This window comes from Castor canadensis, chromosome 7 (genome assembly GCF_047511655.1).
Source record: "Castor canadensis chromosome 7, mCasCan1.hap1v2, whole genome shotgun sequence".
Lineage (NCBI taxonomy): Eukaryota > Metazoa > Chordata > Mammalia > Rodentia > Castoridae > Castor > Castor canadensis.
The window spans coordinates 69,084,033-69,372,390 of NC_133392.1; the positions used below are offsets into that span (position 1 = coordinate 69,084,033).

At 43.4% G+C, this 288,358-nt stretch overlaps 5 protein-coding genes and 1 non-coding gene across 12 annotated transcripts; 5 read left to right on the top strand and 1 right to left on the bottom strand.

Annotated features, from left to right (window-relative positions):
* Positions 1 to 10,916: 10,916 nt before the first annotated feature.
* Dydc1 (DPY30 domain containing 1) lies at positions 10,917 to 22,087 on the bottom strand. Of its 2 annotated transcripts, none has more exons than XM_074079302.1 (6): positions 21,930 to 22,087; positions 21,331 to 21,432; positions 16,699 to 16,788; positions 14,662 to 14,718; positions 13,917 to 14,021; positions 10,917 to 11,963 (listed from the first exon to the last, which is right to left on the bottom strand). In XM_074079302.1, exons 1-6 carry the CDS (start codon positions 22,074 to 22,076, stop codon positions 11,934 to 11,936), a joined length of 531 nt encoding a protein of 176 aa, XP_073935403.1. In that variant the 5' UTR covers positions 22,077 to 22,087; the 3' UTR covers positions 10,917 to 11,933. The 2 variants fall into 2 exon arrangements, with proteins under 2 accessions (XP_073935403.1, XP_073935402.1); XM_074079301.1 differs by having other exon boundaries at positions 16,699 to 16,791.
* Positions 22,088 to 26,230: 4,143 nt separating this feature from the next.
* Dydc2 (DPY30 domain containing 2) lies at positions 26,231 to 34,223 on the top strand. Its single transcript, XM_074079303.1, is given in 6 exon segments — positions 26,231 to 26,405; positions 26,717 to 26,772; positions 28,440 to 28,521; positions 29,541 to 29,695; positions 30,078 to 30,200; positions 33,404 to 34,223. Coding segments are annotated over 3 exon segments (429 nt in total). The 5' UTR covers positions 26,231 to 26,405; positions 26,717 to 26,772; positions 28,440 to 28,521; positions 29,541 to 29,548; the 3' UTR covers positions 33,563 to 34,223.
* Positions 34,224 to 65,262: 31,039 nt separating this feature from the next.
* On the top strand, positions 65,263 to 65,426 carry LOC141425062 (U1 spliceosomal RNA). Its single transcript, XR_012450172.1, has one exon. It is a non-coding gene; the product is annotated as a U1 spliceosomal RNA (small nuclear RNA).
* Positions 65,427 to 85,437: 20,011 nt separating this feature from the next.
* Prxl2a (peroxiredoxin like 2A) lies at positions 85,438 to 105,036 on the top strand. 5 transcript variants are annotated; one of them, XM_020184869.2, is made up of 6 exons: positions 85,438 to 85,576; positions 95,218 to 95,397; positions 96,904 to 96,995; positions 100,417 to 100,557; positions 101,420 to 101,584; positions 104,454 to 105,036. In XM_020184869.2, the coding sequence occupies exons 2-6, from the start codon at positions 95,220 to 95,222 to the stop codon at positions 104,565 to 104,567; spliced, it is 690 nt and encodes a 229-aa protein (XP_020040458.1). In that variant the 5' UTR covers positions 85,438 to 85,576; positions 95,218 to 95,219; the 3' UTR covers positions 104,568 to 105,036. The 5 variants fall into 5 exon arrangements, with proteins under 5 accessions (XP_020040458.1, XP_020040459.1, XP_073935405.1 ...); XM_020184870.2 differs by having other exon boundaries at positions 85,443 to 85,576; positions 95,235 to 95,397; XM_074079304.1 differs by lacking the exon at positions 85,438 to 85,576 and adding an exon at positions 90,717 to 90,847.
* Positions 105,037 to 125,473: 20,437 nt separating this feature from the next.
* Positions 125,474 to 178,898, top strand: Tspan14 (tetraspanin 14). Of its 2 annotated transcripts, none has more exons than XM_020184872.2 (9): positions 125,474 to 125,581; positions 152,309 to 152,406; positions 165,752 to 165,802; positions 167,362 to 167,508; positions 169,292 to 169,462; positions 171,480 to 171,605; positions 173,561 to 173,605; positions 175,564 to 175,683; positions 177,176 to 178,898. In XM_020184872.2, exons 2-9 carry the CDS (start codon positions 152,326 to 152,328, stop codon positions 177,245 to 177,247), a joined length of 813 nt encoding a protein of 270 aa, XP_020040461.1. In that variant the 5' UTR covers positions 125,474 to 125,581; positions 152,309 to 152,325; the 3' UTR covers positions 177,248 to 178,898. The 2 variants fall into 2 exon arrangements, with proteins under 2 accessions (XP_020040461.1, XP_020040460.1); XM_020184871.2 differs by lacking the exon at positions 125,474 to 125,581 and adding an exon at positions 148,281 to 150,000.
* A 38,802-nt stretch (positions 178,899 to 217,700) lies between these two features.
* Positions 217,701 to 283,415, top strand: Sh2d4b (SH2 domain containing 4B). Its single transcript, XM_074079307.1, has 8 exons — positions 217,701 to 217,871; positions 222,583 to 222,742; positions 223,848 to 223,995; positions 239,543 to 239,690; positions 249,855 to 250,071; positions 254,173 to 254,300; positions 277,729 to 277,949; positions 280,974 to 283,415. Exons 1-8 carry the CDS (start codon positions 217,742 to 217,744, stop codon positions 281,064 to 281,066), a joined length of 1,245 nt encoding a protein of 414 aa, XP_073935408.1. The 5' UTR covers positions 217,701 to 217,741; the 3' UTR covers positions 281,067 to 283,415.
* Positions 283,416 to 288,358: the final 4,943 nt, after the last annotated feature.

Sequence of the window (288,358 nt, forward strand, 5' to 3'; positions counted from 1 at the left end):
CCTCACCCGACTCCATGCATTCGGGGCCCTGGGCCAGGCCCTGGCTTGAGACCCTTCCTCCACTCCAGATCGACGATCCAGATCTGGCTTGGGTGAGTCTCCTCCCCTGTTTTGTTTCTCCTCAGGCCCCTGTCCTAGTCGTGGCCACGCCAGGATCAGCCCCTCCGTTTCTCCTCACACCTGGGCACCCGGAGAGACGTCTCCCCTGTCCAGGCTGCCTCCTCCGAACCGGGTCTCCTCTTTTAGTGAAGGACGCTTCTCTAAAAGTTAAGACTCTCCAACAATTCGGGAATGGGGTCCCCCCAATCCAAGCAGGACTCAGGGACTCCCTTGTTCTGTCTCCTCTCAAACTTCAAAATTTGGGACTCTCTCCAGACCTCCGCCGCTAGCAGCTCATTTTCTACTGCACCATGGCATGGCCACAATACACCTTAAACAACAACTCAAAATGGCCTCCACAGGGCACTTTTGATTTTAATATCCACACTGGTCTTGACAATTTTTGCCATCAAACCCATAGATGGTCTGAGGTCCCATATGTATAGGCCTTCTGGGAACTGTGCTCTCGCCCCTCTCTGTGCCTCCAATGTTCCCCTTCCCAGATCCTTCTCCCTCAAACACCCAATTCCTCTGGGTCCCCTCCCCCATACCCCAACCCTTCTCCTTTATCTGACTCCACTGAATTCCTCACTCCCCTCCACTGACCACAGCCACCCTCATCATCACATCCAGCTTCCCCTTCCCCTCCCCCTCCCCCACCCAAGTAGCCATCTCCTTTGGCCTTGCCTCCCACACCCTCTGCTCCACCTACTCCCTGCCCTCCTGCATCCCCAATATCCTCCCACACTCACTCACACTGCCCTTCCCCACTCCCTCTCCTTTGTCCTCTCCAAGAGGTGAGGACATATCCATGTCCAAGTCCATGTTCCTTTCTCCCTCCAGGACCTATCACAGATAGAAAAGCACCTGGGGTCCTTCTCTGCCAACCCCTCTGCTTGTGCCAAACAGTTCTGCTACCTATCTTAGGCCTATGACTTAACTTGGCACGACATATTCATCATTATGGCCTCCACCCTCACCCCTTAGGAGCAGGAATGCATTAAGGCAGCTGCCCGACACTACGCCGATCAAACCCACTCAGCTGACCCCACGGTCCCAGTTCGAAAAGACGCAATTCCCGACCACAACCCTAACTGGGACTATCAACCCAAAGCTCCAGGACACTGCCGGAGAGACATAATGATTTGATGCCTCCTACAGGGCATGGACACAGTGTCCAACAAAACTGTAAATTTTGACAAACTCTTTGAGATAACCCAAGTAGCTGATGAAAATTGGCCCTTTTTCTTAACCACCTCCAGGAGGCCCTCACCCAATATACCCAATTAGACCCTACCTCCCCTTCTGGGGCACCAATCCTGGCTGGACATTTTATATCTCAGTCCACACCAGATATTAGAGCTAAACTAAATAAGGCCAAAGATGACCCTAAACCCCTATACAGGATCTGATGAAAATGGCATTTGAAGTTTTAATGCCCAAAAAGAGGCAGCAGAAATCAACCTGCCAAAAAACACCTCCAGGATGTGAGGGCGATCTGGCTGCGACATCTGTCACCCCATTGATCGCCAGGGTTGATTCGGCTGATCTGGCTGGCTAGGCGGGTGTCCCCTTCCTCCCTCACCGCTCCATGTGCGTCCCTCCCGAAGCTGCGCGCTCGGTCGAAGAGGACGACCATCCCCGATAGAGGAGGACCGTTCTTCGGTCAAGGGTATACGAGTAGCTGCGCTCCCCTGCTAGAACCTCCAAACAAGCTCTCAAAAAACACCTCCAACAAAAGGTGGCCCTCCAAACCCAAGCCTTGGTGGCAGCACTGCAGCAGCTGGAGTACAGCCCCGAGTCAAAGGAGGAACCCGAAACCTCCCATCAGCCTCTCTAGGGGCCTGCTTCAAACGTGGCAAGGAAGGCCACTGGGCTTGCCAGTGCCCCAACCCGAGACCTCCAACTAAACCCTGCCCAAAATGCAAACAGGTGGGTCACTGGGGATCAGATTGTCCTGGACAGGGCTTACCCCCTATGGCTCCTCGTGGAGGGTCAGCCCCACTAGCTATCCAGATCCCTGACTTTCTCGGACTGGCAGAAGATTGACAATGCCTTGACTCGGGGACCTCAATCACCCTCGCTGGAGGGTCATGCTCCAGGTAGTGGGTAAGTCCATCTCCTTCCTCTTGGACGTGGGGACTACCTATTCTCTGCTGCCTGCCCACTCGGGTTTAACAGTTCCTTCATTGGTCTCTGTTATGGGAATTGATGGCTCTCCCTCTGCCCATATAAAACTCTGCCCCTTCCTTGCTCTGCTAGAGGTATAATATTTCCACACTCTTTCCTTATCATCCCATCCTGCCCTGCCCCACTTCTAGGTCAAGATATTGTAACAAAGCTTGGGGCCTCCATAACCATCCCTCCCCACCTACCAGAACCTCTAGCTTCCCACTCACTCCTTCTGGCCTCTGCCAGCCACCTAGCCCCTTCGCCTCCTGGACCTGCTCTGCCCACCTTTCCTCTTCTGGTCAACCCCATTGTCTGGGACATCTCATTCCCAGTTGTGGCTACACACTGCCCGCCCATCCACATTTCTCTTAAGGACCCTAACCAATATCCCTGTAGACCCCAATTCCCTATTTCAGAAACTCACAAAAAAGGCATAAAAACAATGATTACCAAACTCCTAAATCAAGGTCTCCTTATACCTATAAATTCCCCATGTAACTCACCTATCCTTCCAATAAAAAAGCCTTCTGGGTCCTATAGATTAATCCAAGATCTACACATTATAAATGAAGCTATTATCCCCATCCACCCATTGGTCCCAAATCCTTACAATCCTCTCCAATGTCCCCCCGATACTACTCACTTTTCTGTCCTCAATCTCAAGGATGCCTTTTTCACTATCCCCCTCCCTCTGGACTCTTATTTCCTGTTTGCCTTTACCTGGGAAGACACGGCTACTCACTTTACCCAACAGCTAACTTGGACAGTTCTTCCCCAAGGCTTCCATGATAGCCCCCACCTCTTTGGTCAGGCTCTGGCTCAGGACCTGGTCATGTGTAATACAAAACCCAGTACACTTCTACAATATGTCGATGACCTCCTTCTGTGCTCCCCCTCCCAGCAGGACTCTGAAACGGGAACAGCCAACCTCCTTAACTTTCTAGCCTCTAAGGGATACCGGGTTTCTCCAGCCAAGGCCCAACTCTGCTTACAAGCTGTTACTTTCCTGGGCTTCTGTCTCACCCCCACTCAAAGGCACTTACCATGGACTGGGTCCAAACCTTAAAGGACCTCCCTCCTCCTAATTATGCCCAAGAAATTTTATCTTTCTTGGGCTTCATTGGGTTTTTTAGACACTGGATTCCTAATTTTGCCACGTTGGCCCACCCCACTGTACCAGGCTGCCAAGGAGACTCCCACTGGTCCACTCACTGCCGTCCATGGTCCGTCGCTGTTTTTCTTCTCTCAGGGACACCCTCCTTCAGGCTCCAGCCTTGGCCCTCCCAAACCCTTCCAAACCATACCACCTATTTACAGATGATACTTCTGGAATAGCCAAAGGGGTCCTTACTCAACTATCAGGCCCTATTCACCAACCAATTGCTTACCTCTCCAGGCAGCTGGATCCCACTGTCAGGGGCTGGCAGCCGTGCCTCTGAGCTCTTGTGGCGGTGGCCACCCTCACCAGGGAGGCTCTTAAGCTATCCCAACTACAACCAATAACTGTATATTCCCCACACAGACTCGCTGACCTCCTCACCCATTCCTCTCTCTCTCTCATTGGAGCTTCCCACCTACAGACATTTCACCTCCTATTCATTGACAATCCTGATATAACTCTCACTACTTGCTCCCCACTCAACCCCGCTACACTGTTTCCCACCCCCCCACCAATAGCCTCTAACCCAACCCATTCCTGTCCTAAAACAGTGGAGAGTCTCATGACCCCCAGGCAGGATCTTACTGACTTTCCCTTACCTTCTGACCTCACTATGTTTGTTGACAGGAGCTCCATCTTAGATGACCAGGGAGGCTGCCGAGCCACCTATACCATAGTCACCATCGACCCTCCTCGGGTACTGCTCTCCTCAAAGAAGGGGGAATTATGTCCCTCAATGGGTGGATCTTCGAAGACAACTGTCTGATCCTCCCCTTGGGCCAGACAACAGAGGTCATCACTGCCATCCACAACTCACTACACATAGGCCCCAAGGCCCTTCTCTCCTTCCTGGAACCCTTGTTTCACCACAGGGGCCTCTAATCCACCATCCATCAGGTCCAGGAGGCCTGCTCCATTTGCTCTCAAGCAAACCCCCACGGCGGACTCCATCTCCACCAATCCCTCCACCAACTCCACGGTAGCCAGCCCAGTGAAGATTGGCAGATTGATTTCACTCATATGCCTAAACACAAAAAACTCCAATACCGTCTTACTTTTATTGATACTTTCACAGTGTGGATCGAAGCCATTCCTATGGCCACAGAAGGAGCTACAATCGTAGCAGACACTCTCATCCATCACATCATTCCCCCTTTTGGTCTTCCACAAAGTCTCCAGTCAGACAACAGCCCTGCTTTCATCTCCAAGGTCACTCAACTAGTCTGTAAACACCTGGCTATCACATGGAGACTCCACACCCCATACCACTCCCAATCCTCAAAACCGCCTATGCCAATTAACTCGGGTAACCTTCAACCAGATGATGCTCCAGGTTCATGACTACCAGCTCCTCCCCATGGGGTCCAGCTGCACTGGTCAAGTGGCCCAAGACATCCCTAGCCCCTAACTTTGCCTCCTTTCAGCAGGAAGTAGCCAGAACCGATTCTGTGCCCCTATACCAAAGAGTCTGGGATGTTTGACCAGTGGGCAGCCACCCCATGGTGATCAGGGACTCTCTGCTCAACTTTTCACTCCACCCCCTCCTTCCTTTCATGGTTACCATGGCAACTCTGGCGCATGGCAATTACAGGCTTCATGGTTACCATGGCAACTCCCATGCATGGCCATTAGAGACTTCCCGTTTCACCCTCCTCCTTCCTCTTCCCCTCTAGTTACCATGGCAACTCCTGCTGGTGGGCAATGGGTCCTGACCTATCCTACAGATCCATATTACCCTGAGCTCCTCCCCACCAAACCTTGACCTATCCTGATGCCCCATAATACCTTAAGTTCTTGACTTCATCCAGATTATAAAAACAGGGCTGCCATTTCTCCGGCGTGACTTCTCCAGCCCTGCTCTTTGGGGACGGTGAACCTCACCCGAGAGGGCGTTCTCAATAAAGCCTGCTTATAGCCTGTTTGCTTTGTTATTTGGCTCCAATTTGGCCTTTCCATCCACATCGACCTAACAATACAACCCATCAGAATATAACCAAGAAGACATAAACAACTTAAACTGATCTGTAATAAGAAATAAGATAGAGACAGTCATAAAGAATCTCCTAACAATGCAAAGCCCAGACCCTAATGGATTCACTGATGAATTCTCCCAGACCTTTAAAGAAGAACTAATACCAACGTTTTTCAAACTTTTCCAAAAAATACAAAGGGAAGGAATAATATCAAACTCATTCTATGAGGCCAGTATTACCTTAATTACAAAACCAGTAAAAAATACACAAAGAAATAAAGTTAAACACCAATATCCCTGATGAACATAGATGTAAAAATCCTCAATAAAATACTTGCTAACCAAATCCAACAACCATTAAAAAGATCATACACCGTTCATTCCAGACATGTAAGAATGGTTCAACATATGCAAGTCAATAAACTAATACAACACATAAAGAAAAGCAAGGACAAAAACCAAATTATTATCTCAATAGATGCAGAAAATACTTTTGATAAAATTCAACTTCCTTTCATGATAAAAATTCTGAAGAAATTAGGAACAGAAGGAACATACCTTAACATTATAAGATTATATATGCAAACCTAAGCCAACTGGGGAAAAACAGTAATCATTTCCCCTAAAATCAGGAATGAGACAAGGGTGTCTACTGTCCCCAGTCATACAGAATTCCTAGTCAGAGCAGCAAGACAGGAGAAAGAAATAGAAGGAATTCAAATAGAGAAGGAAGAAGTCAATTTATCCCTATTTGCAGATGATATGATCTTAAACCTAAAAGACCCTAAAAATTCCACCAAAAAACTTCTACATCTCATAAACACATTCAGCAAGTAGTAGAATACTAAAGCAATATACGAAAATCAGTAGCCTTTCTATACACCAACAATGAATAGTCTGAGAAAGAAATGACGAAAACAATTCCATTCACAATAGTATCAAAAAATACTTAGGAATGAATTTAACAAAGGAAGTGAAAGACCTATACAAAGAAAACTGTAAGTCACTGAAGAAAGAGATTAAAGAAGACATTAGAAAATGGAGGGACATCCATGTTCAAGGATTGGCAGAATGGATATTGCAAAGATGGCTATGTTTGGCCGGTGGGCAGCCACCACATGGTGATCAGGGACTTTCCACTTCACCCTCCCCTTTCCTCCTCCCCCTATGGTTACCAGGGCAACTCCTGCCAGCAGGCAATAGGTTTGGACCTATCCTATAGGTCCACATTACCCTGAGCCCCTCCTCCACTAGGCCTCAACCTATCCCAGCACTCCAGGATACCCAAAGCTCTTGACTTCACCCAGGCTATAAAAACTGGGCTGCCATTTCTCCGTGCGACTTCTCCAGCCCTGTTCTTTGGGGATGGTGAACCTCACCTGAGAATGCATTCTTAATAAAGCCTGCTTAAAGCCTGCTTGCTTTGTTATTTGGCTCTGATTTGGCCTTCCCATCCATGTTGACCTAACAGGCTATACTACTAAAAGCAATCTGTCTGTTCAATGAAATCCCCATTAAAATTCCAATGACATTTTTTTCGCAGATAGAAAAATTAATCCTTAAGTATATGGAAGCACATAAGACCTCGAATACTTAACAATACTGAGAAGAAAGAACAACACTGGAGGTATCACAGTATCTATTTCAAACTGTACTACAGAACCATAGCAATTTTAAAAAAGCATGGCAGTGGCACAAAAACGACATTAAGACCAATGGAACAGGACAGAAGACCCAGACACAAAATCACACAGCTATTGTCATTTAAGCCCAAAACATGCACTAGAGAAAAGATAACCTCTGCAACAAATGTTGCTGGAAAAACTGGAAGTCCACCTGTAGAAGATTGAAATTATCTCAGTTTCTCACCCTGTACTGGTATAATGGATCAAAGATCTTTATGTAAAACTTAAAACTGTGAAACTACCACAGGAAAGAATAGGGAAAACACTAGAACATATAGGCAATGACTTCCTAAATAGAACTTCAATAGCTCAGCAACAACAAGAATAAATCAACAAATGGGACTACATGAAACTAAAAAGCTTCTGCACAGCAAAGCAAGGCAGTCACCAGACTGAAGAGATAGCCAACAGAATGGAAGAAAATCTTTTCCAGCTCTATGTCTGACAAGGTATTAGTTACCAAAATACACAGGTGTTCAAAAAACTAACTCTTCAAAGAATCAACAACTCAATGTGTAAGTGGGCAAATGAAGAGAACAGACAGTTCTCAAAAGAAGGAGTACAAATGGCTAACAAACACATAAAGAAATGTACATCCCTGGCCATAAAGGAAATGCAAATCAAAACAACATTGAGATTTGACCTCATTCCAGTCAGAATGGTTGTCATCAATAACACAAACAACAACAAATTCTAATGAGGAGGCAGGGAAAATGGAACCCTTATCTATTGTTGGTGGGAATATAAATTGGTACAATCATTATGGATAGCAGTATGTGGGGGGTTCTCAAAAAACTAAAAATAGACTTTTCATGATCCAGCAATACTATTTCTGGGTATGTATTTGAAAGAATGTAAGTCAGGATACAATTGAGACATTTGCACACCCATGTTTATTGCAGCACTAATCACAATAGTCAAGCTTTGGAAACAGCCTAGGTGCTGTACAACTGATGAATGAATCAAGAAAATGTGGTATATATACACAATGAAGTATTACCCAGCCATAAAGAATAATGAGATTATGCTGTTTGCAGGTAAATAGTTAGAACTGGAGTTCATCATGTTAAGTGAATCAAGCCAGGCTCAAAAGGTCAAGGGCATATGTTTTCCCTCATATGTGAAAGCTAGACCTAAAAGACAAATGTATGCATAAATACATATATGATCTTATATACATATATACACACAAATATATGTACATATATAGTATTTATACATGCATATATATTATATATATGTAGAGAGAGAGCATGAATAAAATTGTGAGTCTGTCTGAGGAGACTAGGGGGAGATAGGAGAGGAAAAAGTGATAGTGAATAAAATTGAAATACATTGCATCTGGTATGAAGATGGTATAATGAAATACACTGAAAGCTATTGACTATTAGGGGAACAGGGCAATAAGGAAAGAATAATAGAGGGGGTTAATCTGATGTATGTATGTGTGTGTGTGTGTGAAATACCACGGCCATGGTATTTCACCCCTTTGAGCAATTTATACTTTTAAAAAAATGAAGCATGGGAAGGTAAAAATAGGTTCTGTCCAGAGGTGGATACCATTGAGAGGGGGAGAAGGTGAAAGAGAGAGAATATGTTTGATGTACCTCATAAACTTGTATGAAAATAGAACACTGAAACATGTTGAAATTGTTTTAGGAAAGGGAGTGGGGCATGAGGGAGAATGACGGAAGGGGTGAATCTAATCCAGGTACACTATTAGCACATAGGAAATTGTCACAATTAAATCCCCCTGTATAACTAATATATGCTAATAAAAATGTAAAAAACCAAAATGCATAAATTTTAAAGACTTTTTAAATTTACTTGGTCTGAGCATTGATCTATAAATATATGATTGTTTCAATATTTTTAAGTTTCTGTTTTCAGTTTTCTTGTCCCTACCCAGAATCAGTCAAGTGAAAGAAAGCAGTTTTTGATCTAATGAAGGTCAAATGTAAGTGAGCTCTGTCATAAACCATTTGAAATGAGGCAAATTTGCTTTCTTTGTCTTATGTTCTTCATCTGTAGAAAGGGGAGTATCAATTAGTCAAGGTTATAAGGGTTGATGATAGTGCTTATAAGGAACAAAGTAGGTCCCACTTGCTAAGGTTGTGATAATTTAAAAATATTAACTGCATAAGTTGAAAAACATTAAATCAACAAAATACCATGAGTGCATAATGATCATCAATTAAAAGAAAGCCAGAAAAAACGTTTTCCCTATCCATAGCTACTTTTTAAACTCTTTATTTTTAACATTTATAATTAATTGAACAGATTAAATATTTACCTTGTTTTTGCAGAAGGAATTATATTTCAGGTGATCTAACAGTTCTCACTGATGATGATGGGTATAAGATTAATAGGCATGAAAGCAAAATGAAAACAAAAATTTTAAATTTTCATGAAGCCCGGTGCAAATTTTTATTTGGTAAGAATTAGCAATTGCTATTACTACTTCTAGAATTAGAAGTAGTAAAATTGTTAATATCACACATACTACTCCACAGTTCCTGTGGAGGAGGGCACAGGAGCTTGGAAGCATAGACTGTCATCATCCTAATGAGTGAATAACCCATGAGTTCCTCTTAGCTTCACTAGCAGTGGGTCTGATATTGAGTCTTCTGACATATCACCCAAAAAGCTGACTAGCAATTGCCTAGGGTTTCAGGGGTAGGGCCAGTGTTGTAGGGGAGGGTATGACAGTTAAAAGGTACAGAGTTCCTCTTGTGCAGATGAAAATATTCTAAAATTGATTACAGTAATGGTTGTACACTCTATGAATATATTAAACCCCAATGATGTAAACTTTAAATGGGTGAGTGGTTTTGCATGTGAATTATCTCAATAATTGTATTACCCTTAAAAAAATATACAACTACATATAAGGTAAAGCATCTTTAATACAAACAAAATAAAGTATATGACATCTACAGAAAAGGGGACTAAAGAAAATTGCATGCCTAAAAATATCAAATAAAGAGAAAGAATATAGTGTAGGAAGAAAAAGTATTAGAGAAAAATAAAGTATCCCAAAATATATTCTTCCTTAGCTAAAAAGGAAGATTTACATAATATCACAAGTGTGTGGCATATTGGTCACAAAAGTGACAGAGCAGTTAGGAAGGCTGAGATGTTACTTTTCTAGCCTTATACTATCAAAATTAGTTCAGCAGGAAGATCACACTTCAAACAAGCCAGGATGTTATCCAGCCACAGAGAGCCTATCAAAACAGGATAGGCTCTATTCATTCCTATCATAGGATGGGTCCCAAATGAATCTTATTGCCACCAATAAGAAATTTTATGTCCCTGAGAGGCAGCTGGAGGTAGCTGGTCTGTTAGTGAGTCATCTCTCTTTAAGGGCAGGAGCTTCTTCTACTTCCTCCCTCTTGTGCCAATCTCTGGCCAGGAGTACTTTAAGCAAGACTGGGTAGGATACTCTCAAGAACCACAGTACTTCACCTGTGACTAGCCAAATCCCACCTCATGACCCATTGAAGACTGTCATAGGCTATGCCCACTCCAAGAACTACCACCCTCCACCAGCCTGACTCCCTCCTCAGCCCCCATGATGGCGCCCTCCAACACTGAAGCTGAAGCCTGGATGGACAACATGCCCCTTATCTCCCTTAACTCTGGTGCCCGGGAGGATGTGAATGCAGTGATGCATGGTGGACCACCTTGATGGCAACCGGACTCCCACAGAACTCATCTCTCCAAGGTCCCTGGGATGTTTTTTCTGGGGGAAAAAAAAACCATATAGAACTGATATGACAGGATAACATTTACTTTTAATAAATATTTGTCCTATTTTTCCCTTTTTCTCTTCCCATTTAAGCAATTGGTCTGCTCTGTTCCCAGTGCCTCAGGAAAAGCACATTATAAATAAAAACAGATTTTTATAAAAAGGAGTATCTTTCTGGCATTTCTGTTTTCATGCCTGTGTTCTTAACAGAAAAGACTCACATTACAGACTTGTAAAGGAAGAGAAGCTCTCCCCAAAACCCCAGGCTAGACATGAAACTTCAAATGGGCCACAAGCACATAGCCTGAATCAGGTGAAAACTACCCTTCCACAGTTGCCCCCAGTTCCTGTGCCTGCTGACTGATCCAGAAGAAATGATGCTTTTCAGTTCCTCAGGACTTTGTTTGGTACCCATTCAATTTATTCTGTGTGGACAATATCACTGGACTTTGTAAACCCTGAAGAGGAAGACAGGACTCCCAAGAAGTAGGGGGAAAGGAAGCTTCCACATCTGCTCCTGAGTGGGCATGATCAAGATAAGGGAGAAAACTCCCCAGCGGGACAATGGAGAACACTACTTCCAGTCACATCATCAAAGTGGGGATTAAATGCCTCTGCAAAGCATCACCTCCTAGCAGTCTGGAGAAAGCCTTGCAGTTTACTCCAAGAGGATATGCCATGCCTAAGTCATGTAGAAGCTCCTGGGCCCTCCACAATGGCACCTCCTTCACTCCTTTCTAGACATTTAACAATCCCAGAAACTGCCCACCCCCAGCCTGGCTTCCACCTTCTGCCCTCATGGTGGTGCCCTCCTCCATGTAAATGTACACATTCTTTCAGCTCGTTTCTTGCCTCTTTCGGTTGCTTTGGCAAATTCCTTCCTGTTCTCCCAATGGGACAACACAGACACCAAGTTGCACTGGGGGATCCAAACCATATTTTAAGGCTACCCTTGAAGCCTGTTTAAAAAGTTGCCTTTAGAGGGGGAACAAAAGAGTAGAGTTTAAGTTTGGAGAAAAACTATACAAATCAGGGACCTTGTGGTTCAAAGCTTAAAACAAGCAGAAAAATTTATTACTCTTAGGTTGGTTGATCCTACAAATCTTGATCAATGCTTAATGCCACCTAAAAGAAAAATAAAAAGCAAATATACTTTAATACAATAAGAAACATGAAAGTATTCAAGCCAAAGAAATAGGGCTATTTCTATATGACTGTATTAAGCTTTTTGAGAGTTTCAGATGATTTCTAAGAATATTCAAATAGAATATAATCATAAATTACGTTCTAAAGATTGTTCTTATCCCATCCTTTCTTATACTTGTCTTGCTCCCTTACTTGTCCTTCTTGTGGAGTTCCTCTTCCTATGAATACTCTTAAAAGTTGGAATTTCTAATGGTTCCTCCTTTAGCCCACAAGCTTTAGCATGCTGAATGCCCTGTCCTGGATGCCTTGTTCACTCCCTTGCTCACTTAGCATGCATACTTATGACTGAATTTAAATCTCCTTCCTGGGGGTAGGTGTGGTGGCTCATCCCTGTAATCTCAGCTACGTGGGAGGTTGAGATAGGAGGATCATCATCTGAGGCCAGCCTGGCAAAAGCATGAGACCCTATCTAAAAAATAAACTGAAGGCAAAAAGGACTGGGGGTGTGGCTCAAGTGGTAGAGTGTGCGTCCAGCAAGCACAAGGCCCTGAGTTCAATCCTCAGCACTATCAAAAAATGAGAAAAAGAAGAAAAGAAAAATCTTCTTCCTGGGCCTCTTCCCTGACTTCCAGATCTATACCATGTATGCTGTGGTCTTTGACCATTTTCACGTGTGTATTTCAAGTGACTTGAAAGTCAGCCTCTCCTCAACTGAAGCCTTCATTTTCAAAACTTCTACTTCCTTTTCTTATGTTCATCAACTCATCAAATGGCAATGCTCTTAGCTCAGTTGCCCAAGGAAGAAGTTTGGGCTTTATCTTTGACTCCGTCTCACTCTTACTCGATGAGCCAATCTCAAGACCACTCAGGTCTCACCTCCACTGTCTAACCCTAGTCTTCTTGCTCTCCATGACTGCAATAATCTCCTACATGGTCTCTCTTTTCCATGCCTGCTCTAATCCAACTTTCTTTCCACCGTAGAAAAACACAGAGTTAGTCTTTAAATCTTTCCAATAACTCTCACTGTATCTAAATCCAAACTGGCTAACACGACATGCAGAACCCAGAGTGATCTGGCCTTTTCCACCTCTCCAGTTCTAAGTCCCACTCTTCTAGCTCTGTGTAACCCAGCCATAGCTCTGGACTCTTTCAGGCCCTTATCAGCATTTTGTTCTCTCTCTCTCACCAGGAATCCCTCAACTGCACTGAAGTTCCACTTTGTCAGTGCATACAGGGTAAAATGGCCCAATGTGCTCTCCTACCAGGACAGTTCCAGTTTACACATCTGCTGATTTGACTCAATTATTAATAGATCCTCCTTTAAAAACACACTTGTTAGATGATAGATTTCCTGTCATTCTAACAATGACTGTAAAATGCTGGTCTAATTGTGTTTCCTCTAGACAGTAAACACCACAGGGTCAAAATTATCTGTCATATTCATAGCCACACCTGGCACAGTACCTGACACACAGAAGATACAATATGTTTGTTAAATAAACAAATGCAAAAACATGCATTCTCACTAGGATATCTATGTGGTTCCAGGATTTGCTAAATGGTAAATAAAATACTAAAAAAACACCAAAATAGTAGCCCCCAAATTTGAAAGTTAGGTATTTCACAAAATGATTTTACATGCATGTTTTGAAGAGAATTTGATATTTTCAAAATCTAACTCCAAAATATACCTACACAGATTGTATAGCTAAAGATCAGTGTGTGCATATATACAAATATAAATATATACATGTATCAGTACACTTCTCAGAAGGGCAGAGTGTCAATTAAAAATATAGTTAGCAACTAGGAAACTGGTTTTCTTTCTATGAAGTAAAAGGCCTATTTGCAAACCAGCCATAACTTCAGATGCACTAAACCTTACCAAAGTAAAAAAAACCCTGCTTTTTTACAAAATATTTTGATACTTACATCAGATAACAGTGGTTCATCAAGTTCCACCACTCTGCTCAAGTTAGGCGCTCCATATCTGTCACTAATCTCAGCTAGTGTTTTGCCTAAGTCTGCAGGTGCTTCCTACAATCAAAAATTCATTTTTATTTTTTACCCGGCTTTGAAATTAATATATTACTTTTCTTTCAATTTTGATATGAAGTTTCTGAATTATGACATCAAAATTCACCACTGTTAATTAATAGAATTAACCAATACCTGTTAACAGCAAGAGAAATCTAGTAACGAATGTTAAAATTTATTTTAAAATGCATTTGGAATTTTAAAATATATAATTTATAAGTAGTTCTGTGGTCTATTGAACACAGGACAGTCTAGCTTTTAAAAATATAAACACTGAATATCTAATTTTTATCCACTCTGAGATTTAGTTTCCAAGCACATCACACCTGTAACCTATCACTAGAATACTTGGATGCCATCACTAGAATAGACATTTGGACTTCAGGTTTTTGGTTTTTTTGGTTTTTTTTTTTCGAGACAAAGTCTCTCTATGTAGCCCAGACTGACCTCAAACTCTCGATTCTCCTACCCCTGCCTTCTGAGTGATGGGATTAAAGACACATGCTACTATGCCTAGCCTGGACTATCAGTTTTGATAATATCCTTATTAAAACTTTAGCTACAGATGCATCAAAGTTAAGCTTTCTCTTCTAGGATAGTCATTCATTTCAGATAACATAGAGTAACTTTTTCTTCTCACCTCTGCCTGTAAAGGCTCCTCATTCTTAGCTGCATTTTCCAGATTTTGTCTCATCTCCTAGAGTATATAAAAGTTAAGAAAATACTTTGAATATACTTCATTTTGATTCCTTGTTTAATTTTTAAGCATTTTTATTTTTACATAATGCCATGAACTATTTAACAGCAAAAATGCTACCATTCTCTGAGAAATGACCTGAATATACTTAATCCAAAACTTCATCCACAAACCTCATCGTGGCATCTAGCTTTTCATTGGAATGAGCCAACACCAGGGTGACCTAACAGACCCTGAGCTGATTCATTTTGGCTGCCGAAAGACTGATCACATGACCACACACATGGTACCCTAATTATGGAGATATTCGTGGTACTACTTTCCAAAGAAAATTCCATTCTCCTAGAAACTTCCTGTCCTGCATACACAAGGTGGTACTGGGATGTCTATAGTCCATAGTCATATTTGACACAAACTAAGTCCATCAGTATCCTTCCCAAATTTAGAAAAGAAGTCCATTCCTCTCTGATAGGAGAAGATACAACATGAGACCCAGGAACCAGTGAGGACCATGTTCCTCACCCATGTGCTACAAACTACAGCAATGTGAAAGAGAGACTGACACTAACAACCAGAGAACAGCAGCGGGGAGGACCTCTTGCTACCAGTGGTCTGGAAGGCCCAAGTGTACCAGCATCCTCATAGTTTAGGTGTTAAACCCTTTCCTCCTTCACAACCATTCTAGTAAATTTCCTTTTCATAAGAAAAGTTTAAATCATGCATCTGTAGCCACAGGAAGGCCAGAGCAAAGGACATTTCAGACTCACCTCCAAGCATTGGTTAAGGTAACAGTTCTTTGCAGGGGGAGATGAGGGATGATAAGTCAGCAGGGAAATGGATTTTTAAAGTTATCATGTCTGGTCAGACAGGCTGCTGATGCCTGGAGATAGTGAAGTAACATAGGTGTGACCCTCTGGAGCCACAAAACAGGGGCCAGTCCCTCCAGTATACTGTCAATACTCAAATAGAGCTATCAGGTCACCTTGATTTTTAAAAAATACTTTAAATTTCCTTCTTTTGATAACTGTTTCCTCAGTATTTTTCTGCTTCTCTTTTTTCACTTTTGATCGCTGATGTAGCCGAAAAGGAAGGGCATGTTTATATGCATATCCATGTGCTCCTACACAGGCTAATGCATCAGCATCTGTATTGGGTGTGTGTGTGATACTGGGGTTTCATCTTTTTAAACAAAGTATAAGGATTTGAATTTATCCTTTAAAACCTCATCCTTTTTGATTCAACTTATCCTCCATATTTTTTACACATTGCTTTAAATAATGATGCGCTCATCCAAGCCATGAACAAGCATATTGAACATATTCTATGAAAACTGCTTCTGGTCTCAGTTTTAAAAATGGAATCAATGAGGAGCATGGAATTGAATAGTCAGTAGTGCTATAGACTCAGTCATTCCTAAGATTGCTATGTGTGATACATACCTTTTTGGATACAAGGAAATCTTGGTCAAACTGGGAATTTGACTTTGTATACATACAATCAATGTGGCTGGACTTTTTGAAATAAGTTACTGTATAGTTATTTTTATAAAAGACATAAAAATCCATATAGAGCATATTTTTAAATGTAAATTATTGTTAATACATCTAACATGAAGAAAAGAGACATACTGCTGTCTCAGAGGTTAGACACCCTGGGTGTTACAAAGAGCTTAACCTTTAACATCAGCTATCATAACCAGGAACAGCTAGCTCCTGACTGAAATGTTGCCACTGTCATTATTAGAGAACTGCACGCTCATATCCGTGATTGTGCTTGATCCTTACAATGACCCAGAAAGATGTGGCTTGTGATTTTTAAGAAGATAAACTGAGACTGAAAAGGTTATGAGATTTTTTGGCAACTCAGAGCTAATGTATGGCAGGGCTTTAGCCTAAGAGTCCCATGGTCTTCTATGACAGCTGAAGAGTTTGAGGACTGTGAAACGTTGAAAAAGAAGACACTGATGAAGTTTCAAATTACCTTCTCTAATTGTTCTTGGGCTCTTCGAAGTTCTTCTGCTCTCTGTTTCTCCTTTTCTTGTATTTCCAACTCCAGCTGGAACTCCAACTGCTGCTGAATATTCAGAAATACATACGCCATGTTAAGTCAGATGAAGTTCAAGGAATTAACTCTATCACTTTTAAGTGTCCCAAGATCATTTCATTCATGCCCATCTGAACTTACAAAAATAAGTGGTCACAGCCACATAATACTTTCTACAAATATTTCCTGAGGTATAAAACCAAAAAAGAAACTTATTAAATTGCTAATTATAGAAAGTACAGTTTGTACAAAATCAAGTCATTTTCTATGCTTTTCTTGAAGCTAGAAATGATACTGTGGTAATTTTTTCATTTAAGCATAGTCGAATCTTCAACTAGCCAAATTTTGATGCAAAACAAAACAAAATCTTAACAACATGATCTGAAGCCATGAATTATCAACAATATTTTTGGTTCTAACTCAACATACATGTCACAACGGCATAAGGGTCAGCAATGAAGCCTATGGGCCAAATTTGACCCAATCCTGTTTTTATATGGCTCAGGAACCAAGATTTTTTTTTTTCACAAATTTCTAAACAGTTGGGAAAAAAATCTAAAGAATATTATTTTATGACATATGAAGATGAAATGAGGCCAAGCATGGGACCCACTCCTATAATCTCAGCTACTCAGGAAGCAGTAATCAAGAGGACTTCAGTTCAAGGCCTACCCAGGCAAAAAGTTAGTAAAACTCCATCTCAACAAATAAGCCAAGAGTGATAGTTCACATCTGTAATCCCACTTACAAAGGAGGCATCGGTAAGAGAATTCATTATCCAAGGCCAACCTTGGGCAAAAACACAGGACCCTATCCAAAAAATAACTAAAGCAAAAAGAGATAGGGGCATGGCTTCTTAAGTGGTGGAGTACCTGTGGAGCATTGCAAGTTCAAATTCCAATGTCACCAAAAAAGAAAAAAAAAAGATATGCAATTCAAACTTCAGCTTCTGTAAATTCACCTGTGCATTGTCTGTGACTGCCTCTGCCCTGTGCCGACAGAGCAGAGTAACTGCAACAGAGGCCACATGTGGTGTTCTCATTGCTTTATGCTGCTGCTTGGCACTCTACAAATCACAGAGATAATGGTGTATCTCAACGGTGTTTGGAGGGCCATGGGATCACTATTGCTGGATGTTTTTATTATACTCATCATGTTAAAACAAGAAATGAACCTTGAATGTTGCACTTTTAAGGCATAATGGAGTGTGGATTATTTTATCTTAAGTGGCAAAATACGGTTTTGTATTATGTAATAACACTATGATAAAAGAATACAAGTCAACATCAACAGTAGCAGACTAAACACATGTCACAATATTCTCAACTCACATGAAAACAAAGATCAGAAAAATCAGAACGCTTAAAACAATTATCTCATCACTGCAGCATTTCTTCACAAAAATGACAATGAGGCTGCAACAGAGGTGAGTTTTTAAGTAGTTCCTTTGCTCTCCAAGCAAGGAAAGACCTTGACCAATGGTGAGTTAATGAAAAGAAGTGAGATTTCAATGGGCAAAGAAAGGTGTCCAGAAAGAAAGTAAGCTGCTTTGGAATGGTTAGCCTTTGGCAAGAGCAGGTGTGCACAGTAGTTGGATGAAGCATCAGAAGTCAGTTAAAAACAAGGTGAATGATTTTGAGTGTTTTCCCTGGAATTTTGATGAGAAGATGGATGTTCCCAATTCTGCCCTGTCACTGGTTATTTAAACAATCAATGTTGAGTTTGAAGTGACTATAGCAAGGAGTCTTCAAACTCCAGCTCAGGGAACACTGAAAGACCTCTCTGTTTCTCTTCATCTCCACTTCACTCCCTGAGACTCCCTTCTCTTTGGTTGGTGTCTCCTCCTTCTCCCATTTATTTCTACAAGTTCACTTCTTCAACTGAACATAAAACCTCCTGAGGAATAGTATCCTGCATTCCACCCCTCGATACAATACTTTGGGTTCAGTGCACAGCAGATTAGTTGTGTTAGGCAGCATGGCTAGAGAGATATCTGATTTCTAATTTTGCCAAATGTTATCTAAGTAAGATAAAGCAGATGAGTGAAAGAGTGAAGTATCTTCCCATTGTGATGTAATTGCCTTGGAGGAGGAGAATTGCTGACAATTCTCCTTATCTGATAGACAGTGGACAGACACCAGCCCCAGCAGCTGTAAGAGGAAAGAAGGTCCTCATTCAAAGTTACGTCTGCTGCAGGAGACACTGCCCATCTACAGGGCAGGCTGACGCCCAGCTCAATGTGCTGCAACTTCTCCTCAGGAGTAAGTCTTAGTGAAATTTGAAGTAGGCAAGTTTCAACATCCCTGTCTATCTAGGCACCTTAGTGACAAAAAATTTCCACCTCTGCATTAAAGATAGGGGATTCAGCAGAGAAGCAATTTGCTAGGTCAATATTTTTTCCTTTTATCCACATATGTGGATATTAGGTTTCCTTCCCTTTTTAAATGTTTAGGCTTGAGTTAAGTGAAGTACTTTCTGGTAGAACTATAAAGTCAGCTTACATTTGCTTCAGATTTTTACTATAAATTTAGTTCAGAAGTCACTCTGGAACTATCCCTTATCCAGGGTATATTCCATGATGATTCCTTCATCATTCCCTTACCAACACCTTCCTCTCTTCAGTCCTCTACCCCAAAGCCATCTTGAGGCAGGCTAAATTAGGGAAAGTGTGGAACTCATAGAAAAATATTACATCTTAGATTAGTCGTCCTTTGGCTCAAGGACCACCCTCATCTGGCAGGGAACCACCCATGCCCCTACCCACTCATTGATTATTGGATGAGACTCACCTGGTTCCTCCCTTCCCATAGGTTAGCTTAGGTTTTAAAAGTAGCTGAAAAAGAGAAGCTCACTCTCTCTGCCTCTAGATTCCACCTGGGCCCACCATGCTCCCCTTTGTATTTCCCTTTCATAACTTTTAATAACCTTCATTTACACCCATGTGTCCTGCCATGGATTTTTTTCCTGCAGGACACAAAGAATTTGGAAGTCTCCTGATCACATAGTGAACCAGCACTGACTTCAGTCAAAGGGTCTGCTTCCCCCACATTTTCATTCAGATACCCAAAACTAAATGTAGAAAGTCACAATCAATCACACAACCAAACCCAAAGGCACCATTATGAATGCTTCATCTCCAATTGCTACAGAGAACAGGTTGCATCTCTCTTAACAGAAATGCTTAGGACCAGAAGGTTTGGGATTAAAAGAATATATTTTGGAATATTTTCATCCACATGTCTTGAGGATGAGATCCAAGTCTAAACACAAAATTCATCTCTTTCACCTTATACACATAGCCCAAAGGTGAACATAAGGAAAGCAATGTTAGAATTGGACCCTCCCCCCTTGCAGGCAGCTTACTGGGAACACCCCACCACTTACTGGAAGGGCCATACCTGGCCTCAAGAGAATAACAAACTCTCACCTTGGGGGGAGGGGGGGTCTGGAGCTGGTTGAGCAACCAATTTACCTAATTACCACTTATCTTCTCTAGCTTCCCCTAGCAATTGTTAACCCCTGAAAAAATTTTCCCACCCAGCTAAACTTCCCCATCCAGACCCCTCCCCTATATCTACTCCAAGTCTGTAAGCAGCAGTGGGGTTCTGGCTTTGACTAGCTCCTTCCCTCTGCAGGATTTCTTCTGAATAAACCCTGTGCTGGTGTTTGAGCATCTTCTGCCTATCTATCCGGTGCCTCTGTCAGTCTAACAGTAATCTTATACAATATGTTAATAATTTTTTGCATGAAATAAGTTTAAACGTGTAGAATTTGCTACTTGCGGCATCATGTAACTCTCAGAAACTTTCAGATTTAGGAACATTATTGGCCTAGGATTTTTTTTGAATTAGAGATGCTCAATCTGTACTGTCTAGGTCAAGTGTCTCTTCTATCCTCTGAAGCCACCATTCCAAAACTTGACCACTTTCCCCACCCATCCTACCTCACCACCTCATTCTTGGTGAATGTCATGGTCCTTACTTCATGAAGGAGAAACAACCACATAGCAGCTGTTACAACTTTTTACCATAAAACTAACACAACCACATATACCACCTATCCTCTGTCCCTGAGTGATAACCGAAGAAGGCCCCTTCCACCTGTGTTTCAGGCTCCATTTTCCCCCCTTGTTTCCATGGAAAGTAGGCTGTATGAATCATCCTCTTTATTTCCTAATGTCTCTCACTCCTCCTACTGTGTTTCTCAATGAATATAAAAATGGTTCCCTTTCCCCTCACAATCTCTCTAAAAGTATCTTGTTTACTCCCGGCTTTCCCCCACCCTCCACTTCTTTTGGTGAGGTTAGGGAAGGCTTTTGGATTCAGGTGATCACTCAGTCCCACTAATGGTGTCCATTACAGCACACTCTCCTTACCTCATAGCTGCTGCTTCTCTAGCAAAGAACACATACACACACACACACACACACACACACACATATAAAGATGACCAATCACACTAGAAAGCCACAGGTAAGTGACCAGAATAGAGGGGTTTTTCAGCCATTGACTTGTGCAATGTTGAGGCCGCACCAGTTCCAGTTATCTCTGTGCTCTTTCCTTATCTTACCTGCTGAAACAAGAGCTCCTCTGCCTTGAGCCGCTCCATCATTTCCTGCTCCAGGAGAGCTAATTCTCTTTCACGCTCCAATTCAACCATTTCCTTTTGTTTCTAGTATCATAAAAAGCAATAGCATGTGACTTATTGGAAAACAATTTGTAAAAACAATCTGAAAGCATGTTAATCACCAATAATAGGAAAAGGATTAAGCAAATTATAGTCTAGCCATTCACAAGCTATACAATGATTTGGGGAGCTGTGCATTTTATCTGAGAAAGAACAGAAAATTAAAACCACAGGTATGTTAAAAAGGAAAAAATCTACAGACAATTATATAGGAAAAAAAAGATGACACATAGAAGGAAATACATAAAAGTCTAAATACAAGTCTTCTTTGGGGGGAGAAATGACCCAAACATTGTATGCACATATAAATAAAAGAAAAAAAAAGTCTTCTTTGGGCATCTTTTTCTCCTATGTTTTCATATTTCCAAGTTTTATATAATAATTATATAATAGAAAGAGATAATGTTGAACTCTTTTCAATAGCAGATAAGTTGAGCCAATTATTATACTCTTCTAACTCCATAAAGGAGGTCAGCACGTACCAGCTGTTCCATGGCCACGTTTTCCTTATATTTGCAAATCCACAGTGCTAAATATTCTATTGGATCCACTGGGCGCACCCTTGCCACTTCTGCGAGACCTTGAGTTAGACAAGTTCCAAGGTAGCTTTGAAGATACGCAGATTCCATTTCTAACTCTAAATAAAAGCCTCTAAAAACAAATGATTTGCATTAGTGCCGGAAGTTTGCAATTAGGGCACAACAAGAGGGAAAATCCCATGAGATCAACAACGCATACCGCCCTATTACGAGCCGGGATACTGCCCATTAGGTATGGCACAAGCAGACCAGCCCCAGCAAACTTCTAATCGTTTCCAAAAGGGCTTCTGAGAAGTCATTACAATGAAATAGCTTCAAAATCCTGAAGGGCCCTCAAGGCCAGCCCAAGAGTCAGAAAAGGATGCTGTCATTATTGATTGCAGGATGGCGTTATGCCAAGCAATGTTTGTGTCATTTGACCCTCATAATATAGCTGAAACCTGGGTGTTAGAATTCCCACTGTGCAGTTGAGGTAGACCAAGCTCAAAGAGCTTAACTGACCAGTTAAGATCACACAGTTGGCAGATGCAGGAGATGGAGTTTACACTCACCTCTTGATTCCAGAGCCTTAACTCTAGTGACTCACTAAGATGCTCCTCCTAAGCCAGGAAAGCCATTTTTATAAAACAGCACAACAGTCCACCTCTTTTTAAGAAATCATGTGTGTTTAAGGCCAGAGAATAAAAATTCAGCCTCCAAAGAATTGCAAGAGAAGCTCCTCACTATCTGGCCATACATTTTTTTTTCAGGAGCCCCCCAACACCTCCTGGGCTCTCACTTCCACTGAATATTCTTCCATTCTGCTGGTCATGCTCTGCACTCTTCCATCTCCTTGTGTCTTGTACATGATGATGATCCCTCCCTCTCTCTACTCTTGGAAAATGCCTCCTCATCTGTATAACATAAATATTTCTTGGTCTCTGAGCTTCCCCAGGCACCCCAAGAAATTACCTCTGGCTCCAAGTAGCTTGCATAGCCCTCATCATGCTGCCTGAGAATTATCTGTGTGTGTGCGTGCATGTGTGCATGCCTATCTTTCCTCAGAGAGACATGCTCCTCTAGGTGCTCCAGGAGTGTTTGAATCACAGGGCTGACACCACTGTCTCTCTATGGTGGGAAGTGAATGAGTTTCTCTACTCTCTCAGTTATATTTCAGTCATTTCAGTTATGAAAACAGACAGCTATAATCTTAGCTCAGATATTTTTTAAAAGAAAAAAATGCAACAACCACTATATCTCAAGTGCTTCGAAAAAAAAAGCTGATTCACATTCAAATTACCCTTAATAGTTTATGAAATCTGGACTCTTCTAAGAATCTGATAAAATGTGTTAGATTATTCAACAAATATATACTGAGTGCTTATTATGTGTCAAGTACCCATGATAGGAACTGGGAACACAAATCTGCTATGGGCTGAGTGTTTGTGCTCCCCCAAATCCAAATGTTGAAGTACTAACTCCCAATGTGCTAGTATTAGGAGGTGGATTGTTTGGAAGGTAATTAGGTCATGAAGGTGAAGCCCTTTTGGATGTGATTAGTGCCCTTAAAAGACATGAGACAGCTTGCTCTCCTGCTCCCAGAGTCCTTGCTCTCTGCTGTGTGAGACTGCAATAAAAACACAGTTGTGTGGAAATCAGGAGGACCCTCGACAGGCTCCAGGAATGCTAGTACCTTGGACTCCCCAGCCTCCAAAACTGTACAGAATAAAATGCGTGGTATTTAAGGCCACACGATGTTGTTCCAACCTGAATTTCTTATAATAGTAATTTGAACTAAAAACAGTTTCTGCCTTTTGAAGCTTACAGATGAATAGGGAAGACAAATATTAACCACATAATCAAATCAGTAAATGTAAAATTTAAATTTAAATAAGTGCTATGAAAAGCAGGAAGGAAATAGGGGAAAATAAACAAGTCAGTGAAGTCAAGGAACACTTCTCTGAGGAGTGATATTTGAGCTAAGCTCAAAGTTATGTGATGGAAACAATAAAATTCACAAAACAAAAAAGAGAAATGAGAGCCTTGGCAGGCTGGGAGCGTGGCCAAGTATGAGTACCTGCCTCGCAAAAAAACGCAAGGCCCAGAGTTCAAACCCCAATACAGCAAAACAAAAGCAAAAATAAATAAAAGCCTTGGCAATTATAAGGGTTAGCATGCCAGTGTGTCTAGATCTGTCCTTGAACCTCACTTTTTTGTTGTTGTTTTTGCAGTACTGGGGTTTGAACTCAAGGCCTACAACTGGAGCCACTCCACCAGCTCTTTTTTTGTGAAGGTTTTTTTTTTTTTTTTTTTTCCAAGGTAGGGTCTCACAAACTATTTGCTGGGCTGGCTTCGAACTGCAATCCTCCTGATTTCTGCCTCCTGAGTAGCGAGGATGACAGGCGTGAGTCACCAGTGCCCAGCTGCACCTCACATTTTGCATAAACTTTCAGAAATTCTGACTATTCATAGGCACCAACACTACTCTTCTGTCATATCACAGTGGTGGGGTTGCAAAATGGTTTAACCCCTGTGGAGAGGAATTTGGCAAACTCTAGAAAATCAAAATATGTTTACCCTTTGACCCACCAGTCTCACTTCCTGAATTCTATCTCAAAGAAGCACTTGCAAAACTATAAAATAGCATACAGTAGACCCTTGGTTTCTGCAGGTGATTCCAAGGAAACCTCTGTTGAGGAAAACCCGCTCCAGACACGGAGTTCAGTGCTGTATTGCCGATGCTTGACTCAGTTTTCCCCCAATGCTGCCCAACTTCTGCTAAAGATATGCTTGCCTTTCAACAAAGTTTCAAATTTTCACTTATTACTTAAGCATATTATGTGCCTTTTTGGGATGGAATTACCATACCCTTTCCCTTTCTTTTGGGGCACCATTTGCTTTTTGGGAAGTATGTTTTCACAAAATTTAGGGCAGGGAAATACTCAGCAGATCACACAAGGATTTAAATACAAATGAAGATAACATGGGACTGATTGAGAGCGTCTTTGCATCAACTGAGGTGTGTAATGCACGCAGATATGATTACTGTTTTTGGAATTAAAAAATTATTTTTTGACTGTGCTTGTTCAAGACCATGTGCAATAAATCTCCAAAAAAGGCAGATTTACGGTATTTGCACCATAATTTAGCACAGCGACACTGGAACACCACTGGATGCTCATCAAATGGGGGTTAGCGAGATCGAACACAATGAATTCTTGCCCAGATGTAAGAGAATGAGAACATTCTCCAAATAGGAAGTGATCCCTAGAACACATAATGGGGTGAAAAAAATCATGGCGCAAAAGTTGTATACTCCATCTTTGCATAAGCAACAGCAGTAGGGAAAAGAATGTGTATGCTGTGTACATAAATGTAGTCCTAAAAACTCCAAATATTGAAGACAAATGTGCAAATGAACTAACTTCCTGTCCAGTGGGATAAGCGCTGGAGAAAAACCTGCAGGGACATCTCAAGGTCATCTGAAGTGAAGCTACATTCAAAAGGGCAGGAACTCCTGATGCTGCTCCAGAAGGATGTAACATGGAAAGGGCACTGTGGTCCCCAAGGGGAAAGCCACTGGCCTTAGAGTCAGCCAAGCCCAGGGTCTGTCTGTCTCTTATGAGCGTGCATAGCATTATAGGGGAACCTGGGCAAGCAAGGCTCCTCAGTCCTCTCCTGTAACATTCGTTTCCTGTCCACGCATCCATGAGAATACCCATCTCTCCGGCTCTGAGTAATGGTATTTTTCAAATACACCAGTACGTATCTCAGCTGGATATAAGAAAGCCCTTTCCGGGCTGGAAAAATGGCTCAAGTGGTAGAGATCGCTTTCCTACCAAGCGAGCGAGGCCCTGAGTTCAAACCAGTACTGGAGGAGCGGAGGGGAAGCGGGATGAGGGGAGGGGGAAGGGGGGAATGGGGGAGCCCCTGCCCACAGAAGCAGCTCAGGCGCCCAGCCTGAAGAAGCTGCCACAGGCAATTGAAAGAAGTCCTCTGCCCACAACTGGGAGAGAGCCGGCCAGATAAATGGGAAGAGAGGGGATCAGGGCAAGATACCTGATTTGACAAATAAAAATAGAACACACCCAATTAAATTTAAATTTCGAAAAATAATGAATAACTTTGTAATATACTTGACAAGGAGAGAGAAGGAACAGGGGGAGAGAGAAAGAGGAGGAGGAGAGGGGGAAGGAAGCGGGGAGGAGCCGGCCACCGAGAGGCGGGACGGTGCGACCTACGCCTCTCTCAACGTCGGACGCGAGAGCCGCCTCTGCGCAGACCCGGGGAGCCGTTCTCTGGTTCTGATCATCGCGGCGCGCGCCCGACGCTCCCGCCTCCGCCTTCCCGGCGAGTCGCGTCCCGTTGCTAGGCAACGAGCGCGCGCTCAGGGGTCCAGTGACCCAGCGCTGCAGGGGGAGCGGCGCGCGCAGCGCAGCGGTGAGCCCGGCGCACCTTGCGGGAGGGAGGTGGGGAATGCGCGCGGGAGGGGAGAGCACAGATTATCACCCAGAAGCTGAAAGGAGGGGGCTACGAGAAAGAGCTTTGGAGCCAGGTGGATACGCGGGCTAGCTCTGGGAGAGATGGAAGGGCAGCGGCCTTTTGGGGAGGACTCCTGAGGGGCCGCCTGTCCTGGAAGAGCAAGAGACCCCCAGAGTCCTTAGGAAGCTGTCACTGCAACCTCCTGGCCCAGCCATTTCATGACTTCACAGCTTTGGACTTGCTGGTGACCTCTGCTTGATTCCTTTCAGAGTCATCTCAGGCACACCCTCCTCTGGGAAGCCCAAGGACTACCTGGCTTAGTCAGGTGTGCATAATACTCTAGACCTTTTCCCATGGTGTTCTGACTTAGGGGCAAGGTATTGCCTTGCAGGAGAGACCGCAATAAAAGCTCACTGGTTTTGTTTTTGGTTTTGGGGTACTGGGGTTTGAACTCAGAGCCTACACGTTGAGCCACTCCATCATCCCTTTCTTGTGATGTTTTTTTGTTTGTTTGTTTTTTGAGTTACGGTCTCACGAACTATTTGTCCAGAGATCCTCCTGATCTTTGCCTTCCGAATAACTAGGATTACAGGTGTGAGCCCAGCTCAAACACTTATGTGCCAAAGTGGACATTGATGAATCAGGAAGTATGAACAGGTCTCTGGGCCCACAAGTATCAAAGCCCTCACCAAATCAAGAAATATTTCCTGAGTATTTGGGATGTGCCAAGCTTCCGGGATCCCCTGTAGGGTTTGTCACATCTAAGTAGTGTGGCAGCAACCCAACGGGAATGGAGAGGTCCTGAGAATGCAGAGTTGGTGATTCTGCCCCATAGGAAGGATGGATCTGGAGTGATAACACCACAGTAAATGGATAGCTAGGAATCATGTGAGGATTTTGTTAAAATGCAAACCCTGAATCTGTGTGTGTGGAGGGGGGACCTGGGAATCTGCATTTCAACAAGCCCTCAGGGGCTGGAGTTCTACCTCCATCTATCATCAGTCAGACCACGCTGGGTAAAGGGTGTGTCGAAGGTTGTTTATCCAATGCACAGATTCAGCAGAAAGAGGCACCACCTGCCCCAACTCCCCCCTCCACCCTGTACTTTAAACATAAATGGATTTTCCTGTAGTTTTAGAGTTAGAAGTCCAAAATAAATCTTACAAGGCTAAGCCCAAAATATCAACAGGGCTGTTCCTTCAGGAGGATCCATTTCCTTGTCTTTTTCAGCTTCTAGAGGCTACCTCCTGAATCACATTGCTACATCTCCCTCTGCTCTGTCACTGCATCACCCTGCCTATCTGACCTTACCGTGTCCTTCTTATAAAGACCCTTGTGATTATACTGAACCTACTTGTATAATCTGCTCCCATCTCAAGATCATTAACCTAATCTCATTGGTAAAGTCCTCTTTGCCATGTGACATAACATATTCATAGGTTCCACATATTAGGACATGGACACCTTTGCAAGCCATTATTCAGCCCTAGATCAAGCCTTCAAGATGGCTCCTGTGTCCCCAACCATTTTATTTTTTTTAAGAGTTTTCTTATTTTCTGGCAAAACAAAATATTCCAGGCTCATTAGACTTTCCCTTGTGCCAACCCTACAGTCAGCCATTTTGTTAAGGAGCTCTGATTAAGCAACAAAGTTTATTTAAAACAAGTTCTTTATGCTCAGAGTGCTCGTTGCTGTTGAAGTGTTTGGTCTTCTAGGCCCCTGCAGTGGTGAGAGTTAGGAAATGTATACTTTCTAAATATTGAAATTTAGCTAGTTAGCTATCTTTCCTTCCTTAAACTAAAAAATGGGAATAGAGTCGGTCATAAGTAGGACAAATGTTAGGCAGTCTGATGACCCAATCTTCCACTATAATAGCAAATATTTACTAAATTCTATTCTTACCATATTCCAGGCTAAGGGCCTTTCAAGTGTTCATTACCTCTATTAATCCTTTAATTATTCTGAACTATGTACATTATTTCTGTTCTACAGAAAAGAAACCAAGGCTCAGAGACACTGAGCAACTTGCTGAAGATCACACAGCAAAAAGTGGCAGCACCAAAACTGGAACTTGGTATGTCTGATCCTGGTATCTGTTCCTACTTCTCTGGTTCACTGCCGCTCCTAATTTAGCATTCTAACTTGGACTACATTACTCCCATTCTTGAATCTGATTAGTAGTAAAGTGAGGGGGCATCGACTCGAGCTAAAGTAGTTTCTTGCTGAAGCACTAGACAGTGAAATACTGTGTTAGAGTGGCTGCAGGGGCCAGCATTTTCCCTCTCTCTCCTCCTCAGGGCTTTTCTTTGGTCTCCTGTGAAATAAGTGAGTCTCTTACCTATGTCATAGACCGTAGCTTCCAACCTCACAATAGCATAACTTGCAGGGTACTCAGAGCCCTTCCTTCCTGACCAGTTACTTTTTCTCTACTTGAGTGGAAATGTGTGGTGAAGTCAAAGGCTTAGCAACTCTTAACCACAAATGTATCAGGCTCCTCTCAACCGATGACACCCAGGACCAGTTGCCTGACCAAGTTTAGCTGGAGACCTAGAGAAAAAAGTTCATTTGAATATAGCAGCTATTGGCAAGTACGTATTGATTCTTTCGAGAAGTGTATTATTACAGTTTGGATTCTAAAACTTCCCCCAAGGCCAAGTGCTGAAAGATGTGGTTGCCAGCCTGTGGCAGTATTGGAAGGTGGTAGAACCTTTAAGAGGCCAGGCCTAGTGGAAGGAAGTTGGGTCATGGAGCATGCTCTTGAAGTGGGTTGTGGGACCCTGACCTCTGAAACCATGAGCCAACATCAGTTTTTCCTTCCTTAAGTTGATTATCTCAGGTATTTTGTCACAGAGACAGAAAGCTATCACAAATGGGACCCAGAAACATCTCATATTTATCTTCATAAATCTGAGTTGGATAGAATATATCTATTTTTGGTAATGACATTTTTTTTATTACTGTTGTACTGGGATACATTGTGACATTTACAAAACTTCTTACCATATGTCATAGTTGAATTCACCCCCGGAATATATCTATTTTAAAAATCAGATGACATTTGTAAAATACTGTTTCTGCTTTGATGTTTCCCAGACCTCAAGATGGAAACCGCCTACCTGAAGAAGTGCTTCGGAAATTGCCTGACCCAGGCACTGGCAGAGGTGGCAAAGGTTCGACCCAGTGACCCAATAGAATTCTTGGCTCACTGGCTTTATCATTACAGGAAAATAATGACAGCAAGAGAAGAGGTTTGTGTGAGTGTGTGAGTGTGTGTGTGTGTGTGTGTGTGAGTGTGTTTGTGTGTGCTGGCTCTGCTTAGGGAGGGCTTCGCTTGCCCAAAGTAATTTAAAATCCAAGACAGAATCCTGCAGCTTGACAGGAGTTTCTTGGTTCATCCTCCTTGTGAGGATTGCTTAGGCTCTGGTGTCTCTCAAGTGAGTCTGGGAGTATAAAGAAAAAATCCAACTCAGAGGGTCATGGAGTTGGTGGGTCTGAGGCTAGCAGCTGCTAAAGTTGGTTACAAGAAGAAACTTACTTGGCCTGAAGAGCCCAGGGCCAGGTCTGTCCTAATGAGGGAGGGCCATTTATAAGGCTTCCCTAGGCTAACCTGATTCAACTCTGTCACATCAGGATAGGCAAGAGAAGATGCTGCTGAAGGAGGACTACGACAACAGCATCAAGGAGTCAGAAATGGCAGAAATGATGAAACAAGAAGAGTATCAGATTCAAGAGCAGTGTGCAAAGTGTCACAAGGTAGGAAGGAAGAACTCAGCCAAAGGTTCAGCCACATCCAGTGATGGATTTCAGGAAGTCCACAAGGCAGCCCAACACTGGGCAAAGAATGTTGAGGCTCCCCTTAGCCTACCTATTCCTCCATAGTCGCACATTTACATGCAAACCAATCCTACAACAGTCTTGTCCACAAAATCCTTGTCAATGCATAAAAGAGGACTACAGGATATGGCTCAAGTGGTAGAGCACTTGTGAGGCCCTGAGTTCAATCCCCAGTACCAAAAAAATAAACAAATAAAGGAAAAAGTGATAAAAGGCAAATTTATTTTAGACTTCAGGAAATACCACTAATATTACTAATTTTAAAAGTTCAGAGTTGTTTTTTTTTTTTAAACTCTTCATCTGGAACAAATATGTTTTCCTACAAGATCCTTTGTTCCCTTTTCAAAAATTACTCAGTATTTTTTTAGAAACCAAATATATTCATTACAGCACATACTTCAGATATAATCTTTTATTTAGTATTTTATTGTTAAATTCCGTTTATTTATGTGTCAAGCCTCAGATGCCTCCTTTCTGCTGCTGTAATAATGGGCCTAAATTACTAGTTTGAAATAGTTGGGAACAATTCTGCGTTCATCCGTCTGATGAGCATATCTTTGATCTCCCACAATCTTTTCTATAATCTCCCCCCAAAAATCTTGTGTTCTTTTATGCTTTCTACAAAGTAACTGATACCCAGATAGAGAATTCACTTAATTGCAGTGTTGGGCTTGATATCTGACACTTTAACTGTCACTATATCCCATGCATTAAAGTCTTTAATTCAGCCCTGTACAATTCACTAGCTTTTGCTAGCTTCAAGGCCAACTTTGAAGACATGAAAATATTAAGCTTATTTACATTTATACTAATATATTCAACATTCTCATAAGTTATTTATTTGAAGGCTGGAAGGTTTATAATTAAAGGGGAAGGTGGTTTTATACTAGTTTTTTTTTGACAATGTACCCTTTGAGCAATTATTTGAGGATGAGAGAGGAGAGGATCATGAAGTCACTACCTGTTGACCATTCCAATGACTTTCTAGCAATATATTTTCCTATCAATAAAATCAGATATATATAGATATATATAAATACATCTATATATATATCTATATATCTGATATATATAGATACATTATGTAATATATATAAAGTAAGGAAAGATTTCTGAAACTCCACTCCATAAAAATGGTAGGGGCCTTAAAACTTTGCTTACACTCATATTTTGAATTGGCCCTTTGTATTGCACTCAGGACTGCACCCTGTAGCAATACTCCTTAGCAAGATTTAGATAAGCAGAAAGTATGCCATTCCTTTGCCAAGTGTGAGACAAGGGCAATTATAAGGAAATGTGGAAAAGGAGAGCCAGCATGCTCCTAGACTGTGTGCACATTCTATTTTAGGAAGTATTCACAGGCAAGTTGTGGTTATGGAAGTTGATTTCCTTTGTTAGAGGAAAGAAACAAGGAAAACCCAAGAGTGATCTAAAACAGCAGAATGAATTGTTTACCTAGCAAGGGAAAGCTACATCATTCAGATGTGAGTTAATTTCCGAGTAAAATTTGAAATGCAAAGAGGTAGAGGTAAAACTGGATGTTTAGACCACAGGGCAAAGCTCCTGCACTTCCACATGTCAGGTCCAGCCACTCACCGCTATATTCCAAATAAAGAGATGTGATGAAGGCAGAGAAAGAAGGTTTATTACACAGCCCAGGACACACCATGGGAAGAGGCAAAGTAAACACTTCAGCCCATCTTCAGCCATCTCTGGGGTACAGACATGAGCTATAGGTTTGCATAGACAAAGAACCAGGGGCAGGGTGAGAGAGGTATGCATATTTATTAAACAGTCCTGGACACAGGTGTGTTCCAGTGGACCACTATCTTGGCCCTTGTTTTGGGAGTGGTTCTAGAGAAGTTATCACTGTCATCACTGGTCAGGGTAAACAAGTCATTATTGCCTGGTAGGGGGTCTATCCTGTGGGTTTCTGCAGGGGTGGTTTCTATCCCTTTTCAAAAAGATATTATTGATCAGTCCTTTCCTTGCTGTAATCCAAGGTGACTGCAAAGTGACTGCAAAGACAATGGCTCAGAGCAAAGGCATTCAAAATGGAGGGAGGGATGCCCTTTTAGTTAATTCATGGGCCTCAGTGAGGAGCCAGTGCTCCCCAGCAAAACCAGCTTATAAGCACCTATTACCGTGGTAGATCAAATAACAAGATTCTCAAGTTCTGGTTTCTGATTCACTCAAGGTAGATTTCAAACTCTTCTTTCCTATTGGTCACCTTCAAATTTCACATCACCAGAGCTGGGAAACTTGGTTTCAGACAGGGGTGCGGGATGGGTTGTGTCAAATTTCAGCAAGCTTGAAATAAGCCTGGTTTACCTGATTGGTTTATATGCACATGCACAAAGCTCTGCAAGATTTTTCCTTAATCTCTTAAAAGCATCTTTGCTTGCTTACACCTTTGAGGGACTCAAAGGCTTGAATACTACTAGCCTAATGGCTGTGTCAGAAGAGGAAACAGTGGTAGGTGTGGTCAGCTCATATCCAGTTTTAGGAAGCAAGAGCTGCATAGGGAGGTAGCATTTGAGTCCAGCCTAGAAGAGAGTCAGCAAAGGAATTTGTATGAACTTTTGTATTTACAGTATTGTATACTTTTCAGTTCTAGAGAGTGTTCTTTTTATGATTTTCATTTTCTCTGCTGATATATACCCTAACTTTCACTCATTTTGTCCATTTTTCTCTCTTAAATTTTTGAAAATATTTGACAGTTGTTTTAAGTCTTGTCTGCTAATTCCATCATCTGTGTCATTCCGGGGTCTCTTTCCATTGAATAGTTTTTTTTCTCTAAATTATGGTGCGTGTTTTCCTACCTCCTCCCTCACATTCCTACTCATTTTTACTTGTATACTAAACATTGTAGCTGGTACATTGTAGGGAGTCTGCGTTGTTTTCCTTCAAAGGCATTTTTTCCTGGCAGGCAGTTAAATTATTGGTGAATCCTAGCAGGTTTGGTTTCATGCTTTTTCTTCATCCTAGGCATGAAAATAGTAATATTGTGCTCTTGATACTCTTAAGTGTGTTTAGTGTCTACTAACAACTTTTTCGTTGTTGTTGTTTTCTATTTTGTTTTTTTCTCCTTCGCTTCCACAAATGATGCTATATCCATGCAGAAAGACACAGAACGCCCTAAGAAGGAGGCCTTGAAGTAAGAATCTCTGCCAGGAACACTTCAACATATTCCTTCCTCAGAGTCAGCTGAAATAAATGACCCAGAGGCTTTTCCCTATAATTTTATTTATGAAAGTGCCTCGGGCTCCAAATCTTCTTAGATGATCAGAATGGGGAGAGTTCTAAAGATCCCCTCCCTCAACACTGCAAGCCAAGAAAATGGCAAGAAGAGACCTCACATCAACCAAGACTTGGGGGATTGTGAAAGGAGGTATCTGCAGGAACTCTGTAGCCCCAAGGCTGGTCTGCTATCTACAAATCCCCTTAATCATGTGAAAATTTGAACTTTCTATAGAATAAAATCAACTCAGAATAAGAATTAAAATAAGTAACCAAGTGGATAAGACTTTTTTTCCTCTTATCTTATCATTTTGTGGAGATGGCACAGAGAAAAACACCTATCTCGTGCTCTGAACTATAGCTGCACGCAATCAGGCTTCAAAGGTATGTCCTGGAGGCCACCTTTGTTACCAGTAGCAGGTATGTTTCTTCATTTTTACATTTTTCCCAACTTTTAATTGTGATAAAGCACATACAACATAAAATTTGCTGTCTTAACTATTCTTGAGCGAGTGTACACCTTTATGGTATTAATAGGTTCATATTGTTGTATAACCATTACCACCAACCAATGCTCAAATTCTTTTCATCTTGCAAAGTGGAAACTCTACACCTATTTTATAATAACTCTTTCTCTCCTTCCCCACCCCAATCCCTGGAAACCACCATTCCACTTTGTCTCTATGGTTTTGACTAGTCCAAGTATCTCATATAAGTAGAATCATACAGTATTTGTAATGTCCTCAAGGTTCATCCATACTGGATCATGTGCCAGAACTTCTTTCCTTTTTAAGACTGAATAATAATATGTATGGACCATGTAGAATCTCAGTACTTCTGCATCTAGAGATCACACCATGCTGCCTCATGTGATACAAAAAAATACTTAAGAAAACCGAAGAGAACTTGGTCACTGACAAGGTGAAAACACTGTGGGTGTGGGAAATCCAAGATGACTGCCAGGTTTCTAGTTTGGGTCCTACAGGTGGATGGTGGTGGCTTTTTCTGCAATAAAGGACTCTAAAGAGGAAGAGCAGGTGCGGGCATGCTGAGTTTGTCTGCCTTTGAAAGGGACAGCTGGGGGGATGCCACAAAAGAAGGCATCCCTGAACCACTGCCCTCATCCAAGCCCCAAGAAGTACCAAAGACCCCATCCTAGCCTTATCTTTTCTGCAAGATGCCAGAGCAGGGGATGGAATTTTCTGTTCAATATCAGAAGAGACTTAAGCGGTTCTGTATTTTAAAGTGCTAAACTTTTCGTTTTCAATTTCATCAGATATTTAGATACCTGATATCCTGTGAGAGATACTCTTAGACATCAGGAGATAATAATGCTTGACTTTGAAGGGCATCACTTTTCTAATATTCTAGAAGCAAGTTTACCTTCTTAGCTATATTTCAAAATCCATATTTAGGGGACTGGTGGAGTGGTTCAAGTGGTAAAACACCTGCCTAGCAAGTGTGAGGCAATGAGTTCAAATCCCAGTACTGCTAAAAAAAAAAAAAAGACAAAACCTATATTTAAATACTTCTGCTTAATGGTAGCACAAAGCCAACTTGGAGTTAAAATGCTATTACAAATATTCCATAAAATGATTTTTGAGCTTTGCTTCTTATAGACAGCAGGCTCCCTGTTGGTCTGGCATTCACTACCCAGGGATTGTGTCCAAATTCCAGGGCACCAAGGTCCAGAGCTGTAGTCCTACTTGGGAAAGGCCCATGAACTAAGAGTCCCTTTGACTTTCTACTGATGCTTTAGCTAACATTAGCTGACTCAGTGATATCTGAGGGTAATGGCATGGAGGCTGGGCAGGGAAACCAAAGGGCCATTAAGTGAGACGAGGAAAAAATGAGGTCCATTACAGTAAGGTTGCCTTAATTTTGTGTTTTGATGATTAATGAAAGTGAGAGAAAATGCCCAAATCATGTGCATAAATGACGCACAACAGAAGTGAAAGGAGCTGACTGATGGCTCCTTCACACGCTCTTCCCTTCCCAGTCCTAGTTAATCCCTGCCCTGAGGACCCACTGCTCCTGATGCTCCTATATCCAGTTCCTTCTGGATGCAAGGGCAGAGAAAAGACTAAGGACTCTCTGCCTACATCTTCACATACAAGACTTCGTGTATTTGTTCTCTTGTTGTGTAACAAATTACCAAAAGCTAGCAGCTTAAAACAACACTCATTACCTTATAGTTTCGTAGGTCAGAGGTCCGAGTTGGATTTCATCTGGGGTTTCTGCTCACAGTCTTAGGTTGGAACCATGTCTGTGATCTCGTCTTAGGCTGGAGGTTCCCCTCCCAGCTGATTGGTTGTTGGTAGAATTCAGTTCCCTGCAGTTGTAGAATCAAGTATTCCTCTTTCTTACTGGCTGTTAGTAGAGACAATTTCAGCTTCTAAAGGCCACCTGCCATCCCCTAGTGTGTGACTTTCTCCACAGCCTACTATTTGTTCTTCCTATTGGCTTTGGATCTCTCTGACTGCTTTTAAGGGCTCCCCCATGACAATCTGCCTTTTGATAAACTTAAGGTCAGTTGATTAGTAGCCCAAACATGGTCATGATATCCCATATTATTCACTAGTTCTGCACATACTCAAGGGGAGGACATTATACGTGGATGCACACCAGGGGATGAGAGTCTCAGGGGCCAACTTAGAATTCTGCCTGCTGCACTGAACATACAACTCTTCAGAGGGCTGCATCAGACAATGCAGAGTACAAAGTAGTACATGAGGAATTGAAGTCATTCAGTGGCCAGAATCAGTGAGGATCAATCAGTGGACAAGGATGAGAGAAGACCCTTGCTGGACTGAAACATAAATGGAGAAGGGGGATTATGAGGGACCAGCAGAGCACCTATGGGGGATTCACCCACAGAAAAGTGCAAATTGATATCTACATGGTGGGAGAACTAGGAATTCATCCTATCTCTAACTGCCTGGTCAGGTAATGGGAAATTGAAATAAGAAGAGCCAAGAAAGATGATTTCTCTCATTTCCCCATGAGAAATGCAGGGATATTTTCACTGAGAAACAGCCCTGCTTTGTGGACTTTTAGAATAAATACTAACCCTTCAAACCCAAGCCACTTCTTTTTAACTAAATACCCAAATTGAGAAATTACTTTTAGATTCTCAGATTCAGAGATCACAATCCAACCCCCTCACTTTGTTACATCAAAGTAAGAAAAGATCTCTTAGGGGCTCAAGCCTACAATCCTAGCTGCTCAGGAAGCAGAGATCAGGAGTATCATGGTTCAAGGCGAACCTGCATTAAAAGTTTGCAAGACCACCATCTCAACCAATGGCTGGGTGCTGTGCTACACACCTGTCATCCCAGCTATGTATGGAAAGAAAGACAAGAAAATCATGGACCAGGCAGCCCAGGCATAAAGCGAGACCCTATCTCAAAAATAACCATGCAGAAAGGACTGGGAGTATGGCTCAAATGGTAGATCACCTGCTTGGCAAGCATGAAAAAGAAAGAAAGAAAGAAAGAAAATATGATGCCCTGAATTCAAACCCCAATACTGCAAAAATAAATAAACAAAAAAACATAAAATAAGAAAGGAAGGAAGGAATTGGAGGAGAAGAGAAGGATGAGATCTCTTGGCTAGTATGTAATACCCATCCTTTGCACTTCTCTGCTCACTCAAGACAAAGTCTGACACATAGACCAATGATAGAGAGTAGAAAGACCTGATACAGTGGCTCAAGCCTGTAATCTTAGGTACTTGGGAGGCAGAAATCAGGATTGCCTTTCGAGGCCTGCCCAGGCAAAAAAGTTCAGGAGTTTCAACCAATAAAAAATCTGAGCATGGTGGTATGCATCTGTTATCCCAGCTATGCAGGAGGCATAAATAGGAGGATTGCAGTCAATACTGGCCTGGGCATAATGTGAGACCCTAATCAAAAAACTAACTGAAGCAGAAAGGGATAGGAGCATGACTCAAGAAGTGGAACACCTACCTGCCTAGCAAGTGCAGGAGCCTGAGTTTAAATCACAGTACTGCCAAAAAGAAAAGAAATAGAGTAGATGAGCCAGAAATAAGCCCAAGAATGTACAGCTATCTGACTTTTGACAGAAGTTCTAAAAACAGTGGAAGAAAAGACAGACTTTTTAACAAATAGTGCTGGGAAAACTGAATATCCACGTGTTGAAGATAGGGATCTCTCACCCTGTACAAAAATCACCTTGAGATGAATCAAAGAACTTAAGGTAAAACCTGGAACTTTGGAACTACTAGAGGGAAATACTTCAATATCTAGTATAGGCAATGTTTTTCTGAATAGGTCTCCAATGGCTCAGGAGATAAGAGTAAGAATTAACAATAGGATTGTATCAAATTAAAAATCTTCTGCATAGCAAAAACAATATCAACAGAGTGAAGAGACAGCCTATGGAATAGGAGAAAATCTTTGTCAAGTGTTCACCCAACTGGGGATTAATATTCAGAATATATAAAGAACTTTAAAAATTAAACATCCAAATAACAATCTGATTCATAAATGGGCAAATGGACTGGACACTTTTCAAATGAAGAAAAATACATGAAAAAACATTCAGCATGCTCAGTCATTAGGAAAATGCAAATGAACACTACACTGAGATTCTACCTCACCGCAATCAGAATGGCTACCATCAAGAAGATAACAGCCAGGGTGCTGGTGGCTTACACCTAGCTACTTGGAAGGCCAAGATGGGGAGGATTTGGGTATGAGGCCATCCTGGGCAAATAGTTTGTGAGACCCCCATCTCCAAAATTACCAGAGCAAAATGGACTGGAGGTGTGGCTTAAGCAATAAATCACCTACTTTGCAAGCCCCAGTCTCAAAGAAGAAGAAGAGGAAGAGGAAGAGGAAGAGGAAGAGGAAGAGGAAGAAGAAGAAGAAGAAGAAGAAGAAGAAGAAGAAGAAGAAGGAGGAGGAGGAGGAGGAGGAGGAGGAGGAGGAGGAGGAGGAGGAGGAGGAGGAGGAGGAGAAGAAGAAAGAGAGGCAGGCAGGTAGGAAGGAAGGAAGAAGGAAGAAGGAAGAAAGGAAGGAAGGAAAGGAGAGAGAGTGAGAAAGGAAGGAAGCAAGAGAGAAGGAAGGAAAGAAAGAAAGAAAGAAAGAAAGAAAAGAAAGAAAGAAAGAAAGAAAGAAAGAAAGAAAGAAAGAAAGAAAGAAGAAAGAGTTATAGGAATAGCTCTTACAGGGCCCCTGGTATGTACTTTACTAAGAAGGGCCTTGTATTCACATACCAAGAAGGTATGAAGTTTATTACTTGTTAGATAGGCTTTGGGGGAAGAGCAAGACAGCCTCCCCAATCTGGCTGGAAAAACAGCTTGAGAGACCACAGAAAACAGAGTAGCTTGAGTTATGTATTTAGCTAGGAGGTGGACCCAGCAGGGAGGTCCTGCACACAGGAAGGGGCTTTATGACAGAGGGCAAACCTGAGAAAGGGGCTTTGAGCCACTCATTCTTTCAACAAGTACTCAGCATGTGCTGAGGTTACCACGTATAATTTGTACCTGGCGAGGAGGCACACAGTCAGACTTTCCAGAGTGGCTGGGCAAAGGCTAGAGGGATTTATATCCTAGGTATGCAATACTGGTTCAACATTTGAAATCAATTAATATTATCCATCAAATCAACAGACTAAAAAGGAAAATCATGATTATATTAATAAATGCAGAAAGAGGATTTAACAAATCTACCACCAATCCTGAATTAAAAAAAAAAAAAACTCCCAGTAAACTAAGATTAGAGAGTAACTTCCTCATCTTGATAAAGAATATCTATAAAACACCTACAGTTCACTCTTTTTGGTTTTTTTTCCTCACTATATAACCCAGACTGACCTTGAACTCTCGATCCTCCTGACTCAGCCTCCTGAAAGTTGGGATTATTAGCATGCTACCATACCTACCTTAGTTAACATCACTCTTAATGGTGAAAAACTAGGAGCTTTCCTACTAAGATCATAAACATGGCAAGGATATCCCCGCTCAACACTCCTTTTCAACACCATTGTGGAACTCATATCTAATGCAATAAGGCCAAAAGAAATAAAAAGAATATGAAAGGCATACAGATTGGAAAAAAAGAAATAAAATTGTTCAAAATGTGCAAGAAATATGAACAAATAGTCCTAGAACTAATAAGCAATGACAGCAGGGTTACAGGACACAAGGTCAATCCACAAAAGTCAATTGAAATTTAAAACATAATACTGTTTACATTAACATCCTCATAAAAAGAATACTTACATTTAAGTCATAAATTTAAACATGTATGACTTATATAAAGAAAATTTTAAGGCTTTAATGAATGAACTAACAATACATAAGAGAAGAGACATTTAATTTTCATGAATAGGAAGACTTAATACTGTCAGACATCAGTTAATCTCAACTTTATAGATTCAAAGTAATTCCAATCAAAATTGTAGCAAATTCTTTTGTGGATACCAGCAAAGTGATTCTAAAGTGAAATAAAGAGGCAGAAGTCCCCAAATAGCCTACACAATACCGAAGAAGAACACAGAAAGTGATGCTACCCAACTTCAAGTCTTACGGTAAAGCTACAATAACCAAGACACTGCAATATTGATGAAAGAGGAGGAAAGAAAATCATTAGAACATACAGAGAGTCCAGAAATAAACCCACATAAATATAGTCAAGTGATCTTTGACAAAGGAGCAAAGCCAATACAATAGAGCAAAGATAGTCTTTTCAAAACCTCGTGCTACATGATAAAAGCGAGAGCACACAAGGGAGGGGTGAGGATAGGTAAGACACCTAAAAAACTAGCTAGCATTTGTTGCCCTTAATGCAGAGAAACTAAAGCAGATACCTTAAAGCAACTGAGGCCAATAGGAAAAGGGGAACAGGTACTAGAGAAAAGGTTAGATCAAAAAGAATTAACCTAGAAGGTAACACCCACGCACAGGAAATCAATGTGAGTCAATGCCCTGTATAGCTATCCTTATCTCAACCAGCAAAACCCCTTGTTCCTTCCTATTATTGCTTATACTCTCTCTACAACAAAATTAGAGATAAGGGCAAAATAGTTTCTGCTGGGTATTGAGGGGGGGGAGCGGGAGGGGGTGGAGTGGGTGGTAAGGGAGGGGGTGGGGGCAGGGGGGAGAAATGAACCAAGCCTTGTATGCACATATGAATAATAAAAGAAAAATGAAAAAAAAAAAAAAAGAAACTTTTTAGCAAAAAAAAAAAAAAAAAAAACCTCGTGCTAGCTCACAAGGATATCTATATGCAGAAAAACAAATTGAGAGTTTCACAAAATTAACTCAAAATGAATCATAGGCCCAAATGTAAAGTGCAAAGCTTTACAAGACTCCTGTAAGAGAACATAAGAGAAAACTCTTGAGTTTTATTGGGTGACTAGAGGTATATCAAATGCTTTTTGAATTAATTATTTTAATTGACAAAATAAGAATGTATATGTTTACAGCATACAACATATTTTGAAATAAACATAAACAAAAAAAAAAGAAATACACACACATTATGGTAGCCAAATTGAGCTAATTAACATATGTAGTACAACACACACTTAATATTTTTGTGCTAAGAATGCTTATGACCTATTCTCTTTGCAGTTTTTAAGTATGCAATACAGTGCACTGTATCTTTATTAATATAGTCTTCATGTGATACAATAGAGCTGGATATCCTGGCCAGCTGGAATTTTATGTCCTTGGTTGCTGTCCTCCCAATGCTCTTCCTCAGCGGCCCCTGGTAACAACCATTCTACTCTTTGCTTCTGTGTGTTTGAAATTTTTAGATTCCGATATAAGTGAGATTGTGCCTGGCTATTTTCACTCAGCGCCCTCCATCCACATTTGTCCATATTGTTTCTATGACACTATTTCCTTCTTTTAAAAGTCAGAATAGTTCCACCGTGTATATATACTCCATTTTCTATTCCATTCACCCAATGATGGACACATAGATTGATTCCATATTTTGACTATTGCAAATAATTCTGCAATAAATATAGGAGTGCAGATGTCTCTTCAACATATTGATTCAATTTCATTTGGATATATATCCAGTTGTGGTATTTATGGATCATAAGGTAGTTCTACTTTCCATTTTTAAGGGAACTCCATCTAGTTTTCCATAATGGCTAAATCAATTTACATTGCCACCTCATATGCAAAGGTTTTCCTTTTCTATATATCCAAACACTTATTTTTGGTCAGGCAGTGACTTCTAAACACAATACCAAAGACATAATTCATGAAAGAAATAAGATAATCTTTATTAAAATTTAAAATTTCTGTGTGAAAGACAAAATGAAAAGAATGAGAGGATAAACCACAAACTGGGAAAAATATTTGCAAGATGCACATGTGATAAAGGTCTGTTTAGCCGAAATATGCAAACAACTCTTAAAACTCAACCATAAGAAAGCCAACAACCCAATTTTTAAAGTGATCCAGGCTAGATGGCAGTATGTGAAAAGATGGTATATTCTCTGATATATTATCAGGGACTTGCAGCCAAAGATACAACTGTACATTCAAAATCCAGCCCACAGAATAGGGGAAAGTTTGCAAAACATAGCTGATAAGAGCTATGAACTCTACAACTCCAATAGAAAGACAACTTAATTTGAGCAAGGATATGAGTAGACATTTCTCTAAAGAGAATATACAAATGCCAAACACACATGTGAAAAGATGTTCAACATCCTGAATCAACAGGAAAATGCAAATCAAACTGTAAGGAGATACCACGGTCACACCCACTAGAATGGCTGTAATCAAAAAGACAGCTAGTGGAAAGCCTTTGTGGGGAAACTGGAGCACTGGTTCACGGCTGGTAGAAATGTAAACTGTTATAACCACCTGGGAAACAGTTTAGCAGTTCTCCAAAACATGGAACATAGTTACTCTATGACCCAGCCATTTCATGTCTAGGTATGTATCCAAGAGAAATTAAACTATATATTCACACAAAAACTTGTACATTGCATATTCATAGCAGCATTGTTCATAATAGCCAAAAGGTAGAAACAACTCAAATACATATCAACACATGAATGGGTAAATAAAATGTGGAATAACTACAATAGAATATTATTCAGTCATTAAAAAGGAGTATATAATAATTTATGCCACATTGTGAGTGAATCTTGAAAACATGCTAAGTGAAAGAAGCCCAATGTGAAAGACCAAATATTATTCCATTTATATGACATACTCACTCACAATAGGCAAGTCCACAGAGACAGAAAGTGCCTAGGGACTAGGAGAGGAGGGGATGGAGAGTGACTGCTAATGTGTACGGGCTTTCTTTTCTGGATGATAAAAAAGATTCTGAGGTAACAGTGATAGTTGCACAACTATATGAATGTACTAAAACCACTGAGTTTTATACCTTAAATGGGGTAAATTTTACAGTATATGAATTGTATCTCAATTAAAAAAGGTAATTTATACATTCCATTTTAAAAGATAATAGAAATGTTAATAATAAATCATTTGATAATATATTAGTATAAGTCATGACAAATATTTGGAAAAATAAACACCAGACTGCTACCAGTGTTGTTACACTGACAGGGATTATGGAAGACGAGGACTTACAGTTATATGTTTCTGTAATGATTCAATCTCTCTAACAAGCATGAATTATGCTTTTTTGTTTAAAAAAAAAAAAAGCCATGCTTTCAGTGAAGACTGACTTCTAGACCACAATCACGTGCTGCATAACTGTGCTTTGGTTAACGGTGGACTACATATCTGGTCCCGTAAGGCAGTGAGGGAGGGTGAATTCGATCCATGTGGTTTGTATTTATGAATGAAAATAGAACAATGAAACCTGTTGAAATTGTTTTAAAAATGGAGGAAGAGGGAATGAGGGAGAATGATGGGGGGAGTGAATCCAATTAAGATTCATTGTAAGCACATATGTAAATGTCACAATGACCTCCCTTGTATAACAAATATATGCTGATAAAAATGTAAAAAGAAAAAAAAGATCATAATGGAACTGAAACATTCCTATCACCTACTGAACACATCACTAAAGAAAAGAAAACGTCGGAAGAAAAAGAACCCCTAAGAAAACTCACAGTGAAGAGGTTAGCAGCAGCCTTTGCAGGCCTCAGCAAGCTCCTTAAGAGCTGGAAAATGTGGAACCCAACACTGAAAGGTGTCATTAATAGAAAAGAAGGTTCTTGGTGCATGATCTACTTATATGCAAATCTCAGGTGAAAAACAGAAAACATGGACATATTTTTGGAAAGAGTGAAATTTCCTCAAGAAGAACCTAGGGGGGATTCCAAGATGGCGGCTAGAGGTAGGAAGCAGAAAGCGAGCCTCCTATAGTGAAATCTTGGAGAGATGCTGGAGACACACTTTGCAGGCATAATCACTGAGAAGAGGCATAACTTTGACCCCTCCACACCTCCAAACGGCGCAGAGAATCTCCACTTCACATTAAACGGGGAAACCAGGAGGGCCCCTGGGCTGCCAGTCACCAGCGCCCAGACGGCTTGGGAAGACACGGACCAGGTGAGCTTTGCGGTACTGCGGTACTCCCACAGACAAGCCTGGGCCAGAGCAGCATAGCCCCCTGGACAGACTGACCTCCACCCGGGGAAAAAAGAGAAACTGAGTAATAAGCAGTAAGAACGATAAAAACACCTGGGAAAGAGGGTGGGGAGCCCTGAGCGCTGAAGATTGGGGGAAGGGAATCCTTCCCAGGACTGTAAATAAACAAGCCGGTCTGGCTGGAGAGCCTCTGGTGGGAGCAGGAGCGCGCACCCAGCAACCAGGAGCAGGAAAGCTTGTGAGAGTGGCGGAGGGAGGAAAACTCCACAGGCGAGGAGGGAAGACCCACTTCCCACGTGAGCTGTAAACAAACATGGCGGCTGGCAGGAGCAGCAGCACCGCCCAGTAATCAGGAGCAGGAAGGCTTGTGAAAGCGGAGGTGGGAGGAGAACTGCACAGGAGAGGGAGGAAGACCCACCTCCCACATGCGCTGTAAATAAACACTCAGGCCTGAGAACACGGGTGCAGTGTCACCTTTCCCAGTGCTTGGAAAGGGGAAAGCTTGTAGCAGAGGCTCCTGCACAGGAGAAATCTGAGCAAACAAAGCCTGCAGGGCCAGGTGAGTGCTAAGCTCACCCCAGAGATCTGCATAAATAACGCCTCCAGCAACAGCAGGCTGACAGCAGCAGGCAGGCAAGCCACAGCTGCAGATACCATTCTCAGAACTGTCTTCAGACTCTTTTTTTTTCTTTGTCTCCCTACCTTTGATGAAAGAACAACCAAATTACACCTGCAAGCTGAAAAATTTACTGAAACTGTATTGCATTTGAACTTGGGACACTTGGTGGGGTTTTTTTGTGCATGTGTGTGTAGTTTTGTTCTACTTTATGCATCCCCTTTGATGAGACAACTACAGAACAACATCTGAGGCACCATCTCCAGGATTGGAGACTGAGACGGACACCCAAATTATTAAGACTGAAACTTCATTGCATTTGAACTTGGAGGATTTTTGGTTTTTTGTTTTTTTGTTTTTTTTAAATTTTCTATTTGGACACCCAAATTATTAAGACTGAAACTTCATTGCATTTGAACTTGGAGGTTTTTTGGTTTTTTAAATTTTTCTATTTTTTCATTTTATTTTAATACATTTTTAAATATAGATTTTTCTTTCATTTACTTATTTTTTATTTTTATTCTTATCTTTTTTTTTATTTTTGATTTTCAATCCTCTCTCTGTCTCTCTAATGTCTGTTCAGCTTACTGTCCGATTAGTACACTAAAGCCACCTGTTTATACCTTTGAAACCTTCTTGTCTGATACCTTGTTCTGTTTTCTCCCTCCAGTCTGTGTATTTGTTTTCCCCATTTCTTTAACTTCTTGCTTTCCATCTCAGCTCACTCTTCCATTCTAAATATTACCATTGTTATTATTACAAGCTAGAAAATACTTAATTGCACACAGTACAGGGACAGTAACAACACCAAAGACAATGATGGGAAGACAGAAAAAACAGGGAAACCAGTTTCCCCACAGCAAAAACTTACTACAGGAGCCAGAGGGGAATGAAGAAAACAGGTACTCAGATCCAGACTCCAACAAAATGAAGATAAACTATGCCAAAGGACCCAATGAAGCCCAAAAGAATAACTTAAAAGAAGACATATTACAGGTACACAATGAACATTTTATAGAGATGATACTGGATAGGGTCAACCAAAATGTACAGGAGACACTCAAGAAATTCCAAGACAACAAAAATAGAGAATTTGAAAAAGCAAAAGAAGAAATAAAGGAAACCATAGAAGCACTGTATAAACACCAAAGTGAAAGAGAGAACATGATGAATAAACAGATAGATGAACTCAGGACAAAAATAGACAACATTAAAGAGGAAACCAGCCAGGATATGGAAAACCTCAGAAAAAAGAACGAAACAGAACTGCAAAACAAAACGGAAGGCCAATCCAGCAGAATAGAACAAACAGAAGACAGAATCTCAGAACTTGAAGATGAAATGGTAATTCATCTATTAATTAATTAAACAACTCAAGACCTGTGAAAAGAAAATGCAAGAACTCATTGACTCCATCAAAAGACCAAACTTGAGAATCACGGGCATCGAAGAAGAAGAGGTACAAGCAAAGGGAATGCGTAATATATTCAACAAAATAATAACGGAAAATTTCCCAAATCTAGAGAAAGCTATTCCCATACAGATGCAAGAGGCCTCCAGGACACCAAACAGACCAGATCAAAATAGAACTACCCCACGACATATCATCATTAAAACAACAAGTTCAGAAACTAAGGAAAGAATATTGAAGGCTGTAAGAGAGAAAAAACAAGTAACATACAAAGGTAAACCCATCAAAATCACAGCAGACTTCTCAACAGAAACATTATAAGCAAGAAGAGCGTGGGGTGAGATCGTCCAGGCACTGAATGAAAATAACTTCAACCCCAGGATACTCTACCCAGCAAAACTATCATTCAAAATAGATGGAGCAATAAAAGTCTTCCATGATAAGCAGAAACTAAAACAATATGTGACCACAATGCCACCACTACAAAGGATTCTTCAAGGGACTCTGCACACAGAAAGTGAAACCCAACTTAACCATGAAAAGACAGGCAGCACCAAACCACAGGAAAAGAAAAAGCAAGACAGTAGAGAGTAACCTCAACTTAGGTACACACAATCAAACCTTCAAACAACTAAGATAACTAAATGGCAGGAATCACCACATACCTATCAGTACTAACACTTAATGTTAATGGACTTAATTCACCCATCAAAAGGCACCGCTTGATGAAATGGATTAAAAAGAAAGATCCAACAATTTGTTGCTTACAGGAGACCCATCTCACTGACAGAAACAAGCATAGGCTAAGGATAAAAAGCTGGCCCCTGAAAACAGGCAGGAGTAGCAATACTTATCTCTGACAAAGTGGACTTCAAACCTACATTGATCAAACAAGATAAAGAAGGACATTCCATACTAATAAAAGGGGAAAAAGACCAAAAGGAAATAACAATTATCAACCTGTATGCACCCAATGTCAATGCACCCAATTTCATCAAACATACCCTGAAAGACCTAAAAGCATATATAAACGCCAACACAGTGGTTGTGGGAAACTTTAACAGCCCATTATCATCAATAGATAGGTCATCCAAACAAAAACTCAATAAAGAAATCCAAGATCTAAAATATGCAATAGATCAAATGGACCTAGTTGATGTCTACAGAACATTTCATCCAACTTCTACACAATATACATTCTTCTCAGCAGCCCATGGAACCTTCTCCAAAATAGATCATATCCTAGGGCACAAAGCAAGTCTCAGCAAATATAAGAAAATAGCAATTATACCATGCATACTATCTGATCACAATGCAGTAAAAGTAGAACTCAACAACGAAAGTAAAGACAAAAAATATGCAAACAGCTGGAAAGTAAATAACTCATTACTTAATGAAGAATGGATCATTGATGAAATAAAAGAGGAAATTAAAAAGTTCCTGGAAGACAATGAAAATGAAAACACAACCTACCGGAACCTATGGGACACAGCTAAGGCAGTCCTGAGAGGAAAGTTTATAGCCATGAGTGCATATATTAAAAAGACTGAAAGATCCCAAATCAATGACCTAATGATACATCTCAAACTCCTAGAAAAACAAGAACAAGCAAATCCCAAAACAAATAGAAGGAGAGAAATAATAAAAATAAGAGCTGAAATCAATGAAATAGAAACCAAAAAAACCATACAAAGAATTAATGAAACAAAAAGTTGATTCTTTGAAAAAATAAACAAGATCGATAGACCCCTGGCAAACCTTACTAAAATGAGGAGAAAAAAAACCCAAATTAGTAGAATCAGGAATGCAAAAGGGGAGATAACAACAAACACCATGGAAGTCCAGGAAATCATCAGAGACTACTTTGAGAACCTATATTCAAATAAATTTGAAAATCTTAAAGAAATGGACAGATTTCTAGATACATATGACCATCTAAAACTGAACCAAGAGGAAATTAATCACCTGAATAGATCTATAACACAAAATGAAATTGAAGCAGCAATCAAGAGTCTCCCCAAAAAGAAAAGTCCAGGACCTGATGGATTCTCTGCTGAATTCTATCAGACCTTTAAAGAAGAACTGATACCAACCCTCCTTAAACTGTTCCACAAAATAGAAAGGGAAGGAAAACTGCCAAACACATTTTATGAAGCCAGTATTACACTTATCCCAAAACCAGGCAAAGACACCTCCAAAAAGAAGAACTATAGGCCAATCTCCTTAACGAACATGGATGCAAAAATCCTCAACAAAATAATGGCAAACCGAATTCAGCAACACATCAAAAAGATCATTCACCACGACCAAGTAGGCTTCATCCCAGGGATGCAGGGGTGGTTCAACATACGAAAATCAATAAACATAATAAACCACATTAACAGAAGCAAAGACAAAAACCACTTGATCATCTCAATAGATGCAGAAAAAGCCTTTGATAAGATCCAACACCATTTCATGATAAAAGCTCTAAGAAAACTAGGAATAGAAGGAAAGTACCTCAACATTATAAAAGCTACATATGACAAACCTACAGCCAGCATTATACTTAACGGAGAAAAACTGAAACCATTCCCTCTAAAATCAGGAACCAGACAAGGATGCCCAATATCTCCACTCCTATTCAACATAGTACTGGAATTCCTAGCCAGAGCAATTAGGCAAGAAGAAGGAATAAAAGGAATACAAATAGGTAAAGAAACTGTCAAAATATCCCTATTTGCAGATGACATGATCCTATACCTTAAAGACCCAAAAAACTCTACTCAGAAGCTTCTAGACATCATCAATAGCTATAGCAAGGTAGCAGGATATAAAATCAACCTAGAAAAATCATTAGCATTTCTATACACTAACAATGAGCAAACGGAAAAAGAATGTATGAAAACAATTCCATTTACAATAGCCTCAAACAAAATCAAATACCTAGGTGTAAACCTAACAAAAGATGTGAAAGACCTCTACAAGGAAAACTACACACTTCTGAAGAAAGAGATTGAGGAAGACTATAGAAAGTGGAGAGATCTCCCATGCTCGTGGATTGGTAGAATCAACATAGTAAAAATGTCGATACTCCCAAAAGTAATCTACATGTTTAATGCGATTCCCATCAAAATTCCAATGACATTCATTAAAGAGATAGAAAAATCTACCGTGAAATTTATATGGAAACACAGGAAGCCACGAATAGCCAAGGCAATACTCAGTCAAAAGAACAATGCAGGAGGTATAAAAACAGCATGGTACTGGCACAAAAACAGACATGAAGACCAGTGGAACAGAATAGAGGACCCAGATATGAAGCCACACAACTATAACCAACTTGTCTTTGACAAAGGTGCTAAAAATACACGATGGAGAAAAGACAGCCTCTTCAAAAAATTGCTGGGAAAACTGGTTAGCAGTCTGCAAAAAACTGAAACTAGATCCATGTATATCACCCTCTACCAATATTAACTCAAAATGGATCAAGGATCTTAATATCAGACCCCAAACTCTAAAGTTGATAAAGGAAAGAGTAGGAAATACTCTGGAGTTAGTAGGTATAGGTAAGAACTTTCTCAACGAAACCCCAGCAGCACAGCAACTAAGAGATAGCATAGATAAATGGGACCTCATAAAACTAAAAAGCTTCTGTTCATCAAAAGAAATGGTCTCTAAACTGAAGAGAACACCCACAGAGTGGGAGAAAATATTTGCCAGCTACACATCAAAGGACTGATAACCAGAATATATAGGGAACTTAAAAAATTAAATTCTCCCAAAACTAATGAACCAATAAAGAAATGGGCAAGTGAACCAAACAGAACTTTCTCAAAAGAAGAAATTCAAATGGCCAAAAAACACATGAAAAAATGCTCACCATCTCTAGCAATAAAGGAAATGCAAATTAAAACCACACTAAGATTCCACCTCACCCCTGTTAGAATTGCCATCATTAGCAACACCACGAACAACAGGTGTTGGAGAGGATGCAGGGAAAAAGGAACCCTCTTATACTGTTAGTGGGAATGTAAACTAGTACAACCACTCTGGAAAAAAATTTGGAGGCTACTTAAAAAGCTAGACAATGATCTACCATTTGATCCAGCAATACCACTCTTGGGGATATACCCAAAAGAATGTGATAGAGGTTACTCCAGAGGCACCTGCACACCCATGTTTATTGCAGCACTATTCACAATAGCCAAGTTATTCAAACAGCCAAGATGCCCCACTACTGACAAGCGGATCAAGAAAATGTGGTGTCTATACACAATGGAATTTTATGCAGCCATGAAGAAGAACGAAATGTTATCATTCACTGGTAAATGGATGGAATTGGAGAACATCATTCTGAGTGAGGTTAGCCTGGCCCAAAAGACCAAAAATCATATGTTCTCCCTCATATGTGGACATTAGATCAAGGGTAAACACAACAAGAGGATTGGACTTTGAGCACATGACAAAAGCTTTAGTACACAAGGGAGGGGTGAGGATAGGTAAGACACCTAAAAAATTAGTTAGCATTTGTTGCCCTTAACGCAGAGAAACTAAAGCAGATACCTTAAAAGCAACGGAGGCCAATAGGAAAAGAGGACCAGGAACTAGAGAAAAGGTGAGATCAAAAAGAATTAACCTAGAAGGTAACACACACGCATAGGAAATTAATGTGAGTCAACTCCCTGTATAGCTATCCTTATCTCAACCAGCAAAAACCCTTGTTCCTTCCTATTATTGCTTATACTCTCTCTACAACAAAATTAGAAATAAGGGCAAAATAGTTTCTGCTGGGTATTGAGCGGGGGGGGGGGGGGAAGAGAGGGGGCGGAGTGGGTGGTAAGGGAGGGGGTGGGGGCAGGGGGGAGAAATAACCCAAGCCTTGTATGCACATATGAATACTAAAAAAAAAAAGAAGAACCTGGGGCAGGTCCTTCAGAAAGGGTTTTAGAAAGAGGCATTGCTGTCACAGAGGAAAACCTCCAGTGACACAAGGTGTGGCAGTGGAAGATATCTACACTGAGCAGCCTAACTCTGTGTTGACCTGGGCTACTATGTGTGTTGGTATCTTGGTTTTTAACAACAACTCAAAAAAATTTTAAGTGAAAAGTTAAATTAAATTTAAAAATTTTGAATAGAAAAACACATACAGAATAAGTATATGCCAAAAGAAAAATATTATGTAGCTGTATAACATTTGCATTTTAAGCTAAGTATTTTAACAGAAAAGTCAAAAAGTTAAAAAAAAAGAATTAAAAGTCAGCCATGCATGGTGGGGCACATACCTATAATCCTGCACTCAGGAAGTTGAGGCAGGGGGATCATGAATTCAAGGCCAGACTGGGCTACATACTGAGTTTAAGACTAGCCTGGGCTATGTGGCATTAAAAAAAGAATTCAAAGTTTAAAAAGTAAAAAAAAAAAAAAAAATTAAGTAAACCAAGTTTATTATTGAAGAAAGAAAGTATTTTTATAAATGTGACCTAAGTGTACAATGTTTACAAAGTATATGGCAGTGCTCAGTGATGTCCTAGGTCTTCATATCCATTCCTCACTCCCTCACTGATTCACAGAGACCAACTTCCAGTCCTGCACACTCCCTTCATGATAAGTGTCCCATAAAAGTGTACCATTTAAAAAATATTTTACACTGTATCTTACTGTACCTTTTCTTGTTTAGCTATGCTTACATACACAAACTTTTACCACTGTGTTAGAATTGCCTGCGCGGTCAGCATGGTAGCAGTGTGCAGGTTGATAGCTTAGGAGCAATAGGCTGCATGACACAGCCTGGGTATACAGTGGGCTCCTACAGCTGGTTGGTGTAGTACATACTATGATGCTTGCACAGTGATGAAATTGCCTAAGGACACATTTCTCAAAATGCACTCCTTTCATCAAGGAACACATGACTATCTCCACCCAAAGCCTCCAGGAGCTGGATCCTGCAGCCTCTGCTGACTCCCAACTGAAGGCCAGAGACAAAATGCTTATACTCCTTGATTTCTTATCTGGCACCTCCATTTCTACAGGAGCCCTGTCATTTTCATTAACGACCACTTATGGAGCACCAATGTGTGCCAGGCACAAGAGCTACATAATTTATAGGGCCCAGTGCAATATGAAAATGCAGGTTCCCTGTGTTTTAAATTTATTTTGAATTTCAAGATGGCAACAACAGAGCTTTATTGTGGCTGGGCCTTGCCCAGTTACTAAAAATTTTAAAGTGAAATGGCCAAGTTTCTCAACTCCCTCTGGGAAGTGCTTGGCAGCCTCTACCTACATTGTGTTGCCCTCTTGTGAGGGGCACAGTCTTCCCGAAGAGACCTGAATGCCTTCACTTGGGGTGCAGTCTTTCTTGCCTCTCTATAAGGTGCCAGTATGTATCTCAGCTCTGGCCAAGCATACAAAGCTCTAATAGGAAGACTGAAGAGAGACGTCCTTATTTTCCTCACCTCTTATTTCTTATGGGTGCATCTCTTTTCCTTTTCACTTATCCGGTCTACCTTTCAGGACAGCTATGAGGTACAAAAGAGGAGAGCGATTGAGCGCTGAGTGTGTGGGAGATGTTCAGTGGCTACAGCAAGATTCCCAGTGCAGAGAGTCATGATGGCATAACATGTCAGGTAAAAACAACATCGAAAAGAACATTTATGCCAAGAGCAAGACATGTGCAGAGGCACAGGGGCAAAAATGACTACTTGTTAGAGAATAAGTAGGGTATTTATGAAGGAACCATATGGGGGGATACATCTTCTGGAAAAGGACACACGTTCATCAGATGTCTTATAAAGGAAATATGGAAGCCTTCCCTACACCACTCAAGTTTATTCCTCCATGTGTATTTAAGGAAAGAAACAGACATAGTTTAAGAGCATTACCTTAGCTTTCCATAATAATAGCTGACTGACTATGTGGGATGTTTAACATGTGTCAGGCACTGTGGAAAGTACTTGATAGCATTCTTTCACTTAATTCTCATAGCAGTCCACAAGCTAGGTACTTTTATAATCTTTATCATATGGATAAGGAAACAGCTAAGGTTCAGCAAAGGTAATGGCTGGGCCAAGGTCAGACTGCCAGGAGGTAGCACTCAGGTCTGTCTGTCAGGAGCACACACCCTTGACACCAGGCTATGCTAACACATTCAAAAAAGGGAAGTCTAATTTCCCTTCACAGACATTTTGCTCCAAGTTGATTACAGTCCTTTTCTTACCTCTTAGATGAAATGAAATCGTCACAAAGCTTTCGAACGACCACTGTCATTCTGATACATTCAAGTTCACTCATGTATATTTTATTTGTCTTGATTACCAGACAAAATTAACCAACTCTCTAAACACTTCTAATCCCAAACAGGATGCTTCAAAATTTATGTTAGATCATTTAGAGACAGTACTGTAACAATATCAATGATAAGGTCCATAAATTAAAGTTCTTTCCAGAGAAGAATATTATCTTCTGGTAAAAATAGTCTTTTGAACAATTAGTAATATTATTCTTTTACTTTCTTGTAGATTATAAATATTTTTTCAAAAAGTTGAAAATATCCTATGGGAAAATAAGTCTTCCTTTTCTACATATAGAAAAAAAGATTTTGGAGAAACAAACATAAAAGCCATGGTATCCCAACCAGGTATTTTTCAAATGTGAGAATTAAATGGCTTAAATCAATTAAAAATGTGCCTATCGAAAGATGCTTGTCAGCAAAGAGAAGCTGCCGAGTGATTTTTCTGGCAGAATTAAAATTTGTGATCTAAATGAAGATAGTCAAATGCTTGCGCCTTAGTTCCTCAAGGATCACGCAACTCTGAGTCATACGGCCTGTCTCTCGTGAGTGAGGGAAAGGCCCCTAGGTCTTCTTGCTTTGGGGATTGAATTCCATCTGTCAGGAAGAAACTTCCTCTGATGTCTTTCAACAAAAGGAAAGTCCACATGTCACAGAGGAAAGAGGCCCAGTAAGGGTTCCCAGAAAACACACCTTTGTGTACCTTGGTCAGAAGTCACTCTGGCCTTAGATAGGATTTCCTGGGTTTGCCGTCTGCCATTCTTCAGAGTTGTGGTCAAAAGATACCGATTCCAAAGGAATTACCAGAAAAGAAAATTCGTAAATTGCCATGATCAAAAGAATGAGATAGCTCCAGGAACAATGTGACAGGAGCCAAAGCATCGTTGCCTGAAAATCTCTCATGTGTGGTTAAGTTTACCAATCAAAAATATCACAGGGCTGGGGAAGTGGTTCAGTGGTAGAGAGCTTGCCTATCACGTGCAAGGCTCTGGATTGGATCCCTTGCACTGAAAAAAAAAATCAGAAGACGCAGTTCACAGATAAGGTTTATTAGGACAAAAATTGTTTCACAAAAGGCACCAGAAAAGGAAGAGGCCACATACAATGCCAAGAAGGAGTAAATGGATGAGAAATCTTTGCCCTAATGATGCTACCCATGACTGTAATCAGCCAAACTGCAATTATTTCAACAACAGAAAACAAAATTGTCGCTGGGGACACATTTCAAGACCAGAGTAGGCCAGGTGAAACACCTCCAGGTCATTTGTCTGAGGGAATGAACTACATGGATGAAGAGAGGCTGAGAATTATCACCAGAGGAGATAAATTCTACAAATGGGTCTGTCGAAAGAAAACCCTTATGAATAATAAGTAGCATTTTAGTCCATGTGGGATGCTCTGACAAAGTATCTTAGACTGGGTAATTTATAAACAGTAATTTATTGCTCACAGTTTTAGAGATTGGAAAGTTCAAGATTAAAGTGCTGGCAGGTTTAGTGTCTGGTCCATTCCTCATAAATTATGCCTTGTATGTGTCCCCACACGGCAAAAGAGGCAAGCGCGTTCCCTTATACCTCTTTTATAAGGCACTAATTCCATTTTTGAAGGCAGAGTCCTCGTGGCCTCATCATACCCCAAAGGCCCCATCTTACAATGCTGTTGCATTGAGGATTGGGTTTTAGCATATAAATATCAGGGAAACTCATTCAGACCATAGGAACAGCCAATAGAAATCAATTTCATGAGCTAACCAGGGAAAAATTCTTCTGTTATTCATCAATGTTATAATCAGTGTATAAAACCAGGGTTTATGAGACCTCACAAAAATCAGTTGCTGAAGAAGATTCCCTGAAGAAAAATAGCCACAAAATTATTAGCCTATTAGGGTCCCTTGGATAAAGATCTTTAAAGACAAGTCTCTTCAAAAAGCAATGTTTAGCTGGGGGCATGGCTCAAGTGGTAGAGTACCTGCCTAGGAAATATGAGGCCCTTAGTTCAAATACTAGTATCACAAAAAATGGAAAAAAAAAAGCAGTGCTTTAACACACACACACACACACACACACACACACACACACACACACCCCTTCAAAAAAGATGACTAGGGCACATTTCCTTAAGTAACATCAAAGTACAAATGTAACCAGACTCAATTCTCCAAGCAGCGTCTTCATTGATGCTTACCATGTAGAAATAAGGTTAACCAAGACATGATTTCTCACAAATATATTCAAGAGCATTTGAGTCAAATTGACAGAGAAACCGAGAAGGAAATTTCCTAAAGATTCTGATCTGGAAGAAACACTTCCAGTGGCAGGTTTAAAACATAATAACTGAAAAACAAAACAAAACAAAACAGACAACCACAACAAAGAAACCACATAGTCTTAGAAAGAAAAGTGTCCACCAAGAGGACTGACCAGAGCAGGAGACTTTCAGAAAGTTTATATAGAAAAATAATACCCAAAATTTAAGATGTTCAGAAGAAAAACACTAATAAGGCTGACTCTGAAGAACAATTCATTTACTCAATGAGAAACAATGAAACTATGCCAACAGTGAAATCAGGAGGAAATAAGCCAATGCATCAGCACAAGCCCCAGGTCATAGCTTTTTGGTATTACTCTACAGGAGTAGCCAAGTCTACTGACAAGATCCCATAGGGTAGTATTTCTGCAGACATGTCTTCAGTCACATTGGCATCCATCATTGATTGCTCCAAAATAAAATGCCAAAAGAATTTTCCTTGCCATGGGTAAACCTCCTAAATGAAGAACAAATTTCTCAACAAATGCCATAAAAAAAACTAGATATCTATATATAGATGCATAGTCAACTAATGCCATCTGTTCAAGTATAAGATTAGTAAGGATAAAAATTTCCCAAGAAATTCTTTAGGAGAGGCAAAAGTAATAAGTACTTTGAGCTAGGGAATTCTTCCCAGAAAATGCTGTCAGGAACTGTGGAGGGCATCCAACTCAGTAAAGTTCCCTAGCATACATTAGCCAAAGGATGAAAGTATTCAGAGAAAGATTGTCAAGCCAAAATGCCTTAGGATTGGGAGCAAGGCTGAGGTGACACTGAGTTCACAAAGCCACCTGCCTGTAGCCCATCAGTCAAGAAGTGCTCTGGCCTCTCCTGCAGAAATTCCTCTACTGAGATAAGTTCCATTATCTCAATTAATCTCTTTTCAAGAAAAGCAGAAAACCAAGAGTGTTAGTCAGGGTTTTCTAGAGAAACAGAACTAATTAGATTGTGTATATGTATATATATATATATATATATACATATATGTGTGTATATGTATATATATATACATATATGTATGTATATGTATGTATATATATGTATATGTATATATATATATATACACACACACACACGTGTGTGTCTAACCAATAGAATTATAGTAGACCAATAGAATTACATACATAGAGAGACAATTACATATATCCAGAGGTAAGTATATACATGTATGTGTGTATATATAGATAGATACATAGATATGGATACATCCAAGGTAACTAAATCCAGGTCAAGTCTGGAAGTCTGGATGCTGTTGGTGGTGCTATTGCAGCTAAAGATTTTAAAGACCATCTTCTTTCAGTATCTTGTACACCATTACTGGACAGCCATGAAAGCATGCAGGTTCCCCACTTCAACTCTGCTTTGTGTCGGTTTGGATCTTAAGTGTCCCCCAAAGGCTTGGTCCCCAGCCCATGGCACTATTGGGAGGTGGTGGAACTGTTAGGAGGTGGGGCCTAGGAGAAAGAAGTTATGCCATTGAGGCTTGCCACTAGAGGTGTATCACAACCCTAGCGTCTTCCTTTCTCTTTTTCACATCCCAGCTGCCCAGGGAGAAGCTTTGATCTAGCATGTGTTCCTTGCTATGGTGTTCTGCCTCACCACAGAACCAAAAGTAACAGAGCCTAAAGACTATGAGCTGAAATCTCTGAAAACATGAGCCAAAATAAATCTTTCCTCATCATAAGTTGTTTATCTCAGGTATTTTGTCACACTGACACGCTGACTGACACACTTTGCTTATCTTTAATGCTTCAAAAATAATGTTTTCAAAAAATTTCACATAGGACCGCAGACTAAGATGGTATATCTCAGCAAATAAAACTATAATTCAAAGCATTAAAGAATGGAGTCTGCCGGGATTGCTGGAGAAATGATTCCTAAAGAAGTCTTTCCTTTAAAAAGTGAAGTTCCTGAAATGTTTATCTCTTCAGAAGCAAAATGGTAGCTGATATGAGATGGTTACTAAATTTACTAAATTGCATATCCAGGGGAGATGAATGCTGGAGGTGACCTGAGAATAGATTGAATTGAGAAGGGATAAAAGGATCTAGCAACATTTCTCAAGAAGTTTCATCAAAGAGACAAGTTCCTTGGAGGTTGCTCTACTTCCTACTTGAGTTAAATTCCTCCTTGAGAGTGATTATTTTATGGGTAGCTCTAATTTTTTTCCACTGTGGTGAAATGATATACCTTAGACTTGAAGAATAGTGGTGGAATTATTGTAAAGGTTACTTCTCAACAGATTATCAGCCAAAAATGAAGGAAAATATCAAGACTAAAAATACACCAAATACTTCAGAAACTCCTGAAGAAAGAAATAGATGACTATATGGCTATCTAATGAATAAAGAAGTGGGGCATAGGCCCCTAGTTTAATAAAAAATGGAGACAAAACAAGAACAACGAATTGATGATATTTGATTTTTCTCCCAAGTGATTTGTTATTTAACTGCAAGTTTTTATGACATATGGGTGCAAGAGACAGAGAGAGAGAGAGAGAGAGAAACAGAGAGAGAGAAAAACAGACAGAGGGAGAGAAGAGGAAGGAGGCAGACAGGCACTTGGAAAAAGAAGTGGGATTGGGTTCTTCTACCCTATTCCCTATTCAAAACTATTTTATTAGAATAAGCATCTATATAGTAGAAAGAACACTTCTCTCCCTTTTACTACTTTTTCCTCTTGCTTAAGCAGCACCCTTTAAGTACAGAAGGAGAGAGAAAAAACACAGTTGGAGGTTGCTTGACTATCCCTCCTGACCACCAGGGGGCAGTATCAGAGAGAGGTGGGGCAGGTATGCAGAGGAGTGCTCCCTGACTGCTGGCCCTCCCTTTAAAGGGTTTCATTTAATATGACTGGCCAAATAAACTCCAGAATCTTGCATTACATCCCAGATTATAATCTGATTGGCATCTGACCTTTTCTTAAAACAAAGATCTGGCTGAATGTGGTGGTCATGCCTATAATTCCAACAGTCAAGAAGCTGAGGCAAGAGGATCATGAGTTCCAGCCCTGTCTTATAAAAACAAAACAGAAACTCAACAAAAGATCAGAATATTTTCCAAAACAACTTCACAGAACAAAAACAAAAACCCATGCATGGAATGACAACTATTTGAGAGCCAATTTAAAAAGACTACTTTGACGTGCTACTTAATTTCTTGCACATTTTAGATATATAGGTAGATTGACAAAAGTCATACTGGAATTTGTCATGTAAACATTCCACGGTGGCCATTATGCAGCTGTTGGAAGTTATACGCTGACAGTAAATCTCAGAGTAAGGTGTATGTACACGTGTGTGTCTATGCATAGGGAACTATCTGCAAAGATGGTCACTTCACTGATAGGATTGTTACTGAGCTTGTCATGGCCTTCTATGCCACTTCAAATCCTTTAAAATGATCCTGAGTCCTTTATAAAACTTTCTTTTGTAGAAAATAAATTTTTTAAGTAAAATTGATCAATATGGGTATGAACAACTCAATCTCTTCCTTTTCACACATGTGAAATGTCCATTTATAGCTTTAGCTTTCATTGTGATGATTAGATGGGAGTCTTAATGCCCATCTCACAGTCCTTGTTCTCCAACAGGATTCTTCAGTGCCAGCCTCCAGCATGGAACAGTCATGTAGTGAACTCTGATTTCTTTCCCTACCTGTCTCCGTGTAGAAGGAACATGGCCTCTTTGGTTTTGGAGGTTGTTAGATACCTTCTTGTCTTGGGGTTCCAATCCTCTGCTGTGCAGAGTAAATGTATTAAATGTCATGATGGTCTGTCTGCCTTGGTCTAGAACCTGCCAGTACTCAGAAGAGGCTCAGGCAGGCCTTCACACACTCTCTGCAGCGTGGAGCGAAAACCAGTCTCTTGGAGCTAGACAAGACATGCTATCACATTCTTTAATCCAGTTGAGTGTATGTCTACCTGAATGTGATGGTTAACTTTGATGATTGACCTTCTAGTTAGTATAGCAAACCTCTAGGTATACCTGAGAGCATTTCCAGAGACCATTAGATCATGAGGGCTCTGACCTAGTAAGTAGTTTAACTCATTGATGGATTTGAAATTTGAGTAGACTATTGGGAGGCAGTGGAACTGTGGAAGGTGGGACCTGGTGGGGGGAAGTAAGTCACTGAAGATATGTCCTTAGGGGGCTGTATATTGCCCTGTCTCCTTCTTATTACTACTCCACTTTGCTTCCTGTATGCCATGAGGTAAAGAACCTACTTTGACACGTGTTTCTGCCACCATGATGTTCTGCCCACATACATGGGACCAAGTAACCATAGACTATTACTCTTCTGAAATACAGGGAGAACCCACTGAAACTGCTCCCTCATCATAAAATTGCCCTCCAAATTATTATTATAATGGCCTTCGAGATTGCTTTTCCATTTCTATTGGATGGTGTTATTGTCACTAATGTAATGACCACTGCTTCTAATGAGTAACTACTAGGCTTGGTCCTTCAGGCTCCAGGTGTCAGTCATGAGCTCCACCCCAACTTCCTCTACTCCCTGTGACACTTAAACAAGTTAGTTCACATAGAGCACGTAGAAGACCATGCCTAGAAGATAAGGAATTCCCAATATCATTACCTGCTACTGGTGCAGGTGACACTGTTGTGTGGACCCACATAATTTTAAAACAGTACTTGCTATGGCTGGGGGTCAGTCCCATTCCCCACTCCCTCCACTATTTGTCTCCCTACATCTACAAAACCCAGTTGTTTTTCCTCTTATAGCCATGGAGTGGCAGCAGTACCTCATAAACCTCTTTTTGAAAAGACTAGATGTTTGTTTGTGTAATTGACAACAATTGTGTATATATATAATGTTTAACATAATGTTTTGTAGTATGTATGCATTGTGGAAGGACTAACTATAGGTATAGTTAACATATGCATTACCTCACATACCATTTTTTGTGGTGAACACACTTATCAATCTACTCTCCAGGTAATTTTCAAGGATAGAATGCACTGTTAATAACTAGATATGTTGGACAATAAATCTCTTAAACTTATTCTTTCTGTCTAATGGAATTTTTTTATCCTTTGACCAACATCTTCCCAAACTTCCACCCCACCCAAGCCCCTGGTAACCATCTTTTGAAATGGCTAGTTCCCTGTATAGCTATCCTTATCTCAACCAGCAAAAACCCTTGTTCCTTCCTATTATTGCTTATACTCTCTCTTCAACAAAATTAGAGATAAGGGCAAAATAGTTTCTGCCGGGTATTGAGGGGGTGAGAGGGAGAGGGAGGGGGCAGGTGGGTGGTAAGGGAGGGGGTGGGGGCAGGGGGGAGAAATGACCCAAGCCTTATATGCACATATGAATAATAAAACAATAAAAAAATTTTTTTAATTAAATTTTTAAAATCCAAAAAAAAAAAAAAAAAGAAATGGCTAGTTCCCAATTTCAGCAGCCTTACAAAAGCAAGGATTCTGAGATGGGGTCTGTCTGCTTATGCAAAGACTCAACCTAGATAATCAAATCTTCCACGATCTTTAGAAGTGTTTCCTTTTTGTGTTTATTTTCATGGATGCTTACTTAACACTTAATATTGTGTAAAAATGCCCTTGTTTGACCTCCATATGTACCAACGGTTATGTTAAAAAAAAAAATAAGTAGACCAAGGGGCAACTCAAAAATAATAGTGGCAACTCATTGAGCACCTACCAGGTGTAGCCACCCCTCTGAGCTTACAAAGTAGACGGAAGGAGAGACAATAAGCAACTGAACAAAAAGTATGAAAAGAAGTCCACATTGTGCTAAGTACTATCAAGGTAATAAGGGGCCACCCAGGAAAGACACGTTATTTTATTTTTGGTCTGCTTAGTTAATTTTCTGTTCCTATAACAAAATACCTAAGGCCGAGTAATGTATAAAGAGGTTTGTTTTGGTTAATGATTTTGGAGGCAGGGAAGAAAGTTCAAGAGCTGGTGCCAGCATCTGCTTAGCTTCTGTGAGGGCCTCACAACTCGGCAGAGAAGAAGGAAAAGCAAGCGTGTGTGAAGAGACATTAGACCTAAAAATGGGACAAAGGAGGGGCTGGGGGTGTGGCTCAAGTGATAGAGCACCCGCTAGCATGCTCAAGGTCCTGAGTTCAAACCCTAGTACTGCCAAAGGGGAAAAAACACAATGGATGCTGACTTATTTCATAACTAACCCAGTTCTGAGAGCTAACCCATTAATCCTTTTTAGGGTGATGATCCCATGAACTATCACTTTCCACTTGGCTGTACTTCTCAAAGTTCCCACAACCTCTCAATATTGTCACATTATGACAAAGCTTTCACCATAGGAAGCTTTGAAGGACAAACCATAGCAAGGTCTATGATTCATTTTGATTTAATCTTTGTGAAAGATGTAAGATGGATATCTGAATTCATTTTTACATATGCTTATCCATTGTTCCAAAACCACTTATTGAAAAGATTATCCTTTCTCCAGTGAATCACTGTGTGCATTTGTCAAAGATCAGTTATCTATACTTGCACGAGTCTATTTCTATATTGTCTGTTTTCTTCCATTGGTCTGTATATCTATTTTACCAATCTTATACTGTCTCAACTACTATAGCTTTATAGAACATTTTAAAACTGAATAATGAGATTACATCAATTTTATTTTTCTTTCAGTGCTGTATTGGTTATTCTAATTTTTTTGCCTTTTCATAAAAGTCAAGTTGTTGATATCTGCAAAATAACTTGCTGGGATTTTGACTGAGATTGCACTGAATCTATAGTTCAAATTGAAAAAAATTAACATTTTAGCAATATTGAGTCTTTCAATACATTAGCATAGAGTAACTCTCCATTTATTCAAACTATCTTTGATTTAGTTCATCAAAGTACTTTGTAGTTTTCCATATCCAAATCCTATACACATTTTGGTAGTTTTTTTATATATAAGCATTTTTCTTTTGGTGCTATTACAAATGGTAGTTTATTTCCACATTTACATGGTTGGTATACAGGGAAGTAACTGACTTCTGTATATTCATCTTGCTATACTCACTATCTAATAACAAGATTTTTACAGATTCTTTGATATTTTTCATAGACAATCAAGTCATCTGCTTAAAAGAGACAATTTTATCTCTTTAATTAAAATTCATACACATTTTCTTTCTTTTTATTTACAATTGCACTAGCTAGGATTTTTAGCATAATACTGAATGAGAATGTTGAAAAAGACATCTTTTCTTTGTTCCAGATCTTAAAGGGAAAGCACCTATTTTATTTGGTAATTTTGTTGTTGCCATTGAGGGTTTTTATGTCGGTGTTATTGAAAGATGTTGGTCTGTATTTTTCCTTTATTGGAATGTCTTTATTTGGCTTTTGTATTAAACAAAGCCTCATAGAATGATTTACCATGTTGTCCATCTGTTTCATTAGTATTATTTGTTACTGGTAGAGTTCACTAGTGAAACCATCTGTTCCTGTTACTTTCTCTCTTTTTTTTAAGGTATTGATTATTGATTTAATTTCCATAGAGATGGAGTTACTCAGGTTATCTTTTGTCCCTTGTGTGAATTTTGACAGTTACGTCCTTCAAGGAATTGTCCCATTTCATTTAGTTATCAAATTTGGGATCATCGAGTTGATCATAGTATTCCTTTATTATCCTTTGACTATGAGTGGGATGGATCTTGTGTTGACCCACCCTTCATTTCTGATATGGGTAATTTGTATTATCCCTCCTTCTTCCTTTTACTTTTTTTTTAATGTGAAACATATGGACTTTCTATTAATATTCATTCTATAGCAGATTAAAATCTAACTCCAAAATAGATGTGTCACAATTTCTTTAGAATTTAAAGGCTTAATGGATAAACTTGGGGAAGGAAAAAGTATGCAAGTTCATTTTACATAAATGGCTAAAAAATAAATTTGAGAGAGTAATAGTATTTAATAGGATATCATGGGCCCTTGAAGGAGGTGGTTGGTAACAGCTATGTCCAAATAATTGCCTATTTGGAAGTTCTGTGACTGAAGGTCATGGACTCATCAGTCCCTTTTCTGCCAAATTCCTTAACTCCACAGCCAAGTCTATTAAGATCCATTGCAAAATCAAAGTGTGTGCTCTTCTTTCTAGCTTCTGAGTAGACTTCTTTCACTAAACTGATCAGTTTTTCCAAGGTTGCACCCATCCATGTGCAGATCTGCAGATTGCTGCCTAAGACTTCTCCAAGGGAGAACTCTTCCCTTGAGTGGTGGTAGCTGTTCTTGGTGGTGAAGACCTGCAGCAAAGAGCAAGTCTTCTTGGTCCATTGGTTTCTCCTGTTTCTTCTTCATTTCCTCTGGGTAACTAGAGATTCTACTGCCATCCTCCTCTCTCTGCCCTGAGATGCTCTCCCTGACCCCTCTGAGCCCTGCAGCAAGCATGAACCAGGAGCTCTCCTTTTTCTTCTTTAGCCTGACTCTAGGTTTATAAATTATATAGTTATTTTCAAAGAACCAAACTGATAGATAGATAGATTCCTCCCCCCATGGTATTACTGTTCTAAATTTCATTGATTTTTTCTAATGTTAATTATTTTTCTTCTGCTTCCTTTTAAGCTTAAATCACTATTCTTTTTCTAGCTTCCAAAGGTATAAGCTTAGATTATTGACTTGAGATCTTTCTTCCTTGCCACGATATGCATTTTAATACTATAAATTTTCCTCTAAATACTATTTTGGCTGCATCTCACAAATTTTGATAAACTATGTTTTCAAATATTTTAAATTTTTCTTTAAAACATTGTTTGGCTCATAGGTTATTTAGAAGTATGCTGTGGGCTGGTGGAGTGGCTCAAGTGGTAGAGCACCTGCCTAGCAAGTGTAAGGCCCTGAGTTCAAACTCCAGTGCCGCCAAAAACAGAAAGAGTAGAAGTGTGCTGTGACTTCAAATATTTTGTGATTTCCAGCTTTCTCTTGTTAATTTCTTGCTTAACTCTATTGCCATCTGAGAACACACTTAGAATGATTTCTGTTATTTTAAATTTAGTGAGATATGCTTTATGGTCCAGAATGTGGTATCTTGGTGACTGTTCCATGTAAGCTTTGTTTAAAAAATAATCTTCACAAAAATTAAATTTAGTAGAGTTTCTTTGGGTAAGGAAATGGTTTATGATTTGGGCAGTACCCTGAACCATCAAAGATTCAAAGAACTCTACCCAGCAACATGATCAGGCCATATTTACAGATAGAAAAAGAAAATGAAATACAGAAACAGCCTAACTGGATTCAGCTCAGTGTCTGTCTTGTTTGGCTATTCTGAGCAGTTTAGAGTTGAGATTGACTGAAAACTTGGCTACTGTGGCCAAAACTAAGGTATTTGTTATAAGAAAATTCTCTCAAGTTAGATTTTGGTCTGTATATAATTTGGTTTATAGCTCACTACACGTGGAGGAAGCTTTAGGTCAAATTTAATCGAACAGTTTGAAAAGAATGTACATTTTCCTGTAATTGAGTAAAATACTCTGTAAGTGATGATAAAACACAGCTGATTAACATTGCTGCTTACGTTATTTATCCTTAAAGATTTTCTGCCTCCTTGAGCTCTACATTACTAGCAAAGAGATGTGAAAAATACTTACCTGGCAGGGGAGATACCATGATCACGAAGGTGGTTTTCCCAGGGCGAGGCTTATCCATTGCACTCCGGATGTGCTGACCCCTGCGATTTCCCCAAATGTGGGAAACTCGACTGCATAATTTGTGGTAGTGGGGGACTGCGTTCGCGCTCTCCCCTGTTAAAAAAAAAAAAAAAAAAGAGATGTGAAAATCCCCCACAATAGATGATATGGCTATTTCTATTCTCAATTCTATCAATTGGTGCCTTACTTCATTTTGTGCTGCTGTAACAGAATGCCTGAGACTGGGTAATCCATAAAGAATGGGGATTTATTTCTTAGAGTTCTGGAGGCTAAGAAGTCCAATGTCAAGAGGCTGCATCTGATGAGGCCCTTGGCTCTCTCATCATCCCCTGGTGGGAACACAAGAGCGTGAGAACGCACGTGTGTATGCCAATGTGCCCCCACCCAGCACAACAATAAAAAATAAAATAAACAAAAAAAGATATGCATGTATTTGTGCACAAAAAAAAGAGAGCGAGACAAGGAAAAAGAGCCAGACTCATTCTTTTATCAGGAACCCACTCCTGTGATAACTAACCCACTCCTGATAAAAACATGAATTCATTCACATTCACAAGGGCAGAGTCCTCATGACGTCATTACTTCTTAAAGTTCCCACTTGTCAACACTGTTACATTGGAATTTTCTAACACATGTACTTTTGGGGACACATTCAAACAATAGCATTCTACTCCTAGCCCCCCAAATCATGTCTTTCTCTTATGCAAGCCCAAGTCTTAACTTCTTTAAGTACAATTGTGAACCTTTGACATTGACAAACTAGCCAGGAGTGGTGGAGCACACCTGTAATACCAGCAATCAAGAGATTGAGTCAGAAGGATATTGAGGCCAGCCCGGGCTACATAGTAAGGCCCTGTTAAATAAAGAAAGAGGGAGAGGAAGAAAGAAAGAATGAATGAATGAACAAAAGAAAGAAAGAGAGAGAGAGAAAGAAAGAGGGAGGGAGAGAAAGGGAGGAAGAGAGAGAGAAGAAAGAGAGAAAGAGAAAGAAAGAGGAGAAAGAGAAAGAAGAAAGAAAAGGGGAAAAGGAATGAAAGAAAGACGGAAGGAAGGAAGGAGGAGGGATGTGAGAGAAAGAAAAGGAAATTAGCAAATTATGTATTTCCAAAATACAATAGTGTGATAGGCATATAGTGTACTTTCCCATTCCAAAAAGGACAAATAGGCAAGAAGAAATGAATCCTAAATAAATGTGACACTAAACAGAGAAACCAACTTTAAATCTAAAAGCTGGAGAATAATCCCTCTGAGCCCATGACTAGCATTCTGAGCACACCTAGGTAGTTGGTGCCCCAAGGCTTCATGAAGACTTACCTTTGGCTTTGCTAGGCTCTGTCAACTGAACAACTCTTCTGGGTTGGAGTTTGCAGCCCGTAGCTCTCCCAAGCTGAAGCTGCACACTACCAGCCCTGTGGTTCTGGGGTCTTGGGGCTATTGTGGCTCCACCTGGCATCACCCTATGGGGGCTTTCTGTCATGGTGTAATTTTATTTGGACTTTTTCTAGACTTTCTGTCTCTCTGTTTACATTACCCAAAAGTTCTTGTTACTTGCAGTTCTTGCTGTCTAGTTTTTCCATTAGAGCCCTTAACACATTAATTATAGTTATACTAAATTGCATATCTAACCTAGTATCTGTGTCACATCTGATCCTTGCTTCATCTTTTCAGACCATGTTTTTTCTAGTCTTGTTCATACCTAGTATTTGTGTGTGTCTGTGTGTGTGTGTAGAAATCCAGATGTGTTATATCAGGTAATTAGGAATTCACAGGGTAGAACTTTTTGTGAGGAGTTATGCTACTTTCCTGTGGGAGTTGGGGTGTGTTTATGTTTGCTTAGCTGTAAATGTCAGAGGCCTCAACTTCTCCTGGTGTCCTTGCTTACATCTCTCCTTTTAACTTTGGGTTTCTCTGCAGAGCCCTTCTGAAGTCTGTGTCTTTTAGCTGTAATCACTGTTTTTCTGGAGACTTGCTGGAGCAGTGGTAAAGTTGTAGAAGGGGGAGCATTTTATAATCTTTCAATTAAACCTCAGCTTTTACAGCTCATGCATTGGGGCTGTGTCCTCAAGTGTTTCTCCAGTGGTGTGAAGGTTTGTCCTCTGCCTTCCCTGACAGCAGCACTCCTAGTCTTTTTTCCTGAAGCTTCACCTCCTGTTGACTATGCAGGCCCCATATACACCCCACCTCTTTAAGTGAGACAGGAAAGCTATAAAAAACCTGGAGTAAGAGGAATGTCCTTCCCCAGCTAGGATAAGCTACTGGGAAAGCCTTTCCCCCTTGATGGTTAGGCCCTAAAAATGCTCTAGTCACATTTCATAGGAATTATTCTCTTCCTTCCCTGCCAGAGTCTCTAAACCATAATAGGAATTTTCCTAGGTCTTTTCTGGGGGAAAGTGATGTGGTTGCAGCCCTGAGGAGTTTCTCCCTCGCACTGGTCCACACTGCCTACGGTGATCCTTCAGAACTAGCATGAAGTGTCCAGGGAAGCAGATCTCATTCAGGGTCTCCCTGCATGAGTTTTGCTCTGCAGACTTCCAGGTGAGGATTTACCCTGCAGTCTCAGTTTGCTGATGGGTCTATAAAAACTCATTGATTTTTCGGTTTTTCCATATTTTTTTTTGGTAAGGGTGGGAGTGATGACTTCTAAGCTATTTCCATGTCTGAAAAGAGAAGTCCTTCAGGGTGGCCATGCCCAGAGGGTCAGAGTGGGATGAAAGTGACATTACAGCTGACATCAAATTAATCAAGAACAACAGGCCTGTGCAGTCAGGTAGATTAATACTTCTATCTTCTAGGCAACACTCCCAGGGTTAGAGAGGGAAAGTGATTTTTGCAAGAGTCAGAGCCTAAAGACTTTTAACCAGAGCTCATCTGGCTCCAATGTTATCTGTCCTCTACACTACCAATCAGCCTCAAACTCACAGTAAAGAGACACTGAAGGAGCCATTTGTCCTTGGAATTGCTTGAGTATTTTCAGAGATTTTTGAGATTATGTCTTCTTTCTGATAGTGTTGTCCAAAATAAGCAAAAGTATAACTATAGTTGAGGGGTTTTTTTTGCAGTACCCGCACTTGAACTCAGGACCTATCACTTAGACAGGTGCTCTACCACTTGAGCCATGGTCCCTAGCCCTTATGGTTGACTTTTAAACTAAATAACTGCAATGTGGGTAGCTAGAGCTCTGGTCTGGGAGCCAGGAGACCTAAGCAGTAGCCTGGCTCTAGTAGGAGCTTGCTTGTGACGTCAGGAAAGTCATTTATTCTCTCTGAATCTCACTCTTTCATCCATAAAATGAGAAATCACAGGAGTTTTGGAATAGCATGAAAATATTTTCCATTGAATATCAACCTTCTTAGCTACCTAGAGTCCAAAGAGATTTCACCCTCACCTGAGGAAGGGATCTATTATGTGAATCTCATTTTTGGCTCAAGTGCTGATAAAGAGTTTAGGGCAAGTTGGGAAACAACGTGATGCAGACAAGGACAGGCTCCTACCCTGATAGTGTTAGGGATGGATGATCTCTGAAGACCCTGATCAGAAGATTCTTAGGCTCTTGCATCCTGAATAAAACACTGAATAGAGATATGCCAATTGCAAAGCAGAACAAAGTTTTACTGAAAGTAGAGAGAAAACACAGATGCATTGCAAGAGAAAAGCAGTGGGCTCCAGCCAGGTGGCTCATAAGCCAGAAAGCCCCAAGCTTTTTTAGAGGGTATGATTTATATATCAAAAGTATGGGAGAAAATCTGGGCCATATTTTCAGGATAGCCTAGGATGGGTTTATAAAGTATCATTGGCTCCACCTTACCCCCAGGATATGCTTTTCCTTCCTGGGTCTTTTTATACCTAGCTTCCAAGAGGTTGATGTTGACAAACTAGGGTGAATAACTCAAAACTGCTTGTGATTACTATGACCTTGGTGGGATTTTTTGATCCTAATGGAGGCTGTTAAGTGTTTTTCTCTCAGAGGACTTAAAGAATTCTTCACTTTCAGTTTTCTTTATATTGTTTCATTGAGCTGAGACAAGGAGGGGTTTCTTTTTTCCCTATTACTAGCCTGCATTAATGGCACCTTGAAGGGACCAATATCGTGGACAGAATCTGTCCCCTATCCTAGCCAAAGCCCCACTAAAGCTGCTACTTATTTATCCATTGTTCATGTGCCATGGCTTCATCAAGTTCTTCCTTCAGCACTGATGTCACTGGGGTCACCTTCAGCAATGAAGCTAGAGGAAGGACAGAAGCCACTCTGTAGATCATCTGGAAAGGTCTAGGGTTTTGTAAATGTGGCATCCCCAGTTTGTGTATGGACCAATGGTAGACCCAAACAGGCAGGTGACATCATGATGGTGGACCAGGCTGTCAGGGAAACCAACTTCAGATGTGAAGTAGAAATTTTAAAAATGCAATGATGTTCTATATATGTGCTTTACTTAGCCACCCATGCATCTATTCATTCATGTGGAGATGGAATTAAAATCTGAGCTCTACCTTTTCCTTGTTCTGTGGCCTTGACTGAATCACTTAACTTCTCAAATCTTTCAAGAAGATGGTAATGTTTTCCTTATAGAACTGATGTAAGAATTATGTGAGATAATATTGTTAGAATGAAAGAGGTGCAAAATGGATAGGTGGGAAGACAGTTCAATGCCTGCACAGGGTTTGCTGTGGAGTAGTCCTGTGGTGGGGGTCTCCAGCAAGAGAGCTGAGCAGGAAAATCCTCATTGGCCCTTTGACTTTTCTGAGATAATGGCTTAAGGATCAGTCATTTCTTCTAGGCCAGATGGAAGGTTTCTAGAAAATGGCTAAAGGTAGATTTTTTTTTTTCTTTAGGGCCAGGTGGAGAGTTTCCAGTAAGTCACCTTCAAGGAGGAGAGGGTCCAGTTCTAACATGGCTTCCTTTCGTTTACCCTAACAAATATATGTAAAACACTTAGTACTATGCTAGAGAGGTAATTAGGAATTATTATCTTCACTACTATAACAATAAGTCAAAACATAACTGTGGAGAACCTTACCATTGAATACCAAGCATGAGCCAGATATTATGTTTGGCTCTGCACATGAAAAAGAAATTGGTCCCTGTCCTAAAGCATTGTCTAATCCAATAAAGGACCAAATCATACACAATGTACTAATCATACACATGGTAGCCTGGAGTCATGCCTCAAGAAAGCAACCATGGGTCCTAAAGAACTCAAGACAGGAGCATTGGCTGTGGATGTGGGAAAGGAGAGTTGGCTTGGACCTTGGGATCTAACACAGGCAGGAGATGGAGGGGCAGAGGTCAGGTCTATGTAATATGGGAAAAACCAAATGTGTTGTCACACAGGTTAAGTTTGTTGGGTTCTTGTCCAGGGCCAGTCAAAGAATGACAGTGGGTGAGTATTAAGCAAGAAAAAGTTTTTTGAAGTTCAGAAAGAGCACCCTCATGGGTGGGTTCAGAAAGACGGAGCCATTGCAACTGGGTCATTTACGGGTTTTATCTGGTTCTTAGGGCAGGTTTTGTAAGCCCCTGGAAACGTTTTGATATGTTGGCCTTAGTTTTATTTCTACAGGTTTTGACCCATTTTTTATCTCCTTCCCTTTGAGGTTGTTTGTTTTTAGACTTTAGCTGCTCTTATCCCCTTCTCCCAGCTGGGCCTACATCCTGCTGACACACTTAGGGGAAATGCTGTGTTTGTTTTCTTGCCTTACATTTGTGCTGGGCTGTACTTTTGTTTCCTGGTGACTTTAGCTGCTTTTTTCTGGCCCCCAGCCCTGACTGCCTAAGGTCAAGTAAGTTCCTAACACATGAATCCAAGGTGATAGCCAGTCCCACCATCCAGAGTTCCATTTGCTGGGTAAATTGGAATACAGCCTATAGTTCTTGAGTAGGGCCCAGGCCATATCCCCAAGAGAATCTTATGTCAATGGTTGGTATGCTGTCTTATCCAAAGCTTGCAATGGCTGACAAGACTACTGGGTCATGAAGATACTATCTTGAAATCTCATAGACTTGGTGTGCAGACAGGAGCTGTGGAATCTGCTCAGAGAACTTTCCAACAGGCCCAAAGGGAATCTAAGCTTTACCTTTGAGTCCTGTACTTTGCCTTCCATGAGCATCCCCAAGGACACACTCAGCAAAACCCACCTGTAGCTGTTTCCTTACAGCTGCATTACAGCCTAGAGATGTAACCATTTAGTAAGGTATAAATCAACCACTTGCACAGGTACATCTTATAGGGAGGCTCAGCAGACTTGAAGAGAAGGCATTGATCTAGGCCTTCATGGGATTTGGGGAAGACAATTTAGGAAGGAGGGGCAGAGCATGGCAGAGATAGTGGCTATAAATGAGCCTGTTCTACTGGAGCAGAGGGCACTTCTGTCAGTAATAATGGTTTTGGTTCCAAGTGTTTTTAAAGAGTGCTTATAACGTACTAGGTTCAGAGCCTAAGAGCTGGAATGTACTGTCTCATCAAACCCTCACACACTAGATACTGTTACCTGTTTTTAAGAGAAAGTGGAGGCTTAGTGAGGTAAATCACTATCTATGTTACAGAGATAAAACCTGTTAAATGTGGAGTTTTATGCTGATTCCAAAATTTAACCACTCTGCAATGGTCTCTTTTAACCGGATAGGATTAGAAGATTAGATTAAGGTCAGGGCAGAGAGGGCTTGTAATACCTCATGGTTTGGCATTTAGTAAGACTAACACTCTGGAGAACAATTTGGAGAACTCCAAATTTGTTGTAGAGTCTCCTTAAGCCTGTACATAAAGTTACACACAAACTCAGGCCAACAACCAGCCAATTGGGAGGCCAAAGAACCTCTGACCTGAGCTTGAGCAGTGTCTGCTGGGAATGAGACTTTATGTCCAAGGCTCAGAAAATCCTCCCCGGTGCTGGGTGTGCTCATTCTGCCATTCTTTGGCAATACTCTGGGCTTATGATATCATCATGATCCAAGACAGAGCTTGACTTATTTCTGTATTTTTATATCCAATAAAAATTAGCGACCCAGAGGACTGATAAGAGCATGGGAAAGAAGAGAGTGAGACTGATTAGAATATAGAGGTTTGCAGACCCTCTCCCTACACCCTGGCTTTGCTCAGGAGCACCACAGAATCTTGGACTCTTCCTTTCCACCATGGAGGATGATAGATAGCAGCTAGATGTATACAGTGGCCACAGGAGGAAGAAAGGAAAGAAAAAAAAATTGTAATTCAACTTCCCAACTCCATTAATTTCAATTAAGATCAAGTAACCAGAACCCAGGGGTTATCACAGGATGCTTTGAAATTAGCTACCCGCCTAAAGTTTAGTCCACTCTTTACTCAAGAGTAATCCACACCTTAAACATTAGCTAGGCTTGGCTCTGGGAGTTTACACAGGTAAATTTAACAAAACAAAGACCCAGACCTAGGAGCTGGATAGAGCAAAGGTTAGGAATTTCAAACAGAAGCTATCAGTTAGAGCAGCAACTGGTGCTGTATACACAGGTCATCTCTCTCTCATTTAACAAGACAATGACTCAAACCCAGGAAACCATTCCAGGGTCCAAATGAGCCCAAAGGTAAAATTCCTTCAATAAATATTCCAACTTTAAACCCAGATGGGTCGATTGGGGTTTGTAATATATATATCCATGAAAACAACACAAGGAATCTTCTTGTGTAGCTATCTTTATCTCAAACTAACAAAAACATTATGGTTTCTCTTTTTATCTTTTATGTTTTTTCTTCTACAAAAATCAGAAAACAGGAGGGCAGAACAGGTTCAGCCTGGGGTAGGGGAGGGGGGCTTGGCACCACTGGGAGGGGGGAGGTGGTGGGGAAGGGGTTAGAAGGATGAATATGATGCAAATAATGTGTACACATGTATGTAAATGTAAAAATGATACATGTTGCAACTGTTCCAGGAGTCAGGGGAGGGGAGGATGAAAGAGAGCAGTGGAGGGGGTGAATTCAAATATGATATATTTGATACATTGTAAAAAACCTTTGGAAATGCTACAATGTACCCCTACCCAGAAGAATTTTAAAAAAAGAAAAAAAAAAACCTGATGGATGGTGGGGGGTGAAGGAGAATGGTGGTGACCTCTTTCAGTGTGTTGAAAGTGTATTCCTTTCCTAATAAACTTTGCTATAATCTTTGTGTCTTGCTTGAATTCTTCTCCTAGTGGACACTATTTTTCTGGTAACAGAGAAGGCGGGAGCCTGCCAGAGCTTCTAGAGGAGCACCTCTGGGACCTGGTGAGCATCCACCTGAATCAGGCCACCTTGGATAAACAGCATAATGTTCTCATGGTTTGTCCATGTGGTAACATATATCAGAATGTTTTTCTTTTTAGGCATAATATTGCCCTGGATGGATGGATGGATGGATAGATGGATGGGTAGATGGATGGATAGATAGATTGATAAATAGATGTATGTGCATACATATAGTCACAGTGCTGGATGGGCAGATTCTAAGGTATGTATGTAATATATACATAAATACATTGGAATACATCCAATGTAATGTACATTGGAACTTGCTTATCCAGCATTGTGACTCAGTAAGGTGGTGGGGGCTGCTAGATGATTAATATTTGAGCCATAGGAGTACCTGCTGATTGGGGTGAAGAAGTAACTAATCTAAAATCACAGCCTCCTCTTTAGAGAAAACCATAGCAAAAAACTTTTGGTTCATTTTATTCACTGAAACTTTCTGGATTCATTTCCACACTATGAATGTGAGATAAATACACAGATCTAGCTCACATTTTGTTCATTTATTTGTTGATGGACAAGCAGGTGACTTCCACCTCTTAGCTGCTGTGAACAATGCTGCTATGAACACAAATGTGCAAATACATCTTTGAGACCTGGCTTGACTTAACCTTCAGGTTTAAGATGCAATTATGTTTAAAAAAATCACAACACCAAGCTCTCAAAGAGTGACAAATTTAAACTGACACTTCTGATGTCATAAGGAAACATTCATTTTAGGAAATTTGGACACTCAAAACTGAGATTTTGGTATTCAACAAACTCCAAAAGCTGTGCTACTAGAAGGAGCTAGAATAGGGCCTTTCAGAAGAGGTCCTGGCACTGTGCAGTATAATTATAAGCTTGGTCATAACAGCATCATGGCAACCCTTTCAGCAGGATAATGGGTGTCTATTAATATAAATCATTTGCTGAATGGGCCATGCATTGGTTTGTTGGAACTGTGGAAGATTACTTGCTAGGTATGCAGAAAAACATCCTCCAAACTCAGTCATACTTACTCCCCTAGGGGAAAAGCATTTAGAATCCATACATTCTCCTTTGAAAGAAAGGTTTAGTTTTCTCTCCTGAGTAGCATAGTTGAAAGGTGTGGCCAACAATCAGGCTTGAAGACAAGTTGCTAAACACTGGAACCTAGCCCTCCAGCATAGTGACTCAGTGGGGTGGTGGGGACAGTCAGATGACTAAGATGATTAACATTAACATATGAGCATATAGGTGTGCCTGCTGCTTGAGGTGTAGAAAGAACTAATCATTAATCACAGAATCCTCTTCAAAGGAAACTACAGCAAAAACTTGAGTCGATTCATTCAAACTTTCTGGGTTTATGTCCATAGTTTGAATGCCTACTCCATTCAGAGTGGTAGGAGGAGAGCCAAGCTACTCTTCTTCAAAAGAGACACCAGGCTCTTGTCTGGCAGTGTGGATGGGATGAGCAAAGTCTCTGCCTTTGAGATAGAGACTCAAGTGGAGAAGGCAGAGAGGCAGGGAGTTGGTAATACAAGTAGCATATAACCACAGGGGCCTAGATGAAGGAGACAAACCTAGGCCGGGTGTGAGGGAAAGCATCATACAGCTGGTATTTCACCTGGGCATTGAAGGCCGAGGAGTTTTAAAGGCAGAAAGGAAGAGCAGCCTAGACTGTGGCAATAGCATGTGTGCCAAGATACCTGGGAGCCTGGGGATATGTCAGGATGGTAGCATGGTTGAATAGCAGTAGATATGTGAGGTTGAGGCTTGTGAAGTCCTCTTAGTGAAGTGCTAGTGTTCCAGAACAGGACCATGCACTTCCAGAAATCTCCACTTGTAACTCTACCTGGATCTATTCCCATGCTGGGCACCCTAGGTACACACAATGTCTGACCAGAGAGAGAGGTGACAATTGTCACTCTGGGCCTGAGTATCCACTGCACCCAGACTCTCCCTGGAAGGATCTTTTCTTTAAACATTTTTAGAATGAAACAGACTCTTGGGAGACCTGCTAATGAATAGACCAGCTGATTTTTCTTTCTTTCTTCTTTTAAACCCTCGGTTTGAATGCAGGGCTTCACACTTGATAGGCAGGCACTCTTACTGCTTGAGCCACTTGGCCAAGCCCTTTTATTTTATTTTTCCTTTTTTTTATTGTTTTATTATTCATATGTGCATACAACACTTGGGTCATTTCTCCCCCCTGCCCCCAACCCCTCTTTTACCACCCACTTTGCCCCCTCCCTGTCCCCCCCACCGCCTCAATACCCAGCAGAAACTATTTTGCCCTTATTTCTAATTTTGTTGAAGAGGGAGTATAAGCAATAATAGGAAGGAACAAGAGTTTTTGCTAGTTGAGATAAGGATAGCTATACAGGGAGTTCACTCACATTAATTTTCTGTGTGTGTGTGTTACCTTCTAGGTTAATTCTTTTTGATCTAACCTTTTCTCTAGTTCCTGGTCCCCTTTTCCTATTGGCCTCAGTTGCTTTTAAGGTATCTGCTTTAGTTTCTCTGCGTTAAGGGCAACAAATGCTAGTTAATTTTTTTGGTGTCTTACCTATCCTCACACCTCCCTTGTGTGCTCTCACTTTTATCATGTGCTCAAAGTCCAATCCCCTTGTTGTGTTTGCCCTTGATGTAATGTCCGCATATGAGGGAGAACATATAATTTTTGGTCTTTTGGGCCAGGCCAACCTCACTCAGAATGATGTTCTTCAATTCCATCCATTTACCAGCAAATGACAACATTTTGTTCTTCATGGCTGCATAAAATTCCATTGTGTATAGATACCACATTTTCTTAATCCATTTGTCAGCAGTGGGGCATCTTGGCTGTTTCCATAACTTCAGCCCTTTTTTATTTAAAGTTTTTTTTCGAGATAGGGTCTCACAAACTATTTGCCTGGGGCTGGCTTTGAACCATGATCCTCCTGACCTCTGCCTCCTGAGTAGTTAGAATTATGGGTGTGAACCACTGGTGCCGAGCTCCAGCCAGTCTTTGAGATAGACTTGCATTTGGGAGCCTGGAGCACGTGTGCAGTCTCAATGGAAATGCAGGTTATTTTTTAGATAGTAATTATGAGACAAGCAGGAAGATCTATGTAGCTCTTCCAGAGCATGGCTGCCCAATCAATGTTTTTGATATTGTAGCTATTTTAGTTTTAATCAATTTGCTTTAAAAAATGTCAACAAAACCTAAGTCTATAAATTGCCATGGGAGTCTCTCTCACATCTTTTACCTCTGCATTTTCCTCTCCCCTTGCTCCTGTTAACAGTGTGCAGTGCTCCCTTCTAGATCTAGTTTTATACACATGCAATGTCAGCATGTGTAGATAAAGACCAACACATATTCAGACACAGACACTGTCAGAGACAAGACTGGAACTGGGTTAGAGACGCAATTCATATCAGTGGTTCCTTCCTGTTCTGCAGGAGCAGAAATTCTGAAGAGCTGAGAGTGAAACTTTTGGAAGTCCAGGAGTAGAGGTTTCCTGTTCCTAGTCAGCTGAAGGGAGTGAGTTATACTGGAACATCCCCACAAGGAAAAGATTGGAGGCAAGGAGAGTCTCATGGGATTTTGCGATTTCTAAGATGAACAAAGGAGGCAGAGATCAGGAGGATCACAGTTCGAAGCCTGCCCCAGGCAAATAGTCCATGAGACCCTATATTGAAAAAAACTCATCACAAAAAAAAGGACTGGCTCGAACAGTAAGACCGCCTGCTTAGCATCCATGAGACCCTGAGTTCAAACTCCAGTGCTGTTTTACAGAGAGAGAGAGAGAGATCAGGCATGCTTGTTGTGATGGAGGGCCTAAACCCTATTTAAGCCTGGATTGCTGCAGGACTTTTGTAGAGATGGGGCCATATTCATTCAAGTATTGAGTGGCTTTAAGGGCCTACTGGCAAGTGTACTATCAGTGGGGAACACATCAGGGAAGACTGACGTATTGGGTATTGGTGAGGATGTGGAGCAACAGGAACTCATGCATTGCTGGTGAGAATAAAAAATGACACTTTCACGCATTAGTTTTTTTTTTATATATAAAACCTAAATTCTCTGTTAGTTAAATCACATTCAGCTACAAGTAATAGAAAAGTGCCTAATGCTGGTTTAAGCAACACAGACTTTTATAATTCACTTAACTAGATATGAAAAGTAGACTGTTCAAGATTCAACAAAAATTTTAGCAGTGGCAGCCATGAAATACACTGAGCCTCCTTCTGCTTCACTGTCTTCAGCCTGTTGACTCATTGTCATTACATGGCTGCCCGGAGCTGGGTAGAGCAACCATATCCAAAGGCAGAAAGCAGGAATCTTTTCCTTATGAGGCCATCTTTTTCCTGTGGATAAAATATATTTCTTGCAAGACCTCAGTAGCCAGGACAGGTTATATACCCATTCTTGGACAAATCACTGTCCAAAGAAGATGTAAATTATAGTTACTGGTTGAAACCTGTCATAATTCATCTATCTGAAGTAGGGATCAACATTCCTTGAGTAATGTCTCTCTGCCCATTCTTTCTTTTTTTTTTTTTTCCTGTGGTACTGGGGTTTGAACACAGGGCCTGCACCTTGAGCCACTCCACCAGCCCTTTTTAGTGATTTTTTTTTTCAAAACAGGGTCTCGAGCACTATTTCCCCAGGCTGGCTTCAAACTGTGATCCTCCTGATCTCTGCTTCCTAAGTAGCTAGGATTACAGGTGTGAGCCACCGGCGCCCAGCTCTCTGTCCATTATTGAACCCAACTACAGTTCAGTTTGAAAGAAACTAATACAGAGTAACTGTTGGGTAGGCAGTAGTGTCTACCATACCTTTGCATTGAAAAATACTCCATATTTTTAAAAAAATGAATAATTGGAAGTGTCTACTTTGAATTACATTAAATTACATATAAATTTAGAGGGATGATATTTTTATGATATTCAAGTTTTTCATCAATAACTGGTGTATTTTTCCACTTTGCAAATCTTATTTTAGGGCTGGTGGAGTGGCTCAAGTGGTAGAGTGCCTGCCTAGCAAGCAAGTATAAGGTCCTGAGTTCAAAACCCAGTACTGCCAAAAAAAAAAAAGAGAGAGAGAGAGAGAAAAGAATCTTATTTTATAAGCTTTAATAACATTTTCTGTTTCTGTAGCTGGGTGCCAGTGACTCGTGCCTGTAATCCTAGTTGCTCAGGAGGTAGAGATCAGGAGGAGCATGGTATGAAGCCAGCCCCAGGCAAATAGTTCACAAGACCCTACCTTGAACAAATCCTTCACAAGAAAGGGCTGGCAGTGTGGCTCAAGGTGGAAGCTCTGAGTTCAAACCCCAGTACCGCAAAATAAATAAATAAAATAACATTTTCTGTTTCCTTCTCTAGTTCAGTATTTTTCAGTGTTTGTCAGTATTGAGAACAGAATATTTTTCCAATGTCTATTTATAGATATATCCCTTGAATCCTACCATCTTTCTAAATTATGCCATAAAAGGCAGTATAGCACAATATTTAATATTATGGACTCAAACTGCCAGACCCTTAATTCCAACCCCACTACTTTCTGTGTGACTCTGCTCAGGTTTCTCACCTATAAAATTGGTAATAATAACCCTTGAAAAGGTTATTACAAGGATTTAATAAATTAACACATATGAAGACTTAGAATAGTCCTCAGCACATAGGAAATTATATGTTAGGATTTTCTATTATTAGAGAGTAATGTCTTATTAATTCTAATCTTTTTTTTTTTTTTTCAAATCTGGGAATCAAACCCAAGGCTTTGCACATATTGGGAACGTGCTCTATCATTGAGATACATCTCCAGCCTTTCAGTTTGGTTTTTTTCTTTTTTTTTCAGTATTGGGTTTGAACTCAAGGCCTATGCCTTGAGCCATTCCACCAGCCCTTTTTGTGAAGTGTTATTTCCAAGATAGGATCTCATGAACTATTTGCCTGGGCTGGCTTTGAACTGTGATCCTCCTGACCTCTGCCTTCTGAGTAGCTAAGATTCCAGGCATGAGCCACCAGTGCCTGGCATTTTGTGTCATTTTTAATAGGATGTTTTAGATTAACTAGGGATACAGTCTTACCAATAGCAAAAAGAGTCTTTTTTCCCAGTTTTATATGAATTTACTAAATTTGTTAATATTCCACTACTATGGAGGAAGAGAGCTAGTTCCTTTTTTAATGAAAATTTTCATTTTGACATTTAAATAATTTACTTTCAGGTCTTAATAAAGAGTCTTTATTATACTTAAGTGATTTTCTTTTATTCCTGTTTCGCTTAGGCTGTTATTAGGAAAGGCTGTAAAATGTCTCTTTCAGCAACTATTGATATGCTAAGCAGCTTTGTTGCATTTAATTTGTTCATTTTGGTTGACAGATGTACTGATGTTGATAGCCGTTTGCATTCCCGGAGTAAATTCTACTTGATTATAGAATGGCAAAATTCATACTTTAAAAGATTCACATTTTTCCCCACGTTTAACCCCCCCACCTCCTTTTCATGGGACTGGAGTTTGAACTCAGTGCTCTGAGCTTACAAAGCAGGCACTCTACCAATTGCACCACAGCCCAATCCATTTTGGAGATGGGGTCTTGCAAACTATATGCTGGGGCTGGCTTTCAATTGAGAGCCTCCTGAGCTCAGCCTCCCAAGTAGCTAGAATTACAGGAGTGAGCCATGAGTGGCTGGCTTATATTTTAATATTTCTCTCTGTTTTGGGTGGCACTAGGGTTTGAACTCAGGGCCTCATAGTTGCTGGGCAGGCACTCTTACCACTCGAGTTCCTCTGCCAGCCCTTGTTTTTGTGTGTGATAGTTTTTTTCTTTTTTTCAAGATAGGGTCTCACAAACTATTTGCCGGGAGCTGGCTTCAAACCGCAATCATCCTGATCTCTGCCTCCCAGGTAGCTACGATAACAGGCGTGAGCCACTAGCACCCAGCTTAACATCTCTTCAATTGGGTCAATGATACCCTACAATTGCTATTGACCAGATGGCATGTTTGATATTCTTGTCATGGCCTGCATATGTGTCGATGTGATCATAGATGCTCAGATCATTGATCTTTTAGTTGAGTTATTATATTGCATATCCTCCATGAGTTAAATTTAATTGCTGTATAAAAATCTAAAAGATTGCACTATGATTTGGCACTGAAATGAAAAAGTTATTACACATGGAGAAACTCATGGAATCTGAGCAGTGGAACACAGATTTAATAATGATAATAATATAAGGCAAATTTTGTCATCAGAAATGACTTCATTTTCCTATTGTCTTGCAAAGCAACAGCTACAAGACTCATAGAACTAAGAAAGAAAAGAACACACACACAAATGAAGTATCTTATGTTTTGGTAGAGATACACATAGAAAAATTGCAATGCACTGGCAAGGTTCCAAATTGCTTGACACATCTACTAAATTGCTTGAGATGCATAAAAGAAGTTCCAAAGAATGAGATGTTAGTGTCATTGATTCATGTGTTTTGAATAGCTATCATTAAGATATCAAGCATCTCTTTATCAGCAGCTTCTTGCCAAAGTTGAGCAGAAAACTATATGTAGAGAATATGTTCTTTGGAAAATGCTGCATTATTGATGCTTCTGATGGCCAAATGATAATATTGTATGCAAATCCAGAAACCTGGTGACCTTGAGTCTAAAAATGGTAGACTTGAACTTTGAATGTGAAGATACCTAAGGAATGTCTCAATGTGTTTGTTTGACTTCTATTTTTTAAATATAAACTCAGCTTAAACCAATCAGAGTACAGCAGAGCCGGGGCCACCATGATTGGCCAATCAGAGCAAAGCTCTGGCCTTTTTCATTATTCTAACTCCCATGCTGGAGCTATCTGATGACCACAAGGAGAATCAGCCTTGGCATTATGCCAACACGTGGTTAACAGAGAAGACAAGCAGAAGAACCTGGATTGTGTTTTGTTCTTTTTTTGGCAGCATGTGGGTTTGAACTCAGAGCCTCATCCTTGCTAGGCAAGCACTCTACTGCTTGAGCTACTCCACCAGTCCAAGAACCTGGATTGTTGATGACATTATTGAACTACAGGATCACTTTGAAGGAATTTGAATTTTTTTAAAAAAATTATTATCATGCTATTGTTGTACTGGGAGAACATTGTGACATTTACAAAAGTGCTTACAATATATCTTAGTCAAATTTGCCTCTTCCATCATTCTCTTTTATTCCCTCTCCCCCTTTTTTTTGTTATTTGCAAACCAAACTGTTCCAACTGAATAAAAGCTTAGCAAATGGTTAAGTGAAAGTTGGTGAGGATATGGGAGCAGCTCTGCCTCCCTAACCTAGGGCAGAATGATCCAGCCTTCAGTCAGCCATTGGTTCACTTGGTAAGCCAATGGTGTTACCTAGGGAAGGCTCTAGAAAGGGGGTCCTATAGACTTTTCTATAATGCACACTATGGAAGTAGAGCATCTTCATGCTTTAAAAAAAAAATAAGAAAGAGCCAGGTGTCATGGCTTATACCTATAATCCAAGCTACTTAGGAGGCAGAATGAGGAGGATTGTTGTTTGAGGCCAATTATCCAGACCCCATCAAAGCCAGTGTGGTGGTGCATGTCTATAATCACAGCTACTGGAGAGGTCATAGGTTGGAGAATCTTAGTCAGAGGCTGGCCCTGGACAAAAGTGTGAGATCTTATGTGAAAAATAACTAAAGAAAAAAGGGTTGGGAGCATGGCTCAGGTGGTAGAGTGCCTACTTAATAAGCACAAGGTCCTGGTATCACCAAAATTAAAAAAAAATAAATGGAAGTAAGAAAGAGCTGAAGTTAGGAAGTAGGAAAGTCTCATGGAAATAGCTGATCTGTGCATATCTATTTTTGTGGTTTATACACAATTCTTGGTCCTGATTTGATTTTTCTGCATCTACAGAATGGGAATCTTGGCCTGAGACAATGATGTCAAGGACCAGTTTTTGCTTTTACTCTGATGCTAGCTGCTTTCTGAACTGTTCCTACTGAGCCCAGACAAAACAAGGCCATTAGCTTAAAAACCATGCCATGCTTCTGGCTTAGGTCATTGCTGAGAAGCAGATGAAGCCTGTTGAATGTGAGAATAATCACAAGACTTTACCCAGCTCTGTCTCTTACTAACAGTGTTTTCTGCCTGGCCTACAGGATTTGCAAGGGACAGAAAAGTATCCCAGCCTCTGTCAAGATGGTAACATATCCAAGTTATCTGAGTTAGCACAAAGCTCCTAGTCAGTCTTAACTTCTACCCCCTTAAATTCAAAATCTAAGGCTAGTCAAGGATGACGGCACACACCTGTAATCCCAGCACTCAGGAGGCTGAGGCAAGGAGGATTGCCAAGGACAGCCTGGTTTACAGAGTTAGACTCTGTCTGAAAACAACAAAACACTGGGGATGTAGCTCAGTGGTAGTGGGCTTTCCTAGCATGCACAAGCACTGGAAAAAAAAAAAGAATCTAAACTCTTCTAATCTATGAGCTTTATGACTATAGAATTACTTTCTCTTTAAACCTCAGCAGGCTATGTGAATTTTTTTTTAATCTGTGAGCTTTGTAAATAGTTTTCCTGAGTCTTCTTGCCCATAACTTATTTTTCTGTTCTGATGGCAGTTTAATGAGTGCAGACTGTGCCTTCTTCTACAAAAAGAAACTTGGCAGTATGAGGTGCATATTGATCAGCTCTCAGATCTAGCCTGGCTTCTGAAGTCCAGAGCTTTGGGATGCTACAGAAGTATAAATATAATCATGGCATTTTGCACTTGATTCCTAAGCGTACCTCAGATCATCTCCCACCCTAAAATTTTACCATTCCTAATCTTGAGTGGCACTGTCACTAATGGTCTGTTTCTGGATACCATGGCCCAAGGAAATGGCTGCTTGTTTTATTCGAAGTGGCCTTCCCTGCAAACCTTCCTTTGATCAAACATCCCATTTAAGGATTCAGTGAGTGAGCCTTCTCCCCCTCTTCTTCACAGGGTAGGGAGAAATGAGGAAGGCATGAGAAAGGGACTCTGGGGGTAAGATGCCTCTTTATGACTCTACCCACATTGTACCAGATTATACCAATTATTTTCTGGCATTCCAATCACACACCTACTCCTACAAAGAAAATGCATGATCACTCAGGCTCATTGATCCCTCTCACTAACCGCCCCCCACTCCCCAATTTAGATCCATTCCTCTCCTTCACAAAACTTTCCAGGTATACCTGGATGCTGTCCTTAGGCTAGGCTCTGGAATCCTGTAGTCAAGCAAAGAAACTTATAATTCTATGGGCCCAGTGTTGCCATAAATGTACATGAAATGTGATGAGTCTGAGCGAGAAGTTAGAGATGCAAATCAGGAAAGCCTTTGACTTTGTATGCCAGTGGGCCTTCCCAGGTGTGTGTGTGTGTGTGTGTGTGTGTGTGTGTGTGTGTGTGTGTGTGTGTGTGTGGAGGAGGTAGAGGAGGAGAAGAAGGACTAAAGCCACTAACTACCTCTAACCAGTGTACATGTCAGCCTGCTTTGCTACTTCATTGCAAGCTGCCCTGTGACTGGTCTCTTTTTTTTCCCACTGGTCTTTTATTGTGAGTCAGCTAATCCTGTCTCGAAACTATGTTCTCTCAACTATCTACTTTTATAAAACAACATGGGTACATATTGCAGAAAGAGTAAAAGAATGAATCTGGGCACGTAGCAAGTGTTTGTAATACCAACATTTGGGAGGCTGGGGTAGAAGGGCCCAAGTCTGAGGCCAGCCTGAGTATATACCAAGACCCTATCTCAAAAAGCCAAAACCATGAAGCTCTCCAGCGTGTATATATACCACATTTTCTTTACCCATTTATTGGTTGATGGACACCTAGGCTGATCCCATAACTTGGCTATTGTGAACAGTACTATAGAAAACTTGGGTGTGCAGGAATTTCTACTGTACATTGACATACAGTCCTTCGGATGTATTCCTAGGAGGGACATATGGCAGTTCTATTTTTACTTTTTTGAGGATCCCCCCATACTGGTTTCCATAGTGGCTACAGTAATTTACATTCCCACCGAGAGTGTAGAAAGTGTAGAAGGGTTATATAAGCCAGAATGAGAAAGACAAATATCACATTTTTTTCACTCATAGGCAGAATCTAGACCTAAAATAGTAACAACAAAAATTTGACATGATTATAAAAGCAGAAGTGTTGGGGGGAACCAGTGGGAGGAAAAGGAGAATGTGATGGGAGTGTAAATGATCAAGATACACTATATGCATGTATGAAAATATCACAATGAAACCCCTTTGTACAAGTAATTTACACTAATAAAGAAAAAAAAGTGGGAAAAAAACTGGTGGATGAGTATGGGACAAACAAGCCCCACTGTGGCTCAGAATCTGAGAGAAGCAGGCAACATACCAGCAACCAGGGCTCTGGCTGCCACCATAACTGGCATTTTGGGGGGGAAAGGGCATATGGGGTGAGGACGGAGGCTGGCAATTCGGAATTGTTCCACAACGCTTGAAGGAATGCTCATCAGAATGCATCAGTCTAGAATATACTCTGTAGTCATAACAAAAAATTAAAAAGGTCATCAAAGCTATTTAAGTGCACCCTGAGGACTGAAAGGTGACTACCCTCGATTGCTGCACAGGTGCTTCTGGACCCGATTCAGGGGTCTGTGTTCAACAGATGCAGAGGAGTAAGCTACAGAACACTGTGCTAATGAGCAGCCAGCCAAGAACTGCCCCGCCCCCAGCCCTAGAGGTTCAGGAGAACAGGCTCCGTGTGGGGGAGCCCCGCCCAAGCAGCGGGACGGGGCGGAGCCAGAGCGCTCGGGGCGGGGGGGGGGGGAGGGGGAGGGGCCGGTCACGTGGGAACGCACGGCCGCGCAGGCCGGAACCTGCGCAGGCGCGGGGTCTGTGTTGGCCCGACTTGCGGGGAGGATTGAGTCCTTGGTGGGGTTTCGCGAGAGAAAGCTGGCGGGAGGGAGAACCTGCGGCGGTCGCTGCCTGTAGGGCTCTGCGAGGCCGTGACGTCCGCGGAGGCGGGGCCCGCCGGGCGCAGGTGAGGATCCGGGCCCGGTCGGCGCGCGGGAGAGTGGATCCCGGGTTTAGGACTGCAGCCTCCGGGGGGTCCAGCGCCCGCGGGCAGCCTCAGAGCCGGCCCGATCCTCCCTCAGCTCTAAGAGGTCAGGGGAAAAACCCACTAGACTGGCGAAGAATCTCGTCTTTCTCTTCCCCCAGGCTTTAAGTGAGCCTGGTGGCACCGACCTGTCTGAATTTTGGGGACAAAGGACCGAGGAAAGGCACGTTCATCCGGTCAGGGTCGCGCCTGGGGTGAGGGGTAAGGGGAAGCAGAGCAGTTTAGGTGAGGGAGTAAAGGCAGAGCCCTGCCCTTCTGCATCTGCCTGCATACAGTCGTGTATTTTAGAAGGGCATGAGTTGTAGCTTTCTTAAGTCTCAAAGGCACCTGTCTTTCAAAGACTACAAACCACTGATTTAAAATTGGGAAGGGTCCACGTGTAAGTTTCGAAGCCATGCCGAGGCATGGGAATGAGAACGGGCCACTAGTGGATCAGTACGTCCTCAGGGTTGTTGTGGCGGTGGGCAGGTGAAGGAGATGGTCAGAGGCAAGGAAAGTTAGGCCCAGTTGGCACGGTGGGTAGGGGACACTGGAGATTCCAGAGGCGGGGCTGAGGTTCAGGTGCAGTCCACTTTGTGTCTGTTAGATCTAACACACGATGCCCTTTCCACAGCCCAATTACATAGTTCCCAACTTAGTTTTTGTTTTTATCCTCTCATTTTCCTCTCAGCCTAGTAGATGATTTATTTTAAAAGAAAATAATTACTTAAGGTTTAATTTTTAAAGCTCTGTCTTGGAGCCAGCTTATATGTGCCTGTTTTGGCCCAGCCCTGGGGACTGAGAACTGGATTTAGACTTCCAACTCCGACTCCTTCCTCATTCATCAGAAAACCCTCCATTTTGTATACCAATAATATTTAGGGAGCAATCATTGACTAATTCAGAAGTGAGTAAGACTTATACATCACAACTATGGCATTCTTTGTAAGGTAGCTTACAAAGCATCTTCTATACCTTTAATCCTTTGATTTTTTTTTTTTTCACTCTGTGGAAGGTGATTCAGCAATCACTCTCATTTCACTGATGCAAAACAGTGCCTTGGTCAGGTTTATACAGCTTATAGGAGTTAGAGTTAGATCTCAGGTATTCTTGGTCTAGCCTCTCCCATATTCCTCTCCCATATTCCACTCCCTTATAAGGGCATATCATTTAGTTGAGACCTTCTGTGTTGTTTCTGAAGGTACAAAAGACTTTTTTGATGATTGTCTCTTCAGCTTATGTGGCACCCAAAAGATTTGGTTCAGACTGGAGTTCTCAGGCTCAAGCCCAGGCTTGGTCAATACCTTAGAAAAAAAAAGGCAGGCACCCAAATGGGATACTTGGCCCTTTGTGAACTGTTTAGCAGAGGCTCCAAGTCTCTCTTGGCTGAGGCTTATGTGGCAAGAACTGTCCAGAGGTTCTGTTGAGAGAGCCAGCCTCACCTCTGAGCTCAGTGGCTTCTGGCCCAGGGAGATTGCAATTGAGCAGTGCCCTTTGCCTCCTCTGGTGCTACTAGTGCAGAAGGCAAGTGTGGAACTGCCGCAGGGGTGGCAAAGAGTGTGTGCTGTAGAGAAGGCAGATAGCAGAAGGGTGGAGATACTCCCGGGCTTCCCCCCAGATCTAGAATGTCCACCCAGAATGAAGGCCTGCAGTAACACAGCTAGACAGGTTGTTCAGTGTTTGGTGTCTGTCCTGCTTCAGATGTCCTGCCCTGATAGAGTGAGTGGACCTGAGCCCTGCAAAGAAGAGAAAGATAACGCTAAACTTGGGTGTGGTGGTGTGTGCCTGCCATTCTAGTGCTCAGGAAGCTGAAGCAGGAAGATCAATAGTTCAAAGCCTATCTGGGCTGCATAGTGAGATCCTATCTTAAAAACCAAACACTGCCAGGTGCTGGTGGCTCACACTCGTAATCTTAGCTACTCAGGAGCTAAGAAGTCAGGGGTCAGGAGAATGGAGGTTCAAAGCCAGCCCTGGGCAAATAGTTCTAGAACCCTATCTTGAAAAACCCATCACAAAAAAAAGAGCTGGTGGAATGTCTCAAGCAGGAAGAGCTCCTGCCTAGCAAGTGTGAGGTACTGAGTTCAAACTCCTGTACCACCAAAAACATCAAAACAAAACAATAAACACAAGACAAACAATGACAAAACAGATAATGCTGCCTTTCAATTCTCTAGTGTGCTGCTGCATTTCACATTGCTCTTCTTGAGCATTCTTTGACAGCCCTTCAAAATGCCCTTGTTTTTAAGAAGATACTGTGGTACAAAGGGATGAAATGACTGAGAGTCAGAGGGATGGCTTCAGGAGCACTTCTCAGAGGAAAGGAATCTCCCTGTCCCCACATATCTCACCTTCAGCCATTCCTCAAAGTTTCGCAGGGGTCAGTTGTGTCCTCTTGTGCTTGTAGTATCTGTTCAAAACTCTTTGGATCTGGTGTCTTGATCGGAGGACTGGGCCAGAGCCAGACAATCACCCAAAGGAGCAGAGCTGAGAGCTGGAGACTGGCAGGTGGATGAGTACTTACTGCAAGCGACCAGTTCTGCAGAACTTGAAGGCATCTCCTGCTGCGTACCACCCCATCACACTGCTAAGCGGGCATTTTCAAGCTGTTTCTTTAGCATTTGAATTATCAGGGCCTTGTTACTGTGGGTAGGAAACGTACAGAGCAGCTTCTCAGCTGAGAATGGGCAGTGTAACCCTTAAGAAAACATTTGACATTGATTTATAAGCTGTTTTTTAAGGACTGGGCCTGGGACAGGCTGAGTTCTATCCAGGCATCAGATTTCCCAGGCTCAGTTCAGGAATAGTCTTGCTCTGAGCTTGCTTGAGGCCAGTGATCAGGTTTTAGCACCCACAGTGCCCCTTTTTCCTGAGCCCAAACCTCCATGCTGTTCTGGCTTTAGAGGCCTGGCCCAGCCTGGCTGCTTGGGATTCGGAGCGTCTAATGCAGTGTAAATAGGCATGGACTGGGAGTTTGGAGATCCAGATCTGAGTTCCAGCATACCCAGTGACACCCTGTCCTACCCATTTGAACTTGATTTCTCTGGGCCTTACTTCCCTCATTTAGGAGGAGTAAATGAGGGAAGGAGAGGGGAATGGGGAAAAGCAGAGGTAGATGTAGCATCCTTCCAGCTTTGTGTACTGAGAGCATGAGGCAAGGATACCTATGGGGCTCTTCATTTCCTTTGTCTCCTGTACACCATTTTCTCCCCTATTTGCCTCAGGCCTGCTTTTTCTGAGGAGGGAGGATTCCCTGGGCAAGGCTGGGCTGGGCAGGTGTACCCTTGATGTTTAGAATATGGCATTGTCTCTACTTGTTTCAAACATGAATTAACCCACCCAGTGCTGATGCTTTATTTTATAAAGACTTTATCAGTTCCTGCTCAGAGACAGTCCTTAAATGGCAGGAGTTACGCCAGACAAGGAAATGAGAGTGTGCACACCCAGGAGAGAGCAGGCGCCATCATGGCTTTCAGGAATCAAGATTCCTATAGCTGCAATCATGAGATACTGTAGGGTCTGGATGTCAGAGCTGGTATGGCCTCACAGAATTTCTAGTTCTTTCCTCTGTCTACTCAGATGAGAAGACTCAAGCCCAAAGTATCGTAGTTTATGTCAGTTTGTCTTGCCTGCAAGCAGTTGAAGTTAGAACCCAATATCAGGTCACTTAAGCCCCAAACTTGAGTGTTTTCTTTAACATCAGGGCTGCCCTATCCAAAATTACCTTTTATACCGAGCTGAAATTGGGTAGCTACAAGTTAGTTCCAAATAAGTCTCACCATGAAGTTTAAAGAGTAAAATTCACATCCCTTCATTTAGACATTAGACATAATTTCCAGGATCCATGTTAAGTGCTGGGGATGCAGGAACAAGTAAGACAACAAACAGCCCTTGTCCTCAGACTGTGCTGTCATGTTATGAAGACAGACATGCAGGTAACTAAAATATAAGAGATCCCTTTGCACGTGTGCAGAGGTGTGTGTGTGTACTGTAATTGGAGGTGAGAGAGCAGTCAGTTGACATGGATTTTAGGAAAGGATTTGGGGAAAAAGCATTATTTGTGCTGGGCCTTACAAATAAGTAGGCATTTACCTAGCTGGCATGGATGTGGAGCACATTCTGGGTTAAGGAAATATGAACAGCAGGGTGACCTTGTACATTAAGTGGTGCTGTTGTAGCTGGAAATGAGGCCAGAATGGTAGGCTATAACTAAACTGTGGAGGGCCCTGCCATCTGTGCTGAGAACTTCATTGTGAGAGGGAACCAAGGGAAGGAAGTTTTAAGGTTGTTCTGACCATAGCATGAGAATAAACTGTAGGGAACCAATTAGAGCCTGGTCAAGTTCATTCTGTTCAATGACTGTTGAAATAAACTAGGTACAAAATAATGGGCCTAAACTTGTTGCAGTGAGGTAAGAAGAGATTGGGTAGCAGATGATTTTTATGATGACAGAGCTTTCTGGCTTGAGCAGGTGGCTGAATGGTTGTGTCATTCCCTGAGCTAGGGAACTCTGGAAGTAGAGGTCAGTTTTGGACATGGTGCTACAGAGATGCATACAAAACCCCCAACTGGAAACTTTGAGTCAGAAAGAGGAATGAAGTCAATACCAAGATGGTAGATGAAGTGCTAAAAGAAGGCGAGGTCACCCAGGAAGGGTTTGTGTGTTGACAGAGCCACTTAAGTTGCAGTAAAAGAAGGGAAAGCAAAGGGAGGTGATGAATAGGTAACAGATGAGGGTCCTCAATGGTGCCAACTGACTTCTTGGACATGGAATGAGGAATGGGTGAGGATGCAGGCTGCACAAGGAGCCATGGAGAAAGGGACAGTCCCTTGGAGGCTGTTAGTGTGACATGTGGGCTGTGTTAAGGGTGTCACTTCATTAGTCTGCACTGGATAGCAGATAGGGAGTCTGCTGGCACTTGGGAAATATTACAGTCTGCGTGACTACAAATGACTCAAAACTTTGCCTAACTTTTTGAAGGGCTAGGGGGCTTTGGCAGCTAGCCAAAAACATTTTGATGTTTTCTGGAGATTAACTGTTGGCAGCTGAAAGAGCCCCAGGGTTTATGAGTGGCCTGGTCCTGCCAATGGAGTGGCTGAGCTTAGGAGCCCAGGCAAGATTCCAGAGCCCCACCTCCAACTCTCCCCTGCTGCCTGCTTACCAACTTGTAGGTCAGTTGCTTTATTCAACAGAAGCAGAAGTGTGGAACCTGCATGGTGAGTGCCTGTTCCCAGGTTTAAGCTGCTGAGGTTGCCAGTAGGGTCCATGTGGGGAAGAAAGGGGCCTTGTATATGGAAGAGATGGGTTCAGAGCTGGAAAGTGAATGGGCAGGATGAGTGGAGGTGGGGGTTGATGAAGAACCAAGAATGTTCAGACTCCAAAGTGAGCTGCTTGTGTTGGAATCATAGGGAGTCACTGGGAGCTTTAGGAACCTTACAACCATCATTTTGGAGGTAAGAAAATGGGGTCTCGGGATGGATTGCCTCAGCTTAGCCTAGGAGCCAGGTTGGGTCCCCTCCTCCTACCCACCAGCTCTTCCCAGAACAGAACTGCCACTCTGAGCTGCTGCAGCCATTGTTTGTGGTTGTAGCCTGTCTCACCTTCTGTGGGAGAAGGAGCATCAGATAAGGCCTACAGTGGGGAACTGAATACTGTAGCTGGCAGGTGGGGGCTGGCTCTTCTGTAAACAACCTGGCTATTCCCTTTCAGAGGGACTGACCCTTTCCTTCAGAGGAAATAGGAGGAAAAAAAAGGGACGGCTGAAGTATGGTAAATTTCCTTTAAAGCAGACATGGTTTGACTATATTTGATGACTGAAAAAAAAAATAAGGTGATCTTCTTTAATTCTCTTTAAGACAAAGGGGATCATATCCCTTGACCCCCCACAAATGAATGTGTGGTGAGGCCATGTGTGATAGCAGAAAGAAAGTCCTATTCCTGTTGACCCTGGTCCAGGTGGCAGTACTGCTGCCTGCTGGCTCTGTGGCAGTGGGGGAAGTTACTGAACTTCTGTGAATCTCAGCATTGATGGCAAGAAAACAGGGTAGTTTCTGCATTATAAGGCTGTTGAGGAAATGAACTCAGGCCATGTGTGTCAAGTGACAGGAGATTTGAGGTTACTAGCCTCCCTGCCTCTCTAGTCAGTGTGATCTTGGAGGCCCATGTGGAAATGGCAGGTTCTATCTCAATATAAAACTCTCTCTACCTGCCCTTTGTAGGGGGTGGGTATAAGTGATTCCGGATTCAGGGTCTGCTCAGACTGTGCAGCAAGTTGTGCTGTGCACTCAGAAATGCCAGGATGGGGGTTGCTTTGAACTCCAGGACTTGGCTAAAGGCTGGACCTGTGCTCTGTAGGTAGTTCAGAGTCAGTTTTCACTTCTTATCGCTGACAGAAGAGCCATCTGCTGGAGGTCCCCTGGGAACATCATGTTCATGGAAAGCCTGTCAGGGCTAATGAAGCTCTCTGATAGCTTGGTGCTGCAGGGCCTGTGGTTGAGAACACCTTAGCCTCTGCTCACATTTTCTGAATCATAGCTGGCAGTAGGAGTGGGGGATTGGGTAGAAAATCTGGGCTTTGAAGCCCAGATCTTGTACCCCAACCCCTGGGTTTGAGGGAGGAATGTGGGAGCCTCCCTTCTTCAAGAGCATGAAGATTTGAGTTATCAGGGTGACTTCAGCACTGACATCTACCCCCAGCCAGTGTGTTCCTTCCCAGGCTTAGTCAGCCCTAGCTGGACCAAGTTTGTATTCTGGGTCCTATGTCTTATATTAAACCCCAAACCACTTCCTTCTTGTGCTTCTGTGGATTCCCAGACTGGCTCCCACTGACTTCCTTCCCTCTTTGCCATAGCCTGGTGCTCACACTTTGCCAAGCAGTTCCCACACCTTCCCACTAACTTTTCTGTTACTTGTGTACTGGGCCTTTGTCTCCTTGAGGATTATGTATCATTTCACTTTGTATCTTCCCAAATTGCCACTTATTGAATTGGTCAGTGCTGAATAAATGTTTGGAAATAACTGTTGAGTCCAGTTGAGCTGAATTCCCTTGTGCTCATGAGCAAACAAGCTCAGTGCCTGTGGATTAGCAGAGGGGATATGGAAACTGTTTGCCTGTAGTGCAGCAGGGGGGTGTTGGAACGATGTGGAGCTGACTCAGAGTCTCTAGACTTCCCAAATGTACTGCTGTGTCCCAGGAGTCTCAGCAAGTCTGTAGGGTAGATATAAGCTGGTCTTGATCAGACACCACTCCTGACCAGCCACCACTCGTATGTTCCTGAGTCATACACACCTGTTAGAAATCTAGAGATGTTTTAGAAGTACATAAAGGTACAGACTTTGTTTCATGCTGTGTGGAATTTGTTTATAGCAAGTGGCTGAGAGCTGTGACTTTCCTCTTATTTATTCTGTGAATGTATAATTCAGTAATGTGTAACTTTGCCACATGAGAGAATTAGAAGCAGGTCTGTAGAAAGTTCTTTCCGGCTCAACCCAAGAACTTGATTGTGCCTAAGTCATGCTCATATCATTCAATTGTATTGAATTCATTTCAGCACACATCTGTCCTGAGCCCACTGTCCATGGACCCCATTTTGAGTAGTGTAGTTATAAGAATATCTTCTGCTGGGTGCTGGCGGCTCACGCCTGCAATCCTAGCTACTCAGGAGGCAGAAATCAAGAGGATCGCGGTTTGAAGCCAGCCCAGGCAAATAGTTCTCGAGACCTGTCTTGAAAAAAAACATCACTAGTAAAGGACTAGTGGAGTGACTCAAGGTGTAGGCCCTGAGTTCCAACCCCAGTGCCAGAAAAAAGAAAGAACATCTTCCCTCAGCTGGAGTACCCACGTCAGAGATATGGTACTGCCTCCCCCAAGACATACATTCTGACCTCCCCTTCTTTTCCTTTTCTCAAGTATATAGGTACCAGATCTTCCTTCCTTCCTTCCTTCCTTCCTTCCTTCCTTCCTTCCTTTCTTTCCTTCCTTCCTTCCTTCCCTCCTTCCTTCCTCCCTCCCTCCCTCCTTCCTTTCTTCCTTCCTTCCTTTGTTTGGTGGCACTGGGGTTTGAACTCAGGGCATCCTTCCAGATTGCTCTTTCTTAAATGCCATTATTATTGGTCACTCCTTGTCTGCAAATTCTCTTTTATTTCTTAACTCAAATCTGAGCTGAAGCTGCCCTCAGCACTAGTCTGATCTCTTTTCCTTCCCAAAGTCACCATGTCCTGGTCACTTCCTCACACATTCCTGCTGCAAACTCCTCACAGCCCCCTCCCTTGGCAATGATGTGGATTTGGAGACCTTTGCCTTATCTTCAAAGAAGTCCTCTGCCAGCCAGCTCCTCAGGGGAGAGTTGAGTCTGAGATTAACTGGGTCACATCCCCAACGTTCTGTCTCCAGTGGTCCAAGCACACAGAATTGGGCTGGGTCTTAGGAAGGCTCCAGGATGGTCAGATACTAAGGTGGTATGAGAGCCAAATGGAAGGGCAGGTGTTACAAGTGGCTGACAGGAGAAGGAAGGCTGTTATCAGGGGGCTGGTTCTGGGGTTCCCCACCCAAAGAATCAAGGAATCCCAGCTGGAGGGAGCCTTATTGGTGAGGTGTCAAGGCCCCAGGTTGGAACAAGGCTGGATTGGGACAGGACCTGTGTGGAAGTCCATTGCAGTTGATAAGTTTCCCCTCTTTTGAAGATACCTTTTGCCCAGCCTGTGCTAAAGCAGACACTATAGCACCTTGCTATTCTGGCATAATGTATACTTCCCTTCCTTCTTCCCCACCTCATTCCACAGACATGGATGCAGTTCTGTTTATGGGAACATGTCAGATTACACACTAATGTTTACCATGGCCATCTCTAGGTAGTGGACATCAAAGGATATTTGTCTTCTTGTCATCTGTGGTTTTATGTATTGCCTCTTTTTAAATTGTATTTTGTTTTGTTGTCGTGAACCCACTTTATTTCTATAATAAGCAAAAGTTAAAGCTGTTCTCAGTTGGGAGAGACTTACTGAGACTGCTTCACAGATGACTGAATCCTTGCTGGGCACTGACGAGACACTGATGAGTAGAATGTGGTCCTTGTTTCTGGGGGGCTCTTACAGTAAAGTTAGTGCAATGAAATAAGTATCCCCTCATTCTCAAACTAAAGGGGAAGAAAGATAGGGCAACAAAACCAGTCTCCTCTAATCAGAGATGAGAAAGCTGTCCCTCCCCGTGGAGGTGATAGCCTAGCCACCAGTGTGAAAGAGAATCAGGAATTGATGAGAAAAGGAATGAGGAAGTGTTCTGCAATAGGGGTGACAGTGAAGCAGAGCTGGGTTGGAAATAGAAGAGAAGCCCTGAAAAGGCTATCATTTCTCTGTAATCACTCCTGACTCCTTGGTGAGCTCCCTGGGTCAGGAACCTGCAGTCAGGCATAACCCCAGGCTCTGACAGAGGAACTCAGGCAGAGAGTGTTGAGCAACCCTGTGCACTTGCCTCTCTAATGCTGAGGTCCCGCCTCCCCCGGCTTCTTGGCAGTTAACAGAATCTTGTGCAGAAAAGATCAGATTCCAGCTGTCCTGTGGGAGCAGTAACATCTTCCTTCCTCTCCAGAAATGTTTTTCCTGCAGGACCCAAGTTTCTTCAGCATGGGGATGTGGTCCATTGGGGCAGGCGCTCTGGGGGCTGCTGCCTTGGCACTGCTCCTGGCCAACACAGATGTGTTTCTGTCCAAGCCCCAGAAAGCAGCACTGGAGTATCTGGAGGACATTGACTTGAAAACACTAGAGAAAGGTAAGGAGCAACCACGCAGATCTCAGTATTTTCCAAGGTGCTGGGATGCAGGCATACTGATTTTTTTTTTCTGCCTAAAATAGCTTTTTTTTTTTTCTTGAAAAGGCAATATAACATCATTAGGGAAATTTCAGTAGCATTTTTAAAATCACTAATAGTTATATTCCCCTAAAAAAAGTCATCATTTTCATTTTGGCATATTCCTTTCCATATATATCTATTATTTTATAGATGTGATTGTGGTATAACTTGCTATTTTATCTTTTTCTTATCAAAATCATTTTTCACTCTATTCCTATCTCTCGTAACTGTAATGATAAATTACTTCACAACATTTAGTAACATTATACCCTCACTCAGTAATCCAGTCCTTCTACAGAATATTCTGAAGAATTCCAGCTGGGTGCCTATGTAATCTTAGCTACCAAGGAGGCAGAGATCAAGAGGATTTTGGTCCCAAGCCAGCCCCCAGGCATACAGTTCACGAGACCCTATCATGAAAAAAACCCATCACAAATAAAGGGGCTGGAAGAGTACCTGCCTAGCAAGCTTGAGGCCCTGAGTTCAAACCCCAGTACCACCAGAAAAAAAAAAAAAAAAGAATTACAGGGTTGTGGGATCTTCACCAAATAAAAAAGGAGTCCTTGAGTGAAATAAATCTGAGAAATACTGTTTATCCAATAACCTTTGTTCAACCCAGGGTTTCCCAACCTCAGTTGATTACAGACTCCCCTCTTCCCTCTTCTTTTTTCTGTTCACAGAACATCCCACATACCTCAGGGAAATACTAAAATATTTAAAATTTCTTATGTTATTTAATTTCTTTGAATATGTTTTCTTGTTGTTTTGTGGCATTTTTTGGAGTGTGGGGGGTGGTCCTGGGGATTGAACCCAGGGCCTTGTGCATGATAGGCAAATGCTCTACTACTTGAGCCAGGCCACAACCCTTTTATTTTTGTATTTGGTTGTTTGCTTTTGAGATAGGATCTCACTAACTTTTACCAGGGCTGCCCACAAACTTGTGATCCTCCTGCTGGTGCCTCTCAAGTAGCTGAGATTACAAGGGTGAACCATAATGCTCAGTTCCTTTGAATATGTTTTTAAGAGTAGGTTGGTTTTTTTGGGGGGTGGAGGTCAAGGTACAAGACTTCTTCAGTTTTGGCTGTGTTTCTGCCTTACTGGATTATTACAGTGTCAGATGATGCTAGCCATAAAAGGGATTGCCATTTTGCCAGAAATATCACAGTTTGAAAATCAATATTCATGGTGGTGGAGAGATCTTTGGAGTATGCAGTAGGATCCTTAAGCTTTATTAACTCTCCTCAGGAAGATGTATGTTTCTTGTCTGTGTGCACCTTCTCCCACAAGTGCGGTGCCTGTGCTAGTCCTCCCCCAGACCTGGTTTCTGACCTAGGCTTAGCTCCTTGTAGTTAAGGAGCTTCTTGTAGTTCTGGGCAGGACTGGACTGGGCTGGGAAGAGACAATGAGTTTCCATTTCTTCCTCAGAACCAAGGACTTTCAAGGCAAAGGAGTTATGGGAAAAGAATGGAGCTGTGATTATGGCTGTGCGGAGGCCAGGCTGTTTCCTCTGTCGAGAGGTGAGTACTTTTGAGGTTCTGTTCAGAGAAAAGGACCCTGACAAGTGGGGGCTGGAGCATTTCCAGTACCCTTTGTCAACACTGGGGTACTCTGTTACTTACTCTACATATTTACTTTGACTTAGGATCTGTTCTGGTTTTTTAACAATTTGCCATCTACTGATGCATCTGACTTACCTCTGGTACTTCTGAGCCTTTCCCTCTGTATTGTAGCAGCTGTGTCCTGGACCACCTTCCCATTTATCCAAGGTGGCCGTGGGGCCCAATTCTATGTTCCTAATGGTTAGGAAAGACACATGCTTATTATGAGCAGGGTCTGCAGTGTTGCTGATACAGCTTGGCCAGCCCCTATCTGTGGTAAAGCTGCAGCATGAGGGAAAGCTCCTCAGGGTTGCACTTTAAAACATAACTTCCTGTCTACCTCCCTTCAGGGACCCACCTGGTATCTGTCACCACTCACTCCATCATGTTAACTCTTCTGTTTTCCTATGTGCTCCCTCAAGGTGTGTAACCTGCTGGGGTTTCAGGCATGCTGATTGTGTGGGTGAATTTGGTGCAAGAGCTTGGTGAATGTTGGAGTTCACTGATTGGGTGTGCTTTAGGTTAGCTTTCAATGGGAAGCCATTGCCATCTGTACAGTGAGGAGGCATATCAAGGGAGGGTAGGAGCTGTACCTGTTGAATCATTGTAGTGACCTGGGCCCAGTCTTGTCACTTTACAGGTAGGTAAACCTTAGGGCCAGAGTGGTTTGGTGGCCATTCGGTAACAGAAGCCCCAGGTACTGGGATTGTCCAGTACTCCTGCCCTTGAGACAACCTGGGTTCCCAAGTAGCAGTTTTGGCTCTGTCCCAGCTATCATCCCCAACCTTGATGGATTTCCTTGTCAGCCCTGATGGTATCTCTCTCCCTCCCCCTTCCCTCCCCCTCCCCCTTTTCCCCTTACCCTCTCCCTCCCCCTCTACTTCACTCTCACTCTCTCTTGCTCCCTGTGGTGAAGATCTGCTCACACTGCTGACTGCATGGCATGCCCTATAACACCTCATGTTCAGGCACTTCTGTGCCTGTTATCTCAGGGCTCCTCATCATATGTCTTGGAAGCACAGTCTGTGGTTACTGTTCTCATTTTATAGAGGAGAAAACAGTGGTACAGAGGCTGAAGGCCATGCTGCCTAGATAGGTGTATTAATTCCTAATATTGCTGTAACAAACTGCTACCCACTCCGTGGCTTTAAACAACACAATTATCTTACAGTGCTGAAGGTCAGAATTCCGATATGGAATCCCATTGCATTCCTCCGGAAGGCTGTAGCAGAGAATGCATTTCTTTGCCTTTTCCAGCTTCTAGAGGCTGCCCATATTCCTTAGCTTGTGGCCTCTTCCCTTATTTTTAAAGTCAGCAATAGCTGGTCAAGTCATTCTCACATTGCAGCCTCATGCCACTGACTTTTCTACCTCCTTTTTCCACATTTAAGGATCCTGGTGATTACATTGGGCCCACCCAGATAACCAGGGATCCTTTTTTTATTTTAAGAGCTAAATTTCATCACTGTCTTAGTTTCCCTTTGTCATGTAACATAACGTATTCACAGGTCCCTGGCTTTAGGGTGTGGTTATCTTTAGAGGCTCATTATTCTGCCTACCAATGGAGGTGAGGCTTAAACTCAGGGCTTTTGATTCCAAATTTGTTGTGCCTCCATATACCAATGTAGAAGCCTGTTTTGACTTGATTTGTTGAAGCCAGTAAAACCCAGAAGGTTCCAAGATCAATAGCTCTTGCTAATTGCAACCTGTTTTCCTCTGTCCTGGTCTCAGCCCTGGCAGAGCATTCTATGGAAATGTATAGTTTCCAAAATAGGGAAAAAGTCTGAGTTATTTGGAGAGGCCCAGGCAGAGGTGTGTGCTCAGTTTCCACTTCATGTCTTTGTACAGTGATATACTCAGAATAAAGAGCCCAGGGAAAGTAGTGAAGCTTTTCATCTCCAACAGGTGGTCATTGTCCACATCTGACACTGTAGTCCCTTCTTTCTGCTCTAGGGAAAATTTGCTACTCATTGAAGCTCTTGATAAATGTATTATAATCAATTCTGCTTCACTAGCTATCTTTTCCTTCTTGTCTAGAAAATAAATGAAAATTTAAATGTGGTTGCCACCAACTACATTTGTGTTGGAGTTGAGGAGGCTGCATTTAAAAGGATTTCCTTCTGATGCTTTAATTCTGACCCTACTGTAAAAAAGGAATTTCTTCTTGAGTTCTACCATGATTCACGCAGTATTGTTTATTCATCCAGCACAGCGTTCATGAGTATCAACAATGTCTGCACCGCTTAGCTCAGCTGCATTCTCTGTGTTGTCCACCTTCAGATATTTCCCCCTGGCGTTTAGTACCTTCTTTATATCCAGCCATGTTCTAGGCACTGAGGGAGGGCTCCAAGAAATGGAAGACATAGTTTCTAACTATGAGGCATATTTGGTAATCTCAGTAAAAACATTCAATTTAGCTGGGTGCTGGTGGCTCACACTTGCAATCCTAGCTACTCAGAAGGTAGAGATCAGGAGAATCTTGGTTAGAAGCCAGCCCAGTCAAATAGTTCATGATACCCTATCTCAAAAAAACCCATCACAAAAAAGGACTGGTGGAATGGCTCAAGCAGTAAGAGCACCTGCCTAGCAAGTGTGAGGCCCCGAGTTCAAATCCCAGTGCTGCCAAAAGGAAAACACACACACACACACACACACACACACACACACACACACACACAATTTAGTGGTAGCATGCAGAGTGAGCACAAAAAGGTCATCAAGCAGAGAAGACAGAACAGGCATGAGAAGCAGAGCTTCACTCTAGGCTGCACAGGCCAGGAGATCTTTCTAGAACAGGGATACATTTCCAGAGGATCAGGTTTGAGCTGGAGAGAGAAGGAAGGTTATGGTGGGGAATGGGGGCGGGTATTCTACCGAGTGGAAACATCAGGCCACGGTCCCATGACCTGCATGGCATCTGAACAGCGCTTGAACTACTTTGGTCTAGTGCAGGAGAGGAGCTGGGAGATGAGGTAGGAGAGGTAGGATGAAGTAGATGAGGAAGGAGAGAAGTGCCATGGCTAGAGGGTAGAGGATGTGTTGGGGTGCAACCTCATACTTATGGCTGCTCCCTGCACTGTGATTGGGACATCTGTAACAGAGCCTACCTCTGCTTTCTGCTATGGAGAAGACAAGGATCCTATTCTGAGGAGGCCCCCTGTCACCCTTTCCTGTGGCCTACTGCCCAGCTGTGACTGGTGTATGTTGGGCTACACAGGCCTGAATTATGTTTCTCCACATTCCGTGCCAGCCATGTTCTAGGCCTGTGGGTACGAGATGTGGTTTGTTGACTGCAGAGCACCTAGGAGTTAGTGTCTCTGAACTTTCCTGTCTTCTGCAGGAGGCTGCAGACCTGTCTTCCCTGAAACCCAAGTTGGACGAGCTGGGCATCCCCCTCTACGCAGTGGTGAAGGAACATGTCAGGACTGAAGTGAAAGACTTTCAGCCTTACTTCAAAGGAGAAGTCTTCCTAGATGAAAAGGTATGCATGTGTGAGCTTGTGGGATATAGGCAGGTGAGGATGGTGCTCAGCTGTGGAGAGTTCGGTGGCCCAGACTGTGTCTGGCCTGGAACTAGAGGCTGGCCTCCCCTTCAACAGCACTGTACTTGCAGGGGCTCTCCTAGTGCTGTGAGCAGAGCACAAATACTTGCAAGCTGTCTTCTCTGTTATTACTACCATCCTTCCCTATAGGGTGACCCAGAAAAGTGGGAAATAGCAAAAACCCCACTAGGTGCTTCCACTATGCAGGTCAGGGCTCTAGCACAAACCCTGCCACATTCCTTAATTTCTTAGGTATCTTTCTGTCCCCCCTCTTCCTAATGATCGGTGTTGCAGGTAAGAACATGAGAAGTTAGTTAGAATTGTTTCCTAGGGTAAACCCAAGGCTGGAGTACAGCTTAGTGGCAGAGTGCTTACCTAGCAATGTAAGGCCCTGAGTTCCATCCCTAGAACTGGGGAAAAAAAGTTAAAAAAAATTATTTTAAAAAGAAACCAGTTGGGCACCAGTGGTGAACACCTATAATCCTACTCAGGGGACAAGAGATCATGGTTCGAAGCCAGGCCTGGCAAATAGTTCATGAGATCCTGTCTCAAAAAAAAACCATCACAAAAAAAGGCTGGTGGAGTGGCTCAAGGTGTAGGCCCTGAGTTCAAACCCTAGTACTGCAAAAAAAAAAAAAGAAACCAAACCTGACAGCATTGTCTGTTTCCTCAGTGGAGCTGTGTGTGTCAAGTTGGGGAAAAGACAGTGAAAGAGCAGGCTCTGGGTCTCTGTGGGGACCCTTTCCTCCCTGGGGAAGGCAGGTATGCAAGCTACTCATATGTGATCTTTCTTACTTCATAGAAAAAGTTCTATGGTCCACAAAAACGCAAGATGATGTTCATGGGATTCATCCGTGTAGGGGTGTGGTACAACTTCTTCCGGGCCTGGAATGGAGGCTTCTCTGGAAACTTGGAAGGCGAAGGTTTCATCCTCGGGGGAGTTTTTGTGGTGGGATCAGGAAAACAGGTAAGTTCTGAGTGTTTAATGCAGGTCTATGAGCATGCGGCAAAACTCTGGAGCTGGGAAGGGGGGTGACTTTCCATATTTGAGATCTTCTGGACTTCCTTCCAGAAAACCAGGGAACATGGGGAGTGGCAAGGGAGAGAAGTTGTCACTGATTACATGTCTACAGATTTCTGGTACCTCACACATGAGCCCACTTACTCTTCACAGCCATGTCACGAGACAGTCTGCTCACAGTGCCAACAGTGAACTTGAGACAGAGAGAAGGTGAGCGGCTGCACCAAGCTCAGCCCAGCTTGGCCCTACAGTGACTTGAGCCCAGGTTTTCTGACTTCGAGTTGTTTTATGTGCTCAAGGAGAAGCATCATTTTTATTCTGTTTATGAATTTACTCCATTGGCATGTTCCCAGACGGGTGATGGAGAAAAGAGGAAAGAAGGGATCAAAACAGTCCTGATGGGGGAAGTGGCAACGAGCTGTGGGGGGGCCTGTGCTTTTCCTATGGGAGTCTTGGGGCAGGATGTGTCTGGAGATGAAACTCACACACACTGGACAGAATGTTGTGGTTGTGGGCCCTGGTTATGAGGATCCAGAGTCAGTGTGTAGACCACAGAGGAAGGACATGGAAAAGAGAAATGAGGTCTCTGTGCCCAGGAGGCAGGTGGGTGGGTGCCCCAGGTTGGCCTGTGGTAACACCCTGCCCTGGAGGGCAGTGCCAGCAGAAGCCACTGATTTGTGGCAGGGATGGGGCATGGGAGGGTGGCCTGGAAACTGGGACCTGACTTCTGGCCAGTCTCTGCAACCTTGGTGTGACATTAACATACTTCTGTAGAGACATTCTTCAGAATGTCTTCTGCATTGTTGGATCTTACTACTATGTTGATAATTGCATACTTTTCGCAATTTGGGAGAAATGAAAGTGGAAATAGAAATCCTTGAATTTTAAGCTTTATTTCTTATTGCTTCATTTTACGTGTCAGTAACTGCTCTTGTTTGTCTCTATTAGAATTAACATTAAATGGTGTCTGACTTAACATAAACCTGTTTGTTAATTTTATGGTAAATATATCAAAATATGTTAGTGATAATGGCTGCTAACAAGTGCCTGCCTTGTTCCCCATGCCTATGTACACAATCTCATGTCTTCCTCCCAACCAATCTGGATGTTAAACATTCTTGTTTACATCAACACGTAAGGAAATGGACTTAGAGATGTGAACTAAGTCAGCCAAAGACAAGCTAGTAAGTAATACGATGGAAGTAAAACTTAGGAATTCAGATGTTTTTGACTCCAGAGACCCTGCCCACCCTGCTGATAGATTGTCTTCAAATGTGGTTCCCAAGGACCCCTTCCAGATGGCCTTATACTTTGGCATGCCACTTCCTCAGAAGATCACCTCTCCCCTTCTGACTCTGGCACCATGAGTTCATTGCCGCTCCTACATCTCCCTCCCGTGGCCTCTAGGGTAGGGTTTGGTACATCTGGCAGTCTTTTCTTGCCCAGTGATGACTCACCTGGTGCTCACTGGCCCAGGTGGCACATTCCTGGTGTTGCTAGGTGTGTTGTTTGTGTTGGTACTCCTTGGAGTTTCTGATTTTCCCCTCCCTGGTGGAAGGTTGACTGGACTGACTGAGCATCAGGACTTACCTCGGTTCTTTTTGCTGTTTTTGTTTTGTTTTGTTTTTACAGTAATGGGGATTGAATCCAGGGCCTCATACCTGCTAGGCAAGTGTTCTACCACTTGCACTACACCCTCAGCCAAGCTTTTATGCTCTCCCATCCCTTTGGTAGTGCAGTGGACTGAATCCAAGTCCCTGCACATGCTAGGCAAATGCTCTGCTGTTGAGCTATATCCACTGCCCGAGCCCTTCACTTCTTGAGAGTAGAGCTTTCGCTTCCCCACTGTGCCCTGTGTCACGTGTTGGGAGCTTGGTTTTCCATGTTAATGATCCGTGAAGCATACTTACTTTAAAGAAATGTATGTGCACTCTAGAAAATTTAAAACAGTAAGACAATGGAAGGTGGGGGCAGCCATTCTATAAGCGTGACCACCACAGATGAATGACCACTGGAACGGAGCTAAATGGCCCTTGCCTTTGTTTTCCATTTTTAGAAAATGGAGTCTTACTAGACTGTTTTGCTTTCCATTTAACATGTAATTATGTATTCTCGTATGTATGCTTTATTGAGCAAGTAAATATAATTTCCTGATCTACTTCCCTGTAGTCATCATAGTGTGTGGGACTGTTTTTTTTAAGTCTTTATAAATAATGACAGAACATAATACAGACTTTTTAAAATTTAAGATGAGTTTCCAGTTGGGTTACAGAACTCTTTGACAAGGATTCTTTGCTGCTGATCTCAAGCAAATTATTTTACTTTTTTTTTTTTTAGCATGTTCAGGTGACCTTGGGGTGTCCTGGGTGTTAATGCACTGTGATTCACAGTATACAAAGTATGGCCTTCAGTTTCTTAGAAGACTAAAGAAGAGCATTTGTCTCCCTTCAAAGTCTGGCCTCTGAGCCAGGGTTTTCTGTGTCAGCTTCAGTCTCTTCTCTTCAACTAGAATGTTCTTTTACCTGCTTTTCTACCCTCTTTCCTTCTATGCTTTGTCATTTGTGGAGCCTTTCCTAACACCTTGTCATAATCACTCCTGGCTTCCTGTCCCTAAAGTGCTGCCTGTATAATCCAAATTTGTGACATGGCTTTCTCTAGTCTTCTGTCTCAAGAAGACTGGACTCCTCCATGGCAGGGGCCAAATCTGATTCAGATCTGTGCTCAGCACAGGGTTTGACAGACAGCTGATGCTTCACATCTGTCTTATGAATGAACCACTTAGAATGAGGAGTGACACTCCTTGTTTCCTTTTTAGGGCATTCTTCTGGAGCACCGTGAAAAAGAATTTGGAGACAAAGTAAACCTGCTTTCCGTTCTTGAAGCTGCTTCGAAGATCAAAGCGCAGACTTGGGCTTCAAAGGAAAAATGATCACGAGACTGGGGGGCTTGGATAGCTGTGGGTGCACACCTGTGTTCATGCAATGTCATCTGTTTCCAGCAATTCCCTGAGGAGTTACAGCTCACTATACCATAGTCTCACTATGGATTAGTAATGTCTTTAAGATTGCTCTCTGTTTAGGCTCAATAAGGCCAATAGTCGTAAAACAAGACTGATAAAAATGTAAGGAATCAGTGATTGTTATTTTAGTTAAGACCTGGAAAATATGAGGCTTAAAGTCACCTGTTGCAGTTCAGTACAGATGTGTGTGGTGTTTGAGTGCTGTAATCTGAAATGATTTTTTTTTAATATTTTAAAAAATCTAAGAAAAGTTGAGCCTAGGGTATAGCTCAGTGGTGTGAGTCTATCCCAGCATGCACAAGGTGGCCGTAGGTTGCATCCCCAGCATTAAAAAAAAAAAAATGAAGCAAAATTGATGATTGACTTGAAGATTAGAAAATGTAAGGCTTTTGGTTTGTCTGTTTCTCTTAATGGCTAGTAATACTCATATAAAGGGATTGATGTATTATGGGATAGTTTGATAAAGGTAAATTATAAAGTGAAATCTCTGTTTCATTGTCTTCCCTTCTAGCCTCGGAGATTTGTTTTTCTAAAAGTAATCATTTCTGACTCTAATAAAATTATGTTTCAGAAATCACCTGTATATGCCAGTTTTTCTAATAAAATGAATAATAAAAATATTCACCATACTGTTGGCTAAAAGTGATAAATCACTATTCTCTATGAGTTTGTGGTTAGGGAGGGGGCCCTAGTTCTAATGATCTAAGAGGTTTGAAAATGATTTGAAAGATTCATCCTGTTATTCATGTTAGTGATTTTTATCTTTCCTGGAAGAATTATTTTGGCATTTGAATTTGGTAGCTGGTTTCATATTGGTCTTTTAGCCTAATCTGGTAAGTCAGGAGGAGAAGGAACATATGGAGGATAGAACATAATTCATTAGCTTGTTAGTTTGAATTCTGTCATGTCAGCATAAGGTGAGCAGAGCCTCAAGGAGAGGTCTGCTCCAAGGAGCCTCCACCAAGACACTAAATCTATCTAGGAGTAGAAGGGTAGAGATGGGACTCAAAAGAGGATTTACCCAGAGGACTACCCCTGTCATCTAGGAAAGCAAAAATGGAGTATGGTGGTACACGCTTATAATCCCAGCACTTGGAAGGTGGAGGCAGAGGGATCAAAAACTTGAGGTCAGCCTAAGCTAAACAGTAAGACCCTGTCTCAAAAAACGATATAAAACAAACAAACAAAGACTGAAAGTCAAATCAAGCTGGGAAGGAAGAGGTGGGGACTTAGCAGGCAGAATGAGTAGGGGCAAGTGACTCAGGACCAGGGTCAGGCCTGGGTCTGACTTTAGGTGGTGGTGGTGGCTGTGTGGAATGTGCACAGACCATGTATGCTGGGCTGGGCTTCTGCAGTCTTTGAGGCAACACACTTCAATACTTACATAGGGTCAGTATGACTTCTGTCCCAGAGACTGATCTCTGGGCCTCCAACTACTAATAGGACAACTCCAAATAGAGTTCAATGAGGCCCAAAGGAGACTTGATGACTAAAAGTGACCCAAACAGTTCTCTTGCTGCTAAAAATCAAAGCCTGAGAGCATGTTGGACTGATGTTCAGTTCTCTCCCACCAACTGTTTTCTCCTGAATCTTTACGTGTCTTTTGGTCTCTCCCATTAGCATGGCACTGTGGAAAGAGCACTTCATTGAGTCAAAGGGGGTTGAGTTTCTAGTTTACTATGACCTTAAGCAAAGCTCTGACACTTGTCCCTCTCATAAAACTTTTTTTTTTTTTCTGACGGTACTTGAGTTGGAACTCAGTCTCATGCTTGCTAGGCAGGTTCTCTACCACTTGAGCCACTCCACCAGCCCGGCCACTCTCACTGATAAAGTGGATATAAAAATTTCTGCCTACCATTCAGAGCTGCTTATAAGAAATCACTGAGGGATTGGTAAAGATTATAATATAGTACTTCTCCAATTCTAATGTATATGGAAATCACCCAAGGATCTCATTAAAATGGAGACTTGAATAAAAAAGCAGTAGAGACAAGATTTTATTCTCCCTAGGGAACAATAGTGGGGAGTCCTCAGTATAGAACTGAGGTCATCTCTGATTGTGCAGAGGTGACTGGAAATTTTAAGGGAAGAATGAGGGAATGGGGAGAGGGAGGGGGTGCTCAAGCAGGGCTAGAAAAGTGGAAAATTACCAAAAGGCTATGGAGTGGGGGTTGGTCAGTGTGATCAGGGTCTCTGTGTCTGGTACTGGCAAATTTATGAAGTTAGGCTTCTAGTCTCCCACACAGAGCCTGGGAGTCGGCACTATCTTTCTTGATAATTTAATTTCAAAGGCATGGATCCCAGGCTCTTACAAAATCTTGGATTGTAGGAGATACGTATGCATGTAAAAGGGATAAAAGATTCACTAAATATTTATGTATATTTTTTTCCTGTGCTAGAGATGGAACCCAGAGCCTTGCATATGCTAGGTAAGTGCTCTAATGCTCAGCTAAGTTACCTACACCCCGTCCCTCAGCTTTTTTAGAAGAGTCTTACTATGTATCCCAGGCTGACCTCAAACTTGGCATCTGCTTGCCTCCACATCCTAAGTGCTGGTATTACAGATGTTCACACCATGCCAGGCTAGCAGTGGTAAATTTCATCAAGTAAATGTTCTAAGAAAAGGGAGGTTAGTAGCCTCTGCTCAGATGTTGGCTGGAACAAAAGACAAGTTCTTTGGGGAGCCTCAAGCTTCCCCAGGAAGGAATTCAAGGGGAAATATAGCCTTGAACTGCTAGAAACTATGCTAGTGTTTGTTTGAGTCTCTTGATGTGTGGGTGGGTAGGTGGGGGCTGACAGTCATTTATGATGAAATTTTGCAGCTCTCAGGACTCTAGTACAGCAGCCTGAGTTTTTGAATTTCTAACCAAATTCCAGGTCATCTTGATGGTATGCTAGTCCATAGGTCACACTTGAAGAAGCAAGGCTTTAATGAGGACTCTACAAACCAAAGGTATTAGTTTCTGTTGAATTTGGGCTTGAAGTTTCAACAGCCTTAGTAAGTACTAGCAGATGTCCTTTTTACTTATTTGATAAATGATTGGAAAATCCAGAATATAAACTATGGAGTGTATGAAAGACAATATCCTTGCTATTAAACTGATGGATCTCAATCTTGGATAAACAGAATCAGTGGGAGAGATTTTAATAAGTTTTGATGCCCAATAAACTAGAATCTCTGAGACCCAGGCAACAGTATTTCTTTAAGATCCTGGATGATTCTGACAGTCAAGCCAAGATTGAGAACCATTCTAAAAACTCAGTGATAAGATTGGAGGAGAAGCACTCAGACTCAAGAGTCCTTTCCCAGAGCCAGGCTAGTCCTTGAATCTCTGGTGGTTTTTGGAGAAAAGTCTTTGGGTGGCAAGTGTCAGGGATGGGATGTGGACACAGGTAGGTAGAGTGGGACCTCACCTGCGGCTGAATCTTCAAAGTAGGAAAGATTTGGATAGCAAATCATAGGTATGGGAGAACAAAGAGGATTCTTGTAAGTTGTTTACCTGACTCTATGTCTTTTTCCCCAACAGACTGATTTCTCAAGGCATGCCTACGCCTACATTCTCTTTCCCTAGAGCAAGGCATTCCACTGTGGTTGGAGGAAGACAAGTCATGGGGGTGAGGCTGTTGAGGTTTGTGAGTAGAGAGGGTGGTGGAAATCAGAAAGTAGAGACTGAACACTTCTCCCCAACCCTGCCTGCCTTCCCTCCTCAACTGCCCCCCCCCCATTCTGCGATGCTAGTGCCCCATGGGGCAAAAAAGCAATTGGATATTTGTGAATTTGTTATGGAGGAGAGGGGAAGCAAAAGTTGACTTTTTTCTGGTTTAACCCCTCAAAATACTTTGTAGATTTAAAAGAAAAGAGATTGTTTGTGGTTTGGTTTATTTGTTTTTAAAAAAATTAACATAGAAGATGGGGGTGGTAGGATCCCAGGGTTGGGGACAAAGGACTTCCAAGATCGTGCTTCTCAGGTATATCTGGTCCTCTGTTGTTTTATACAGTAGGGTCAGGGCCAACTCCACAGACCAAAAGTAAGAGTCAGTTCTTTCCACAGTGCAGCAAGAGCACAGGGTGTGATGGAGTTTGTACTGCTTGAGACAGATTGGCCTGGGTGGGCAGCTGTCACACAATAACATTAGAACAGACACCTGAAAGAAGTGAGGAAGTGGGTCTTATGACTTTTATAAAAAGAGCATTCAAGGCAGAGAAAACAGCATGCAACAAAGGCCCAGAGGTGGGAATGGGATTGTTATATTCAAGGAATTTAACGTTAATAAAGCAAGAATGACACGAGCAAAATGAGTGTGGGGACAGTGACAGGAGACTAGGGGCAGTGAGATGGTTGGAATGCAGGCTGTAGAACTGAATTTTCCTGAGTGAGATGGGAATCCATGGGAGGAGGGTCTTACAAAGAGGAGGGACATACTTTGTTTCTATTATTCTGGTTGCTTTCAGAGAACAGACTAGAGGATCAAAGGTGGCAGCAGGAAGGTCACTTAGGAATTGCTGCAGTGATCCAGGTGAGATAGTGGTGGCAGGAACCAGGTTGGGAGCAAGGCAGGCAGGGAAGTATCAGGTACTGAATGTACATGAAGGCAGGTTAAGAGGATTCCTATGCCATTGGATGTGAAATGTGAGAGAGAGAAGAGTCAAGGATGACTCCATGACTGTTGCCTGAACAACTAGACTGCATGTGAATTTGTGATAAAAGTGAACAGAGGAAGATGATCCTACAATGGAAAATTTTAATGTGCTGCCTGCCAGCAGTTACAAAGAATGAACTAGAGGCATCAGGATCAACTTAAATGCATTGGAACAATGCTAAGGAAAGCAATAGGCTTAAGAATGATACATTCAAAAGGACATAATTTATATAAATGTTTAAGACATGCCAAAAGTATTGTTTAGGTCTCCATATGTAGGTGGTAACATGCAAAACAAGCACAGAATGATAAAGTGCAGCAAGGGTTGAGTCCATCTGGGAGCTTCACACTTGAAAATTTTTTGCTCCGGCTACACCCTAGTCCAGTTAAATTGGAATCTCTGGGGATGGATCCAGGCATTAGTAACTTTTTAAAACTCCCTAGGGGATTCTAGTATGCAGGCAAGGTGGAAAACCACTGCCTTAAATTGAGAAACAATTGTGAAATATTTGTGAAGCAAAAGAAATTTTCCCATTTTATATCAAAAAGCTTGGTCAGTGTCTGTTTGGATTCATGCAAAAGACACCCCTGCCCTAATTTCACGATGTTTATCCAGGAAACATTGGATAAACTTTCCCAGGAGACAGCTGAGCCCACACTGTGGCCTTCAAATATTGGCCTCAACTAAAGGAACTCCTGGGAGAAAAGGCTGGTTGCAAACTGGAAGCAGACATGTACATGATGAGCCTAAAACAGCTTGTCATACCAGACATCAAACAATCCTGAAGAAAGGACAGACTCAGCAGGCAAAGAGGCTCTCACTTGGCAAAGATGGGACGATTTGAGCATCAACAAGAATAACTGAAATGGATGAAAACACATCTGATGAGTTTAAACCCACAATTAATTTAAAAAAAAAAAAAAGGAAAGTCTTGGCTGGGTGTGGTGGTACTTGCCTGCAATTCCAGCTCCTCAGGAAGTGGAGACTAGGAGGATTGTGTTTCAAGACCAACCCCTGGAGAAAATTTAGATCCCATCTTAACCAAAAATGTTGTGTGGTGATGTGAACCTGTCATACCTGTCACTCCAGCTATGTGGGAGATATAAATAGGAGGATGACAGTCCATGTTGACCCTGGGCAAGTACATGAGATCCTCTCCAAAAAAATAACTAATGCAAAAAGGCTGGGGTTATGACACAAGTGGTAGATTGTTCTAAGTGGTTCCTAGCAGATATGAGGCTCTGAGTTCAAACCCTAGTACCGACCAAAAAAAAAAAAAACCTGCCAGATATGGTGATACATGCTTGTAATCCCAACATTCAGGAGGCTGAGGCAGGAGGATTTCAAGTTTGAGGACAGCCTGGGCTACATGGTGAGACTCTGACATAAACAAACAAATAAACATCTTTGGATGTTGCTAAGGGGAAAAAAAGACTCATTTTGAAGCCTGGTAAATAAAGGAAAAAAGTAAGCATTTACCCTGCCTTTGCTACTTGAAAGTAAACAAAGTGTTGATTATAGAAGTTTTTCATTCAAGAAGTATTCATGTGACAGTTGTCTACATACCAATGGAAGAGGCATGTAGCCCTGAAAATTCCTTTCTGGGTCTGTCCAAAGGACAGCTGTTTGTCCAGCTTTGTCCCAGTAGATGCTGTCTGTAACTACACTGTCTTTATACAGCAAGATGTGCCTGTTCCACTTCCTACTTGATTTTTTTTTTTTTTTGGGTGGCACTCGGGTTTGAACTTAGGGTCTCACACTTGTTAGGCAGATGCTCTTACTACTTGAGCTACTCTGCCAGCTCATTTTCTTACTTAAAATACTTCCCCAGCACAGATGGCCTTAGCCAAAATCTGGATTCTACCATCTCACTTTATGGGGGAGAGAATGTTCTCAGGAAATGTCAAAGACTCAAAACTGGTCAAGAACAGCTCTTTTGGTAGAGGGGAAAGAGCTCTGAAGTTCCAGAGCTGGGCCACCTATTTGCCATGAAGGCTGGAACTGATCCCTTCCTCCTCTGGGTCTGTTTCTTTATCTTCACCATGTAGGAGATGTTCTGAAGTTGGTAGCCCTGGGCACTACAGATCCTTCAGCCTGGAGTCCAGGTCTCTGTTCACATCCAGTGCCATTGTTACTGACCCATTCTCTTTGGAGCAGGGCACTGGACATATCAGAGATATAGAGAAATAGTGGTCTTGTTCATCCTGGCTCCCTCAGTACCCATCCTACAGCCTGGTCGTCAAAAAATAATAAAACTTGGAAAGCAAAAACAAGTCAAGCGCAAGATGAATGAAAAACTGGGAAACTACAAAGGGCTGATTTACCTAATATTTAATGAACTCCTACAAACAGTAAAAAGGCTAACAATGAAATTTTTGGTCTCTAGTGCCACCTGTAAGTTGTTTAAGACCACAGAGTTGCTGCAGACTTTCTTTTAGCCCAAGTGGGACAAGTATGTGAGAATGCTAACTGCTCCTACTACACTTGGACACCCCGGGGTACTATAGAAATAAAAGTAGAAGAAATCCAGAAGCAGGGCCATGGGCTGTGGATAGTGGATCCACCTGAAGGATCTTCCTTTGGTCTCTTAGCAACTTCTTTCCTGGATCACTGGATCCTGGGTTAGACAATGGCTCCAGGCAAATCTGAGCATCCTGTGTAAGGTATTGTTCATCCTGGGTTTAGTGAAATGATTTCTGGCTATGGCTATGACATCGCACTGAGATTGTGTCAAACAAGATGTTACACTGATCTGATGAGATTCCAATCCAGGAAGGTTGGTGAGCATACAAAATGGACTAGCTTTTTGTTGTTGTTTTGAGAAAGGGTCTTAAAATGTACCTCAGGCTGGCCTTGAACTCATGATCCTCCTGCCTCAGCCTCCAAGTGCTAGGATTAGGTATGTATCACCATGCCCTGCTTAGACTAGATTTTCTAAGTGGGGGTGGGGATATCTAGGTCTAGGAGGACTAGAGGACAATTCTTCAAGTGACCTTGGAGAGACTCAGCTCTCCCACTTTCTCACTTGCAGTCTTCAAGAATAATTATAGAATGTGTTTGGAGTCCAGTGTCTTGAGATAAAGAGGAATTGGCCAGAACAGACTGGACTCTGTTCCTATCACCACAAGAAAAATGATGTCCTTCAATGCTTTAGCTCATCAGAGTCATTTTGAATCATTTTGCCCTGGGGTATAGCATCCAGAGTGGGGTCCCTCAACTGTAGCAGAAGTGGAGAACTCAGAAACAAGACTCTTTCCATGATGGATAGCTTTTCTGAGCCTTGGGGGATCTGCTTACAATAAATCCCAGGCCTCTGTTGCCCTTGCTAGCTATCTGTAAATAATAAATCTGCTTCATGTAATTTGTGTGTGAGTATTCTGTCTCAGGTAATCATGGCACAATGAACCTGCTTCACACTAACCATTAAAATCCCAAACCTGCTGAGATTTTTTTCAGAGCCTAACTGACCATGGAAAAAAGGAAACAAACAAAACTATACCTTGGGGCATATAATGAAATGGTAAAAAAAAAAAAAATGAAGATGGGAAAAAAAATCTTGAACGAAATCAGAGAGGAAAAAAGCACCTTACTTAAGAGTAGAGACAAAAATTATATCCAACTTCTCTTCAGAAACCATGCAAGGAAAAAAAGAGTGCAGTGAAAAAATTTAGTGTTGAGAGAGAGAGACCTTACCAGTCTAGAATTCCGTAGCCTGTGCAATTATTTTTCAAAAGTGAAGAGACATTAAGACTTTCTCAGGCAAGAAAGGATTGAGGGAATTTGTTGCCAGTAGGTCTTCCTTCTAAAAACACTAAAAAGAAGCTTTGTAGAGAAATGGAAAATGATCAAAACCTCAGATTCGTGTGAAGGGAAACCAAGAGAGAAGGAATAAGTGAAGGGATGTTTTTGCAGTACAGGGCTTTGAACTCATTATGTTGCCCAAGCTGGCTTTGAATTCTGAGCTTAAGTGATCCTCCTGCTTCACCCTCCAAGTAGCTAGGACCACAGGTGTTTTCTGCTATTCCTGGCTTACCAATATACTTGTAATACAACCCAAAATATGTTGGCAAGTGAAAATATATTTGCAAATTAAAAGCCAAAGCATATAGAATTCTATGTAATCTGTCCAGATCTATCTATAAACATATTAGTTTGGGTCTAACAAGATAAATGCTCATTTCTCCTATACATTATAATCTGGACATAAGCAATCCAGGACTGGGAACATAGCTCCATTAGGTCAGGGGCCAGTTTCTTTCTGGCCCTTGTTACTCCATTATCCTAGGTGGAGGTCATCATGTTCAAAAAAGAATCCACTGTTCACCAAAGCTGGTGAGGTAAATGAGTAGAGGACATACTTCTTTCCCTTAAAGCACAACCTGGAACCAGACCACCTCACTTTTGCTCACATCCTATTGTCGACACTCAGGCTGTACTTCCCTGCATGAGAGGCTGGGAAGGGCAGGAGGCATGGCTAAAATGTTTTCTTTTTCTTTTGATAATTCTGGGGATTGAACCTAGAATCTCTTAGCTACTCCCTTATATCCCAAAATGTTGTCTTTCTCATAGATGGCTTTGTACTCAGCTAAAATTTGATGGTTCTATCCCACCCCTACCCCCAAAAAAGAATGGATTTGGAGGAAAACCAACATTGTCTGCCCTAACACATGTATGGAAAAATACATGAAAACCTGGTAACAGTATTTGCCTCTAGCAACGGGGTAGTGGTGGTTGGGGAATGTAAGTGGGAGGAGAATGTTCCATTTTATACCCTTTTGAACCTTCATAATTTGTTCCATGAGAACATATTAGCTAATCAAACATTTTCAACAAAGTTATAAAAATAGCACCACAATATATTCTCAGCAACATTTCCTGGCTGGTTCCAAGGACAAGATATTTGTGTCCCTCCTCCTCACCCCGAGAGAGGGTTACAGATAGATGTGATATGAAATGCAGGCCACATGAACTGCAGAAAGGTCATATGGTTTGAGGAACCTGGGAAGCCCCATAGACCTTTATGGGCAGGAGGCTGGAAAGGAACACAAATCCAGATAAGTGCCCCAGGAATGCCAAACTTCCTGAGCTAGTGGACCCAGCTAACCCAGGGCCTTCCCTCTTGACCATGCCTGGCTTGCTTAGAGGGACAGGAAGCCAGGTCTGCTTCCAGGTTTCTGCACCAGCATGGCTCACACATTGGAGTTTGTGGAGGCCAGCACCCTCTGGACAGAAGGGACTGGGAGAGAGGCAGAGGATGCTACTTGCCTGTTGAAGCAGGAAGTCTTTGAAGATTCTGCCAGGTACAGGCCAAGGTGCCTTTATCTGACTCTTATCTCTTCCTCAGCCTTTGTGACTCAAGAGAACCTTGAGGCAAACTTCAGGCCTGTGTGGGGTGTGGCCTGGGAATCCACTAGCTGTGAGACACTCACACTAGTGCAGGAGGGCAGCCCCTTTTCCTGTCTCCAGCTGGCCTGTGGAGATCAAAGGACAGATACCTTCCCATCCTGTGTATAGACAGTTCAGGCCCTGCTCCCTGGACTTCCTCCCCATACCCTCCAGGGTGCCCTGTATCTGTATTTAGGGCCTGAGTGGCTTTGGGCACATAGAGAAACACACTCAAACTCCGCATCTTGTCTACTGTCCAGTGAAGGAACATTGAAACAGTTAACATCTGTTTAAATATTCACATGCTACTTCTACAATTAATAAATAAAAGTTTTCTCATTTTAACAGAGTAGGTTTCCCTGAGCATTTAAACATTAAACATAATCATCTTTCCAGTTCTGATGACTTAGAGTCTCATAAGTGGTTTAAACCCCTTTATAAATCAACAAATGATAACATAATCATTACAAAACCAGATCTGCAAATATACCAAATCTGTTTACAAATGCTAGGGTGTGGAGCTAAATTGACCTCTTTGTTATCTGCCATCAGCAGCCCTAGCAGCAGGCGGGATAGACATTACTTTCCCATAAATTGCTCATCACTGCCCTCTCCTGGGAACCTGAGAGAGTTGGCCATGCCACACTTCACTCAGACTCTCCATGTTCTGTGTCACAAATTTCTTACACTGGGCACAAAGACTAGACCAAAGTGGGGCCTTGGACCCTACATCAGACACTTGTGGGCTGACCAGGGACCTGCAAGATCTGCCCCAAAGTTCTGCCCAAGTAGAGAGGCAAATGTTGCTGGCTGACCAGAGCAATCAGCTACTCATTCTTGGGGTATCTGAATATGCTACTCAGAGAGAGGCATAGGGAGAGACCAAAGATCCATAGAGGAGGCAGTGGGAAGAAGTCTGGCACAAATCCTGAGGGGAAACTGGCCAGAAGCTGTTGGAACAATGGAAACAGAGACTCTATTGTCAGAACATGAATGGAGAGTGGGTGGCATGGGTGTGACAGTTCTAGATCTAACCCTTCCAGTCCTGCTCTCTTAAGAGCTTTGCTGAGGACCTATGCTGGGAGGCTTTTTACCTCTCTGTCCCCACCCAGGCAGAGGGAATGGGCAAAAGGCATTCTCAGCCAAGGTGATAGCATGTGTAGAGGTCAAGTGCATAGGATACAGAAGTTGCTCCAGAAGTGTGTGTGAATGAGGGAGGTGAAAGGACTGGGTGGAGAAACAAATGAAACTGTGAGGCCTCAATAGAAAGCTAGAAAGCACAGGAGCTGTGAGCTAGGACAGCCCATGAGTTGCCAGGAAATGCAGAAAGGAGGCTCTGTGACCCCTCCCATAATCATTGAGTTGGTGTAGCTGTACTTCTCATTTCCCCTCCTCTACCATGTGGTGGGAGATGGGGTGCAGAGCCTTGGGGCAAGACTTCCTTCAGGGGCAATTTCAAGTGAGTGATTAAATTCAAACCCTAGATCTTGTCTGTGTGACCTTTATTTGGGAGATGACAGGACAATTCACTGAGTGTGAGGGAGGCCTGTATTAGAATGTCATTGCATAGCCTATTTGGAGGCCAGGCCTGGTCAGCCTCTGTAGAACACAGGAAGGGGCTTGGCATTCAGTGGGGCAAACCTCTACGGGATTGGAGGAAACTGACTGATTGGATTTTTGTCTTAGAATCAGAGTGCTGGGGAAGTGGACTGCAGGAAAGAGATCGGGTCTGTGATAATGACAGTGTGGAAGACATCTAGAGACACTGGAATGGATGAGAGTGCAGAGAGCCTGTGGAGATGGGGTGAGGGCTTGGCCCAGAGTGTGGGAAGAGCAGCACGTATGTACAGGGCGTAGAAGGCAGGGTGCGGCAAGAAGATTGAGAGGAGCTATGTGCACACTATGCAGTCCTGAGAGGGTAAGCAGAACAGGAGACCAGAGAATGAGTGCTTCATGGGAGAAGGGAGACATCAGCAATGCTAGACAAGGACACAAAATCCTCCCCTAGTGTACACACACACACACACACACACACACACACACACAGACACAGACACACACACAGACACAGACACAGACACACACACAGACACACACACACAGACACACACACAGACACACAGACACAGACACACACACACACACACACACACACACACACACACACACACACACAGGAGACTCAGAGGAAGGCCTCTAGGTGGCAGTGTGCCCCAATACCACCAGCAGCTACCATGTAGGGCTCCCTAAGGATTACCATTCTCTCCCATGGGACCAGCTAGAATTCCCCAGGACTGTGAGATGGACAGAGAAGGGCACCTAAAATGCCTGCAGCACCCACCTGTGCTCTGCTTTGCCTCAAGTAATTCAGGTGTTCCTCTCTCTATCCTACCCCTGATGGGGGGCAGGGAGGACTTTCTGGGTCTTTTCCTGACAGGATTTGAACCTGGAGGTCCTAGGGCCTTAGCAGACTCCCCAAATCACCCAGGGATTGAGACAAACAGGGCACTCAGGTCTGAACATAAATCTGATTGTCCTGATCCTACCAGCTCTGGGCTGGGTGACTTCCTTGGGGACTCCCTTCTACATTTAGTTCACTAATGCAGAGTTTTGTGAAGGTCAGGTCACATGAGATTATTTCAGCTGTCAAGTGGCTTTCACATCTCTGTGTATCCCATAGTTCTCTGAATGGACATGGAGAAGCTCTCAGTCTAGAGTGGACACAGCTTTTAGGGGCAGAGTTGGTGGACAGCCAGGCAGTCTGACTCCTGGGTCCTTGCTCTTTTCTCTGATGTCAAAACCATCTTCCTCCTTTTGGATAATTATACTAATGGTTGAGGCAAAGTCAGGGCTAGAAAGACACGTATTGAACAAACTTCTGTTCTCCCCTATCTCCAGTTTGTGGATGGGATGATGTAGGCCAGAGGGACGATTAGTTGTCACCACCATGTGCTAGTACACTTAGCCTCTATCATTAAAGTATGATCCTCTGTCTTGTACTCAAACATGGGCTCTTATCACACATCTTGGAGGAGACACCATCTGAGGGCAGAGGTCTCCTGGCTTAAGGGTACATGCAGATGGCAATCAGTTAGAGGTGTTTGGAGGTTTGCAGATTCTTTTTTTTGTTGTTGTTTTGGTGGTACTGGGGTTTGAACTCAGGGCCTCACGCTTGCTAGGCAGGCACTATACCACTTGAGCCATACCTTCAGCCCGTGCATATAATTTAAAATAGATCAATCCAGAACAAATTGGGATGACAGGCCAAGAAATCAATTTCTTTTTTGTTCTCTTTTCTCCAGGGTTCCCTGACTTCTTTTTCAAGAATGGCAACAATTCAAAACTGAATTTCCTGTCTCACTGTTGTTGCCTGAACCCCAAGTCCTGCCACACATTAATGAGGTGACCCATTCCCCAACTGGCCTCTTGGTCCTGATCTTCTCCTTCTAAGGCCATTGACTTCCTCCTTCATTTGATCTCAGACCCCTACTCCCCCACTCCCATGGGTATATCCCTTGATCACATTCCTTACATCACGGTACATGTCTTGAAGAACAGAGAACCTTCACTGAGGGTTTTGCAGCCCCATCCTATCTTCTCCTTTCTCCCAATCTACCAGCCCTTCCAGCTGTCACTTCCCATCCCCACCAGTCATGAAACAACACCTCAACCATCTTCTTCTCAATATTCTTGAATGCTTTTCATGGTTGCTTTTCTGTCACGGTAAAACCCAAACTTCGATCAGTCCTACTGCCCGTGCTGATGGCTCTTGTGCTGGTTCCAGCTGCGGAGAACTGATGAAGCTGGCCACAAAGTCTGGAATGGATGTCATTCTGGCTCTGAGTCTCTATCTCACTTGGATTCATAACCCTTTCTTAAACTTTCTTCTTTTTTTCTTTGTGATGAGACTGGGGTTTGAACTTAGGGATTTGTGCCCTGCTCTACTGCTTGGGCCATGCCTCCAATCTATTTTGCTCTGATTATTTTGGAAAGGGGTCTAGCAAACTTTTTGCCTGGGCTGCAACCTCAATCCTCCAGATCTCAACATCCCAAGTGGTTAGGATTATAGGTGTGAGCTACTGGCAGTTGGCTCCTTAAACCTTCTTGTTTGCCCCTTATTAGAGGTATCTCTCATCTTCTCCTCGGTTTTTCTGATATCCATGGATCCCCCTAATTCCCACTTACCTTCAGCCAGAGACCATTCCTCCTACTTCCAGAGAAAGTAGAAGCTTTCACTCATAAGCCTGCATCAAACACACTGACATTTGCATCCTCATCCAGCTTTTCCTCCTTCCCCAGGTACACTCCAGTCTGAACCCAAATCCTTCCCACATTCCCCAGCAAACATCTTTTGGCTCTTTCCTTCCATGCTGTTCAATTTCTTCTCTTCTGAGTCTTCCCTTCATGATTTACACATATTCATGTCCCTTCTATAATTTTTTTCCCTTCATTCCCTTATCCTCATTATCTTCCAACTAACAACCTCTGTTGTCTCAAATTTGTTCTTTAGCTCACTGTTAACTGGCTTGGATCCACCTACTCCACAAAATCAGTTCTCCAAAGCACCAGTCCCCATGGTCATTCTTCAGCCTGTTTCACAGTCCCTCTCTGCATTCCCTGGACACTGAAGACCACTCTCTCCTTCCTGAGAGTCTGGTTTCTCCTTGATTTCCATACATTATCACTCTCTTGGTTTTCTTTCTACCTCACTGGCTACTTTTTCTGTTTTGTTGGTCCCTCTCTTCTTTCTTGGTCTGATCTTCTCAAGTTTTGTGTTCACCAGGATTATGTTATTGGTCCTTTTCCTTTCTCACCTCTGAGTACCAGGATAATCTCCTCTACACTGATGGTCTGATTATCATCCATGTGCTGCAATGTGTCTTCATTCTTTTTCCTGTCAAACAGGCTATGGGCTGTAACTTTTTTGTTGTTATTATTTATTTATTAATAGATAGATTGATTGTTTTTCAGTGCTGGGAATCCAATCCAGGCCATCCTGCATCTAGGGAGGCATTCTACCACTGAGTGACATCCCCAGCACAGTTTTTTTTTTGAGGCAGGGTCTCACTATGTAGCCTAAGCTGACCTTAAACCCTTGTTAGTTCTGCCTCAGAGTCCAAGTACTAGGATTATAGGCACATGCCACCATTCCCAGCTTCTCAACTTTTTAAAACTATGTTTCCTAGCTTTCCTTAAAGCTGGGGTTTGCCATGTGACCAGATGTGGCCAATGAGGCATAAGCAGCAGTCCATGGGGCTTTCTGAGAAAGTTTTGCTCTTCTAAGACAGTAGCAGTGTTTATCCTTTTTGATCTTTCTTCTTCCTGTGTGTAATGCATGTGGGAAGCTAGGGCAGCCATTGTAAGACTACAGGTTGACACTGAGGATGAAGCCTGCCCAATGTGGAGAGACAGAACTAATCAATGAAGTGGAATAGGGACCTTAATGACATTGTGTAGATGCTGGCCTTCCCTGCTCTGCTTATCTTTAGACTTCTCACTATGTCATGTCACTTTTTTCAACAATATAGCAACCAACAATATAAAACCAATTTGGTTAAGGTACATAGATGGGTCATTGTTATAAGAACTGGACACAAAATTCTCAAATTTATAGCTTTTGCTTAAATGTCTTTTCTGGATTCCATACAGCAAATTGGACCTCTCCCCTCTGCTCAGGATTCTTCAAATGGAAGAGGTTTAAGTCATCACTTGTCACCAAACACACACACACACACACACACACATATACACACATGGTCACTTGTGTCACTGAACAGCACCACTGTCCATGTAGCCAGAATGTAGCATCTTATGCCTCATTTTCCTACTCAATTAGTCATCATTAGTTCTAGCTCTTAAATGTACGGTCAATCTGCCCTCCTGTCTCCATATCATCCTTATCTTCCCAAACTATTGCAATGATATCCTTCCTAATCATTTTCCTTTAGTTCTGTTCCTTGCAGTCCTTCTTACTGCAGCCTTGGGGTCTTTCAAAAGCACAAATGTGACAGTGTCACTGTTCTACCTAAAGCTTTCAGTGGCTGCCCAGGACTTCAGCCAATACCTGATATACAAGACTCTGTAGGAATTATGATGTCGGCTCTGCACATACCACCCCTTCTTCCGGCATAGGCCACGCCTCACTGACCACAAGGCCATGCCCAATTATGGCATCCCATCTCCCTCACCACAGTGATTGGTCCAAGACTAGGCATGTGATGAGAACTGGACAAATTAGAATTCTTTCTTGGAATTTGTTCATGCCAACCTAGAGTGTAGGTATTCATATTCACATTCCTGACATGGTCAATTGTGAAAACTAGGAGAGAAAGAGGCAGGGCTCCAAGTCTGGGAAGCCCTCAGGATCAGTCCCAGGTTTCCAGAGTAACTCTGGTTTCATGTTCTTCTTTTGATTCTGTGAGGGATCTGAATAGCTTTCCAGTAATCTCTCCTCTCCCCAGTTGCTTATGCCAGTTTAAATAGGGTTTTCTCATTGTTTCCCTTAAAAATGTCTTACTATTGTGAAGAGCCTTGGCAGTTTGGCCCTAATAAGATGCCATTCTCAGGTACCAGAGTTTCTTTTTATAGCCTAACCAATGTTTTTCAAAGTTTTACAAACTTTTTTTTGACTGTGCTAGGAATCAAACCCAGCGTCCCAAGCACGCTAGGCAAGTGTTCTGTGGCTGAAGTACACCCCATGCCCTGGCGATTTTGTACTATGAGCTTGTGAGGCAGACATTACTGTGACCTTGACATTGCAGGCAAGAACACTAGGGTTCAGAGATGTAATATGGTTTACTCAAGAGCAAGAAGCTATGAATTAGGAGAGATGGTTACCAAATTCCTTTTCTCTTCAAGGTCCTTTGAGCCTTCCCCCTGCCTGTACACACATGGGTGTGAGCAGCTTGAGAACACGTCATGATGGAGGAAGTCAGAGGAAGACAAAGACCAAGCCCTTCCACTCAAAATTTTATTTAGAGCTGCTTCTGGTCCAGGGAAAAGAGGACAAACACTAAGCTTTTTTGCATTCCTCCTTCTGGTACAATTTCTTGTTCCTATAAGCCATACATCAGGCTTGTAGTCTACACTATAATTCAACTACATACTTGGCAATTATGGTCTGAAGGGCTAGCCTACAAAGTAAATCACTGGCTACAACACAACCCTTTTATGAGATGGTACCGTCTGTATCCTTATTCTTTTTATCTTTTAATAAATGAAAATAAAGCAGATGTGTTCTGCATGGAGCATCCCTGATGGTCTTGGACACCACTCCATGTTGACATAAGAATAGTAAAGCTTAGTGAATTTCATAGAGCAGGTGGGAATGGCATGTGAATGTCAGATGTGCCTGTCCACTGAGGCCTGCTGGGATGTGGGGAGGGGAGGGCCATGCTGGCTTTGTAGGCATTCCACCTTCTTCCCACCCTTTCAATCAGTGTGGCCAACTGATTGAAAAAAAATGTCCCTAGAGGCTCTCAGCCTGGCAGGACCTCTAGCAACAACCAGTCAATAGTTCACAGCATATCCTTCCACCTCCTTTTGTGCTCACAAGCTTCTTCACACCCAGGATCAGGTGAGAACGATCACCTTCTCTTTGCTGGAAACAGCTTCCACACACTCTCCTTCATATGGTGGGGGTATCCCTCCATCAGAGGTGATCCCTCCATTGGTGCACATATCCCCTTCTCCTTTCACCTGCTTGTCAGAATTATCCTTCCTTCCTTCTCTCCTGGATCATTGCTATCACCATGCAGACCAGCTCTAGTGCCTCCCACATTTTAACACATCCCTCTGCAGTCTATAAAGTCGGATATAGTTACAAGCACCAGAAAACAGGAAATTCTTTCATATACAAAATCAAGTGACAGGTAACTCAGAGTAGATATGGTGACTCCTTAAACATTGGGAACTTACATTTATTCTAACTAGTTTCACTAACATCCTCAAAATATGGCTTCTACCACAGATATTACATGGCTACTGGAGCTCCAGCCATGTATTCATATATTCCAGAAAAGAGCAAAGGCTGAGGACAGCACATTGCTTCCCTTTAAAGCCACTTTATAATTTGCACATGGATCCCTCCACTTCCTACTGGCTGGAACTGAGTCACATGATCATATGTAGCTACAGGGGAGGCTGAGAACTGGAAATTATGTTATGAGGGGGAGAGAGAATGGCTATTAAGGCCATCCAGCAATATCCACCAATGCCTCCTATCTCTTTGTATGTGGCCTCATCCCTGTCTAGATTCACCCAGAAGTCTGTTCCGCTTGGTTGTCCACATATGGTAGCTCTACAGCTGTCTGGCTTCTACCCTCCTGCTCCAGGGATGCTGTCCTTAGCATGTTTACCAATGTTGCGAGAGCCAATAAATTCTTCTCTGTCCTCATCTGATCCCCAAGCAACATCTAACGCAGCTAACGACTCCTCTCTGGAAACACTATTCCTCAGCTCCATGCTGTATGTAGCCCATGATCTTCCCCAGCCTCTTTTTCAGTCTTCTTTCCTGCTTTGGTCTTCTCTGACTCCCTGGGTCCCCACTAAATCCTCCCCTCTTTTGTACTGACTCCTTCCTTCCCCTAGGTGCCCTCAGTTTCCATGGCTTTTTACCTCCTTTAAGCTGATGCTTCCCAAAGCCACACCTCCACCCCAGACCCCTCTCAGAGCTCTTAGTCCGGCTATCTCCACTGGCTGTTTAACGGGCATCTCAGACTCAACATGGCTAAAACAGAATTCTTCGTGCTCTTTCCTGAAATGTGGTCCCTTTCTTCCAGCCTATCTCACCCAATAAATGGGGCACTGTTCACCCACTCATCTGATTAAACTTGAAAACTTGTCAGAAACTTGAAAATTACCTTTGATTTCTCCATTTCCTCCTCCCATGTACATCCTATCAATGTGTCCTGTTAAGTACAAAATAGTAACTCTCACCCACTCATCTTAACCATCATCATCTTTGGCTTGTACTGAGGCAACAGTTTAATTGGCTCCCTGCTTTTATTTTTGCCTGACATCCAGTAAATCAGGACATGTTAGTCTTTTCCATAAAACTGTTCAATGGCTTAGTGACGTCTCCATTCCTCAATACAGTCCTTAGGCCCTGCATGCCTTGGTCCTGGTTGTATTCAAACTTCATCTTGGGCCTCTTTCCCAGGCTTGATACTCTAGCCACACACTGCTTTTGTTTTTCTTTCCTTTGTCACACTGTGGTCTGCACTCAGGGGCATGCATTTGCTAAGCAAGCGCTCCACCATATTAGCCATGCCCCCATCCCTTGTTACTTTAGTTTGTTTTTAAGATTGGATCTCTCTTTTGTCTGGGCTAGCCTCTGACCACAATTCTCCTACCTCAGCTTCCTGAGTAGCTGAGATTACAGATGTGAGTCACCATACCTGGCCACCACACTGATTTTCTTTCAGCTCCTTGACACATCCAAAGCTTACCTTTTTCAGGGCCTTAGTACCTATTGCTCCCAACGTTCAATGTCTCTGCTCAATCTTCTCCTAGGACTAACTCTTCATTCTTTTAATTCCATTTCAACACCACCTCCTCAACTGACTGCTTCATCTAAAGCAGATCTTATTCCCTACCCCAATCCCTTGTTTTTTCTTGTTCTAGCATTTACTTCAACTTGCAATTATTTGTCATTTCCACTAAAAATACACTATACAGAGAAAGAGCCTTCAGCTGCTGCCTCCCAAGCATGGAAACAGAGCCTGGCACGAATCAGGCACCCCAATCATGCACTTGCTGTCTGCAGAAAGTAACAACATGGACAGGTTCCTTGGGAGGTCCCTGAGCTGTTTGGGGTGTCACAGAGACAGGCTGCATCCCCTTAGTAAATTTACAACAACAACTGGAACGGACAGAACAGTAGCCACTTCAAGATTTTCTTTTTACATTGGAGTCAACCTGGTGGTTGCTTGTATTAAAACATCAGTTTTAACAGATCCCAGAGTACTTGGCCCTAAGCCCCCTTCTCGGGGCTTAAGAAACAGCAGTGTGGCTATGATTCGCTCTATAGATAGGTAGGCAGAGGCTAGGGAGGTCAGCCTTTACATCATGGAACCAACCATGCCAGTGGTGTGGCTACCCCTGCATACACGCCAGGCCCTCCAACAATCAGTCCAGTCATCTCCACAGCATAAGATGAGGAACAAATCTCAGCAGGCGAGTCAAAGAAAGCTTGGTATTTTTAGCACCAACGCTGGAAGAAGCAAGTCCTTACAGCACGGTTGCAAAGATCGTAATTCACTGCCCCTTCTTTTGAAGACTACCTTCGTCTTCCAAGGCACAGCAGGAAAGCCTTCCATCTTCTAAACAGCCATTTTCCCACTCCTTCGCCCACCTCTACCCAGTCACCCAATGCATCACTGGAGATACCACCTCCCACAGCTCGCGCTTCTCCCAGGTTCTTAGCGGATTGGGTCAGGGGCAAGGCCCGAGCGGCGTTGGCTCAGCGCATCTCCGCTGAGCGCTCACCGCGGCCACAAGTGCTTGGCCTGGGTCCAGGATCCGCCGGCTCTACGCACCGACCCGGAGGGCGCGGACCAAGACAGCCTAAGGCCTCCGGCACCGCCCAGAGCGGGACAAAGAGGCGGACCAGCGATCGGCCTCGCCTCCCCGGGTGCCTGGCGGCTGAAGGCTGGGCGCGCGGCGGGGGCGGGGCGCGCGGCGGGGGCGGGGCCAGGCGCGCGGGGCCGCGCGGGCGGCGCAGGGAAGCGTTGCCCCTTCCTCCGCAGCCGCCCGGCGCCGCGCCCCCGGCCCCGCCCCTCCGCGCCCCGCCCCCGCCGCTCGGACGGCCCGAGTCGCGCCCTCCCGCCCGGCGCTGCTGAACTTGCTCTAACTTCCTCGGCCAGCCCGGCCGCGCCGCCGCCGCCGCTGCGCCCGGGTGAGTAGATCGCGGAGCCCCGCTGGAGCGTCGGGCCTGTCCCCTTCATTGTCTCAGGCCGACACCCCCCCTCCCACGAGCGTCCTCGGGGACCAGGGCTGCTCCTTGGGTTCCTGCTCGGCCCCTCACGCTCCCCGCGCCTGCCTGGGGGCGGCCCAGCGGGTGGGGCGGGCTTTGTCTGCCGAGATCGCCCGCCAGGGGTTGGAGGCCGCGGCCCGAACCCCGCTGAACCGAACTCGGGCGCCAGGCGGAGTGAGAGGCGCGACGGGCGACCCGGCGGGCGCTTCCGAGTGGGTCGTCCTCGCCGCCCCTACGTAGCGTCCTCTAGCGGGTGGGCACTGGGGCGGGGCGGACAGGGGCTCCTGGGAGAGAGGCGCTGGACCACTGCCTGCCCCCCACCCCCCTTTTCCAGCCGCGAGCCTGGGAGTGGGCGCACCCTTCGGCTAGGTCACTGACCCTCAGGGCCCCTTCTCCCGCCCCCGGAACTTGAGTCAGGGGTGCAGGGTGGGCACAGGCCCAGGAGGGTCGCCCCCACTTCCCACCCCGCCGTGGGTGTGCTCTCAGCAGCCTGCGTCCCACTCTGCCCTGCTCGGGTTTGGGGTGGTCGGAGTTTGAGAAGGTGGCGACCCAGCTTCTCCCCGTTGGGTTGTGCTGGAAGCACAGTCCGACCCCTGCCCTAGCCGGAGCTTTCTTCGAGTTGGGTTTGTGGCAATGGAGAGGGGTGGTGGTGCGAAGGGTAGGAAGTGTGTGTGTGTGTGTGCGCGCGCGCGCGCGCGCGCGTGTGTAGGGACTTCGGCCCCGAAAGCACTGGAACACGTGTCTCGGGTACTTAAAGTTGGTCGCGGGCGAGAGACGGGTCCATACTTTTTTTTAAGACTAGCTGGCCAGTGCATGCCTGGCACCTAAGCGGTGGTGAGTGCTTCATGGCTGTCCCCGGGTGCTGGTGACTGGGCATGTGGAACCGCCTGGCAGTGAGTGCAGGGCACTGGATTGGAGCCTCTGAAGGCGTATTCTCAGCAGGGGTCTGCTCTCTAGGAGGTCACTCATGGGCCAATGGAAGTGGATCAACTGCCTGCCAAATTCCAAGTAGTCTTCGCCCTGTCCCTGGACCTCTCTAAGTACAAGTTGGTGCCTGTTGAATGCTTGGGGGGGGGGGGGCTCACTTTCAGCCAGCCCAGTGATTGGTGGAGACGCCCTGGATCCTCCGAGGGCCTGGGATCCTCAGAATGAAGCCCGTACTCCTCTGTCACCACCCTATCTCCCCTTTTAGCCACTTTCTCAGCTGTCCTCTCCTTCGTGTCCCATTCTGAGTATCTTTTCTTTTTCTTTCTATTAGGCAGGGTCTCGCTGTGTAGCCCAGGCTGGCCCAACTCGCGATCCTCCCAAGTGCTGGGATTACAGGGGTACACCACCACCACACCTGGCCCATTCTGAACATTTCTCATATTTGGGGGACAGGCCACCGGATGGATTTCCCCCTTCCTTCTTGTGTCACCCTTTGTTGCACTCCCCTTCAGTTGGAGTCTTTCTTGATATATCTGTCCCTGCATTTCTGAACTCCCCTGCTTGGACCACCTAATCTGGTCTTTACTTCTTTTAAGGAAGCATGGTTGAGAGCCTGTTAGGTGTCAGGTGCTGTCAGGTCAGGTGTTCAGGACTCCTAATCCCTGAGCACCTGTAAACTGTATGGTCTTAGAATCTAGGCTGAACCTGGATAGGTGCTCAATACTGTTTATTGATACAAGCTTGAGCTCAGCTTAGCAGCATCTTTCAGGCAAACAGGAGTTTGAACCACTGATGCCTCTGGAAGTTTGTGGCTGCCCCCAGGAAGAAAAGGCCTGGAGGGTTGCCTTCCCAGTGAAGATTCCTCCCCCCCCCCACCCCAGCAGAGCAGCTGTGCTGGTCTCTGCGAACGGGTGAGGACTCCTCCTTTGCTGTGTTTGGGAGTGGAGGACTAAGCTCATGCCTTGTGTGGGAGGGGAGGAGCTGCCCTGCAGGTCATGGTGGTAGTGAAGTTACCAAGGACACCAGGGTGTAGGGAAGTCCTGGGTTTTGGAAGCAGTTCCTGAGACCTTGCTGTAGTTCAACAGGTGCTCAGTTTAATTTCAGCTGAGATAGAATTCATTTTGGCAGTGCCTACAAAGTGCCATTGTGCCAGTCCTGGCAACCTTTGCTGATTTAAAATCCAGTGAAGGTAATAGACAAACTTACAGCAATTTCATGAAAGGTTTAATAGTGACAGTAATGGTGAGATTATTGAGACTTAGTGTTCACTGAGACTTACACCAAGTACTATTCTAGCTTTACTTATATTAACTTGTAGATGATGTTGATTGTCCTATTTTGCAGATAGGAAAAGTGTGAGAGGTCACAGAAATTTGCTTATGGTCTCAATATGAGTTGGATCGCCTCATTTCTAACTTAAACAGTGCCTTCCTCCAGGAGATGCTTAAAATTGATGAGTATACTGAACAAGCCTGGCCCCAACTGATCTACTCAATCCTTTCAGGTTAGGTGTCCTCATAGCCCTGCTTGGAAAACATCTTGCCTGCCTAGCACAGCCTGGGCACACAGCAGGCACCCCTGAATCTCTGCTCATTTACTGGTGATGTAGCTTCTGCTCTCCAAGGACAGGGAATGGACAGTGTGTCTTGAGAGTCATTACCTGAATCTGTCTGGACTGGTCAGGGTTTGATGTGATAACAATCTCTGAGTCTTAAAGCAACAAAGATTTGTTTGTTTGTTTCTTTCATCTTTCTTTTTTGGGTGGGACTGAGGTTTGAACTAGGGCTTTGCATTTGCAAAACAGGTACTCTACCACTTGAGCCATATGTCCAGTCCATTTTGCTTTTGTTATTTTTGGAGATTGGGTCTCATAAACTACTTGCCTGGGCTGGCCTCAAACCTTGATCCCCTTGATCTCAGCCTCCCAACTAGTTAGGATTACAGGCATGCGCCACCAGTGCCTGGCAAAGGTTTCTTTCTTGCTCACTGTACATATCCATCACATATTTGCTTTATGTATGGTCCTCACTGTAGGACTCTGTCCATGTCCCCCCTTAATAGCACATAGTTTGGTTCAGACAGAGCAAGTGGTTACATTGGTTTTAGCACAGGACCTGGCCAGTGGGTAGTGTTTGGTGCCTCTGCCCATTCAGCATGAAAATGCCTAGCACTGCCCAGCTTTCAGGGTGGACAGTTGGGAGGCCAGCTGTGGAGTTGGGTCTGCTACCTAGCTGGGTAACCTACACCAGAGTTTCACATTTTCTCATCTGCAAAGTGAGCAGAATCTAGTCTGCCTTCCTGTCCAGGTTGCTGAGAAGCAGGAGTACACATGGCAGGTTTGAGAAGCAGGGTTCCAAGCCCCTGGGTTAGGCCTGACACTCTAGTTTGGGATGGCTGTCATCTCTCTGGCAGCTTACAGCAAAGGTTTACCAGCATCTGATTCTGGGAACCCCACTTCCTTCACCCTTGGGCCTGGTGGGGTTGGGTGGAGCCAGGCAGGGCTGTGGTTTTTCTCTTAAGCAGCAGCAGGCCTGGTAATCAGAGCTTAAGTGGGCCTGGGTAGTCTGGAGTTGAAATTTTCGCTTTTTTTTTTTTTTACGGTATAGGAGTTTGAACACTCAGGGCCTCATGCTTGCTAGACAGGTACTCTACTCTTTGAGCCATTCTGCCAGCCATTTTTTGTGTTGGGTGTTTTCAAGATAGGGGGTCTTGTTAACTATTTGCCCAGGCTGAACTGTGATTTTCCTGATCTCGGCCTCCTGAGTAGCTGGGATTATAGTTGTGAGCCACCAGTGCCCAGCAGATCTTCACCTCTTGAGTTCTGTTTTGCCTCCTGTGGGCAGCCAGGGAGAAGGCTTAGAGCCTATATCTTATCAGCTAGTTAGCTGGAGGAACTGGCTCTTCCCTGCTTTGGTTCTCTCAGCCTGTAGTGGGGTGGTTGAGAGTCATGGCAGTGTCTCTGAAAGGGCTGTTGTGATCCTGGTAGGAGGGGAGCTCCTAGTACCAGACTGTGTGTCCTGGCATTTGGCAAAGCTGAGATTCCTCCGTCCTGCATGACTAAAACATGGGAGGGGCCAGGACAAAGGGCTGTGAACTCTTCTTTGGGTTTTCCCTGGATATGTGTGCCAGCTGTTGGGCCTCTGCTCATGTATGCTGCAGGGCCCAGAGAGTGTTCAAAAACAGAGGCTCTGAGGAATTCACAGCTCCAACATCTGGGAGAGGAAGGCTCTCAGGAACAATAGCTGGATGGGAATGAGTGTTCTCTGAATATCTTCTGTCTATACCTCAGGTGGGAGTGGTGATCCTGAGAGAGGAGCAGCACATTTTAAGACCCACAGTCCCCAGGCAGGGTCTGTGCTTAAACCACCAGAAGATAGAGAGAACAGCCACCTTAGCTTCAGATCTGGACCTCCCAGAGAGGAGAACCTGGGTCCCATAAACCCACAGTACAGTTCAGGCCCTGGTGGGATTCAGCAGCAGGAGGGTATCTGTCCCCAGTCTAGGGAGCTGTTAACTATTCTACAGATCCTGCTCCTTCTTTACCTCTAGACCTGCTGCTCCAAGGAGAGGCTGTAGTTGATCATGAGTGACCATTGCCTCTCCCCAACCTCCCAGGTGCCTGACTAGACTATAGATGAGCAACTTTTCATTCCTGGGCCAGGCAGACAGTCTCTTCCTGGGATTTTGGAGGAGGTCAGCCCCAGACCAATTCTGGGTGATGGGTCCAGGAAGATTTGGAAAAATCTTTTTAAAGAAAAAGTTGTTATGACACTTGTTCAAACGTTAAGGCAGATCATTCAAGACTATTGCAATGGGTTTTTAAATAGGGGAGAGAAATTGGGCTCAACTTCAAAAATAACAAAGGAGAAGTGGGAACTTGATAGCTCAGGAATGGTGTGTGGAGATCCTGGAAAACTTATAAAAGGATAGGAAAATTTTTTATTCCATGGACCTAACAAGATTCTTGTTCAAGTCAAGGCCAGGCGATCAGATACTACCTGGTTGATGGTGGAGGATGAGGAATTTGGTAAGATATTGAGGATAAACTGACTTAGCAGAATTCTTGCTAAAATGGAGCTCCATAAGGTTAAAGAGAATCCTGGGGTCAGAACTGATGAACAGAGGGCTCAAAGGATTTGATTAAAGTTTGGTAAAAGAATCTATAGTCCACAGTGTCCTGTGTTCAGTCTTGCCTACAGTTCTTGCACTAGCCTAAGCTCACGATTGCTCACACCTGTTCCTCAGGAGTGTATCTCTCCTGTGAGTGTTCCTCCTTACCTCGGCACTCTCTGACACAATGCATCTTCTGAACTAAGGGGGTTATTGTTTCCAGAAACCTTGGTCCTTATGTTTTCAGCATCTACTGGCTCCCTTCCTAGCCACCTGCTAGATTTCCTTCCTTCCCCTCTGCACCCAGGACATAGTGTGGACCTGGGGTCTCATATCCCTCTGCAAGCCCCCCAACCTCCCGTTGCTGAGTCTATTGCTGGACAGTCCTACCAGTCTAACCCATGAAGGCCTCTGAAACTGAACTCCTCCTTTGCTCTGCTATCCCAATCCCAGGCAAACCAGCCTGACAACTCCGCCCCCCCCCCCCCCCCCACAATTTACTCTCCCCTGCCTCCCAACCTCCCACATGCTAGGACTGTCTGATTTGCTTTGGCTGGGTCCAGGGAGGCGCTGTGGGGTGATCTCCTCCTCAACCTGAGCCTGGACTGCATGTTCCTGGACTACACATTCCTTGGCTTTCTCCTGGGGTTTTAGCTTGCTGGAGCCTCACCAGCTCCATCCCCCGTCAGAAGCCTTCAGATCTTGGCATCTAGCCGATCTCCTTCCTTCTCCAGGAGTGAGGCTACTCCTGATTTTCTGTTTGCCCTTTCTTATATTTTGCAGACCTGCCTCTTAGGAGGGCTGGCTCTCACCAGTCTCCTTGGCACAGATGACCTGTTTGGTCTGTCTCTTCCTGGGCTGCTTTCAGCTTGACAGCTAACTTGTATGAACCAGGCTGCCTGTTGGCTCCTTCTGAGTCCTACCCAACTTCCTGAAGGCCCTATGGCTTGTGACAACCCAGGGAATGGTGATGACAGCCCTGTTCTCTACAACCATCCTGCCTCCTGCAGTCATAGTCTCTTGCTGTCCTAGCTGCTTCCTGTGAAATAAAAGCAATGGTGTAAACAGGATAAGTTGCGGGGGGGGTGGGCATGTCAAGCAGAGAGTAAGTGCGAGTAAGAGTAAGTGGGGGTGGGGCATTCATTCCTGAAGGCTCTGTGGTGCTGAGAATAGGTAAGGCGAGTGGCATGTGTCCAGGTACAGGGGTGGGGTAACTGGTTCTGTGCAGAGCCCCTCTAGGTTCAGGCAGCGGGGGACAGGATTTGCCGTGGAGGCAGCCCTGGAGAGGATCTGGTCTTGGTCTGATGGAAGGTTGTGGGGTTTCAGGTAAGACCTGCTGAGGTCTTGTACTGGGCGCAGTGAGAGGAGCAAGAACTTGTTCTCAGCAGCTAAGGTATGAGGGCGCCAACTGCGAGTGTGGTTCTCCTTGCTGTGAGAGCACGTTTGTACTTGTTCATTTGGGGGTTACTCATAAAACAGTTGGCAGTTAGCAGAAAGCATCTTAGAGAATAGAGGAGTCAAACACATGTTCTCCCTGGCCTCCCTTCTCTGTGGCTTGGGCAGGCTGTGAGCCTGAGGCCATTAGGAAATTGTGCCTGGTGTGATGTCCCAGGGGTGGGACACAGCAAGTGTTCTGCTCATGAACTACTCCCCAGTGTCAGGTCTCTCTCCCAATACTGTGGCCAGTTGTGGCTCTAATGGCTGGCCATGTATCATCTCTCTAGCAGCAGGAGAAACTGGGATGGTTTTTGTATTATTCCTTAGGGGCAGAATCACCGGGAGAAAATATATCAGCGCTTTTGAGTGCAGAATATTTATTGACATGCCCATTAAAGGAGGCTTTTAAGCAACATATGTATCTCTTTAGCAAGGAATAAATATACAAACGCATCTGACTCACAACTCCATTCCACATCTTCCATTTCTTGAAAGATACATGGAATTTCATGGCTAAGTGGCTGGGGTTTTGAGCTGGGATTTTGGAGAAACTGTTTTTAGCTTGTCCTTGGAATTGGGCCAGGACTAGAAATCTGTCGAAATAGCTTTCTTTAGCTGCTAAAATGGGGATGGGCACATAACACTAGGGCTTTGAGCCTGACTGAAGACTGTGGAGGTCCTAGAAGAAGGGACTTGCTGGTTGCCTAGGTTTTAGCCTCCCCAGAATGGACACACACACACACGTGTTGTCTGGATCTTAGGGGTCCTACAGATGGTCCTTGGTGTGGAATAACCTCAGTTTCCTTTCTGCCTTTGTCAGAATCTTCTTGCTCTTAGGAAAACTTTCTTTCTATTTTGGGACTTAGGGTGTAAGGGAGCTACCTGAATTGGTTCCTAGGTAGCATTCTTTTCCCCTCCCCCATTTTTTCTTCTTTCCCTCCCTCTACTACTACTTGTTCTAGGAAGATACCAGAAGCTGCCTACAGAGAGCTATTGATAAAGCTTTTTTTTGAGATAGGGTCTCCCTATATAGTTTAGGCTGACCTCCAACTTACTATCCTCCTGCCTGAGAGCTGGGTTTACAAGTGTGTACCACTGTGCCTAGCACTGGTAAAATTTTTTTGTTCCTCTAGTTACAAATTTAAGGCATTTGACATACTGATTTAGATTTAATTTTATTTTTTTAAGAATATACACATGACATAAAAAACATAGAACAAAGATGTAGTGAAAATTTACATTTCTGTCCTGACCCTTTCAGTTCTGCTCCCCTGAGGATTCAGTCACCAGCTGTTTGATGCTTAGGTGAGCATGTCTGGACTCCTCTTGCTTATACCCTTGCTGTTATACTAATTATACTGCGCTGTGCTTACTGGTTTTCACTCTAAAATTTATCCCAGGATTGGTCCATTTCAACACATATGGTTTAGTCCATTCATAAATAGCAGCAGGTCAGTGAACCTTGACTCACGTTACCAGCCCCCATTGATGGACACTGAGGTTGCTTAAGCCAGTTTGCAGAGTGCCCTATATATGTTGGTAGATCTGGTGACTGGTTGTGGAATTGAAGCATTGGGTGCTTATCAGGAAAGAAGCATGGCTGTTTTGATTCCAAGAAGTTAGAATGGAAGCTTCTGAGGTTTTCTCCAGGGGAGAGCTTTCTGCTGGACCACAGTTGGTTCCTACCCTGTTCTGTCTGTGGTTCAGCTCAGGTCAGCCTGTCTCCACCAGCATTTTGTTTGTAGCCCTTAGCTGTGCCCTTTGGCCCATCAGACATGACCGAAACACACAAAAGTGTGATATGTGAGTATGAGGAGGCCACCAGAGCTAGATGTAGGGTCTGGGGAGAGAGGCAGTGTCTCACTTTTGGTTTGAGCTGCTCAGGAGTTCACAGGACCTTGGGTGGTGTGAAGCAGAGCCTGTGTTGCAAAACAGGCTGGTCTTCCACATTAGAAAAGAGCAGGTCCTGGAGTGGGTATGAGGATCTAGCCTGCTGCCCTGGCCTCTCTGGACCCTCTACTGCGGTAGGATCCCCCATATCCTGCTTGCTCTGCAGCCATGCTTGACTGGCATACTGTGATTGTTGTAAAAGCCTGTGTAAAAGGCACCTGGGTAAATAATAGATAGCTTTTCTGTTTTGAACAGCACTTTTTGAGCAGAAGTAGGGGTAAAGGCACCCCAATTTTTCCTTTCTGGGATGGGTTAGGAGAGGAAGAAATGTGAGAGAGAGCCCACTCCTCTGCCTTGGGAACTCTCTGGCAGTTTTCCTGTCCCTGTAGCTACTGTGTGCCTCTGATGACCACAGCCTTCTCTTGTGTGGCTTTGGCCATCCCAGGGCAGGACAGGAAGCAGGAAGATTTTAGGGCTGGCTGACAGATAACCCCCTCACTAGACCTTGGCCCTCCTGCCCTGGTATGCAGAGAACTCCTCATCACTGCAGTCATACACAGTCCCCAAAGTCCAGAATTCCCTGTGTCTGCGGCTCTGTTGTTGAGGGCCTGGGCCCTTGGTAGCACAGAGGTTTCTATTGTGGCAAGATGGCAGTGAAGCCTGACCTGTGGAGCTGAGGAGGAGGGGCCTGGGCACTGACAGTGGAGCTATTCATAGGCTCTGCTCTGGTTTCCTGCTGCCTCCCATTGTGGGTTTTGGGGGATGGGGATGGGAGGAGGGAGAGGGAGTGGCTAGGGCTGCTATTGTTGTTGGCTGCTGGAGCCCATTGTGCTTAGTAGAAATCCTGAGCAGACAACCCTGAGCTACTCCTGGACCCTCACTGTTCTCAGGCTCAGCTCTGCTCTCTCCCTGAGCTTGCCCCACCCCCAGGTCAAGAAGAGCCCTGCCCTTTGTGGATACCTCTGTTCTGCAGGATGCCTGCTTTTCAGCTGCCTGTCCACCGCATTGAGAAGCTTGTTCTGCTGAGCCCTCCCAGCCCAGCTGTGCCTTGGGTAGGGGCCAGGCCCGTGCCGTGCCTGGGTTGCTGTCAGTCTTGTAGCTGCCCCCCTTTGTGCTTACCCAGTGTCCTCGTCCTGTTCTTGAGCTCTCAGCTGCAGAAAAGCCTGCTCAATGGCAGCTGGGCCAGCAGCCACTCTTGCTGCCTGAGCCCCAACCATTTTCCTTTGTTCTGCCATCTCTGGGCTCTCGAATCAAAGGCGGGCAGCAGGCAGCCAATGCACTGCACTGGCAGAAGCCCTTACAACAGGAGTCTCCCCACTGAGCCAAAGGCATGGCAGCGGCCTGTCTGTACCTAGTACCTCCATTTCCCAATGAAACCGAGGTTTCGCTTTGTTTAGAGTTGCCCCCTTTCTGGATTAGATAGTGATGATTGACTCCTATGTGAAGACAGAGGGCTCACCTGTTTTTGGCTGCTGGGGTTGGGAGGGGCGCTGGGCTGGGGAGCGCATGGGAGAGAGGGAACTAGCCACCTAGTCCTAAGAAAAAGGCACTCTTGGGCATATTGTGATGCCGGTAAAGCCTGTAGGGAGAGCTCTTAGTCATCAGTGGCAGGACTGGTGGTGCAATTGTTGGTCTTTATGGTGGTCAGGATTTTTTTCTGAGGGGAACTGGCCCTTTACAATTGAAGCTAAATGCCTCTCTTCTCCCCTTTCTCAATTTCTGGTGGACAGAAGGAGCATTCTTTCTGGGGGGGTCCATTTTCAGATCTGCCTGGTCACAGGTAGGGATGAGGGTCACTCTCCCACTCATGTCTGACATCCCTTTCTGGCAGTGTGCAATCCATTCAGTCTCCTTTTTGCCAGATTCTGTAAGTCTCCAACAGAGTTTTGTACAGAACACTTCCAGACCCATCAATCTTGATCATTGCAGCTGTCTATCTTACCTGACTACTATCAGTCAAGTCTTATAAATTAGGAAACAGTTCTCAACCCCAGAGAGGATTGCACCTTGGGTTGTCCTCATTTCGGCAGATATAGCATTTGCAAGACCCAAAGAAGAAAAAGCTGGAGTTCACCGTTAAATGCATGAAACACACCTGCCACTTTTAGGGTAATTGCATCCAAATAAGATGGGGAAAGGTCATGATCAAGGCTACATGGTGCCCAGGAAAAAAACACTGGGAAGAAGTGACCTTGGTAGGTCACTTCTCTGGGGGTTGAAAATGTAATCTCTGATTAGAAAATGTAATCAGACTAGATTACTCGTCTCTGAGTAGCAAATGTACGGAAGGTTACTCAGATGAATTTGGGACCTTTTTGGTTCTGTGAATTTAACTCCAAGGGTTGGTTACTACCTTGAACTTCTCTTACCAGCTCAGGATCTTTTGGAAGAAAATGTCATGAGATCCTTGAACAAAGTCTCCCCTCTCTTGGGAAGTGGGACTTGGGGAGAGGGAAGTAAAGCTTTTGTTTTATCTCCCACCAAAGTGAGGTGGGGCTGTTAGAAGAAAAAACAAAAAGGTAGAGATAGCCTCTACTTAAATATCTCATTTTTTCTTCCTTAGTGTGTATGGATTTAAATTTTGTCCCTGTTTTGTTAACAGATTCCAGGAGGCAAAATGTTCTTTCCCTGTTGCCCTTTAGGGGTGGGAGTCTAGTCATTTATCTGCTTTTCCCTGCCTTGCCTCCATCCCTTGGGCCCCCAGCCCTGCCTGCCAGCCCCTACCTCCCTCCAGGGCTTGCTGCCCTACTGTTTCCTCCCATTGTCCTTGGGGTGGCAGGGAGCAGCCTCAGTTATTTGCTCCTGGCTGTGTTTCTGCTCCACATCACTGGAGGCCTGCTGATCAAGGGGCTAGAGGCAGGCTTTACTCTTCATTTGGCTGGAGTAGCTTTCACAGCTGTGAAATGGGAATAAAAATAACCTGTGATGGGCTGGGGATATGGTACAGTGGTAAAGTGCTTGCCTTGCATGCAGAGGTCCCTGGGTTCAATTCCCAGCACTGCAGAAACAAAGTCCTGTGATAATTCTGTGGGGTGCACTAAAATACTGAACAAATTCCAAGTGAAAGTGTTTCTCCGGGAAAGCTGACTACATCCCACTGATCTAAATCAGCGCACGGTAGGGATGTGCTTCCTTTAATGGTGGCTTTCCTTCTGCACATCTGGGTTGTGGCTAGTTTTCTTAGGCATCTGCCATCCAGGCTTCTTAATGGGCAGCATCGCAGCGGCATCAGGGAGCTTGTTGAAATGCAGAATCTTTTTTTTTTCTTTTCCTTTTATTATTCATATGTGCATACAAGGCTTGGTTCATTTCTCCCCCCCTGCCCCCACCCCCTCCCTTACCACCCACTCTGCCCCCTCCCTCTCTCTCCCACCCCCTCAATACCCAGGAGAAACTATTTTGCCCTTATTTCTAATTTTGTTGTAGATGAAATGCAGAATCTTGGAGGGGGGTGGTGTACACATCCCAGACCAGCTGAATCAGGATCTGCAGACTTTAACAAGATTCCCAGGTGATTCATGTGTACTTTGAAGTCTGAGAAGCACTGGCCCAGACACCTGCCCTGTTACTTGCACCATCTTCAGTCTGTTGTGTGGATTTGCTGCCTACCATCATGCCTACCTTAAAGTTTGTGAACTTTAAATGGGTCTGGAGCTCCTGCTTTGTGGCCCCTTCCCTCAGGCATGTAGTAGTGTACTGCAGGTCTCCTGGGTGCTGGGGGAGTCCTGGAGGTACAGGACTGAGAAAGCTCCAAGGCTGTGGTGAGGTCATCTTTGGGGCATGCTGCTGGGTGGGTAATTGGAGCCTCCCTGGGCCATCTGGTGCCACTCACCGTACCCTGTCTGCTCCCCTCAGTCTGTTCCAACTGAAGTACAGAATCAGAATCAGGTTGTAGGTGTGGTGATTTTGTTGAAATCAAAGCATTCTTATAAAGAATTCTTATAAGAATTCTGATTTTGATTTTGATTTCTATTGAAATCAAAGCATTCTTATTCTATATAAAGATGTTTTGGTGTGTGTTAAAGTTCAAATACATAGTTCAGAAGGGGGACTATGAGTTTACATTTTGTGGTAGTTTTGAAGTAGAAAAATGTTTGAGGTGGTTCTCATGATTGCACTAGCTCAGCTGGCCTAGCCCCTGCATTCTGCAGGGTGATGAGAGAGACTGGCACCCTGGGAGAGGATGAGACCCAGTTCCCCTGCACAGTTTTGCCCACCCCTCTGTGTTTCAGGGGGCTGATGTGCTGACCTTGTGACTCTCTTGTCAGACTCCCTTCACCAGTTTCCCACCATTGATTTGCAGTTTTTAATAAATACCTTCCCATTCCTTTTCTCATTTGACATTTAGTTTTATTTATTTTTCCCCAGTAGGCTTCACTGTTCAGAGATTCTTCAGGAAGGTTTTTTGCTTGTTTGTTTTATCTTACTTTTGTAATCTTTTCCCCCCATGCTCTTTGCTTTGCTTGGAGGAGGCTGTGGACCAGGCTGTGCGCTAAAGTGTCCCACTGTAAAAGCAGCAAAGGATTCCAGAGTTCTCCAGAATGTCATCCTGGAGAAGGGGGAAGGGGTTGTTTGTCATAAAACATAGTGTATTGTAGCACACTGTGCAATTGATACAAAAAAAACTTTAAACATTTTAGAGCCATAATCTTTATGCCTTTCAGGAATTAAAAAAATGGAGAAAAGGAGTATAAATTATATGCACTTGGTCTTATGTGGTCCTTGTGTTAGTGGTGGGGAGAGAAGGGGAGAAGTACAAACCCATGCAAAGAGAACATTGCAAGTCCCCATTAGGCATGCAGGTCGAATCCTTGCAGCTTCACCAGAGCTCTGCAAGGGTCAGCAGACACCAAGTTATTGAAGCAGTTTATTTCCTGAGATGGGAGCACACTGGGCCCTCTGTTTATGAAATGCATCAGAGAAGAGCCAGGTGCCAGTGACTTACGCATGTAATCCCAGCTACTGAGGTGGCAGAGATAGGTCGAATTTCGGTTCGAGGCCAGCCTGGGCAAAAAGTGAGACGCTAACTCAAAAATTCCCAACACAAAAAGGAGGTGGTAGAGTGGCTCGAGTGGTAGAGTGCCTGCCTGGCAAGCATGAGGCCCTGAGTTCAAGCCCTGGTGCAGCCAAAAAAGAAAATACATCAGAGTCATAGGATGAGAGAGTAGCCCCGAGTAGCCCTGCCAGGTTCAGTTACAGTATGTCCCTATCTACCAGGCACTGCCATTGTTTCCAAACCAGTGCACCTGTAGATGTGGTCCCCCCAGCCAGTTCACATTTCAGCCAGCTGCTCTGTAGGGCATTTCCTGACCCTCTTCCTGCCACCTATTCCTCCTTGCCTCTCAGCACCTACCTGACTGTGTTTAGGCTAGGGAATGGTGGCCCGAGTTGTCTGTGTATGATTCTTGGTGCCTTGTGTACAGCACACCCTGAACATCCAAAACATGAAGAAGCAAGTTCTGAGGTGTAGTCTCTTTCAACAAAGGGAGTCAGAGAGCCTGAGCACCGAGGGATTGCTGGGCAGGTTGTCTTCAAGCCTTGCTGACCTATGACCTTGGCCCTCTGCCTTCACTTGAGAGTTAGTGAGTGGGCACAGGGGTCAAACTAGTCTTCCTGAGGTCTGCTGGCATGGTGTGCTAGCTTCCTGGGTTCTTGTTCCCTTTGGAGGTATGCTATAAATGGCCTACATTCTCCACCTCTGTGTGCAGTTGGCTGAGGATTAGGCTCTCCTGTGCTTTTGCTAGGGGCACCTAAAAGGATTCTGTTTACAGATATCTTGCCTGGACTTAGTTTTCAGAACATGCCATCATTATCAGGGCAGAGCACCATGACTGTATCAGCCTCACATCCTCCTGGGAGTGGGCAGTTTCATATTCAATAGAAGAAGGAAAGTGGAATAGGAAATCAGCTTGCAATCCTGGGAGGAGCCAGGCTTCCTCTTCCACAGCTCTTCCTCTTCCAGCAGCTGTGGGTGACCAGGCCCTGCCTCAACTGGGCGTGCAGGTGTTGCCCTGGAGCTGCTGGTGCAGTTGAATGAGCTGCCTGGTGAATCATTCTGAAAATCTTTGCTGGGACCTGAGGTTGGTTTGTTGCCTGAATGTTTTGTCTTCTTCTCCCCTCACCCCCGCTTTTTTTTTTTTTTTAAAGAGAAGGTCCACAAACAGTACCTTTTGACTTGAGGCCACTTGTTTTGTAGACTCCCCAGTAATTTGTGTTTACTTGATGTTTCCTCATAATTAGATTCCTCATGATTAGATTCAGGTTATCATTTTCGTCAGGAATACTGCAGTATCCATGTGGCTCAATTAAGCACAGGAGGTCAGGCTAACTCAATTTTTGACGCATTATTGGTGATGTTGACAGTGATCATGGGTTAGTGTGTTGTCTGCTTGATTTCTCCATTGCTAAGTTATTATGATGCTCTTTATAGTTAACAAGTGCCTTGTGGGGAGGTACTTTGAGACTATGAAAGTATACTGTTTCCCATCAAAACTTCATCAACTAGTTTTAAGATCCATTGATGAGTTGTGACAGGTTTGTCAAGGTTTCTGAATGGTGATGATTTAATTTCATAATTACTTCTACATTTATCCTTTGGCATTCTGCTATAAGGAGATCTTCTTTCTCAGTCATTCATATTCTCGCTTTCTCTCTCTCCCTCCCTCCCCCTTCCTTCCCTCTTCCCTCCCTTCCTCTTTCTCTCTTTGTTACAGTGGACTCATAAGTTCTTGTTTGTTTTGATGCTCAGATTGTTACAGATTTAGCCAGTGGGGGGCTTCTTCAAACTACAGTGAAAAACAGCTCTTTGAAAATGTGTCTTTTCCAGATCTTCCTGGTCCTACTGATAGGATTCTGGAAACATTTCCCTGTTGACTCAAATGTTCTGTGGAGTTTGGGATCAGCTGGACCAGTCCCATTATTTTCCAGTGGAAATGGGAGCCCCTGTTTTTTCCCAACCACCTGCTGAGAAAAGTGACCTGCTCTATCTCCCTTCATGCTGTGTTTCTGGGTCAGAGTTTCTTTGAACAAAGGCTCCTGTAGCTTAAAAAATAATAAAAATAGTAAGTTTGAAAATCACTGGATTAGGTGACCTCCATTCCAGGCCCAGCAAGCACTTCTCCTGCTGAGCTCTCCCTCCCTTTCTTCCCTCCTTTGACCTACATCTACTCTTCCTCAGCTACTTTCCTCACAGCAACAGCCAGTGCTGAAGTAGACAAAAGCCGCTTCTCTCCAAATTAGCAAGGAGGCCCCTTGATGTTCCTGACACTCAGCAGGTTTGGGTTGTGGGTTGGTGGTGGTGGAAATGCATAATGCTTAATTTGCTAAAGTTCAGTATTTTTGCAGGAAGCCAAGCACTTAGAACCCAGGCTTGTTGGAGAGCCTGGTGAGGCTTGGAGCCTGTGGCCTATCCTCTTGAACTTCCACACGGAGGCTACTTCAGGGCTTTTGGTCAAGGGCCTCATGGCCTTGGGACTTGAGTCGCTTCTTCTCCCATACATGTGCACCAAGGCAGTTCTTGTCGTCCTTTGATAAAGAAAAGTGTCTCACCCCAAACTCTGTACAGCTTTGTAGTGTCTTCACAGAGTGGAGTCATACTTCTTGATCTTATTGTGGGTGGTAGACCCTGAGTGTGGGATATTGGGTAGCTGGGGACTGAGTCACCAGAGGACATATACACTTCTGACTGTGTGAGTGAGTCAGAGAGAGCAGAGCCCCTCCTGTTGCTCTCAAGATGACAGAGGCACAACATGGTTCTTCTGCAAGATTCCTGTGGGTAGTGAGGCAGCTGCTCTGGCTTAATGTTACAGGCCTCCCCCTTACTGGAGCCACATCTTTTTCCATGCCCACTGACCCTCTCCTAGGTTGCGCCTAGGGCCTACCTAGTCCTTCAGCCTGTGAATGTTCCCCAGTGCTCTCTAGGTTCTGAGGCCTCCTTCTCAGATGATAGCAACATCTCAGGCCCAAGGTGTGCACTTGTTGGTGCAGAGGGACCAGCTCTGGAAATGGGCCTGGAGTGGCCTGGCATTGGATTAGGTGCTGGAAGCCTTACAGGCCCCGTGAAAAGGTAGAATCTTGGTGAGTGGACAGAACTGGGGAATGAGAGGGAGGAGAGGTCACAAGGACAATTAAGTTGGGGGGCAGCTACAGCTCAGAATATGGGTGGGTGGTGGTGTCATTGAGGTCAATGGAGTCCTCAGGAAAAAGAAGGTGGAGATAGAGAGCAGGTAAGAGACCTTCAGGCCTTCTATTTGAGGTGATGAAGGACTGAGCTGTGGTCAGTCTTTCAGGAGGGAATGGAGAGGACTCAAGGACAGCTTCCAAGCAGATGGCTTAAGTGCCTGGGTGGGGGAAGGTGCCCCTGGGTATCCAGGTAGCACTGTGGCCCATGATCTGCTTTTGTGTCTGGGGCTTGGAGATCAAGTGTGAACGGCCAGGCACAGATCTGAGACACCAGCAAAGTAATGGTGGGGATGGCCCTGAGGTGTGTAACTAGCTCACCAGAGGGTGATAAGCATGCATTCCTGGGGCAGCATGTGCATGCATGTAGCCCGGAGAGCAAGTTCTTGCTGTCTTTGTGGCAAGCCTTCCTTCCTATAGCACTCAGTTCCAATTATCTCTTGCCTTCTGGCTGGCTTCCTTCCTTCCAGGCATCAGTCTGTCTGTCTCTATCTTCTTTCCCCTTATTTGTAATTTATATAGCAGTATCAGGAATGGGTCTATTGTATCAGAGCTCTTTTAGTTTTAATCTTATTAAAGTATAGATTGAGGGGACTCAGATTCTGCATTTCCAGCAAACTCATGTTCCTGGTGGTGTTACCTGACCAGAGAGTCAGTGTCTCATTTTATTTTATTATCATATTATTATTGTACTAGGGGTACATTGTGACATATACAAAAGTTCTTGCAATATATCATAGTTGAATTCACCCCTCCATCATTCTCCTTTATCACCCTCCCCCCATTCCTGGAATAGTTTCAACAGGTCTCATTTTTCCATTTTCATACATGACTACATATTTCCACCACATTCACCCTCCTACACCTTTTCCTTTTATCATCCCCTCTTCCACTGGTATCAACCCCCAGGTTGGACCTGTTCTCCATTTTGAAAAGACATTTTTGTTTGTTTAAGTATCCCATTTAAAAATAGACATCGTCCAAAGAGAGTGAGTCAGAGGGGATATGCTGGAGAAACGTAGGGAGAGGAGACTGTAGGAGGGCATGCAGGTGACTGTCCTCCTCTCCTAAGGTCCCTGGCCCAGCTTCCTTGGGTGTAGAACAGCCAAGCTCATTGACAGTTGTTCTGAGGGAGTGCCAATAGATGAGGATGATAGGGAGTTTTTTTTTTTGAGACAGGGTCTCACAGTGTAGTGCAGACTGGCCTTGAGCTTGCTATGTGTAGCCCAGGCTGGCCTCAAAATCTCATCCTCCTGCCTCCTCCTATTGAGTGCTGGGGTCAGAGCCATGTGCTACCAGGCCTGGCTGAGGAGGATGAGGATGAGGATGACAGCTGATCTGGAAATGAATGGAAGAGGTAATGAAGTTTTTTTTTTTTTTTTGGTAAATCTAAGTTTTGATTTAAAGGTCTAGTCTTTGTTCTGAGTTGATGTCCTTTTCTGCTTTCCTCCATGTCCCCACCAACTGCTTTAAATCAACTTTTATTTAGTATCTTAATAATTTCTGTAGGTCAGAAGTCCAAGTACAACACAGCTTACCTAGTTTTCTGCTTAGGGTCTCACATTCAAATTAGTGTTGACTGTGTTCCTTTCTGATGCTCTGGGGAGGAATTCATCTCTAAGTTTATTCATCATGTTGGCAGAATCCATTTCTTTGCTGTTGTAGGTTAGAGGACCACGAGAGCCTCTCTAGTCCCTGCAGGTGGTTCCCACATCTCAGACCCAGCAGTGGCACATCACATCCTTCTCATGCCTAGAATCTCTCTGACTTCTGCTTTTTCCCTCAGCTGGGAGAATTTAAGAGCTTATGTAATTGCAGTTGGATCTGTGTTTCTGTGGGTTCCCACTAGTGGATTCAACCAACCACTTTCAACCTGGAAAGTACTCAGGGAAAAAAATTGTGTCTGTGCTATACATGTGTACATGTACTTTTTCCTTGACATTATTCCCTAAACAATACAGTAAACAACTATTTACAAAGTATTTACATTGTGTCAGTTATTGTCAGTAATCTAGAGACAATTTAAAGTTTATGAGAGGATGTGCATAAGTTATATGTAAATGCACTATTTAGTATAAGAATTTGAATGTCTTCTGTTGGGTCCTGGAAACAATCCCCTGTGGATACCAAAGATGACTGACTGTGTATTAGACCCACTTAATAATCTCCCTATTTTAAGACTAGTTGATTAGTAACCTTTATTGCATGAGCAAAGTCTATTTTGCCCTTTCTTTACCCTTTTATATGGTAATAGATTATACTTCCTGCCCTTTTTTTTTTTTTAACTTTACTAAATAAAAAATGGCAAGTTAAGATAAGGGGAATTTCAAAAAGAAGAATCCGTCTACCAGGTTGGGGAGAATGGAAAAGAAAACAACCAAACCAAAATACTTACAAGCTAGGAATAGGTAGTGGGCAAGTGATCCAGTTGAAATGTAAGAATTGAAGGAACCAGATTATTTAGGGGGGCATGAGGGGAACATGGGCATCAGAGGTGGCAAATATAAGAACTGTTGGAAAGCAATTGATAGGACGTATTCCTTCCCTTCCTCTGGGATGCTGGGTGACTCCTTCCCCCGTTAGCTGGATGTTGGAGAGCATTCTCCAGAATGAGAAGGAAGACCTAAGGGCTGGGAGACTCTAGGTGATCTAGGGGTTTAGTATTGAGACCACCTCCATCCCTCAGTCTTCTAACGCCATTTAGCTTCTAGAACATTTGACAGCCAGTCCTTTAAAAGAGACCTCACTGGGAAACCTAACCAGCCTAAGAAGGAAAAAACAAACTTCTGACAACAAGCAAGATCACCCTGGACAGAAACTTACCCACCCAAGGACTCAGAGTTTCCAGTTAATTCCTTAGTCATTCAGTCTTAATCATGAGGGTTACCAAGGATTACTGGACATCTGAAGAGCATGTCTACCATGAAAGAAAGAAAAAAAAAAATGCAGCTTGAAAGAAACAGCCTACTTAGAGAAAAAGTAAAGACATTTCTTTAGAGTAAGAATAGGATACTATAAAAAGGCACATATAGAAAACAAAAAGTTATTCAAAAATTAAAATAAGGGCAAAGCAAAAATGACAAAGTTGAAATAATCTTGCAGAAACTAGAGCAAAAAGATGAAGAGATGAGTACTAGGGCAGAGAAGTAAGAAGGTTAAAGGGTCAGCAAAGGGCTCCCACATGGGTCAAAAGGAGCTGCAGAAAGGAGAACAGAAAAGAATTCAAGTGGCAAAATCAAGGAGGAAAACATTTCCTAGAATAGAAAGTTATGTTCTTCACATTGAAAAAAGTCTAACTGTTGAGCCATGTGGATGGAGGTAGACTTGCACAAGTATCCAGAAACCTTAGTGTGCTAGGGGAAACAATCACACAAGTGTGCAGAGAGAAAGAAACAGTTTAAATACAAAGATCAGGAATCAGAGTGTTTTGGGGCCTCTCAGCACTTCAGAATACAGAAATCGTCGGAGTGATGCCTTCGTTTTTTTTGCTCTTGGTGATACTTGGTTTGAACTCAGGGCCTGTGCTCTACCACTTGAGCCACTTCTCCAGCTCTCCTTTATGTTTCTTGATGAAATTGATTCCCAGCCTAGAATTCTACACACAGCCTAACTCATTCAAGAGTGAAGGTAGCATAAAGATGTTTTCAGATATACAAGGTCTGAAAGACTCCCATTTTGCACTCATGGATTTCTCAACAAAGTTGAGCAAAGACAGGATCTCCTCTGGGTTGAGAAAAGGGATTCTGTGCATCCATCCAGGCTCTGTTCTGGGAGGGATTTCTTTTTGAAGAAAAAATAGAAACAGAGCATGAATAAGAACTTACTGAGTGGAGCGCTGGCCATGGTGGCACATGCCTAAAATCCCAGTCACTTGGAAGATGGAGAGCAGAAGGATTGTGGTTCAAGATCAGCCAGAGCAAAAAAGTTAGGAAGCAGCCCCCCAGTCTTAACCAACAAGCTGTGCATGGGGGTGCAAACCTGTGATTTCTGCTATGTGGGAGGCATATGTGAGAGGAAAGTGGTCCACAGCTGCCTCAGGCAAAGAACTAGAGATCTATGGTATGTGTGTAAGGGCAGGGATGTGGCTCAAGTGGTAGAGTGCCTGTCTAGCAAGTGTAAGCCCCTGAGTTCAAACCACAGTATCAAGAAAACAAACTTATTGAGAGGACATTTAGACAACTGGTATTGAATTTGAGGTTGATTGTTGATAAATGCATAGAAAATTAAGCAAATAGGAAAATAAGAATTCTTAACTGCAGAGAAAATAGAAAGTTGTACAGAGAAAGAAAAGCAGTGGTGGCTTACATGATTATCATAATATCAACTCTGAAAATTACCCCAGCCAGCTCCATAGTGGAGAGATGGGAAAAAACAAGGGGGTGGCGAGGAATAGGAGAGACGTGGTTCATAAGGAATAAAGAGTTACATCTTCATCTTCGAGGGTAGGAAGTTGGCAGGTAATACCAAAATCTGAAAATCTAGGGAATAGTAATGCAAGCACGTTATGTAGACATTTTTAAGAGACTTAGGTGTAAACCAAAGATTGGGCTGGTTGAATGTTCTCTGGAAAGGGGAAGCCCTGGCCTAGGGGCAGGGCTAGAGTCTCCACACAAAAGTTGATTCTGACATTATGTGCAGATATAATTTGAAAAAAAAATTAAGATGAGGGAATCTAGAATGCCATAGCGTGTGACTGTTAGAAATAAGACCCCGTAAGACCACCAGAGTCACAATTGAAGACACAGAAATGGAGAATTGTCTCTGCATGGCAAAATTTACTTCTTCAGAAGGGTACACAGGCGCACGGGCACAGCAAGCACAAGGAGTATACCATAAGCCTGCATTTTTATCCCTGACATGGAAGGGACCCTGCTCCCTTTACTCAGATTGGTTGAGTTCAGGTGCACAGTCTGCTCGCTGTTGGCTAATGCTACACTTGGAATTTAGGGGTGGAGTAGATAGTAATTTCAGCACAAAAACAGAGCTCTGTGAACAAGAATCTGGAACTGTAAGCAGCCAAGATGGTGACACAGTTTGATAGAAAAGACTGTTTTCCTCACTTGACATAGGGAAGTACTATGTCAGGAAAGTCATTTTAGTTGTGGATGCAAGTGTGCACCCTGCAGTGATTGTTGTTAAAATTATATATATTTTGGCAGTGCTGGGGATGGAACCCAGGGCTTCATTCATGCTAGGCCAGTGCTATATACTGTTACACTCCTAGACCATGAAGTTTATTTCTTACTGTGGGCCATGGTCAAACAATTAGAAAGCCATTGTTTAGTTGTTTCTCATTGTCAGCTCACTTGCAGAGCATGACTGCTCTTTAAATGAGAAAAGGTCAGTGGGGAGGAAAGTCACAGTTGAATAATAATACTTAGGTAGAGGGGGAGCCTTGTTTATTAGGTCTGCCCACTCACCACAGTGCTTCCTCTAGCAGTGGGCTCCATCTGCATTTATACTATCCAAGATGCTGCTGGTTAAGTGTGACAAGGGAAACCATGGAAAATCATGTATAGGCCCCACTCCAGGCAGCCCTTTTCATGCTCTTGAATTCTACTTTGGCCTTTTCTCACATGCTTACAAATAGTTCTGTAATTGCAAACTACGAAACTCATGTTTCATATGATGCATGTACTTTTTCTTCTGCCCAATTGTTAGTCATGAGTTTATTGGGTTTTTTTTTTTTTTTTTTTTTTTGGTGGGACTGGGGTTTGAATTCAGGGCCTCACACTTGCTAGGTAGTCACTCTACCACTTGAGCTACTCCACCAGCCCTAGTCATGAGTTTATTGGATTAAGGGTATGACCAAGTTTTTGTGTGTGTGTTAAGTGTCTGTGAATATTGCTTTCCGATGGGTAAGAATGTGTATCTGTCCATCTGTTGGCTGCCAGCAAGGTATGAACATGTCTCCCACCAGCAGTGGTGGTCATTTTGTTAAATTGAAAGTATATAATAGTGGGTTGGATTGTCTTTAAGTTTTTTTTTGTTTTTGTTGATACTGAGGTTTGAACTAGGGCCTCGTGCTTGCTAGGCAAGTGCTCTAACCTCTTGAGCCACTCCCTGTCTTTAAATTTTATTTCCAGCGATGGTGAGTATTTTTATATCTGTTAATTATGTTGAGCTTTGATTTCTGTGTAGTGTTCGTATCCTTTGTTTACCTAAAACAGGAGTCTTTTGTTTTACTAGGTGTGGATCTTTAGTGTTGTGTATATTTATCCTCTTTTATCCTTGCTGTAGCTGTAGAATATGTATCATTTATGTGTCCTTATTATTTTAATGTTACTTTTAATCATATGGGAAGTTTTGGTCATCTTGTACTTTGGATTTTTTTTTCCATTGCCTCAAAAGAAAAGATGATTTACATGGAACTGAAATATCCTGTTCTCCAGAGTGTGTGTATGAATGCATGCGTGTATGTATGCCCTTTAACTATTTAGATTGATTTTTTTTTTTTTGCTTACTTAATTACCTTTAGGTTGCTAATGACCTGTTTTAGCACTATTAAATAATTCTGCCTTTGCCTCTATTTAGAGAAGTTGATGATCTGACAAAATACGCCTCCTATTTGCCATGGGTATGCTTTATTTTGTATTAATAAGTTTTTGGAGTTGTGATAGTTTGAGGTCTTGATAATTACTTTTTATGCATGCAAAATAGCTTTTGGATGCTTCTCTACTGGGTCAGTTGGTAGTTAGTATTTGTGAAACTTTACCTATTTACTTTTAGGAAGCTAAGAGCCTTTGTGTGTGTGGGTGTGTGTGTTCAGATAAATGGTACTGGTGTTAATTGAACCCAATTGGTAGAGGACTGAGTTTTGTCTTCCTCTGGTATGACTTGATTTAGCAAATAAGGTGAGCAGCCAGGGACCAAGGTCACTTTGGAGTCATTTTAGGTCAGGTCTATGTTCTAGTTTCACCACTGTTCCCTTTACTGCCTTTTTGACGTTTTGCAAATGTGGTTAATACTGCTATTGGTGACTCACCAATACAAGGCTTACCACTGGCCTTGTCCCTCTACTGATGGAAGACCATCGTGCCCTGTGTAGTAGGATGGGCTTAGTCTGGAGTCCAAACAACTGTTCCCCTTATGCCCTTCAGTTTTAGCGCTAAGATGTGTCCATTGATGGCCAGTAGAAGAGAACTTGTGCCTGAACTAGGGCACCTTTCCTCCTTGCCTGAGGCTAGGGTAAGGGAGCAGGAAAGTGGGGTGGAGAAAGGCTAAAATTTTTAGTTCCCTTGCAGTAGTTTCCTCTTCTGAGGGTTGGCGATGGGGAAATAAGTGCCAGTGGGATGTCCTCACCCCAAAACCCCAGCTATCCTTTGTTAGACAAAAATAGCACCTTGGGTTGTAAGTGGCAGGTGTGTTGAAGGAAGTGTTGTCTGAGTTTGGCACACTGTGTTGTGGATAATGGGGAGTTTCTAGTTCTTCTCCGTCATGGACCTGCCGGTGGAATTCTGAGGGTTGCTCCACGCAGCAAGGGCGTGGAGCTTACCTCCTGATTATTGCAATTCTGACTTGGGTTTGGCCCTCAGCATTTGTGCAAGCAAGTTGTTTCCTGTTTGGTAGTGGTGCTTGTGGGTAGGAGAGGTGGATCCACCACACTGAAGCTGGCACCCTGCTGTCTCCATCTCTGTGAAGTCCCTTGTACATGTCCATGGTTTCCACACTGAATTGACTGGAGCACAAGGATCCAAGGATGAGGGTCCCTGTGTCACATTCTGTCTCTAAGGCCTCGGGCAGGGGACCAAGGATGAGTCAGCATGCTGTGGAAAGCAGGCAGACACATTTGCACTATGGTGAGTTGTGATCAAGGGAAAAGGGGAACTTGTGGAAGAGTCCTTTGCCGTGTTTGGTTAAACAATGGCCAAGGAGCATTTTCTAGGATTCCTAAGTATCCGGGTGCATGTCTCATTCACCTCCCAGGCTTTTCCAGGAACCTCGAGGCAGAGAGGTTGCATTTGGTACTCTGAGGAGCAGGATTTTCTTGCCTGTAAAAAGGAACAGACTCTTACTTAGGACATTTTCTTGTCTCATAGCACATTTCTGGCTGAGTTGGCTGTTTTGTGATAAACCTAACTGAGTTTTGGGTATATTTATTTGTTTATTTTTATAAGCATCAATCCAGCCATCTGTAGGTCCTCTCCCCAGCAAATAGCCCCCTCATCAAAACAAAAACAACCCCTGGTATTTTAGGGATCCACAGTCAGTAAAATACTGAAACAGGTAAATGTTATCTCTTTGGCTTGGCTTCTTTAGGAGCCAGTACGACCCTTCTGCCTTTGCAGGATCCCTAAAAGGACTGCAGCCCCTATCCGGACTGGTACCTGGTTCATCAGGTATGGGTTCTGCTGCTTGTCTCACATGTTGCAATTACCTGAGGAACTTGTCAATAATGCCAATTTAGGATCCAGTTCAGACCTACTAAGCAGAAGGGGGGTGGGATGGGGCTGGAATCTGTATTTAGAATAAGTGATTCTGATACTGCCAGCCAGGCTTCCCATGCCAGTGACACCAGGAACTGATCAACATCTTGGCCCAGGAAGGCAGGGGCTTTTCTGGCAGGCAGGTCTTGCTGTTACAGGATGGTGCCTGTGCCTCTGCCTGAGAGCATCTGTGCTTCTCCTTGCAGCTGTCTGTGTGGCCCTGGGATACTTGGACTTCATGGCTGTGTTTCCTGGTGTCCCCTAGCTTTGGGCGCCCAGGATGGCAGTGCTCTTACTCATTCTTGCAGGACAGTTTTGTAGAAGTATTCTGTTGGGATGGTGAGGGCAGTGGGGTTGAGGGCTGCTGGGTGGCTGTTCCTTCCCTGGGTGGGTAGACTTGAGTTCAGGTAGGCCATGTTCTTTAGTGCAGAGCTGCTCACTTTCCCATCTCTCCTGGGAAGATGGAGAGGGCAAGATGAGGGGTAGCTGAGAAGTTTCAGGAAAAATAGGAGTTTGTGTCCCTTCTTGGCACCTCTTTATCAGGACAGTGATTATGCTTCCTTGGCCATTTCTCTGGAAGGGACTTTACAAGTGGCTGCTCCTGAGGAAGGGACAGTAGCTGGGTAGTACTGGCATTTAGTGTGGTTGTCACCTCACTGCCAGTGTGGCCTTGTTTGTTCTTGTCATGGGGGCCCTGGTACAGCTGCCCTCTCTCCCAGCTTAAGCACCTTCTTCCCCACCATGAAGCCATGCTTTGGGGATAGGGGATGATGGAGGAGCTAGGGGGCACCTGGATTTCCGCTGGAGTTCAAAAAGGAATGTAGTACAGATGGGCCCTTGTGAAGGACTTTGGGGGATGGACACAGATACCCCCTCCCCTACCCCACCTTGCTTCAGGTCCCAGGGTGTTCTACAGAGGTTGTGTAGTCCAAGCTTTATTACAGACCCAGAAACCAAAGCTATGGTCCTTTAGGTGCAGTGGGAAAGGAAGACAGGATAGAGGTGACTGTCTCTCTTACCTAATCTGCATGTTCTTACCTCCGAGTGAGCTGAGCCTGGGAGGTTGTCTAGACAGTGCGTGAATGGATGTGGCTCCTTAGTTCTGGCTTTGTGTGTTGCCTACAGTTGTATCATGCCCAAATTTGCCTGACCTTTCATCTCTTCTTCCAAATGTGGCTCTTTATGGTTAAGCTCCCATTTCCTTGCTGTGGCTCTAACATGTGGAAAGAATGTGGAATGTGGAATCCCCTGTCCTTGGTTCACATCCTGGGCTCTGTCATTGCCCTCTTGTCCTTGGGCAAATTGTAAGACTGTTTTAAACCTCTGCGTCCTGAGCACAAAGTGGAGAAATCAACACCCAATTGAGAGGTGCTGAGATAAATGTTTGGGAAAGTTCCATGCAGAGTTCTTGGTACTTAGAAGACACTTTAAAAATTATCATTCTCCACTCTCAACAATTCCCCTCTTATCCTTTTGTTTCATTTTCAAAGTTGATTTAACCTGGTTTTTGTCTCAGAGATGCACTGGTAGTAGACCTGTGCTTGGACCAGCAAATGGAAAGGAGGAAAACGGTGTGGAGATTTCTGGAGTCTGCAGGAGTTTTAGCCTTGCCCTTCCTGGGAAGCAGGAGTGGGAGATGTTTTAAAGCTAAGCCTGCCCTCATTAATCCCTGTCTCTGCAGGTTCCACTTCTCAGAAGATGCACTATTACAGATACTCGAATGCCGAGGTCAGCTGCTGGTACAAGTACCTCCTTTTCAGCTACAACATTGTTTTCTGGGTAAGTGTAGGAGAAGAGCCACATTCCCTGGTGTGCCTTCCTCAGTTGCAATTCTTTCCATATTTTTGATGGCCAAGGTGTTGGAGCAGGCACCATGAGCCCCACCCTCACAGGACCAGAGAGGACTAACCAATGTGATTGAAAACCAGACCAGCCTTGAGGGTTCAGGAAGGCTTGGGGCTCTGGCCCAGGTACCTGCCTGTTTCCCTATCCCAGGAATGCCCAGTGAGACATGGACAGCAAGACATTTTGTGTGCATTTGACTGAGGCCAAGGCCTTCTCTAGATTCTAGGCTATAAAGCCCTGCCCTTGTGGTGCTTGTGGTTCACCATGAGCAGTATTAGCCTGCGGAGCATCAGAGAGCAGGCAGGGAGAAGCTCCTTCTCCTTGGCTGGGTGGTGGGGAAGAGTGTTCTGAAGTGAGTTGCAGGAGGGACTTGAGTACTAGTGAAGACACAGTTGAGTAGGGTTTGGGGAAGAAAGTTCCAGGCAGAGAATGGTAGTTGCAAGGGCCCTGAGGCAGGAATGAGCCCAGCATGTGCAAAGAACAAAAGCAGGCAATATGGCTGGAGTTGTAAGGGGACACAGGTCAGGACATGGGTATGTAGGAACCAGGTCACAAAGAATTGTATAAGTCTCAGTAGGTAATTGGAATTTTCTACTTCTTTAAATTACTTGAAAAGTTGTAAATTAGATGGTGTGATCTGACTTTGGAGTGGCTACAGAGTGAGGGAGAGAATGGTTGTACTATGTTCTGGTTGTACTATGTTCTGAGGGGTAGGGGCAGAATGGTAAGTTTGAGTTTCTTCTTAGCTAGCCCTGTGGAGAGGTTGGTTTCCTTTGTCAGTGACAATCCTGGAAAGGATACTTGGCAGCCATCTGAGGAAGGGGTAAGTGGACAAGAGCCTTAAGACCAGCCTGTTGACTGTAGAGAGGTCTGAGTATTGAGCCTTGGGATGCTGGGTGGAGGAGAAAAGCCACTCAGAGCTGGCTGAGAGTGGCCTGAGAGGCAAAAGGAAGACCAGGAAATTATGGGGGAGCTATGCCACAGTCAGCCATAATACAGCATGGTGACACAGAATGAGGGTAGAAAACTGGCAGTGACATGGACAAGGTAGAGGTGATTGGAGCTGGAGCTGCTCAGTGCTCTGGGAGAGAGGGCAAGGGGGATGGAAACCCAGTTGGAGTTGGCCAAGGAGCCAACCGAAAGTGAAAAAGTGAAATGGTGACTCATTGTAGTTCTTTTAAGATTCTTGCCTTAAGGAGAAGAAAAATTGGGCACTGGCTGGAAGTGGTCAGGTATTAAGAAAAATATGCTATGTGTGTTTGGCCAGTAGGGTTGGTCCAGGGAGCAGCAGGCACTGTCCTTGTGAAGGAGGGTGAAGGGACATGATTGTGCACAGAGAAGCCAGTATCTACTGTAGTTTGGATTTTGAATGTCCCCTTGAGGCCCATGGGTAAAAAGCTTGGACCCCAGCCTATGGTGCTGTGGAGGTGGTAGAACCTTCAACAGGTGGGTCCTAGTGAAAGGTCTTAGATTTTTGGGAGCTCTGGTTTCTTCCGTGTTTTTTGCATCATGACTACGAAGTGATTGATTTTGCTATGTGCTGCTACCATGATATCCTGTCTCACCACAAGCTCAAAAGCAACAGAGCCAACCAGTTATGGACTGAAACTTCCAAACATGGGTCAAAATAAACCTTTTCTCATTATAAGCTGATTTTCTCAGGTATAGCTGACTAACATGTTTCTGAGTGGGGGCAGATGGAGTAGCAGGGTCAGAATGAGTGACAGTGATGCCACATTTTGCTTCTGTGGATTTGTCTGTTCCAATTTGGACTGGAACTCTTGAGAACAAGGCAGGTTTACTAAGGCTTGTCAGCTTTTTAACCTTGGTTTTATGCATTATCTCCTGTCAGTTTATCTCAGTGTTTGAGGCTTTTCTGTTGTGGAGAAATAGGGTGGGATTTAATGACTTGGCCTTTTACCCCAGGTCATTTCCTGTGCTCCGAAAACATTTCACCAACAGTCTCATTACCGCCCCTGGAATAGAGCTTCATTGCTGGATATTTAATGTGGTTCCTGCTGGACCCTCCTAATGGGGGGATTGTGCCCCATCACTGCCATGTGTGGTTTCCCAGACTTTCATTTCTCCCTGTTTGAAGGGAGCCCTCTGGCCCCACCAGGCATGCTCCACCTCTCAAACCAGGTGTATGATAGAGAACCACCTAGATTTGGTAGGCAGCCTAGCACTTTGGACACTTGAGCACCCGGTTCTTCTCCTTCGACTCCCATCCTGATTTTCACAGCTAAAGTAAAACTCACCGCTGCCTTGCTAGGGCCTTGGTCACCTCCATGTCTTTAGAGGCTCTTCAGAATAGATTCTTGGCTCTCAGGGAGCTCTAGGAGCTCTACTCACTTGCCCAGGAACACATTTGCAGCACCAAATTCATACAGTGTAGTTAATGAATACAGAATTGTAGCAAGTCTGCTTGGTGGTTGAAGGGTGTTATAGTGTTAGAAGGGTTTTGCAGAATTGGCACTGCATGTGGTTGAGAGTTAATCATTTTTGTTAGTGTGTACTGGGGCAGAACAGGAGGGAACAAACAGGAATCATCAGGAAATGAGAGCTTGGTTGGGAAATGTAAGTGGGAGTCCAGGCACCCTGCTCAGGCAGAGGCTGCCCACACCCTCCCTGCTGGGTGTCTGGCATGGATTTTCTGTCTTCATCTGCGCAGGTGCCAGCACTGTGGAGTGATGCTTGAGAACTGAGGCATAAAGCCTTCTGGGAAGCTCAAGGGGCAGTGGGCAGATATCAGGCTGCTCTGGACACTTGGGTGCCAATCTGGACTGATAAGCTTAGAGTTTTCCCTGAGAAACATTGATCTCAGTTGCCTGTTGTCTGCCTCATAAGGTTGCTGAAAAAGTATAAAATGGTGTGCCAATTTCTTCAGAGTAGTTTTCTTCTTTTAAATGAAGAAAATACAAAACTAGAAAAATATAATGAGTTTCATGTTCCTATCTTCTGGTTTCAAAAATTATCCACTCATAGCTGCTCTTATTTTACTTGTGCTCACTCCCCACCCCTCGAACATTATTTTGCACAAAGAGTGTTGATTTTGTTTGGAGAAGTTTGAATATGTAAAAGGGAATGTGTTGTTTCTGTGATCAGGTTTAGGTGGTGGGAAACAAGCTTTAATTTAACTGTTTGCCCCATTTAGCATTGTTTTTACAATAATTTTCTTTATAGCTAAATACTTGTAGCATTCTAACAATTTTTGTAAGCTCTTTTTCTAGCTTTGGGGCTGAAGTTACCCAGGGACCGTAAATACCTGCTTGGAGTAAGAAGTGTGGATCCTGCTGATGTCTCTTAAGTGACTGGATCTGGGCTTCATGAGTTTCTTATCACAGGGCTGTTGTGGAAAAATTGCTTCCAACTGACATAGCATTTTGAGAGCAGTAGCACTTCATACTTTCTTTTTTAAAAAATCACTTTTGGTGTGCTAGTCTAGTGCAAAATCTCACTTCAATGCAAACAAATGCAAATCAAAACCACAAAGGAGATACCACTTCATGCCCATTAGGATGTCTATTATTTGGAAAAACAAAACAGCAGAAATGTTGGCAAGGATGTAGAGAAATTGGTGTCCTTGTACAGTGTTTGCAGGGATTTAAATGCAACCATGATGGAAAGTAGTATGGTGGTACCTCAGAAAACTAAAAATAGAATTACCTTATGATCTGACATTCCCACTTTTGGTATACACCCAGAAGAACTGAAGGTAGATATCAAAGAGGTCTGTGTGTACCCATGTGCATAGCAGCATTACTCACAATAGCCAGTCTCCACTGACAATTGAATGCATAAATAAATTGTGGTGTGCCAGAGTCTCGTTCACCCTTAAAAGGAAGGCAGTTAGAACCCATACTGTAATGTAGGTGGCTTTGAGGGACATTGTGCTAAATGAAATAAGCTAGATGCAAAAAAGAAAAATATTTGATTCTTGATGTAAGACAAATATTGCATAGTTCCACTTATGTTACCTGGAATAGTCAAAAATCGTAGCGACAGAAAGTGGAATGTTCATTGTCAAGAGTGTGGGAGGAGAGTGTGCTGAGTCTTAGTCCATTTGTGTTGCTGGTTCATTTATGTACAATAGAAGTTTATTTGGTTTATTGTTCTTGAAACTAGGAAGTCCAAAATTTGGGGGGGGGGGGTCACGCCTGGTGAGGGCCTTCTTGCCCCATTTTAACATGAAAGAAGGCATCACATGAGCAGGGGGAGAGGGAGGGAGGAAAGCAGGGAGGAGGGGAGAGAGAGAGAGAGAGAAAGAGAGACTGACTCATGTTCATAACAAACTTACCCAGGTGGTAGTGATACTGATTCATTCATTTTCCTGAGGCCCTAATCACCATTTAAAAGTCTCACTTCTCAGTACTGTTGCACTGGGCTTTTAACTTCCCAACACATGAATTTTGGGGGACACATTGAAACCATATCAGGAGTTACTGTTAGTGGGTCCAGAGCTTCAGTTTTGTAAGATGAAAAGGGTTCTGTGGATGGATGGCAGTGATGGTTGCATCATTCTGTGAATGCACTTATTGCCACTTACAAATGGTTAAAACAAATTTTAGATCTTGTGTATTTTGTCACAATTAAACTTTAAAAAAAAGTTTCACTTTAAATTGCAGAGATAGGGAAGCTGGGAGAGGTAGACACTGGAGGAGCCACACATGGCCTGTCTTTGTTCATTCACACCTGACCGGTTCCATAAAGAATGTGCACTTCCCTGGTTTTGCAGAGGGATGTTTCAGATGGTCTCTGCAACTCTAGGATTGCTTTCCATCACAAGCATTGGCTTTAATCTGTGAAAGTTCAGACAAAGCCTTTGCTTGGATCTGTTTTAGAGATGGATTAAAAATAAAGAACTCAGATCCCTTCTAAATACAGATGATAGGCCTGTATTACACAGCAAGGAGAGTTCCTCTGCTTGTTTTTAGTTCAAAAATAAGTTTTTAAAGTGTGTTCTGCCATTGGTGTCTGTAGTGACTTGGGTAGGTCTGACCTACAGATCTCCTGTTTGTAAAATTTGTGAACTAGTCTCTGAACTTAAATTTCAACCTGTTTCTGAGTGAGATGAGTGCCAGGGGTATTTGTGCTCTGTGACCAGCAAGGCTAGAGGCCCCTTCCTTCACAGTAACTGGTGCTTCTATGAAAAGGGTGAACATGTAAGTTATGGTCCAAATCAGAAAACTTTTGAGAGTGAGAAAGAGGTTATTGAGAGTTTTTCAAGAACAACAGTTATGTCCCAGGTCTGTCCCAAGCAAACCAGGACCTCTGGTGACCCTGTTCAGGAAGGAAAATAAGGCAAGGGTGGAAGGGTCAGCTTTCTTCTTGTGTGTACAGCATCTTTGAGGGTGGAGTCTTATAGTCTACATCTGATCTTTACTATGCTGCTCTTTGAGGAGGATTTGCCACTCCCAGGACATTCTGTTGTTTCCAGTGTCCTGTAACTGATGAAGCTCCTTTTCAGCTGAACTCTGTCCTCATGTTAGACTTTGAGGCCTAGGCCCTACGTCTGAATGTAAATGGTTTCTCTGCTTCCATCTCTGAATTAATGCAAGCAAAAGGGAGAAGTCTAGTGTTTTCAAAATGATGCTTCTGAAAAGATGTGCTACCTTTTTCTCTTCAAGTATTGCCTAATAAATTTTGATAATTGCATGGAAATTCAAGAAGGCCAAACAAGGCACCCCAGGATTACTGCATTCCCCTTCCTTGCTACAGTCTTCTGTCTGTAGGCTGCATTGTTTTATGTCCTTGTGAACAGTGTGCTCTAATTCTTGAGGTCTGCATTTTCACATCAGCATCATCTTGTATAGAGCATAGTTTCCCAATTGTATTTTTTCCTAGAAATTTCTGTAGTTTTTCACTATCCTAGATAAGAATGCAGTGATTAGTTCTGTATAATACAGATAGTTAGTTCCCTTTGGGGAAGGGAGGGAAGTTATTTGCTGGAATAGATTCCCAGGAGTGAAGTTAAATGGGTCAGAAGGTATATACATTGATTTGACCTGCCTGGCATGTTTAACACAGTGAAACTTGCTTCTTGAAAAGGGCAGTTCACAGGAAATGGATCGCTTTATCTTTTGGCACAGGTAGGAGTATGTGTATTGAATCTTGCCAAGGCAGAGGGCGAGGCCTGCTCAGAGACTTGCACTAGAACAAAGGCATGGTCTGGGATGCTGACTTCTGCAGGCTTCAGCCGCTGCTATCCCCACTCAGCCTGGTGTGAGCTGGGACCGTCAGGGAGATTACTTAGGAAGGATGTCCATGGCGCACTGAAGTTAGTGCCTGGCACATATGATTATGCTCATAAGGTACTTGCAAGTTGAAGTAACGTGGGTGGGTGTGTGTGTTATTCTAACTCTGTATCCCTTGTTAGTAGATAGTTAGCATGACACAGTCTACCAGAGTGGTTTGTCTTCTCTGTGGGAATGCCTTGCTCACATCTTGCTTATCCCTTTTTTTTTTTTTTGAGTATAATTTAGATAAAACATTTACCCATTTTAAGAGCACAGTTGGGTGACAGCTGTCTATGTCATATGAAACCACCATTACTCCAGTGAAGGTTTAAAGCATTTCCATTGCTCCAGAAGCTTTCCTGTGCTCTCTGCAGTCTCACCTCCCTGCTTCCACCTGCAGCAGTTGATCTGTCTCCCCACCATTTGATGAACCCTGGCTGTAAATTAGACTGGATTCTTGTGTTTGACTTCTTTTAGTTAGGTGATGTTTTCTTTATTTTTTTTAAAGTCTAGTGTCATTTTTAATGAATTATTTTTTATTTTTAAAATGGTGGTAATATATACATAATGGAAAATTTACCATTGTAACAGTTTTTAAGTGTGCTGTTCATTGGCACTGAGTATATTCACATTCTTGTACATCCATCATCACCATCTGTCTGCAGTTTATGTCACTAATTGATGTTCTTATTTTTATGTTTCTTCCCTTGTACTTACTTGGGGATTATTTTGCTTTCTTCCTACCTTCTAAAAGTGGAAGAGCATTGATTTTTGGATTTTTCTTCTTTCCTAGTATAAGTATTGGAAGCTGTGCATTTCATGTACCTGACACATTTTGATATGTTTTCACTTCATTTGGTTAAAACATTTTGTATATGCATGCTACATATGTAATTTATCTCCATCCAGCCCTAGGCTAGCTTCAGGAGTTTCTGTTTTTACTGGATGTTAGCAATTTTATTGTATTGTACTGGTGTGGTTTTCTTTATGTTTATTCTGTTTGGAGTTCATTGAGCCTTTGAGATTTGTGAGTTTTTTTTTTTTTTTAATCAAATCTGGGAATATTTTTCAAATATGTTCCCCTCCACTTCCTATGATTTTTCTTTGTGTGTGTGTGTGTGTGTGGTACTGGGGTTTGAACTCGGCCTTCACCTTGAGCCACTCCACCAGCTCATTTTTGTGATGGGTTTTCTCAAGATAGGGTCTCACAAACTGTTTACCCTGGGGTTGGCTTTGAACCGTGATTCTCCTGATCTCTGCCTCCTGAGAAGCTAGGATTGCAAGTGTGAGCCACCGGCACCCAGCCCTTTGATATTTTTTTTTAATTATAATTTTTACTGTCCTCCAAGTCACTGAGACTTCTGTTTTTCTTGCACCCCCTTCCTCTTCCTACTTTGGTTTTATAGTTTCCATTGCTTTGTCTTTAGGTCACTGACCTTTTCTTCTCTAGGGTCTAATTGGCTGCTAAATGCATCTAGTGAATTCATTTCTACTTTAGTATTTTTTGTTTCTAGTACTGGTTTCATTTGGGTTGTTCTCCTCAAGGATGTTGATATTTTCCTTTAAATCCTTGAATGATTTATAGTATATATTTTTAAGTCTTTGTTAATTCTTCCTCTCTGTGGATTCTTTGTCTTCTATTTACTGTTTTCTTCTTTCTTTGCTCTGAGTCATATTTTTTGTTTCAATAGGTTAAGTTTTGACTGGATGCTGGATACAGTTTTTCCACTTGAATGTTCTTCTCTAACAGTATGAAGTTGTGAAATACATTATTTGGGTTATTTTCAGTTCTCAGCTATTAGAATCTGTTAAAGTAATATAAAAAACATAACCAGTGTTACAGACCAGAGTAAGGGATATCCCAGGGTTTGTGTGGCTGAGCTAAAGGAAATCCTGTCTTTTGTCTCTAGGTCCAGATGGTTTAGTGTAGTGGTTTGGTGCTGGGCTTGGCAGACTGTCTTGCAGGTCAAACCTGGTCTTCTGCCTGTTTTGCACATATGGTTTTATTGGAACACAGCCACGCCCATCATTTACACATTATCTAGCTACTTCCCACTGTGACCGCAGGCTGAGAATGTTCACTGTTTGTCTCTGGTTTAGAGTCTTGGGTTTCTACCTACTGTTAATTACTGGGAACTGTGTCAGGGATGGCAGAGACTGGGCCAGGTGTGGCTCTGCTCTCTGTCTTGCCTGTAGCCTCCCTTGGATGACTCTGCCCTTGGCTCCTTCCTTGACTGGCAGATTCCTGGGCAGGACTTGGTGGGTGTGGGCTGTGTGTTATCAGGCAGCACAGAGACATCTGTGGAAGGAGCCCTGCACACAGTCCTTGTCCCTTCCTCTGGGCTCCTCACTAGGTTCCCTGCAGTGTTGGGAAGTGCAATGTGCATCTTGTTCTCAGAAGGGTGGGAACCTCTCTTCCGGAGGGAGGAAACGCTGGTGTTTGATAGCTTTGTGACCCCGGGCAAGGCGCCTTCTGCCCTGGACTCCTTTCCCCTATAAAGAGGAAGCTGAGCTCCAGTGTCCCTGTGGCTCTCAGACCTTCCACACTCCTGCCAAGAGGTGACTTGGTTCAGACTCTACTCATATGGGACTGTTGTGAAAAGAAGTTTGTTGCTCTGTTTAGAGCTCAGATGTCCTCTGGTCTTGAAGGGCAAGGCCACCAAACCCCAGTGCATACTCTGTGACTTCCACCTCAACCCCTGGGCTCTCAGGACCAGGTTAGGTCTAGGACTTTGTTAGTCTTTCTGGCCTCAAGTTCAGTTAAATTGTTGGCATGTCAATTTTCCACAAGTGTCTCTGAGGTCTAGATTCACCACAGACTGTCCATCTAGCAGGACCTAGGGTGGCAAAGCTGCTTAGCCAGTGGTGCTCAGTTCACAGATGGGCAACTGAGCCTCAAGAGAGGGATGGCTGCTCAAGGCCACAGGGTAAGTTAGGTGGTGCTGAGGTTCTAGCTGTGTAAACTCCCTGTCCTGTTTTCTTTCCTTTCTTTCCTCATGGAAAAGCTCCAGAAGACCCTATTTCCCTGAACTCTGTGACATTGTTGTCTTCAGAAGTCCAGTGAAACAGGTACCTCTGAAAAGGAGGACCTTGATTTAGGACAGAGATTGTGCTGGGAGTTCTTGGGGTGGGCAGTGATTTCAGTGTGCAGGGGCTTGTGTCACCCTGAGGCCTCCATGCCTCTGCTCCTCCCGTAAAAGTCCCAGTCTTTACCATCTTCCTGTGACCAAGGAAGGGCCATCTCTGCTGTGTAGAGGAGGTCCCTGACTCAACGAGGTCCTGTTGCTAGAATGTTGTGGAGTGGCAGCTTGCCTGGGCCATGTGTTGGGCATTGCTCTGAGCTGCCTTGCTTTCAGGTTTCCTTCTGGTTATCTTTGAGATGCCCATAAGGAGGCCCAGAGAACAGGCTTTGCTAATGTCAGCCTGAGCCAGCAAGGGGATTGTGCAAGAACTAGAGGCCAGCAGGGCAGAGCTGAAAGTATAGCCTTGCTGCTTGCTGGTGGATTCTCCTTGAACTTACTGAAGAAACGCCTTTGGGACATGCAAGAGTTGTCCCTGAAGGGAAAGGTGCCAGACCATTAAATCCTGGATAAGAGTCTGCTTTTGATCTTCTTGGAACTGGAACTCTTGCCTGCAGTCCAGCAGGGCCTTGCTGGGAGGTCACACTTTTATTGGGACTTGATCCTGCTAGGGTAAAGTGCAAGAGGCTTGCTCATGTAGTGAGGGGATTCCTTTTGGCTTGCAGGACAAGGCAGGGCTGTTCCAGCCCAGAGTGTCTCAGGAGGACCTCTTGCCTCTATCATGGGGGCCTTTGCCTAAGGAGGAAAGGTCAATTTTGAATCTTTACAGTGATCTCCAAAGAGATCTGCTCCCTTACCCAACTGTGCTTGCGTTGGGAGGCAGGTTCTTTTAATATGTGCCTCCTCACCACCTAGTGTTGTGGGTCATAGGCTTTGAAGTTGCCCAGCCCAGAGGCCCCTCTGTGGCTTAAAGCACTAGGTTCTTGTGTGGATGTTCCTTGGTTTGGAAGATTTGAGATGTTGCTTGCTCTTTGTGGCCTGGGCAGCTGGGGCGGGCTGGCCTGTGGGCTGTAAGATAATATGTTGTCAGGGTCAGAGACACTCAGATTTGGTTCTTACATCTGCCACCAGCTATCTGTGTGAACTTGGATAAATGGCCAAGTTTCTCTACATCTGAGCTTTCCCATCTGAAAAATGAGGGCAATAGGACCAATGATACAGAGCGTGTGGACGGGTCTTTTTTGGTGTATTAAGTAATGAGTGCTGTGCACAGCTCCCAGGAAAGGGTAGGGGTACTTGCTCTGGTGACCACAGCAGAACTGATGGTCCAAGCATATGAGGCTGCGCACCCTTTGGGCTTGACTAGAGTAGAGGCTCCTTCTTCAGGAGGTAATTCAATTAGGTTATAGAAAAGGGTCAAAAAAGATAACTCTGAGGCTGGAGGACACCCTGCAGAGCCATCACTTCCAGATGGTGGCAGCCAGGGAGGATGACCCAGAAATGCTCTATTGGGACAAAGCTGGTGGGTTCCCTGGCTCATTCATGGGGCGGGTTACTTCCCTTTTCTGGTCCTTCCATAGTCTCCTTGTCTCTGAAATGTTCACTGGTTCCCCCAAGTTCCTGCCATGGGCAGTGTTCATTGAACCCGTCATCTGACACGTGACCCCTGTCTTCTGGTGTGAGTTAACTTCAGTTCTTTATTTCAAAAAAGTGGAAAAAAACACCAGCTCTCATTCTTAGGGTCCAGTGACTGTGAGAGGAGAATTGTGCTGCCTGGTGTCGGGTTGGCTTTCCTCAGGGGACAGTGAGTGTGTGTGTCTGGAGTGTGTGACTGGAACAGACCATGAGTGGAAGCCTGGCTGCCTCTGAACAGCTTGGTGCCCCCAAGCGTCTGTCATGACAGGGTGAGGATCTTCAGGACTTTTTGCTTTGCATGCTTTGGCAGAGCAAACTTCCTTGTGTCTGTTTGGTAATCTGAAAAAAGAATTGAAAGAGCACCACAGCGTGGATTCAATGAGAGCTCTGTGTGACCGTTGATTATTTCAAGTCAGCCTTCTCTCACCTGTCTAAATGGCGCCATGGGTGGGTAGACTATCGTAGGAAGTGGTTAAGCAGGCTTAGAATGTCTGTTGGAAAACCTGAATGCAGGGTAGAGCTGGATAGCCTCTAGCCCCGATTTGCCCCAGTCCTAGACTGATGACCCTGGTGGGGCTTGACCATAGACCTGTGCCAGTCTGGGTGATTGCTAGACCCTCAGATCTAGAAGTGTGCCTAGGAGGAGAGCAGGAAGGGCCACAGGCCCAGATTACCTGGTCTTGCAGCCCTGGTGAGGACCTTACATGGGTCTGTTTTGCACCTCCTATGTGCATGTCCTTCTCTACGTTGTTGGGATACAACCCTGAACAAAACAGACATCTCTGCCCTGAGAGGGATTGCCTCAGGAGACAAGATAGCAAACAGTCCATATGGGGTAAATCTGTGCCTTGAGGAGAATTAAGCCAAAGGAGGCCCCAAGTGGACCCCAAGATGGAGCAGAGAGCATTTCTACCTAGGATAGTAAAGGGAGGCATTTCTGAGAAGGTGAAGTTGGAGGAGACCTGAATGAAGTGGAAGAGGAGACCAGGAACCAAAATAGAGGAAGACATTCTAGGCTGAGGGAACAGTGTCAAGATTCTGAGACAAGGATGAATTTGGTGAGTTCAAGAAACAGTAAGAATGGTAGGGTGGCCAGCTAGTAGAGTCGAGGTGGGGAAGATAGGCAGGGGCTGGTGTTGGAGACATGGGCCAAAGCATGGCCCTTGTGGGCTGTGGCAGAGTTTGAATTTTATTCTAGGTGTGAAGGAAAGTCATTGGAGAGTTTTGGTCATACAGTTGTTCTTCATATCTGCATTGTGGATTCAACCAATCTTGGATAGAAAGAATATTTTCTATTCTATTTTATAATATTTTATATTCTATTCTATTTTCTTGGATAGAAAGAATATTTTAAAAAATCCACCACCAACAAAAAACTGTATTTGTACTGAATACCTAGGCTAGTGAAAAGTGGTTAGCAAGGTGGCTTGGTTCAGACTCTACTCATATGGGACTGTTATGTAAGGGAGTTTACTGCTCTATTTAGAGCTCAGAGGGCCCCTGGTCTTGAAGGGCAAAGCTATGTAACCCCAATGCATACTCTGTGACTTCCCCTCAACCCATGGGCTCTCAGGACCAGGTTAGGTCTAGGATTTATGCTCTTTGGCAGTTAAGTAGGCTAGCTAAACAAGTAGTTAACAGAAAAGTAGGATAAAGCTTCATTTGCAGAGAGCATGGGTTTTGATTTTATGTGGAAAACTCTTCTCTGCTTTAGGAGCCTGAGGTGTATTTGGGTGGGTGCCTTTTTCTTGGCCTGTGGGGCAGCTTAGTGCTAGTGGGTTCCTGCAGGTGAGAGGTTGGGGGTGCTTCTCTTCTGGGTGAGCTCATTGTTTTGTGAAGGCTTATTTTAATTCAGTACCTTTAATTCTGTATTTGCTGAGCACACGTGTGCCCCGGGCTGTGTGTAGGTGTCATGGGGAGGAGGCTACACCTTGGCCAGAAAATGGTGTGGGTAGCTGGTTGTCTTTAGTTTGAATCTGAATCCTGGGCTATGGGTCTGAGGTGGGGAGCGCAGGTGCTGGGCTGTGTTTCTCCATGCCCTTGCCTGCAGCTGGCCTTGTCCTGTGAAGATCCTTACCTGTAATGGAAGCCTCTGATGTACCTCAGGAAGGTACTGTCATATACACTAAAGTGTGCAGTAAAATGAGGTTGAAGGAATATGTCAAACATTGAGAGAAGATGGATGCTGATTATCTGCAAAGCCCTAACGTCCCTTTCTTGGGGAAGATGGTACCTGTCATCTGCAGGAGCCAAGGGGCCGTGTTGGTATACAAGAGTCAGGAGTGTCCCTGACTAGCAGATGGATTTGCTCTAAGAAGCATGTTCACAGTACTTACCGGTTTCTGACCTAACTTCTTCTCTCTTTTTCCCTCCTCTGCCCCTGCTCAGTTGGCTGGAGTTGTCTTCCTTGGAGTTGGGCTGTGGGCATGGAGCGAAAAGGTAGGTGGAACCTAAACTAAGCCCCAATTGTCAGGTAGCCAATACCAGATCCCTTAGGTTGAATTGCCCCTCCTGCAGTCTGTACTCCACAGCAAGCATTCCTGTGTGATAGGAGGCTGGAGGTCGTTAACCCTCACAGAACCTGCCCCAGGCTTGCTCTGCTCCTGGCACGGGGTTGCACAGCTAGCGGCCAGTGCTGGTACAGTTAGGCTTCTGGGTTTTGAGATCTTCTGGGTTTGGAGAGTCTTCTGTTCCCAGAAGCCCTGAGTGGCCCCACGGCTTGTCTGTAGCTGTGCCTCCCCAATCCTGTCTGTACCCCTGGGAGCAAGTAGACACAGTTGTGCTTACTCCTGAAGCCCTTGTCCTAGCCCACAGAAAGCATCCCTGAGAGCAGGGAGTCCTGTGGGGAGTGGGACAGGTCTTAAAGCACGTGGGGACTCCTTGTCTAGCTTGTGAGGAGGTGAGAAAGGGAGACCAGGCTCATACTAGGAGGAAGAACAGTACAGTTGGTGCTCCAGTGGGGCTAGACTGGTCAGGGACAGGGTGGAGTCATGATGCTGTCCTTGTCCTGTGGAAGGTTGTAGGTGGTAAGGGATAAAATCCCTATAGGGCCAGAGAGGGAGAAGACAGGAGGAAGATGGAGTGGGTGACTAAAGCCCTCTTCAGAGTCTTAGGTCCAGGGACCTCTGTTCTTTCAGTGGAACCTATCTTTGCTTCCAGAAGGAGGAAGTAGGAACATTTAGGTCTGTGGGTCAAGTTATGGCATAATCTTAGGAACCGGATAAAGTCAGCCTTTGGATTAGGGCACTTTTGTCATGGCCTGTGAACCCCTAACTAGCAAGGGCTAGAAAGCAGTGTTCCAGTGGTCAGGAAGCTCGTGCATCCCATGACCTGCAGTGCCACTGTGTGGCCCCTTCTGGAACTGCAGCAGCTTGACCAGGAGGAGTCCTGAAGCTGAAGCTAGCTACAGAGCTAGCTGCCTGGGCTAGGCACCAGACTGGCTGCCCTTTTATCCTTCTTCCTTTGAACCTTACAGAACTCCTCCATTGTGGTTGTCACTAACCACATGTGACTATTTGTATTTATATTTAAATGGATTAAAAAGTGTTCAACAACAGATATGGCCAGTGGCTACTTCTTTGGACATTGAATAGTCACAAAAAGTTCCATGGGCAGCGCTGCAGCCTTCATCTGCCCTTTCTGAAGTGTTCATTTTGAGACTGTTTTTGGCCAGTTCGACCATAGGCCACAGGACCTCCTACCCTCCAGAGTGAGAGTCTGGCAGAGGCATCCTGTCTGCCTTGCAGGAACTTTCAGCCTCAGTGGAGAGCAGGAACTTCATGTGAAGATCTCTGTGGGCTGAGGTGGGCAGGGATGCCAGGCAGAGGGACCTCTAAGGGCATGGGGAGGTCCATACTCTGGCCTGTCCCTTAATGATAGGACTGAGCCTTAACAGGCAGCTCCCTGGCCTCAGGCCCTGATACAGCCTGGCCCCCAGGCCCTCTTTGACTCCCTTTTGAGGCTGATGCTGCCCTATTTTCTTTGCATTTTTTTTCTAGGGTGTGCTGTCCGACCTCACCAAAGTGACCCGGCTGCATGGAATCGACCCCGTGGTGCTGGTCCTGATGGTGGGCGTGGTGATGTTCACACTGGGGTTCGCCGGCTGTGTGGGGGCCCTTCGGGAGAACATCTGCCTGCTCAAGTTTGTGAGTGGCCCCAGAACTGGGGGTGTGATGTGAAGGACTTAGGAAGATGGGGTGGGGTGGTGGGGTGTGGGCTCTGCTGGACAGGCCTGTGTGTTACATGGTCCAGCAGTGGAAACAGGAGCCAGCCTTTTGTACTCTGCTATGCCTCACTCAAGGTAAGATTTTGGGGAAAAAAAACCAGTCTCAAGGAGCTGGCTCTTCACCACAGGAGAACTGGGGCCCTCTGGTTTGCAGCCCTGCTGGGAGGAGTCAGACTTTTATCTCCCCTCACATGTTCTAAAGGAATTGTTTGTTTGCTGTTCACCTTTGCTCTTCCTGCCCAAGATCAAAAGATGTTGCTAGTTACATTAAGGAATCATTTCTTTTCCCTCCTCCAGAGTGTGAGAATCTGTTGGATGTGCAGTGTAGAATTCCTAATTTTCTGGCAGCACTGCAACTTACTCTGAGTTTAGTTTTATATTTAGATACAAATTCATTTTTAAATGCATTCAGGTAAAATTAAATATTACCTCGTGGGGAAAACACATTATCTTCTTTTTTGCACTTTTATTATGTATTGTTTATTAGGTCAAGCTTTCTTAATTTAAAAAGCAAAATGCATGGTTTTTTTCCTAGTTCTTTTTTCCTCTTAAAAATATTGTTTTTAAGCTGGGCATGATAGTACATGTCTATAATTCTAGCTACTTGGGAGGGGGAAGAAGGAGAATCTTGAGTTCAAGGCTAGTCTAAGCAAAATTAGCAAGCTTCTGTGTCAAAAAAAAAATTGCAAACAAAACAAACAAAAGGCATGGTCATAACTCAAGTGTCAGAACACTTGCCTAGCACGTTAGAGACCCTGAGTTCAATCCCCAGTACTGAAAAAAACACCACATTTAGCATTTTGCTTCTTTGAGAATAGAGATTACATTGGAGGGCTTGTGTATGTGCCTATTTGTACGTGTGGGTGTTTGTGGGTCTTCTCTTGTCTTCCCTGGAAATTGTGCTACAAATTTACTGATTCTGGCAAAGCTGCTTAGCATCTGTTATGGCATTGAGAGCATAGACTGCGGGCTGGGGGGTCTGCCTTGATGGGAGGCAGGTGTGGACCTGTGGCTGCAGAAGGGCCTTGTAGAATGCCACCACTGTGTGCAGTCCAGCAAGCAGCCATGCTTCCAGAGAGGTCTGTATGTGGCTGACTCCCCTGTGCTCACAGACAGAGGGGGTACTGGTAATATTAGCACCTTGGGAGTGAAAAAGAGCCCTGTCAGGGAATCCTGATGTCACGGCAAGATACATGGTCCCAGGCCAAACTGTGTGCTTAAGTAAGCCTCAGTCTCCTTGTGCCTAAAGTGGGGGTGACAGATAGATTTCTAGGAGCTTGGATGATTGTGCGTGCCTGAAGATTGGTCACATAGTGGGTGGGTACAGGCTTTGTCCACAAGAGCTGACAGCCTGGTGGGGAGGACAGCATGCACTCCTGTGATAGTGTTTCTGTCTTGTCGAGGGAGGATGGCTGATTCCTAGGAAGTGATGGACATGGTGCCTTGTAGCTTTCTCATCTTTTTCACTCATTGCACTGTTACATCAGTGCTGTGAGTGATGTGAACAGTCATGAATTCCCCATTTACGGAGCAGGTTAAGTTGCCCAGTCCCCCAGTTACTAACAGGCCCATGGGGTCTGTTGTGTGCAGCCCATGCTCTTTGCAGCATACCGTGGATCTGGGTCAGACAGGGTACATGGGTCTGGGCCAGGCTGGTTGTGTGGTGACATGATAACTTCTGCCCTGTCTTTGTCCCCATGTAGTTCTGTGGGGCTATTGTGCTCATCTTCTTCCTGGAGCTGGCTGTGGCTGTGCTGGCCTTCCTGTTCCAGGACTGGGTAAGGGACCGGTTCCGGGAATTCTTCGAGAGCAACATCAGATCCTACCGGGATGACATTGACCTGCAGAACCTCATTGACTCGCTTCAGAAAGCCGTAAGTGCTGCCCCTGTTGGGCTCTGTGGTAGACCATGTGTACTCCTGCCACTCTGTCGCCCTGCAGCCAAGGCTGGGGGACATGAGCCTTCCCTCCTTGGTGGGTTTTCTGCCTGCAGCATGGCAGGGAACAGGGAAGCCATGGAAAGTGCACCTTTGCCTCTGGTCAGCTCAGTTTTGCTGGTCATGGTGGTTTTGGTGATCCAGGTTCACTTTCAGTGAGTCTTTTCTGCATTTGGATTAGGCAGGAAAGTCCAGTTGCACCCATGGCTCCCCACTTCCAGTACTCCAGCCCTCCTCTTATCCCTCCCTTCTTTGAGACCTAGCTCCCCCCAGTTTTATCCAATAGCCACATCAATAGGGACCTTGGGCCCTGTGAGTAGAAAGGGGGAAGAGCTCCTCTCCCCAAGCTCATGACGCACTGTCTGAGGCTATTCCTGTCCCCTTTGTCCCCAGGACCTTTTCTCCTTCCTGTCTGAGAAGGGAGAGCTGTTTGGAGGAAGCTTCTTCATATGGAAGGATGTAACCTCTCTGAAATTGTCCCTGGGGGCTTGTCTAAGCAGTCCTCTCACCCTCAGTCAGTTTGCCCCCTTCCCTTGTGCGCAGCTGCACCTGGACACTTGGACCACAGCCACTCTGGCCCCCTGGGGGCAACCCACTCCCTGCCATGTTGGCCTGTGCAAACCTCCTGTTTGAGCTGTACTCTGCCAGAAGCCCAGCTTCCTCAAGACCTTTTATATGCAACACTTGGTTCCAAGGAGAAAATACACTAGAAAGCACTAAAAATAGCTCTGACCCACTCTCATTAAACTTGCTCAATCTTGTTTCATGTATCATGGGGTCCAGCAGAAGCCATTTCTATGACCAGAGAGTTTATCCATATTGTTGTTATTGACCCATGTTGTTCTGTAAAAGTCACCAAATCCCAGCCATCTTCTGTGTCCTCATGTTTTTTTCTGCTCAGTGCCAGTTTCACTCAGTTTAATGCTCACATGGCCTTAGCCCTACTGGGTTCTGCGTGTTGGTTTTAGGTGCTTCCTCTTCTCTGCATTGCCTTAAAGACATTGTTGTTTTCTTCATTGCCTTCCTTCCCCCCGCTCCTTTTTGTTTTTGAGAAAGGGCTCCTCTGTGTTCCCCAGGCTGGCTTTGAACACATAATCAATCCTCCTGCCTCATCCTCCCAAGTGCTGGGATTACAGGTGTGTACCATCATACCTGGCCCCTTTTGTTCTAAACATAAAAATTTCCACAAGGTTTCAGTAAGCTCTGGAGCTTACTTGGTTTGAAATATTATGTGGCCGTTAAATCTGCTATAGTGGAAGAGTAGGGATGGGGAGACTCAGCACACCCGTTGTCATTTGCCGTGACTGCTGTCATAACCGTGTCGGCCTAAAGGGCAAGTGCAGGAGCGAGATCTGCTGTCTGGTGCCTCTCTTGGCTTCGTGATAACTCTTCCTGTGATAGACTTTACACATTTGTAGACTAAGGAAGACTTTCTTTGCAGGTGCACCAGATAGTGGATTGCTGAGGGGAAGGTTTGGTGCACTGTCATTGACCCAGTCGTAGCTCTTTCTCTGGGAGTAGACATTCAGCAGCTGTCTTTTTGTTCAGAGGCAGAAAAGGTAGCCAGGGCCAGCATGGCAGTTTCTCAGGAGGAAGGCCTGCTGTCCATGCAGAAGGGCCTTCGTAGGAGAGGAGAAGCCACTCAGGGATAGAGGGGCTAGGGAAGGAAGGGAAGACTGTGTGCTAAGGAGGGAATAGAGCTAAGTGCTATTTGTCCTTTGGTGAGGCTGGGGGTCACTGATGAGCCAGCCTGGGTATCAGACAGAGATGTCATGGCTGCTGTTTCATTCTTAAAGAGCTACTGGTGATGTCGCTCCGCGTCTCTCTGCAGGCCTAAATTTCTGTCTGTACGTGAGAACATGTTTACCCCTGCCACATCAAGTTGAGAAATAGTGTTGGGTGGCCCTAGCCTTCACTTGGAGCCCCTGACAGTTCTTGGCTTTTGCGATTGCAGAACCAGTGCTGTGGGGCATACGGCCCTGAGGACTGGGACCTCAATGTCTACTTCAACTGCAGTGGTGCCAGCTACAGCCGCGAGAAATGCGGGGTACCCTTCTCCTGCTGTGTGCCAGATCCTGCGGTGAGTTGCCCACAGGGCACCTGTTGTTCCTATAGCCCAGCAATTACTGTGACTTCTGGGCAGACCGAGCATTCTGGACTGCCTGTTCCTGCAGGCTGCAGGAGTGTGGTATTCTCCTCCACCCCTGCTCCAGGGCCCTTGCAGCTCTGAAATCCTATGCAGGAAAGATCCAGGAACCTTCCTGCCTGACACACCCTGGCTCTGTGTGCTGGATAAAGCAGGAGGAGAACAGCTTCCCTGAGCTGTCCTCTTAGTGTCCTTTCTTGGTGAAAACTTTCTGAATGCAGAAGTCCACAGGGGCCATGGGGATACACATCACTAGCTGGGGGACAGTGTCTCCCAGGTGAGAAATATTTTCTGTTCTGTCTTTACCTGTTTTCATTCCGGGTTCAAGGCCCAGATTCTTGGGGTTCCAGAAACCAGGCTCTTGGGGTGAAAAGGAGCACTGTATCTTGCTTGAACTGAGTGTGATTAGAGCTGGGCCCTTTGCAAGCTCTCTGTACAGTTCCTTGATGCCTGGCACTGGGTCATGGGGCTCTTAGCAGGCCAGCTGACACCTCTGCAGTATGGGCAACTTCCCCAACATGATTGAGGCCCTGATTTTCTGAGGTTGCACAACTGGTGTCTGAGGTCTCCAAGGGTGACTGAAATATACCAATCTAGTAAGTTTTGCATTCATCAAGTGTAACTTTTACCTCTTACCATAAAGATTGTCAAACTGTAGCCCAGGGCCAAAATGTGGTTTGCTGTTTTGTATGACCTGGGAGCCAAGGATACTTTTAGTGGTTTTTTTTTGTTTGTTTTTTTGAGGTACTTGTATTTGAACTCAGGGCTTTGTACTTGCTAGACAGGTGCTCTAACATTTGAGCCATACTTCAGTCCTTTTTGCTCTGGTTATTTTGGAAATGGGGTCTCACTTTTTGCCCAGGCTGGCCTGAGCAGCAATCCTCCAATTTTAAACTTCCCAATCCTCTTATTTTAAGCTTCCTGACATCACTGTCACTGGGATGACAAATGTGTGCCACCACGCTCAGACTATTGACATGGGGGTGTCAAAAACCTTTTTGTTAGGCCTGGCCTCAAACCAAGATCCTTCCAATCTCAGCCTCCCAAGGAGCTAGATTACAGGCAAGAGCCACTGGTGCCTGATGCTTTTAGCTATTTTTAAATGGCTGATGTAGTCAGCTTTCCATCACTGTAACAAAATACCTGAGACAATTAACTGAGAAAAGGTTAATGGGGCTGTGGTAGAGTGTATGCTGAGCATGTAACAAGGCCCTTGGTTCAGTCCTTAGCACTAATAAAAAAAGGTTTATTTTGGCTTACCGTTTTAGAGGTTCTAGCTCCTGATCAGGCATCCCTGATGCTTTCAGTTGTGTGATGGTGCCAGATGGTGATGGCTAGGACTGCGTAGTAGAGCATACTTCTCATCCCATCGTCAAGACACAAACCAGACTCCCACAGGTCCCTTCAAGGGCATGCCCCCAGTAACCTAAGAACCTCCCACTTGGCCCCACCTCCTAAAGGTTCCACCCCCCCTCCCCCCAGTTGCACAGCCTCATGACCAGTCCTTTAACAACAGGGACCTCTGAGGCACATTCAACACCCAACCTATAGCATAGTTGAAAATAAAAGGATAATATTTTATGATGTGTGAAAATTATATGAAATTTAAATGTCAGTGTTCCTGTTTTTCTGGAAATATAGCCATGCCTGTTCGTTTACATGTTACCCAGGTCTACTCTCTTGCTACTAATCACAGTGCAATAGTTGTTCTGGAGGCTATATCTGAAATATTTACTCTCTAACCCTTCACAGCAAGGTTAGTTGGCAGCATGACTGAAGGGAATGAGCTGTAATGGAGTTTCCACAGGTGTTTGCGGTGCTTTTCTAGAACCTTTTTGAGAGAACAAAATTGACTAATTTTTCTGCTTTTTTTTTTTTTTTTTTTACAGCAAAAAGTTGTGAACACACAGTGTGGCTATGATGTCAGGATTCAGGTAAGAGCCCTGAGGCACACAACTTCAAGTGTCTGTAGGGTGACATTTCTTAGATTTTATTCCTTATGATCTAACTTCCAACAGTGCAAATTGGAGTGGGAAAACTGGAGGATTAGCTCAGAAGGTATTGTCTAAGCTGGGGGCATGGTGCCACACACGTGCTTCCTGAGCAGGCAGCTGGACCCTCAGGAACAGTGGTGGGTGGAGATGCCAAGCCCTAGATTTTGATAGCCCCAAACCTAGTCATTGCTGCGTTAAAGAGGTAATATGGAAGTTCTGGAGAACAAAAGGCTGGATTTTTAAGAGGATCCAAGGAATTCCAGAAGAAGTCCAGGATGAAGCTCCAGCAGTGTGTCTTGGTCCATGTTCCATGTAGAGGCAGTGGTAGCAGGAGGGAGATTAGCCTTGGCAGAGGCAGAGCTCAGAATTCTAGAGCTTCCTTCAGGCTGCAGGGAATGTGTGCTTGGATGTGAAGACAAGCAAGATGCTGTCCCAAAGCCATAGGCACTCCCCATCCTCTACTCCAGTCTTTGCTCTGGTGGTTTTTGGTGATGTGGATGACGGTTGTTTTAAAAGGGAGGGTCTCAAGGCATGTACAGGGCCCTCCTGTTAGCCACGGACACTAGGAATGTATGCTTACAGCTTGGAAAACTCTGAGTCCTCCAGTGACCTCCGTTTTATAGGGCTTCCCAAATTCATAGGTTGAAACCTAGTCCTGAATGTGATGGCTTTTGAAGATGGGGCCTTTGGAATAAGTGTCTTTATAAAAAATGTTCCAAAGAGCTTTTCTCAGTCTTTCCCACATATGAGAACACAGTGAGAAGGTACCATCCGTGGGCCAGAAAGTGGGCCCTCACCAGACACTCATTTGCCAGTGCCTCTGTGTTGGACTTCCAGCCTCTAGAACAGTGAGAAACTTGTGTTGTTTTAAACTGCCCAGTCTGTGCTATGCTATTTTGTTACAGTATTCCAAACAAACTAAGACAAAGACCTCTATCAAACTCAGCTTCCCCTCCCCATGTATGCATTTCTTTGGCATTTATGTTAGGTTGCTAAGGCTGCCATAACAAAGTGCCAAAGACCAGGGAGCTTAAACGATAGAAATTTATTTTCTTATCGTTCTGGAGTCCAAGATCAGTCTGTTGGCAGAGTTCTTTGCTTCTGAAGGCTGTGAGAGAAGTGTCTGTTTGTTCCAGGCCTCCCTTCCTGAGCTCACAGGCGGCCATCTCCTCTCTGTGTCTTTGCATGGTTTATCTCTGAGTGTCTGTATTCTAATCTCCACTTGAAAGGATACCGATCATTTTGAGCCTACCCTAATGACTTCATTTAAATTTAATGACCTCTGTAAGGACCTTGTCTCAAATATAGTCACTGAGGTGCTGAAGTCTGAGGCACTAGGAGTTAGGACTTTAGCATATGCATGGTTTAGGGGGAAGACACAGTGCAGCCCATAATGGCACTCTGTTGCTTTGGGAGAGGGATAGAAGAGAGAGCTGGTTTCAGTGATCTCATATGGGGTGGGAAAGGAAGGAGGAGATGTCCATGTACTTAGTGATTCTCCAAGAAGAGTGGTATTGGAGGTCATCAGCTGGCTGATGACCACTGCCTGCTGGCTCTGGCTCTTGGAGCCAAGCTTACCTGTGGGAGACACACCCCAAGGAGCTACCATCCCTTCCTTCTTCCTACTGCAAGAATTCATCTCTCTCCTGAGTCTAAGTGTGGGCTTTGAGGATGTCGATCAAGTTACTTTTTGAGTCTAGGGGCCTTTGGTTAAACAGGTGACAGGATGGCAGCCTTCCCTGGGAATGGGCCAAGATGGTGACCAAGGCGATGTGTCTCCCCAGGAGAGTTCTGTCTGTCCTCAGCACCTGCCCCATGCAGGGGCTGGGTTCTCTAGAGAAGCAGAATGGGGACCCTGTGTCTGCATAGGCTCAGGCTGCTGTGCTTTTTCCCTGTAGCTGAAGAGCAAGTGGGACGAGTTCATCTTCACAAAAGGCTGCATCCAGGCATTAGAGGGCTGGCTTCCAAGGAACATCTACATCGTGGCTGGTGTCTTCATTGCCATCTCTCTGCTGCAGGTATGTCAAAGGAGTCCCTAGACTTGGTGGTGGCTTTTGCCATTTGAGGAAGTTGGGCCTTCACAGAATGCTTGTCCAGCATGGGTATAGTGTAAGGACCCTGACAGAAGAAATTGATGTTGAAGTCTGGGTGGGTGCATGTGTTTTAGGAGCACAGTGGGGCCTATAAGTGTGCATTTGGGTGGGGACTGGGCCCAGGACAGGCCATGACTGCTGTCTCCCCATAGTCTGCTACGTAAAGGAAGCCTGTTACAGACAAGCTGGGAGGGATTGTGGTCCTTTCTGGAAGGCCCAAAGGCTACATGAGAGCATATCGTGTGTCTGGAGGTCCAGAGTACACTTTGGGTGGCTGTCACCTAGTTTGGGGTCCTCCCTGCTGATGTGGGGAAGTGGCAGAATTTAAGGAAGTATCAAGAGCTACAAAATAGAAAGTGATACTACGAGTCAGCTTGGGCTTGAAGGAGGCTCAGGTTGGGGCCATCACCCTAGGACCTCTTCTTCCCTGTCTCTGGTACCTGGGCTGGGACTCTGAGGAGTCTTCCCTATCCACACACTGCCCTCTGTGACTTCCTTTCCCCCTTAAGACTGTGCTTGTTATTTGAACCAGATTTCCCCTGTGGAAGGGTAGTGATGGTGAGGTGGTAACAAGGCTTGGGGTAAATGGGCAGACAGAACTGGCAGAGCAAGCCTCCTTGCCTTCAGTGCAAGAAGCCAGCAACTTTTCTAGGCCAGCAAGGAGACACTGGTAGCCTTCAAGTAGCTTCTGGGACAGCACCTGCTGTGTTACATGGAGAACATTTATCAGATGTCTGACTTTGACCTTGCCTCGAACAGGTGACTGTGGCGGAGCATACACAGTACCAGCTGCTGCATACACCTTCCACTTTTCTGTGATAGGTGTTGAGTGACTGCATAGGAGGACTAGAGGGAAAAGTGTGTGGAAAGGAAAGAAAAACTTGCAAAGTGGGCAAGAGAGTCATACTTAACAAGAATTGGCTGTCAATTAAAAAAGGAATTTAAAAGGAAAAGAAAACAAGCAAACTTCAGAGGTCTCCTGAGTTCATGTTTGTCTGTGCTGGTAGAAAAACATCAACCTTTCCTTATGATTTTCATGTTCACCAAGGTCAGAGTCTGTCTTTAGACATCAGATGGCCAAAGTCACAGGTAGCCTTAGTTTTATGATGGACGCCAGGATTACAGGAAACATTTGAGATCATTCTTTGGGAATCAGAACCAGTTGGTCAGCTGGTTCTGAACAGTCAGTGTTATTTTTGGTTGACCCAGGGCACAAGTGTGTCTGTCCCACCTGTGGTATATGATGTACTTTCTCATATGGAAGGTGGGACCCAGTGTCTGCTTGCCTCTGTGGTGCCTGCTCATGTCTCTTCTAAGCTTAAGGGATATAGAGCATTCACCAGCTTGCCCTCAGCTCCCTGCCCTTTGTATTTGGTCCCTAATGTCATCAGCCACTGACTGCTGACTTTGGTTTCAGATATTTGGCATCTTCCTGGCAAGGACCCTGATCTCAGATATTGAGGCAGTGAAGGCGGGCCATCACTTCTGAGGAACAGAGGCAAGCAAGCGGAGCTGAGCCATGTCATGGAGGCCAAGCCCTTCACTGTCCTCAACCTTAATGACCAGCGGGAGAGAAGCCAACATAGCCACCCAGAATCAGCCCCTGTCTTCGGCATCAGTGTGATGTGACCTCTCTGTTTCTGCTTGCTGGTGCTGAAGACTGAGGTCCCCTCCTACCTGACCAGACTTGAGATGGCGTGTTTCCCTCCACCCCCTCGAGGTTTACCCAGAGCCAGAGAATGTGTCTACGTGGGTGAGGACTGAGGACAGACAGAGCTTCCATGGCTGTGAGGAGGGCTTGACTTGGTCTTCTTGGAGCCTGAGAGCATCTGGCCCCTCTCTGCAGACCTTGGGCCTTGCACTAGCCCGGAGGGTAGCCACTTCTTGGGGATAGGGTGTGGGTAGGAGGACCAGCAGGTGAGGACAGGGCTTTTGTCTCCATCAGGTCAAGCATCACAGGGACCTGGCCTTACCTGGAGAGGGGCAAGGGGCTCCCTGGACCCCTGAGTACTAGTGGGGTCTCTGGGGGTGTCCATGCCCCAGGCATTGTTTGCAGGATCCCTAGCCATGTCCAAGTAAAGTAACCCTGATTCAGTGTGACTGGTGCTGTGGGAATGCCTCCGCTTTTGCCCTCAAAGTCCACAGCCACTCTCCCAGGGTAGAATAGCATCTGATGTTCACAGCATTAAGCCCTAAGGCACCAGGGAGGGCTGGGGGTAGGGAGCTGGTTCTCTGCTGAGAGCTGGCTCTCGGGTTCTTACAGTGTGTAAATAGTTTATTTATAGGGGTAAGAGTGTCTTCACCGTGTCTTCATTTCCTCTTCCTTTCCTCCGGCATTCTCCTCTAATCAGCCTTACCTGTGTCTGGGACTAAAGTCCCTTTCAGTTCCCCGAGTGTCTCAAGAACCCACCACCATAGCCTCTCTCCCATCCGCATTTGTTCCACTTCCTCCATGCACCTCCCTCCCCTGCTGTTTTCTGGTCTTGGTGCTACTGAAACTGTCACCCAGAACTTGAATCTTGAATCTCCCTCCCCACAGCACACCTAGGGATCTCCAGACCCAGATGGCCAGCTGGAAACCAGGGCTCCTGTCATGGCCTCACACAACTGGTGCCCTAATATTTGTTCTCCCTAGAGGGAGACACTCTTCCTGTAGCCAGTCCTTGTGCTGAGTCGCAGACCCCACGCCACAGATGATTAGAAGCTCTGGAGGTTTTATTTCTAACTTTCACAGTTGCTCCTTCACTGGGATATCTGTGGTCACTGTGTCCACCTTTCCTGTCAAGGCTATTCTGGGGCTTGCTCTTGGAAATAAAGTCTGTCTTATGTACTGAATACCCTTAGGCGTAGCTGGGGCATTTGTCCATCTTTGGCTGGGCTGCTCTCTAACGCTTCTCAGTAGCTTATACCTGTTTGTGCTCACTGTTCAGGGATTGAGTGCTACCTTCAGTTATTTGCCAATGTGTACATTCTAGTGTGGTGTATACTGGTGATACTGGTGGGTTTGTTGATGATGATGCTCTGATTTTTTTTTTACAATTCTCTGTAGACTAGAGGACAAAGAATGCTTGTGTTTTTAAGAAAGTGTGATGCTTCTCTTTGACTGCCAAACTCTTTTATGGAATATATCTTTATATTAATGCTGTTGTTTTGGTCGTTTTATTTTGGATCACAACAAAATGGCTTTATGCATCTTAGTGGTAAGTTTGGCTGGCGGGAGGACCAGCAACGCCAGGTGTGACTAGACGGTGTGGGAGCACAGAAGTAAAGGCAAACCATCATTGGAATGTTCTGACATAAATTGCACTCTCCCTTTTTGTGTAGGTGACAACTAGAACAAGCTGTAAGTGTAAGCTAGAATTTTGACTCCACACTCAGAGGAAACATTATTTTAGATTATCTCTGTCTGGCCCTGGGCAATACTTTTGGTCTAAGCAAGAGAGCTTGGGAATTATGGGTTGGAATCTGGACACTGCTCTTGTATGTATGAACCACGTTTCTAGGACTTGCTGGCCCATCCATAATGGGTGTGTGTGTGTGTGTGTGTGTGTGTGTGTGTGTGTGTGTGTGTGTGTGTGTGTGTGTGTGTGAGAGAGAGAGAGAGAGAGAGAGAGAGAGAGAGAAGAATGATGTGCCTACTTCATTGGGTGTGTCTGATTCAGTCTCCTGGGAGGATTGGTGGGTGCAGACCCTCCCTGCCAGTGTGTTGGCATCCCAGGCTGCAGACAAATTCTGTTGTCTTATCTTCATGCAGACTAGCTGACTGGAGCCCTCTTCTCAGGTCACACAGCCCCACTCACGATCAAGTGTCGCCATGACCTCCAGAATTGGGATTGTTTCTCATTTAGTAAAATTTTGTGGCCATTTTAGCTGTCTTCTCTGACTCTGAATAGTTGGATGACAAATGAAAAGAAATGGATGAAGTGAAACAGAGGATCATGTTATAGTCTCCAACACACGTAGCACTCTTCATTGAGGCTCAGAAGCCTGCACTGGCGTACTCTGAACTCCCACCTTCCCTGTCTTCTTAGGCTCAGAGAGGCTAGTGTACAACCCCTGCACTGTTCCCCTTCTATGCTCACTTTCAAGTCTCAGAGTCTGTCCTGCCCACCTCCTCTCATGCTTCTACCATGTGTTTTCCCTGATAGCTGTTCCTGTCCCTGGCCTTTCTTTGCCCATGCTAAAGGCTCGTCATGATCCTTTTGTCTTCTGCTTTTCTCAGTCAGTGTCTGCCCTCCTTACTCCCACCCCCCACTCTCTTCATTTAGCCAGTTGTCAAATCCAGGACCTTTCTCTGCCTTTATGCCCCTTACTCACACTCTGGACCACCTTTCCTCAACCTCCCCTACTTCTGAGAGCCAGACATGCCAGTTTTGACTCTCTCCCATCCATCTTTCTCAGGCCTTGGCTTTAGCTGTGGCTGCCCCTGCCCTCCTCAGCGAGGTCTAGGGTCTCCCATTGTCTGTAGTGTAAGGCTGTGAGCTGGGTAAGAAAACCATCTGCACTGCTTCACAAGAAGCCCAGTACTCAGTGTCCCTACTTAAACAATACTAAAAATTAGTGGATACAGAACCTTCCAGGAACATAGGAAGTGCTCGGAGTACCTAAGAATGAAGAAACTCATTGTGTCACCAGAACAGCTCTGAGGGAGGCATTTTCATGGCCAAACAAGGCCCAGAGGAATGTAAGTTACTGTCAAGGATCTGGAAGGGCTGGGTATACACCCTGGAATCCTCTTCCCAGAACCTCAGTCTGTAGCCGAAACAGGAGGCATGGTACCCATCAACCCTGAATTCCAAATCTGATTGGCTTCTGCCAAACAAAACCAGCACTTGGCAGCCTGAGCAGAGCCAGTCCCTGAAGGTCCTCCAGTTCACTGTACCTCAGCAGGTCCACAGGCTTTTGGAAAAACTAGGAAAGTTAATTCTCTCTGAACCTGGATATGGATGCTTGGCTTGGTTTTGGAACTCTATGGGAAAGCCTGGCATTGCCCCTAGGGAGCTTGGCCTCCATTGTAGGTTAGAGGCCCTGACCCTGAGCAGTGGCCTTACTTCTGTAAGACCTGAACTATAGGTAGAATGGTGCTTCACTCACAGGCTACTCCCTGGCTTCATGTGAGGTGCTTATTTTGCTAAAGTCAGGTTGCTGGAAAGGGCTAGAGCTGCCACCCACCCAGAAGGCCTGTGGGGTGGCTTTCTGTGCTGGACACTGTGGGAACCAACATGGCTTTTTCTCAAGGAGGTCCTCTCAGAGGTCACAGGGGTGGTGGGCATGCATGAGTGTGGGCTATTGCCCTTGGGGAGTTCCCCAGCACAGAGGAGGGAGTCTTTGGTCTCAGAGGAGCGTAAATTTCACAAGTGCAGAGAAAAGGGATGGGTAGGTACTGAAGTGGTCTTAGCACTCCTACTGTTGTGGGAAAGTCCCTCCCCAGGTACCAGGTGTGTCAGCCTTGACATCCACTGGATGAAAGCCTTCCACTGAATCAAGTGAGAAGGGAAGAGAATCAGTGTCTGACCTTCATAGGTAGGACTTGACTTTGCTTCAGGGTTGTAACATGGTATCTGTGTCCCCACAGCCATGGAGGTTTAGGTTGCCAGCCCTGAGCTACGAGAACTGTCCCCCTTGATGCAGCTTGGTTGAGGCGCTTACGTCTGATCATGCCCGGGAGGTTGCTGCTGGGCCTCCTGCAGGTTTAGGTGCTGTCCAAAAATCCAAAGATCCAAACACTTTTAGGGCCTTTTGAGCTCCTTATAAAAGCAACAAGAACTAGTCTTCTCAAGGGCTACATTAAAGACATCTCAGAATGCTACACAAGAGGGGGAGGTAGGAGGATTTTGATCCCAGAACAGCCCCTGGCAAAAGCATGGGCCCTACCTGAAAGATTAAAGCAGAAAGTGCTGAGGTGAGGCTCAAGTGGTAGAGCACTTGCCTAGGAAGCACAGGCCTGTGCTCAAACCCTGGCACTGCCTTCCCAGTCCACACCACAAGGAAAAATGGTTTTGGAATCTCCAGGGTGCTACAGGTAAGTGCTAAATGGGTATTGTAGAGTCAAGAGTGCAGGGTAACTTTGGGAGAAAGAAGAAGTTAAGGATGTCTTTAAGTGGATACTATTTTGGGGAAGTTACCAGTGGTAGGGATCTCTGCTTTGGAGCAGGAGGAAGTGTGAGACTATTATTTCTTCACTTGCTTTCTTCCTGTACTTTGCATCTATACCCCAGTGGGACTTCAAAAGCATGGCTTAATGACCACCAAAATAAATTATCACCTTTGACTGTAATTTTGTCACTTCAAACTACTTTTAAGCTAGTCTTTTTTATATATATAAGGAAAAGCAATCTAAATAGACTGTAAAGTGGAAAGTATGTCTTCTGTTTGCCCAGAGGCAACCACTATTAAGAAAATGTCTTCAGATCTTCATGCAAATGGAATCATTTTGCATAGTGTCCTATGATTAGTTTTACTTAATACACTGATCTCACAGTGTGTTTGGAGGCAGTGGTAGGGCTGTGCCATTAGTGAATGGATCTTGCTCTCTCCAGAGGAGTATGTTTACAGTCCCAGGTAACACAAAACCCCATTCAAACTGGCCTGAACAATAAGGGGAGAGCTTTGGCTTCTGAAACTGGAAAACCCAGAGGTGGGGTGAATTTCAGAGCTGGTGTGATCCAAGTGGCTCACTGACATCAGCAGGATCTTGTTTCCTTTTCTTTCTGTTCTCCCTGCCATGGTGTCCCCATCATGAGCCTCCCTGTGATGGGGGCATTGTGGTGCTGAAGACATCCAGGGATGGATCGCCCCCTCCTTCTTTCATGTTCATTCCCCTTGAACCATGTGACAGGGAAACAGTCCTGCAAGATGGGGGATAGATGCTGGGGACGCTTCAACAATGGCCCATCATGCTTCTATGTGTGAAGTTTACAGTTGGATCACCTGGTTTTATGAGGCCTTATTAAAAGTCATGGTATTTGGTTGTTAGAATTACTTCTTAATAGGGGTTGTAAGAAAAATATTTTAGAGGAATTTCTCCAGGAGGAATTTCTCAGATCTTAATGAGTGAGTTCTTGGGGCTGGGGTATGCCAGGCCCCTGCTGGTGTGTGGCGAGTACCCTCAGCTGTTTTGTTTGTAAAATGGGAGTAATAATACCCTCTCCCTTGTGATGTTATTTCAAGGATTAAATGAGATGAAGTGAGTAAAACACTGAAATACAGATCACTTAGTATTTTGCTCCCTAATCAAGATTACTAACATGATTTTGAGATTAGGGGGATTTTCATACACAGCTGCTGGCCCCCACTGTCCAAGCTGCTTGGTTACATGCACATGGCTCAAGCTGAGCAAAACTGAAAAGAAGTGTTTATGTTTCTGTCCCTTTAGAAACAAGGCTTTGAGGTCAGCTGGAGCCTTATCAGGTATTTGGAGTACAAGGTCTGTTTGCTGTCTGTGCCCTGGGGGTAGGAAGGTGAGAGGGGCTGCTTCTTGCCTGGAGTATGGATCCTGTCTGAAACCTATACAAGTAAAGAAGTTGCCCATGAGCCCTCAGCAGCAGCAGCAGCAGCAGAAGAAGAGCCCTCATCTGTCAGAAGCACCAGGGCTGCTACAGAGGCCCTGGTGCCCAGAAGGAATAAGAAGGGCACTTAGGAGCTTAGTGGAGTGGGACAGAGGGAAGAGCCTGCAAACTGGCATGGCAGGGCCCTGTGTGAGCTAATGGGCTCTGAAAACCACAGGACATTACGTTTGAATGGTTGGCAGATCTCTTCTGATCCCACTACTGGTAGGGAGCGCAGAGGCCCAGGGACACGCTAGCCCTTGCCGAAGGAGGTCACGTGCTCCTCCCTGGAGTGTCCACCTCAGTAGGTCTGGGAAGCTGGGCTCATGTATGAAACTGGTACCAATGTGCCTCTGCTTGTCCAGATGCCCTGAGAAAAATCTGGTGTCTGAAAACATGACCTCCTTCTGAAAGGTCAGGAAAAACCAGGTAGAGTGTGGAAGTTGTGATCCTGTTTGACTTAAGGCAGTGAGAGCCTGGAGCATTCCCCTCACCTGTTACTCCACATTTTGGTATCACCACCTGGATCCACATCATCCTTTCTCTACTCACCTTCCAATTCAGCCACTTTGTCTTTGCTGTGCCCTTGTAAGGAAGCCCAGATTGCAGATTTATAGATTCCTTGGGCCCAAAGTCACTCAACCATAAACAGGAAGGACCATTGTGTTTTCTAGTTTTAGATTTGTTTTTGTTTTGTAAAATCATAGCTGTGGTCCAGTATGGAAAGAATTGGAGCAGCCTCTGGGAGGGACTGAGTTTCCTGTTCAAGCCCAGGCTAGACACCTGTCCAGGACCACATGAATGGGGCAGTAGATGAACTGTGCTTGGACTGAGGGAAATCTTTCCATCTCCAAGAGGCAGTGGTCTTTTCCACACCCTCTGTTCAAGCTGATTTTATAAAAAAAGCAGGACTCTTAAATATTACACGTGTACATGTCAAAGTTTTTATTTAATTCATTAATTAAATGAGCTGTAGATTAACCAGTTGAAAGGAGAAATCACAATGAACCATAAATCCCTGTGAAGCAAAGCAATGTCAAAATGGCTTTTCTTTTCATCAAGATCCAGTTGAATCCCATTCCAATATATTATATGCACACCTATCTTTAAGAATGATTTTGCATTAACTCAACAGCTTACAGTTGTAAAATAGTTCAAAGGCAATAACAGTCTAGAATTAGGGTGTGTCCTAAACAATACAGAGGTTTCCACTGGAGAACCCCCAAATCTTTGTTTATTCCAAATTTCCTTCTACCTCCTGTCCATCTGACAGAGCTTACTTTTAAAATAGGACCCAGGCAGGCAATCCAAAGAAGCCAGTGTCTCATGGTGAAAAGTGAAGCCTGGGGATTAGCACATCTCCCAGCTGTCCCAAGTAAAAGCTAGTCACTGTGGGAGGCATCCTGGTATGTGCTGGTGGTCCTCTCTGCGCATGGATGACTCGGGCCATGTCTGCCACCCAAAGAGCCTAAGTGTCTGCAAATCTGCTTTGCATCTGTCCTCCTATCCACTCCTGTGGACAGACACCTCAACTGCATTTAGAACTGCTGAACTCGCCTTCTTTTCCTCCCAATCCCATATCCCCCCTACACCTACACCTGCCCCTTTCTCTCTCCATCTCAGTTCAGTGAACCACCATCCATTCACCAGGTGCCAAATCCAGGGAAGAAGCAATCACCTGGGCTCTGGGGATGAAGTTGGTTTCTCTGTAGTCAGTAGGTTACCTGTTCTGAAAGCCAAGCATCTGTAACAACCATTATGACAGATCCAGTGTCATTCTCCCCTTACTCTGCACTATGCCTGGGACCCCTTTGTTTGCAACTTGCTCATTCGAGTCCTGTCAAGCTAGCTGCAATTTGAAGTATTTCCCTTTTTTGTGTATCTCAAAGATTCCTGGAAGCTGTGGGGACAGGAGAACTGTGGCAGTGTAGAAGAGAACCTGTAGTTCTGAGAACCTAGGGTACAGAGGGTCCTCAGCCCCTGGCTGATGAATTTTCCCAAAGCATTTCTTATAACTTGCAAAGGCATGCATGTTGTGATTTTGGTCTTTTTGTTGTTGTTGTTCCTACCAGTTCCCTGTGTCAGTTACTCTTCTATCACTATAGTAAAATATCTAAGATAATTATATAGAGAAGAGGCTTATTTTGGCTCACAGTTTTGGAGGTTCTAGGCCATGATTGGCCCATTACTTTGGGCATGTGGTGAGGCAGAATACCACTATGGGAGCATGAGACAGAGCAAAACTGCTTACTTCATGCCTAGGACAAAAGCGAGAGAGAAAGGGGTTGGGGTCCCACAATGCTCTTTGGGAACATACCTCCAATGATCTAAGGACCTCCTATAAGGCCCCTCCTCCTGAAAGTCCACAGTACCTCCCAATGGCACTGCCCTGGGGACCACAGTTTTAACACAAAGGCTTTGGGATACATTCAACATCCAAACTATAGCACCACTGTTCCAAGGCTGTTCCAGGGTAGGTGTTAGCCACTGACCTTAGAGGCAGCAAACAGTATGTTGTGTTCATCATGGTTCTAAGGGGTTGAGGGCGGAACGGGGTATCTAGGACCAGAAGTCCTTCCTTTCAGCTGCTACTGAATAGTGACAGACGTCCTCATAGAAAACCTACTGTGGGCCCAAAGCTGCCAGGAAGGTGGTGGGGAGGAGAGATCTGATACTAATTTTCCCCATTGTTCATAAGAGGAAGGAGACTCAGACTGAGAAACTTGGCAGAGGCCACACAGGTGGGAAGTGGCATAATTGAATTTCCAGCCCAGGATTTCCGTTCCTTCCTTCTGATGGCACAAACTCACAGGGCACAATCACTGAGCAAGGACACGGATGGGGCTGTAGCATAGTATGAAGATAGCAAAGTACAAATGAAAGAGCCAGAAACTAAATACCTTGCCCTCACAAAAGGGGGGAATAGTCCGTCCTGTAATTCCAGCCTGTTGTGTATGAATAGGACAGTGGCTCTCAGGTGTGGTCCCCAAGCTAGTAGCTACAGACTCACCCTCAGAATTTGTAACTGTAGAGTCTATGTCCTACCAGGTCTGTGGAGTCAGACACTGGGATGGGGCCTAGGGATCTGTTTGAACCAGCTTACAGGTGAGTCTAATGCACACTTAAATGTGAGAACCACTACATAGCATGGAGTGAGAATAGACTAACCACTATCACAAAGACACTCTTAAGTTTTGGTGGATTTTGAAAAAGAATGTTTATTTCTTGCTCAAGTCACAGTCCTGGTGGCTGCTGGGGCCAGGGTGAGGAATACCGTGCTTCACGCAGACTCTCAGGGATCCAGGTTCTTCTGTCTTATGGTTCCACCTCCTAGAATTCCTTGGACCCCGGCTCTAGTCAGCTAGCTGGTGCTTGGGGATGAGGACCCGGGAGGAAAATCTTAGGAACTAGGCCTTGGTGGGGAACACATCACTTGTGCTCAGATTCCACTGGCCAGCACTCAGGAGCCACATAGACCTGCAGGGGCTGACAGAGATCTGGCAGTGTGCCCAGGAGGAATAGGGGAGGTCAGACATGATGCCAGTGGTCTGTGCCCAAGTTCCAGGGTTCAGAGAGGTGAAGACTGCAACTCGATGCCCTCAGTTTCTAAATCCCCTTGTAGGGAACTTGGTGCCAGGCTGTGGGGAGCTGGTTGCCATCTTTCTGCTCTCAAGTGGCCTGGAGGTAGCAGGTAGGCTTCTCACATGCTGGGCAGGGGTGTGGGCTATGTCCAGTCTGAGGGGCAGACAGCACAGTCGTTCCTACCAGTGCCCGCCCCCCCAGGTCTGGTCATGGGTGGTGTGGCTCAGCCATGGGTCTCAGGGTTGGTAGCACCCTGGGCTTGGTAGCACTTGTTCCTTCATCATGTCTGTGGCTTCTGTGAATGAGGCAAAAGAGGAGGGTCTGGAGTACCACTTATCTCTAAGTAGCTTATGTTCACCTATGAAGAGGATGACTGGATTCCAGGAGCTGGAAGGACTTTCTGTGGGAAAGAGGCCATCAGGAAGGGCCCAGTTTCCTGCTTCTCAGTTGCATGTCCTGCCCATCTCTGCAGCATCCATGGCAAGACCATGGGGGAGAGTCAAGCCATGAGGCACCCAGGACACCCTGATTGCAATGGTCTAGAACCTTAACTCACAGTTAGGCAAATGGGAGTTTACAGACTGAGAGGGGAACCAGCAGGGGCCTTGACACCCCCTTGGCATCTCTGCCTATTTCTGCAGTGGACCCTGCTTTCCCCTGCATGCAGACCTTTGCCTGCCAGCAGCCCCAAATTAGTGACTAGAACAGAAAATGGACCAATTTCTCCCAGTGGTTGTATATCAACCCTGGACCTAAGTCATATGCCTGTCCAGTATGCAAGATTTTTCTTTTAAACCAGGAGCACGAGGACCTCATTAGGCACAGAGAATTAGCCACCACAACCCAAACCCCCCCATTAAGATTCTTTTGATTTCACCAAAGTAGTGAGAAGCCAGGTTCCAGATTGAAAATCAGAGAAACAGAACTCACACTGCCACCATACTGTACTGTGTGCCTGGCTGACTCATACTTACCTTACCCACTGAATGTGGGCTACAGCCCTGTGAAGCCTCCTGACTGCCTACCCACGTACAAAGGAAGAACAGTCGTGAAAAAGAGGACTGCCCGGAAGATCTCTGGGCTGGTGAGGTTGCAGTCTGTGACTCATGTTGGCTGCAGCCCTGGGCTTTGCTGCTGGAACCTTGTGTGTGTGTGTGTGTGTGAGAGAGAGAGAGAGAGAGAGAAAAGAGAGAGGTGTTTTGTTGTTGTTTACAAATGTCAGCTAGGGTGTCTGCCTGTTAGAGGTACTCAGATGCCACCAATTCTATGGTGAGGAAGACCTTAAGCCCTCTGCATGGTTTCTGCTAATTCTCAGGGGCCACAGTCCTAGCAGTCTAGGACTCCAAAGGGAAGGCGTGACTTCTCTTTTGTGATCTTTTAGCCCCTCCCGCTATCCTGCAGAATTGGATAAAATTCACTTTTTCTTGTATAAGAAATTTCACAGCAAGTGTTTTGTGGGTTCAATCATTTGGATGAAGATTGGGGAGCCTCAGGCTGTATGGCATGCTCCTTTCTTCCTCTGCCACCTCTGTAGATCACAATCCCTAATTTCCCAGTTCTCTGTTCACTTTCCAGCATCCCTACCAACCTAACAAGGTATCCAGAACATCTGTTACTTTCCTCGTAACGGGTCTTCAATACGCTCCTTAGAAAGCACTGGGGGAAGCTGGAGGTGGTGGTGCATGCCTCAAATCCAAGCACTCACTTGGGAGGCTGAGGCAAGAGGATCGTGAGTTCAAGGCCAGCCTGGGCTACATAGTGAGACCAGGTCAAGAAGAGGAAGAAGAAAGAAAACAAAGAACAAAGAAGAAAAGAAATAGTGGTAGTAGTGTGGTTTAAACTATTCTTTTTTTGTGATATGTAAAATTAGGAACATACTTTCCACGAGATTTTCCAACCTGCTTTCCCCGATTAGCAGTGCATCATGAACACCCTCTTATGCAAATATTCTTCTCAACATCAATTCTAATGGCTTGCTGCATTTTATTCTGTATGTGTGCCATGATTTATTAATCTAAATCCATTTAATGGAACACATCAGTTATTCTGAAAATTTCACTATTATGATGGATGTTGTAGTAATTATATATGTCACAGAACCCTCAGAGGAAATTACCACTGAGGGGGTGTCCTGGTAGGATCCCAGGGTCTGACAGTTATCTCAGCCTCACTTATTGAACATCCATTGTCTTTACACTATTTTGGACTGCCATTTGGGCCATATGCTCATAGTTTTGTGGAATTCCTTCTTGGTTCAATGTACCAGTTCTTGTATGAGGACTGCAGTGTTTAATTTTACAAATCTGAATACTGGTAGTATAGAGTTCAATATTACTCAGTATACTGGCTGCTGTAGTCCCACCTCCCTTCCCCGCTCCCCTCTGCCCCGTGCTGGAACCCAGGACCTCATAGGGCAAGTGCTGTACCGCTGAGCTACGTCCCCAGTCCCTCATCTGTTCGTTCTCCTGGGGTTAACTGGGGATTTCATTTTACCAAGCTCCTCTTCAACTTCTCAACTTCCTTTCACATTTGGCTTAAATGATATTAAATGTCTAAATTAATTTGAGACTATGTGCTGCTGCATAACAAATCACCCTCCCTCAAATTTAGCAGCTTATATAAGCAACACGTGATATTTCATACCCTTCTGAGGTTAGGAATCTCAGAACAGCTTAGCTGTGTGGTTCTGGCTCCTGGTCTCTCTTAAGGTTGTCATGATATTGTTTGTCAGGGCTGAGATTTCTCCTGACTGGTGCCAGACATCCTCTTTCCAACCCCCATGACATGATCTGAAGGAAGCTTCAGATCAGTTATTCTGTGGCTTGAGTGGCAAGAGTAGGGGGAGATGGTGTGGGGGAGAGAAGGGTAGCCTGAGGTAGAAGTCAAATGTCAAATGACTGTTAGAACATGTTATCACTTCTGGCATGTTCAATTCAATTGTTAGAGAAACCAGCTTTGTCCTGCATAAGAGGTGATTTTGCATAAGAGCGTGAGTTCCAGAAAGCGGGGATCATTTGGAAGCATCTTGGAGAGTGGTTACCACCGAGCTTAATTGGACCCTTTACAGTATTAGATCTTTCTGATTGTGGATATGCTGTGTCTGTAGACCAACTTAAAGCCTAAGGATGCTCTCGCAGGTTAAATTCATTCCAGTATCTTGTAAGCCTGGTTCCTATGGTGAGCAGGATCTTCTTTTCCCATTGTATTTTCTAAGTTGTTGCTGCACTCATGCAGGGACACTATTGATTTTTATGCCCATAATTTTTAGTGGTTGACAAGACTGAGACTACTCTTGACTTTCACTGAGCCCTTGAAGACCAGGTGAGATCCTAAGTGTGCTCTTGGGAGCAGCTTCCCCAAGCAATGACTCACCAGGGCAGTAGACAGAATGGAAGGAGGACACTACTGCCACTGATCCTTGCATGGTGGCTGGTGGCTGGGATGATGAGGTCCTCTGGCCATCACTGAGCCTGCCAGTGAGGAGCCATGTGGTCAGGGACGACAGGGAAGTCTAGCCCACTTGCCTATGATGCCTAGGTCCAAGTGCCTAGTACCCCCTGTGCAGAGCCCTGCTCTGGACCCCTCCTCAGCATTTTCTCAGGCTCTGACCAATTCCACTCTTCATTCTTTTCCAATAGCTATTGATCCTGACCTGTGTGTGCCAGGCAGTATTCTATACCAGCGAACCAACAAGATGAAAGTATTTGCCCTTGAGTGCTTATTATCTAGCAGGGAGAAAGACAAAAATATAGTAACCAAATGAATAAGTAAACCTGTAGTTTACAGAGTAAATGCTCCGGGGAAAAAAATACCAGAGGAAAGGTGGGAAGAAGCAGGAGTATAGGAGAGTTAAAAGTTTGAGCTGGTCTGAAGATGTGGCTTGTGTGCATTGCCCTAGGTTTGATTCCCAGCACTGCAAATGAAGAAACAAATTGAAGCCAAGACTGGAATTTGGTGACTGAGCCAAGTGGGGTCTTAGATTGAAGTAGGAGCAGTTATCAGTGGAGGTGTGTGGTGTGTTGGCTGACCAGCAAGACCCAGGATGAGGCCAGCAGGCTGCAGTCAATGCAAGAATGGCAGAAGGTGCCACCTGAGGGGTGGGATGAAGTAGGGCAGATCCTGGAGGGCCTTTGGTCCCTGTGAGGACTTGGGTTTTGACTCTGAGTTAAATGAATTTGGATCAGAGGAATGATATGCTCTAAGTTTGAAAAGGACGTTAGATGGAAGCAGAAACTTCTGATAAGAGGCTCTGGGATCCTGAATTCTGCCTTCTTTCCTCTCAGCTGGCAACACCACTATAGTCCCTATGGTCCTGTCTCCTGGATGTGGCTGGAGTCTGTTCACTGGCCTCTCTGCTTCTTGCTGGCCTAGTCTTCTCTACAACCATGCAAGGGCCAGTTCCAAAACACCTAAAATTCTTCTCCAGCTTAGGAACTCAGGTGGCATGCATGGCTTATTTGCTGTGATGACATTGGGAGGTCTAGCTTTGTCTGCAGGTTCCTCTGGGCAGGGTGGGTGGGGGGGAGCTGGCAGGTCCTTGCCATAGGCTGATCTCTAGAGGTCCATGTTTGTAGATCACATTTTAGTTTAGTTTTGTTTTGGTGGTACTGGAGTTTGAACTCAGGGCTTTGAGTTTGCTAGGCAGGTGCTTTACCACTTGAACCATGCCTCCAGTCCTGTAGATCACATTTTAGGACTTTTGAAATAACACTGGATTTTAGTCATATAAGTTATATATAAGTATTTCCCACTCATTGTATAAAACAACCCAGAATACTGTAAAATGGCCTTCCTTACCTTTCCAAGAAGAAACAAGGAATCTGTGCTGGACAATTAGGAGTATAACTGTATTTTTCCTTTGTTTGCACAAAAGTAATAAAACGGGGTTTTAATTTTATTATACTTTATTTTTTCTCCCCTTCCTGGATTCAAACAGAATTTTCTAAATGAATTACCTTGTGAACCTTATTCTGCATTTTGTCTTTTCATTTGCTGTGGGCGTTTTCCCTCGCCCAATCGACCCCATTCTTTGCGACAGGAATAGTGTTCCATACTGTTCCAGCAGGGGACGTTCAAGTGGCTTCCCGTCACTTGCACAACAGGATTGCCTGTGTGTACCTCCCACCCAGAAGGAATTGCATCAGCCAGCAAAATGGAACACCGCATCGGCCAGTGAAAAGACGCAAACAAAAACACAACGGTCGAAAGGCGGGAAGCCTTGTCTGAATATCCCGGGGGCTTCTCTAGCAGTGTGTTCAGCTGCGGTGACCGGAGTCCTCCTGCATCTGGCCGGCGTACATGGCCACCAAGGAGGTCCTGCTCCCGCCAGTCCTTCTCAGCAATCCAGTCCAGTCTCAGCGGATTGCGGAGCCGAGCGGCGCCCAGTACGGCCTGCAGGGGGCGCCCAAAGGCCGGGCCCCACCTGCCCGGTAGTTGGAAGTGGGGCAGAGGTGGCGGCCCCACCGCGTCTTTCCGGAAACTGGATCCAGGCCGCAGCCAGGCTGCGATCCGCGGCTGGGTGGTGTTCCCATATTCGGTGTCTCTTGGCCTCCTGCCCCACTGACCGGGGATTGCCGGAGAACACCCCTCCCCTAGCGAGAGCCCCTCTGTCGCACAAAACAGGCGCTAGAAGGGGTCATTTCCGTCCTGCCTCTCTCCATCGCCACCCTACCAGAAGGCTGGACCTCACGCCCCCAATCCAGCCACCCCATTCCGTTGTTCTGATCTGCGTTTTCTGCCCTAAGGTCCTCTTCTTTTGTAGGAATCCGGGGGCCCAGAAAGAAAAAGAGGAAACTACCATCAGAAGGCCAGATTCCCTCTGTGGCCTTCCTCCCCTCTGGACTCTGGGCTCCCATTCAGCCACAGACACTTTTCTTAGGCCTGGAAGATACTAGCCATGCCAGAGGCAGGAGGAGGCTGGGGAAGACCCTCTGTCAAGAAATTGAGTGCAGCCAGGGCTCCTAGGGGGCAGTGTGAGTAGAAGGTGAGGTGGATAGAGGATAGAAAGGACAGGGCAGGAGCTACATAGCATCTACATGGAGGCTCTGGGTCACATGGGGACATTGAAAGTGACTGAGGGGAGGAGTGCTTGACTGTACCTTTTTTTTGATCCTGTTGGGATTAACCCTGGTGGCAACCTTCTTAGTCCCTCTTCCTACCGTGGGGGTTAACTTTGTAGAAGAACTACCCTGACTCACTCACCAGCTCCTTCCATCACTTATGGGTGCCAGTTCACCTTGCTGTCCTCAGAGAAGAGAAGAGACATGAAGACCACCAATCCAACCCAGTCACAGTGCCAAATCCTATTGGTTTGCTGGTCTTCCTGTGGTAGGGTTACATCTTAAAGCCATCAACAAGATGTCAAGTTTGAATACTGAGTAGAGTACCAATGCAGCAAGTTACTGACTGGGTAGCCATAGACAAACCACTTACCTTCACTGAACCCCACTTTCCTTGGTCAAATAAAGGGGCATCTGTGAGAGCTCAGAGCACAAGTTTGGGGGATGGGGAGCTTTTGGGCTCAGCAACAGCAGCTTCTATCCGCCCTCCAGTGCAAGCAGAGGGTGGGTTCCCTCCAAGCAGAAAGCAACATCCTGCCATGGCCAGGGCACCTCTGATCAGGCAGACAAGGCAGCTTCATGTTCTTTCTTCCTGGTGAACTCCTGACACCTGCAACAACACCAGATCAGATCAGCAACAACTGCCCAGATCGGCCCCTGGAGGGCTTGTCTGTCAACACATGCATAGCTTCACAGTCTCCTTAAAGAGAAAGAGGAAAGGATGCCAGTTTCCCTCACGACCTTGAACTCCATAACACCCCCTTTTGTTGCCTGTTCTGATCATTTTATTGTCCTCTCTGGCTATAATAAAGATAAGAGCAAAGATCTTTCCCTGAGATCTTTTCCCCAAGGCACCTCACTCTCCCAAATGCCCCGAAGAGAAGAAGGTTGGCATTGGTGAAGCAGGTAGAGCTCGGGGCTGAGGAACCCAGAAGCTCCTGGCTGTCTCCTTGGGCCTCTGTTTGAAATTGGCTCAAAAGACATGGAATGAATAGGCAAAGCTGCCTTGTCCTCCTCCTCCTTCTCTTATCTTCAGGGGCGAGATCGGTCTCGGCTGGCCAGGGCGGTGTCATTGATATAGCTGGTATCATCATTACCTTCCACTAACAGATCACTCAACACCTGCTGGCCCAGGCAGGGCCGGGCTTAGGCTGGGCACCACCTGGCTAAGCTGGAGGTTTGGACCTCCTCATTGTCAGAGAACCCCAGACGAGGCGGTCAAGACACAGGCGCTGCCAAGATGCATGCTTAGTGACCCAACAGAAGGACTAGATTGCTCCTGGTTGCTGTTTCTCCCAGCTACCTCTTTGGTTCCTGCTGCTTGGCATGTGTTGCTGTCTTGGGCAGAGAGATGAATTCATTGCTGGCTGGGAGTTGAGGCAGAATGTCGATGCTGTACAGGGAAGGGATGCCAAGAGTGACTCCAGCGTGACAAGCCAGGGTTGAGGAGTGGCCTGGGGCATCCACCTGACCCGGCTCCCCAGGCTGGCTGTCTTTCTGGTGTGTACATCCTTAGGGACGCCATGCTGCAGCAGATCCTGCATGACATGTACATCGACCCTGAGCTCCTCGCGGAGCTCGGTGATATGCAAAGGCACATTCTCTTCTACAAGATGCGAGAGGAGCAGCTCAGGCGCTGGAGGGAGCGGGAGGCCTGGGATGCTCTGGCCCAGGCAGACGGCCTCAGGCCCCCAAAGGTCAAGCGAGGTATGTAATTGGGAGTCAGCAGTCTCCCAGTGAGGGTAAAAGTTAGTGAGGTCAAGCTGGGCTTTTCTTTAAGATGGGCATTGTTTTGATGAGGGCTTGAAACCTTTTTGTGCTGTGGTGTCTGGTCTCATTAGCTTGGGCTTCTGTCTTTCGACCAGGGCAACGGCCAAAACTGCAGCAGGGGCTATACAGGAGCTCTGATGGGCTGGGGAAATGGGGACTTGCTTGGTCTTGTGGAAGACCCAGGTTCTGGGAAGGCACTACTAAGACCTCAGATTGTGCTCAGATAGTCGGCAATTGCACAGCCGGTAAGAGTACATGTTCTTGACTCTCATCACTGGTTCTGTTCAGGGTGCAGTCAAGATGTGTAGTTCTTCCCTCCCTTGCATACAGGCTCAGGAGTTCTCAGCTTCAGCCTATACCGTGCATGGTGCCTCTCTTTGTCATGTGAGAGGGTGCAGTGGATTGGATCAGGAATCTGACTGGATATCTGGCAAGAGGGGTTCAGGGAATGTCCTTGACAATGATTTGGCAATAGCACCTGCAGACCAGAAGCAAGGGTCCACCTTCCTTTTCAGGTGGTTTACATGCAAAGTCACATGCAAGTCAAACTTGTTGACTGGTAGACCTGGTGACTGGTGATTGTTGAGGATCTTTGGACCGAATCTGGCAGGCTGCCTCAGCTTGCACAGGACTTGAGATCTTGCTGGGGAGGGTACTCCCCAGTGAGCACTCACTTTATACTGTGCAATGCTAATTCATTTTCCCCTCTTTTGCTCCCAGAACCTTACTCTGCTTGGCTTCCATATGTTCAGAGAGTGAATGGCAGCTTTGATCTATTCAAAACGTTCCAGAGCTGGGCAGACAGGCCTGTTGGTGATTTGGCTTCTGCCCCTTTGTTCTACCCTCACTGTGGGCCTGTCCCCAATATGGGCCACAGGCACACTCGTACCACCCGGACAGGCTCGTTCTTTCACTGGTCTTTGCACATACAGTTCTTACTATGGGAAATGTTCTGTTTCATCCACATGACAGTTTCTGTCAACACCTGCCCTGCCCTGCAGTCTTTGGGGTTGCTCCTGGCATAGGAAGTGCTTGCTCCTCTGCAGCTGCTAGGCATGTAGGATCCACCCCAGCTACACTGTCACTGTGACAGTTGCCACACTGTTATTGTCATTCATTATCTACTTGTCTGGTTCTCCCAGTGGACTGAAAGCCAGTGGAGCATGAGCCCATATTCCATTCTACCCTCCTCCCTTGGGCAAAGCACAAGCTGGTATGCACTGTTGAATCCCTGTTTGGAACAAGACATGGCAGGAACCCAGGAGGAGGTTGTGGCAGAGCTGTGACTTAGCTACAGGTGGCTGATGCCAAGTCTGGGGCCTTCTGGGTCAGGCTCTGTTGGCAACAGAATCATTAGCCAGTGGAAACGATGAGCCACATTTCCTGCCCCACTCTATGTGAAGCCTCACATTTGTCTGGTAGCAACTTGAGGAAGAAGACAGATGTCTAAAATTTTAACTGCAAAAATATTTATATGGAGATTTGTCACACATTGACATCTACATTTTCAAGTATAAATGATAAATTAAACTCATTTGTGTTTCTGGTGCAGAAGACTCTTTTCTGGATAATTAAATTTCCAATTTATAAAGAATGGAAAAGAGGAATGTGCATGTCCCAAGTCAGGATGCTGATAGATTCCAGCTCTGAGCTTCAGTTCTGCCCTTGGGAACTGTTTGGCCACAATACTGAGGAATCTCTGGAGGGTTGACTCTGCCTCAGGAAGCCAAAGAGCTTTTTTGCTGCAGGGGCCTGCTTCATATTCTGGTTATGTCAGATGAAGGGCCATGAAGACCCCACAACATGTCTGAGAGTTTCACACTGACCAGTGCCTGTGCTGCCCCAATGCTACCACGTCTCTGTGGGATGCAGGACAAGCCCTCGTGACCTCATTTCAGGTGAGGATGCTGAAGCTTGCAGAAGGAATGCATACATTCAAGGTTACCCAGATGCTAAGACAATGGAGTTGGGATGTGCTTCCCATGACTTTGACCCATGGTCTGATGACTGATGCTTTTCGTTCATTTCTTTCTGAATTCAAGACTAATTAAAAAAATAATCTATATACTCATTCGTCTATCCATTCATTCATTCATTCACTTCCCTAACATTACTAAGTCTGACTTTGGTGAACTGGTTGGAGTTTGGGTAGATAGATCATAGGGAACACAGTCGACTTGAGTACCAGGAGCCAGGTGTGGTGCAAAACAGCCATGTGGCGGCTCAGGGTAGGAGTGTGAGAGAACATCTTCCATTCACTGGAACTTTTCTCTTCTTTCCCTTCACAAGCATTCTCCTTCCCAGACCCCTCCCCCTACTTTGTCCTGAAGGAGGTGTCTGCTGTGTCCCTGTTGTGCTGTGGGCCAGCCTCTTAGGATCCCTGAACACAATGGACTTGTCAGCCTGGAATGATATTGTGCTTTCTCCTAGCCATCGTCCCTAGTTCTGCTTGTCCTCTGAGTTCTCCACTCCCACCCTCTCTTTTCTGGGAACATTTTCCAGCTTCTAGCAAGCCTGAGCTCACTGTCCTAGGGCTCAGGTAACACTCCAATGCCATTTGTGGGCAGGACAAAGTGTAACCTGTCCCTAAGAACCTGGCAGCCCTGGAGCTGTGCCTGGTGAGGCTGGGAATAAACACAAGGGGAACAAATCATTCTAGTTCACACTAGAAATGTGTGATCCTGTCCCACACATTTGGGACTCACAGAAACAAACTGTGGTGAAACTCAGAGCTATACTGTGAAACAAAGTAAGGAGAGAAGGTAGAGGTCATGGCTGGGCACATTGCTCTCCTAGTCATGTGACACTTCTTTTGTTTTCACTTTCTGCATTGGAGCAAATCTTCTGATGCTCTGCCCAGGTGTGGAAGATAGAGTCCCTCCACTTGGTAGTTTTCTCATTCTCCATCATGTTGACTGCTTTTTCATATTTCCAGCAAAGTCTGTTGTCCATGGGAGGTCGTGTAAACATATTAAGACGCTGGGAAGGTGTGTTATCACATTGTGCTCCTGGAAGATTGCAGCTAAGCCTTTCCACCATCACTAGGACCTGTGCAGCTTCCTCTTCATTTTTCCCCTTGGCACCAGAGGAACTCACACTCCATATTTGGAATTGCAAACTTCACAGTATTGTGGGCCCTGACTGTGCTTGCTCAGTTTTCCCAGTTCCTCAGGCTGGAGCTGAGTGTGGCCTGGAGTAACAAGACTCATGATTCATGACCCAGGAAGCATCCCCACCTGGACCTGTCAGCACTGCATGTCTGACAGTTTCTGTCAATGGTAAACTGGTTCCTCTGTGTCCCTCCTCATCCATCTGGATGTCCTTGGTCTGGGAGTCAGAACTTTCCTTTCCATCCTTCCTGCTTGTCCTTTAACATGGCTGGAACTAGTCATGCGATTAGCCACGTCTGCACCCTCAGGGGTCTGGTTTATTCTCCTGGGAGCTTCTCACCACACAGCCAGCCCTGTGCCAGAATTCTCCATACTTCTGGGCTGACACACTGTCCTGTGTTTATTCTAGACTCTGGAGTTCTCTAAGCCCAGGGGACTCCAGCCTTCATTGCCTCCAATGTCTACAGTCAGACTCAAGGTGAACGCCCATTTCCTAGACCATTTCTCTGCCTGCTTTTCCTGTGTAGCCTCCAGATGCAGCTTGACCTGGGGCCCAAAAGAGTCATCCTTCTTAGCATCTTCTGTGTCTCAGGATGGTCACTCCCAGGCCCCTAATGGAAGCTATGTGATGTAGAACTCTCTGGATTTTTCCCTGTTTTCTAGGGACCATTACAGTTACCACGTCAACTTCATCTGCCTGGTCCTGTCATCCTAATCAACTTTTAAGGCACTTAGGTCCCAACCTTGAATGTTAGTCCTGCCTGGTGCCCTGTACCTGCTCGAAGATCTTCTTAATCTGTCTGTGTTCTCAGGGGTCCCCTACCTCATGCCCACCCCACTATACAAACACCAAAGGCCTTGTTACGCATTAGTTAACAGATGTATTCCCCTACCTGGTGGCTGCCATTGCCTTCCTAATAAAAAGTCAATTGCATCTGCCCATCACTCCTTCATAATTTCTACCCCTTTTGTGTCCCACTGTGCGAGAAGCCCTTTCCCTAAACCCTCTGGAGGCTGGTTCCTCCTCATGGGTCATTTCTCAGTTAGATGTTGAGCCCTTCACTGACTGCCCCTCTCAATGAGCCCCTCCCCATCTCTCTATGATAGTGGCCTGGCTGATTTTCTCCCATTACTTGCATGTCTAAATGTATCATTTTTTTGCATCAAAATACACATACATAAAATTTACCATTTTAACCCTTTAAAAATATATAATGCAGTGAGATTTAATGCATTTAAAACTAGCCATCACTGCTGTCTAGTTTAGAACATTTTCCTAACCCCCAAAGGATCCTCATATCCATTCAGCATGTCTCCCCATCTTCAGCTTACCTCAGCCCCAGGGAACTGCTTACTGTCTCTATGGATTTCTGTGTCCTCCTTCTCCTCTCAATGCATCTATTTGTTCATGGTCTGTCTCCTTCTTGAGCCAAAAACCACTATGAGACATGGATATTTATCACATTATTCTAATTTCCATCCCTGCATCTCAAACAAGGCCTAAGGGTAGGGTTGGGTGCGTGTAGTGAGTAGGGACCAAGGCCCTTGTATGTGTGATGTGTCAGAGGGCTTGGTGGAAGAGACAGGTCTTACAGAATTTCCTTTTTGAGTGCAAGGCTATGTGCTACACAATGTGCCCCTTCCCTAGACATTGAAAATCTTTAGCAAAGGTATAAAAATGTCACCATGTACTTTGCTTTGGGATTGGTTTTAGAAGCTGATATATGAGAGTATATTAGTCAATAATGACAGTTCTGTCCCCTTTCACTCATACTTGTGATTCATTTCATTTTCATTTCTCATTTTAAGATTTTGACTTAGATTTTAGCCTGACTAAATGTTGCTTTTTTTCCTTTGCATTTAGTTAGTGTATACTTGCCTGTATCATTTTTATCCCAGCCTTATGATGCCATTTAGTTTTGGAGACTCTACTAGAAAATGCATATTAAGTAGCATATGCTATTTTAAAACTTACTTTAGTAGATGTATTCAGACCTATTTTCCCTTTCTCAGAAATGAAACATTATCTACCAAGGATGAGAAACCTAAGCATATGTTTACATTCTCCATGATTTTGACCATAGAATCAGGATGTTAGATCAGATTTTAGATGATTTTGCTCATTCTAGTTATGTAATCTTTCAAGATTTACTTATCCTAGTAGAGTATATTAATTGTACAAAATAATGGATTTCATTATGATAGTTTTGTACATGTACATAATGTACTTTGACCATATTCACCCCCTTACCCTCTGTTGTCCCCTTCCTGCCAGTCCTTGCCTCCTCCTATCTGTATTTACTTTTATGCCTTTAATAAGTGCTTCATAATAAAATTATAATAACAATAATTACTGGACATTAACTCCACTTGTACTGGTTTCATTGCCCCCTACATTTATTTTTTTCCTTCTTAGGGTAAGGTTATACATATTTTATTCCCCTTTGTGCTATTATAAGAATGATTTAGTGAATCAAGCAGATCATCCTCATTGTCAGGACTCTCAGGACAGCCTGCAAAAGTCAATTAGCACCAAAGGCTATCCATGCTTGACACATCTGCCCCATTCCTATTCTCATTGTCATAATATGTTGGGACACAATTGACTTTAGCATGCTGCTTTTCTTTAATCCCCTTTTTGTTTTTTTTCTGTCAGTTCCAACAGTTGATTCACTTGGGTTATCTAGGAAGTGATTCAGCAAAGGAACATTGGAGACTCAGTGGGGCAGATGCCCTGGATTTCCACCCAAAGGATATTCTTGGAGCTGTTGCTTTTGGTGCCTTTCCTGGGCACTGGTGACAGTGCTTCTTGCCTGGGGATAGGAGTTGGGAAGGAGGCTGACACAGGCTCCCTCCCTTGGTTTGTCACAGTGTCAGTTACTCACCAATAGTGCCCTGTTGTGTTTGTTAAGAAAATGTACCCTTTCAAAATGCAACTATTCAAGGAACAATTTGCTGAAGGAAATGTTTGATCTTTTTCAGAAAATGTATAGGATATGGAGAGAAAATAGTGTCTGAGGTAGTGGGAGAGTGTCCAGAATCTGTGGAGGACACTTAATAGCAAGGGAGACAAAAAGTAACAAGGCTCCTGCACCAGGGTAGTTGGTAAGATGATGCTAAATATGGCTCTGAGGGACCAGTTATGGCAGCAATGACAACGAGGGCATTGCCAGCTTCTGAATGGAAGCCCTAAAGTTGTAAGTGAGGGATAATCATGGAAGTGTGTCCGTTGGACACAGGACTGTCCCACTGCCTCAGAGAGGTGTCTCAGCACCCAACACCTTTATGTAGGCACCCCTTGCAGCAATGGGAATATCTATTGAGCAGGCATACCCTGTCTACTCTTCTAGCTTCCCCACTCAAAAGATGCTCCATTAGCTCATTTCCCAGGGAGCTCAAGGGTGGGACTCAAGGATGGGAGGTAACAGTGCCATGGATCATTTCTCCATCGTTGGGTTTAGTTGATTAAAAAAATTCCTTGGGTTGAGCTTGAAAATGCCTATAGCATGGTGGATGGAACCAGGCCATCTGTATTTTATCCTGGCTCCACTGGAGTGACCTTGGAAAGTTAATACAATGCAATGGGAATAACAACACTATCCCACTAGTAGTTGGGAAGACTCAAAATGTTGCTGCAGCAAATGGAAATCTTCTGCCACCAGGTAGGCACATAAGAAAGAGCCAAGTCACATTCATCTCCTTCCTTTCCTGACTGTGGTGGCAGATCCCCTGGAAATAGTTCAGACCTCTTCCTGAGGACTCTACAACTACCCTAGGCTGTGGGTCCAGCCATGGCACTACCTGGCCAATCTCAGTTATTCTGGAGTCTGTGGAGTGTGGAGGGGTGGGTTAGAGCTTGGAGCCTTTTCCTATGTCTGTCAAATCATCACTCTGTGTGTGATTTGCAAGTTTAATTTTTTAGGACAAATTGGAGGAAATTCAATAATTTCAGTCAAGATCACTTTTGGTCCTTGGATGTAGATAAGCTTTCCTATGGATGAAATAAATATGTGGCTTTATGGCAGGTGTGGGTAATAGTCCACAGGGAGTGGCTGGAACCTGCTGACATGGGGCGTAGCCTATGGCCAGGGACATCCTGGTTGTTTCTGAATGATTGTGGGTAAGGCCCCATACTCATTAAAGGCTAAGGATCTCTGAGAGCCAAGATGGGACTTGGTGTGTGGTGTGTCCGATTGCTTATGTATTCTGCTGATAGTCTTTAATATAGAGAAAGGCCAGACCTATCTGCTCCATCCTCCCCCCTGCTTTAAGTGATACAGTATGGGTCTACGATGAGTAGGTGTTCCACCCAAGTTTGTGGCCTGGACTTTGATTGGGACCCACTTTTTGGCTCATGTTCTGCCCTGATATAGAAGCCAGAAAGGCAGAGCAGCAGCTGATGGGTGAGCACCTCAGTGAAGCAGTCTCAACCTCACTAATCATGTCATTGTCCTTCTGCAGCTCAATCCTTCATCTACATTGTATGAGGGAGTTACTGAAACCATCTCCCTCCATGAGGGTTTGTGAAGACTGAATGGGCCACTGTGCAAACTTCCTAGAGCCCACACTGTAGAGAGGGCACTGATTGAGGGCTTCTGACTCTGCTCAGTCTGCAGCCTTGCTTCCATTTTTCTTGTTGCCTTCCCTATGGCCAGTGATGTGGTTCTTAGTGAGGCACCCACCTGTCAAAGAGTGCCATGGTCCACTGCTTCCCCTTCCCAGCACTGGCTTTTCAGAAGCTGCAAAGCCCCAGACTTACCAAGTGGGCACTAACAGGGTCTAGGGCAGAGGCTTCTCTTAGAGGGCATGTGTTTGCTGCTGTGATGACTCTTGGTGCCTACAGGTGTGTGTGTCCCCAGGGATAGAGTACAGTTTTTGTGGTTGTGGAGAAAGATTAACCCTATGTAGAGGCCTTAATTATTATCACTAAGCATTCTGTATCTACAAGGAAGGCTAGGAACCTCAGTCAGCTGAAGGATTTTGGTAGGGGAATCCGAATAGGTTTCGAGAGAGCAGGCTAAGGTCTGGAAGCTGAGAAGGAAAAGTTAGGGTTGCAAGCAAAGCAAGGCCCAAGAGGTGCTGCATTCTTTGGGACCACAGAGAATTCATCTAGATGGAGACCTGTCTGGTCTGCTAGGCCCTTTGAGCACCTCAGCTTACCAGTGACCTAGAAGATATACCTTGTGTACTTCATAAAACCTAAGAGTGATTGATTACAAGACACAGTTATTTTGTGTACTACTAAGAGAGCTATAAATTCAACCATAACACACCATTGGTTGTAAGACATCCTGAATTTGGAAATGTTAAAATGTATGTCTTTGAAAAAATGGAATGAGAAGTTATCTCTGCTTTAGGAGAGCAAATGAAATCTGAGCAAGGCTTAGCAGCCTTCTCTGGGAAATGAGTGGGAGGTAGAGCTAGAATCAGAGCCTAGGTCTGCTGGACTCAAGTTTCTATTCCCACTGTCACACACAGTATGTTCCTTTTCATGGCTTCTCCACAAGGAGAAAGACTTACTCAGGACGATTAAAAGCCAACACAAAAAGAAAAAGCATAACAAAATGATTAAAGCAATAAAAGAAAATATAAAAGAATATTGAGGAAAGTGAATCTTTCTTAAAACACAAGGAAGAAAAGGAAAATAAAGAAAAGCATGAGTAAATAAAAAATTTTAATAAAAGATATCAAGCCAAGTTTTGAAAATGAACAGAACAGGAAATCAATGGGAGGAAAATATTTACAACTTATATTATAGGCAAAGGATTGGTATCCAGCAAACGTAACAAGTTTTCCAAATCAATTAAAAAAAGACAATCAATCAATAGAAAAATAGAGACAAGATATGAATAAGCAATTCAAGGAAGGAAATTTCAAATCACTATGAAGTTGTGAAAAGATGTCCAACCTCACTAACAAACCCCCTACATGCAAATGAAAACAATAGTATTAGCAAGCGTTAACATTCAGTAGTATAATTGTTGTGGCAGACCCAGGGAAAGAGACAAAATCTTTCAGAGAGAGCTGGGGAGTTAGGTACAAGAAGACAGAGTGCTTGTCCCTTTACAGTGCTTCTTGAAGAGCTGGGCCACATGGTGTGCTAGTCAGTTTTCCAATGCTGTACCAAATACCAGAGAAAATCAACTTAAAAGGAGGAAAGGTTCCTTTTGACTCACAGCTTTGAAGGTTTCAGTTGGCCCTGTTGCTGTGGGCTTCTGGTGGTGAGGCAGTGCACCAAGGCGATGGCAGGAACATAGGATGGAGCAAAGCTGCTCATGTCATAGCTGCTGAGAAGCAAAAGAGAGAGGAAGAAGAAGTGCCAGGTCCCCAAATCCCTTTCATGGGCATTCCTGCAGTGACTGGAAGACTTCCTACTGGGCCCCATCTTTTAAAGTTTGCATCACCTCCCAATAGTGTGGAAATGCAGACAGACTAAGCTTTTAACATATGGACTTTTGGGGGACATTTACCATCTAAACCATAGCACTTGAGGATGGAGTAGGGAGTGTCTTAGGTCAAGTTGCTGTAACAAATTGTCATTGAGTGGGGAGTTTAAGTAACAAATATTTATTTCTCACAGTTCTGGTAGCTGGAATTCTGGGTTCAGGATGCCAGCATGGTCAGGCTCTGGTGAAGGCCCTCTTCCAGGTTGCAAATGGTTGACTTCTTTTTGTGTCCTTTCATGACAGAAAGACATTGAGCTAATTCTCAGGCCTCTTTTTATAAGGGTACATTCATGAGTACTCTACACTTAAGACCTAATCACCCTCAATGACCATCTCCTAATACTCTTAACATTGGGATTAGGACTTCAACATATGAAGTTTTGGAGTCTACTGCCAAGGAGTTTAGAGGACAAAGGCCTGTGACCATGATCCACAGCTGGTCAGGCATTGGTAGACCAGCAGGAAACTTGAGTTTCCATGCAGTTTCCCTTTCCTGTTCTATTTTCCATCTTTTTCCCAGCTGCTGCCCCAAACCTAAGGACTGTGTTTTGCTTGACTCTACACAGAGGTATGCACCTCTCCCAGGCTAGTGCCAGGCCCCAATGGGGAACACTGGACTGAACTTCCCAGGTTTAATTTCTGTTTTCTTATCTTAGGACACTAAGACATGCCTGCCACCTCCCCACTCTGGCTCAGAGGTCAGCAGGGGCAGTTGCTGAGAAAGACCACCAGCTTGTTATATCCCTGCAACTGGACCCCAAGTCTCAGCTCTAGCTCAGAGTAGCAGGGGTGAAGTAACAGCTTGTAGATGCTGTCTGTTACTTTGACATCTCTTGGAGAAGCTAGCATTACTGCTTTCTAGGCTTTTCTCACCTAAGAATTAGCAAAATTTCTTATGGCTTTCCACTTGGAAACAGATTTTTGCCTTAGACTTTGGGGTCTAAATTCTTTGGTTTCATTTCACATAAATTTATCCCATATCTTCTCAAAATGATGTCCTTTCAGAGATCAGTTATTTCTATCCTATTATTTACTGATGTGCTTGTTTTCTGGTCATCACAGTTGAATGCTTACATTTGGACTCTGTGAGATGCCAAAGATTTAGAATGTCTAGTCCCTAACCCCCAGAATATGTGCAGCCCTCTCCTTTGACAGATTAAGTAGTTTGGGTCTCAGTTGTCCCAAATGAGAAAACTGTCAGGACAAAAACTAGGGTTCTGAATTTCTCGTGGGTACATTGGTTCTGCTCGGTCTCAGTACTTAAGCAATTGCAGACAGGGAGTTGGTGTTTGAGGTGGAGGGCTGTGTGTTTCCCAAGTAATTGTACTAAGTTCCAAGATACATTTCTTCAGAAGGAGAGGGGTCCTTGAGCTTCAAAAGTCATTTTACAATCATAAGGTTGGAAAGGGTGATGGGTTGACAGGTTAGTGTCACTCAGCCCCACCTCTGTGTTGAAGCACATAGCAAGGAAGTATGAAAACACCACTAACAGCATACCTTAACTTCACCCACTGTTGGGCTTTTTCGTCTTTTGTACCAGAGGAGTTTATATGATGGTCAGAGGAGTGCTTTAGTTGAATTTTAGCTCTGAGCACTCCTCAGCTGTGGCTGTTTCCTGCTTATTCATTTGACCTCGGCATGATACTTAAGTTCCTACATAACCTGTATTTGTGGGGCAGATGAAATGAAATGGTCCCAGTGAAGCACAGCACGCTATAAATTCTTGACAAACATTAACAGAAGTACCTTCCTTGTGTGCCAAGTCAAGCTCTTTTCTGTTTTTCCAGAAGATTAGAGTTTGTAACTTAGAATAAGAGGCATCTATTTTAGTGGAACACACCATCTCCCTGCAGAACTCTCTGAGAGGTACCATCAAATCATACGTGGTCCTAGAGCAGATGCTGTAGGGATGGAGGGTGAGCTGTGCACTTTATCTTGTGGTCTATGGTGTTTCCTGGTTTCTTACTGCTCTGAAGCTCTGGTTCATTCATTCATGATCAGCCATCTTAGTATGTGTATCAGTCAGGGTTCTCCAGAGAAAAAGAACCAATAGGATGTTTCCATATATATAAATTATTTTAAAGAATTGGCTTTCATGATTTTGGGGGCTGGCAAATTCAAAATCTGTAGCTGGAAATTTAAGCAGGATTTCTATGTTAGTCTTGAGGCAGAACTTCATCTTTTTGGGGAAACCTCATTTTTTTTGCTCTTAAGGCTTTTTTTGGTGGTGGTGGGTAGGTTACTGGGAAATGAACTCAGGGTCTCCTGCTTGCTAGACAAGTGCTCTACCACTTGAGCCATTTCAGGACCATTCCTGCATGCATTACCTTGCTGCTGGGTTTGTAAGGAAAATCTGGGAAACAAACACGTGTATCTGGAATTTCCCAGCATTTTCAAGTAGAAAGTGCTCTTCTACTTCTTCTGTTTGGAGGGAACCTGAACAAATATACACACATTACTTTTCTCATTCCTTGACAGCTTGAATGTGGGCATGTATCTGATGCAAAGTAGAAGTCAAGTTCTTTTTTGCCTATGAATATATCATTTCCCAGCATTATTTGTCGAAAAAATCCTTTCTCAATTGCATTACCTTGGCACTGTTATAAAGTAACTGCCCATGTAAGTAGCCATGGGTCTATTTCTGGACTCTCTGTTCTGTTTCATTGATGTTTAGGTCTATCCTTACACAGATATCATGCTGGTATAGCTTTCTAGTAAATCTTAAAACCAAATTGTGAAGGTTATTCAACTTTACTCTTTTTCAACATTGTTTTGTCTCTTCCAGGTCCTTTGCTATTCCACTTAAATTTTAGAATCAGTTTGTCAATTTTTATGAAATGTTTGCTGGAAGGATTGGAGTCATGGCTTAAGCAATAGAATGCCTGCATAACAAGTGTGAAGCCCATTGAAGGTTATATTGAATCTTTTTTTTAAAAAAATGTATCTAAGTAGGCTTTTATTTTTTTTCTTTTTAAATTAGCATACATTGATAGAACAAGGAAGTTTCATTGTGATAATTCTACAGATGCATAAAGTATACTTTGAACACGTTTGCCCCCTCTGTTATATTCCTTTAACCCTTCCCCTCTCCCTCTATATTGAATCTTTAGATCAATTTGGAGTGAATTGACATATTAACAGTATTGAATTTTCAAATCCATGAAAGAGATTTTTGGGCTGAGGGTGTGGCTCAGGTGGTAGAGCACCTGCCTAGCAAGCACAAGGCCCTGAGCTCAAGCCCCAGTACCACAAAAAAAAGTGAATTATTCTGCTTACTTAGGCTCCATTTTGTTAATATCTGTTAGTATTTCATGTCCTTGGTGCTATCATCAATAGCATTTTAAAATTTAATTTATTTCTTAAATAAGTAAATATGAATTTTTATGAATTTGCATAACACCCCATGACTTTAAATCACTTATTAGTTTGAATAACTTTTTTGGATATTTCTTTGAGATTTTTATACATAAATTATCATGTCATATAAAATGGAGACAAATTTATTTCTTCCTTTCCAATATGTTTATCTTTTGTTACTTTTTCATGCCTTGTTGCAGTGGTTAGTATCTTCAGCCCAATGTTAGATAGCTGTGGTAGAGCAGACAACCTTGCCTGTTACCTGGCTTAGGAGAAGTATTCAGTCTTTGATTCTTAAGCATAATGTGAACTCTAGGTTTTCCTAGATGCATTTTATCAGAGTGAGGAACTTCCACTCTAGGAAGAGATATTGTGTTTGTCAAATGTATTTAATCTGAGATTGTTAAAATGATCATAGTTTCTTCTTTTTAGTCTGCCGATATAATGGATAACTTTGATTCTTGAATGTTGAACCAACCTTCAATTCCTGTAGTAAACTATACAGTTATGATAACCACTTCTAACCATTTATCACAGACATGATTAAAAGCTTTTAACCTTTTTATATATTTCTGAATTCAATTTGCTAATTCTTTATTTTTTTTTAAATCCGTGTTTGTGAGGGATATTGGTCTGTATGTAGTTTTCTTGAAATATCTTTAATTCTGTATCAGGATAATGTTGACTTCACAAAATGTGTTGGGATATATTCTCTTCCATTTTCTGGAAGAGTTTGTGTAGAACTGATATTATTTGTTCCTTAAATGTTTAGTTGAGTTCACTAATAAAGTCACTGTGTCCAGATTTTCATTGCAGGCAGATTTAAACTACAAATTAAAGTTCTTTAGTAGACAAATGCTGGATTCAGGTGGTATGTTTCTTTTTCAGTGAACTTTGATATATTTTGCATCTTTTAAAGGATCTGTTCATTTCATCTAACTTATCAATTTATTGGCATGAAGTTATTCATAACATTCCCATGTTTGTAGGACCTGTAGTGATGATCCCTCTTTCATGTCTTCTTTCTTGCTATCGTGATCAATGTGGTGAAAAATTTATCAATTTTACCAATGATTTCAAAGAACTAAGTTTTGTTCTTTTTTTCTATTGTTTCTCTATTTTACTGATATCTATCATTATCTTTGTTATTTTCATCTTGCTTTTGTTTGAATTTAATTTGTTCTTATTTTCTAGTTTCTTAGTGTAGAAGTTTAGCCCATTCATTTGAAATGCTTTTTTCTCAATGTAAACATTTGCTGCTACAAATTTTTTTCAGCATTGGTTTCATTAAATTCCATGAATTATTACTTTTTTTTTAAGCTGGTCTGGAATTTGAACTCAGGGCCTCATGTTTGCTAGGCAGGCGCTCTTCCACTTGAGTCACTCCACCAGTCCTTTTTTGTGTTGGGTATTTTCCAGATAGGATCTCACAAACTATTTGCTCAGACTACCTTTGAACTGTGATCCTCCCAATCGCAGCCTCCCAAGTAGCTAGGGTTATGGGTGAGAGCTACTGACACCCAGCTAAAACCTGATATTCTTTTAGTATCATCCCCTCATCCCTCCTCTTTACCAGCCGTTAGTGACAAACCATCTATTTTATTTCTCCATGGATTTCCCTATTCTGAACCTACTTTTAAATTTATTTTTATTTTTGAGACAGAGTTTTGCTGTGTTGCCCAGGTGGTCTCTAACCCACAATCCTCCATGCCTCAGTCTCCGGAGCACTTACAGGTAAGAACCACCACAACTGGCTTTGTTTATTCATTCGTCCATTAATGGATATTTGGGTTGTTTTCACTTTTTAGGTTATTATGAATAATTCTTCTTTGAACGTTCATGTGCCAGCTTTTTGGTAGAAATGTTTTCACTTTTCTTGGGTGGATTTGCTGAGTCATTTAATAACTCCATGTTTAGTCATTTGAGGAAATGCCACTCTTTTCCAAAGTAGCTGCCTGTTGTACATTCTCCCCAGTGGGACATTGAGGTTCCCACTTGCCTGCATCCTCGTCAATTCTTGTTATTATCCATCTTTTTATTGTCCACCCTAGTGTGTGTGAGGTGTTATGTCATTGTGGTCAAGCCTGACATTTTCCTGATGTAGAATGGTGTTGAGGATTTTATTGTGCTTGTATATTTTCCTTGGAGAAATGTCTGTTCAGATTCTTTGAATAATTTTTGATTTGCTTGTCTTTTTATTGTTGAATTACAAGAGTTATTTATATGCTTTAGGTACAAGCTTCTTATCAGGAATATTTTTCCCATATTGAGTTCCCTTTGTACTTTCTTGATCATGTCCTTTGGAGCAGAAAAGTTTCAAATTTTGATGAGTTCCAATTTATGTGTTTTGTTTTTTTGCTTGTGCTTTTAATATCCTATCTAAGAAATCATTGTCTAATATAAGGTCATGAAGACTTATGCCTAGGTTGTATCTACATTTTCAAATGTATTAACAGTGTTGTATATAATATTCTTATTTTATATTGTGTTTATTATTCTTAATGCTATCTATTTTGTTTTATTTCATTTTTGCTTAATTAGGCACTACAGATAGTTTCTTATTTTATTACATTTTTCAAAGAACAGATGTTTAGTTGAATTTATAATGTATATGCTATATATTTCATTAATCTTAGCTTTTGTCTTCATTTATCCCAATTTTTTGTCTTTTTAAATTTTACTTGTCCTTTTTTCTTTTTCTTTTTTTTTTTTGTGGTATTGGGTTTGAACTCAGGATGTTGTGCTTGCTAGGCAAGCACTCTAACACTTGAGCCTCAGTTATTTTTCAGATAGGGTCTTGCTTTTGTCCAGAGCTGACCACAGACTATGATCCTCCTACCTCTGCTTCTTCCATAGCTGGAATTACACGTCTAAATCACCATGTTTGAATTGTTCTTTGAGATAAGGTCACACTAACTTTTTGGGCTGGTGTAGAACCATAATCCCATCTCTGCCTCCCAGGTAGCTGAGATTTCAGACATAAGCCACCAGGCTCAGCATTTATTTGTGTTTCTTTTACTAATATCTTAGATAGGGTCTATAGCCATACCACCCTGAGCACATCCAACCTCGTATAATATAATAGATTGGGAACTTAGTTTATATATATCATGTCTATTAAAATCATGCTCTTATTTTTCTCATTTAAGATTTTGGACATACAGGCACAATAGAAGATAGTATTATAAATACCCATGCATCCTTAATATCTTTGTGTCTTATTTGTTTTATTTAAAGCATTTAGGATACATTTGAGACCCACTTGGATGTCTTTTTACAATCTTGCTCCCCATATCTCTCACTGTATGCAACTGTTACTACAAATTCAACATATACATGCTTATGTTTGTTCCTTGTTGTAGTATATATTTTGTGTCTGTAAGCGATTATGTTGCTAATATTTATACAAATGGTATTGTACTATTATACTCTAGTAACCTGAATTTAGTTTTGTGGTCCTTCATTTTTTTAAGAGATGTAACCATGTTGTTCAAACCTACTTTTCTTGCTGTACAGTGTTGCATTATAAAAAACACTATGACTTATTCATTGGCTTTATTTATGTTGTTTTCAATTTTTCATATTTGAATGTTTCTATGCATCATCTTGTCCAGGTTTCTTTGAACAAAGGTGCAAGATTTTCATTAAATTATTCAGCTGGGAATGCTATTCTTTAGTAAGAATGAAAAGTATTTTTAACTTTATACTAAATATTATGAAACATCTTCAAAGTGATTGTATCAATATCTTCTATCAACAGTTTGTAAGAATTATTGTTGTCCTATATTCTTCCCAACACATGCTACCATTAACCTTTTTCATTCTTTCCAGTCTTGTAGGAGTAAAATGACAGTTCATTCCTGTCTTCATATGCTTATCTTTAATTAGTGGGAAAATTAAATATTTTTAATGTGTCCATTGTTTATTTTTCCTTTTCTGTGAAATGCCTATGCACATCAATAATCAGACAGGGATGTGTTAATCTGTAAACAACAGAAAACGCAGTCACCAGGGACTTCCATAAATAAAATCCCCCCACTCCATCTTAGTCTATTTTTGTGGCTATAGAAAAGTACCTGAGACTGGGAATTTGTAAAGAATAGAAATTTATTTGCTCAAGTTTCTGGAAGCTGAGAAGATCAAGAACATGGCACTGGCACATGCTTGGCCTCTGGGGAAGACTTCATGCTGCAGCATGACATGGGGGCGCCACACGCTGAGGCAAAGCAATGGGCCAGCTCGGATCTTCCATAAAACTAAGGATGCCATCGTGTAGCCTCATGCTCATGACATCATTTAATTCTTTTTTTTATTGTTTTATTATTCATATGTGCATACAAGGCTTGGGTCAATTCTCCCCCTGCCCCCACCCCTCCCTTACCACCCACTCCACCCCCTCCCTCTCCCCCCCACCCCCTCAATACCCAGCAGAAACTATTTTGCCCTTATTTCTAATTTTGTTGAAGAGAGAGTATAAGCAATAATAGGAAGGAACAAGTGTTCCTGGTTGAGATAAGGATAGCTATACAGGGAGTTGACTCACATTACTTTCCTGTGCGTGTGTGTTACCTTCTAGGTTAATTCTTTTTGATCTAACCTTTTCTCTAGTTCCTGGTCCCCTTCTCCTATTGGCCTCAGTTGCATTTAAGGTATCTGCTTTAGTTTCTCTGCGTTAAGGGCAACAAATGCTAGCTAGTTTTTTAGGTGTCTTACCTATCCTCACCCCTCCCTTGTGTGCTCTCGCTTTTATCATGTGCTCATAGTCCAATCCCATGGTTGTGTTTGCCCTTGATCTAATGTCCGCATATGAGGGAGAACATACGATTTTTGGTCTTTTGGGCCAGGCTAGACATCATTTAATTCTAATCACCTTCCAAGGCACCACCTCCAAATACCATAATACAGGAATTTGGGGGTTAAATTTCCAACACGTGGACTTTTGAGGATACACATGCCAAACATAAGCTTCTGCGTCTCTGAGTAACACATCACTTAATTAATAGCAAAAAACCTGAACAAGGACAGTCCTGGGTTGTGTCAGTGACTACGATGCCGTTGCTCTCCCTGGCTCTTCTTTCAGGGTCTCAGATGGTAGATTAGTGTTTCGGTGTGAGGTGGTAATTGTTCTCTTTGCGTCACTCCTGGACTTCAGTATGCAGAAGAGGGAAGGAAGACTGGGTGGTGTCTGTGTCAGGACAGCAAAAATTCCTGAAAATTTTCACTTACCTTCTACTTACATTCATTGATCAGAACCTTGTCACATGGCCACCCTGGCATAGAAAGAAGACTGAGAAGATTATTAGAATTTCAAGCAGGCAGATGACTGTCTTGATTAAACTCAGAGTATTAATAGCAAGGAAGCAGTGAGTGAAGGTTGGAGGGGTAAATGGTAGGTAGCCAACAGCATTTGCCATAGTATTTATGGTACCTTGAGGTGTTTTCTTATTCATTTGTAGGAACTCTTTGTATATTCCAGAGAAGTTTTTAAACATTTTTTAAAATCAAGATTCTGTAAACAAAGCTGTAATTGTCCTGGAAGTGATTTTCAAAGTGTTTTTTTTTTTTTTTTTTTTTTTGGTTACTGGGTATCTATGAGACCTGTCCTGGAAAAGGGTCTATAAGGTTAAAACTACTTTCACAATAGCACTGGCATGATATTTACCTTGTTTTCCTTTTTTATTTAAAAACCATGCTTATACCTGTACTAAGGATGCAAAACCAATGGTGAGAGTCATAGTTTGGATCTATAATGTTCCCCAAAGGCCAGTGTTTTAAAGGCTTAATCCCCAAGGTGGTGATTTTGGGAGGATCCAGACCCTTTAAGAGGTGGCACTACTGGGAGATCTCCGTGGTCATTGGGGGTACCCTTGAAAGGGATTATGGGACCACAGTCACTTCTGGCTATGAAGCGAATAGTTTGCTCTGGCATGTGATCCCACCATGATGTACTGCCCTCCTACCAAAGTCCTCAAAGAAATAGGTCTATCCCATCATGGACTGAAACTGTCAAAACTGTGAGCCAAAATAAGCTTTTCTCTTTATAAGTTGATTAACTCAGGTATTTGTTACAGTGATGGAAAGCTGAACAACACAGTGGCTAAACCTAATGTGCCATAGTGGTAGTAGTAGTCATGGTATTTTTTCACCCTTACACACTCATGATCATATGAATGATGGTTTCACTCCTTGATGAAACCATAGACCTCATTCATTTCATCCTGTGACAAGTGAGAGGAACATGTAGGGCATTTCTGTTATGCACAGTGGTGTTGGAGGAAAGGCATGGTATGCTCTTCTCAGTTGGATAGTGAATTAGCCTCTTTAATGGTTGCACCATTTTTACTTAAAAGAAGACTAACAGACAACTGTGTATGCATTTTTCAGATGTGGGTATTTGAAAATAAATAAAGCAAATCTGTTACTTTGAGGAAAGCAACTGATAAAATTTATGCTGTGATAAAATTCCAGCTTTCAAGCAATACTTAAATTTTTTGGAAAACTTGTAACTGCCACAAGAACTTAGCAGTTGCCTAATGCACAATGACTTTTCTCAGAAGATTTATGTTGTATTTACAAAATGGCTTTTCTGATATACAATAAAATATGTCTGTATTTGGAAGATATGCTTAACCCATTGGACCAGTATTTTCCAAAGAACCAATGAATAATGATGCAAAATCAGGCATGAATAAATGATCCATTCAAAATGAAAAATAAGCCAATAGATTTTTATTTACTTTTGCTCTTTAAATGCTTAAGTTTTAAAATTTTAAATTCTTATAGAAGAGTTGCAACATAGTTCAGAGAATTCTCATATACTTCTCACTTAGCTAATGTTAACATCCTATGTCCCCATGGTACCCTGAAATAACAAATTAACATAATCAGTGAATTTTAATATAACAAAGTACAATAAATTCACTGATATGATTTCAAGTTATATGTCATAACTAACCTTTATGATACTACCACAGGTTTGAGTTTTGGTGTGGTATCAAAGATCATCTGAAAAATTTATTAATTCTTCTCTTCTTTTCTTCCAACTATGTATCTTGGTAAAGTAAAAAAGAATTAATATATTTCAACCAAAATATCATGTCATGTCATGTCATATCACATCATTTCATATCATATCACAACATCATCATAGTGAATGCAGGAGCAGTGCATTAGCCAGTTTTTCATTATCGTGGCAAATACCTGAGAGAAACAATTTATTTTCTGAGGAAAGATTTATTTTGGCTGATGGTTTCACTTCAAGGTTGTCTGGATCCATTGCTTTAGACATGAGCTGAGACAGATCATGGCAGAGGAAGCTGCTCACTTCATAGCAACCAGAAAGCAGAGAGCAAACCTGCACTAGTGGGCTTCCTCTTCTTTTGTTTTTGTTCTATCCAGCCCCCCATTGGATGGTGCTGCCCATTTTCAGGGCGGGTCTTCCCCCTCAGTTGCTGTCCTACATGCCAATTACCTCTGAAAATGCCCCCATAGACACACTCAGAAGTGTGCTTCACTAATCTCCTAGGTGTGTCTCAACCCAATCTAGTTGACAATCAAGATTAACCATGACAAGCAGATATTAGAAATCCATGTGCTTTTTATTAGGTTGATCATTAAGCAGATTTGCAAAAAATGTAAAACACCACCAACTCTGACACACACACACACACACACACACACACACATTTTTATTCTAACATCTTCCCAATTCTCCCTGTCCCAGTCCTTGGTAGCCACTTTTTCACACTACATGTACAAATAAGTTCATGTGGTATTTATCTTTCTGTCTCGGCTTATTTCATTTAACATAATATCCTCCAACCTCATCCACATTGTTACAAATGATAGGATTTCCTTCTTTTCTAGGGCCAAATAATATCCCACCATGAATAGTTTAAACTGGCATGATACCATTTGTCTACTTTGCCTTTGTCACCTGTGCTTTGTGTTCATATCCAAAAAGTCATTACCCAGACCAATGTCCTGGGGCTTTCTTCCTATGTTTTCCAGTGACAAATTTTGTTTCAAAATATGTATTTTTCATTAAAATGTTACATATATTAATATGTAGTGGGTTTTCCATTATTTTAAATAAATAAATATTTTTAAAGTTCTCATTTTAAACTTTGAATATGGCAAATATTGATAGATATAATCCACACAAATAAAAACTCTTTGATATGCTCAATATTCTTAAAGAATGTAAAGGGATTCAGAAAGCAAATTATTTGATAGCTGTGGTTCGGAAGGATGCATTATATGTAATGAGTTCACTTTTACACACTGCATGTAGTCTACTATAATCCACACATCATCATTGAGATAATAGAGAAAAATAATTACTCAAGTTATATGTTTATAAGGCTTATTTCTATCATAGAACTTTAATTGCAAAAGGTTACTCTAGATCTTAAAAGTTCATACATATAAAAGATATTGGACTTCAATTAGTAGACAAGCCCTCTTAGATATTAGCTGTTGTTACAAATAGTTACAATCATGTGATAATTATGTGTGCTCTAATATCTTCTCTCAGTAAGTGACTTGATTTTTAATTGTCTTCACAGTGTGTATGTTTGTGTGTGTGTGTGTGTTGTATTGGTTACTTTTCTCCTTGCTTTGAGAACATACCTGGCACGACAACTTAAAAGCAGAAAGGATTTATTTTGGATCATGGTTTCAGAGGTTTCAGTCCATCATGGTGGGGAGGACTTGGTGGACAGAGCAGCTCCTATCATGGCATCCAGGAAGCAAAAAGAGGAAATGCCTACTATCACATCTGGATTCCCAGCCCTTGGGATGGTGCTGTCACATTCATGGCAGGTCTTCCCCCTCTCAGTTAACCCTCTCTACAAATGTTCTCACAGACACACCCAGAGGTGTGCTTTACTAATCTCCTAGGCGCTTCTTGATTCGATAAGGTTGATAATCAAGATTAACTATCACATGTGTGTGGAAAGTTTGAATTTTAAGTTGTAGGTAAATTTACCAGTGTTATCTCTTACAGCCTATTCTTTTTTTATGTCATGTAGAAGAAACTCTTCCTTTCTCTAAAGTCATAATGATATGCTTGTATATTTTCCTCTAAACATTTCCAAATTTACAAGTAGTCCCTTTCACGAATTTATGAAGCTACCCATGTCAAGGTCAGCAGTAACTTCCATATTGCTGAATCCAAAATGGAAGTGGGCCATTCTCAGTGGATGGCACATAGTTGACCTCTTCTTGCTTTCTGGAATTATTTCTTCACTGCTTCTGGGATACTGCACTCTTTTATTTGTTCTCCTGCCTCACAGGCCTCTTTATCTTGATTTCCTCTAGGGTCCTCCTCCTGAATATTGGACCATCCTGGAATGACATCCTTGGACCTCTTATTCTCATTCTTTGGCTGATCTCATCCATCATCTTTAAATACCATCCATATACTGGTGACTCCAAAAATATATTTCTTAGTCTAGCCTCTCCCCTGCACTCTACTCAACTGCCTATTGGATAACTAACAAGCATCTCAATCTTAATTTGACTAAAGCAAGCACTAATTTCTCCATCCTGTTACTTCCATGTTACTACTGTTTCATGTTACTTCCATGTTCCATGATAAAACTGTTTCAGTATTATCACCCTTCTTGCCATTGCTTAAGCTGAAACATTGGAATTTTCTTGTTTTCTCTTTCTCCTTCCCTTTTTTTCCTTCTTTTTTTTCTGTATCCTTTTTCCTTTTCCATCAGAATACATCTTTAGCCACTTTATACCTTCTCTACTGGTATCACCTTAGTCCAAGGATGGTTCTCTTTCACCTGGACAATTACAAATGCTAACTAACTACCAGGTTTTCTTGCCCCCACTCCCTATCTATTGTCCACATAATGGACAGAGTGAGCATTTTGAGATGTAAATGAGATCATGTCACTTTCCCCACTCTCCACTTCCAGTAGTTTTCCATCTACTCAGAATAAAAATCCAAAGTTCTTACCAGAACAAAGGCCATTGTGATTGTGCCAGCTGCTGCCCCTCCTACTTCCTTTACACCTCTCCTCCCCACTGTCCTTTCTATTTGCCAGACTAATTACCAGTGGTTGACTTCATCATGTTCTTATCCAGACCCCTGGAAAATGTTTATGCCTCCTCACCATGTAGGAGTCATGTTTCTGGTGACCACCATCTGCACTGGGACCCAGAAGGAGTTTGGAAGACAGAGGACCGCACTGTTTCCTGCTTCTGTTGAATGGAGATACTATGGAGGTGTATTTTGTATCCCTGTGTAATTTTTCTTATTTTGTATGCATTGTTGTTATGTGTTTGAAGAAGAGAAGTGTATCTTTCCAAGGACAGCAAAAAGAAAAGCCTTCAAATTAATAAGGTTTCTTTTGAGTTTATGGTGAGCTGTGTGCATATTTTTTGCTGCATTTTCCCCTCAGATAATGTGTAATCTCAATGGTTATTTCCTCTGAGATTTACAGTTATCTGGGATTATAGAGCAGTTAAAATTCTTTTTGAGTATTTTCCTCACTGATTTCAAATTTTTGTATTGCTACTAGAGAATATGACCTTTTGCTTTTCTCTCATAATTACATGATTGAAAGAAAAGTAAATTCTATGATTAAGGAATGAAGTTCTGTAATTATTAGGTAAAATTTGTTGGTCATATCATTCAAATCATTATTCCCTTCAATCAGTTTGACCCACAAGTTCTGAAATAGACATTGCAACTCCTCACTGAGAGTATACAACATTTTCAAATTCTTATTGTATTCTAGGAGTTTTATATAGCTAGCTGTTATGTTGTTGGTTGTATAAACTTTTATGACTGTTATGTTTTCTTTATGGGTTGCATCTTTTATTTTCATGTAATATTCTTCTCTGTCTTGTTCAACACATTTGTCCTTGAGTTTTTTCTTTGTCTGACCTTGACATTTCTGGTTCCTTTTAGCTTGCCTTTTTGCACAGTCTGTTGCCTCTGTTTTACTCTCCTTGAAATGCGTTTTTTAAAAAATAACAAATAGCTGGATTTTATTTATTTACTTATTTATTCAGAGGTACTGGGGCTTGAACTCAGGGCCTACACCTTGAGCCATCCTACCAGTCCTTTTTTTGTGAAGAGCTTTTTTTGAGGTAGGGTCTTGAAGCCAGGCTGGCTTCAAACTATAATTCTCCTGATCACTGCTTCCTGTGTAGCTAAGATTATAGGCATGAGCCACTGGTGTCCAGTTCGTATTTTATTTTTTAATTGCATCTGACAGGCTCAGATTTTTAATAGGGGAATTATTTGTATCCACATTTCTTGTGTTCATAAATAGGGTTTAGTGCTTCTGTGTTATTTAGTGGTTTTCTGTATTAGGGATGTACTTGACCATAAATAATGGAACACATGACTAACAGTTGCTTAATTAAATAAGTTTTTCATATTTATATCACCTTATTTTACTTAGTAACTGCAGAACTTTATTTCTTGAGACTCCTTGTTTTTCCTAAATAACAAGAAATCTGCAGACAGCCTGCAATGGGTGGTATTAATTTAGCTGTTTAGCAAGACCAGCAAGGACCTATCATTTTCTATCTTTCTGCTTCCCCATCCTTAGTATGTGCATTTATCCTTAGGCTTGCATAAGTCTTTCAGCAGTTTTGGGCCTCATTTCCTCATTCCCCACAGGAAGGAGATGGGCTAAAAGAGCAAGGAGTGAAGGGATTTCTCTAAGAAGCTCCATCTTTTCTGTGGAGAAGGAGAACACTTCATGGGGACTTCTGCCTCCATCTACTTTGTCAGATAACAGGGACATCTGGTCACTTCTACATTCATCGCTTGTCAGTGAGAATAATATTACATGATGGGTTCACATCAATTGTCTTTTATTTGTCCTTTGAGGCTGGGGTGGGAATTCACACACCTTTCCTGAAGGAAAGGCTCTCCGATACTCCCTGAACAATTTGAGGTTCTGTGGTGAGAAAGGAAAGTAGGATGGGGTGGATGGTAGGTGGGTAATTGGCAGTGTTGGCTATAACAGTTACACAGGTTTTGTTGTTTTCTCTGTTCTCTTCACTTATTTTTGCAGGGCAGAGAAGTCTCTATCATGTATCATTTACTTTCCCCTTCTATTAATTTGAAAGTTTCATAGTTCTAGTAGTAGGTGCCCCCATGTTTGTTAACCACAATTAAGCCTGTGTCTCTCTATTACTGCATTGCTTCTGACATACTAACAAAACCTCAATTCCCTCATCTATTAGAGGAATTAATGCTGCCTTATGCAATAGATATGGCCTGAAACTTCAGTAGATGAATACAATGTTTTGTTTCTTGACTTTCTTCAGATATTGACTCTTGGACCTGGATGCTTTTTTCTTGAAATTCCATCATCTTGGAGTCATTGATTTCCAGCTAGGTGGATGAGAGAGAGTGTGGCATATTGCTGCTAACAGTCATAGCCTAAAAGTGGCCCTAGTCACTTCCCCTGACATGTGGTCCCATAGAATTGAAGAGAAGATGAGGAATGTAGTCATTGAGCTTAGGAGGAGGAATGTGGGTGGTGGACATAGCACAGTCACTGTCATCGATTGTCATGCTTGTCACCCATGCAGTTTGTTCTTCTCCATATAAAACACACTCACTGCCTCCTTCAAGGGGATCCAGTTACCACACCCAGCTCAAAGTCTGCAGTTTTGAAGTTTTGCTTTAGTTTCTATCAGGTCTGAACATGCTAAAAAGACATTCCTTCTAAGCATGCTTTACCTTTACATGACACACAGTGCCCAGCCAGGAGCAGGATATCACTGAGGATGCTGCCACTTGGAAAAAAGGAGAATGTGAGACCCACAGTCACTAGCCTATAGCATCCTGGATCCCCACAGTTCAGGCTCTGAGCAGTTCTTGGCCCTGGCAGTTAAGGGAATTCCATGAGTGGACGGGACTCTGCATCCGTGAGCAAGCTCCTCTGTGCTCATTTCTCCCCCTTGGCCTCCTCTGGAGTCAGATGTGCTACTGTTGCACCCTGAGGTCACACCTTGGCCTCCTCTGAAGGGAGTGTTGAGGCCCACACCCTCCTGAGACACCATAGCCTTTGACACCTGCCTCCTGCTCATTGAAATTGGGTACCTGCAAGGTTTGTTGAGATCTGAACAATTAAAGGCTTTTTAGTCTAGACTCAAAAACTTAGCAGAAGCTTCCGATCCCAGGAATAACTTCTAAAATTCTTTCCTAGACATAGTCTCAAATTCATATGACTACTTTGCCTCTTTATTCCTACGCCTCTCTCATCTGAAAAACATCTAAATAAAGGATCCTTGTGAAACTAAATGTGAGAGATTCACTCAGTGTGCTTGGGTTACTCTGGGTTCTCTGAGGAGCAGAGACAAGAGCGGGATTAATCATGAATGAGTTTTATTAAGAGAAATTCCTGTGAGAGAAAGGGGGCAGGGAGCTGAGGAGGCTGGGAGAGCCACATTGCAATGAATGCCTGACTTGGAGTGATGGAGAGGGAGGAGATTGGGTAAGGTGTTTTGGCCAGTGACATAGTCCAAAGAGTTGGGCAAGGAGCCAGGTGTCCACCAAGCATGAACCTGGCCTGCTCAGCCAGAGACTGGGGCAGCCTCTGGGAAACATGGCTGTGGGCAATCACAAGAGCCCAGGTCTGGAGTTATGGTCAGTCATGTCTACTGTAGTGGGAGGTTGGTGAAACAAAAGCTCATGGCCACCATGGTGCTTTGTGACATAGGTTATTTTATTGGCCTTAGCAGTTTGGTGTCTGTTAGGCAAAACCTTTAAAAGTCTCATCTCTCGCATTTTGGGCCCTAGAAGAAGAGGAGATGGTTTTTCCAATCCTATGAAGTCCCAGATATCTATATTCTCTTGCGTTTCTACTTACAAAGCACTCAGTTCTTTCTGGAGCTAATTTATTTCACTTAATGCCTTGACAAACCAATACATACTTTATTAACATTTTGTTTCCCAACCTCATTTATGATTAATCCTACTTTGGTCTCTGCTCCTTAGAGAAACCAGACTGACCCAAGCACATTGAGTGAATCTCTCACACTTAGTTTCACAAGGAGCCTCCATGTAGATGTCTTTCAGGTGAAAGAGAGAGTCATAGGGATAAAGAGGCAAAATAGTAAGGGAAATTTGAGAAAATGATTAGAAAATAATTTTAGAAGTTATTCCCGGGACATGGAAGCAGACATATCAGAAACCTCCTTTAATACATTCAGAAATAGTATATTAAATTATAGTAGTGTTGATATTTTTATCAAATGTTTTCCTCCTGCATGACATGTATCTCCAGCTATTCAGCCTACCTGATATCACTCATCCCCTCAACTGCTAAGGCAATGACTCGTACTTTATATTTATTTCAGCAGCCCCCTACTTTTGAGCTAGATCTCCATTTTTGTCACAGTCCTCATTAGAATCTCTTGTAACAAGTGGCAAACAGAGAAATCTCAGTGACTGACTCCAGCTAGCACAGGCTTATTTCTTGCTCATGTTACAGTGGGAAGGAGGTCACACAAGACTTCATCTTGCAACTCCACCATCTCTGATTCCTTCTTTCCAGTCAGTAAACAGGAGGAAGAGAATATGGAGAAGGCTCACTGGTTCCTAATTGCCTCAACCCAGGAGTGACATAGGTCACTTCCTACAGAGAGTGCTGCTCTGTCACTTGATGTTGTTTCTGATGAAGATCTCAGGAGAGCCTGCCTCAGATGTCAGGTCCAGCCTTGGGCACCTGTTCTATTAGGCTGGCTTGGCAAAATACTGTGTTGCTCCCTAGAGGGAGAGGGTGAAGGGAAGGTCTTGGACTTGCAATCAGGCCAGTATCTCTCTGGACTCCTTTTTGTAGCTGGTAGTGCTCTGTTCAGTGGTGTGATGGATATGGATCACAGGCCAGCTTACGCTATTCCTTATTAATTGGAAATCAGACATGTTTCTTCTTTCTTCTCTTTTTCTCCTCCCACTGTGAGGCAGCAAGCAACAAGCACATCCAGTGGCTGCTGGGATCAGATGGCGAGGTCTGGGTCTGGGTCATGGGCGAAGGCCCTGGTGACAAGCCCTATGAAGAGATCTCTGAGGAACTGATTGCAGAGAGGGCACGGCTGCAAGCGCAGAGGGAGGCAGAAGAGCTCTGGTGAGGGGTGCTGGCTGGGAGGGTGCTGGGTGGGACCTGAGCCCATTGCTCTGGGGTTGATACAAATAGATGACCATAAGTTGTGTGTGGGAGGGAGGAGGTGACAGTCAGTTAGCTAGTTGTGTGGAGCTCTGCTAATATTAGGTGACTGAAGCATCAGAGTCTTGCATCAGATAAACCTTGTGGGTTGTGGCTTCACCAATCAACTGATCTGGAGCCTCAGTTTTTACATCAGTGGTATGGGCCTAACTATCCCTTCTCATATGCATTCATGCATGTGGATTCACCTAGATGCTATGTACAATGTGCTTGGTTTTGTTCCCTCACTTGGGTGTCATGGGGACAGTACAGCAGTTGGGAGTCACTTTTGTTATCAGCTTGATCCTTTCCACATTAGCTATGTTTTTCACACCAAATGGACGGCAGAGTCCCCAGTAAATTTTGGAGTTAGGTTACTTTCATCAACAACCTTTAACATTTTCACGAACTTAGAAATCTATGTGAAGTTGACTTCAATGTCACCCTCTTCCCACAACTTTGAATGATAGCATATTAATTGTGAAGTTGGAAAAGCATGTAAACAACACTGAAAACTAGAAAGAATAATTTAAAGAACACCCAATACTTACTATCCAAGATGAGCATTTAGGTGATCCCTGTTTTGCAAGCTGTCTTATTCACACCTTGGCAAATCGATTAACATAGATAGAGCCACAGTGCTGGTTAAGATTGCTATGTAGTATCCAATTAGATGAGAAACCCTGCTTATTGGTCTTTTTGATAGACATTGAATTACTTGAAACTCTTATGTTCTAAAACTTCTCTGATGAATGTTCTTTACCTACACCTTTGTACACTTGAGTGAGAAATGGGATTTCCAAGACTTGTTTGTTGGCTTCCAGAATGATTCCACTGATTTATACTCCCACATGCGAGAGTGCCTATTTCTACCCACCCTTGCCAACAATGAGTTTTGTAGACCTTTGATATTTGTCATCCTATACACCAGGGAAAGATTGCCCATTGTTTTTTATATGAAGTTCTATCTTGACATGTTTCTTTAGTTTTGAACTCAAGCTGATTCCTGCTGGTGCTTTCTTGGAAGGAGACAGAAGGAAGCAGAGATCACTAGGAAGTTCCGGGATGCTCTGGCCAATGAGAAAGCTCGGATCCTGGCAGAGAAGTGGAAAGTGGAGATGGAGGACCGCAAGGCTGCCAAAATCCTAGAGGAGCGCATCCACGAGGAATTCAAGGTGGGCCTCTACATGGGCACCTAGGTAAGGGCACCTGCTTTATTCCCAAGGCTATTGGGGTGATGTCGGGTTTGGATCCCCATTGTGAGAACAGAAATCTGGCATTTCTGAGCAGGAAGGAAATTTTGACACACCATGTGGGCCCATTCTCTTCTTGTTGAACAGATGAGGAAACTAAAGGTCACACAGAGAGAGAATTGCCAAGGTCACATGTAATAGTGGTCAGGGACAGTATCAGGACCAGAACCCAGGCTTTCTGCTTCTCAAACCGAGGGTCCTGAAATGAGTCTTGGAAAAGAACTGGGCTCTGGTAAGGCCTGGGATCCATTTCAAACTTTACCACACACTGCTTTGTGGTTTTGGGAGGTTTACTGAACTTCTCTGAGCCATCACTTTTTTTTTTTAGTAGTATTAGAATAATAATAAAACATGCCTTGAATTTTTTAAGTGAAGATTTGAGAGGACATATGTATATTTTGAGGCCTAGGATAGGGAGTTTTTGGTAACCTTGTATATCTACTTATTCTGAGAGACTGGAATTTCAACTGTTGGCATTGGTAAAGGAGCTTCACTCACTGTCTTTTGGTAGAAAGTTTGAGTTGCACCCAAACACATTTTTTTCCTGGTTCCTCCCCCTACTTTTTTGCTATAGGAGTAATACATTTTATTGGATAGATAATACACACAAGCAGAAAACAGAAAATAATAATTATGCTAAATAATAATAATAATGCTAAATCCCAAAGTTGTATTTTTTTTGTGAATTGTATTGTTAAAGACAAACAGAGCTAGCCACTAGTTAAAGCCATGAAGACAGATTTGGGGGTTCTGGTGGTATGGCATGCACAGGCCCTGGGCTTAATTGTCAGTACAAAATAAACAACAAAACCAACAAATGAAATAGATTTTATTTTCAATAACTACTGTGTGTGTGTGTGTGTGTGTGTGTGTGTGTGTATAAGAGCTGAACTTCCTTTTGTGTATGCAGCCGTGACTTGGATGTTTGAAGGGGCCAGTGGGGGTGAGGTCAGTTTGAATGGGCCAGTGGCAAGTTCTCAGTAGAGTTCAGGAAGTGAAAAGTCACCAAGGGTCAATGACCTGTGATTATGAGCCGTGTCTGGGTCGGCATTTGTTGAAGTTAGGATTGTGTCCTCTCACAGAGGCTGGGTGACAAAGCCCCTGTCCTTCTTGATGGTTACACCTCAAAGCAACAGCTCCCAGGTCCTTGAAAGAGATGCTTCTGAGTTGACAGGGACATATATTCACAACTGCGAATTCCTTTCAGAAAGAGAAGGAGGATAGGGACCTCTCATTAAGTTCTGGCTAGATCAAAGAATGCATTTTTCTGTCAGTATTGAGCTCTCTCAAACAGCACTTTCCTGGGGTCCGCTGTTGTTCTGGGGGCATGGTCTTATGTGCTGGAAGTCATTTTAGAGTTTGGTCCAGTCTCTTTGCAGTAGGGTTGGGAAGAAGTTGCTGAGTATGTGCCAAGAGTTCTGCAGTTGTCAGAGTATTCATGAAGCTAGCCTATTTTATATTCTTTAAGGTCCCCTGCCCCCATGATGATGGCTTTTAAAAATAATTTATGTTGCAAATATTTTTCTCAGTAGTTTCTGTTTTTTCTTACTTCTGGTTATAGTATTTTCAGATGTACAGAAGCTTAAAATTTTTATTAGCAAAATCTCTCTTTTTCTTTATCATTTGTTTCTTGCTCAGAAAAATCTGTGTCACCACAAGCTAATAAAAATACCAATCTACATCCTTCTATTTATCTTTCACAATTTTATTTCTCTGTATTTAATTTTCTTTCACCTTAGGGAACAGTATGATATAGAGCTCTATTTTTTCTCAAATGGTTACCTAGTTTTTCTAATATTACTAATGTCATTTATCTTCTCTCTTTCCTTTGATCTTGCTGCCTTGGTTGAATTTTTACTTTTTACTTATGTCTGGATCGCTTCATTTTTCTTCTATGAATCAGATTTAATTGTTTGTTTATTGTAGGTTTAAAAGAATTTAAACATCTATTAAGATAGTAACTATTATTTTCATCATTTTACTGGCTAACATCATCCATTTTATCTTGGCAGGGGAACTTTTGAATTATTTGATCACTATCTCCACACTACTCCCCAACAACAAAACCCACAGTGATTTTTTTTTTTTTTTCTCTTTTCATGGATCTTTTTTTTTTTTTTTTCATTTTTCTTTTATTATTCATATGTGCATACAAGGCTTGGTTTATTTCTCCCCCCTGACCCCACCCCCTCCCTTACCACCCACTCCACCCCCTCCCGCTCCCCCCCTCAATACCCAGCAGAAACTATTTTGCCCTTATCTCTAATTTTGTTGTAGAGAGAGTATAAGCAATAATAGGAAGGGACAAGGGGTTTTGCTGGTTGAGATAAGGATAGCTATACAGGGCATTGACTCACATTGATTTCCTGTGCGTGGGTGTTACCTTCTAGGTTAATTCTTTTTAATCTAACCTTTTCTCTAGTTCCTGGTCTCCTTTTCCTATTGGCCTCAGTTGCTTTAAGGTATCTGCTTTAGTTTCTCTGCATTAAGGGCAACAAATGCTAGCTAGTTTTTTAGGTCTCTTACCTATCCTCACCCCTTCCTTGTGTGCTCTCGCTTTTATCATGTGCTCATAGTCCAATCCCCTTGTTGTGTTTGCCCTTGATCTAATGTCCACATATGAGGGAGAACATACGATTTTTGGTCTTTTGAGCCAGGCTAACCTCACTCAGAATGATGTTCTCCAATTCCATCCATTTACCAGCGAATGATAACATTTCGTTCTTCTTCATGGCTGCATAAAATTCCATTGTGTATAGATACCACATTTTCTTAATCCATTCATCAGTGCTGGGGCATCTTGGCTGTTTCCATAACTTGGCTATTGTGAATAGTGCCGCAATAAACATGGATGTGCAGGTGCCTCTGGAGTAACAGTCTTTTGGGTATATCCCCAAGAGTGGTATTGCTGGATCAAATGGTAGATCGATGTCCAGCTTTTTAAGTAGCCTCCAAATTTTTTTCCAGAGTGGTTGTACTAGTCTACATTCCCACCAACAGTGTAAGAGGGTTCCTTTTTCCCCGCATCCTCGCCAACACCTGTTGTTGGTGGTGTTGCTGATGATGGCTATTCTAACAGGGGTGAGGTGGAATCTTAGTGTGGTTTTAATTTGCATTTCCTTTATTGCTAGAGATGGTGAGCATTTTTTCATGTGTTTTCTGGCCATTTGAATTTCTTCTTTTGAGAAAGTTCTGTTTAGTTCACCTGCCCATTTCTTTATTGGTTCATTAGTTTTGGGAGAATTTAGTTTTTTAAGTTCCCTGTATATTCTGGTTATCAGTCCTTTGTCTGATGTATAGTTGGCAAATATTTTCTCCCACTCTGTGGGTGTTCTCTTCAGTTTAGAGACCATTTCTTTTGATGAACAGAAGCTTTTTAGTTTTATGAGGTCCCATTTATCTATGCTATCTCTTAGTTGCTGTGCTGCTGGGGTTTCATTGAGAAAGTTCTTACCTATACCTACTAACTCCAGAGTATTTCCTACTCTTTCTTGTATCAACTTAAGAGTTTGGGGTCTGATATTCAGATCCTTGATCCATTTTGAGTTAATCTTGGTATAGGGTGATATACATGGATCTAGTTTCAGTTTTTTGCAGACTGCTAACCAGTTTTCCCAGCAGTTTTTGTTGAAGAGGCTGCTATTTCTCCATCGTATATTTTTAGCTCCTTTGTCAAAGATAAGTTGCTTATAGTTGTGTGGCTTCATATCTGGATCCTCTATTCTGTTCCACTGGTCTTCATGTCTGTTTTTGTGCCAGTACCATGCTGTTTTTATTATTATTGCTTTGTAGTATAGTTTGAAGTCAGGTATTGTGATACCTCCTGCATTGTTCTTTTGACTGAGTATTGCCTTGGCTATTCGCGGCCTCTTGTGTTTCCATATAAATTTAACAGTAGATTTTTCAATCTCTTTGATGAATGTCATTGGAATTTTGATGGGAATTGCATTAAACATGTAGATTACTTTTGGGAGTATAGACATTTTTACTATGTTGATTCTACCAATCCATGAGCATGGGAGATCTCTCCACTTTCTATAGTCTTCCTCAATCTCTTTCTTCAGAAGTGTATAGTTTTCCTTGTAGAGGTCTTTCACATCTTTTGTTAGGTTTACACCTAGGTATTTGATTTTTTTTGAGGCTATTGTAAATGGAATTGTTTTCATACATTCTTTTTCCGTTTGCTCATTGTTAGTGTATAGAAATGCTAATGATTTTTCTATGTTGATTTTATATCCTGCTACCTTGCTATAGCTATTGATGATGTCTAGAAGCTTCTGAGTAGAGTTTTTTGGGTCTTTAAGGTATAGGATCATGTCGTCTGCAAATAGGGATATTTTGACAGTTTCTTTACCTATTTGTATTCCTTTTATTCCTTCTTCTTGCCTAATTGCTCTGGCTAGGAATTCCAGTACTATGTTGAATAGGAGTGGAGATAGTGGGCATCCTTGTCTGGTTCCTGATTTTAGAGGGAATGGTTTTAATTTTTCTCCGTTAAGTATAATGCTGGCTGTAGGTTTGTCATATATAGCTTTTATAATGTTGAGGAACTTTCCTTCTATTCCTAGTTTTCTTAGAGCTTTTATCATGAAATGATGTTGGATCTTATCAAAGGCTTTTTCTGCATCTATTGAGATGATCAAGTGGTTTTTGTCTTTGCTTCTGTTAATGTGGTTTATTACGTTTATTGATTTTCGTATGTTGAACCACCCCTGCATCCCTGGGATGAAGCCTACCTGGTCGTGGTGAATAATCTTTTTGATGTGTTGCTGAATTCGATTTGCCATTATTTTGTTGAGGATTTTTGCATCAATGTTCATTAAGGAGATTGGCCTATAGTTCTCCTTTTTGGAGGTGTCTTTGCCTGGTTTTGGGATAAGTGTAATACTGGCTTCATAAAATGTGTTTGGCAGTTTTCCTTCCCTTTCTATTTCATGGAACAGTTTAAGGAGGGTTGGTATCAGTTCTTCTTTAAAGGTCTGATAGAATTCAGCAGAGAATCCATCAGGTCCTGGACTTTTCTTTTTGGGGAGACTCTTGATTGCTGCTTCAATTTCATTTTGTGTTATAGGTCTATTCAGGTGATTAATTTCCTCTTGGTTCAGTTTTGGATGATCATATGTATCTAGAAATCTGTCCATTTCTTTTAGATTTTCAAATTTATTTGAATATAGGTTCTCAAAGTAGTCTCTGATGATTTCCTGGACTTCCATGGTGTTTGTTGTTATCTCCCCTTTTGCATTCCTGATTCTACTAATTTGGGTTTTTTCTCTCCTCATTTTAGTCAGGTTTGCCAGGGGTCTATCGATCTTGTTTATTTTTTCAAAGAACCAACTTTTTGTTTCATTAATTCTTTGTATGGTTTTTTTGGTTTCTATTTCGTTGATTTCAGCTCTTATTTTTATTATTTCTCTCCTTCTATTTGTTTTGGGATTTGCTTGTTCTTGTTTTTCTAGGAGTTTGAGATGTATCATTAGGTCATTGATTTGGGATCTTTCAATCTTTTTAATATATGCACTCATGGCTATAAACTTTCCTCTCAAGACTGCCTTAGCTGTGTCCCATAGGTTCTGGTAGGTTGTGTTTTCATTTTCATTGACTTCTAGGAACTTTTTAATTTCCTCTTTTATTGCATCGATGATCCATTCTTCATTAAGTAATGAGTTATTTAGTTTCCAGCTGTTTGCATGTTTTTTGTCTTTACTTTTGTTGTTGAGTTCTACTTTTACTGCATTGTGGTCAGATAGTATGCATGGTATTATTTCTATTTTCTTATATTTGCTGAGGCTTGCTTTGTGCCCTAGGATATGATCTATTTTGGAGAAGGTTCCATGGGCTGCTGAGAAGAATGTATATCCCACAGTGATTTTCACTGGGATTACATCAATGTTATAGATCTGTTTGTGGAAAAGGGGTAATTTTGCAATATTGAATAATTGAATCTTGTTTTTTAGGAATGTGGTATGTTTCTCCTGTTATCCAAAGCTTCTTTTTGCTTGTTAAAATTTTAGTAAACACCTGTAATACAATGGCTGCCTAATTCCAAATATTCTCAATAGCTTATGTATAAAACTATATTTGTCTAGTTTTTGGACCCTGGCAAAATTGATTATTTTCCTTGAGTGTTCTGCATCTCTTTTTAGTTTACTATTCGGTTATTGTGAATGAGAGTATCCCCATTATTTTGAAGCCTATTGTAATTGCTAGTTGCATATATTGTTACTGACCTCATTTAACTTTGCTGTGAGTTATAAGTTTTGCAGAGAGTCTTTTGAATTTTTAAATGAAGAAATATTTATTCCTCAAATGTTTTATTAAAAAATTCAAAAATGCAGAAAAGAGGAAATGAAAATTAATATATTCTCTAATGAAATTTGCCAATTACTAATATTTTGCCAAATTTGCACATATATATGTATATATAGATATATATATACACACACACACATTTGTCATTGTTTTGGGGACAATTTACAAAAAAGTTGCACAGATTGTGGTAGTCTCGTTCAGGTGGTAGTAAAGTAGCTTCTGTAAAGGCCAGGCAGTACATATTTTAGGCTGTGGGAACCGTATCTTCTATGTCACATGACTCAGCTCTGCCCTTGTAGCACAATAGCATCCACAGATGATATGTAAACAAATGCATGTGGCCCCATTCCAATGTGACTTCATTTTAAAAAGTAGACAGAGGCCAGATTTGGCCTGGGAGACTTAGTTTTCATGCTCATTGTAACCCCAGACCTTCAGTAGTCACCTCCTGTGAATAAGGACATTGCCCTGGAGAGCGTGACGTCAGAGTCACACCTATTGAAATTAAGAGTAATTCTACAGCAGTCTGTCCAATCCAATCACAGAAGAGAGACATTTATATTGCTGATTTTGCTTATGATTATTTAAGTCTGCTGGGAAAGAAAACCAATTCTTTTTCTCTGTCTCCAGCAGTGACAGCCACCTATGCCATTTTGGCCTCCCTCCATCCCAGATGGGACTGAGCACAGAGGCTAGGGGATGAGTTCAGTGGAGCTGAGTCCTGCGCTCAGCGCACAAGGAGATCACGGAAGGATCTCCGTGATCCTCTGGTTGATGGTCTCCTTGAGAGCCTTGGCGATAGAAGGTTGATATATGGTGGGGTGCTCTGTGCCAGGACTCATGGAGGTGTCAGTAAGGCCACCTGGCCAGGCTCTCAGGTCTCTGGGGGACTCAAATGCAGGCTTTTGGTCTTATTTCCAATGAAGGCTATAGTTATGATGCATTTGTTTCCATTTTAAAATTTGATTTGCTAAATGTGAATGTTTCAAGTTTAATAGAAGTAGTCATCCTGTCTGCAATTTGAGGAGGCTCAGAAATGAGAGTTAAGAGCTCTCAAGGGGCTGCTTAGGGCAGCATCTTTCGGGCATATTGGACAAAGGCCTCTGGGGTCATCCAGGTTTTTGAGCTGGGTATTTTGTTAGATCTCTGTTAAATATAATACCCTTTCATTGTGTGGAGGTCTTCATCCCAGGACTTAGTTAAGCATAGGGCGAAACATTATCTGAAAAGGGGTCTGTGGAGGATTGCAGAAGGCTGGTGGCAAATTCTTTGCTACTCTTCCTTTGTTAGGTGGGGTTTCTTCCCTGTTCTGTTGGATCTGTGCTGGTCTTGAGACAAGCTTTGACATGTAGAATGCAGTAGAAATAACTCTGAAACTTTTAAAAATTTTTAATTAAATATATATATATATATTTTACAAATAGTTTATTTCATCTATTGTTTATTTATTATTCTGGAGACAGATTCTCTTTATGTAGCCAAGATCCTCCTGCCTCAGCTTCCTGAGTGCTGGGATTACAGACTTGTGCCACCAAGATGCTTTTATTCACAAAAACATTTAAACATATCCAAAATATAAAAAGTATTAAAAATATTTGGGCATTCAACTCACAAATTCAGTAAGTATTAATATTTTTCATATTTGCCTTGTATTTTAAAACTACTGAAGTCCCACATTCCATCTGAGTTCTCTGCTTCCCTACCCAAGTACAGCCTCTCTCCAGCAGTTGTACTTTCTTCCTGCTTTTATTTTACAAAATATGTGAAGCCATAGAAATGTATAGTGACAACTTCCAGGGGATTCATTTTTTATAATTTACATAACTATACAAATTGTCCAACCTAATATTCATTTTCAAAATTTATTTATATTAGTCTATTCGTTTCACGGCTGTATGAAATAAGTTTGAGAGAACACATCGTTTTATTTTTTCCAGTTCTTCCCTGATGATGAATTTAGGCTGTTTTCATTTTAGGGTAGGATAAAATCTAGTGTCACAGAGAACATCCTTGGACAAACTTTCTCATACACATACTGTTCTTGTGGAAGTATTCTGTCTGTGTGACTTGTTTTTTGTACTGAAGGTCGAAATCAGGGCCTCAAGCTTGCTAGGCAGTGCTGTACCACTTGAGCCTCTTTGCCATTCCCTTTTACATTGGTTATTTTTGAAATAGGGTCTTGCTTTGTTCTGGAACTGGGCTGTACCTTGAATCTCCTATTTGCGCTTCCCCAAGTAGCTGGGATAACAGACAAGTTCCACTGTGCCCAGCTATTGATTGAGATGGGGTCTTGTAAACCTTTTGCCTGGGGTGACCTTGATCTGTGATCCTCCAGATCACCTCCAAGTAGATAGGATTATAGGCATAAACCCCCATGCCCAGCCTATCTGTGTAATTTTTGAGGACAGCCTGTAAGATAGCTGCAGCTCCTACTTTTGACTCTCTTGCAAGTGTTCACTTTTGGAAGCTGCCCCAAAGTGAACATCTGTAGTACAATAGCAGATGATGTGATCCGACTTATCATTTCCCTCCCACGGATCATCATAAACCGCGTCTCATCCTCACTGTTCATTAACTCACCATGGCTGCACTCAGCATTTAAGGAGCATCTACTATCTGTCAGGCTCTCTGCTGTGAACTAGTGGTGGAGGAGACAAATGGCACAGTTCCAGCTCTGCCCTTTTGGGGTATATCATCTTGAAAAGCACAGTGGTATTATTGGAGTCAGAATAACAAAAATGATGACACCTTCCAAAAGAAGCATTTGTTGATCTGGTGGGGTGGCTCAAGTGGTAGAGTGCCTACTTAGCAAGTGTGAGACCTTGAGTTCAAACCCCAGTACTACCAAAAAAAAAAAAAAGAAGTATTTGTCTCCATGATATTTTCCTTTGGGGTTGGGTGGACCTGAGCCTCTGTGGGTTCCTGAGGTATGGGTTATTAAGAGAAGGGGGATTGAATAAGTTGCACAGCTCAGAAGGCTTTGGGCAGACAGAACAAGGCTGATTTATTCTTGGGTGGAATGGGGGTATTTGCATACCTGTCTGTGTTGGCCTTTGGCTGCTAAACCTGTTAAGATGGATTTTTCCTTAGCAATATCAGATTCGCCAAAGGATTCTGATAGTTACAAAAACAAGAATTTTTAGGCAATTTCTGCTGTGAGAGTCAAGTCATTTTAGCAAGACCTCAGAGAGAAAGATGCAATTCTGTGTATTTGTAGTTGCAAAATGTTTTCTTTTTGCTGTTCCCATTCTCATAAAGAGCTTGCCTTTGTCACTATAAATAGCTTGGCAGTTTCTTTTAAGAGAGAAGGTTGCTGCAGACCTCTGGCCTCCCTGCATGGCGTCCCACTCTCAAGGTGAAGAGAATCAGGTTCACAGAAGCACTGCCACTTGGTGTTCTGTTTCATGTTAGCCAAGCTGAGTGGAACAGCAACACCAAATTGTAATTAAGGTGGCGAAGTGCCACTTATCCATGGCACACAACCCCTGGCTGTGTGAGGACAGATTTCTGTGTTGACTAGCTGCTGATGAAGGTGAGATAGTGCTTGGAGGTAAAACTTAGCTTAATTTGCTTGGAGTCTTTACAGACTTGGATTCCAATTGTTCAATTACTCTCTGTTCTAGTATTTCCCATCTCAAAACCAACACTTGCTACGTTTATATTCCCCTCCAGCTCCATCCCCAACTTGGCTTTTTCCACAGGAAGCGAATATTCTGAATGGGTTGCTTGTGGTCATCTCCACTTCTTCCCACAGTGCCTGGCCAGGGCCTATCTATTCCACCAAGACTGCTCTTATCAAGATCTCTGTCACTTTCGGTAGCCATGCCCAGCCTCTCCTTTGGGTTTTCATGTTCTTGTCTTTGTGATGTCTTTGCAGCCTTCTACTCAGTTTACCCCTCCCTTCACCTTACATGCTCTCTTCTTCTGTTGCCCTACAAGCATCACTCCTTCCCGGTTTTCTTCTTACCTGTTGGCCTTCCTTCTGAGTCCCCATCTCTGGCTTCAACTTTTTCTCTAAATTTGTAAATGATTGATGACCCTAGACACTCTGGTTGTCCTCTCCTAATCTGCATTCTTAATCTCTCAATGACAACATTAGGTCCCATGGCTGAGAACATCAGTCAAAGTCAGCCTGATCTCACCCTTAAGCTCCAGGCTCAGCATTCCACCACCCACAGCAGGGCTCCTGGGTGTCAGAGGGCATTTCAGATACATCTGAGATAGAATTTTGTCTTTTTTCCATTCTAGCCACAATGAGTAATTCTGCACTCAGGTCAATATGTTTCACAGCACCAGGATCTTCGAACTTGTGGTTCCCTCTGCCTGGAACTTTCATCTCCCTGATACTTCCTTGGCTGCCTACTGCCAGATGTCACCCCCTCTGAGAGTTCTTCTGATCACCCAACCTATTGTAGCCTCCTAGACTCTCTCTGCAACCCTGTTTTAATTCTCTATAAACATATCATTTTGTGAGCTTTCTTGATTTTTAATTTGTTTGTTTAGTGGTTTTCTTGACACTAGAAGGCAAGCTTGGTGTGTGGGGACAGTTTGTCTTGTTCACTGCCTAGAGTAGACTTAATGTCATAGATGTTCAATAAGAACTTGATGAATGGTTAAGTGAAACCAGTTGACTTCTTTAGCCCTGAGTTGCTAACTCTTAGAGAATGTGCCATTAGTAAGTTGGAATTTTCTCTATCTTTTCAAAATAAAAATTGATCACTGAATTGAAGAAAAGTCCTCAATCTAAACCATTTAAGAAATAACAGATATTTTGTCAATTTTCCTTTTTGATCCATTAAAAGGATCCAAAGGCCTTGAAAAACTTATAAATCACAAGGGCAGAAAAAATGAGAGAGGAGAAAACAAGAGACAAGGAAATATCCAGCAACATTTGAAGCTAGAAAACAGAGGCAGGGTAGTGAGGGATTCTGTGGGGAATTAGAAGAGAGGGAGGATGGTGAGATAGCTCAGTTCAGAAGCCTACATGGAGGCATCTGATACTGCAAAGGGTGGAGCCAAAAACATGGGATTTGCTACATGTTTCTTTGTGGAGTGATCCACATGCCCCCGTTTTCACCTGTTTCTTCCAGAAACAGAAGATAAGCAATTGAAAGAGAAGAGTCTGGGGCTTAGGGTATGAGTCAGGAGAGAGCAGGAGAGGGGCAAGTAGGAAAGAGACAGACTAAAGTAAAAGTCTGAACTTGGAACTGTGGGACCAATAGCCAGTGTTGCCCCTTGGTTGTATACAGATGGCAGTTTTTTTCAGGGTCGTTGTCTATATTAATAATTAGAGCTACATAAAATCAACCTGTTTGTTCTATCCTGCCAACTGAATCTCATGTGACCTAGTGATAAAAATACTATAATGGCTGGCAGGATTTGTGTGTTTGCCAGCCCACCCTCTTGGAACCAGAACCTAAACTCAACTCCATGAATGTGAATCCTGAGGTTCCTTGGGTCAATTGGTCAACTTCATATGATGATTAATCTTGATTGTGAACTGGATTGGCTAAAGAAGTGTCCAGGATGTTAGTAAAGCGCACCTCTGGGTGTGTCTGTGAAGGCTTTTCCAGAGACAATGATCAGAGATAATGATATTGACATAATCAATGCATTAATTCCTTGATGGATTCATAGCTTGATGCCATTATAGGGAGGTGGTGAAAGACAGAAGCGGGACCAAGTTGGAGGCATGTCCTTGGGAGCGATACCTTGCCCTGGTCCCTTCTTATATTTGCCTTTTTCCTGCCTCCTGTCTGCAGTGAGGTGAATTTCTCAGCTCTGTCATGCCATCTGTGCCACTGTAGACTGACACTTCTGAAACTCTGAACCAAAGTAAGCCTTTCCTCTCTTAAGTTTCTTATGTCAGATGTTGTGTCAAAGGGACAGGAATAGTAACTAACGCATTCTTAGAGGAGAGAGCCAGAGAGAACCTGAGGAGAAGAAATAGGGACCAGGGCTCATGCAGGACCTCACTTGGTCACAGGGCAACTGGCTAAGATAACACTGCTGTCTCTCCCAGTCCTAGGGGGACCATTTCTGGACAGTTCTGGTGGAGGGTTTGAGGAGGAAATTTTCAAAGAAGAAACTTCAAAGTATGGGTTTCTATGTAGCATGGGGCCCAGGCCAGGGGTCCTGCTGGCTCTTGATGTAAAGTCAGTGCAGCCTGCAGCCTATTCCCCATGGACTCCTGAAATATTGGGGGTCAGACACCACCCAGAAAGGACAGAAGAGAAACCCCTGTTTAATCTCTTAAGAACTCTGGATACTTCCCACTGAGGGTCCCTCAATGAAATGGCTTGTTCTTCATCCAGCTGTTCCAGAGTGGAGCCTGCTTCTCAGTGAAGCTGCCCATATACTCTGTTCCATGCAGGTCTTACCTTCTTGACTGTGAACAGATAGGGAGAACACATCAGTTATCTTAGGATAACATCCCACAGGAATGGCAGGTACGAATTCAAACAAACTTAAAACAAAACAAAACACAGAGGTAATAGACCTAAATCAGAGCAAGGAGGGAGAAAAAGTGATACAATCCTTAGAGATCTGAGCTGTTGCATTCCTAAAACAAATACAAATAAAACAAGAGGGAAATGATAAAGCACTCAGAAAATCAACTCAAGGAGACCAGCACTTGACAAATCAGTGTCTCATAAAGACACGAAAGGAGAAAACATTATCAAAGAAGTCCTGAGAAAAGAAGATGTGTTCCACTGGGCAGACATTGAAAGCTGCTTGAGAGCCCAGCACGATGAATGAAAGAAAACCCACACCAAGCCATGTCACTTAGAACAGTTGAGGACATCAGTGATAGAGACTCCAAAGGCTTCTGGAGAGAAAACTGATGACCCATGCAGAAGAATGAGAATAAAAGTGGCAGTACTGAATGCTAGAAGACCAGGAAGTAAAGTCTTAAGAATGCTATAGGTAATAGGATCTTTAACTAAATTCTATGCTCAGCTAAATTGGCAGTTACACGTGAGGACTGCAAATCAGTATTTCTAGAAAAATGAAAACTCAGACAGTGGCTCTGTGCATCCTTACTTAAGAAGTATTACAAAATACGTTTCTGACAAATGAGAGCGGGACCAAGAAACCGGGGCTCTATCTCAGGGAAGTCTGAAAGGTGGGTCCTGGGGGGATAAATAGAGAGGGACCTGGGCAGCAACCGGTTTAGCCTGTAGAAAAAGGAAACATGGGAGCAAAGGTGTTCCTTGGAAAAAGACAAGGATTGTATTATCTATATAAGAAAAAACACTTGGTTAAACACAGAGAAGGATTTACTATGTCTGATAAAGTTCAATATCCAACCTCAAGATAAAACAACCCAGAAAAACAACAAACAGATCTGAAGAAAAAACCATCAAACTTCCACATTTTACTGAATTTTACATGCTATTAATTGTAAAAACAGCTGGGTGCTAGTGGCTCACTCCTAAATCCTAGCTACTATGGAGGCTGACATGCGGAGGATCAAAGTTGGAGGTCAAATAGTTCACAAAACCCCATCTCCAAAATAACCAGAGCATAAAACCCCATTTCCAAAATAACCAGAGCAAAATGGATTGGAGGCATGGCTTAAGCAGTAGAATGCCTCCTTTGCAAGAGCAAAGCACTGAATTCAAACTCCAGTCCCACCCCCCCAAAAAAAAGAAATTATAAAAGCATATCATTATTTTAGAAGGAAAAAAAAACTGTTGTAAAGGCAAGTTGTAAAGCACATGAAAATGTCTGAGATGTTCAAAAGGTTTAAAATGTGCTCTCTAGACCAGGAAGTAATGAAGAAGTCAGGTAGAGATGAACCAATTCGGGTTTTAATACATATGTGCATGGAAGCAATGCTAGGAATCTCTCTGTATAGCTATCTTTATCCCAACCAGCAAAAATGCTTTGTCTTTCTTATTATTGCTTATGTCTTCTCTTCAACAAAATTGGACAAGAGGGCAGAACAGGTTCTGCCTGGAAGCGAGGTGGGTGGGGAAGAGAGGGAGGGGATGGGGGGCAGGGGAAGAGATGGCCCAATGTATGAACATATAAATAAATGAATAAATAAACCCCCCCACAATCCAGGAATTTAAATTAAAAAAAATAAAATGCACTTTCTAGAATCAGCAAAAATAGCACCCTATTTGGCTTTGCAGTGAACCATACTGACATTGATTATTGATTTAATCAGCAATTGTGCAGGGCACTGGTGAATCACTACACAGGAGGCAGAGATCAGGAGGATCGTGGTTCAATGCCAACCCAAGGCTGGCTTTTGAGACTCTAGCTTGAAAATACTCAACACAAAAAAGGACTGGTGGAGTGGTTCAGGTGGTAGAGCACTTGCTTAGCAAGTGTGAGGCCCTGAGTTCAAACGCCGGTACTGCCAAAAAAAAAAAAATCACCAGTTGTGATGCAAATTTATTGTGAGGATGAGGAGAAGAAAAGTATGGCTGCTTCCCTGGGTGGGAAACAAGTACTAAAAGCTCATGTGCCAGAAAAGAAAGGTAGAATTAGTGGTTAGAATTGATAAATCAAGAATTAGCTCTCTTAATTTGACATATATGAGTAGCCATAGGAAGGAATAACAGAAACTGTTGAAAATGGTGATCTGTGGCACTGGTTTGCAGTTGGGTTGGGGGAAGGTGATTTAGAGATCAATTATTTTTCATGAGACACTTTTATAAGTTCAAATGCATGTTTAGCATATAAATATTACTTCCATGTATAAAAAGGTAGAAACCCACAGATGCACACACAAAACAAAATAACAAAATCAAACCAAACTCTTTTTGAAGCTTGACAGCAGGACAGATGTGGGACATTTAGGGCCCCTAAATCTACTCTCTGTGGGCATACTGTATCCAGATTTAAGGTTGAGACTCACTCCTGTCCAGCTGAAGACCAGGTGCCTCTCCCAGTGCCTACCCTCTTTCTTGTCCCCAGATGGAAGCCTAAAAATGCACAAAGCTTTAGTTCACAAATTGCTCCACATATTTCAACCCATTTGATTCTTTCCAAGTGTAAGTAACCATTTGAACTGAGTAGGGACTGAGATTGAAGGGGTCACGGCTGGTCCACCCCACTGGAGACACTTCAGCCCTGACCTGCTGCAGGATCCCTGAGGCACTTTTCCAATCTAATGCCATTTTGTTTCTGTTCTGTGACTTTTTAGAAGAAAGAGGAAGAGGAGAGGAAGCGAGGGGAAGAGCAGATTCGCCTCCAGGAGGAGAAGAGGGCAAAGGAACTCTACTGGACCCTGAAGCAGGCCCAGCTGCATTGCCAAGCCACGGAGCAGGAGGAGCAGGAGTGGGAAGAACAGTGTGAGTAGAGCATTCTTCAGGCCCACGAGGCCAGCAGGACTGACCTGTCCTGCCCTGTCCTCTGTGGAAGTGCTCAGTCATCATTGCAGTTCCCTTACTCATCCCACAAGGCTTCGCCCATGTGCATGGTCCTGCTGGGGCCCAAAGGGAAGGGGTCCATGCTCAATTTACGTATGGGCCTGTTCTGGGAATTTCTTACATTACAAAATGAAATGCCAATTACTGAGTTGCCAATAATTTCCTGGCTCTGCTGTGCCCTGTGAATCCAGAGATGAGATCATGGCCCTTATATTAGAAGGGCTCACTAACCAGAGCAGAAGACAGAGATGAGGACTAAGGACTTTGGGGGAGAATGTTGTACCTGCTGCTGGAGCACACAGTGGCTGTCCTGGTGGGCTCCAGAGGAGGGAGAATGAACTGAGACTTGACAGTAGCGTAGGAAAAACTGAGGTAAAGAGAGCACTCTAGATGAGACCAGCATGTGCAAAGACATGGTGACATGGGATGTGGCAGACTTAGGAAGTGTAGAGTGGCTAAAGCTTGGAGAGTGTCAGGGATGGTGGGAAATAAAGTGGGGAAAAGAAGATGGAGCCAGGTTTGAAGGGTGAGGTCTTAATAGGTGCCCAGAAATTGTTGGAATCAGTTATGATAAGACACACAGACACAGAAATGACTTGAAGTTTTTTAGCTTGGGATCCCTAGAAACAGGAAGTGTGATGCCATGGAGGGCTACACAGGAAATCACCAGGGTTAGTTAATCAGCAGAGAGTGAGGAAAAACATGGGAAGAAATATTTGGGGTGGGTTTCTCTGGAAAAGCAAGACAGGTAGGTTTAGGACAGGCTAGTTGGAGTAATTCCACTGGGTTCTGGGGTGGAGCGCTGTCTTTAGTTATCTGGTATCTGGCCTTGGGTGACTAGGGCAGATGGGTACTGACCCAGGTGTAAGATGTCCTCAAAGGAAGTAGTTCTCTAATTCCCCCATTGTATGGTTGCATATGAAGGGCACACTTGTAAGCAGGCCCTTTACTTTCTCTAGGAATTTACTCTTCCTGGGAGAGAGGGGCAGTCCTTCCAGAATTAGCAAAGTCCCAAATGTCAAAGCATCAGAAGAAACAAAATAAATACATAAAAAGGCATTATTAGTGCAGCTGGGAAGTGGGAAGCTTCTGCAGGTGCAGGCAAGTGTGCGATTCTGCTAGGCGTGGGGGTGAGAGTGAGGAGTGAGGAGGCTGCTGCAAGGTACACTGTAGAGACCCTGTGACTAAAGCTGTGCAGAGCAAGAAAGATGGGGGAAAAGGGTGGGGGGTGGCTTTTCCTGGACAGTTGTCTGTTCTTTAGTATGTCTTGATCATATGTCAGATTCATTAAACAGCCTTTTGGGAAAAACTGATATGTAGTTCACATGCCATCAAATTCATCTGTTTATAGTGTACAGTTAGCAGTTTTTAGTATAGCCACAGAGTTGTTCAGTCACACCACTATACAATTCCAGAACATTTTTAATCACCTCAAAAAAGAAGCTCTGTACCTATTTGCAGTAGCTCCTCTCCTGTCCCCCTCTCCCCAAACACTAATCTAATTTTTTCTCCCTGGATTTGCTTATTGTGGACATTTCATATAAATAGGAAAATATATTATGTGGCCTTTGGTGTCTAACTTTTCATTTGACAAGTGCCAGGGTGTACTCATGCTGTAGTATGAATCAACACTTCACATCTTTTTATGATTACCAATATTCTAACGCAATATTCCACATTTTTGTTTATCCATTTGGCAATTAATAGATATTTGGGTTATTCCCATGTTCGGGCTATTGTGAAAAATGTTACCGTGAACACTCCTATTCAAGATTTTGTATGGGCATATATTTTCAGTTCTCTTGGGAGAGGAATTTCTGGGTCATATGGTGTCTATGTTTGAGAAATGGCTGCATTGTTTTCCAAAGGGACCAAACCATTTTGCATTCCTACCAGCAATGTCTGAGGGCTCTGCTTCCTTCACCTCCTCCTCAATATTTCTAATTGTTTATGGTTTTGATGATCATTTTAAGGAGTGATGAAGTAGCATTTCATTGTGTTTTTGATTTTCATTTTCCCAATGACTAATGATATGGAGTTTTTTTTCACGCATTTTATGGTCATTTATGTTTCATCCTTGGAGGAATGCTGGTACAAGTTCTTTATTCATTTTTGAATTTTTTGTTGTTGAGCCGTACATGTCCCGAATATTAATTTCTTATCAGGATATGACTTGCAAATCTAGTCTCCCATCCTTTGGGCTGTCTTTTCACTTTCTTGATAGTGTCTTTTGAAACATGAGAGTATTGAATTTTGATGAAGTCCAATTTACCTATTTTTTCTTTTGTTGATTGTAATTTGTGTCACATCTAAGAAGCCAATTGCCTAATCCAATGTCACAATGACATAATTCTTTCTTTCTTCTAAGGGATTTATATTTTTGCTCTTACATTTAGGTCTTTGCTCCATTTTGAGTTAAATTTTGTGTGAAATAGTGCTCTTAATTGACTCAATAGTTCAAGCACCATTTATTGGAAAGATTACGTTTTTCAAAGAAATAATGATATATATTCTTGTAAAAATCAATTGACCAAAAATGTATCTACTTCTGGTTCTTAATTTTATTCCATTGATCTGTCTGTTCTTATGCCAGTACCATGCAGTCTTGATGTTGGTAGCTTTGTAGAAAGTTTGAAATTGGACAGTATAAGACCTCCATTTTGCTCTTTTAAAGAAATATTTTGATGATTCTTGGTCCCTTGTATTTCCATACATATTTTAGGATCAGATAATCAACTCTACAATAAAGCTAGCTGGGATTACATAGTGACTACATTGAATTTGTAGGTCCATTTGGGAAGTATTGCCATCTCAATAACATTTAGTCTTCCAATGCATGCATACAGGATATTTTTCCATTTATTTAAGTCTTATTTAATCTCTTTAAATAATATTTTGTAGTCTTCAGTGTAGTTTTGTTCTTGGTTTGACAAATTTATCCTTAGTTTTTTATACCTTTTGATGCTATCATAAATATAATTTATTTTTAGTTTCACTTTTGGATTATTTATTGTTAGTATATAGAAATGCAATTGACTTTTATATATTGATCTTGTATCCTGAAATCTTGCTTATTTGCTCAAAGAGTTTTTTTTTTTTTTTGTGGATTCCTTATGGTTTTCTATGTATAAGATAATTTCACATGCAAATAGAGGTAGTTTTACTTATTCCTTCCCAATAGGTATGTCTTTCTTTTTCTTGTTTAATTGCTCTGGCTAGAACTTCTAATACTTGTAGAATAAAAGTGGCAAAAGCATACATGCTTGTTTCTGATTGTAGAGGAAACTTTCAGTCTTTGTTCACCATTAAGTACAAGGTTAGTTGTGTTTTTCATAAATAACCTTTATTGGGTTAAGGAAGTTCTATGTTTTTCTGGCTTATTTAGTGGGTTTTTTTTTTTTTTAATCGTGATAGGGTGTTAGGTTTTGTCAGATGTCTTTTCTCCATCTGTTGAGGTAATTATGTGTTTTTGTTCCTTGTTCCTTGTTCTATTAATATGGTGCCTTTTAGTCAGGTGTGGTGGTACATGACTGTAATCCCACCTCCTTGGGAGGTGGAGGTGGGAGGATCTCAAGTTCAAGGCCAGTCTGAGCAATGTTAGTAATACCTTACCTCAATAGAAAAATTGAAAAAAAAAAAAAAAAGAGCTGGGCACATAGCTCAAGTGGTAGAGCACTTGCCTAGTGTGCGCGAGGCCCTCAGTTTAATCTCCAGTACCACAAAGAGAAGAGTGATGCATCCTGTGGCTGAGCTTCGCATATCGAACCTTTCATTCTTAGGATGAATCCCAGTGTATAATCCTTTTTCTATGTGGCTGAATTTGATTTGCTAATATTTTGTGGAGGATTTTTGCATCTGTACTCATGAGGGATATTGGTCTGTACTTTTTTCTTATGACAATAGAGGCTGGTTGTGGTTTCAGGGTTATTCTGGTCTCAGAATAAGTTGGGGAGGGTCCACTCCTCTTCTTCATTTAAGGAAGGGTTTTTGAAGAGTCTGAATTAATTCTTCTTTAAACATTTAGTAGAATTCACCAGTGAAGCCATCTCGTCCTGGAGTTTCCTTGTGGGAAATTTTTTTGATGAGTAATTTAATCTCTTTGAATGTTGTGAATGTTTTTTCTTGAATAAATATTCCCTGGATTGTGGCAAGCCTTTGGTTAATTCCTAGCACTCTGAAAGAGTTGATTCTGATAATTTGCCAGTGTTCTTATTGCTTGTGGAGGAGGGGATTTTAAGAGGCCCTTAATTTGCCTTTTCTACTGACACCCTCTAAACTGATATATACATACATACATATATATATAATATTATGTATATATTACATATGATATATATTGTATATATGTTAATTCAGTGTTCACTCAGTTTCTGGGGCATATTCATAGATGTAACTAGGATGCTGACAAGATGGATGGGTGGAATATATATATGTATATATATATTTTTCTGATTGAAAAAAGTTTTATTTTTTGGAATCTCTTTGTGTGGTTTTTAAAAATTCTGAGTGATATAGTATACAATCAGGTGCTAGAAAAAGAATCAGCCCAATAGAAGTTGAATGAAATGCAAAGTTGACTCAAAACATTAAATGTAGCTTTCTGAATTTTATATTATTTTATACTACAAGGCAGTTGTAAGTTTTAGGACACAAGTGTCCTTCCCACCTCTGAGAATCGATGTCCTGGACAGATGTTCCCAGGCTCCTGGGCCATGGCAGCCCAGCGTGTCCTGGTCCAGAGGAGGTGTCGTGGTGTTTGTAGGAGTCTCAGTGTCTACACCAGCATCATGCAGACTTCTCTCTGGCAGGCCTCATGTCTCTTTTTAGTGACTTTCTGTTGTGTTCACAAAAGAACTGGAAAAGTTGGCTGTCTGTGCTTCCAAGGTGCCCTTACAACTGGTGTTTTTGCTGAATCCCCCCCAGGTAAGGCAGGTGTGTGCACATGGCTCTGGTGAAGGAGGTGTGGGGCCTATGCTCCCCTGGCTCCTGCATCCTTCCCACGTCCTATGGCTTCAGAGACCCCTCTGTGGAACGCTTTGGGTTCTGGTAGAACACTGTTGTCCTGGTTTAGTGAGTGCCTTTAGCTTGAGATTTTCTTCTCTAAAGGAAAATTCCTTTCCTACCCGAGTCACTTCTGTACTATGCAATTTGAATTGAGAGCCCAAGACATTGTGTCTTCCATATAGAGTTGGGTCTTAGGCCCACCCCACAGTGTGAGGAGGGGAAGCTCTCTGTCTTTTCTTGGAGCACCCAAGCGTCAGATCTTCAATTCCTGTTTTTGTTTGTTTGTTTAAACTCAGAGCCTTGCATTTGCTAGGTGAGTGCTCTGCCACTTGAGGAGCTCCAGACCTTTTTGCTTTAAGTTATTATTATTTGTAAGATAGGGTTTGGCTTTTCCTGGGCTGGCCTGGGACCAAGATCCTACTACCTATGTCTCCTGTGTAGTTGGGATTGTAGACATGTTCCATCATCTTGGCTTATTTATTGAGATGAGGTCTCATCAACTTTTCCTCCAGGCTGGTTGAATTGTCATGCTTGCAAATCTCCACCTCCTAAGTAGCTAAGATTATAATCATGAGCCACTATGTCCAGCTTCAATTCTTTCTTAAAAGCATGTGAAGGGAGGGGCCTTGTCAGTGATTTGTGGGAGATAGTGAAATAATTAGTTCAGAGGAATCCTCAATTTGGATCAAGAATGGAATCACATTACAGAATGTATGTGCATGCAGTTAAAATGACAGTGGGAATTTGGTTTTTAGCCACCATTTCTTTTACTCGGGACTGGAAGGAAATGCGGGGGGCAGGGGGGTCCTTGTTCAGGGCCACACTTTCATTTGTTGATCGCTGCTAGCTGTGGGACCTGGATGTCACCATACATTCACTTTCTCTTTTCAGGGCCAATATCCCGTGCATACTGTGTTCAATTTCCTTCTCATCCAGGGCAAGTGATGCCCCAGGGGCACGGTGGAGGCAAATGGTCTGTCTACTCATTAATGACTCTGGGAAATGCTCTTTAACTGTTCTGTGCCCATTTGCATAGGGGTTAGAATTTTTTAGGAATTGCTAAATATTAGTAAAACCTGATCTTCACTAAAGTCAGCAGGATGCCCCAAATTCTGAGAGTTCACAGAGCCTTAGGCCATTCATTGCTCATTTGCTTAGAACAGTCTCAGGGCTGAGTGGGTCTTGGTATTTCCATTTTATTGATAGAAACTGAACTGGAAATTCAGACTTAGTGGCTAGCCCGGGGACCTGCTCAGATGGAGGTTTGCTTTCTCCTTGTTGCTGTCCTATGTTCTGGCTGAGGGTCCAGTGTCTTATGAAAGCAGGATGTAGGAATGATGTCTTTGGCCACAGGCCTCAGAGGGCATCTGCAGGTCTGCACACAGGAAGTTTCACAAAGAAGCTAGGGGCATGAGCACATGCTGGCTCTTTCCTGTGGAGCTTCTGGAACCCATTGCAGAATATCCCAATGTTTTGGGACCTTTGAGTGGGTGGGGGTGGAGGGTGCAGGAACACAGAGCAGGGCATTACTTTGAGTGACACAGTTGGTTGAATCAGCAGAAGGAAGGCAGATGAGCCTCTGTCTTGACCGAAGCTCTGAGCTGGAGGTAGCTGGGAGGACAACATGTACCATGACTCAGGCATGCACTGACGGCTGTGCTTTGGGTATGGTCCCCCAAAGGTTCATGGGTTGAAGGCTTGTTCCCCAGGGTGATGATATTGAGAGGTGGAGGGACTTGTGCTCACCCTGACTCTTTGAGCTGTATGATTTTGGTTGTGGCCCCAAACCAACAACCAGAACACCACTGTCTCATCATTGCCAGGTTGTTGACAGAGCTGTGTGAGAAACATCACTCAAGACCCAGCTCTGGGTCCAGTGATGTTGCTTTCATCCCCTTCCCTCTTAGAAGTATGCCCTGGATTCTGGGTTGAACGTCAGAGTGCATAGGCTTGGGACAGGCTGAGCCTGGAGGAGATTGTGAGGATGGCCTCTGGCATCTAGTCCGGAACTGGGCAGAGCAGAATTTGGGCCTGGAAGGCAAAGCTTTTTCTATCCACTGGAAGGGACAGGCAATAGCAGTGTCTCCTTGCAGTTAACCACAGGTGTGCCTTGATTCACTATGACAAGGTGATGTCCCCATAGATCCAACGTAAGTGGAAATTGTGAGAACATAGTGAATTCACCTAACCTGGAGAACAACCTACCTTAGCTGCACGGTCCCTGGCAGAGTAGAGGTTGTGCCTCCTGGTGCTTCTTGGGTTGACCAGGAGCTGTGATTCAATGCAGCTGTCTAGCATTGGCAGAGGGTTGTGCTGCATGCAGCCAGCTCCAGAAAAGGTTGAAATCCAAATTTTGAAGTATGGATTTCTTTTGAATTCACATTGCTTTCACACCCCTGAAAAATCTGAAATCAAGTTGAACCATTATAAATCAGGGACTGTCTGTACTTCGAATGGTGCCACATTTTTGGTGTCACAACTCCACGTAGTGCTACTTAAAGAATCTGTGTCCTGTTTAGGGTAAAACTAGCAAGATTCTCTGGGGCCTTAGCTTTCCCAAGGCCAGAGGCATTCCAATATTGATCTGGTTCTGTTCTGAGGGACTCTTGCAGGTGCTCCCAGCAACCACAAGGCGTCACTATTGGCAGCTATCAGGCATTGCTAGCTGGGGAAGAATGGTTGACAGTGGATTTCAGAAGCTATGAGGTGGAAGCTGAGAGAGCCCCTTTCTTTGGCCCAAGTTAGCTGTGGGTGAACCTTGCTTGCTTTCTGGGAGGTGATTGTCTTTTGTGCCAAACCCACTTATTCTGCAAGTGACCTGAGCTCCAGCAGGTGGAGTCACAAGAAGCCTCCCTATGTGGGCCTCCTGGTTTCCCCTCTCAGGGGCTGGGAAGCCTCCCCTTTCCACAGGCTTTTGTTTTCCCATTCCCTAACTGGGGCCCCTGATTCCACCAGCCCCGCCCCCCCCACAACCTGTAGTCATTCCCTTCTTCCTTCTAGGGATGGACTCTTTCTGAAGAAGGCACACCAGTCTCCTGATCTAAAAGTTTACACAGGATGGTATTTTATGAACCTCTACCCTGTGCCAGGAACTGTGGAAGTTCCTTCCTTGTACTGTCGTATTTATATCTTCAAGATCCTCTCTTATAATTCACATGGCCCAAGATCACACAGAACAGCATGTAAACATGTCCACACACATACGCAGTTTAAATCTTTTTTGATGCTGTTCTCTATGTATAGGATTACCTACCGATTTCAGTGACACTCCACCACCCTACAAATTGCTGTTGCTCTGAAGCATTCAGTTCTGGAGGTGGGGATGGAGATCAGTGACTCTTCTCCTTGGACAGGGGTGGAGTCCTGGGGACAATGGAAAAATTCGCCCCAGGAAGGGCAGCAACAAACGATCTTCCAGAGCCAAGCACTTCCTGGACCTTCCTCCTAGACTCCCACAGGAACCTCCTTCCTCCACACTTCTACAACTCAGTTCTCTTCTTCCCTCATCTGTGTCACCATTTGCTGTCAAAGGCAGAAACTTGGCCGTCATTTTGGTCTCTCCCTTCTCACTACCAATCTTAATATTGACCTTCATGTGGATTGTAGCTCCTTAGTTTCTCAGAATTTACACGGTGCCATGGTCATTCTCCCTTACCCTTTTCCTGACAGTATTGACTCAGACCTCTCTCACTCTTTGCCTGTATTTCTGTTTTCCAAGTCTTCATTCTTGTTTCTGTCAGAATGAAGAAATGAGCTACACTGTAGCTCATTTGATCCTTTAAAAGTGTATCTACTACTCTGCTCTCCTGTTCTGAACCTTCCAGTGGCTTCTAATCACCTTTCAGCAAAGCATTAGAAGGTGCTAGCCAGTATTTATCCATCTCCTAAGTGCCTTTTCTGTTTCTTCAGACTGAGGCCTCTTCCCCTCCCTCAGAACTTCCCCAGCCACACAGACCTATTCCAAGAGGGACCTCCAGCTCCCTCTGGCCTCTGGGCATCTGGGATCTGAGCTTTCCCTGCTTAGAATGCTCTCCCCTTGACCTCTACTGATTGAATCCCAGATGCCTACCAGGCATCAGCCTAGATGTCCCTACTTGTCTGAGGTATCCCTTCTCTGGTGCTGCAGTGCAGCCACCATGGCACTACTCACTGTTCATAGATGTTTCTGCTACTAGACTGTAAGCTCTCTGAACATACGACACTGATGTATCCACATCTCCTAGCACCAGCCCAGCGCTCTCCTGATATGGTAGCCTTTGCGGCACCAAAAAATTCTCCATCTGCCTTCGTGGAACGCACAGCCCTGGGAGATATTCTGCATGTGACATCATGAGGGGCACTTCCACAAGTGCCTTCTTAGGGACAGACCACATGCTGGAATCTGGGAGAGGTTAAATTCACAGAGAAGGTTCTTGTCTACCTATAAAGGACAAATGCTTTCTTTGAGGACCAGAACAACTTACCTTGTGTCCTCCAAGCACTAACAGGAAGCGCAGTCCTTGGGAGGCTGGGGGTGCCTGCAACATGGGCACTGTTGAATGGAGTTAGAGAGAGGGGAAGGTGACCACCTGGTGCCGGGGCAATCACCAGCCCTGCACAATTAGAAAGACCAAGGCCAGCTTTGAGAGGTCCCTGCAGAATTGCTCTGGGATCTTAGAGGCAGAGTCGGGCCTGGCGAAGTTAATCAGACTGCGTAATAACTAGTTTGAAGGGAAGACCTTGATTCCAACAGGCTTTGGTCATCTTCATTTTCTCAGTCCCAGATTTCTCTTTTGAGTTTTAAAAGCGGCAACGCACATGTCTTCTCAAGGCCACTTGCCTGCGACAGAGCTCTGCCCTGAGGAATAGAACGATGCAGAAGGCGGGAGAGAAGGGTGTCTAGGAGTCTTGTAACCTGTGGAGAGGCCCTGTTACCAGCAGGTCCCCAACCCTCCTCCACACTCTTAGGGCTGGGCATGCCCTGCCGCTCCTGGAGGCTCCAAGCCTCCTGAAGCCCACGGAGTTCTGGGAGCCACCCCTGGGGGTCCTGGGACTCCGGTGGGTCCTTCTGGACCTGGATCTAAGCTCTGTTCCCCTTTCCAGTGCGCAGGTCCAAGGCGGCTGATGAGGAGAGGAGCCGTCGAGCCCGGAGCGCCCGGGATGAATACCGGCGCCACTCGCTCCGCGCCATCCAAAAGGGCACAGTCGCTGGCCTTAGCTCCATGTTCCGGGAACTCGGCCAGAGCCATGAGCAGGAGGCGAGACTCTACCAGCCTCTTCCCGGCCCGGGTCCACCACCGTCACTTGCCGTGCCTATCAGGTGGGTCAGCAGCTCCGGAGCCTAGCACTGGAGCTGCAACACGGGGGATCCAGTCCTGGCTCGCTAGTCATTTCCCCCCGTGGGCCTCAGTGTTCCAGGCTGTGTAATGGGTTGGAAGCCCCAGAGGTAGGGTGAGACGGATACTTCTATCAACTTTGCAGTTCTGTGAGTCTTAACTTTCTGGGGTCTAGGATTCCTTTGATAATCTGAAGAAGCTGTATACCTTCTTCCTCTCAAAATGTGCCATATGAATACCCCAAAACATTTGCACAGTTTTCAACTCCTAGGAGTCTATATGCCCTAAGTTAAGAACTTGTAATAAAGGACCTCAAATTAGCTAAGTGTGATCCAGTAGCTGGAAACAAAGGTTTGCTGACTCTTCTAACTACCATCAGAGCTGGTCTGGCCCCAGTTTGATTAGCAAGTTTGCAGATTAGTGTGGGTGAGTGCAGGAGGTGCCCTCACACATTTGTTTCCTCAGGATTGTTGTTTAGTAAGGACACTTAGGTGACAGCTAGTGATTGACAGAACCTAAGATTATGAGGTTGCTGGGATCTTCTCCACCTTCTACCCTTTCCCACCTGAGGCTAACCCAGAGGTTTGGTTGCTCTCCTCTTGGGTGCCCTCCCACCGTGATGCTGAGCAGACACTGCTCCCAGGGAGGGCAAAGATGGGTTCCAGCTCCTGGTGCTCCCTAAAACACAGGGAGTATTTGGGAGTCAGTTTGCCCCCAGATAATAGGGGTTGTCTGAGTTTTGCTTTAATTGGGGTTTGGGGTTATTTATAACCTCCTGCTTCCTTTTCTCCTTCATTCCCTATCCCTTTCCTTCCTCATCATGTATGATTTTCAAACAAGAAAGTTTAGGAAGAGGGCAGCACACAGAAGCTCTGACTCCCTCCCTTCTATTCCATCTCCTCAGCTCCCTCTTCTGCTGTAGGTCACTACCGTTCTCAGTGCCTTATGTATCCTCCCAGTTTCCTTCTGCAACATGAAAAGTCTTAAGCTTCCCTCTGTTTTTTTTTTTTAATAGCTTAGTATTGTACTGCATGACGTGCCATTATTTTATTTATCAAACACTCTGTTAGCAGATATTGGTATTATTTCAAACCTTTTCTTATCACTAACAGTGCCCTGTAGAAATTAGATTTATGTACTTGCAACCATTCCCTGATGTGGGAGCTCTGGGTCAAGGATATGTGTATTTGAACTTCAACTTGCCCTCCATAACCTGGTACCAGTTTGCACTCTCATTCTCTAGCCTGGCAGACAGGGTATCGTCAAACTTTTCTGTGAGAAATAACATCTCAGCGCAAGTTTCAACCAACATTTCTTTCTGTAAGTAAGAATAAGTTCTCTGTATATGTTTAAGGGCCATTGATCCAGCCTTATCTCATTGTCATTCCTCTGCCCACTTTTTCATTGGGTGATTCGTCTTTTTCTTATTGATTTCTAGAACTCCTTAAATATTAGGCAAAAAGCTCCATTTTTTTCTCAGTTTGTCATTTATCTTTTAGCTTTTGTGATAGAGTTTTCCATCATGCAGAAATTCTTTATTTTTATAAGGTTAATTTTTTGTGTGTGGTTTCTGTATTAGGGGGGCCTAGTTAGAAAAGCCTTCCCCTTCCTATGCTTTTTAAAAGAATCCTATAAATCTGTCCCTTTGGCTCCTACAATGGAACGGCATGGCCCGTGGTGTGGCCTGGCTCTAGGCTGGTTGTGTGCAGTCAACAAGGGTGGCCTCTGCAGAAAGCATTGAGGGGTCAAAATGCTGGACGATGGAGCAGAAACCCAAGGCCACTTGCCTCTGTCCACATCCCTCAGCTAGGTGTCGCCCACCTTTGTCTGTGCTGAGGGGTGGATATACAGTGCCAGAAGGAGGAGAGTTACAAGTGCCGGAGTGAGGCTGGTCACTGGCTAGGTGGTTCCTTGGAACACCTATCCTAGCACTTATATTCTGGGGAAATGAGGTCCCTGCTTAGAAATTCTCTGCTTAGAAACAAATTCAAATTCTTGCTTAGAAATAGGGACAAGAGGGAGTGGATCATCTCTACTGTTTATAACTTCCTATTGCCTTCTAAGGAAACCAAGTCCTAGAAACTAGAGGATTCTTTCCTCTGGAGAGTTATTTTTGGGGGATGCAAATGCAGAGGAAGAGGCTGGGTGGAGCAGTGCTGCCCAGGGCTGCTTGGTAGAGAGGAAAGGCACCTGAAGGAATAAAAAAGGGGGTAATACCAAGGGAGGATAGGGAGCAGGGCCAGCTATGGGGTGTTAGGGAGTAAAGTAAAGTCAAGAGAGGGGGCAAGGAGAAAGTTGGATTTGGAGAACACACTCAATAGACATGGCTGCTGTGGTTGGCTATGGGTTGAGTTTGTCCCTCAAGGGTCTATGTGTTGGCACCTTGGTTCCTAGTGTAGCAAAATTGAAATGGTACCTAGCAGAGGTCCATTCTTGTGGAAAGCTGAGATAGTTATCCAGAGAGTGAATTGTTTCAAATATCCTATCCTGAGTCTTGAATTGCTCTCTGCTTTGTGATGTGATTTCTCCCTCTTGTAAGCACTTCTGCCATGATACTATTGGCTATTAGGCCCTCACCAAAGGCAGAACCAGCGGGGCCACCTGATCCTGGACTTTTAGCCTCCAAAATCATCTAAACAAATCTTTTCCTAAGTAGCCTGCCTCATGTGTTTCATCATAGCAGGGAAAACCATATGAATACAATGGCGTTTGTGCAACATAGCCTCACCTGCTGCCTTTCTTCCAGCATATTTTTCTGAAATCTTCCACATTCACTACCATTTGTGTGCAAGTGTGCACATATGTGTGCACAAAAGGATCCATTCTGGGACTTGTGAGGAGGGGCTGAGGTCTTAGCTAGTGTGTCAGTACAGAACAGGTACAGAGACTACCTGACAGGGCAGCTGGAGTTTATTTTATATTTATATTTTATATAAATATAATATTTCATATTATATAAATATAGTATTTTATATTATATTTATTTTATAAAAAAAGGACACAGGGTGATTTTTAAATGCCAGTACTGTTAGGTGAGTAGGACTTACTGAGCTCCTGTTACTCAGTTGGAAGTGGTGAAAAGGCTGAGATTGTTCAGATGGTATACACTCATTCCATGAAATCAGGCAGTGTGGTCTTTGTACAACTCAACAAATGTTGTTGGGAGCCTGTTAGGTGCCACGTGCTGTCAGATTCTTCCTGGCTTCATGTTAGAGTAACCCAAATGTAATGGGGGTTTTATGTGGTCCAGTCTCTGTGTGCATTGGAGAGAACCACAGTTCAGACAAAAATGCAATGAAAATTGGCTCACCTTTGAGAAAGCATTGACAGTGTCCAATTCATTGTTCTTAGGTCCTTCACTGGCTCCTACTCATGTCACCCCATCACTGATCCCCTGTCTGTGGTCAGCCAATGGGCAGTTTTGTTCCTTTCCTTCTCATTTTCCTCTGTCCTTGTACTTTTTATTTCCTGTATGTAGACATCCAGACATTTCCAGAGCAGGTTTTCTGGTTTGTGTCGATGTCCTAAGTCTACCTTACAAGACTGTGAGAGCTAACTGCTAAAGGTAGGGGTTCCCTCAGAGGGGATGGCAAGGAAACATGGAAGGGTCAAAAATCAGAACTCTTTAGTTGGGGAAAAGGGGATGGAGACGCTTTCACACTGATAAGTTTGTTCATATTTTATTAGGATCTTTCTGCATTGATGCAGATACTTTATGCTGTGGCTACTCACAAGGGAAAACACTTCCTTTTTTTCCCCTTAGACATCTTCTTGTATTCTCTTTTTACTTCCTCCCATGTGGGTTTCTTTGAAGCAAGTGACAACAGTTGACTCTGGGGAGAAATAATAGCTGCTGCATTTTAATCTGCAAAGTGCCCTCAAGGACCCGTCTCCTTGAAGCCCTTTCATGGCATGGGTGTGGGTATCACACATATTCATCCTCCCAGTGGCCTCTCCCTCTTCTCCTTCCTCCTCCTTTCTCTCCTTCTCTCTCCCCTTCCTTTTCTCCTTCCTTCTACTCTTCTTCCTCACTGCCTCCCTCCCTTCCTGACTCTTCTTCCCTCCCTCTCTCTCTCTCTTTGCAGCAGGACTTGGGAGCGCCCACTGCGTCCACTTTCCAGAGAAGTCATCATCCGCTGGTTTAAGGAGGAGCAGCTGCCTCGCCGAGCTGGCTTTGAGAGGAACACCAAATCCATTGCTCCCTGGTTCCACGGTAGGATCACTTTCTGGGCCCTGCAGCAGATGATGGGTTGGAGGAGGAGATCCTGAAGGATAGCTGTACTCAGTGGTGGAGGACTTTGGACTCTATGCTGCCTCCCTTCTGGCCCTACCAGCTCTGGCAGGAGTGAAGAAGCTGAGGTGTCTGGGATGCTAGACATGTACCCCCTTTTTCTGTTTGGAACAGGTGAACACCAGTCTTGCCCACTGCTGTCACCACACAGCCTCCTTGGCCATCCAGCCTTCTCTGAGGCATCTTCCCTGTGCTCTCACTGGTCACAGAGCTGCTGGTGGGCAGGAACCACATCTTGGTGTCTGAGCCTGCATTCCTGGATCTTGTCCATAGCCCAGCACACTCTAGGCTTTGAATAGATTCTTGTTGATTAATGATAGATGGGTGAATGAAGAGGTCAGAGTCATCCAAACATACAGTGTTACAGATGGGAGGTTCCGTGGAAGTCATCTAATCCCTTCATTACAGATAAGAAACTGAGGGAGGAAGTTTCCATAGGGTACCAAGAGACTTGTAAAGTCAAATTCAAGAATGTATCTCGAGGGTCATCTCAAAGGTCATGACCTCAGTCCAGTGATCTGAATATGCAGTGGCCTCAAGTAGGGAAATATGGCTGTGACTTCAGTAGAGACTTGCTTCAGGAAAATAGGAGTGGCTACCAGCCACCAGTTTCCTCTACATCGGTTAGCTATTGCGATATAACAAATCACCCCAAAACTCAGTAGCTTAAAATAAGCATTTATTATGAATTATGAATTATTATTATTCATGAATAATTCTGAATCAGTTGGGTGGTTCTTCTAGTCTGAGTTAGGCTCAGATGATCTTGGCTGAACTTGTTTATGTAGCTGGGGCTGGCTGATGTAGGATGGTCTCAGTTGAGATGTCTCCTCTCTGCCCCATGTGGTCTCTCATACTCCAGAAGCCTGGCTCAGGTTTGCCGGAGACTCCCCTGGTTGGAACTGATCTCCCCTGTCACAATTATTACCCACCTGATCCTTACCTGTCTCTTTTTCTCACCTTCCTGTCTCCTGGGAGCTTGACTAGCCTCCATCTTGGCCTGCATTTGTCCTGGTGATGTGAACTCTCTATCTGCTTCCTGGCCAGCTTTTATGTATTGTCAGTTCTATCCAGATGGAGAGATGAGCTCAGTGTCATGGTAGGTGCTAGAGCTCTGGCATCTTGAGGGCCAATAAGAGGCTGGCAGAGAGAGACCATATTGGCAAGCTCTGGGCCTGGCTCTGGCTTCAGGGAAGGCAGCTGTGATGTTTAGAACAAATCACACAGCACTGGAGTAAGGCCACCTGCATATTCACTCCCACCTCCAGGTGTCCGAAGAGCTTATGGGCTTTGACATGCGGGTAACAGGCACACTCTACAAATGTCACAACCGAGATATAGCACTGAAGGGGCTGCCAAAGACCGCAGAGGTGGTGACAGCACCAGTCTAGGCAGCAGGAATATCCTCATTGGTTTGTCCCTTTCACTCTATAGTTCATCCTCCACACAGCATCCTGAGATTCTTTTAAATACAACCAGATCCTGTCACTCCCCTGCTCAGTACCCACTGCTTCCCTTTATGCATGCAATAAACTGTGAACTCCATCCTGTGTCCCCTAAGGCCCAAGTGACAGGGGACTTACCTGTCCCTACCCCAGTCTTATGCCAGAATTGCCTCCAGAGCTATGGTCTTTTTTTCTGTTCCTCAAATGATCCAACCTCTCCTCCACCTCAGGCCGTTTGCCCTTGGGATTGCTCTGCTTGCCTTTGCCGTCCTTCCCCAAGTCTCTGCATGGTTGACACATTCTCATTTTCCATCTGAAATATCCCATCTTCAGAGAGGTTTCTCCTGAACTCATCTAAAGCAGTGTTCCTCAATTCCTCTAATTTACCTTGTTTATTTCTGTAAAAGCACTCATTCCATTAGCATTTCTTTTTTGCTCGTTTCTTCTCTCCCACCTGAATGTAGTCATGGAGGCTAAGGACCTTGTCTATTTTCCCCAGTGCCTGCCACAGTCGGTATCTATGGGAGGAATGGCCAAAGGCATTAGATCCTAGGCTTTTCAATTCCAAAGAACAGCCCTCTCTTCTGTGCATTGGGCCCTGGTAGTGTGTGAGTCTCCTCACAGCCTAGGAATAGACTGAAAACCTGGAGCCACATGTGAGAAGGTTGTCTTGCCTTTCTAGTTGGCCAGGTGCTCAATGAAGGCAGAGCCCTATGTCTTAGGTCCCTCTGTATTCACCCATGCCCTCCCCGTGCCCAGAGACCAGTAAAGAAACACAGCCAAGATAAAGTCACCATCTTCTGTTGTCACTATTACTGACCTCTCCAACTCCACTACAGCATCCCCATTGTGTAGGTTCCAATGCATAGGTCTGGCTTGGTTATACCTCAGTAATACACACACAAGCCGTAGGGTCTATGACCTCCACTGACCAAGGTTTATTTCTTACCCCTGTCACATTCTGTTGGAAGTTGGTTGTAGATACTAATCTAGGCCTCAGGCTGAGGGAGCTGCCTCTGTTGGAAATTCCAATGGTTTCGTGGTAGGGGAAAAAGACTCAGTGGACTGTAGGGTGGCTCTAAAACTTCTGCATGGAAGTGACACCACCACTGTTATACACATTTCATTAGTTAGGGCCAGCCTGGCATCCACATCATAGTGTGATGGATAGTCTTGAATAACAGAATCTGTTATAGCCATCATCCACTTCTTTCTCCCAGGCTTCTACATGTCCAATAGACAGATGGAGTGGCTCTTTACGGCTCAGAGATAAGACAGTCAACATGCATAGGTGACTGATCCCTGTGTCCCTGGAGCTGGTCCTGAGGATTCTCTGCCTCTCATGTCTGTCACTTTGTGTGTCCCTGAAGCCTTTGATAGAGCTTCCATTTGAATCACCACCTTTTGTTTCACTCATACATTTTTTATTATCATGGAAGTTCTGCATAGCACCTTAGGCACCTGCAGTGTAGCTCAAATGCCTGTGGAGTGGGGTGTGACAATTGCACTGATTGCTCAGAGGTGCTAGTGGCAGCCAATGGAGAAGACACAACAGAGGTGCTGGAGTTTATCTTTAGCTTTATTTTCTACTTGATGGGAAAAAAAGGTAATTTTAATGTTGTCACAGAGCAAACAGAACCAAGATTTAAGTCTCACAATTTATGTAACTGACTTCATGCTTTCTTGAGAGTTCTACCATAAAGCATGCAGGAAAGTTGCTAATAAACAGAATAGAGCTATTTAGTGACCAAGTTTTCATTGATCTGTGAAGAATGAAAAAAAAAAAGAAAGGTTCACATATGGAGGATGGCCAAGTGTCTTTGCTTAGGAAGGTCTGTGCTATATTCCAAGATTACATCCTCTTCTTCAAGTTTAGTGTTAAAATGTCCTATCTTTTATGAATTGAAGATGATAGTAAGCATGGTTAGTTTTATATATTGTCTTTGACAGGAAAAACAAAATGTTAGCAGACCTGTGTTGGTTCCTGAAATTTTTTTTTTTTTTTTGTAACTTTTCTAATTTCTAAATGCCAAAGTCTGGACCAACTAGTATGCTCCAACTTCCTCCTTCATTCCCTACAGAGACAGGCAGCTCACCATCCCCCAGGCAGTACACACTAGTGTAATTGTTAGGGAGTTTTGCTGCAGGTTGGGAAGGGCCTCTGCTCTTGCCTGGATGTGGCTGGGCACCTTAGCTGGGGAGGCTCTGCTCCACTTGTCTCCCATGATCCTTTGGGGGTGTGCTGTTCTCATGGAGATGGTACAGGTACCATGGCAACATAGTGTGAGGTTCTCGAAGTCTGGTCTTAGAACAAGCTCACTGCTACTTCTGCCTCATGCTGTTGGCCACAATTTGTGATAGACTTGAAGGGTGGAAAACATATTCTGTCTTTTTCTTGTGAGGAGCTTCAAAGTCATATATCAAAGGGGATGGAGATAGGAAGCTAAGAAGAATTTGAGCCAATATTCCAATCTTCATAATTCCAGTATAATTTTTTTCTTTCCTGGGTAAGACATTCCTAATTAATTTAACTGGATTTTAGATGAAGGTTAAAAAAGAAGGCTACCATGATTTCTACTTTCTTCCCTTTCCTCAAATATTTGGAGGCACAATGGTATAATCCAAATGGCAAGGTACACAAGGGGTCTGAAGGTAGGGGACCCATTCTGCAACCTAGCAGCTCTGTGACCTTGGGTGTATCCTTCATTTCCCTACTTTTGACTGGCATTATCATATAAATTCAAAAGCTATCTAGGGAAATCAAGTCAACAAACATGCTTTGTCCCCCAGAAGGAACCATAATCATTGTGAAGACTGGTGTTTCCTGTAGTCTGGGATCAACCACCAGAAACCCCCACCTCTTCTGAGAAACAGAGTGAGGGGAAATGGACTCAGAGCACAGAGGGGAGGGGGCAGAATGGCTTCCCCCTGTGACCACAGGCTTCCGATAATCCCCTCTGTTAAAATGAGTGGTGGAAGGTAATTCCTTGTTTCTCATTTGCTCATTGTTATGTTCCAGGAAGTAAAAGAGAGACTTGCAGCTATACAAAACTACTCCTGAGAAATGCCAGTGCATATAAGCTTGGCTTTGAGAAAAATAATTTTGGACTTCAACATGTATCTAAAATGATTAAGAACATCCTCTGTCTGAACACTGGCTCATTCACAGCCCATTTTTCTTTTTTTTTTTTTTTTATTCATATGTGCATACAATGTTTGGGTCCTTATCCACCCCCCACCCCCTCCCTCTTTCCCCCACCCCCTCGCTACTCGGCAGAAACTGTTTTGCCCTTATCTCTAATTTTGTTGAAGAGAGAGTATAAGCAATAATAGGAAGGAACAAGTGTTCCTGGTTGAGATAAGGATAGCTATACAGGGAGTTGACTCACATTAATTTCCTGTGCCTGTGTGTTACCTTCTAGGTTAATTCTTTTTGATCTAACCTTTTCTCTAATTCCTGGTCCCCTTCTCCTTTTGGCCTCAGTTGCTTTAAAGTATCTGCTTTAGTTTCTCTGCGTTGAGGGCCACAAATGCTATCTAGTTTTTTGGGTGTCTTACCTATCCTCATACCTCCCTTGTGTGCTCTCACTTTTATCATGTGATCAAAGTCCAATCCCCTTGTTGTGTTTGCTCTTGATCTAATGTCCACATATGAGGGAGAACATATGATTTTTGGTCTTTTGGGCCAGGCTAACCTCACTCAGAATGATGTTCTCCAATTCCATCCATTTACCAGCGAATGATAACATTTCGTTCTTCTTCATGGCTGCATAAAATTCCATTGTGTATAAATACCACATTTTCTTGATCCAGTCGTCAGTAGTGGGGCATCTTGGCTGTTTCCATAACTTGGCTGTTGTGAATAGTGCACAGCCCATTTTTCTTCCTGAGCTTTACTTATAGGAAAGACTTTCAGTGTGCTCCATGGTTTATTGTCTTGGCAAAGACCCACTGGTGGTCTTGCTGCTTGCTGGGGCATTGTGGTCAGTGACGTAGCTGGCTTGATAAGTTATTCCTGTGGGATTCTTCTCAGACACGGAGAGTAGATCCCAAGTCTTAACGTGTGTAAGTGGAGCCAGTTGCACTTGGGTGAGGTGTTTTTGGTTTGATGCTTCTTCTAACAAGTACAAAGTGTGTGTCTGTGGCGAGGGGATGGGGGCAGGCACTCCTCGTCCATATAGACAGTGCAGTCTGCAGGGAGTCTAGAAGTTAGGGAGGATTTTCCCTCCAAATAAGAGTTGCACAGTGGGGCAGGAACTTTCTCACACTGAGCACATTTAGAGATGAATGCTGAAGGCCAAGAGCTGGGAAAAGAGAGGTTATGGGGTGCAATAAATGGAGGAACAGAACTTCTCAACGTCTCGAGCTCTGTCTTGAGAAAAGGAATAGTTAAGGAAACATATCTGGGGTCCAGGGATGGGAGATAGAAGAGACATATGTCAGTTCAATAGAATAAAGAGCCTTTGATGTTTACTACTGCTATTGTGCATTCTTACTGGCTAGAGAACTCACCAGAAAGGGGAATGATGACTGTATGTGATACAGTGTGTTTCTGAAGTCGAGTTCTGCGGACTTTGTTCCAGGAGCACTGGCCCTGCTCCAGGCAAACTTCCAATGTACTCTCAGGCATTCAGAATCATTGGGAAGGTTGGCTAGGGTGCAGGGATGGTCACAGAATGGTTGCCTGGGAGTCTGTCAGCTGAGGATTGAAGCTTGCTTTTTTTTTTTTTTTTCTGTTGTCATTGGCCCAGATGCTGAGGTTTAAGCAATGGTGATTCTTTTCTCGGGTGGCTTTCCCAGGACTCTTGTGGATGCAGATTCACCAGCTATCCTGCAAAAGGCCATTCCTGGCAAGATGGGAAGGATTGTGCCCTGGGAGGTAGATGCCCAGTGATGCAGAGTGGGAATGCATATAGGCTTTGGTCTTGTAGCTGCATGCACTAGGAGCTCACCTTTCTGAGCTGCACAGAGCAGGAAGGGACTGGACTGGCTGACTACTGTTGACTGTTCACTGTCTCTTTTGGCATGCCACTTCCATGTAGTTTCATGTTTGTCTTGTAAATTAGATGATGTACACCACCTCATGGTGCTGTCAGTTGCTCCTTGAGCTGGTCAAGATTAACCCTTCACTTCTGACAGCACTGAGGTCCACAGAGCTTGAGAAACTGACCCACCTTTTGCCAGCAGTGAGCACAGAAGCTGGGGCAAGATGCAGGTTTTTGGCTCTTAGTTTTATCTCCTCCATTCTGGCTGCCTCCTTGGATATGATACAGGGATGGAAAGAGGGGAAAAAATGTGTCTTGTCTGGATTTATAATCCTTTGTGAATTTTTTTAGGCACGGCCTACCTCTCAAACTTCTTGTTCCATGACATGGCAAAGCAGAGCTGGCACGGGTGTCCTAACATGTCAAGTTGAGGGAATATCTGGGAACCCGTTTGTTCTTCACGATTACTTTCAAAAGCCAGTGTTTCTGGGGCAAGATGGAGAGAGTGAGCCAGCCCAGACCCTTGTCTATGGTCTCTAAGATCAGTAGAAAGGAGGAATGGTGAAGCCCTGAAATCATATTGTTGATTGCCTGCAGCCAGGAAGGATGCTGTGGGTCTTGGAAGTGGGAACCCAGGTACTAAAATCCATGTGAGGCAAGGAATTGCTGCAGAACCCAGGAGTGGGAAATCATAATACCTGTTGGTTTTATAAGGTTTACATGTATTAATATGTGTTTAGGACATATTAATAAATGAATATGAATAATAAATGCTACTGCTTGTTATATGGGATAAATAAATATGGTGGCTTTTGGGAGTGAATATAGGAGTTGAAGGAAGTGCAATGGTGGCTTCATACCTTTGGGAATACTGTAAGTCAGGGTTGCCACTCAGAAAAAAGAAAAGATGGCATAAAGTGGCTGTGAACAAAAGGAAGATGACACTTACTTTAACTTCCCACCCCCAAATGTAAAAATATAAATATTCTTTCATTATGGATATAGACCCATCTTGAAATATTTTTTAAATGCCCTTAGGAGTAAATCACAGGCCATTTGGAGGGCAAACTCTAGCAATGTCAAGTTTGAGCACTAATTTTCCTCTCCTGAGCAGAATTTTGTTAGAAAATTCCTATCAATTCTGATCTGAAATGCAAAATTTTCTGAACAGGGTAAAAAGAAGGTCGATTGACCCACTTTCTTCTTAAGGGTTATTATTTATTTATTTTTTTGCTGGTGTTGGATATCCAACCCAAGGTTTTGCACATGCTAGGCAAGCACTCCACTACTGAGCTCCATACTCCCAGCCCCTTCTTAAATTCTTGCTTAAGCTAAGGCACCAAGAAATAAAAGAATAGCTTGTATTCTTTTTTCTAAAGTGTGCATTGGCTAGATAGTCTCAAAGAGGGATTAAAAGAATAATGTTCCTTTTGCTTTAGGAAAGCATAGATTGCAATATTGTTGGCAAGGTTTTGACTCTTTCCTTTCAGCTGCATATTCCAGGGCCTCCTCTGCTTCCAAGCCCTGCATGCTGTATGGGCCTCTGACTATGAAGGCATCATTTGGATTGGTGGCCTCCCTATGCAGAGGACCTCTGACCAGCCTGTCCTTTGATATGCACTGGCCTATAGCTGTGGTGTGGTGGCTGGCCTCACCTGTGCCATTAGGCTGAGTTTTTATGTTTCAATTAATAACTTATTGAACATTTGCTTTGTGCTGGTATTGCATCAAATGAACATTGGACATCCAGAATTTTATTCACTCATCACACAACTCTCTGGAATAGGTAATAACACTAACAATTTTGTGCACAGAGTTGTTGTATGCCAAGGCACTTTTTAAAGCTCTTCACATGAGTTAATTTGTTTCATCCTTATGACATCACCATGCTCTTGCTACTTGCATTAGCCCCACTGTACAGATGAGGAAGCTGAGGCACAAAGAAATGAAGCCACATGCCCAAGGTTACACTGTTAGATGTGGGCAAGGTGAGATTTCAACTTAGGTGATCTGGTTCAGAACCCAGGCTTTTATATGCAATGCAATATAGCCTTGTCATCTCACCTGTAAAGAAATAGAGACTCTACAGGTTAAGTAACTACCTGAGGATACAGAGATGGGGATCAGTTTCTTTCTGGTCCAGGGTATCTCCTTGAGCATGGAGATATGGCCATTTCTTTAGGAGATACCCAGCTGGCTCTGGGCTGCAGGACAGCTCTTTTAGCTGCTATACCTTGTTCCTGGCTGGGATGTCTGCATCTTCCAAAATTGGTGCCATCCTTACAGAGAATTCATAAAGACCCTCTGAGTCTCAATTTAGTCTGCAAAGTTCTTATATAATAAGTAGAGTAGGACAGGCAGTTGTCAGTGTTTGGGATTGTTGAGTTTCTTGGATAGGGATCCTACGAGTCAGGCTTCCTGTGTTAAGGCGTTTAAATAATTAACTGATTATTAAGTTTTTGTTGTGTGCTAGGCATTGTGCTAAGTGACAAGACATAAAGTGGTGGATAATACAGATCACTTCCTTACCTTCACTGAACTTCTGTTCACTGGTAAAAACAGAAAAAATGCAAACCAATATAAGCAAAAAGAGAAATTTTCAGCTTACATAATTGAAAAACCTACAGATAGATCTAGTTTCAGACTTTGCTCAAAACCAAGGAACTTAGCCTTTTTGGCCACTGGCCTCTCACCATTTCTGAGTTCTGTTGCCTGCCCCATTGTTTTCATTCTTTAGCAATCATCACAAGGAGGTGGCATGTCAGCATTCTCCAAGGCTCAAATCCAGCAGAGAGGACAGGCTTTCTCTCAACAGCTCCACTATTAGTCCCAATCATCTATTTTGATGATCTGATTTTGTCACATACTCACTCCTGAACCAATCACTGTGCTAGGAGGATAAGCTGTGTGATTGGGTAGGCCTGAGTCACCTGACCATGCCTGGAATAGGGTAGGCAGTCCACTCTATTGGACCTGCATAGACTGAAAGCAAAAGAAGGTCACAGCTCTCTTGCTGGAAGGTGGTGAACAGGACTGGCAAGACTAGTCTACAGAAAGGAAAGTAACCTGGCTTCCAAGCAGACAGTCTGTCACAAGATTGACATTAAACAGACACTCATATTATAAATTTTTACATCCAGCTGAAGTAAGCGCTACGCAGGATCTTTATTTAGCCAGCTTCAGAAGTCACTTTCCTGGGTGGGACCATCCTCTATAATGAACAGTGATGTTACAATTTGCATCTGAAATGTCCCCAAAAGGGCCATGTGTTAAAAGGTGGTGTTGGAAAGTGGTGGAAACTTTTAAGAGGTGGAGTCTAATGGGAGGTCTTTAGGTTCTTGGGGGTGTGTCCTTGAAAAGCATTGTGGGAACCAGGTCTTTTCTTTTTCATTTTCTGGCCATAAGGTGAGCAGTTTTGCTCCACCATGTGTTCCTTGCCTTTGCCATTTGGCATCTCCACCAGTGGAGCAATTGGTCCACTGACAGCAATTGGTCTGACTGATCATGGACTGGAAACTCTAGAGCTGTAAGGCAAAATAAACCTTTTCTCCTTATGAGTTGATTTTCTCAGGTACTTATTAAAGTGACAAAATGCTGACCGGCACAAGTGGTGTTAAGTGATTAGAACCTGGCACATCAGCTTGAAGCAGACAGCTGTGGACCTTCATATGTTTGCCTCTTGTGCATAAATATACCTGGAACTGAGGAGTTTTTCCAGTGAAACTGTTGCCTCAGCAGTTAGCTGTGGTTAAATTTCATTTGGAGTTATAAAAAATGAAAGTATTTGATCTCATTTATCACAATCTCTGTGGCTTTCAGATGCTTCGAGAATAAAAAGCTTAATAACTCCAGCCTCCTTAATGATATCGTCTGGAAAGTGTGGCAATAAGAAAGGAAAGTCACAAAATGAATGAGAAATAGCTGCGTAGTAATGGATGAATTGTCAGCCGGTGAGGCGAGGCTGCAGCGAAAGCTTTAAGAAATATGTATGTCAGATAAATCGAGACCCATAAAAAAGAAAATGTATTGGCTGGCCTGCCCATGTTATCCTCCCCTCCCCCCACTTGGGGTGAAGTACTAACAGAGAAATAAAAAGAGCTCATTTGGTTGCTCAGTTTCAATTCTGAGCTAATGATTTCAGAGGACTGAATGGAGGTGGAGGTGGGGCTGTGGACTGAATTTCCGGTGGTTTTTAGGATATCTGAATTTATGGGTCCATTAGAACATGGTGACTTTGGGCAATATAAAGTGCCTTTCCTTCCTGGAGCTGCTGCCTATTAGCACTGAAGGAATAAATATTTTGATTGTGAACGTAAAGTTGTTGGTGGTGTTTGAGAGCATCTGTGTGGGATCCAGGAAGCTGGTTAGGGGAGGAGTCAGGAAGCACACACTAGGGTTTGCAGTCATGCTGCAGATACACAGGGCAGCTGGGTGCTGCTGGTCCCCTCACTGGGTGCTGGCTGCAAAAGCCTGCCAGTGACAGGGATATGCTGGTAATGGGAGGGTGGAAGCCAACCTGGGCTTGTTTACTGGACTACTGCACATCCTCCCTTCTGCATTCCTGCCTTTTCACATGTGCTGCAGCATGTAATAACCAGCAGAGGCTGCTCCCTGAAAGACCTGTCTCCTGATCTCAGCTCTGTCCTGTTCTGTGGAGGCCTAACAAGGACACTGTAGTTATTGGGCAGCAGTGCACCCAGGTCCCAAAGGAGCTGTGGGCACCTGCAAGCAGGCTAAGTATACACCTGCTTAGCGCCCATCAAGGGTCCAAGTATATATGGTAGCCTTTTGTCTTAGTTTCCTTATTATAGCTCTGTTTACTTCTACCACTGACCTTTGAAGTGACTAAGGCCAGCTGGGTTTGTGTCCTTCCCAGCAGCAGCAGCAGCAGCAGCAGCAGCATCCATGATTTCCTGGCATTGTTTCACTTAATATGGCCAAGACATTTGGGTGATACCAATGTGAACCCATTTCACCATTGACGAGAGATGTACTTGTTCAAGATTAATCCATAAATGACAGGAACACCATGGTTTGTTTGGCTTTAGTGCCTACTTTTAGCAGGGTAGCATGCAGTCAGCCCTCTGTGCGCATGGGTTCCACATCCATGGATTGATGGACTGAGGATGGAAATGTAGATAGAGCTGCAGTGCTTGCATCTGTACTGAACACATACAGACCTTTTTTCTTGTCATCTTTCCCTAAACAACGCAGTTTACATAGCATTTGCATTGTATTAGATATTATGAGCAATCTAGAGATGACACAAAGTAGCATATATGGAGGATGTTCACAGGTTATTTGCAAATACTATACCATTTTTTATAATGGACATGAGCATCTTTGGAGTTTGGTATCCATGAGGGGTCCTGGGACCAATATTCCTTGGATACACAGGGACAACTATACTTAATCGCTCAGCCCCTGTTGACAAGTTTACCCAAAGTTGAATGACTCCTGCCCTCAATTCTATGCACAATTCCTGCTTACAGATGTCTGCAGCTATTTCTCACCATACACACCACGCCCCTTGGGTTCAGCTCCTGACAGTCCTAGGCCTTCTGGGCATTGTTTATTCGCAGGTGTGGTCAGCCTTGCAGTTGGTCAGTGCCTGACACCCTGTCTCATTCTTGAGAACAGTTGGCCGAGTGGCCTTCACAGGCTTCCTGACTAAGTAGTCCTCATGGTTTGTGCTGCAGCACAGCAAGCCTGGGGAGAGAACTGCTTAGGCTAATCCACAACTCACCCACATGTTGCTCCAGGAACTCCTGCATGGAAAGCTCTGTATTTGGGATGTACTTGGGGAGAATAGATTGCGTACAGTCTAATAGGAATACAGGGCTTGTGCTAATAGGAAGCCTGGAGAGCTGATGTGGCTCTGCCACTTGCCTGGCAGGCTAGTGGGTCCTGCTGTCTTGCACCAGGATGGTGCCTGTCCCAAGCCAGGCAGGGCTCCATTCATTCCACATGGAGCTGGAGCCAGGCAGGGCCTGATGGGCGGGGTGGGGGTCTATTTGTCCCACGCGTGGCTGGGGCTCAGCAGGGCCTGAAGGGCAGTGGGCTGGGGGAGGGGCGAGCTGTGGGACTGGCTCCAGGCTGGGGTCCAGCACAGACTGATAGCGGGGATCCCGGTGGTCGTGGATCCGGTGGCATGGCCAAGGGGCGGGTATTCCGGCGTGGTGTGGGTCTGAAGGCTGGAGGTCCACGCGGCTAAGGGATGGGTATTCCGCCATGTGTGGGTCTGCCACGGGGCTGTGGCCTGGCACAGCCCGAGGGGCAGAGAGCTGGGCAGAACAGAGCAGCGGCTCTGCAGACCTACGGGGCAGGGATTTGGCAGGCCAGCTGTTCTTTTATTAGATCGTGGTGTGAAGAAGCCTTCCACGATCAAGTCTTTAGAGTAGGGTGTTTTTGGCTGTCCTTGGTGCTTTACCTTAGTCAGGCGTGTCTCCAGCTTCTCCGCAGGGTCTCTGGGTCAGGTCAGGAGCTCACAAAGTCTGCAGTTCTGTCTTCATCGCCATCTTGGATCTCCTTCAGAGCTACTATTTTAAAGATAGCGATAAGCAATAGATAAGTAAATATAGACAGAGTAGCGATAAATGCTATGAAGAAAAATAACACAGGGGAGGTTCAGGGAAAGTGTCAGGGTGGTGATAGGAGGTGAGCAGGGATGTCCTGGCTGACAAGGTGGCATCAGAGTCAAGCCTGCAAAAAAACTCCTAAGCAAGCCAGTGGGAATACAGACATTCTTCTAGACATGAGGCTAGAGAGGCAAAAAACAAACAAAACCATTGCTCTCTTAGAGCTTATGTTTGTAAAATTATGGTTATTTTAATATAAACTGTTGTGGAAGCCATGTTTAGGCATAAATGATGCCATACACTGTAGTATTGTTCTACAAATTTTTTTTACTCAGTTATCAATGTGTTTTAGGGATTCCTGATCTAATATCTATAGAAGTGATTCTCAGCAGGTTGATTGACATTTGATAATATCTAGACTAGTGTTCAGGTTGAGAAATCCTGGTCTATATCTATATTCATATCTTTATCTCTTTCAGATTTTTGAGTTGTTGCTAGAAGGATGTGCAACAGATGGAACTTCTAATTTTCTTGTTTGATAAGTGATCTCATCTTACTCTGGACTCCTATTTCCTGTTAATGATTTTGATTAAAAACATAATTTTCCAATCAAAGCTAATTTTCTGTAAAAAGACAGTCTTGTCTCCTTTGGTGTAAGTGTTTCTTTTCTAGCAAATATTCTATCATTTTATGCTCAAAATTCTGCTTCCCGTTTCTTGATGGATCTCGCCAAGACTTTACCAAAATGGTGTCTGGATGCAAAGAAAGCTCATGGCCTTGGGAGAGAACCAAAGAAAGCCCTGTTCTGTGGGTCATCTCTGGGCCTTGTCCTCTATGTTCACTGTATTTGCTGCTGATGGCCCATAGCTGGTGGGCCATTTGTCTGACCTCTGGCACAGCCAGTGTCTGGGCAGGGTGGGAGGGCTTGCTTTTCTGCCCTGATCAGCTCCAAAACATCACTAATCCCTACCTTGACTCCTTCTGGAGACTTTGAGTTTCAGCAACTCAACTGCCTGTTCATTGAGAACATTCAAACCAAATCCTAGTTCTGGGGTCATCCTTGCCTCTTTACTTGGTTGTCCCTTAGGAAACTGGATCATGCTTTACCTTTTTTAAAAACTCTGAATGCTGAAAGTTGAGTTCATTACCCACCTTCCCTCCCCTACCCCTCAGAACAAGGTTTTTCTGACTCACTTACTCTCCTTCTTCTTCATTCCCCACTCTCATTTCCTTCCTCCCCAATAAGTAACCACTCTGCTAAGTCTATTATGTTGAAAGGCTTCAGTCATCTCTTAGTATCCACTGGGGATAGGTTCCAGGACTCCCATTGTTATGAAATTCGTCATATAAATGGTACAGTATTTGAATATAACCCCCAAATAGCCTCCTGTTTACATTACCTATTATACTTTACCTATTATAGCTTACTTATAATAGCCAGGACAATGTAGATGCTATGCAAATATTTGTTATACTGCATTGTTTAGCGAATAATGACAAAAAAGTCTGTACATGTTTGATGCAGACACATTTCCCCCCTATTATTGGCTATCTGCTGTTGGTTGAATTTGCAGATGTAGAACCTGTAGGTGTAGGGAGTCCGCTGTTATATATGTATCACCCACAGGGAGTTAGCAGATCTTTCTTTTCTTTTTTTTCTTCTCCTGTTAATGTTGTATGTGACTCGACCTTGATGTTTTTCCATGGCTCATTTTTTTATGCAAAATTAATTTTCCTGAACTTTTTCAATGACAGAAGGGCCAGGAAAGTATTTCTAACTCCACATAACTTCTCCTTCTACTGTCATTGTATAGGGCAACTGACTTCCTGGGATTGCCAGGCTTTGTTCCCTTCCCCCAGTGGGTATGGACCGCCTTTTTCTTTCCTCTGCATTTGCCCCTATCTTGCTGAAGTTTGTTCTACTCCCACCAGTGGAAGGTGGCCCTGGAGGGTCACTATAAGTTCCTTGTGCTCACCTGGAATTACGAAGGGCAGGACTCTCTAGTTTCAGCTGCTTGGCCTCCTGCTTTCCAGTGAATTCCAGATCCATTAACCTGTTTCTTCCTTCATCCTTTTGTGTAGGCACTGATATCTTGAAGGTTTTGTGTTAATGGCTTGTTTCTACTACCATTTGCATTTGGGGTTTGTTATAGTCTAGATTGCTATAACAAAATATCTGAGACTAGAATTATAAAGAACAAAAACTTATTACCTCACTGTTCTGGAAAGGCCAAGATGAGGGTAGGTTTGGTGCCTGGTAAGGGGCAGTCTTTGCTTTCAAGGTGATGTCTTGAACATTGGATCCTGACATCACAGAAAAGCAGAATAGAATTAACCTACTCCTTCAAGCCTTTTTATTAGGGTACTAATCCTAACTATTATAGTTCCACTCTCATGACTTAATCACCCTGAAGACTTATCTGTTAATCCTTCACATTAGTAGTTAAGTCTCAGTGTAGAAATTTGGGGGAACACATTCAGACCCTAGCAGGATTCTTGGGAATATCTTATTAGCTAGTTTTGTTATATACTAGGTTTATGGTCTTTTGGTTTTCTATTTAGTCACACTGCAGATTTCTAGTGGGGGATTTGGAGAGATGGAAAGCAATGCTGCTACCAGGACAGGCAGCTTCCAGAACTGCCCCACACTGTGAACTCACTACAGCCCCGTGAAATCATGGGGGCCTTGTATGTCATTCTTGTTTCTTTATCTTGTAGAGCGCCAGGATGTTAGACCTACCCTGCATGTGCCTCTGCCTACCCTCTCTAACCTTTGCATCATATTCCACACAAGCCAGTGAGCAGGTCTTCTTGTTTTCAGCTCCCTTCCACATCTTTGGTGTGCTTTGCAGAAGAGTGATAAGGACACTTCCTCAGGACCGCTCATACCCTACTCTAGCTTACACCTGGTGACAACTCCTTTTTACTCTTCCTGTTTTGCAGGGACTTCTCATAGGACCTATCCTAGATTCTCCCTAGAGGAGGTCTATAATAGTGTGTTCAGACCACCACACATGGCTCTGAATATAGAGGGAGTTTCTAAAATGGTAAAGTCGCTTTTCACATCTTGGTCAATCTTGGCTTGCAAGACTATCGACCTGTTAGCTCTGCAAGTCTCAAGCCTGGTGATGTATTAGAACCACTTAGAAGACTTTAAACAGAGTCCATGCTTGATGGATTAAACCTGACACTCTTGGAGTGAGACCTCAGGATCAGCCAAGGTTGAGAGCCATGCTCAGGAGGGGCAGAGGCAGCCAACAGAGAGAGTTAAAACTCGTTATAATGCTCTTTGGTTCTAGGCGGTAACCTACCCAGGTCCCAAAGTACATTGACTTATTTTGAATGAATCCCACGGCAGTGATGTGTGGGAAGTCGCAAAGCACACATATTAGAGTGTTTCTAACATGAGATATTGAATATAGACAATGTGTGCGTACACATCTGTGAAGATGAACCCATGTGGAGCAATCCTGGGAGACCCCTGGTGCATCTGCAGCACAGCCCTCTCCTCCCACCAGGTGGGATCCCTGTCCCCAACTCTTTACCCATCATTCTTTTGCTTCATGTGCTGCTTACATATTAATCTCCGAGCACCATAGTATTTGGCTTTGTGAACTATTCAACCTGATCTAAACGGAACCACAGTGTATTTGTTTTTAAGTTATTTGCTTTTTCATGCTTTATGGAAATTGTTTTCTCATTTCATTTTTACTACCTCAATTATTTGTCTTTAGTGTTAATTTAGGTGACTTAAAATGCATATCTAACAAATTATAAAGTTAGTATATATATTTACCTTAAGCAAACAGTATTTTAAAACTTTAATCATCCTACTTCCTTCTGCTATGATGGTGTCTGGTATTATAGTTCTATTTTTTAAAACCCTCTAATTATCCATTACCATCATTTTGTAAATATTTTTTCCAGGTTTATCTATAGCATCTGTAGTTATCATTTCTTCTGCATCTCAAGTTCTCTGTCCAGGACAACTTTTCTTCTTCCTGAAGTACATGGGGCTTTAGTAATCACCTCCCCCAGTTATTTTCCTGAAGATGTCTTTATTTTGTTCTTTTCCTTGATAGTTTTATTAAACAGTTATTTTTCTCTCAGCACACAGAAAATATTATTCTAATATCCCTGACTTCTATTATTGCAGCTAAGAAGTAATGTTAAGTGTAATTACTTCTTCTTTATGGGTGATCTGTTCTTTGTCTCTGATTGCTGGAAGCAGACATTGAGAATCTTTGTGCACTTCCACTATGATGTGTCTTTAATAATTCTCTACCATCCATTCTGCAAATATTGCCTCCTCTCCTCCTTACTTCCCTTCCTTCTTCCCCTCCCTTTCCGTCTTTGGGACTTTAGCATATATGGTTGTTAGACTTTCATTCCATCCTCTGTGTTTGAACCTCCTGAGATTCAGACTCAGCTTCTTCCATGTTACAGTTATGTAAGTGACTCAAGGATGCCCCATTCTTAGTCTTCACCTTGGCTCTTCAGTCATCTCACCCCACCCTCTTCCCATACACCTTGGTACACTCCTCACTGTTTACCCAGCCTCCACGGCTCACTTCCTATCCTCTCCAAAGCCTACCCTTAATCTGCCTGCTGCCTTTCTGTCCTCTGCTGAGACAACATGGTGCAGAGCAAGAGCACTTTACTTGGAATCTGAGGACCTGAGTTCAAATTCTCCACCATTACTAGCTGTTTGGGAAGTCATTTGTCTTCCTGACCCTGAGTCCTCAGTTGTTAAGAAGACTAGATAAGAATACTTTTTTCTTTGGAACTAGACTCCTGCTGACCTCTACACATCTTGCCCCTTACAGATCCCACTGTAGCTCTCTCTCCAGCCACCAAGAACTCTGGGCTAATTACTTTTCAAACTGCCCTCCTTGCTTGCCCCTCTACTTTAACCTTTCCAGTCCCCATTCAACTGTCACTTCCATCTATAGCTGGGTTTGGGGCCTCTCCTAGGTGCTTCCATGGTACCTGGACCCACACTGACATGTCCTTTATTACTGCTGATTAGCCTGGAGCACTAAGCCTCACATCACTACAATGAAATACACGAGTCAATTAACTTTGTAAAGAGAAAAGTCCTATTCACTCATAGTTTTGTACCCAGGCTTGGCAAGGGCTGCCTATTGGCTGCATCACCTCATGGTGTGGATGGTGATTGTGTGTAATTGGTGTTGGAGCCAAAATCTCACATCTTCAGTGGGAACAAGGAGAGACTAAGAGACCAAGGGCCTCTGATCCTCTTCAAGAGCGTGCCCCCAATGACCTGTGGTCTTCTGGGAGGCCCTCGCTTCTCAAAGATTTACAATATTTCCCAGTAGTGCCACTGTAGGGACCAAGCCTTTAACACATCAGCCTTTGGGGACACTCAACATCCAAACCATAGCATAGCCTTTTATTTTAGCTTTTATCTAAAAGATTTCTGCCAATTTTTATTTCTGTCCAGAGTCAGTCAGAGATTCTGGAAGGCAGGACCTGGGTCTCATTCCCTGCTCACTCCCAGGTGCCAAGCATGGGGTCTGACCCCTAGGTAGTGTTTAATAAATATTTACTAAAGGAGTGAAGGGGAAATGGAAGAAAGAAAAGCAGGAGACAAAATGTCCCGAAACGACAGCAAACATAGTTTCCTGTTTTTCAGGGGTGAGAACTGGCTCAGAAAAAAGTCTGCAGTTCCAAACTCTAATGTTCATTCCAGAACAGCCATCAGGCTGCCCTGGTCATTAGTAAGACCGTCAGAGTTAGAAAGTCTCAGTGACCCCGACAGTGTACTTGCTCTGTAGCTGGAAAGGGTGAGGCAAAGCTGTTCCCTGTCTTCTCAGCCAGGAGGAGTTGAGTGTTTAGAAGAGGTGGAGGTGGGAATGAATAGTGCTTATTTCCCAACTTCTCTGCACATGGCTGAGATCCAGCTGGAGAGTGAGATGAAGAACAGAGTGATGGGCAGGTCCACAGAAAAGCTTCTCCCTGCCAGCATCCTATGCTAATTCTCTTGGGGTTGTTTCCTATGACATGCTCTTTGCCTCCTGAGCTATGAGGGTGCTTTACTTTGGTCTTGTGCTAAATTATAATTTTGATTTCTAGTATTGAAGAGGGGGTCAGAATTCACAGATGCTTATATTTGAGTCACCTGGAAAGCCTCCTAGGAATGACCACCTAACTTTGCGGTGCAAGCTGGGCTCCAGGAGGCCCTTCAGGGAAAGCCACTATCAGCAGCCTGGGTTTGAGAGGATGGATGTGGGAGACAACAAGACCTGGTCATATTAGGACCATTGATGCTGTCAGCACCAGGTGGTCTCCAGCACTGAGGAGTGGTTGGTGTATCTAATGCAACTAGTCGTATCGTATTAGATTATCATCATGATGTAGTGACACTGTGCTAAGCACATCCATGAATTAGTTTAGTTCTCAAACCACCTTGTGATGTAAGAGTTATTATCAGAACCACGTAACAGATGAGGACTCCACACTGTGTTTCAGAGAGTTTTCAGTGAAAACTGCCTTTAGGACAAGTCTCTGAGCTGAGATTTGAGTCCCTGGTCCAAATATACTTCCCAGGCACTTAAGTTAAGATTAAAGTTTCTTTATTGATTTAGGTCTTCTGTCCAGGAAGCAGATCCATAAGAGGAACTGCTTATCAAAGACAAAGGGGAGCGGGAGCAGATGGGGAGGGTCTCAGAATGTGAGCAAGAATAGTACATGGGAAAAAGCAGATAGAGGATGATAGGATGAGATAATCATGTCCTGGAATCCAGCTCCAAGAAGGCCTTGGTAGGGTTGATGGGGAGTCCCAGAGCACAGACCGCACCAGAGGACTCCTATGCTGAGCAGGAGTGGTGGTTCAGTCTTTGGCTGAGGTATTGTGTCTCTGTGGTGTGGCTGTAGTGCATGATGCTGCTCTTTGCAACAGTCTCTCTCTCAAAGGGATGCCCAGGCACACGCTCCCACGATGGCCTCAGACTCTGCCTTGAGTGATCCATGGTCTATTTGCTAATCTACTGCAGGGTTTGGGCAGGATGTTGAGGAAACACAAAGGTGGAATGTCCATTGCAGCCTCCTGCAGTAGAAATGCAGGATTGGTTGAGCAGGTTGTACACTAAACAAAAGGACTTTGCCATGGGGACTAGTTGAGGAGAACAGGGAATTGACATGCAGGCATTCCCTCTTTCAATCAGTCTGTGGGCTTTGCAATTTTGGCTGAGAGAGGCACCTTTTTCTATGTCAACCATTCAGAGGGTCATCTTTTTCTAACTTGAACAAAGGTAGAAAGAGTGTAGTCCACCAGCAGCTTGTTCTTTTTGAGAGAGAAGAGGAGCAGGGCCTCACTGAGGAGTCCAGGTTATCTGGGGCAATGGGGGTTGAGAAGGAAGATGAGGCTTCAGGTCATAGAAGTTGAGTGGTTGAGCCTAGAGAAGAAGGCAGGGTGCAGGGGCAAGGGGCCTGCTTTCCCTCGTCCTGGGTATGGACTCTCCTGGAAGTCAGTTGAAACTGTTCAATGGCTTTAAGTGGGAGGGAGACATGACATGGTCATTTTGGTGTTACTGGTCAATCTTGGATATGACAAAATCAAGTCCCAAAGATATCAAGTGCTGTTGAGGATATGGAGAAAAGGGAACCTTTGCATACTGGTGGCAGAAATGTAAATTAGTATAGTTGTTTGTAAACAAAAATCATGGAGGAACCCCTCAAAATATTAAAAACAGAACTACCATATAATCCACCAATTCTACGTTTTGGTGTATATCCAAAGGCAATGAAGTCAGTCTGTGGAAAAGACATTTATACTCTCATATTTATTACAGTATTATTCACAATAGCCAAGATGCAGAATCAACCTGAGTGTCCCAGCAACAGGTGACTAGATAAAGAAAATGTGGTGTGTATACACAATGGACACAATTTCACTACAAACAGAATGAAGTCCTGTCATTTGTGACAACATGGATGAACGTGAAGAACATTGTTAAGAGAAATGAGCCAGTCACAGAACGTACTCCATGATCTCACACTTCTATGTGAAATGTATCAAATAGATAGAATGGTGGTCGCCAGGGGCTGATGGTAGGAGGGAGATATTGGCCAAAGGACACAACGTTCAGCTACACAGGAAAAATACTTCCAAGAGAGCTACTGCACATTAGAGTGACTGGCTCATAACAATATATTGTGTACTCGAAAATTGCTAATAAGAATAGAGTTTTAAGTATTTTGCTACAAAAAATAAATATGTGAGGTAATACATATGATAATTAGCTTATTTAGCCATCCCACAATACATAATACGTATGTATGTATGTATAAAATGTATATAACTTTTATTTTTCAACTACAAAATAAAAATGCCTAAGGTCTAGGGATGTAGCTCAGTGGGTGGAGTACTTGCCTAACAAACAGAAAGCCCTGAGTTTGAACTCCAGTGCTGCAAAAAAACCAAAACCAAACAAAAAATGCTAAACAATTGAAATAGACACTTGTTTAAAAGAAAAAAAAAAGTAAAAGTTGAGTCCTATTCAATGTGACAGTTAATTTTCCCAGTCTATGCAAGTGTCCCCAACTTTCCAGCCCCTTCAGTTTGGGGTGCTCAAAGTGGGTTTGAGGATTCCATTTCTGGCCCTGCCTTCTCCAGCTCCCTACACTGCCTGCGTCCCCTTACTTCCTACCTGCTGCAGCCACTTTTGGGCTGAGGTCCTCTGGAGTTGGAGCCGGAAGGTGGGTGAAGGACCGTGCTGAGACTTTTGATGGATTCTGCACACTCCCTTTTGGTCCTCTTTTGACTGTTACTGCTTCTCTGACTGCAGCCAGCCATCAAGGCCCTCCAGGGGGCAGCACCAAGCTGCATTTCTGGCGGGGGTGGGGTGGTGGGGAATGGGGGGACGGGGCAAGGTGTGGAATGGACCATGTGTGATTTTTTAGGCATCCTGTAGCCACAGGGTGTCTTGTGGCCAGAAGGTGTCCGTTCTCCTGCTTCTGCCTCCTAGTTTTCCAATTAGGTGGCCAGGTTGAGGTCAGGTTGAGTCTATGAGTTCTGGCAAAGCAAGCAATTGGTGGTCTATAAGCATGTTGGTGATCTTTAAAAGGCATTTGACAGTGCAGCACACTGTGTCCAGTGCTTTGGGGACAGGGAATGTAAAGGGCATGTGCCTTGTTAGGCTGTAGAGCCCTAAGAGTGAATCTGACCGCAGGTCAGCTTGGGAATAACCCCAGGATTCATTGGGGGCTGTCAGAGGCTGTACCTCTTGGGGTCATGGAGATGAATAGCCCAACTACTCCTACCTCTGTTTGTCAAGACAGTGAAGAATCTGGTGTATGCAGAGGGCAAACAAATAGGGTGGAAAGGGACAATGTGTTGCAATTCACTGCTCTTCCAAAATAACAAAAGATGACAGGACTCAACATTTTCACTCTTCTCAATGTAAAAAGTCATCTTGAATTCTTTATCTGACTTGAAAGCCATAATGAATCTTTGGAGTAGATAGGTTATGATCATTTAAATGTCAAAAGACACTGGAAAAATTAAGGGGTAGGCAGAAGATCCCATAGCCAAGGTGAGGGCAGAGTTAGGAGGAGTGAATCCCCTATTCTTGCTCCCCTTCCTATCTCCACCCTGCAGAGTCTGACTCACCAAACACATGGCCTCTCCCATGACACCTGCATGGCAGCAGTCTTAGAAAGCATTTCTAGGGTTTTCTGCCAATGCGTAAACAACTCTAAGGCCAGATCTGACTTCCATACTGTGATGGAACATGTTGCACAGGAAGGCAACACCTTTGAAAATTCAGTTCCCAGAATGAAAGTTTCATATTGTGTCCCCAACTAAGAAATTTTGTGCCAAGTGTGCACAAGTACCTGGAGGAAGTTTTTTTTTAATGCCTTAAGGGAATATATTGTTTTTAGGTTCTCATCTATGGTACCAGAAAGGTAAGTGTGGGAGCTGTCCTCAGTCATTCTGTATAGTCACTAAAGCAGGATTCTAAGACTCTCTGTAGAGCAGTGCCTGCTGACAGGTATTTGTAATCAATAGATGCTATAATTCAGGTTCATTACTAGTTCCTTGCTTACCCAATGAACCCAAATTAGTGTCATTAATTTGGAGGAAAGTGTGCTCAACTCAGGTCCTTGTAGAAACTGTCCCCAGGCTCCTGGCTGGTTGCTCTGGGCCAAAATGCTCCCTCTGTGGCAGGAGACAAATGCTGGCCAGCTGATGTTCTATCCTCCTTTTCCATGTCCCCAGACTGCATGGTCAGTCTATATAGACTGAGAGACAAGGGTGAGTAGGGGAGGGTGGAGAAGGAGCTGCAGAACCTGCAACTTCTTTTTTATTTTAAATCAGGAATTATTACCCGAGAAGATGCAGAAGATCTCCTGGAGAACATGGCTGAGGGAGCATTTCTGGTCCGTGTCAGTGAGAAAATCTGGGGCTACACCCTCTCCTACCGCCTGCAACGGGGCTTCAAGCACTTTCTTGTAGATGCTTCTGGGGACTTCTACAGCTTCTTGGGAGTGGACCCTAATCGCCACGCCACACTCACGGATCTCATTGATTTCCACAAGGTATCCCATTTTGGGGTGCTATCAGAGCATAAAATTGGTGGAAATTTGTGCTGAAGAGAGCTAAGTAAATATAGCAAGGCTGCGGGCTCCAAGCCTGGGTGCAGGGCCTCAAAGCTGTAGCACATCAGGGGAAAAGAGATCAGAAGGTGTCCATTCCAGGCTCTGGGCACCCCTGTGCTTTCCCTCCCTTATGCCCTGATTCACGTGTGCACCTGTCTCATGTGAGTACCTGAGTGCTCCCTACTGTCAACCTGAAGGGCTGTTGGGTCTGCCCTTTCTCTAAGCCCACATCTTAGTCTCAGGTATGTCCCTCTGGGGAACATCCTAGCCAGGCCTCTGGCACTTTCCAAGAGGTAGCTGGAGTGCAGCAGGCAACCCCCATAGCTAGGACAGATTTTCTAGCAGTGGAGTTGCCACCTCTCTTGTTTGAACTCCAGCTTTACCACTATGACATGCATGACCTTGGGCAGGTCACCTAGTCCCATTGAGCTTCAGTGTCCTAGCCAGGTGTCTTAGTCTGTTTTGTGCTGCTCTAACAGAATACTGCAGACTGGGTAATTTATAATGAACAGAAACTTGTTTCTCATAGTATTGGAGCTGGGAAATCCATGACTGTGGGGCCAGCATCTGCCATGGGTCTTCTTGGTGCACTGTCCCATGGTGGAAGGACAAGAGAGGGAGAGAGGCAGATAGGGAAGAGGAAGAGGGAGGGACAGAGGAAGGAAAAGAGGAAGAAGGAGCGGGGAAAGAAAGAGAAACTTGTTATTTTTTTTTAAAATAAGGAACCCCCTCCTGAGATAATAACACTAGTCTATTCATGAAAGCAAAGCCCTGATCACCTTTTATAGGTTCCACCTTTTAATACCAATACAATGGCAATTATGTTTCCAGCATATACTTTTACGGGGGCACATTCAAACCATAATACCAGGCAAATGTATGTAAATAATACTTAGCTGGGATCTTGTGGACTTTAAATAAGATCATATCTGGAATTGGAGAACATCATTCTGAGTGAGGTTAGCCTGGCCCAAAAGACCAAAAATCGTATGTTTTCCCTCATATGTGGACATAAGATCAACGGCAAACACAACAAGGGGATTGGACTTTGAGCACATGATAAAAGAGAGAGCACACAAGGGAGGGGTGAGGATAGGTAAGACACCTAAAAAATTAGCTAGCATTTGTTGCCCTCAACTCAGAGAAACTAAAGCAGATACCTTAAAAGCAACTGAGGCTAATAGGAAAAGGGGAACAGGTACTAGAGAAAAGGTGAGATCAAAAAGAATTAACCTAGAAGGTAACACACATGCACAGGAAATCAATGTAAGTCAATGCCCTGTATAGCTATCCTTATCTCAACCAGCAAAAACCCTTGTTCCTTCCTATTATTGCTTATACTCTCTCTACAACAAAATTAGAAATAAGGGCAAAATAGTTTCTGCTGGGTATTGGGGGGGAGGGGGAGGGGGCCGAGTGGGTGGTAGGGGAGGGGGTGGGGGCAGGGGGGAGAAATGAATCAAGCCTTGTATGCACATATGAATAATAAAAGAAAAAGGAAAAAAAAAAGAATAGCATTTGCCTCTTAGGGTCACTGTGAAGTTTCAATCAATGAGATACCCATTTGGTAATGTGTTGAAAAAATATACCTGACACTTGTAAGTTATCAGGACATGCTAGCTGTTATTAAAATCTACTACCAACCAGTACATGGACCAATCCTTCCATGGTATGGATGCTTATTACAGTTCAATTACTCATTTTCCTTTCCCACTTAGCAGCTTCCAGTTTTTCATGATCATGAACAGTGTTTTAGAGACTTCTGCACTATGTACATGTCACAATGTCACTGGATACATGTGTTGTATTTTTCTAGGATGGATCTCCTGAACTGTAATTTCTGGAAAGAAAAGTATGCACATTTTAATTAGAAAAGATCTGCCAGATTGCTGTCCAACAACATGGCACCAATTCATGTTCCTGCCAAAGCCCTATCAGGCTGTTTCCTTACACTGCTGCCAACATAGGGGATTATCAGTCATTTAATTTTCTTTTTTTATCAGCAGATACTGTGCCTTTCTCTGATTACCACTGGAGCTGAGGATCTTTCATATATGTAATGGTCACTTGGGTTTCTTTGTCTGTAAATCATCTGTTCATATCTATTGTCCATCTTCCTATTTGGATGTCTTTCTTATTGATGTAACAATTCCTTCAGTCTCTAAATTTCTCTTTAGTTATGTCCATTATGCTTTTGCAGTTCTTCCACTGAAGTTTTTCTTTTTAATTTAAATGACCATGCTTTTCATTTGCGGGTTCATTTTTAAAAAATAATAACCCATTCTTGTTTCATGGATGACTTATCTTATTTCATTGAGAAGGTTAATGTGCCTCTCTTAAAGACCCTTTCTGTTTGTTCTATACACTTGGTATTTTCTTAGGAATCAGTCCTGTTATTGAGTTTGGCATCTTTCTTTTATAGTTATGGTGGCCCTTAAATATTTAAATTTTGGCCTATGAGGTTATCTTCCAACTTAAATTTCCTGTTTACCCTTGAGTGGACACAGGTCTGTTCCCCAAATGCAGTGTCTTCAAGCTGTGGGTGGAGTGGACTGTGAGTCGCCCATCTTTTGGGCATGGACGTGTCTGAACTTTTTGCACATCTGCAGCCTCCCCAGGAACCTTGCACTTTTCCTCATTTTCTAATTGGCTTGAGGCAAACATCTGTTTGGAGGTCTGTCCCCAACTTACACTAGCTCTAGCCCCACATTCACTCCTTGGACAATGTTATTCAGTATTTTTCAACAATTTCTCAACAATTTTTACTTTGTTTATGGCCTTACTTCTTATTTTTCAATACTTTAGTTAAAGGCAGATTTTTTTTCCCTATAATTTCTAGAAATTTGTGTGAGAGTGAGGCAGATTCACGGCCTTATTTTCTCTGTCTTAAACCAGTCTCTCCCGGGTGAATTTTATATCCCTTTCTTGATTATAAGTGAATTTTCCTTTTTTTTTCTGTTTTAGGAGGAAATCATCACTGTTTCAGGGGGAGAGTTGCTTCAGGAACCCTGTGGACAGAGGGACAGCCCACCAGACTACCACCTATTGTTTGAATGAATATTTTTCCCTTTTAATCAATTGGATTCCTTTGGGCATCCTTCTTTGAACTCAGCTTAAATCTTTACTATGGCCTTCTGGAAGAACTGCTATCCAGAGGAACAAGAAATATGGCGTTCATGCTACTGAATCTATCCCAAAGCTCAGGACAGAAATTGCTAATAACTGATGCAACTCTTTCATGGAGAATTTAGCTGTGACCTCAGAAGACGAGGCCTATTTGTTATGGGTATTCCAAACTGAGCTCCTAGAGTGAACGGGTCATGTTTTAATAATCCAAAATAATTCCAGGGCTGAACTCTGAATTTAACATATGGTAGACCTTCAGTAAATGTTTGTTGAATGAATGCATTTCTGAAAGTTTTCCAACACTAATTAGCAATGGTTGCTAGTAAGTTATATCCTACCTCTCACTCTTTATACCTTGTAGAGGTAATATGAAACAGATTGAAAAGGAGGACTTGGATGCTGCATCTTTCAGAATGTTCATTACACTCATTGATAATATCATTGGAGTCTTCCCAGCCCAGCTTCTGGGACAGGTGATGCATTCTGCACTTACTTCCTTATTTCGCCTCTTCTGCTACCTTCCTCTGTCTTTGAATTATATCTTGGCCCTGTTTTTGCAATACTGAACCAGTGGTTTCATGTATTCCTGCACATGTGCTCAAGACCATGGGTAGATTATAAATTCAAGAGTGGCTTTTAAACACTGGAAGAGAAAGAGATTGTTTTTCTCTAGAGTGCTCTTTGTATTCAGCTTATGCTCTTTCCTGATTGCTTTTGTTTTTTTTAATTTTGATTCTACTGTCCCCTTAATCTGAGTATGTTCTTCATATTAACAAGAAGACTCTTCCAATTACTTGTCTGTAACTCTCAGGGATGCTGTCTATTTGTCCATAATCATGTTCCATGTTTATTGTCATATGCACAAAGGCAGCAGATTAGGATAGTATGATCACAGATCCTGGAGTCAAGAAGACTTGGGTTCATATCCCCATCCTGGAACTTGCTAGCATTGTAATGCTTGCAGCATTGTCTTTGATGGATATAAAAGGATGAACCAGCTCTGGGACATCTACATGATAGCTATGTCAAACATCTCTTATGGTCCACTTCCCCTCTTGCTTCACCAGTTCTTTGGATCATTGGTCACTTGTCTCCTTCCAGCCACTCTCACTGTAACCACTTTTGCACAGGTTCTGCTTTTTCTCACTGTGATACTCAGTCTCATATGAGCATAAGCCAATGGTGCTTTGCCACACGTGGTGCTATGGACTTCCTGGGAAGTTAATAGACATGTGGTGAACCCTAGATCAATGGGTGGCTGAGATTGATTGATCACTTCTTCCTCTTCCTCCTGAAGGACTGCTCTGGGAGGTGGCTCTTTCTATGGCCTCTTAGAAGACAGCCCTTGCAAGATGGAGCGACTAGTGTGATGAAACCAAGCAGTGGCCAGATTACTCATTCACCTGTCTTTTTTCATTGCTTATTCTCTGCCTCATCCCATCTCCATTCTGCTCCTCTGAGATTGCACTCCTGAAACAAGTAGCAGCCCAGAAGCTTTGGCTACACACACAGACTGCCTTTTAGGGAACCCAGGTTATGCATTCATCATATAAATGTGTTTAATATTATCAGTTTTGCATGTCAGTTCCCTAGCTTCCCTCCAGTCTGTCTGCTTCACTGGATGGAAGAAATGAAGTGATGGAGGGACCCTGTTTTCTGAACACTAACCTACTTTTAAACCATAGCTCAATATTATTCAATTTCCTTATTTCTACTAGGATTCAGAGGAATCAAGTTTCAATTCAGCTGTGCTATGTTCCGTCTGTGTGAAGTTGTTGAAGTCATTTAAACTTCCTAAACCTTTGTAGAGCTGGGAAGAGGATTTTCTGTATGGATATCATCATTTTTTTTCCAGGAAAATTAATTAAATGACAAATATAGAAGCTCTGTCCAAATGAAAGGTGTTGCAAACCACAACCACAGATGCAGCAACAACTTCGTGCTGAGTAGAGATGTGTCAGGGGATACAGTGTGATGATTTCCAACATGTTGGAAGAAACTTCCAGCAGCAGCTTTGAAAGCAGACCAAGATGGGTTGAGAACCTGAATCCCCGGGCAGTTGTTCCTGTCACCTCCTAATTAATATGTGAGAGACAACAGCTGAGTTTTCCATCCCTAGCACATTTATTTCATTTTATTTGGGGCCTGCACTTTCTGCATGTCTCATATATTTTAGGTTTTACCTGACTTTAAAATAAATTCCTTGTAAGTTGTCCTGCAAATGAAATTACTGTCTGGAAAACTGCAATTTCATCTGGAGAGTTTTATTATGCTAATAAATGTCAGAATTCTCAAATAAAGGAATTGCTTCTTTTTTTTTTTTCCCTGAGCCTTACAAATATAATGAAAAACAGTCAGCCAGCTACAAGACTCAGCAGAGGGAAAATTTATAATCTATAACCAGAAAGAGAAGTTGTAAAAAATACTATGCAACTTAATGGAAGATAAATTTCAGGGAATTAAGGAGCAACTTGGGTGCAAATTCGAGGAGATCCCTGCATGGCAGATATTCTTAGGGAATATCCAGGGGCTAAAATGAGCTAAGGAGAGAGTGAGCCCTGAGGGAAAACTAGAGTGTGAGATCTGGGGCTTGGGAGAGTTGTCTCCTTTCTGTCCCTTTGACTCTTTCTTCATCACAGGACTAGTGATCCTGGATGAATTTCTCCATTTTCTGAGCCATAATTTCCTCTGTGAAGTGTGGTAAACATTGCCTATTTCAGAGGGTGGCTGTGGAAACAAGTTTTTTTTTTTTTAATAATTGTGACAAGTATTGGGTTAAGCCTGATTTGTGCATATGAGTGAGGGTGTATGTGATTCTTGAAACCATGTGAGGGACAATGCTCTCATCTCCATCTTGCACATGGGGAAACTGAGGCACAGAGAGTTTCAGAACTTTCCCAAGGTTGCTTCTCCGGGAAGGTGAAGTACAGAGATCGATCATAGCCTGGCCTCTGGGTCTGCACAGATCTTAAACTAGTGCTTCTCAAACTGGAATGTGTGAACAAAACACATGCTGATGTTAAAAATGCAGATTCTCCCTCAGAGGATTTGGGATCAGGCTTGAGGTTCTGCATTTCTAACAAGCTCCCAAGTGGTGCTGTTGCTGATGGACTTTGGGCCACACTTTGAGAAACCTGCTTTTAAAGCAGGAGTTGGGCTGGGCACCACGTCCTGTAATCCTAATTATTTGGGAGGCTGAGATCTGGAGGATCATGGTTTGAAGCCAGCCCAGACAAAAATTCATGAAATGCCATTTGGAAAATAACCAGATCAAGATGGATTGGAGGCATGGCTCAAGCGATAGAGTACCTGCTTTGCAAGTGCTAAGCCCAGAGTTTAAACCCCAATACCACTATACCACTAAAAAAAAAAAAAAAAAAAAAAAAAAAAAGCACAAAACAAACCAAAAAACAAAAAAGAGTTGGAAAATTGTAGCTGCAAGCCAAATTTGGCCTGCTGCCTCTTTCCATAGCCCGAGAGATAAGAATGGATGTTGTATTTTTAAGTATTTGGGAAAAATTAAAATGACAAATAATATTTTATGTCATTAAACTCAAATTTCAGTGTTCACTCATAGAGTTTTATTGGAGTAAGCCACACTCACTTGTCTACATATTGTATCGGCTCTGTATGACGTACAAGGGCTAAAATATTTACACTCTAGCCCTCCTTTACACTATGGTACACGTGTTAGGAATTATTTTGCTCCCTTTCTCTGCTTTATCTAAATCTACTCTTAGTATGCTAGTCAGCTTTTTATCACAGTGACAAAATATCTGAGAGAATCAACTTAAAAGGAGAAGGGGGAAAAACAAGGTTTATTTCTGCTCATAGTTTCAGAGGATTCAGTCCCTGATCACTGGGTTCTGTTGCTTTGATGTTCAGTGGCACAGTACACCATGGCGGGAAGTGTGTGGTAGAAAAGGCTTGTTCACATGATGGCAGCAGGTCTCTCCCAGTGACCTAACTTCCTTCCACAAGCCCCGCCTCTTAAAGGTTCCACTATGTTCCAACAGTGCTATACACTGGGAACCAAGCCATTAACGTCTGGGCTTTTAGGGTGCACTTCTAAACCTTTGGACTTAGGAATTATTTCAACACCATAGTTTATACTTTAGAGAAACCTAAGTAAATGCATTAAATTTTGTAAGAGCATTCTCATTTTAATTTTGAATCTTATTTCTTGTATTCAAAAACAAGATTTCTTTTCTTGCAAGGGATTCTAACCAAATATAAGCAAGTAGTATTACAATTATACAGATATGTTACATATGGATATATGGTCATTTCCTTTCTAGAATTTTTCATTCTTCCCTGTAGGTAACTGTGTATAGAGATGTTTCACTCTTTCAGTCTGTAGGTCCTGGGGTCAGCCAATGCTGTGGGTATTTGTGTAGTTTTGGGTGCCTGGAACAGTTGTTACTGTGGAATTACATTTGTTATGGATTATGGGTTGTACACATTTTGAAGACTTGTTTTACCCTTTAGGGGACCTGCATGATGGAAAACCCCAGGCTGAGCTTGCTCCTTTGGGTTAGAATCTGAAATCTACTACTCTAAGTTGTTAAGATGAATAAACAACAAACAAATAAAAAATGAGATTGAGAAAGTAAAAAAACAGTTCAGCTAGTCTTAGCTGGGGAAACTGAGAGTTGAAACAGAAATCAATCCAATTTGATCAAACAGAAATCTTGCCAAGTTCTTCTGTGATTCAGAACAGGTAAACTGAGTCAGGTTCACCAAGTGAGACTGTTTAAGCTCACACCCTTTTAACCAGCTCAGGCAGACCCATGTTTTCAATAGGACGTCAGACGAGCCAATCCCGTAGTAACTCAGCAAGACTTTTTAAAAAATGGTGGTAAAATTTACAAAACATAAAATTTATCACAAGCCATTTTTTAAGTATACGGTTCCATGGCAGTAAGCACATTCACATTGAGGTGCACCCATCACCACTATCCATTTCACCTTGCAAAACTGTGTACCCATTATACAATAACTCCCCATTCCACTCCTTTCCCAGCCCCTGGCATCCACATTGTACTTTCTGTCTCAACAAGTTTGCTTACTCTAGGTACGCCATACAAGTGGAATCATGCAATGTTTGTCCTTTTGTGACTGGCTAATTTCATTTAGCATAATGTCTTCAAGTCTCTTGCATGTTGTAGCTTGTGTTAGAATTTACTTTTTTAGCTGTATAATATTCCATTGTATATGCACCACATTTTATGTATCTATTCATCTGTTGATGGATCCTTGGGTTACTTCCACTTTTTGGCGACTGTGAATAATATTCATGAATGTGGGTGCATATGTCATGATACTTGTATTCTAAAGATAAAAGTCACTGACCAGTCCAGTGATTCCAGCGTTTACAGATTCTGACCAATCCCTGCCAAGGGCATTAACTCCAGCTCCCCACTCTCAGTACCTTTCCTGACATGTCCTTTGTCCCTTTTGATGTTCCATGATTCCTCTTTTGCAGTAAGCAAAATCAACCTAACTTTGGCTACAGGTGTATTCCTGACAGGCTTGAGCTGAGGGGCCCTAAAAAGATGACATATGGGTGAAACCACCCTTGACAGATACTCAGTCTGTGTCAGTGTCCTGAGTAGCATTTCCTGATGAGTGGTGATATTGAGCATTTTTTCATATACTTCTTCGCCATTTGTATATCTTCTTTTGAGAAATGTCTATTCAAATAATTTTCTCATTGAAAAAATTCAGAGCATTTACTTTTTTGTTAAGTGTTTTGAATTCCTTTTATATTCTGGATATTAATATCCCTTTGGATGAATACTTTTCCAGTGTTTTCCCCATTTGGTAGATTGTCTCTTCTCTGTGTTGGTTGTTTCCTGTGCTCTGAAAAAGCCTCTTAGTTTAATATAATCCCACTTTCCCATTTTTGTTTTTGTTGCCTAGGCTTTTGGGGTTTCATCTAGAAATATTACTGTTTATGCTGATGTCTTATAGTGTTTTCCCTATATAATCATCAAGGAACTCAAATCAAAATCACAGTGAGATACCATCTCACCCCAGTCAGAATGACTATTTCCAAGAAAGCAAAAAATAAGAAACACAAGGGTGCTAAGAAAAGGGAACTCTTGTGTGTTGCTGGTGGGAAAGTAAATTAATATAGCCATATGTCCACCTTTTTTTTTGTTTTTCCTTTTGCAGTGCTGGGTATCAAATCCAGCAAGCGCTCTACCACTGAGCTATGCCTCCTGCCCTTTTTATATATCCACTATGGAAAACAGTGTGGAGGATCCTCATAAAAATAAACATAGAGCTGCTATATGATTCAGTGATCCTGTTTTTGGGTCTATAACCAAAGGAAAAGAAATCAGTATATCAAGGACGTACCTGCATTCCCATGTTTATTACAGAGCTATTCACAAATAGCCAAATTATGGAATCAGCTGAGGTGTACATGGACAGGTGAATGAACAAAGAAAGTGTGGTATTAATACACACTGGAATATTATCCAGCTATTAATAAGTCCAGGCATTTATTGCAAAATGGATGTTATGTTAAGTGAAGTAAGTCAGACACAGAAAGACAAATACTGTCTGTTCTTACTTATATGTGAAGCTAAAAAGGCAGATCTCACAGGAGAGAGTTAGAATAGTGATTATTAGAGGCTGGGAAAGGCATGGGGGAGGGGAATAGAAAGAGACCGGATAGCAATATCCAAATACAGTTAGAAGGAATATGGTCTAGTGCTCAAAGTACAGTAGGGCGGTCATAGTTTATAACAACTTAAAATATATATATTTAACTTTTTATTTAATTTTGGAAGTACTTGGCTTTGAACTCAGGGTCTTGTGCTTGCCAGACAGGTGCTCTGCTTTTTACTTTAGGTATTTTTTAATGGGGTCTCACATTTATGCCTGGACTGGACTGGACCAAGATCTTTCTATGCATGCTTCCTGTGTAGTTGGGATGACAGGCACACACCACCATGTTCAGCTTTTGTTGATTGAGATGGGTTCTCACTAACTTCTCCATCTTTCCCCCGCCCCAGGTTAGCTTCCAACTCAGAGGAGATCCTCCATATCTCTGCCTACCAAGTAGCTAGGATTGCAGTGTGAACCACTGTGCCTGGCTTATTTATTTTAATTCAGGCATTCTGTTGCTAGGAAAGTCTCTACCACTTTAGCCATGGCCCCAGTCTTTTTCCTTTTAGTTTATTGTTTATTTTTCAGATATGGTCTCACACTAA

Excerpts from the sequence above, each read along its gene's own strand:
- Dydc1 (XM_074079301.1), bottom strand. The coding sequence starts at position 22,076 with ATGGAATCTGCGTATCTTCAAAGCTACCTTGGAACTTGTCTAACTCAA. Across the intron at positions 16,792-21,330 it reads AGGAGCTCTTGTTTCAGCAG|CAGCAGTTGGAGTTCCAGCT; the intron begins GTAAGATAAGGA and ends CTGAATATTCAG. Across the intron at positions 14,719-16,698 it reads CCCAAGAACAATTAGAGAAG|GAGATGAGACAAAATCTGGA; the intron begins GTAATTTGAAAC and ends TATATACTCTAG.
- Prxl2a (XM_074079304.1), top strand. The coding sequence starts at position 90,718 with ATGGAGTGGCTGAGCTTAGGAGCCCAGGCAAGATTCCAGAGCCCCACC. Across the intron at positions 95,398-96,903 it reads CTTGAAAACACTAGAGAAAG|AACCAAGGACTTTCAAGGCA; the intron begins GTAAGGAGCAAC and ends TTTCTTCCTCAG. Across the intron at positions 100,558-101,419 it reads AAGTCTTCCTAGATGAAAAG|AAAAAGTTCTATGGTCCACA; the intron begins GTATGCATGTGT and ends CTTACTTCATAG.
- Tspan14 (XM_020184871.2), top strand. The coding sequence starts at position 149,901 with ATGAGGGTCCCTGTGTCACATTCTGTCTCTAAGGCCTCGGGCAGGGGA. Across the intron at positions 150,001-152,308 it reads GCAGACACATTTGCACTATG|GTTCCACTTCTCAGAAGATG; the intron begins GTGAGTTGTGAT and ends CTGTCTCTGCAG. Across the intron at positions 165,803-167,361 it reads TGTGGGCATGGAGCGAAAAG|GGTGTGCTGTCCGACCTCAC; the intron begins GTAGGTGGAACC and ends TTTTTTTTCTAG.
- Sh2d4b (XM_074079307.1), top strand. The coding sequence starts at position 217,742 with ATGTTTATGCCTCCTCACCATGTAGGAGTCATGTTTCTGGTGACCACC. Across the intron at positions 223,996-239,542 it reads GCATCCACGAGGAATTCAAG|AAGAAAGAGGAAGAGGAGAG; the intron begins GTGGGCCTCTAC and ends GTGACTTTTTAG. Across the intron at positions 239,691-249,854 it reads GCAGGAGTGGGAAGAACAGT|TGCGCAGGTCCAAGGCGGCT; the intron begins GTGAGTAGAGCA and ends TCCCCTTTCCAG.